General features: G+C 36.9%; 9 protein-coding genes and 1 long non-coding RNA gene across 13 annotated transcripts; 5 read left to right on the plus strand and 5 right to left on the minus strand.

Annotated features, from left to right (window-relative positions):
- The first annotated feature begins 25,334 nt into the window (after positions 1 to 25,334).
- LOC139687471 (cytochrome P450 4C1-like) lies at positions 25,335 to 41,851 on the plus strand. The gene is made up of 13 exons (XM_071584645.1): positions 25,335 to 25,486; positions 25,826 to 26,041; positions 26,754 to 26,860; positions 26,934 to 27,024; positions 28,014 to 28,202; positions 28,298 to 28,367; positions 30,660 to 30,786; positions 32,015 to 32,123; positions 33,593 to 33,699; positions 37,339 to 37,407; positions 38,357 to 38,543; positions 39,934 to 40,113; positions 40,195 to 41,851. The coding sequence occupies exons 2-13, from the start codon at positions 25,837 to 25,839 to the stop codon at positions 40,371 to 40,373; spliced, it is 1,620 nt and encodes a 539-aa protein (XP_071440746.1). The 5' UTR covers positions 25,335 to 25,486; positions 25,826 to 25,836; the 3' UTR covers positions 40,374 to 41,851.
- LOC139688084 (DNA primase large subunit-like) lies at positions 41,784 to 53,372 on the minus strand. Its single transcript, XM_071585508.1, has 5 exons — positions 53,095 to 53,372; positions 49,059 to 49,315; positions 47,307 to 47,448; positions 45,319 to 45,521; positions 41,784 to 42,419 (listed from the first exon to the last, which is right to left on the minus strand). Exons 1-5 carry the CDS (start codon positions 53,300 to 53,302, stop codon positions 41,784 to 41,786), a joined length of 1,446 nt encoding a protein of 481 aa, XP_071441609.1. The 5' UTR covers positions 53,303 to 53,372.
- Positions 53,373 to 56,513: 3,141 nt separating this feature from the next.
- LOC139688001 (RNA polymerase II-associated protein 3-like) lies at positions 56,514 to 76,553 on the minus strand. 2 transcript variants are annotated; one of them, XM_071585397.1, is made up of 9 exons: positions 75,904 to 76,553; positions 75,594 to 75,762; positions 74,214 to 74,370; positions 72,943 to 73,133; positions 71,603 to 71,693; positions 69,925 to 70,089; positions 69,001 to 69,083; positions 62,386 to 62,475; positions 56,514 to 59,416 (listed from the first exon to the last, which is right to left on the minus strand). In XM_071585397.1, the coding sequence occupies exons 1-9, from the start codon at positions 76,160 to 76,162 to the stop codon at positions 59,143 to 59,145; spliced, it is 1,479 nt and encodes a 492-aa protein (XP_071441498.1). In that variant the 5' UTR covers positions 76,163 to 76,553; the 3' UTR covers positions 56,514 to 59,142. The 2 variants fall into 2 exon arrangements, with proteins under 2 accessions (XP_071441498.1, XP_071441497.1); XM_071585396.1 differs by having other exon boundaries at positions 75,895 to 76,552.
- A 6,089-nt stretch (positions 76,554 to 82,642) lies between these two features.
- On the minus strand, positions 82,643 to 89,745 carry Trc8 (TRC8 ring finger protein). The gene is made up of 3 exons (XM_071585284.1): positions 89,419 to 89,745; positions 84,454 to 85,861; positions 82,643 to 84,300 (listed from the first exon to the last, which is right to left on the minus strand). The coding sequence occupies exons 1-3, from the start codon at positions 89,651 to 89,653 to the stop codon at positions 83,943 to 83,945; spliced, it is 2,001 nt and encodes a 666-aa protein (XP_071441385.1). The 5' UTR covers positions 89,654 to 89,745; the 3' UTR covers positions 82,643 to 83,942.
- Positions 89,746 to 94,582: 4,837 nt separating this feature from the next.
- LOC139687771 (TGF-beta-activated kinase 1 and MAP3K7-binding protein 1-like) lies at positions 94,583 to 125,866 on the plus strand. Its single transcript, XM_071585060.1, has 7 exons — positions 94,583 to 94,601; positions 121,261 to 121,433; positions 121,520 to 121,740; positions 121,892 to 122,282; positions 122,477 to 122,624; positions 123,191 to 123,290; positions 124,519 to 125,866. The coding sequence occupies exons 2-7, from the start codon at positions 121,328 to 121,330 to the stop codon at positions 125,125 to 125,127; spliced, it is 1,575 nt and encodes a 524-aa protein (XP_071441161.1). The 5' UTR covers positions 94,583 to 94,601; positions 121,261 to 121,327; the 3' UTR covers positions 125,128 to 125,866.
- Positions 125,867 to 125,881: 15 nt separating this feature from the next.
- On the minus strand, positions 125,882 to 134,288 carry fs(2)ltoPP43 (female sterile (2) ltoPP43). Its single transcript, XM_071585061.1, has 7 exons — positions 133,893 to 134,288; positions 133,568 to 133,705; positions 133,304 to 133,447; positions 133,113 to 133,213; positions 131,849 to 131,995; positions 128,338 to 128,387; positions 125,882 to 126,340 (listed from the first exon to the last, which is right to left on the minus strand). The coding sequence occupies exons 1-7, from the start codon at positions 134,055 to 134,057 to the stop codon at positions 126,147 to 126,149; spliced, it is 939 nt and encodes a 312-aa protein (XP_071441162.1). The 5' UTR covers positions 134,058 to 134,288; the 3' UTR covers positions 125,882 to 126,146.
- A 1,261-nt stretch (positions 134,289 to 135,549) lies between these two features.
- Positions 135,550 to 160,544, plus strand: Vps51 (vacuolar protein sorting 51). Its single transcript, XM_071584650.1, has 16 exons — positions 135,550 to 135,818; positions 135,917 to 136,051; positions 140,123 to 140,224; positions 142,037 to 142,156; positions 142,975 to 143,115; positions 143,239 to 143,391; positions 145,216 to 145,334; positions 145,432 to 145,659; positions 147,245 to 147,338; positions 148,971 to 149,129; positions 149,307 to 149,540; positions 152,020 to 152,169; positions 152,268 to 152,446; positions 152,782 to 152,965; positions 157,305 to 157,417; positions 160,054 to 160,544. Exons 1-16 carry the CDS (start codon positions 135,738 to 135,740, stop codon positions 160,160 to 160,162), a joined length of 2,301 nt encoding a protein of 766 aa, XP_071440751.1. The 5' UTR covers positions 135,550 to 135,737; the 3' UTR covers positions 160,163 to 160,544.
- A 13,334-nt stretch (positions 160,545 to 173,878) lies between these two features.
- LOC139687872 (uncharacterized) lies at positions 173,879 to 179,680 on the plus strand. 3 transcript variants are annotated; one of them, XR_011700677.1, is made up of 4 exons: positions 173,879 to 175,879; positions 177,155 to 177,307; positions 177,407 to 177,611; positions 179,201 to 179,680. It is a non-coding gene; the product is annotated as an uncharacterized lncRNA (long non-coding RNA). The 3 variants fall into 3 exon arrangements; XR_011700676.1 differs by lacking the exon at positions 177,155 to 177,307 and having other exon boundaries at positions 179,201 to 179,676; XR_011700675.1 differs by lacking the exon at positions 173,879 to 175,879 and having other exon boundaries at positions 176,099 to 177,307; positions 179,201 to 179,677.
- A 4,057-nt stretch (positions 179,681 to 183,737) lies between these two features.
- Positions 183,738 to 189,345, minus strand: LOC139687467 (3-oxoacyl-[acyl-carrier-protein] synthase, mitochondrial). The gene is made up of 2 exons (XM_071584641.1): positions 189,238 to 189,345; positions 183,738 to 185,241 (listed from the first exon to the last, which is right to left on the minus strand). The coding sequence occupies exons 1-2, from the start codon at positions 189,343 to 189,345 to the stop codon at positions 183,922 to 183,924; spliced, it is 1,428 nt and encodes a 475-aa protein (XP_071440742.1). The 3' UTR covers positions 183,738 to 183,921.
- A 32-nt stretch (positions 189,346 to 189,377) lies between these two features.
- LOC139687466 (serine/threonine-protein kinase Sgk1-like) lies at positions 189,378 to 204,454 on the plus strand. Its single transcript, XM_071584639.1, has 11 exons — positions 189,378 to 189,472; positions 189,783 to 189,907; positions 189,995 to 190,090; positions 192,377 to 192,513; positions 194,705 to 194,845; positions 197,914 to 198,019; positions 198,283 to 198,450; positions 199,135 to 199,404; positions 201,940 to 202,113; positions 202,459 to 202,599; positions 202,750 to 204,454. Exons 2-11 carry the CDS (start codon positions 189,833 to 189,835, stop codon positions 202,978 to 202,980), a joined length of 1,539 nt encoding a protein of 512 aa, XP_071440740.1. The 5' UTR covers positions 189,378 to 189,472; positions 189,783 to 189,832; the 3' UTR covers positions 202,981 to 204,454.
- The last annotated feature ends 4,192 nt before the right edge of the window (positions 204,455 to 208,646 follow it).

A 208,646-nucleotide genomic window follows, 5' to 3' on the forward strand; every position in this document is an offset into this window, starting at 1 on the left:
AGAAATATTGTAAGCAATTAGTTTAAAATTGTTCAATATTTGAGAGAAAATATAATAATGCTAGAATTAAAGATTATTATTATACATTTATTAGGCTAGCACAAACATGATTTCTTCTTTTGAAAATGGATTATTTTCTTGTTTTGGAGCGAATTTTGTTATTTTTCATCGTCAAAAGTCCAAATAATTTTTCGTTCGCCTTCTGCTCGACACATGTATCTAAGCGTACTGTCAAATTTTTATTTTATTGACAGTATTTACGTCCATTCCCTACCTTGAAGTGTACGTTTCCGTTTCTCCCATTGCTAATCAGAAATAAACAGATTTAAGTTTGAAAATCTTACATCTATCCCTTGTTTGTTTCATATACTAATACATAAATGTGTATATATATATATATATATATATATATATATATATATATATGTGTGTGTGTGTGTGTGTATATATATACATATACATACATATATATATATATATATATATATATATATATATACATTTATGTATTCGTATATATACATATACATACATATATATATATATATATATAATCATTAGTATATCGTATTAGGGTAGGCTTTTTGGGTGAACACAGACTGAACACCTCTAGATTTCTTAGCCTTCCCTAACAAGACACAAACTGACATCCCTCGTTACACAATACCATTCTTCAATTCCGCATACTTCTTTCCTCCCTTCATCCCGTCCAACATGCCTATCCTATTCCTTCCCCTTTCACACTTGCCTAATGTTATAACTTTTACCACAGCTTTTAACATCCAATTGCTTTGTATCCTTCTTTTCTGTCTCCTTTGGGTTTTTCCCAACAGCCTCCTCTACTCCCCCTAAGTGCCTGGTACTTCCTCGTTTATTTTCCTTTCCGTTCATGGTCATGATTCCGCGCCTTCCCTAATCCTAAAAGGATTAATCTCCTTGCTGAAATGTCCCTCCCATCAAGTTAACTTAGCTTCCCTCCTTTACAAAAACCTTATAACCTCTGTTTTGTTTACATCGGTCTGCATTCCATGCCTATCAAACTGATTTTCTAATGCGCTCAGTAATGCTTGAAGCCCCTTAACTGGCTGGCTAGCCAAATTTTGCGTACATAGAACTGTATAAGTGCGTATGTTTGCGTACTTATATGAGCAAGTTTATATTCATGTGCATTATTAATCCTCATGTATTCACGAATGGCTGATGAATGAACACCCATCACCACACGCCGTCGCTGGCGTGGATCCGTGGTTTCGTTTAGATGTATATTTGCTTGCAATAATTTCTTCGTCTTACAAAAGGTAGGATTTTCTCTTTGGCAAGAAGTAATTCTGGAATTAATTTTCATTACCTATTCGCCTTCTCTTTTCGCAATGTAACATACGATTCCTCTAGTATTCCGTCGAGAAAAACCATAAATAATACTCTGTCGCCAACATTTGCATGAAAGCGCATGTCTAAAGTATTTCAGGATCACCCTCAACCACACATCCGAGAGGTGACTTTGAGGGTATCGCATATATATACATTATATATATAGGTAACACCCGAATCATGAATGATTGTTTCTTATACGCGTACATGTATGGTGCCTTTCTACTGAAATTTGAACAAGAATACAGACAGCTTCCTACGGGCCCGCCTATGGCTTTGGATGAAACGGAACTACATAAGGGACTCATCAAATCGTCCCTTGATGTTCATCATAATTTTACGTTAATCCGGATAATTGCTTCAAAAATTGGCGTGAAAGCCCCTTTTATGTTGTTGTTGTCCCTTGTTGGCATGGCATGAAATCAAAGAAACGATTTGTTGTCTCAGGCGTAAATTTGTGGAATATGCATAACATATTGAAATGTAATGAAATAATTGACTTTGTAATTCCACACACTTTTGTGTGGAATTACAAAGTCAATTATTCCATTGCATTTCAAAGAAACGATGTTCCCAATCTAGATATTCTCAAAATCATGTTCTCTTCTTAGTCCGCAGGAACATCTGCCATTTTTCCCGTAGCACCCTTCAACACTGCTGACGTCTAAGAAAATTATGCTTTCTATTTTGTAACTTTTTACCAGTGAAATAAGAACAGTAGACTCTGCGGGGCACCAAAATATCAAGGATAAGGAAACTTACTTCAGAGATTGCTTCTTGCTTCCGTTTTTTGCTTCGTTTCACTTTTTTCCTAAGGGTGGAACGACGTTTTTAGATCCGGAAGTGAGGAATTTATTGAATGCGGAAGGCGAAACTTGCAACCTGTAGCATTCGACGGTATTTATTATAAAGTAAAAAGTTGTACTGCCTGAACAAATTAAAAGAAGGATATATCGGATAAGATCATGATATCCTAAAAGCCTCCGGCATGATGCCCGACAGGGACCGCATCTACACCAGACATGTAAGAAGAATTGGGGTCACGTGCAGCAACTACTTGTAAGACTTATTACTGCAAAAAATCTTGGACCACGTTTTATTTTTAGCCTCAGTCTACCGAATTGGAGTAGGTTTTGATAAACCTTGACATTACACACTACTGTACTCGCAAGCCTGTACAATCATGGTAACGAAATATCCTTTAACGCAATACAACAATTCGCAATACTAATTTCTTAGTCTGCATACTTTTTACCTCCATTTATTTCAGCTTAAATGCTTTTCAAAACTCTTTTCTTCCCTCTACATCTCTTTCCCAGAATTCGCACCTCTATCACCATATTTAACATCCACAAGGCAATGAAAAAAGTATTTGTGCCCATTTCGTTGGCAAAATATATTCAGTCAGGACAAATAGCATAGAAAATATATAGTACTAACAAGACGAAACATAATAGTTGTACTAGCAGCATCTTGTAAAAGGAAATTTCGGAAAACATACACTGAATTATTAGCTGATTTTTTCGATGTAACTGTGCACTGTTTAGTGCAACATGCGTCAGAAGTACTGTATGTACAAAATAAAACTCCCAATCCAAATGTGATGACTCAAAATACTTCAAAAAATACCCGCACATTTGAAAAAAATGTTAATAAAACAGCTTTTAACCTACTTGTTTCCAAGCGGCCTCATAGTGCATCGGTATCTGTCTACTTTATTTTGCCTAAAACTATGCCATCAATTAATCCCTGCGGGGTACTTAAGCCAGAGACCCAGAGATGAGATCCATGACCCAACCGCAGTAATAAACCCTTCGGTTGGTTTGATTCGATCCATATCATATACCAGTTATTGTTATGAAATGTCAATGTAATTTTGTTTCTGCAATTACATTAGGCTATATTTATTATTTGGGTGCACTCGATATTTCATTGGCAGGTGCCATCTTCTAATAGGGTCAAAAGAAAAGGTTACTTAGTTTTAGCATCGGTGATTCTCAAGAGTAGACCCTACCTGGGATTTTCTCAAAATTTCATTGATAAATTAACCGGCGATCCGTAGAAATTTTAAAAACAAAATATCAAAACAATAGCAAACTATTAGCCTACTTCCGTGGTACTCAAGTCTTTCAGTAGAATTAGACGGGCCGCTACGACTGTAAAAAAAATCATCAACGCTCTACCGCGCGTATTTATCTGACGTTGACACTCTCTCGCGTTCCTTTTTGAAGGTGACCAGGGCCGCAAGAAAAAAAATCACGCGAAAACAAGCCTCAAGGCACTATTAGCAGTACGAGATAGCATTTATTGGTTCGCACAAGGTGAGCTTCACGCCGTAGTCCCGGCGGCGCACCCCCTTCCTCTTGCCGCGATACAACCCACCCTCTCTGCCCCACGTCTCGTGCGCATGTTGGGGGCGACGCATACCAACCAAGCAGCCAGCCACCGCTTCCCTCGCCTCCTCCCGGCCGGAGGAGCTTTCCCGAGATTTTTTGCCCACGTCGAAGGGAGGAGGAGATAGCCCCGATCCAAAGGAGAAGATATGGTCTCTGTACATAACACACTCGACCGGCGAGTTTGAGGATGTTTTTCGCACCCTCCGCTCCTCTCTTTCCGCCCTCCAATTCTTTCCTGATCCTCACGGTGGGGCGACCCCTTGTCGACTTCTTAGAAATAAAAAGAATAGACGGTTTATTTCGGTATTCGATGGACGGTCATGGGGTAAGTTGGGAGGATATTTTTTTCGGTCAATTCCGTGGAATGTGGTGGTAAGCGAGGTTCCTTGACGATGGAGGGAGGGGTTTGGGAATCCTTTTCCTTTCAGGGAAGCGGAAAGGAAATAAGGGAATGGGGGGGGAAAGTGGAGGAGGAGCATATAAAAGGGCCTCGAAGGAAATGGGGGAGGATTCAAAAGGGAGGAGTTAACTCTTTCGTGGGGGACAGGGAGGAATGGGGAAGGGTTGGACGTCTTGAACGTGATTTTCCAGTTCCTCGACTCCTGTTCCTCTAATGACTCCCCGCGAGTAGTTGTCGCTGTCACTCACCGCTGTCCATTCAACACCTGCCCCCCTTCAATCCGCTCCCCACCTCCTCCACCCTCATCCCCCCCCAGTCCTTCCTTGTCGTCCGAAGTGGGGGGGGGAGAAGCTGGCTGGCAGAGGTGGGCGGCTCCCACCACCAATAGGAGAATAAGGGTCGAAGGGTTGGCGTGAACGATAGGAAAAAAAAAACTATCGGCGCCGTGTTTTAGGAGGCAGTCATAGTGCAAATTGCATGAGCTAAGCGGGCGCGAGTGACTTTACATCGTTGCGACGAAGCCAGAACGAAGCAATGCCCCCGGTAAAAAAAATATGAGATCATTAAACAACAGCAACCCGGTGGAAGTTCCGCCGTGGAGTGCTGTGCCAAGTCACGCGCGCAATTGATAATCTATGTATGCCCTCATGGGTGCGTGGAGATTCTCCAAGAAAGCATCGTTTGACTCGACTCTTGATCATTGTTTAATAATGTACCGCGCGCTTGAGGCTGCGATAAATGATTATGTCGTCGCGATTTATGGAGAACGCTACGCTTAGTAATTATTGTTGGTGTCACATCTCTACGTCTTCACAATGCGGTCTCAAGGCGCCGAAGGGCGCGAGGTGGGGTTTTAAGGGCTCCAACCATAGTTTAAAAATGCTCGATCATGCATATACTATTCAACCGAATATATATGAAATGTTTGAATTCTTGTAAATATCGAGTTCGAAGCGAACCGTCATTTTTTCGGTAGAACCGAATTAAGGCTAATAGGGAAAATATTATCCAGTAATTAAATAAGATTGAAACTTGAACTTAAAACCAGTAGTACAGGGTGCGGCAACATAACTTCCTTTTTTGAAAGCGTTTTGCGTTTGAAAAAAGGAAGTTTTTTGTCTCACCCTGTATACTTATAACTGCTTTTTGTTCAGAAGTTGCCGCATTTAGATGCTCTGAAAGATGGACAGAATTAATATAGAGTGTAGATGTTATCTTAATGATTCGCGTATAATAATATTAAAATGATTGAGTAGCTATATTAGTTATATAAGCTTTGCCGAAAAAAGTTATTGTATTATATATTTTTATCGTATATTTTTCATATCTGTAATATGTCAAATGCATGCTGCTTATTATGGAGACAGACACTTGAAGAAGCAAAACAAGGTTTGATTAGCTTCGGACGTATTAAAGAACCAGGGACATCTGCAACTATACTAGTATGATATCCCGCAAGCCATCGACATTGTGTTTGGCCGGAGTGTATCCGCACCAGGCATGCGTAGTGCGCAAAGAGCTTTGGTCACATACCAAAAATTAAAGACTAGTTGACAATATTCTATCAAATAAGATAATGGAAAATCACGAGGGTTAACTTATTGGAGGAGATACCTTATCATTTAAAAGCAATATTGCAAAAAAATAGCTACCTCTGAAAAATGGGTGATGTATTAGGGAAGAAAAAAACGAGTGCCATTTGCGTAAAGCAAATAGTGTCCCCCCCCCCTCTAAAAACAGAAAATAGGTTAATAGGTAATGCATTGGTAAATTACCATATTAAAACAAAAGAAAAAATTCTGACTTCTTACCACTACTTACCACGAGGTTGGATGACCTCAGAATCGATTGATTTTAATACATTATTTTTATTACTTCTCAAATATTTTTAATAAGATCGAAAGCTGAGCAAAATTGCATTTAGGGAATATTAGCTGTAAAAATATGAAAGGACCTGATTACCGACTCGTTACTATATATAGAGGGGTATGGTATTCTAGTGGGTAAAATGTTGGGTTAGGCACAGGGCTGTTGAGGGCTATTGACTATAGGGTCCGGGTTCAGTTCTGAGTGGCGATTCTGGATTTTAGCTTGACCCAATTAGTGTGATTTACGGACTTTCAAGCCTTTCTGATTAGCCACAATAGGTGCACATACCCTGACGTGTGAATTTCACTCGCCGTTGAGCTAAGCAATCGCACAGAATAAACCGCTAAATTCTCCTTGGGTGTGGCCAACAATATGATTCATGACAAATGTATCTTTTAACACAGTGAGTCAATAAAACTTCAAGGGCGAATTAAATATTTCATTTGAGAATTTAAAGCGTCATAGCAAGCACCGAAATACTGAGGACACATGGAATTAATTAATGCTTTTCTATACAAAACGCACTCGTCGGTAAACAAGTTCACAACAAGAAAGTGTGTAAATTTGGCACGAAATGTTGATCAGGTAGATAGTACAGCGTGGCATTTATCAAATACTTAAGATTTCCAAGCTTATGTCACCTCTAAATGCAAAATATGCTCATAGATATCTCTAGCGACGAACTTATGAGAACGTACGTTATAGAACGAATGAATGAGATTAGTCAAGATTATAGGCGCAGGGTCAATTACATTAAATCCCTTTGAAAATAACCCAGCGAATATTAAAAAATTAACTAAAAATTTATACGAGAATCTAAAATTATTTTGGTTATCTGTCAGGAAATTTCAGGGAAATAAGTCACTATTCAGTTAATCCAGTCAAGGACGATGAAAAAGTTGAAAAAATGACCCGTTAGTTAAGGCAAACTATTAAAATTCCTTCTTTAAAAGCGTTTTTCCACATTTTCACCGAATGTCTCCTATAATCCTTGCCTAGTCACTTCCTCGATCAGATGCTCGGAATATGAAAAGGCACGCACAGGGATAGAAAGTTTGCCAAAAAACATTTACCCAAGTAAATCTTCCGGGACCGATCTAATACCAGCTCGCATATTTAAGGAACTAGCGTCGAAAATAGCGCAGTATCTGGAAATCATATTTCAGAAGTCCCAAATAGGTCATAAGTTCATGATGACTGAAAAATGGCTAAAGTGACACTATGTAAACGACTTACTGCATTTAAAAGCGTCGATATGATGTAACCGAGTAATTAAAGATCTATCTCCTTCAAATCCGTATCACGCAAGGTAATGCAAGAACATACGAGGGTCATCCGGAAAGTAGTACCCGTTCGTGCCGCATGAAGTGCTGACGACGCGAGTAGCCGCTGGACGAGGTCAGATAGCTTCAGTGGCTTGTCTGCCTTCTCTGAGCCAAGTTGCGTGACGCTAGCATTGCCTGTGTTGTTTCTGTGATTGTTTACAATGTTTAAAAAAATTGAGAACGCCGCCAGTTGTGAAGTGAGGGCAGTGATTAAATTCCTCAATGCAAGAAACGTTCGCCCATGTGATATTCATCGCCAATTAAAGGAGGTGTATGGAGACAATGTAATGGACGAGTCGTCTGTTCGGCGGTGGTGTCGCAACTTCAACATGGGGAGGGGGAACACACACGACGATGAGCGTTCGGGGAGACCGTCTGTCATTACAGACCAACTGGTGAGCTCAGTTGACGAATTCGTGAGGAACGATCGGCGCGTCACAATTGATGACATCTGTGAGCATTTTCCCAATGTTTCTCGAACAATTGTTCATGAAATTGTTAAACACCATCTGCATTATGCAAAAATTTGTGCAAGATGGGTCCCTCGCGTATCTCAATGAGCTGGCGGCGAAGGACTATGCAGCAGGAATACAGAAACTTGTCACACGTTATGACAAATGCCTTAATTTGCTTGGAGATTATGTTGAGAAGTAGTTTAAAGTATCCTCTTTCAAATAAAATTTTTTATGTTTGTTAATATTTACTTTTGTGTCTTTATTTCACGAACGGGTACTACTTTCCGGATGACCCTCGTATAATTGTTGGTTCGATAGTGAAGCATCTCGATATTCAGAAGTTATTGATGAAATATCCGCACGGTTTCCACGAAAGGTAAATCCTGAGAGACGCAATTTGCTCTTTTTTCCATGGTGTTTTACGTCTGGCAAAAAGTAATTTCTCAGTCGACGTGATTTTCCTAGACTTAAAAAATAATTCTAAAAAGTGTCTCCTAGCAAGCTACTTGCAAAGCTATGAGCCTATGCCATAAATGAAATATCATAAGCTGAATAAAGGCTTCTAAATGGTCTCATACAAATGGTACTCCTTTATGGTGTTGGCGCTAATGAAGACCAAGTCACATCGTGTGTTCCCTAAAGAAGTGACGTCATCATCTTTTATTCCTTTTTTCTGCTAAGAACATTGAAAGAGCGGGGTAAACTTTGCTTTGCTTTGGTAATCGTAAACTTTGCTTTAATCCTGACGACGTCGTTTACAGAGATACTATATTTACAGAGAATTTAGCCTGAGGAGTATGAAGTGGTGAATTTTTGGAATAAGATTAGTTCTCCCCCGAACGTCTAGTCATCAAAAATACCGATAAACCTATACGTACCCTAATTCTACTTTCGAGGATAGCTCGATTTTCCCAGTACTTACACTTTAACAGAGAAAACATCAATTCGATCCTTTGGAAGAAAGCCTACTTCACGTACTTCTAAATGTGAAGTTCCGTTTGTAAAATTCCCGAGTCCAACGCGGCCCTCTCGTTAACATCCCTTGGTTTCATTTTAAACCGCCAATAGGCCGACTTATTTGGGCGCCTATCGATTAGATCTATTTTATCTTAATATTGATATACTCTCCTAAAATTCTGATTGTTCTAATGCCCGTCACGCCTGTTTCTTGATATCTCGAGGTAGACTACAATCCAAATGTGAAATAAGATAGCTCCTTTCAGACAAGCGGCATCAAATCAACATTGACAGTGGCTGATTTCAATCAATAATTAATAAAAGGGAATCGCATCCATAAACGTTAGACTGAAAACTGTGACGTGCATATCATAATAGATATTAGTTAAATTATTAATGCTTGATAACTTAAAATGAGCAGAGTGTTGTCGTATGTAACATTTTCGCAAGTCTGATTCCATATCCTCAACTCGGTAAATCTCGATCTGTTCATTCAAAATAACCAAGAACCTACTGGGACATGGTCTCACAATTCTGGAAATATTTCGGCTATAAAAATGATTCTATAGTCTATAAGCATCTACTATATTCCGGCCTATACGTTTCGTTTCGTATACTCTGGCTTTGACAAAACGAAGCCCTACGATACATAGCATAAAGATAGTTAATTTGTTTTTACTATACGACAGTGGAGATACAGTAGAAATATTCTTCAACGAGAGCATCTGGTTTTTTCTTCTGAATTTTCTCTTCTTAAGTTTACCAAATGGCAAATAAACTCCTTCGGTGGCGATCCTTAGTGTAGTCCTTGGAGTCATGAGCGTTTCCCACCGGGTGTAATTCAGATGCCACAGATAATTTACAAATCCATTGGGTCAAGGGAAGCTTTCAAACACCGACGACAGAATCCTGCACCTGTTCCGAGCTATTTAATGCGGAACGGAACCTGTAACCTTAAAGCGCGGGGTCAGGTACTTCGAGCGAGGTCGGCATTGCATGGTTTCAATGAAACCCCATAGATTTTCCCATGGGTTCAACCTGAGGTTTAGAGCAAAGATAAGGATTAGATACCCCAAACATAAAAATGTGAGTCGTCCTGAAATAAAAATGGTCCTCATTTACAAATAAAAGTAGGTTACGAAGAATTAGGAGCCGGATATATGAGGTCGCGCTATCGATAACCCAATATTTTAAAGGATTTCCTGTATCGGGACCTTATCGTGGCTGATATGCATTTCGGCATATGGTATGGAAAACTCAATTGTGTTGTAGACGAAGGAAATATATTTCTCCGAAGGGTCTCAGCAAATATGCACGTGTTCAATTGAATCACTTGAAACGCACTTCCTCTTGTACTTAAAATAGTGATTCAGGGTAAGAGTAACTATGAAAATGGCGTGGGAATCTCCCATGGATATGTCGATGAAACTGTGACTGTGTTTTTTTCCCCTTACGTACTTCCCATGAGAAAAATATGAAATATTTTTTGGGAGTAATTATTGGCTTAAAAACTGAAAAAAGGAGTACTACGAGGGTCATCCGGAAAGTAGTACCCGTTCGTGAAATAAAGACACAAAAGTAAATATTAACAAACATAAAAAATTTTATTTGAAAGAGGATACTTTAAACTACTTCTCAACATAATCTCCAAGCAAATTAAGGCATTTGTCATAACGTGTGACAAGTTTCTGTATTCCTGCTGCATAGTCCTTCGCCGCCAGCTCATTGAGATACGCGAGGGACCCATCTTGCACAAATTTTTGCATAATGCAGATGGTGTTTAACAATTTCATGAACAATTGTTCGAGAAACATTGGGAAAATGCTCACAGATGTCATCAATTGTGACGCGCCGATCGTTCCTCACGAATTCGTCAACTGAGCTCACCAGTTGGTCTGTAATGACAGACGGTCTCCCCGAACGCTCATCGTCGTGTGTGTTCCCCCTCCCCATGTTGAAGTTGCGACACCACCGCCGAACAGACGACTCGTCCATTACATTGTCTCCATACACCTCCTTTAATTGGCGATGAATATCACATGGGCGAACGTTTCTTGCATTGAGGAATTTAATCACTGCCCTCACTTCACAACTGGCGGCGTTCTCAATTTTTTTAAACATTGTAAACAATCACAGAAACAACACAGGCAATGCTAGCGTCACGCAACTTGGCTCAGAGAAGGCAGACAAGCCACTGAAGCTATCTGACCTCGTCCAGCGGCTACTCGCGTCGTCAGCACTTCATGCGGCACGAACGGGTACTACTTTCCGGATGACCCTCGTATCATTTTAATTGCTATCGTACAAGTATGCTTTGCTGAACTATTGAACTCGGGTGGCAATGGTAATACTTAGTAATGGTATATAGCAGTATAGTTGAGTGGTAAGAGACTTTTGATTATATTTGCTTCTACTAGAACGGATGTCACTTATGGGAGAACAGTGATAATTAAGGCAAGGTGATCAACCCTGAGATTAGAATATCCGATTATATTTGTCATAGTACCTTGATTCCAAGAGTATAGGAAACGTAATGTGATGCCGTATTTTTCTTACTGGAAGTATGTCATCAGTCCATGTTCAACATACGAATAGTATAATTTCGCAGTCAGTTCTTTGCTATTTATAATTATTTTGCTGTAATCCGCCAGTTGAAGGTAATCTTTTGATGGAACCAAGTAATAAGCATTGCTATACAACTAAGCCCCACCTAGCATGATATTAAATTCATTAACATCTAATATTACGAAAAATCATTTTATTATTTTGTACCTCCCTTCTTGACACCCAAGATCCCTTTTCCTCCTTCTCCTTCTGTCACAGCATTTTATTACTCTCTTCAACATTCCGTTGTCTCTCATTATCTGCTGCAATCACTTTTCCCATCTCAGCAGCAAATCTCTCCCTTCCCCACCCTTTCTTTGCACATCTTAATTTGTTTTCCGTTCTGTGAATTTCATCTTTTCCGTTCATATCTACACACTTAGGGTTCGGAGTCATGCACAATCAAGCTTCGATGTTAATTTTTCCTAACCCAGTGAAACTTGAACGAACACTCACATTAGCAACCTTTTATCCGAAATTTCATTTTTAAACTCACACCCCCCTCCCCTCCTCTTCCCCCTAACACTCTCCCTCTCTCTCTCTCTCTCATTCGTCTTCCTCCTTCCCTCATCTACGAGGAGAGGAGGCAAGGCGTTTAAAAATTCATTTAGACCATGTTTGGCATTCACATAATTCAAAACGTGGTCCTCAATAAAGACAAGATACGGAACATACCACATTTAACGGGAAATATTGTCAAATAAACCTCAAATACTTGCGTGTGTTGCCCATAAAATCGTAAAATTTCAATTTCAGAATACCAGTAATCATTATGTTTTATTTAAACCAGATATATTATTTGAATGAACACGGTGATTTTTTTTCAGAAAACGGTGGTGAATTGCGTTCCTATTTCTCGAAACATCGAGTAAAAGGGAGGCACTGATAAAAACCATGTGCTGTCCGGATTTTAATATCAGCTGAACCTATTTTAGCTGAGCAATTGAATGCAAATTTTTCCAATATTTTCCCAAAGAACTTTTCATTCCTCATTTTACAAAATCATACTACGAAACGAAAATGTGAACATTTTCAAAAGAGAACGCTTCTCTGCGTTTTTGTACTCCCTACCAGCAAAAAAATGACAAAACTGGATAAATGGAGATATTAAGATTGTTCGAGATCACATTCATTTTTTTACAGTGACTAAGCTGTCATAACCAATTTAACGAGATAAATTCAATTATTTAAATTACTCATGTAGTCGATCGCGTGCTTCAACGTTACCCATAACATTCTCCATGAATGATTTAACGCCATCACCATCCAACGACAGCTCTTGCGGATTTCCATTCATGATAAAATCTCCTCCCATCAGATGGTCCGCCGTCGCCAGTGGGCGTCGTCCCCCTCCACAAATGATCCGCAAGCCCAACCAAGCCATTCCGAATCCCATCCTAAAAGGTGGGAGATAATGCGCCCGGAGTAGTTCCACTGTCCTCCGACGGCGGCACCACCTCTCTTCATATGGTGAAAACGACATCTATCAGTCGTTTTCTGAGCGAAATTTTGAGCAAATTTTTCTATTAAAGCAAAGCCATGTCCCGACCCAGGGGGCACCATCCTAAGCCGGGGCTAGTGCCAGATAGCAGAATAGCTTTATACCAACTCGCATGTCGTTTTTTTTCATCGCGTCACACAAATGCCTCATCATCCGGCTAGTCATAACAAATGCGGTCCCATGTTATAAATTCAAATCTGAAAATCGAGAACACTAGAACTAATTACTTTTAAAACTGAAAATTGGGAGTCGAAACTAAGAAACCAAACGGATGAATGGTAATGGATAAGCCACCTCTCCAGTATATCAAATTTATTGACTCAGGCCAGGTCCAGGAAAACAGTTCTGGAGTCATTCTGGACGCATACTTAGGATAGGAATCTCGATAAAGCCCGGTGATTTGTCCTGAACTCACGTGGTAGTAGCACCACAGCACTATGGTAAATATGGCTGTTGTAAAACTATTAATTTGTATTCCCTAAGCTTATGCCATATGTCCAAAGAAACATGGCGAACTGACTCGCGAAAAAAATGCTATCCAAATTAATCTCTTGTATTCCAACGACATACGTGTATATTTATTTATAAGCCTAATGCGGACTTGGTCCCTCAAGAGGTAAATAATAGCACCCCCTAATCGTGGGTTTATGATAAAAAAGATTAAAGACACCCTGAGCCCTCGCTTCCCTCGATAACGCTGACCGAATGCAACGCCACAAGGCCATAAACTCCGGAGCCTATAAAATGGAACTAAATTTCCGCCAAGCCGAGATAACGCGGAGTTCTTCCGAGCGTCTTCACACGGAGGCCATGAAGGAGAGGAGGAGGTGGAGGGTAATAAGCTAGGAAGCACTCGACCATCCAATGGCAACAAAACGTCATCCTGCACATATTGTGGCGTAATCGCAGGATATCGACGCAGGGGTCTCCATGCTCGCACACACCCTCTTCTCCCCACCCCCCAACACTCCCCCTCTCTCCCCTTCATCTCCCCCCTTCCCTCACCTAAGAGGAGAGGAAGCAAAGGAGCGTCTCATGCCCCTCGACCTCCCCTCTCCCCAACAACCCCCATCTGGGGATCCTGTGACATTTCGATATGCATCACCTGCGATATGTGCGTGATATCGTATCGCCACGTTGAACCACAAATTAATAGCATTGCAGAGTGGAATGCGCGATGATACATTTTCCAAAATATCGAGCACCGGCATTAACGACATCGGGATGAATATAGAGCGAGGAAATGTATGCAAATGAATATCGGCACCATTAAATATATCTACAGGTATACCACGATATTAGGTCTAGCGGTGGTGCAACAGTTTCCTTAATGGCCAAAAGCATGCCTCTATTAACTTTTCACTTAATAATGCCAATAATTTACCTAGTTTCATGGTAGGAAAATGATTTAATTAAAATTCATATAAAGAATCGAACGCAGGTGTGATGAAAACACTGTTAAGTGGAAATCTGTAAGAAATGCTTCTTGTCATTAACATGGTACAATTATATGTTTGACGTATCCCGTGGGCATTCCCATACCGTCCATGTATTTCGTTGTGGTTGGGAAGAATACGGATTGGTGTACCATGAAACCGTCGCGGAAGAGCTCTCACATTTGAGGTAAATGCGACGACGTCTCCAGTTCTCATCGCGAATTCCGCGATATATAGTACGTATCCGATTTTCGAACCGCTCTTTGATGCTGGAAATCGAGCATCGCCTCTCCGCTCTCCTCCCCCGGTGTCTCCCCGCACGCCCATACTCGCCCCCCCCCAGTCTCCCTTCTGTCCCTCCCCTCGCCCCCAACCCCCCCTACCGCCCTCTCCACAATCCAATATCGGAAACTCCATCGCCGCCACCGCCCTCCCTTCCTCTCACCTCGGCGCCCCACCTCCCGCGCACGCGGCTCAAGGGGCGCAACCACGTAAGCTAGAAGGGGACCAGCGGAGGAGGGGAGGGGTGCGATTCGGATTCGGAGGGAGCCTGGAGGGGAAGCGGGGTGGGGGAAGGGGGCTCCGCTAAAAGCCTCATCTCCAGAGGGAGGATATCTCCCGCGCAGAGTAATGCTCTTCCCCTCTCCTCTCCTCCCGCTCACACACACACACGCCCCCGAGACGACAAAACACGCTCGCGAGCGGGCGGGAGGCCGGGAGGGGAGGGTGGCGGGGGACTGTGGGAAGAAATTGCTTTCCGATAGAAGGGGCAAACCGCCCCTTAATTCCTTCCATATCGTCGAACCTCCGGCTGTGGAGAGGGTCCACCGCCGGAGACGCCATCCGTCCTCTCCCTTCGACACCCTCCTCCCCCTACACTGCAAGGGTAGGAAGAAAAGAGAGGGGTGGGTCGGGGGACGGAGGTAGGCTGTGGAGGAGGGCACGGCAGCCCCACATACATACACACAACCACGCGGGCGCGCACGCTCTCGGCATGGGTGGGAAGGGCGGCGCGGAATTGGAGAGGGCGAGGGAGGAAGTTTGAGAAGGGAGTTGAGGAAGGAGGAACGTCCTCGGGGGTGGGAGGCAAAAAGGACATGGGGAGAAGAAGAAAGTGAAGAGGTGCGGTTGACAAAGGAATACGTACAGAGGTTGAGCGGTGCACGACGAAAGCAAGAACCAGTAGGTAGGAGGAGGCGGGTTGCCGAAGATTTAACAATTAATGTAACCGGGGTATGTGAAGAAGCATACATGAGGAATCACGGTGAAAATATATTTGCTCGAGTATCGACGACCCGAGTGTTCAAATCAACATGCAGTGGTGTCCTCCCAGGCGGATGGAATACGTTTCACAGTAATCATTCGTGTACCGGCACTAATTAATCTGATGTTTTTTTTTATTTTAACCAAATTATTATAACGTGTATCATGTGAAGTAAAAAAAAGTAAATTATTTTCATTCATTGGCATTTTCGAGAGTTATGAGCTTGAAAATTAAGGTCAACCTATTGCGTTTGGGTTAAAGCATATTCTCCTAAACAAATTATTTCAAAGAATTTTCAGTGAAATATTTTTACGATGCCAAATTTTCAAGCATTTGGAATCTGATAAATATTATGTACCTGTTATGATGCAAGAATTCAAAAAAACAATTTCGCTTTCCGAATTTTCTATCCGAAATCTCCGAAGTTCTCTAGTGCATCTAGCACATGCGTCCTAACATAGCTTTCAAGATGACGTAATAGCCAATGTGTATTAAACAATTATAGGATGCATCAATTGCCTAAATTAATGATGAAAATTTCAATTTCAATCGCGTGTGGATGGATAAAATTTGATCCTACTTAATTAAGATAGTTCCTTAGTTTAAGAAAAATCGAGATTTAAAAAAGGTTTCCATGTCCAGGCGAGTATAATTCCTTCTGGAGATAGGCACCGAGAATACACATCGAAGATTAATATTTATATGATAGTTAACCCATGAAGTATATTGATTCAATAAATGCACAAATTAGTTGATGAAGCAATGTTTAGAATTCATTAAGAGTTCAAAGAAGTGAGCTGGTGAAATGGGAAATAAATTAATATGCAAAATAAAAATAGATGTTTTCCCACCATACTGATTGTGAGTGTTCTGCCGTTTCGAAAGTCTGACTGTGATTTGTAAAGTCAGTAAAACATTAAGGGATTGAGGACGAAGCTGCCCTTGGAATAAACAGAAAGGAGAAGAGAAAGAGAATCGGGGGATGGAGAGAGAAGGAAGGAAGAGAAAGGGAGCAAGCACGAGAAACGGCGGAGGCACGGGGGAGGAAGGGTAACGGGATGAGGGTTCGCCCAGGGTGCGATCAATTTGCCAGGAAAGATTACCTCCGACAAAAGCCAGGCGCAATTTTCGCCCGAGTCTCCTGAAGACTTGTACGCTTAGCGCCTTGGAAGAGATAGCAGAAGACGGATGGGAGACGGAAGTGGAGTGAGGAGGGTAAGGAAAGGGAGGGAGGAAGGGAGGGAGCGGGTGGAGCATGAGAGGGACGGAGGGAGGGGATGCGGAGGGATTATGACCCGGGGAGAGAAGGGGAACGGGCAGGGGTGTGGGAGGAGGGGAGCTAAAAGGAGGCGGGGGAGAAAAGATGATGGCCGTCTCCAATGTGGAACACAAATGCTTTAAAGCGAACCGAAAGATGGTGGGGGGTGGGGAGGAGGGTGGGAGGAGGGGAGGTTGTTGGGGGGGTAAGAGAAGGCGAGGATAAAGGTCCTTCGTATATATTTATACAGACAAGAAGCATGCACTTTACAATATAATTGTAGCAACAATGGTTTAGGGAATATAGGTACTTTATGGTGCAGAATTGTAACAATTCAATCTGGAAACAATAATGAGTGAATGTTCACAAGGGGGTGGCACTGTACCTTGTACCGAGGAGTTGTAAGTTTACACATAGCCGTAAACTGCGGCGTTAATTGACTTTATTGTTTTTTAAATTAATTTTTAATGGATTATTGGCATCGAGATCATTCTCAAGAGAGTTTTGGGGGGAATTGGGACACAGAGGCTTACTTTAAATAAAATCCTTGAGCTGAAACCAAAACTTAATTAATACCTGAAAAATAAATGTAGCTCCAATGGCCGTAAGATTTCAAAGGACCGAGGGTGATTATATGAAATATGTATCTGGGAACTTGCAACGTGATTTGCGAAGAGTTTCGTCTCACTCCATGGATCTCGCCAAAAAAAATACATACTCGTGCATTCTAAACACACACAATATTTTCTCAATGAACATTAAGCGTATAATGATATTCCTATTCATCATGTCTCTGTAACCTTCATTTTTTTTTTATTAGATGACTAAGAAAATTTTCGAAAGACTCTAAAGCTTGTTGTTTTGGCTTGTCGCTTCCAGGTGTTACTGCTCCATTGTCGGTGGTGGCAGTTATTTCCCGGAATATTACACTCCCCTCAGACGTCCGAGTCACCAGTTATCGTCAACGGGAGCATTCAAGAGGTGGAATTCAAATTTTTGGTCAACGGCACGGGCGGAGAGTCAGGTTGTCTCCACTTTTCGAAGTCCTTACATAAGGAATACATATATGAGAGTCAATAGCTGTCTAGGTATTTATTTATTCTAGGTATTTCTGTATTTTTGATGGAAAGAAGATGACGAGGAAAATATGTTGCCAGGAATACAGGTGTATTCCTGTATACTTTATAGGTGTGCTTCTTGACGGTGGCTACCTCGAGTCATTTATCTCACTTAATGCCAAGTGGAACGTAACCTGTAGTGTGACTGTGCATCCGATGAGGAGTGGATCCTGAATAGGAAGACAATAGGAAAGAAAATAATAGACAAAATGAGACGAGGAATGAAATTTAGGCACGTCCAATGAAGGACGGTGACTAATTATAAATAAGAGATTACACGTGAGGGAGAGGAGATTAGCGACAACATCTCGCAGGTCCAGGGGCAAGCTTTTGGGTGTCATAAAGCCCTCTTCTTCCTTCATGCGAGATTACGAAAGTTTTACAAGATACACGTAATAAGGAATTTCACAGGGGGGGGGAGGGAAGCATTCGTTTAGACAAGAATTCGAACCCAAATCCCTCGATTTCCAACCGAGTTCTTCAGAGCAGGGTTGTTAAATCGGTGGCTCACGATGTGTAATTTTGTAGCCTCAAAGACTTATATTATAAATATATATTTGAAGGTTTTATTTTGTATGCACTGAAAATGTTGTCGCTACTGCTCAAACTTGAACACTCGTCAGTTGCAGTTAGCTATATGTTAAATGTTCCAACCAACGTCATTTTTTGTGACTAGTCAGTCCACCATAGTATACTATCTGATCATCAATTCGAAGGTTGGGTTTAGGGTAGAGTTCAAACAAATTCTAACCGCGAAACGACGGTTGAAATTCACATTTACAGGTTTGACAGCGAGTGATTTCGCTGAAGTTACTGCTTCGGCATTCCCCACTTATAAATTATACTTCAATAAAATAATTTTATAAAATAAAAGATCAATCACATTTTGTTTCTCAACCTGATATCTGGTTATACTCGTACGCTACCCTCTAATTTGAAACTGGTGCTTCCGAGGAAGCTTAGAAAAACGATAGGATGTATTAACACCATTTTACGTACATTACATTTGTCACATTTTGTGGTTATTTAAGTAGAAATCAACCAACTTGAAATACGCACGATCACAGCTCCTTTAGCAGGAGTCACTAACGTTGTGTAATCACCCCATTTAGCCGACCCCGGTGGCGGCGGGGTAACGTCCTCGTCTGCCATTCCAAGGGTCGCGGGTTCGATTCCCGCCTGGGTGAGTTCCTCCACCTAGGGCTTGGGTGTTTGTAAAGGTGATCATTGTTATCGTTGTTAATAGTTCGATGTAAAGGCCAGAATGCGCTGTTTTCGGACTTATACTGAATAAATAAATAAATAAATAAACAATAAATGTAGGTATAAAGTAAGTCCTTGCCAAAATTTTAGGCAAGAGTCGAGATTAGTACGAGTATGAAACAAGTTATTCAATGTCATTTGGAGAAAACTCAATTTGAAATTCTCAAGCAATTCTTTGGAAATTCGTAGGCTCGAAAAATACCCTGGGCCCTCTCTTTCTGGAATGGCAAAGCATAACATGAGATTGCACCATTACTGTATACTAATGAAGAGTGATACAAGATCTGTCCCAAAAGTGGTAGAACTGTGTAGATTAAATAAAATGTATTGACAGAATTGATACATACACTTAAAAATCTATGAAGTAGCACCCTTGCGCGTCCACACACCGCTGCCAGCAAATTTCCCACGCCTCGTACGCCTTCTGGGAGGCGGCACCCGGACTGCCGCTGAGCGTTCTCGTCACGGCCTGTTTTCACGCTTCCACCGAGCCGTGGTGACGTCCTTTCAGCACTGACTTGAAGCGGGGGAAGAGGAAGAGGTCTGGTGAGGTAACGTCAGGGCTGTAGGGTGGCTGAGGCATGATCTATGGAGATCCGCATGCGAGTTTCCTTTACCTCGCCCGAGAGCACTCGCGACATCAACTTCGCACAAAGCTTTCTCATGCCCATGTTTTCGGTCACAAGTCGATGCACATCATCTTTATGAATGCCAAGCTCATCATGTGAACACTTAATCTTCGATCCCTGTCCAATAAAGTCTTCACTCTTGCAAGATTTTTGTCACTTTTTGAGGTCTAAGGGCGTCCCGAACGTTCGACGCCTTCAACATCTTCTCTATCCTCCCGAAATTTGTGCCACTCAAAAACACCCGGAACATGTCACGAGTTTCTTTCTCGATTTTGCCCAGTTTCACGGAGAATTTGATCGCGGAGCGATGTTCCAATAACCGGTTCATGATGGAGCGTAACGAAGTCACGTTATGAAGGTTTCGCAAACGAACGATCCGCACACCACAAAGGCTGGGCAACCACCACCGGCCTCCAGCCTTTACTGAGACTCCCCTCCCTCGAACCCAACCAGAGAAACCGCCGCCCATCCGTCCGTCTATCCGGAAAAAAATAAGTCATACCACTTTTGGGGCAGAACTTGTATGCCCTGATGTCACTTATACGCACACAGAGGAACTAGTGATCTTTCCAGGGGCTCTTTATGGGTGCGAGCATCTTATTGTCATCCCGTTTTCGCATCCTCGATAGGAAACGTTAGGTGCGCCCGTCATCCGCTTTGGCTTTTGTGCGAGTGAAGCGCGGAAAAATGCTCGCTGCAGAGCGGCATCGAGGCAATATCTTTAACATGCGTAACCTTTGATCATGAAACACTAACGGCCCTCCCTATCTAACGCAGTCTCTGTTGATAACGAATCAGTGACGCCATGTCTCTCTCTCTCTTATCGCTGTCACTGTTGATATAATCATCATCTTATATCACCCACCGAGTGGAGGTAAGTTTTAGGTAGTCCCTGACCATTTTCTTCGCTAACTTCTGACGATTTCCTCCCACTCTTATTCTATCTACCTATAGGGATAGGGTCGCATCCAAAAGTGGTAGGACTGATTTTCTCTGGCGCGAACGGAGCGGTGGAGGGGGGTCTGCCTGGCAGGGTAAGGTGGAGGGGGCTCTTAGCAACAGACCGACACAAACTTCAGTCGCCTGCGGGCTGTCGTTGAGTGAGGACACCGTTTTTAGTGAAGCAAGTTTTTTGTCCGCGTCGAAAAACAAAATGAATCTGAATTTAGAGCAACGTTATTCCGTGAAGTTTTGTGCGAAACTCGGGAAGACGGCAACTGAGACCCTCGATATGATCAAACAGGCTTATGGGGACACTGCCTTAAGCCGTTCCACAGTATTTGAGTGGCACAAGTTGTTTAAAGAGGGTAGGGAGCTCGTTGAAGACGACCATCGCTCCGGACGGCCGTCGACGGCAAGAACCGACACGAATGTGGACAGAGTGAGGACACTGCTGAACACAGACCGACGCTTAACGAGTAAAGAAATTGCAGACCAGTTGGGTCTGTTTGCATCCAACGTCCAACGCATTATTCTACAGGATTTGGCCATGCGCAAGGTGTGCGCCAAGATGGTGCCGAAAATTCGCTCGTCGTCAGACAGCTCCTGGCCAAATACGGCGTTGCCATGTTGCCGCACCCGCCCTATTCTCCCGATCTGGCACCACCGGACTTCTTCTTCTTCCCCCTGATGAAAAGACAGCTCAAGGGACCACGTTTTGACTCGATAAAGGCCGTTCAAGAGGCTTCGACGAGGGTCATCAACGGCATCCCCAAAGAAAATCTCCAGCGGGCGTACGGGGAATGGGAGCAACGTTATACTAAGTGTGTAGCAGCTCAAGGAGCATACTTTCAAGATTATTAAGTCAATGTAAGTATATCGTCAATAAAATTCTGGTAAAAAAATCAGTCCTACCACTTTTGGGTGCGACCCTGTATGCATGGTCTCTCTCAAAAAGTAATTAGATGATTTCACCCACCGACGCGGACGGATAGAGAGGGGAGTTATGTCGATGGAAAGGTGATGGGAGGTCTTGTGAAAGCAACGTGACCCGCATCAGTTGTCTACGGGCCGTTCAAGTGTGCGGACCGCTGTTAGGCTGGTCCTCTGTCCGAGGGTCGCGTCACGATTTCACGATGCCACGTTCCGTGGATCTATGATGGTGTGAGGAATCGTACTGCAACTGGCAGAGACGCTGGTATCTGTGTGCTAATGCATTAAATTGATATTTTGAAGAATTCTAGTAATTTTGTATTTTGACTGAAATATATATTTTTCCCCGGTTCATTCTACTTATTTTTTGAGACGGAACTTGTAATTTAGTCTACTTTGTCAATTTACTTCTTTCATTTACACAGGATCTATTCATCATGAAATTTTTTTTCCTTTCATGGTGTTTGTCCAGTTGTGGCGCGTTGGGTTTACTGACCGGAGAACCAGGGTTTGATTCCAAGCGACACCTCTGGGAACCCTCAGTTTCGTCAAACCCCTGCCATTTCTCAGATCTTCTTGGGAATCTACAAGAGAAGCACAGGAAAAGGAACTGCACCCCCTACCATGATGCGTGTGAATTTCATCCATTTCATTTCATGGGTTGGTTACTGTGGCTGATGGCTTAATTCTGAAAATCCCTTGACTTTCACATGTAGCACGTTCTTTTTTCCCTATCTCTGGCATTCTTTACATCCCCACACTGCTCTATCCATCTTAATTTCTTGATTGGATTGGTTGATCGACTTTTATGTTTATTGCTTAGTTTTCACTGAAAGTTTTCCCGTTGCTGAAACACATATGAGAACTGATTTTTCGATTTCTTCAGTTGAATTAATCCATATTTTCTCACTCTTTTCTCTTCTGTTCCGGATCATCCAGATATATCTTCATTAGCTGACAGGAAAAGTCGTCAGCATAAATATGGACCAATGCAATGGAAGAAATGGAAAACTTTATTATTTAGTTTTCTGAGCATCCTTTTCCATAGTTTAGCATTTTAATAATTCCTTTTTTCTTTCATCCCATAATCATCCCACCTAGGTGATCACCAACCTAGATCCATCCACCTAAATCACAACAGTGATCAATGGTCTCCTGATTCCCTTCGTGTTCCACATTTCTTCTGTAGCTCTTGCTGACCCTTATTATTAAGGGACAGTTACCTTTTAATTTCCTTTCTTTTGCCTTTTATTACTTTCCCTTTGCAATGAACAACTGATATTAGTACTTTTCCAATGGAGTAGTAGTAGTTTTTAGGGGAGGCGACCGACAGCTAACGTCATTTGCGCCATAGGGGATGGACAGGAAAGGATGAAGGGTGGAGAGAAACCCGGCGTCGGCATTAGCCTACTTTTTACGAAAGGCGCCAAAGGGTCCGCAGTTTAACGTCCCATCCGGTGGACAGCGTACTTACTCAAAGTGCCCTCCACAAAGCACCTCAAGTAGGGATCGAGATACCTCTGAAAAATATTCAACACCACCGGGAATTGAACCCGCGCCCTCAGGGTGGGAAGCCAGTACGTTAGCCCCCGCACCATCTCGATCCCCTTTTCCAATGGATATATATAGATATATCCAGTGGAAAAGTGCTACTATCACCTATTTATTATGCTCAAGTTCCACCGCATCACGCCTGAAACTACTCGATTTCTCTCTTTTGTAGTTCTCGTCCCTATAATTTCTTAGATTTTTATAAAATTTATTTTGGTATTCCCTCCTTTTTATTCCGTTTAAAGCTTATACATCCCACTTTTCACCTCTCTACCTCTTCTATTTCTTTTGGATTTCTATTCTGTATGATTTTCACTGAATAGTTCAGTTAAATAGATTTAAATTCGTCCATTTCCTAAATGCATCATCCCTTATGAAATAACTTCACTTCTATCCAGAGCTCTCCTCCTAAGGCAGCCATAATTTTTTTGTCCTATTAATGGCCGCTTACTATTGGTTTCACCGTACGTCATCTTCTCCGTGGATACTGATCGATATATGCATTTGGATTGCCGCTAGTTGGGTTGGATCTTATTCTATCTGTTCTGATAACTTTCTTCGCTCTCTGCCCTACTCTACGTTCTCTACCCTTTTCCCAAGTTAAATTTTCAATGCTGGCTGTGCCACATGCGTTGTCTTCCTCACTGGTACGTTACTCTACTCTCGTATGAGTCAAATAATCCACGCAACATCTGCATCTCTGTCGCAGAGTACAAACCTAGCAGGTCTAGACCTTCCTGTACTCTCTCTTGATGTTTTCTCACTACTCTCTAAAAAACGTTACGCAAGCATACTTGGTCCCTTCAGTTGCGGCGTCTCATTTCGCCCTTTTAGATGTTTTTAATTAGTTTCGTTAGGTTGCATCAAAACTCTGAGACCCATTTTCGACCCATTTCACAATGATTTCTCGACTTGAAACTGCACAAACTTACGTATTCCTGATGACCATGCATTATTCTATAGTTCTATCAAATTTTAGTTGATTTTCTTTACTCCCCGTGTTCCCATCCACTTCTTTCCGCCTGTATTTTCAAATGGTCAGAAAGTCTCGGTAATTTTGGTACTAGGTATTTATTTATCTAAGGTGATGAGCGAAGGCTCGAATCAAGCGAAGAAAACATGTTCGCGGCAGAAAGTTGTGTTTGGAAGCTAATAGTTAATATGAGCCATGAAAGCTTGCGCTAAGATCGAAAGGCGAGTATGGCTAAAAAGATATAAAAGTATGAAATAAAAGTTATTTTTATAAATACACGCATTTATTCTCTGCACTAAAATTATAAAATTAACTTATATCATCATTAAAAAGATTTCATCCGATGCCTATCTGGCCTCCATCGCAGCCAGGAATCACAATGCTTTGTTGGGATTCATTATCTTTATTGAAATGAATAAAACTCTACTTTGAAAATTCGAGGCATTCCATTATGAAATATTGCGGGGAATTTTTTACGAAAAACAGTCAACTGTGATTTCTAAGTGTTTGAGATTTGGGTAACATCTATGGTTCAACTGTGATACTAAAAGCTTTCGGTCAATAAATGCTATTGTGATGTTTCTTGTCTTATATTTTTATGAAAAATAATTGTAGGTGTTCCGTTGCCTTTCTCTACGGTGTTCCTTCGTGAAACCATCACTTCAAATGGCCAGCTCTTTGCTGCTGTACGGCTGAGGTTGACTCTTCCCATAATATTCATACGGCCGTAGTTACCGTTCACTTAATACAATAAAATTTAGGTTTTAGAAGCGGTTAAAAATTTTAAAATAGAAATTAAGATATTTTTAAACTGCCTGAAGTCTTTGATTCAGATCTAGTCGTTCCATGTCATTGTTATGTCGAAACCAATATTTAGTATGAAAAACTACTTAAAACATTCTAATTTCTGTACTATACAAATTAATCACAAATTTCGGTGTCCCTAAAACACTTTGCCCGTAGTACTTCATGCAAGTTTGTGTTTTCACCGAAGACGTGCGTGTTTAAAAACCCCCCTTGGTAAGAGTTACTCATTGGCTGCTTCGTCGACCAATCATTTTTCCAGCCTCCGTACTTGATCCCTAAGGTTTGAGTTGCTCAAAATATCATATCAGAAGATGAAAAAACGTTCTTTCGAAGGTCATGGGGCAATCTGTGGCTCTAACCGTTCGTTAAAACGATTTTCAATGAGTAGTATACGAGGAAGTTGAGACGAACTTTTTTGCGCTGAGAAACTCGTCACGGTAAGGTACAATTCGATTAGTTTTCAAGTTTTTGACTAATTTGTATCATATTTCGTATAATACGGTTGAATCATGACAATTGTAGAAAGCAGTCAGAAATATTTGGAATAAGAATTTAAAAGTTATCAGTTCGGTGTTTAACGAAATTATTACTTCTACATATAGTTGTATAGTCTATCTTCTGCCATTCATAGCAATATAAAAGAAGAAATTTACTTAAATGTGAAAATTGTCTTGAGTATCTCAATCAAAGAGAGAATCTTAAGCATTAAATACTTAGATAGGTTTAAACTATATAGAATGATATAAACGTATTGCAGCTTACAAAATTTATTTTAGGGGGCCAAGAAATGGATTTAATATCGAACCCAGCCGTAGTAACATTCACCGTGGTTTGTGCTGTAATTCTGCCTATGATCGTCTTACTATGGCCTATAATTCATTCATATGTGAGCACCAAAGGGAGACGTGTGCGTAAGCTCATAAATATGATACCAGGCCCACCATTTTTGCCCATTATTGGAAATATATTGGAATTTTTAGGATCAAGGGAAAGTAAGTATCAATCAGGATTATTATGTATACATTATCAGCTCATATGATGTTAAATGTATTGCTATGAGTAATTATAAGTGAGTTCCTAGTGACATTTTACATTTCATTTGAGATAAGAACCCTTTTTACCATTGAAATATATCATGGAAGCATTACTGATATTCTCAATCAATTGTTTGCACAACATACTCATTGATAGCATATATACTATAGTCATGTAGTAATCTCACTTCTCAAGAATTGCCACCATTCCCTTCTTCCGCCTGTCTTCTTGTAACCTTCTCGATCCTAAACAGATTCTCTCTCACCATCAATCTGAGAACACAATTCTACGTTGTTCGACAAAGACAGCATTACCATTGAAACCTAAAAATTTCTCTGTGTGTCATATTAATTTGTGTTTACATATATGGTTGAGTAGTGATTTTAAGATGCACTATAAATAGTACTTTATACCATACTAGGGTAGTTTAATTTTTCCTCAATACTTTTACAAAATTGTATGATTTCAGCGAATGTTTGTTGAAATTTCCCCTCAACTTTCTTGTGAATTTTGAAAATAATTTTGACAGTTTTAATGCACTGATTATAAACTATATGTTAATGAATTTCATAGACTTTTACAACTACAGAAGATCATTTCTTTGTTTGCTTTCCAGCAAGTGTAATATTGTCATTTTTTTAATGTTACCCAATGTATTATTTTTTCTAGGGATTGTCAAAGTCAGGAATGAACATTTTTCTACCTATTCAAACATCTTTAAAGTGTGGATATGCCACCATCCTTTGGTCAAGCCTGTCAGCCCAGATTGCATAGAAGTAAGACCTTAAATTTAGACATGCGAATGACTTCCATTTCATTTTTGTATTTTTTTATTGATTTGTTTTCTAGGCTATCCTACACAGTTCCAGAAATATAGAGAAAAGTTTATTTTATAATTTACTTCACCCATGGCTAGGAACAGGATTATTGACAAGCAAAGGTTAGGTACAAAATGAATTTTGTCATTCATATTTTTCCCTTTTATGAAAATAACCATTTCAGGAGCATAAATCTGAAAAAAATGGGAAGTTTATGTTTGTATTTGTAATATTAAGTTTTTGAGTGACTTTTAATATGTATTTGAAATCCTATCACTTCAGGTTCATTACTTCTGGCTTACACTAATGGTCAAATTAGCTTGTCCAAATGTTACACATTGGTGTGGGTACCACCCACCACTCATCATCATCTTGCCTCCATAGAAATATAATTAGGTACCTTAGTCAATCTTTAAAACCGACATTTCCCAGTCTACATTTTATTTGGCATGTAAATTTTTCCAGCAGAGCAATGATGCAGAGCCCACCAAGAAAATTTTATCAATGCAAATAATTGTGTGCATTCCATTAAGCAGGAGCCAAACCAATCTAATTAAATAATTGATTCAAATTGGTAGCTCAATTAACTCGGTAATCTTCCAGTTCTGGAAATGTGATAATGCTTAGTAGTATGAAAAAGCCTTGGATCACGGCAAGAAATCAGAAAGAGTTCACCTCTGTAAAAATTTTATACACCTTGTAGTATATCACAGGCATGGGCATTTTCAGTTTATATATTTTCAGTATTTTGTATCGTATTGTACTTTTTTCTGTCATGCTCCTGTAAATATATATCCCACTGATTGAACTTTAGTGTTAGTGAATAATAACTGAGTGCATTGCGATGAGATTTAAATGTGAGTTTTCAATTTTATTTGCATTCTCAAACCTTGTTCCCTAGTTTCGCACTGCTCAAAGGCTTGTGAATACAGAAATATGGAATGCTTCCAAAAAGGACTGCTTTTCTCTCCAAGGTTTCATTCTTTCCCTTTTTTAATTTCGAACTCTGTTCAAAACCCTTCGTACTCAGCATAGAAAATTGTCATCAAAAATTAAAAGTAAAGGCATTAAAAACATTAAAATGATAGGATATGTTTTTTCTTACTCACAGGTGACAAATGGTTTTCACACAGAAAGCTTTTAACGCCAGCTTTTCATTTCAAAATTTTGGAAGAGTTCATCCCCATATTTATGGAAAAAAGCTTATCTCTTGTAGAAAAACTGAAAGTGGAAGCAGCCTCAGGAAAATCATTTAATATTGTTCCCATTATATCTTTGTGCACACTGGATCTTATTTGTGGTAAGTTACTCTTGGTTGCTTGGTTGATATTTCATATACCACCTGTATGTAATCAGAGAGAAGGGAATGTAAAGTTGCTCATCATCGTTCCACAGAGAGTGCCATGGGAATTAAATTAGACCCACAAGATAAATCTCAGCAGGAGTATGTATCTGCAATACACACGTAAGTTAAGCATTTTGAAAGTGATTTTTAAAATTCATTTAACTTTATTGCCATCAAATCCCTCCATTCCTTTGCTATTGATGAGTTATTATCGGTAACCTATACCATTATGTAAGAGTCTTCAGGCTGAAATCATTTGACACAATGCATACATATATCACAACTGTAACATAATTTTGCAGCATTACAAAAAAAATATTCATAACAACAAGATTAACGTTTATTTTTATTCCTAATAATTATTGAAAGTGATTCATGAAAAGACTTTTATGTTTTGATACTCAACTTTGTACAAATTTTTACTTGTCTCATAGACTGTGTCAAAAGGGGAATATCTCATTTCCTATGACAATGATAGAATATATTTACAAAATTTGCTTTAGCTGGCTATAATTGATGGTTTCCATTGTAACCTTATGGAATTGATTCATATTTGAAATGAAAAAATAGTAACTTTGTGATTCCACTGAAAATTTATTGCGATATGACCCGGGTTTTGACACTCAACGTCATCTTCAGGTGACAACTCGTACAGACATCCATCTGTATATACTAAACCCAGGTAGGGGTGGGGAGGTGAAAACCTCCCACTCCCCCTCCTAAACCTACCACTTCTCGGTACCTGTGATAATGAGGGTAAAAAACCCCTACAATTTTCTCACACCCTCCCTTGACCTCAGAGATATGTAAAGGGCTTTGTATTTATGTCTATGAACCGCTTAAAACCAACCCACCATCCTCTGCCATTAGGAGGAATGCTCCCCATAGGGGGCTTCATGCTTTTTACCCTTCCCTCCAACTATCATTGCTCACTTCCTTCCCCCACCCACACTCCAACCTTCTCACCTCCCCGCCTGTGCACTGTCTGCTATAAGCATATTTCACTACCTCTCCCACCTCTCTTGACCCCCCCCTTATGGAAGCCTATTGCCCAAAAGAAAGACTGAGTTTGCATAAGGCATATTTCAGATATGATATCCAAAGAAAAAATAGCCTTATGAATTCATGTCATGAGATAGCACATTTATTTTATGCCCAGTCATACTGTAGCTATATATTTCAGTTGAAGTCTCCAAATTTTCTATAAATATATGAAAGGTAAATAAAAATTTCATGAATTCTACATTATATAAGAAAGAGTGAAATCTTTTTTTTTTATAGCTCATGAATTTAAAAAATGGTAAATAAAATTGTAGTAGCTTATAGCCCACTATAATTCAGGCACCAGATGGTCTAATCATTTAGCCACCATCAATAATCAATTAAATATTCTTGTTTTAATTCCCTCAAATTCCTTGTTTGTTTTCCTTCATGTATCTAATGTGACATACTAAGAAGTTCAGGCTTTGAGTCCACAATCCTAATCAGATTTACAATTTGACAGCAGTATTTACAATTCTTTTAGAATCTGTACCGATAGCCATGGGAGCATATTTCATTAGCTACTCATAGAATTCCAAATGAATGCGGCCATAATATTGCATTGTGCATCACAAGTTGGGATTATTCATCTACTATATATTTATTTGGATGCTGAATATCCCAAAAAATTATGAGTACCTAATATGAAATATCAATTACATCAAAGCTGGTTTCTTTGCTGTTTGTAATTCCATTCACTTCACAATTGTTCCCTGGTAAATGCCATCTTGCCAAGCAATTACCTAGGAAGGATGAATGCTTGTGGGAATTGGTAGTGCTTTCACTTTTGATAGATCATAATCATTAGTGAATCTCTTTATATTGCAAACCCACATTAACTGACTACATGGAGTTGGGTGCAACCCCAGATTTTGTTCTACAAATACAGTTAAATGTAAATATGTGGCCATCTCAGGCATGTATGCAGGAAAAGATTGCTGAGAAGTATAGAAGCAGGGTGATAAAATAATGGAATGTTTTATCTTATGATGAAGTGTGACTTTGGAGGAATAGGTCTATGGCCAAAATGCTGAGGACATAAAATTTATATTGAAAGCAGAAAACACCTACTGTCAGTGGATGATTCATAGATAACTAAGTAATTTTAATGTTACCTACTATTATTGATAATTAGCCTTTGCATTATTGGGTTTCTTTGATTTCAGAAGTAATTAAATCAAGCACCATCTTGAAGAATCTACAAAAAGCCATTCCTTTTGATTATTGTCATATACTCTGATCTTTGTTCACCACTGTCTAATAAATATTCATATCATTCATAAACCTTACTGTATGCATTGAGATTTAATGGTGCTTACGACAAACATTTGTTTTTTACCTTCATTTTCCTTTTTTTTTTTCATCATACAGGCTTGGCGATATTGTTTATTACCGCAGTATGAGGCCCTGGTTATTTTCAGAATATGTATTTTCATTCACCAAAAGATCCAAAGAACAAAATAAGGCTCTAAAAATTCTTCATGAATTTACTGAAAGTGTAAGTATTGCTCATATAGGTGATCTGATGACTAGCAAGCAAAAATTGTTATGTTTTAGCTAAGCATTCAATATGGTAGAGAAAATTTTTAAATGACAATTTGTCATAATCCCTGTCAAATTTAATACCCCATGTAATATTTACTGATTAAGAATTTCATTAATCAAATACAAAAATATGAGTACTTTAGAATGGGGAACATCCTAGTAGTAGACACTCATGTGGGCAGGAAAAGTATCCATTATTAGGTTTCTTATTAAGAGAGTGACATATTCTTATGCCCAAAACTGTTTCTGGCAGTGAAAACATACCAACTCATTCTTTATATATTTGTTATCTGATGCTAATTGTTGCATTTTAAATTAAGAATAAACAAAGATGTTAGCAACAGCACCTGTAAAAGAAATGTCGCTCTTGAAATATATTGCTGTAATTTTTTGTCCGCTGCTCACCGATTTTTTTCATGTTCATTATCCAATGGACTGAATAATAAAATCAGTGGAATTCTACTGTAATTACATCCAAGAACAAGTGGGAATTTATTATGTTTAGCGGCAATGAATGAAAAAGTAGGTCACTTACAGTTGTTAAAGTAAAAATATTTTTCCTCTGAATGAATACTGATCGTAGCACTTTTCCACTCAAGTGCCGTAAAGCCTCTCTCAACATCTATTTCATCAGCAGGTGTTTGAAATTAGGTGTTACTTTATTATATCAAGTGGAAAAGTGCTACGGTCAGTTATTCATAATGTTCGACTTCCACCACATCATGCCTGAAGCTACTCAATTTGTTATTTTTCCTCTGCTGATTTCCATGTAAGTCACCAATTAGTATTAAAATTTAAAGGAAAAATAACCAGGAAAATATGTATCGAAATGCAACAGACCTTGAGAAAATTTGAGCCAAGTAAGAGTAATGAGACTTATGTTTGTTACATGAAAAGTTCTTGTAACCTCTGCTACATGATAGAAAATTCTCACCAAGCTGCTTATAAGCATGCAACTCTACCAGCAAAAGTAGCTAGGGACCTCTTAAATCTCTCCACAATACAAAGTGGTACTCCTGTTGTTGAATACTGTCATGTGTTTAGGAGTGTTAGCATGAGAAATGTTGTATGCCATTTGGGGAAATTTCTGTGCACAGATGCCAGTCAATGGTTGTCAGTTATATGCTTCAAGGAGAGATGTATGTACTTACTATATTCATTTTGCAAACTTTCTCTTCTAGGCTATCAGAGAAAAGAAAAATGTTTACAGAAAAAGAAGATGTAATCCAAATGAAATTGAGCAAACTAAAGAGAAAAATGAGGAAGAAAGGGAGAACAGCATTAAAAAGAGTAATATTTAAATACTTATATCTCCTTCATATGGGACTTTTTCTTTCCTATTCACAAATGAAAAAAGCTATGGGGTATTCAATAGTTTGTCAAAATGTAATAGAAAAAAATGATGTATCATATAAATATTCACACAGCAAATGAAATTTTAGTATCAAGGTAAAATATATTAAACTAATGAGTATGAATTCATATTAAAGAACTAAAAATGCAGCACTTGGGCCTAAAAATATGGGCCTCATTCTTTTTTATCAGTTACCCACAATGTGAGGAATCTCAATTAAATGTAACTTGAAAAAAAAACTTAATGAATAACTGTTCATTATATTCTACTCTGTCGATGAATATCTGGAGCTCTAATTTGCAGCTGTATATTTTCTTTGATGTATCCTATTTTTGTGCAAGAAATCCTTGGACAAAAATATAGTGGTACCCATTCATTCAGGCTATAATTTTACAGTCCTCTTTCTCATGATTTAACTTCATATAATTTTTATAAATGTTAGGAAAGTGTTCTATCTGCTTGTTACTTGGAAAAAATACAAATACACTAATGTTCAAAAAATTGAAATATTTATCAGTGTCCAACTGGTGAAAATAAATATGTGAGGTCTTAAATGTGATAAACTCCAGAATACAGATTAATATGGCTTACTATAGAAATGCTTGGTTCAATAGCATGAAGTGCGGGGGTAAAAATCAATCTATGATAGAGTGTGCCAGTTTTAAATTTCCCAATTTTCTATTTTGTTCCTTTTTTCAGTTTAGGAAAAGTTATAATAAGTTGTCATTTCCTGTGAAACTGGATATCAGATTAATAATAATTTAATTGAATAAATTTGTTGGCAGATATTGTTCATAAAGTTGATTAATAAGGAAGCATTTTGATTTCAAGAGTATCAAATACATTAGCTATAAATACATTCATTAAAAAACTTTAGTTGGTCATAACACCTTGTACTTTATTTGAATTATAAAGTTCTAAATGCTTCTTTTTTAATGATGTATTTTATTTCTTTATTGCTGATGATTTATTTGACGATATGCTATTGCCATGTCTAAAAGCATAATTGAACTATCATATTCATAGGTTTCAGATTAATAACTGTCTAAATAGCAACATGTATGCTGTTTGTTTGTAAAGTAACGCCAGAATTGTATGTTACCTAGTTGCTAACTTTGCTCTGCTTTATGGAGTGTCATTACCGAGGTACTTATTAATAAATTTAAAGAAAATGCTTTTATGCCTTGTCAGTAGTGTAACACTAGTTCATTTAGGGAGCTGATGTACTTCGGTAAGCAAAATATAAAATAATTTCTCAAATCCACATCCATGACCTGCACAACAGTGAGATTTAATTTTATACGAAAGGTGTTGATCACTTGGATAACTGAATTGATATATTGCCAGTCTAATTTTGTTATTAATTATTCCCTCATTGTTTTTATGAACATTTTTATTTTTACAGAAAGGAAAGTGAAGGCTTTTCTAGACCTTTTGATTGAGCTCTCAGTTGAGAAGAAACTCTTGAGTGATAGAGAAATTCGAGAAGAAGTGGACACATTCATGTTTGAGGTATGTATGTATTACCAATTATTATAATCACCTAACTAGGTACCCATAATTAATCATAGGCATAGTCAACAAATAGCCTACCTATTTTATTTGTAATGTCACTTTATTACAAATAAGCAAACATTGACCTTGTTTGTGTGTACACTTAATTAACATGTTTGCATATTTATAGAGAGATCTATTTTACCATATAAAAATTTATAAAACTGCTCCTCATAAACATAAACAGGTAATGTGGTAATTGAGCATTACTTATCTGCAACTTTCAGTTATTTTCTTTAACATAATTCTTTAATTTGCCTTTTTCTGGTTGGATATTGTAATTATAAGTGCATTTCAATAGTGGTGCACTCACAGCCATATACTACCTTGATCAAAAAGTTCCCGGAATAACCACCGTGTGGCGCTCCCATCGTTCCGATTTGAGTTCTGTTTTTTTTCTTAAATTGGTACATCTGTTGTTGATATTCCCTTTAAATCTTAGTGTCATAACTTGACATTTGCAAAAGTTACGTAGCCAAGAGTACATCTTTCTCTGTGTGTGTTGGCGATTTTTTACAATTGCAGAAATGGATTTAAATTTGCAACAACGAACTTGTATTAAATTTTGCGTAAAAAACGGATTTAGTGGCGCACGGACGTTGGAAATGTTGGAAAAGTGTTTCGGCAACGATTCTCTAAAAAAAACGGTCGTTTACCAGTGGCACGAGCGGTTCAGAAGTGGTCGTGAGTCAATCGAAGATGATGAACGCAGTGGCAGACCATCGACATCTAAAGTCGGTGAAAAAATTGATAAAGTAAAAGAAATGTTGGTCAATAACCGCAAATTAACCATCAGAGAAATAGCGGAGGACTTGAACATTGCCTATGGATCCGCCCAAGACATTGTGGTTAATGATTTGGGTTTCCGTCGTGTAGCAGCAAAGTTGGTGCCGAAAGACCTCAATTTCATGCAAAAAAGAGACCGTGTTGACGTCGCAAAAGACATGATTTGCGAGGCTGAATCCGATCCCACATTCATCAAAAGGATCATTACTGGAGACGAGACGTGGGTTTATGAGTACGACACGCAATCCAGACATCAGGCAAGTGAATGGCGTTCACCAAATGAGCCGAGACCAAAAAAACCACGTCGTTTTCAGTCAAAAAAGAAGGCAATGCTGACGGTTTTCATGGATTACAACGGTGTAGTGCATCATGAATTTTTGCCAGAAGGCCAGACAGTAAACAAAGAGTATTATTTGGGCGTTATGAGACGTTTGCGTGAAGCAATTCGCCGAAAGAGACCAGAAATGTGGGCAGAAAACTCGTGGATTTTGCACCATGATAATGCACCGTCGCACAGTGCTATCATTATTCGTAATTTTTTGACGCCTCAAAAATGCAACAAATACCATCCAACAGCCGCCGAATTCACCTGATTCGGCTCCCTGTGACTTCTTTCTGTTCAATCGAGTTAAAAAACCATTACGGGGAACGCGTTTTAGCAGCCGAGAGGAAGTAATGGAAAAATCGCAGGAAGCACTGATGGACATACCGAAAACCGAATATTAAAAATGTTTCGAGGATTGGATCAAGCGCTGGCATAAGTGTGTTGCAGTCGATGGGGATTACTTTGAAGGGGACAATATAGATTTAGATGAATAAACTTGTATTTTTAATTTTCTGAATAAATTCCGGGAAATTTTTGATCAAGGTAGTATGGCTCTATCAGTGAATCATGCAAGAAAAAATTATGTACTCCCAGTTTTTCTTTGAGCTGTGCCATGTTTTATTTGTGTTAACTTACTGCTAAACAAGAAATCTCCCTCTGGCTCTGTAGTCCTTGCCCTCCTGTGTAAATTTATCTCGTTTTTTGTCTGTTTCTTGCGTATTCCCTCTGGTTCCCAATTTGCATTGCTTTAAGTTTTTGCTTCTCAGCCTTTTCTGTGCCATCCTTTCCTTCCTTTTCCCACACTGCTATTCCAAGATAACCTTCAGTACCTCCTTCTGCATGCCACAACAGTTTAATCATTTTTGCCATAATATAACTCCCCACATCTTTTCTCTGTAGAATTTCTTCTCCGTCCTCTTTCTCCACAGTTGTCATCCTTTAATATTTCTTAGTCTTCTTACGTTTCTTCTTTCGAATACTCATAGTCTATTCCCATTCATACTGAGCAACTTTCAGAGCTCCAGTCCATATGTTTTTGTTGGATGTGTTACAGTTTCATTTTTATTATGGGATTTAAGCATGGAGGAAAATAAAACCTCATGCACGAAATATGCTCAAATGCTTCTGTCACTCTAGACCATCTAATTTTCATTGTTTTCTTGTATATATTACATTCATTTTTTCAATTAATCATGATCACTTGTTTAATTTATTCATTCCATTCCAATACTGCCCCTACTAAATATCAGATATTGTATTTTTCCTAATTACGGGGCACCTTCTAAGTGATGCAATAACGTTCTTTGCATTCACCTTCACTTTCCAGCCCCTGAATTTTGATGATTTTGCCCGACTTTACTAGAAGTATTTTGTGATTGTGAATTTCCATAATTTTGGTTATATAGGTAATACTCATGTGGAGACTGGAAGCTGAACAGTATGAGATACCATATGTATTATTTCCTTTTTATAATACATAAGCAGTGGAAAAGTATTATTTAAAAAGAATTGAGAATTAATTATATCAACCATTATATTAACTAAAGAAAATGTTTTGTTAGTATGGAGCAGAGACCTATGTTGTAGCTTGACCTTGGACGAATTAATTCATTGTAAGCATTTAGTAGTACTGTTTTTAATATCAGTTTACAACATCAACATTTTAATTATGAATTATTTATTTATAAGTGTGTAGGTGTTAACTCAGTAGGGAGTTCTTCCAATACTGACAATACCATAATAAAAGTAATCTGTGATGGGTGTACAGGATGTGTGATTTCAGAAATATTTTTATGGATTGGGTGCAGTAATATTAGAACATGTTTTGCTGCTAGTCCAGTGGGTAGAGGGTTGGACTACTGACTGGAGGGGCCAGGTTTGATTCCTGGGGACACCTCTGGGCACCCTCAGCTTCACCAAGCTGTTGGCATTTTTGGGTGCCAGATCTTCCTGGGAAATCATAGATGGCACAGGCAAGGGATCTCGACCACATACCCTGATGTGTGAAAGTCACATTCCATTGGGTGAACGCTACCCTCACCTATCAAAACAACCTTAGTGTCGATAATTGTGATTGTTGTACTTAAATAATTTATTGACCACAATCACTTATTAATGGTAATGGCCCATCAAAGTAATCCACCATGAGACATTAGGAAGGTAGCATTCCTTCCAGTTAGACATGGGGTCTGATTAAAGGCATTAGTCAATTGCTAATATTTCTGTTGATGAGAGCAACTGACCTAATTTAATTTGCGTACAATTTACTTATTATGGTATGTTTAAGAAACTGAATGTCAGTTCTTCCTGTTTAATTCAATGTGGAATTATTTGTTGCACTAATGAATTGTGTGAAAGAGGGCAACTCCTGCTGTTAGGTTATATGGTAGTATGTTGACTAAATATAATCAAATCCTCACACTTGTAGATTATTTTTCACAATACTTTATACTTAGGGTTAATACATATTCTAAACGTTGTTTCAGGGGCATGACACAACATCCATGGCTATTTGCTGGACTCTATTTGCCCTGGCAAACAATCCTGATGTTCAGGTGAGGGAAACAGTCTTGAGAAGCTCTGTGGCTTATTTCGATGACCTACAGAATATTCATGTGTTTAATCAAATGTGTGTATGCCTTCTATAATTGCTCACAAAAGAAAAAATGTGCATGTGAATATACATTCATATTGGAAATTCATTGTACAAACAACAAGAGCATTGGGTTTATTTTGGGTGCTGAGCACCCATGACCTTAGCAGTTTGGTAATACAAAATTGGAAATCAGATAAAAAATTCCATGTACCTTACCTGACGACCCCAATAGGTTATCTGGATTCAAGTTTGTTCCCCATATCTTGTTCTGTTCATTCAAGTAAAATTGTTCAGCCTCTGCTCTCTGTTGATGCACCTGTTTTGTTTTCTTTCTCCATTGTTTTCCATTGTTGGAGGAATAGAGAGTTAGATGTACTGAACTCCTTTTTATTAAGAATTAGGTAAACTACTTGAAATAAATCAGTTTGTGTGTATGATAAGCCAGTACCTAGAATGGAACTGATATTCCTTAGAAATTCTTTGTGTTCTTGTGACTCAGCAGTGCTGTTCATTTGCACCAGAACCTTTATTGTCTCCATGAATTTACCTAACTTAATTGAGGATTTCCTTACTGTGGACTTCATTATTCCATGCTTGAATCGTTTTTTGGTTCCATTAAATGATCTCACATGCGAAATTCATTCTCACACAATACTATGAAGGAATGAATATTTAGTTTGTTGAATTAAATCATTTTTGATTTTTCAATTGGTGTGAGGCTTTATGACTACCAAAAGAGTTAATCTGCAATCTAGTTAATCTTCGATTGAATACTTTGGAGTCTATTATAGCTTAATTTGTTTAAATAATAACGAGAGAATGTATAGAGCCATAATTTTAGCCCCATCTTAAAGTCTTCTTTATGAGTTTTATCTTGGCAAACTATCAATCCCTTTACTTTATTTCAGGAGAAAGCCTGGGAAGATGTTAAAATGTGTTGGAAGCATAAAAGTAAAACAGAGGCTGGTGATGAGTTGTCTCAAACAAATTTTTTCAATGATATGCCTTATTTAGAAAGGTGCATTAAAGAAAGTTTGAGGTTGTATCCCAGTGTTCCGGTAATATCACGAAAGCTGTCTGAAGATCTTCAAATGGGTAAATATTGCTCATAAATTACATAACTTCTGTACATTAATTAAAAATGATGTCTCTTCTCTTCATATCTCCAGGCTTTGATAAAATATGATATTTGTTATTTATGTGGATCTCATAATACTTGAGTGAGAACCTCTCTTCCCATGGCCTGGAGATTCCAAAGTTTGGAAAACCACTTAAGGACTTGCATGAAATGATAGAGCAATATAATGGAATGAAAGGATAGGAAGTATGCAGAGGTGAATAGGGTCTTATTGTAGTGTGAGATGACAGCTTTTGTTCTGTTAGGAGATGTAAGGAAATGTATCATTTTAACGTTGTTGGCTGTGTTCATCCACTGTCGTTTATAGTTTCAGACTAAAAGCTTAAAGTCCTTGGAAACAACTTAAACATGCCAACTCCATTAAGTACCCTTTTTGACTGATTGCTGATGTGACGTATTTGGGGTTTATGGGATGTGGAAATTGACTTGCCACAGCTTCTATTTAAAGTGGCATTCACTATATAATTCACTGACAGTGATAGATGCATTCATTTATTGTCTCTGATGGGCTTTGTTTGAGAAAGCATTCCTAGTCTTTTGTGTGGAGGTGCCCACTAAGTCCTATTTTATTGCATTTTAACCCGTCATTTTTACTCTGTGAAATTCTTACACACTCATAAGCAGGTAGCTTCACTAAAATGACTAGGTATTTTTCGTTGTTCTTTGAATGAATATTTGCTCCATGTAACTTCAGGAGTGGATTGGATGATTTTTGATGCGATGACCGCTAGAATCAAGGTAGCTTGTACTTGAATGTATTTTGTAAGCAGCAGAATTACTGCAACTAATCCACTAGGTTTCTGAAATTTTTGATGTGACATTCATTGGTGACATAACTTGGTTTCTCCATCAGCAGTGCTATAGGTTTGCACACTGTATATGACTGATTGTAGGTTATTATTTAACTTTTATTGGTCCATAAATAAGCTATGGATAAAATCAGAGTTACAAGATAATAATTGTATCCATGCCTGCATTACCCTTTTAATGTAAGACTTAAGTATTATAATGATAGTTTGAGTAATCCATTATTCTAATGCAATCATGAGAGTGTGATTTACTGGATGAATTGCAGCAAAGAAAAAATTAATTATGTCAACAGTTGGAAGTGCATTAAAACCTTGATAAATGTGATGCTTGCTCCATGTCCATAGTTGCATTGCACAAAATGAAATGATTTAAAATAGTAAGTTGCCCATCGATGAAATATATAATAAGATAGCTCTACATTTTCCTATTCTATGGGAACATTGGAATATCCACCATCTTAAGTTTTTAACAATTGATATTTTACTATGTTGCATAAATAGTCGCACCAACATTTCCAAGTTTATTTTATTTTTCCAGGTGAATACTTGCTCCCTGCAGACACCATTATTCATATTCACGTTTCAAATATTCACCGCAATCCTTCCATTTATACTGATCCAGACAAATTTGATCCTGATAGATTTCTCCCAGAAGCTGTTAATGCTAGGCATCCTTATGCTTACATACCATTTTCTGCTGGTCCCAGGAATTGTATAGGTATGTACTGTTGAAAGGAACAGTGTTATCTTAAGGATTCACTGGTCATGCAAATTCACTTGTAACATGTTATCTTTTCAGGACAAAGATTTGCAATGCTAGAAGTCAAAGCCGTGGTATCTGCAATTCTCTACAACTTTCAACTCATTCCCGTGGAGAAGCCTGAGGACATTGTCATAATGGCTGATCTTGTCCTCAGATCCAAAAATGGAATTAAAATTAAGTTTATTCCCAGGAGCAACATACCTATAGCAAATTAAACATGCATTTTATGAACCTTAGGCTTTGCATTGCCTCTCATAAAAGCTAATAGGGTAGTATATCTTGGCTGGTACAAGAATTCCTTTCATAATTGTAAAATATATCGTCTGAAACCTGGTGTTGATGTCTCATACTGTTTGAATTTTTATAAAACCTGATCTATCCTATGTGACCTGGAAACGTGAACATTGCTAGTAGTAGTAGTAGTTTCAAGGGGAGGCGACCAACAGTTAAGGTCATTTGTGCATTAGGAATGGATGGGAAAGGAGAAAGGGTGGAAAGAAACCAGGCGTCGGCATTAGTCTAATCTTAACAAAAGGTGCTAAGGGGTCCACAACTTAACATCCCATCCGATGGACGGCATTCTCACTCTTTACACTTCAGGGACAAATGAAGGTCAGTTAGAGGTCGAGCAAGGCCACAGTCTAGAGTCTGAAGGGTTTGCAAAGCCTCAATAGTAAATTTATTCTACCCAGAACTCCACAACCGTAGACCCCTGAAGTGTGAAAAGGTACATTTCCGAAGGTAATTAAATGAACTTCATGATGGCAAAGATTGCAGAAGGTTATCACTCGAAATGGAGTATCCGCAGTGGATGAACTTGGCAGGTCAAGCACATAAGTAAGGAAAAGCAGAGAGAGGTGTATTCTGTAAAAACAATTTTTTGTAATGTATCTTATCAAGTCATGAATTCTATTAGTGAATCTGTAACTCATTACACACCAGTGTTATCCCTACATTTGCCACATCTGCAGATTATTCACTTCAAAGAATATTTAACTTAATATTAGTAAAGTAGACAAGTGAGGACATTCTGAGAGTAAATCACATCAATTTACAGAGAGCAGCAACATAACTTTTTTTTTAGAAATGCTTCCTCATTTGTAAAAAGGAAGTTATGTTGCCACACCCTGTGCATATATATCACAATTGGCATATTTTGGAGAGTTTAATAAATTACTACATGTACACTACAATTAATAAATAGACATTACTGAAATAATACATACTTCCAGACAAATAGTAACAAGTCAAACAAAGATGGTTTCTAGCAAAGAGAGCGTTTCCTCAACATTTTGTCAAATTGTAAGAAATCAGTTGATTGTAAATAGACACAGTAAGAAAAATTAATGTAAAATTTTCATTTCACCCGTATAGTGCACATTTTATTTTAGAGAATTGGCAAACTTGGATATAATATTCAAAATATATTGGATTTAAAAACTTCAGGCCATTTAACAACCTATGATTAACCTCTCATCTAAAGTTTTAAGATAACATAGCTTATCTATGACTCACACAAGATTTCAGCACAAAAATATGGACTTAGCATGTAAGTCAGAATGTTCAAGTAAATACCCTTAATGATGATGTAAACAAAATATTACAAAAAAGGCATTCATACAAAACTAAATTTCACAAACTTTAGTTCGGTCCCTCTGGATAGCATTTTGCTTGATAAAATTATCTTGAGACATAATTCTTGATTTCAGTGCAAAATAATATTGAGTTGGATAATGAAATATTGTTCCATCAGAAAAACATTCAGAAGAAAATTTTTCATCAGAGGATAGACCATCATGTACATGAAAATCATCAACAATCTCACCTTTATTTTTAACTTCCTCCCGAAAACATTCTGTCCTTTGATCTGAAGATATCGCCACTCTCATATCAGAATTGACATGTTTTGCTTTATCCTGGCAACACATTTTCATAGAACTCGCATCACTTTTTTCCACACATAATTTACCTGCACATGCACAATCAACTTTTTTCTTGGAATATTTATCTTCCGAGACTAATTCTTTATCCGAATCCAAGTCCTGATTTTGAAGACCTGCACAGTGAGCTGCAAAGCATGCATTGCAAGCTTCCCTTGGTTTTCCTTTAGAAGCAAGTTCAATAATTGGGTCTATTAAGTTTTTGTGACTGGATTCAGAATGGCCACACCTGTCTGATACTGCACGAGGTAAAACTTTCAACAAATCCTTTGTATTCATTCTAACAAATGGGCATCCCTCTTCTGTTTTACTCCCTGCAGACTAGAAAATGAAAATTAATGCTTATTTAACAACAGAGACATGGTAAAAAAATGGCAAACGCACAAAAAATAATACATGTGTCATAAGTACATATAGAGGAGAGAAGCATGTATGCATTTTTAAAGTACTCAACTGAATAACTGGATTCAATGAACTCCGAATTAATACCTAACATGAATGGGTCGACTTATTTTGGGAGTAATTCTTGAAAGATAAAATTCAAAAAACACAATTTCACTATTTGAGAAGGAACCAAGCAGTTTCTACAATTAGAAGAAACTTCACATCGTTAACTTCCTAAACTCAATAAAAGTGATTGTGCAGACATTATGTGGTGAAATATGATAGTGTTAAGAATGAAAATATACTAAAACTTTTCTTACATTACTTCATTGAATTCCTTCATAGCAGAGGTAACAGACTGAAATTCCACATTTACATAGTCTTGACACTTTCAGGCATCACTTGGTGGAATTGTTTGATGTCCATATTAAATGAATTTGTAATTTCCCAAATACTTTATTTTACAGTACAATGAATTTCACCGACTTGCAGCATCATCAGGTGCAGGTACAGCTGTATGTGTAACTTGCACCTAATGATGCCGCAAGTCGGTGATTTGTGCTGTGCCACAAAATAAAGTATCTGGAAAATTACAAATTCCTATAATATGTCCACATTTAAAGTTTATTTCTCACTATTCACATTTTAAAGATAAGTAGATAAGTAAGAAAAAGAGACCCATACCAAGAACTGATATCTCATGTTTGCTCAGGGAGTCCATTGAAAGATTTGATTTCTTCATTAGGGAGCTCGGGATTGGGGTCCCAGATCGGCCCCCATGGAGGGAATTAGCATTGGGAAAAAACCTGAGGGCTATGCAGCAGTAGTACAAAGGTTGGGAGAAATAAAAATAGGCAGAGGTGGAAAGGTAGGCCCTTAAAGGGAAAGATGGAGGCCAACATAGGAGAAGAAATTCATAGTATGGATAATATTTTAAGATGGCATGGATGTGTGTCACTGACATATTCAGCATTGAACTGTAATGGCATTTAATTATTTCAATCCCAATCGCTCCAACTCCAACATGCTAATCAACACTGTAGACTAGGGTTCCTAAGTAACAGTGCTCAACACCCAAGACTGCATATCAGAGGACCAATACCAACTCAACAACACTATGCCCCCCCCCCCCCCAAACGAAGACCCTGACCCCAATTTCAAAGAGATAATAATACCTTCCAGAGTGAATTCAGACCTGACAAAGGCCTCCTACTGCAAGACATTTTCATCCTGTAACCCCAAAACCCTAGGATCTTGCAAATCTATATGGTGCCCAAAATTCATCATGCCTATTATCTAGGGCACTTCATTGCTTCGATTAATTACCCCACCAAAAGAATCCATTCATCGGGAGATCACTATCTGTAATACCTTTTCCATTCCCTGCCCTCCTCCAGACAGGACAGCTACCATTTCTTCAAGCATCTAAATTGCACCTTCATATCCCAATTCAAACCTGCTCATGACCACTATCAATGTTACCTCACTCAACATCCATCCCCACAATGAAGGCTTGACCAACATACACTCTCTTTCCCAAAGACTGATGCCTCTCCTTCCATCAAACACATTTTCCACTAAATATATCAAAACTTGTATTCAAAAAATATTTTTCCCCTTCAATAAACAATTTCTACCTTCAGGCCAAAGGGACTGCTTTTGGCACTCATCCCAGCTTATGCCAGCCTCTTCATGTAACCTAGTACACACTTTCTTCTCTGGTCAAACCCTAACACCAGTTTTACCAATACATTAATGACATTTCTATCCTTAGGACAAATGGTATAGATTCACTTAATGCTTTCATTACAAGTCTAAGCTCATCTCTCTCCATTAAATTCATATTCAAAACCATACCATTATGCATCAAATCGAAAAACCAACACATCACCAAAAATTTCTTCTCTAAAAAAGTTGTCATCACTTCCACACCATACGCCAACCCCAATTCACTTTCAATCAAAGGACATCGCAATTTGAACAGCACCCCTAATTCAAACAGGTACCTTGACAGTTTATGCTCCTTGTTATTTAAACATGGATTTCCAGGAAACCTCATAAAAAAGAAAATTTTCCCTTCCATCTACAAATTACATTCCACATTACAAAAGTATGACCCGTGACATTATCGACCTACTTCCTGGAAACATCTACATTAAAATTTATACTGAATGATGAATATCCTATTTTTTCAAATAGTTACTGCACCTCCTCTCTATTCTCCCTTAGGGGGTATATAGGTGGATTCACTGTGTTTAAATCTTATAAATGACCTGCAAATTTCAAAAAACATCTTAAATTCCACCACCTTGCTGTCAAAGTCCCATTACCTCCCTCCATTGACCACCGCCAACTGTTCCTGCTGCAAGACATTACTTTTATCTAATCTGCATCCTTCCTCCCCAGTTTATCACATCCTCCTTATTACTTCATTATTCCACTCTCACACAATCTCACTAAAAATTTAACTTACATTTGCATTTTCAAACTTTGTCACTCTTTCTACAACTGGGAAATGTACAACTTTGCTTTTCCTCCTCATAAATAATCACTGCTTTTCAACTAGATCCACATACCTTGTCCACCCTCATTCCTGTGAATTCTGCTTCCCATACCTACCATTGAATTACTGCTTCCCCATTATATCCTAGAATTTTTCCTTATTCTTATTACCAATATGAAAGAAAGGACTAATGAGGTGACATAGATCTGGCCCCAGACTCTTCAGATCTTATTTATATACAGGTACACTCAAATTTTTCCAGACAGAATTTTTTCCATGAATAAATCTGTAATTTTATCACTGGTCATCCACATTATTCCAACAGTAACATACCTGTAATGTTGAGCATGATTTGGTGTAGTAGTTCTTACAAGAACCTTTTAATCCATACAAGTGTTGTATATTGTAGATATAACGAGAATAATCATTTCTCCAAACATGCTGACAACACTTGCTGCCTTGCTCGCTGCAATGAGGTGTCTTTGAGTATTCCTCCTTCCAAAATTTGATTGCTTCATTAACATCCATGCCTATACCTTGAATGCAAATACATCCTTTATATTTTACTCATTCTCATGGCATGGAGAAATTAATTTTTGGAGATTTCAATGGAAATACATATTCTGGGGTAGATGGAATTAATTTGACTTTTTGAGTGATTAATAATGTCTTTGTTGGGGCTAGATTGAGATTAGATATTCCCTTCTTCCACCAAACCCATTTATGGAATGTTTTTGATTATGTTTATGAACAACTTATCACCCACTTACACGAAATCATCCTGTCTGTCAGTATGATTTAATTCTTTTCAGTGTAGAGACATTGAGCAGGCCTAAACTTCAACTGTGCTATTATTTTAACTGGGACTTTAAGGTATGTAGGTGATTAAAAATTTAAAGAAATCCATACAGATGACAGAATTAAAAGATACCTTAGTGCTCCACTGTATAAAGAGATAATTTATTTACATTTTTCATTACACTAGAGCATCTTTAGTATACTATACCAAGATAAGTATAGTTTTCATACACATATTCACATTTTTGTGGGGATGAGGAAGGAAATGATATTAGGGAGGGTGAAGAGTGGGCCAGGCAGATGGAAGGTAAGGGTAAAGAGTGGGGAGAGAATAAGTCAAGGGTTAGCCACCACTGGGAGTGGACTTTACTCAGAGTTTTGGGTTTGTGTAACCATGAGATATCTAGCAGGAGAGAATGGAAGAGGGACGAAGAGCCAATGGTGTTGCTTTTGTTTATACGATAGGATGGTCATTATTTTAATATGTAGGTCAAAATATCCTCGTTTCTTTTTTTTTGTGTTTTTTGCATCATCTTGGGTTAGAAATTTGTGTAGTGGCATCATTCATGATATGGGCTTTGAAAGAAAAGCTTCCATTCCCATTGATGAAATCTCATTCAATTTCTACAGTTGTCATTGTAAATAAAATATCTCTTTATACAGTGGAATTGTGAAGTCTTCTTTCCAAAGTTCTATTATCACTTTTTAATTTTAACAAATTAAATAATTAAAATCTTTAAAATTACATGTGTTTTTTTGCATTAAATATTTATAAATGCAAATAGCACTCCACCTGAGTTATTTATTAAACATAGACTTAAATTAATCCTATATTTTTTATTTTCTCAAAAGATTCTATAAACTTTCATAGCAAGTTCTCCACAACTGAGCTAAGGTAAGTAAAATACAAATAAGTTACGTAAGTAAAATACAAATAGTGCAAGAGCTCTCAAATTTCAATGGCTATTTAATTGGATAGAGATTCACAGTTTTGAATGGATGTCTTCATAATTTTGATTATCCAAGTCATAAATGTTATGATATATGAAGCCAATACCTACACAGAATAAGGGCAAAGGTTAACAATAGTCAAATGAAAAAAAGCTGAGTAAGTTTATTCTATCTGGTGGGTATATCACAATTTTTTAATGAAATTCCTCCAGCTCTGGAAATGTTTAGCAACTTTACAAAGCTGAAAGATCCAATACATTTAGTTTCAACCAACTTATAATTTTAAAGTGTACTGCGATTCCAAATCTCCATTTTCAATCGGTGTTTTAGATGACAAGTTAGTTATATATCTGACGTTATAAGTTTGTTGCAGTGGTAACACTACATAGCTATCATGTTTACTGCAAGTCTGCAACAAGAATGCAAATCTAACTACAGTGACTTGTTGCAATTAAATTTTGACATGACAGTCTTCATAAGTTTGTTACAACTCAGTGCTACCATCTATGTACACATATATTTAATAAATTAGTTGTTCCAGCATGCATTAAATTCTAAATAAATCTACTCACCCTTTAAAAACAGAGATAGCTCGATTCTGGCATGATGCCTGACTCTGTGATCATGGCGAAGAGTTTGTAATACATTTAAAGCACAGGGTGGAAAAAAATCGGACTCTCTGTCCACCATATTTGATGTAATAGTATTAATACCCTGTAAGAAGGAATGAGACATATCAATGCTGAAGATGCAGTTAACAGAACAGTGAATTTACCTGTACATATAAGTAAGAGTTGGTTCCCTAAATGGTGTAACACAAATGTTTTTATATGAAAACAGACATTTCAGCGTTACATTTTATTTAGGGTGAACAAATTTTTACCATTCAGTTTGAATCTCTGAAATTGCCACTCGAATACAAAAATCAAGCTTTTAAGAATTGAGCACAGGGATTAAATATAATCCAAACCACCCTACTAACATTCAGAATGAGATTACTTTCATGATTTCAAGGAACAGCAAGTGTTTCCCACATCTTGAGAAAAAATATTCGTTGTTCTATGCAAGCATCACTAACTTGCTCGATACATATTATTTTCAAATCAAGTCTCAGAAATGAAGAGAACACAAACACAGCTAATGGCAGTGCCTTTGGTCTGTAAGTAAAAATTATGGTTGAATGTGAAAAATATTTTGCTAAAATGAATTCCGTAAGGTGAAAAAAATCAATTGAGGGAGTATGAGGCAGGAAAGTTAATATCCGAGAGACTGTAAGCCTTCAACTCTGTGGAGATCAGGTTGGAACGATAATTAATGTTCTTTGCACTCATCAGTTAGCTCATCATGATAATGGCTTTCAAACTCAAGGACCCAGGTTCGAATCCCAGGAAAGACAGGATTTTTATTTCAGAAGGTAGTATTTCCATCCCTACTTGAGGCACTTAGTGAATAGCACTTTAAGTGAGCACAAAGTCCATTGGTTGAGACATTAAATTGTGGACCCCATGTCATATTTCTTTAAGAGTAGGCTAATGCCGACCAAGGGTTCCTCTCCACCCTTCCCCTATCCCCCAAAATCCAACCCGTCAAATTATCAAGATGTATGATGCAAATGACCTCTGCAATTGGTCGCCTCCCCTAATAACAACTACTGACACTTCTTCTTTTTGGAGGACAGAGGTAGAACTGACTGGACATTGTGATGAAATACTACTAATTAAATGAACCATCCTGATACACCATCACACATGATCTTAATCTACAAATTTAAAGTTTTGCACCCTCCTCCCTTGCTAATCATGGACCCAACGAAGGTTTCCCAACAAGCAACATCGCAATTCTTTTTTCATCAAATACTAAGATCCCCACACCTCTATATTATCCAAACATAAGCCCATAAACCATAGATTCCCCATTGTTTCCAGCATTAATTCTCTCACAGAACAATTTCACACCAGTAGCCACCACTACCTCCAGACATGAATCAATACCGCTCTTATCATTTCATCAAAAGGTCAAGACATTTCCTTAACCTGCTGCACTCTGCCCAATTCCCCATAATCCCTATTTCTTGATTACCACACCATTAAATATCAAAGACACTTGCTGATTCTCATGCTAAGAAATCCCCACATCTCCTTCACTGGATCCCATCCTACTCACAGAATCAGCCAAATTTGCCAACTTGAGTAATGTTTTACCATTAAACTCCCTGCCCATTAATTAAATTATCCATTGAAATTTCAATCACAGACTTAGCTATCATATAGAAATCCCCTCTATGAAAAATTTATGTTATCCATTAACTAATCATCAAAACTTACCTGCATGGATCCATGTGAGAACTTGAAATTTTTGTTGAAAAAGTCCAGAGTTAGTGACACAATACGATTTAATCTAATATCACTATTAATAACTTTTGAAATTGGTGATCCTTCCATTTTTTCCACTCCATGTAACAATAAATCATGAAAGAAGCATATCAAGAGTTTCCGCCATGCTCCACAATGTACATGGCACCTTCCTGATATAAGTTCCACTTCTCTTCTCTTCACCAATGAAGAACAGTGCTGAAAGTCAACTGGAAAGATAAAACCCAAAAAATATATTAAAATTCACCTCACATTAAATTATGGTCAGAGGCAGACAGAGGGGCCAACACCAGTGGGAAAAATCTTTATTGAATGTTCTGAACTTAGAGAAGATTTTTGTATGAATTCTGATGAGGACGTAGTGATTACATAATGATTGATTATTCAAATATTTCACCATAAATTGGATGTGATGATTTTTCCTATTAACTTATATGGAGATTTATATTTTTGGAAAATGATCCTCAAATAATCAAGTGAAATCCTCATTTTCAAACAATAGTTATTAGGAGAGATAACTGAGCATGTTTTAAAACAAGCATTGCTTTGGCCCTAATTAAGCTTACTTATATAACTGTTTATGGCCATCAGAGTTCAAAAACCAAACTAAAAAATTGTTTTCAATTTTTTTTCTACCACAATTTTGATTTAAAGAAAATTAATACACTTTCCATGGAACTCTTGATGTTATTGCCTACACCCAGAAAACCTCAGATAAGAAATAAATTCTCTACAGATCTGATAAAAGCTTTTCATGTAATGGAACACAAAATATTACTTTACCACCTATCGGTAAATTCTGGGTCCGGAGATTATTATAGATATGATTAGAGTGTCATCTTTAGAAAAATAAACAGTAACTATAATTAAATGTACATTATTATTATTACACACCATTTTCATTACTAATGCACAACAAGGATCAATTAATGACTCTATCCTGCTATCTTTATTTTCCCATGACTGTTGCCTTTCTGATAACATTGGTAATGGGTATTTTATGTAAACACTTAGGCCAGCTAGTTTAAATGCAGAATGGTAATATGATTTAATGGGAATAATCTAGGTCCTAGCATATTTGATGGTAAGATGGAAAAGGCATTTCAGGGATGGAAATTGAACAAGTTTGTGGGAATAGATAACATTCCTGCAGAACTACTCAAGAGTTTAGGAAGACATAGCAGAAAGAGTTTTTACAGGCTTTTTTGTAGTGTTTATGAGAGAGAAATTTGGTGAGAATACTTCATTCAATCAGTATCGACTCCCATTCCAATGAAAGGAATAGCAGCGTTATGTTCGGATTGCAGAAGAGGCCATAGTTTAACTTTATATGCTGCAAAATTTTTATCTGGATCATCAAAAGGATTAGGGCAAATGGTTATAATTGAGCAAATCAGCATCAACATTACAAACATTTTTCCATAATCAAAACAAAAATACACAGAGTGACCTCTACGATGCATTGATTTCATGGCAAAACTGGTTATTTCAGCTGCCAAGGATATACCTGTAAACAGGTATACTGAGATAACTGCCTCAGGCAGATGACTGAGTGTTACAAATTTTGACTTAATTTTAACTATAGCCAATGATTATTTAGGGGAAGATCAATTTAGATTTAGAAAGAGATACATGTGATGCTTTAAGTGTAATGATACTGCTGATAGAAAGGTGGATTTTTTTAAATAGAAAGGAGCATAAATTATACGATGGACATGTTTCTGTACCTGACACTTAATAGATTTTGAGGAGTGTTTTCAGGCCTTTCTTACCACCTCAGTTTTTTACATTAATAAATTCTTATTTAAACTTCTTCTACTTTCTTCTCCTTAATTCTGTTTATTTTCATTTATTTCACTCACCCATCTTCTGAGTCATATCTACAGTAATCCTTGGCTTCCTATCTATTTCCCTACTTATTGTTCTCATTGTTTTGTTCACAGCTTTATTTATCCCTTATTTCAGATATTCCCATCTTTCTTTTTATGTGCCTGTCCCGTTCCCCATTCAATTTTATTAACTGTATCCTGGTACACCTTCCTTTTCACCCCAGTTTAATCTTAAGCATTACACTTTCTTCTACTTCTTTTTCATTCACTTACACTTTACCTTACGATTCATGAGCCCTAAATTGTGATTTGGTTTCACATTTGCACCTAGAAAACCTTTGCATTTGCACCTAAAATGTGAATTGATCCCAAGTCCATGTCCAGCTATAACATAGTCTGTAACACACATGTATCCCTTGAACTTTTCCAGATTACCATATTTCAATAGGGTGTTAACTATGAAAAAGTGATTTCTCCTCAAAATTTCATTGTTTTCCACCCAATCATTCGTTTTCTTAAACTGTATTCTACTTCCTCACTCTCATCTCTCACAAATGTTACATTGAAAGCCTTCAAAGCAAAATATCAAGTAATAAATTAAAAACTCATTCCTTGCAAAATTGATTGAGTTGATAAATATCTTTCTGATATTAAGTTATCATTGAATGCTTCCACTTTCATAAAATAAAAAATGTACATGGTATACTTCATATTGATAACAATTGTTCATTGGAACACCTTACCTGCAAAACTATTCGAGCCCTTTCCTAACAGGGTAAAGACTTCTAAGAAAAGATGCAAACAATTTATGCAATAATTTGATTGATGTGTTGTGTAAAATTGTATGTAAACGCTTAATTTTTTGATTTTTTTTGTTGATTGGGAAAATTATTTTGATGAGATGGGAATTTTCTTTTTTTGTATCAGAGATTGTGCTCGGAAGTTTCCTTTAAGTGTATTTTTTTTACTGACTGATTTTATTTATTATCTTTTGTAATATTGATTCATGTCAAGATATGTCATATTATTTTTTCCAAGGCAAGTTTGATCACAATACTTGGGACTTGTGTGCCACCTGACACCCTATCTGCGCATGTAAGTTTTAAGAATAATATTATATATTTAACTAGCTGATTCAAAATATGATATTATCTCATGTTTTGCAGGCTATTTTTGAAGATCAAGGCTTGTATCAAAACATTTCCTGTTTTCTCATAATCGCCGGTACCACTGTTTCATTTAATGTTAACCATGGTCTTCATGCAATCTATCTGTTCATATTTTATAAAATTGGTAGTTTACCTATCTTGGAAGTGTTTGGGGCCAAAATGAACAAGGCAATATGCAAACAATTAGAAGAATTCCATTAACTAAAGAATCTTTCGCAAGGTGCAGGATATTGATGACAGAGTTTGAGTAAGGATATTAAAACCAGATTAATGTAAAATTTTAAATGAAGCTTCGTTTTGTACGGCAGGGAAACATACTCATTGAAGCAAGATGATAGGCATTGGTCATGAGGCTCTTGAGATGTGGGTGCGGAGGATGGAAAGGTAAAATAGAAAACAAATGAAAAAATACTTGTCACTGCAGGAAGGGAGAGGGAGATTGGAAGATACCGAAAGAAGACTAGAAAGGTGGTTGCAGACCATTTCGATTAGCAATGGGATGTTGAAGACTGTGATAAACGGACAGACATTAAGTAAAAGATGTAGGGGTAGCAATAGGATAAACAGGTTGGAAGGAATAAAAAGAATACATGTTGAATTGAAGAGCAGTTTATTGATGTGCGGGGTGTCAGGTTGTGTCTTGTGCCGCGAGGCTAAGAAATGTGGGAGTATTACAGTTTTGTTTCCATCCAACCTAACTTAAACCATAGACTACCAAATGATAATAATTAAATGGGTGAGTCAATTTCTTACTTTTTTCTGTATTATACCGTTCTCTCTCTCCTTTACTCAATGAGCCATTAATAACTAATTTTAAACAAACTATAGAAAATGATAAAAATGTTTTTAAAAGCTGCTAAGTTTCTTCTAAAAGATAAATGCTTCTTTGCAAATTGGATTTCAATTTTACCCTCACTGTTATGGTTAGTGATTGTACGTTTATTTGAAAGGGCCTGAATAGGCGAAAAACGAACTAATCTCTACACTTACCAATGACAACATACTTTCGGCAGGCTCCGCTATGATGCTTGTCAAGGGCGTGCTTTAGTAATGTTCCCTTCAGTAACTCCAAGCAAATACGTGTGATTGCTGAAAAGAGACTAGAGCTGCTGTAAGACAAATCGGCAGGATTTACTGTTTCATGCAAGTGCCTTTGAAGGGTTAGCATCATTTTACGGACGTCCGAATAATCATACATCAAGAGCCTTTCCTCGAAAAACTTTGTTTCGGCTCGAATGAAGAATATTTTAAATTCAGATGAAAATAGGCATGACAATCTGCGGAAAAAGAGAACGCTTAGTACAACAGAAACCCATGTATACCCTTTAATTTCGTTAATATAACCATAGACCCACGGTCGTTATATAAATCTACCAAATGACGAGTTGCGATCGAACCTCAGCATGAAATGAGAGAGTCTGTCCAAAGATGAGTTCTCCATCAAATGTTCAATCTTCAAACCTTCAGTTTCTAATCGTTTTGGAGAATGTATGTTCATTAAAAACTTGATCCGGCTATGGACACCCTCTTCGACTACTCGAAGAAGCACTTTCCCATCCGGTGGCTTCAAGTAAAAAGTCATTTTTAAGAATTACATCTCAACGACGGAGGCACTGAACTAAAAGCATGAATTCGCGGGTCATCGAAACATCAACAGGTCAACCGTGCGTAAAAACCGCGACAAATGATTCATAATTTTGTTGAATCCGAGTTGTCGCTAAGTTCCTGAATCCTTTTCTAATTGTCAGTTCTTCCAAAATGATATGCTATTGATAGAAAGCTTTGCAAATCTGTTGATTAGTCTAAGAGGAGGGCACCATCATATACTGTTTAAAATATCCATTAATGAATTTTGCTTCAGAAACATAAGTCGCGTAATTCGTCAATTTTGGGGAGTTATCGTCAATAAACCCAACCCCAGGGACCGGCTTATAGTTCCTTTGTGGATTAATCCCTATAGTTGGTATTACGTTTCTATAAAAGCTAGTGAGCGATAGCGGGTGTGCGTGTTAGTTCGTGAAATATTCCCCGGAAGTTGGTACGTGGTTATGTTTGAATTTCCTCATTAAACCATTCAGCTTTTTCCTATTAAGCACATCAGGTGTTTAGGTCCCTGGCGTTGGAAACAACTTCCTCGGAAGCCACGCGGCTAACCATTGTGACTGAGTGTATGAGTAGGTTCGCGAATTTGGCCAAAGGCAATAGAATTAATTTCAAACCGATTGGGGATACCCCAGTGTAAATGTGAGCGTTTGAATGTCTTACAATTTTGAGTGTATGTCTGATCTCTGTCGATGGATTAACTCGGGAAGAAGATTTACGAGTTGCTGTTATTATCCATTATCTTGGGTTTTAGTTAAATAATCATAAAGTTCAGGAGATGTAACATTGTTTTTCTTGAACCCATATTGATTTGGAAGAATAGTAGAATATTTAGAAACGGAAGCAATCGTTTATGCATATTTTTTTTAAGATCTTTGAAAACCCTGTGAGAAAACTAATAGACCGATATTTATTGACCATATTTACATCTCCCTTTTTGTGAATGGGCTTGCTCCTGCTCATTGTTAAAATTGATGGAAGAACTGATGCAGCGACCTTGTCCAGAACTCAATTAATTACTTCTCACAGCTTATTACCTAGTGACTGACCGATTTATAGTAATTCCTTGTGTTAGACTGGATATAACTGTAATAAGCGTAATACTGGTTGACTTGGTTCAAAGGACTTCTGTCTTTCGTTCACAACTAACTGTTTACTGTCAGCTATTTTTCGTGGAGCATCCACAGAGTAGATATTGAAACTCCTGGAATTTGAATGGCCATCCTCCAGACCTGCATGGGTAATGACAGTGTTAGTTGGAACTAAGTTTCTTTCTATTTAATTCTCTATTTATCGTGTTAATGTAGTTTCACTTATACTGTTAAATCTGTACATATATTCATGTATTAGATGCATCAATATCATATGACTTTTATTTGACTTCTTTTAAGTTTTTTAATAATTGATTGACTAATGATTAATAGATATTTTTCAACTCCTTTAAAATGAGTACAATGTGCAAAATGCAAACAAAAAATGGAGAGACGTTCTACAGATAAACGTGCAAACCAAAATTATTAACAGCAAGTAAATACAAAAATAGATATTAGCTGCTATTCTGGATGAAACTGCAACCATGCCATGCCAGTTTTTACAACTCTTGTTGCTGTTATCCTGTCGTTTTGTCATTATTCCATCTTCAGTAAAATCCTACAAATATAGAATTTTATTCAAATTTCCTCTCAATATTAACTTACATGGTGGATGCATATCCTGTTTCAGAAACAATTCTATTATTATATAATAAACAATTGATTGAAAATACGTTAAGAAATAGTGAACCAATATTATAAAAATTTTGATTGTTGAAATCAATCCTCACTATACTTTTCCTGATCCACTTAGATTTAATATGAGAAAAATAGTAACAGTTTTAATTTGAATCTGATTGCATTAACTCTGTGCACTTGAGTAAAGAGTTAGAGCTGTGGTGAAAATAGTTACATAGCCATTGCAAGATTTTTCGAAGGTTATCCAGTTGAAGAATAAATTTGCCACCTCTGGGCTGCAATAGCACTGACATGACAACCTTACTACCAGGTTAAACCTCAATAATTTAAGGTCAGAAGGCGGAGACTACAAATCACTTCAACATTATCAATGGGTTGTCAGCAATGGAAGGCAAAATATACCAGAGTACAACGCCAATGGAAATTACTCTAAGTAACTCAAAAATGAAAAAGATTGGCTTCCATAAATAATTATGGGGAATCTCTACTCAGTTAATGAGATGATAGGTGGCTTTTTAAACATCTGCAAAGCCCAAATTAGTTTAATTTTTTATATGTCTGCACTGTTTAAATACAAAATAATGCCACCCTTCCAGCTCATAATGATAGGCCAATTTGTGTGAATTCTTAACAGAACCTCCGGTCAAGTGTATCAAGTCCACTTAACCTCCAGAAATGTTTACTCTTGATTTAAGCTTGACATAAAATCTGATTATTATTGAAAGGCACCCAAATCAATAATTGGTTGTGTAAAACATTTTGGTAGTCAATTAAAAATTAGTCTCCATCATGCATACCTAAATGAATAACCAATATCTTTTATAACTTTAATAATCATAAATATTAAATTACTGTATATAGATACAGTGATTTAAAGGAGGTATCTACACAAAAATATTATTTCAATAAAAATATCTTTACAATTAATATCTTGGTTTACATCATTTCTATTATTAAGCAAAAATTTCCCCATGTTAAAGCAATCCAAACTTATCAACACCTGCAAAGGTACCACACCAACACATATTTAAAATAGTTGTTTTGCAAAAGTATTGCTCTCAAAAGTAGTCAGTCAGGAAGGGAAAAAAATAGTAAATGAAATGCACCAAAATCTTTAATTAAAACATAGCAAACATTAGAAAAATATTAGTTCATATAAATAAATACATTATTTAATACACACCTGTATCTAGGCATATTTACAAGAAATTTTTTATCACAAATTTAGTCTCAGGAGTTCTTTACTTAACACTGGAACATAGGGAAATCCTGCTACTGATATGAATAATTCCAATGTTGACTTTTGTTACATGAATTCAGTGACATTTATGTGATATAGTGATGAGTACAAATACCAATGAAAATATAAACTAAAATTAATTATTTCAGTAAATAAAAAAAGAAAATCACATGACAATAATGGCAGTAGTAAAATATAACAGAAGGTATGGAATATGTTGCATGATAACATCTGTAACATAAAATTAGAGGTTGAGAACTCTAAATCTGAAATAAAATATTTTAAGCCAACAAGTACCACACTGAGCTTTAACAAATTTTGATCTTACAAAATTCACCCACTTACAGTTTTATCACAAGATCTAATACTCCCCATAAAATAACTTGAGATTCTAAAATGCATAAAAAAATTATGCACTTTATAGAATTCATAGCACCAGTTTATACATTATTCATGTTAATTCCTGAAAATCGCTTCTTGCTGTAACATATATATTCCTATAAAAATTTTATATTCAGTACCAGAAAATATGGACAACACAAATGTTACAAATGAAAAAGGAATACTCTTCAGCCGTAGATAAATATTGTTTTTTATAGATTTATAGCCTTTAAATGCCAACTGCAAAACAGTATCTGGACTTTGTCACAAATGGGGTACTAATGTTTCTCAAATTACAACTAATTAAATGGGAAATAGAAAATCCATTTCTGAGATATTTACACTATCTCCTTAAACCACTATGATATACTGACAAAGGGAAGTAAGAAATTATACTTGACTACATTAACATGTGAAATAATTTAAACATATTTAAGTACAGTGGCAAAAATTAAGTACATTCTGTTTTAATAATTCTGAGTGCCAGATTTGCAATAAAATTACTAAAAATTTTTAATGTCAGACTCATAACATGTACAATCTTCTAAATTTTTAATTATGTGTAACTAAAAAAACATTTCAAGTAATGTCTTATTATCTAAATGAACAATGCTTGGAACCAGACTTCAAGTACACGAGGTAGACTAATTTTCACATAGAATGGATTTTTCAAATGATGTCTGTTTATAATAATAACAGTGTGTTCAGTTTATCTTCCCAGTAATTATGCCATTAAATGCAGAGGAAGAAATAATGCTTTAAGTTTTGACCAGGTACGTATAAACGATACAGTAAAAGACTTTAATGCATGAACTTATAGAGAGCTTCAAGTTAATTTGCCACAGAACATTATTAAACTCACAAAAAAGTATTCAAATAATAATGTTAGTACATATACTAAGGATTAATATAAAAGTTATTTTGAAAATTAAGGTGAGGAACAATGAGAAAAAATGGCAAGGTCCATCAAAAGGTGGCTGTGTCCATCAAAATATAAAATTCACTTGAATATGATAAAAATTAAGTTGCAAATAATTGACAATGCAAGAACATTCATTTTATAGCCAAAGAATACTGTTTGAATTATCATAAGTTTTACCAACATATAAACCAGTCATTATTATCTTATCACAGGACTGATTCAACTTTTACCTACATTACTACTCTCAGCATACAAAATGGTAAACCATAATTCACCTTTTTAATATGTATATTTTGAGCAGTCCATATACCGAACATGTAGGTTTAATGCCTCACCTTATGCTATTAGTTGTACAAATATATTGTATGTACCTAATGCTACCAGAATACAAATATGCTGGCATAATACAGTTTATGTACACAGGGTATGTATGACAAGTTAATTTATAAATAATTTCATTCATAAGAAATTTCTACTATGATTCCTAAAGCTTTTGTCAATTAAATTACACATTGAAATTAAAAATCAAAGACTTTATCAAGACCTGAGTCAATTAAAATGTACATATGCCTAAATAAGAACAAAAAAATAATTACAATTTCCACAGAAATTAAACTAAAAGAAGAGTCCTAGTACATGAATCTTGCTCAAAATCAATATTCAATTAAATTATTTTACACAAGCTTTAAAATCCATCCCAAAGTAAAATCACCTGTCATGGAAAGATGTCATGGAAAGACATTATGGAAATACTGTCTTTTAAAAGTACACTTTTATGAAAAAAAAGGATTATTTTTTAAAATTGACTACATACAAAATATAATAAGAGAGGTTATTAGATATGCTACAACCAGGAAGAACAATTCCAATATATGCTGCCCATAATGCTAGCACTAACCTGACTTAAGCTGTGAACTAAGTGGAAAATTAAAATTAAAAATCAGATCGATCCATAAGATGTGTAAATGACTGGTTCTCATTTCATAAATATCACATAATTAGTTAAATAAAAGGCATACTGATATATGGAAAATAAAACATTCTATATCTTGCTAAATAGACCATTCATAAAGTTGTAGATTACAGGTCTGCAAAAAGCCCAACATTACTGGGAAAGCATAACTAACATATTAGCGAGATACATGATTATGCAAGATTACAGGTTATTTAGAATTCCAATTCCGTCCACTAATTGCTCTTGAACTATGATGGGAAGACCTGGCAGAATGTGACATAGCTGGATGCAATGTATACAATGAGTTTGGCTTATGTGATGTGAGTGACATTTTATCAGGAAACCTGATGAGAATCCTCTCTCCACCCAATAAAGTTCTCTGCAAATTCTTCATTGCCACCCCTGCTGATACTGGATCTTGGAAGTTAACAAAGGCACAAAACTTCTTCGGCAGAATACGAACACTTGATACTACGCCATACCTAGAAAGAAATTGTTGAAAGTTGATAATAACTTAGAGAAATCACTCATAAATTACCAGGTACTGTTTATTAAAACCTCCCAACTTAAGTAAACTCCTACTGAATCCAGACTGAGTTTGGCCATGTAGTAGCTTAGTTTCTAATGGGGTCACGGGATGAATGCAGAGTAATATTTTGTCAAAAATGGCTCGCAAGTTTCTCCGGACATGCATGAAAAACATATTTACATAATTATTTTTTCCAGTAGTAATAAAATTATGAATTAACAGTGTTACACGAAACAAATAATTCACTAGTTCCATCAAAATTCTGCACACTGCGCAGCAACAAAATATTTTACCTATTTTGGCAGTAAAATGGTACAAGAAAAATGGCATAAAAAAGTGATGCACTAAAAGAAAATACAACTTTGAATATTTTTCGGCAAGTTGGATGCTTGGGTCTGTCTCTGGTTTGGTTAGTGAGTTTGGAATAGCTAAAAAGAATGTCTGATCTAAAAAAGATAGATTAAAAACCAGGAATCCATCTCAAATTTGATGTTAACACTCAGGATATGTAATGAAGGCCTTGGAAAAAACTACCAGAAGGTTACCAGACAATGAAAAGCTGGAAGAAACATCCTTATCTGTTATGCACAGCAGCAATCAACTGGTGAAGGAGTTTATGGCTCAGAAATTCAAGATGTATCACAAAAACTTGCCAAACACTTACATGCAGAGAACTTCACTACAAGTAGTGGTTGGTTAGGGCAGTTTAGGAGGAGACATAAATAGTGTTACAAAAGGTCTGGTGAATTCATGAGTGCTGATAGCGACAATGCTAACCATTTAGGATAAAATTGCATGCACTGATGGCTGAATATGATTAACAATCATGTCAAAAGTATAATGCAGGTGAAACAGACTATAATTGAGAGATTTGCTAGAAAACACATAAGGTTTACTGCGTGAATCAAAGGAAGGGGGTCTTGGTATTTCCGTATGCTAATGCAGATGGTTTCTACAAGTTTAAGTGTTGTAAAGAAATTTCAATATCCCCGAGCTCTGTAGAAAATAATGAATGAACTGCCGGTACTTCATAGCCACTTGGAAAAAACATGATTTATCAAAGTTATCACAATGGACTGGTTCCATAATCACTTTGTTCCTGGAGTTGTGAAATACCAAGTCGATGTTCTACAAATTCCAAAGCATGAGGTAAAAGCACTTTTGATTTTTGAAAAGTCCCACCCTCCCATTCTGATGGTGACAGTTCGGGTATGGTAAGTTATGTGCCTTGCTTTACCCCCAAATACAATTTCTTTAGTTAAGCCAATGGATTGCGAGTAATTATTGCTTGGAAAAGGTGGCACTTTTAGAATGAAGTTTTAAAAGTTCTACAGTCGAGTGATGATGAGATTGAAAACAGCAGGGGACAGGGAACAATAATGAACATTAAAAACTATATTTGAAGTCTATGTGCTTAAACGGGTCGATTCCTGGAGGTAAGTGAAACAATCCAACATAGCAAATGTGTGGAAAGAGATGAGTTTGATTTCCATTTCAAAGGATTCAAACCTGAAGATTTGCAGGAATTTTGCAGATTGCAGGGGAAATATCCTTGACAATTAAAAACATTGAGGACTGGTTTTATGTTGATGATGGTGAACCTGTTTTACAAACGTTATCATAAGGAGAAATAACTGATAGTGTTTTCACATTGAGAAATGTACCTTCAGAATCTGAAGAGGAACTTACAGAAAACTCAGTTAAAATCTCAAAGGTCTGGCAGAGCCTATATACTACCATAAATTTATGGGTGCTATGTTGAACACAGACATGCAATAATATTATGAATATTTGAGAGCTCAACAGGAGATAGTAATTTGTAAGCAACTCCAAAGAAGCAAGCAAAATAAAATAAACAGCTTTTTGAAAATATTTCCCTCCTCTTCCCATATATCTCCACAACATAGCACATCATAAGCCCATTATTGTATGTTGATAGTCCATGTACATATATGTACATTACAATAAATCTTTTCCAATTGAGGTTTAAAAATTATTACATTTTTCCCCATTGTGATTGTTTCTTTGTCATTATTATTTAATTATTTTACATATTCACATAATTTGTCTCCCTAATTAGAACACACTTTGGATTGGATAGAATTCATTTATAGAAACTAACATCAATACATAGCTTTCGAATTTCAATAATGATGTATTCATAAAGCACTACAAATTCATCAAGGAACATTATTAATATGATTTCAGTAATATGATATGCATTACTTTAACTCATTAAATCATGAAAATGATAAAAATTACTTTTCAATGCGATAATCACATGACTGAGAACTAATGCTCCAACAGTGCTATTCATTTGCCAACACCTGTTAACTTGATCAACTTCATTCGTAGATAGAAACTTGCTACCTTCAATAAAATCTAATAGAATTTGATTGCAATTAATCATAATATTGAAACATTGAAAACCAAGAGCTATAACATCCTTAAACATTTCAGCAAGATGAGCAAGTTATACACCAAAGTATGCTTCTTCTGTGGATAGTATAATTTAAGCATGCCTGAGAATGACGAAAAGAAGCAAGCCTTACATTGAAATAAAATTATATCAACACAACTAAAAATTTACAAAAGAAAACTAGCACAGTTTGCTAAAGTTAAACTCACATTTATCGCATAAAAAACCTGTTCAATTCACTTAATGTATGTTAATAGACTCAATATATGGGATAATATCATTAATAACACAGCTTATAACACATTATAATTGTTGATTGAAGGTGCTTGAGAAGAGGTGGTATAAAAACCTTTCTTATCAAAAGGCCTTTTATAACCACCCTTTTAGGATCCCAACATATTACTTATTATCCTTGAACAATCCACGGATAAGAACTTGTAGTGCTTGCTTATTATACTTTCATTCAATAACATGATAAAAATAATTTTTTAAATGCAACTTACTCAGAAAACATTTCAAATAAGTTCTGCTCTGTAATACCAGATGATATGTTTCCAATCCACAAGGAGCATGATCCATAAGGATTCGCAGGGCTGGAAAAGTTCACATACATTATACTTTTAATTTCTAATTTGTATTTTTCTAGTTAATAGCGACTGTAAATAGCCAATCATACATGCAATGCTAATCTACGAGTGCGATTAGAAAAGCAATGTCTCCTATTTTTTTTCATGAAAAATCAAATTTATTCTTAACTTTGTGTACAGCATAGGAAAGGCTGAGCATTTAGCTATTTTTCTACATAGTTGCCTTGACGATGAATCACTTTTTGCATCCTTGCAACCAGCTTTTTAATACCGGCATCGTACCCTTCTCCCACCGCGTCACAAAGCCAACTGACCACTGCTTCTTGCACTTCCTCATCTGACTTAAATTTCTGTCCTCCAAGGCATTTTTTGAGAGCAGGAAACAAGTGGTAGTCGCTGGGGGCAACATCCGAGCTGTAAGGAGGGTGGTCGATGATATCCCAGCTAAATTCATTGAGTAGGGTGGTTGTTTGATGTGACACATGTGGATGTGCATTGTCATGATGCAAACACACTACTTTGGTGAGACAGCTGGTTGTAACCGAGGACCTCCGACACAATATTCTGCACGGAGAAATAATCACTCTTTTCATTAAGGCCTTCCTTTATCTCATGAAGCATAATTCTCCAGTTATTGGACGCCATCTCATCAGCCACCATTGATTCCAGCAAACTCGGCCACCCCGACCACTGCTCATCGCAGACATTTTCCCGGCCATCAAAAAACTCCCTGCCCTACTTCTGCACGTTTTTGATGTCCATACACTTCTCACCGTACACTTCCACTAAATGGTGATGAATTTATATCGGAGAAGCAGTAGCCAGTTGGCTTCGCAACGCGGCAGGAGAAAGGTACAACGCCGGTATTAAAAAGCTGCTTACAAGGATGCAAAAAGTGATTCATCGTCAAGGCAACTATGTAGAAAAATAGCTAAATGCTCATCCTTTCCAAAGATGTATGCAAGGTTGAGAATAAATTCGATTTTTCATGAAAAAATAGGGAACCTTACTTTTCCAATCGCCCTCGTGCTTTGACATCACAATTTAGATATTTTGATTCAATTCACACATGAACTATAGACCTCTATTAGGGCTATAAAAAATCCAAGAGAGCATGAGCCTGGGATTTTTTGGTAATTTAAGCAATGAAAATATCTATAAGATTTTAAATATACATGTATATTAGACTTATTATAATGAATTTTTTTACTAAGAAGGTTGTGATGAAAGTATTACAGTCTTTGGAGGTGAAAGGAAGAAGCGCAGGATATAAAGTGAGCAGTTGTCATGAATATCGGAAAGAAGAGAACTTCCCACTGTCGGGAAGTTCTCTTCTTTCCCAGATTACTGACTTACTTGGTAGCTGGGTAGAAAAAAAGTTAGTTATATTATTTACATTGGTCAAATCAGAATTTTATTTATTATACTGTGGCAAAAAAATACCCAAGAAAATTACAAAGTTATTCATAATTCTTAAGATCCAGCAGCCATAAATGATTATATGAAAAGCAAAATTCATTCAACAACAAACATGAGGTTTTAAGGGATAAAATGCTATTTAGTGGGTTATAAATGCATGCAAAAAGGTTAAACAAAGCAGTACACCATAATGAAATAAGAATTACCGCATTTTCCCATCAATAACACACGCATTTCCTATACAAAAATGTTCAGATGATCGAAAAAATGACGATGCGCACATTTCAATTTTCATGTAATGAAAATTGAAACAATCAAAACATATTTCAATGCAACAATTTCAGAGTGTAAAAATCAATCGCCTTGACTGGGATTCGAACCCAGATCCCTCAATATCCGGTCGAGTGCTTTAGTCACTTAAGCTACCGAGGATGCCTCGATAGCTTAAGTGGCTAAAGCACTCGACCGGATATTGAGGGATCTGGGTTCGAATCCCAGTCAAGGCGAATGATTTTTACACTCTGAAATTGTTGCATTGAAATGCACATTAGCGGATGACTCCGTTAAAAGTTACTGTTGCGGCATCTCCTGCAGTTTCTTTGGAATTAATCAAAACATAGACGTATTTTTACACACACACATCCGATATAGACATTTTACACCCACTATATATAATTTTTACACGCATACAGGGTTCGTCCGGAAAATAAGTGTACTGATTTTTTCCCGCCGCTCCAGGCGCGCCCAGCACCGCTCTGACGGGCTGCGATTGGAGGGGGGTATGTTGGCAAGCGACGCTGAAAAAGGCAGTCGGCTCTGAGCTGTGGTGTAGTGAGGAGCTCTGTTAACGCGAACCTCCACGCTCGACCCACGTCACGGAACGCGATGCCGAAGTTTTTGGAGCAGCGTTATTCCATCAAATTTGCGGTAAAGCTTGGGAAATCGTCTACCGAAACTGTCGGTATGATTAACCAGGCTTACGGGGAGTCAGCCATGTCCAGAAACATGATCTTTCGGTGGCACAAGATGTTCGTGGAGGGCAGAGAAGAGGTCGACGACGAACCACGGCCTGGACGCCCATCAACGACACTCACCGACGAAAATGTGCGAAAAGTTCGCGATGTACTGAACTCTGATCGTCGTCTTAGTGTTCGGATGATAGCAGAGCAGTGTAATGTGCCAAAAACAATAGTGCACGAGATTATTAGGGAGCAATTACAGATGCGAAAAATTTGTGCAAAGTTGGTGCCGAAAGTGCTCAGTGATGATCAAAGACACAATCGTTTGGAAATCGCGACACAACTTGCGGATCACTGCAAAGATGATCCACATTTTTTAGAGAACGTTGTTTCGGGTGACGAGACGTGGATCTTTGAGTACGACCCGGAGTCGAAGAGACAAAGTGCGGAGTGGCACACCCCATCATCACCCCGTCAAAAGAAAGCTCGCATGAGCAAATCTCGGATCAAGGCGATGCTCATTGTCTTTTTTGACAAAAGGGGAGTCGTCCACTACGAATTTGTACCTGAACGACAAACTGTAAATGCTGCATTTTACGTCCAAGTGCTCGACAGGCTTCGAAAACGAGTCGCCCGCGTCCAGCCAGCGATCAAAAATATCTGGCGGCTGCATCACGACAATGCACCGTCTCACACCGCGCTTGCCGTGTCGGACTTCTTGGCCAAGCACGGCGTGGCAACGCTGCCGCACCCGCCCTACAGCCCGGACTTGGCACCACCGGACTTCTTTCTGTTCCCGAAGATAAAGAGGAGTTTGAAAGGAACGCGATTCGGGACTTTGGACGCCGTCAAAGAGGCCGTGACGACGTGTCTTCGAGAGGTTCCCGATGATGCCTTCACGGGAGCGTTCCAGGAATGGGAACGCCGCTGGAACAAGTGTATCGACTCACAAGGGTCCTATTTTGAGGAATATTAGCTTAAGATATGTAAAAGTGTAATACACTTTTTTTTCCTGAGCTCAGTACACTTATTTTCCGGACGAACCATGTATATATATATATCAATGGGAAAATACAGTACATTTATCTATAAAAGGAAAGGGTAAGCTAACCATAGTAATTTAGATACCATTAAAAATCTTACCATTGAAAAACTCCTCAACATTCTTAATCAAAATATATACTTAAATGTTATAGAACATTAAGGAATATTAACAAAATTATTATAATTATATGGCCATTGTAGTTAATTTTCTTAACCTGGTCACTCTAAAGAGTTTTCTCAGCTTTTAAATAAGTCATCCTAGGACACAAAAATTCTACAATGCAAATTTCAATGATGCATACACCTATGAAATTGAAAAGGTATATTTACAAAATGGCAAATTCAATGTTCAATAAATCACACCAAAGAGCAGCTATATTTTTCAGAAATAGACTGCAGGCATTTTTTCAAATAAATAACATCACATTTCCAGAGAGCAAAAAGAAAATGGACCAATCTGTGGAACATGTAACCAATATGAATAAATTTTCACTTCAAATAGAAAAAGACACAATTTACAAAGTGATACCAAGAGAGTTAGTAGTGCCAATGTGGTGAACTGTATCAAATTTCAACCTACATTTCTCCATTTTAATGTTATTACAAAAATATTTTGGAGTATTTAATGTTGGCAAGTTCAGAATACATATGATTTAAATGATTATCAATGCCAAACACATCATCACCTTACCCTAGTCATAGAAATTGAAAGTCATTAAAAATAAAATTCCCTGTACATCTTCCTCCACACTAATAAAAAGGTTTCAAATTAAAACCTCCGCGAATTCCAATTTAAAGTAGCATGTGGTGAATATGAAGCAATAATAATGACAAAAACTTAATTGCCTGATGATAAAACTGATGGTGATCTCATTCACAAGCAATCTAGCTAGTTAAGATTGATTTTTGATGGTGTTTAATGACCATTATGACATATTGCAGGATATTGAATGGTGATGCAGGATTCTAAAATTGTACTGCCTATGAGAGTAATCACAATCCTGGGTGTTATACAAAATCAGAGAGAGAGAGAGTACTTTTTGAAATGCATGATGACTGTTCTTCTCCTAGTACCAAAATATTTTCCTTCAATTTCAATACATTTTCACATAAATTAATGACAACAAAATGTTAGCACTGCTTACATACACAGCAACACAATCTCATTTTAACGGTACTAATCTTATAACTGACAAGAGAAGAGGTGATCTCAGACCTGAAGAATATGATGCATTCTTAACAATTCAAGATATTTTCATATCACTGATGAGTATAACCTGAAGTTTGATGATGAAATTTTCTCCCTGAAGATTATCTCTCAGTGGGATATTTACTGAACTTAGCCTCCTCATACTGAAATATTTCCATATTTCATGAATAAAGCTCTCACAGGATAATAATAATAATTATTATTAACAATAGGCCACTAGGCTAGAATAGGTTTTTGTGGGACCGTGACACAAAACACCAATGTACTTCAACAGTCCCATGATATGACATGTCACAAATTATCCCTACAAGTCATATTAAAACTCACACTTTAGCTCAGCATGCTTTCTACTTTCTCAAAAGTCATTCAAAATATTCATTCCTTCCTTCTCCTAACCTTGCTTTCCCAACTTTCTCCCCTCTATAACAGTCCAATATCCCATTTACCTCTCAAAATATCACATGCACATTAAAAACTTCACTTTCTTTAACATACAGGGTCCGAACATTAAGTATTGGGACGAGTTCCAAAAATCAAAATTTATTGCAGTTATCAGTACAATTACCTAACCTTCAAAATACATTCCACCGGCATCGATACACTCAGTTTGGCATCTCTACCACTCATCCAAAGCCTGCTGGAAGTCGGTTTCCAGAATAATGTTGAGAGCCTTTGTCGTCACCACTTAAACTGCCCCATGGAGTCGAACCAATATCCTTTGAGCTCCTTTTGAGCTATCCTTTGAGGTAATAACATTGTAGAGAAAATCTTCACCTTTCTGGACGCAGTCCAAAATTTCTAGCAAAATTTCCACCCGCGGTAGTTTTTGTTCCTCGCTCAAGACTTTCGGTGCCAGCTTTGCGCACACTTTCCTCATCGCAAGATCCTCTGTTACAATGACGTGGATGGTTCTGACTGAAAGGCTGGTCTCCTCACTGATAGGGGCAATGGTTAAACGCCAGTCGGTCCAAACTTTTTTCACTTTGGCCACCTGGTCGTCGGGCATCCAGCGCAGTGCTAGTCTTCGACAAGCTCCTGGCCTGTATCTAGCACATCTTCTTTCATTTTTCTTTCCATCCATTTTATATTTCAATTAGTCTCCAAACCTATTACACAAAAGTCTCCAATCTACATTTACCCTCTTGCCTCAACAACCATGTTTCCGAGCTATACGGCTATATGCTCCATATTAAGGTATTCACTGTTCTTTTCTTAACACTTTCCCTAAAGATGCCTGCCATCAACTTCCCCCTCTTCATAAAAGAGAAGCATCATAAAATATAGAATAGAAATGCCATCAATTTTTTTTATACCAGCAGTATAAATGCATGTAAATAAAAAAGTTCTTACGCTGAATATTTTTTAGGTGACTTCTGATGTAAGAATATGAGATTTACATAAAATTAGGCAAAATGGCTGGAGCAAAATTTCATCAAGTGCTCTCCTACACTGGAAATGCTCACTATTTAATTAATGCATATAATGTAGCTGTTTACAGACTCTGCCATATACCATTAGATGATACTTGATTGGTACAAATTAGTTGCATTGAAACTAATGAGTCTGCTCTTTGGTGTTTCCACCAAACCAAGCAACAATAATACCATATTCCTGCATAATTTCTGGTTTATCCCTTGCCATTCAAAGCAATCAGTGTTACAGTAACTGAAATTTCTGGTGCTACTTAAAGGTGATGTCCAACTATTTTATATTCAGACCACAAATTATAACTAGGAGCATAGCATTATATTAATTAGGATGTCCATCTTAAAACAGTTTGCAATTGAAAATTACAAACTCTTTTAACAGGGACATCAAACAATTTCCACAAAGTGAAGCCTGAATGTGTAAGTACATCAATTAGAATGTTTGATTTGATTAATTAATTGTAATACTCACTCCATTTTTGAGTCAACCTTGCCATTATGCAAGCAATCTCCATTCAATGAATTGTCACCAGAACTCAGAGACCGACCAGATGACTGTAAAGATAATTATATTGGAGAATAAATACAATTTTTTACAAGAAATTATGAATGCCATCCTCATCATTGAATATTAAATGCTAAATGAAAATTATTACTCTCGAGCATAATCCAATTCCTTACAGTCAAAGAAATCACCAACAACTACCTCAAACATTTCATATTTTAAATGGTAATACATAAGGAAATAAAAATTAAACAGAAGAAGAATTAGAGGTTCTAGCATCATACACATGTTCAATGAACAGCAATTCAGTGAAGCAACATTGTTTGGACTTTTTTAAAATTGAATTATTAGGAAAGAGAAGCAAAACTCTGGATAAAACTCCTTATTTTCTTAGACATACTTAATTCAAAAAACATGTAATAACACTGAGCCTATATGAAAAACAAGCAAAAAATACACATTTTCAAAAATGAATTCACAAAAGTGAGTCCAATGTTTAAGAACAAAAATGTTGTCTCAAATACTATTTCCCTACTTCCATTCTTTATATAGGATTTATGCCAGTCATATCAGTTGGATTTATGACTCCCCAGGGTGTACTGCACTTATGCACACTTGGCTGATCTGTTTCATTGAATGTGTTCACATGACACCATTGGTAAGCCCATTAAAAAATCAGATCAAACCAGCCGTTTCCGGTTACATCAGGGGACATCTTTTAACAACATATAAGTGAATCCAGACAATTTTGATCGCATCATATGCATTCCATTTCCAGCATAAAAGATTAAAGCTGCAGTCATTTGCACTTTTCTTCATGTTTTATAATATTACCATATTGAATATATTACAATGTTAAATCATGAAAATAAAATAAGAAGTATACCTTACCTGTGAACAATCAAAACTAGAATTCAGAGATTGCTGATTGCTGTCTTTGGATGCCACTTCAAACAACTGCTCCTTTTTAACTATTCTCAATTCATTTCTTGCATCCTCACAATCTTGGTCTAATTTTAGCACATGCTCAAATGCAGTCTTGGCTTCCTCAAATTTCTGAAAACATTAAGTTGCATTTTTAGAAGTCAGAGATTCAAACACAGAAGAATGATGATGATAAATTCCAATTCTCATGGCATAAAAATAATAAATACCACATGAACTAAAAAATTAAGCACATCATCCACTGGATCCTGTTTAGGGAAACATCTCAAGCATATACATTTATAATAATAGCAATAACTTCCCTCTTCAAATGGTCAGAAGACAACTGACCAATAATGACACAAAAAAGGGATACACAACTAACTCAAGAATACAAAAAACAAGAGGAAAAAATTTGGAGACTCAGGAAGCACTAATTTAGATTCTGAGTTTGTCATTACAAAGCTTATCCACATCATAATTTGGAAGGCTAAGGTGAGGATCTTACTTAGAAAATATTAGGTTTTGCTCATTTTGATGATATTATTGCTGCCATGAGCCATGCACCCATGGACAGTCAAGTTTATAGAGAATATGGCGATATTCTTAGTTTGTCAATAAGCTGTATTTCTCTGTAACAAAAGCATTCCAGAAGTTGTGCAAAGGCTCTTGTAAAGTGATCCATGGTAAATCGATTTTTTTTAATATACCCATCACTGATATCTAACGATTTATTATAGGCCCAGAACAGACCTATCAGTTCTTAATCAGAACCCTACAGTGATATTTGTACATCAGCTCTATTCTTCTCATCAGAAATCATTTTACCACGAGAAATAACATCATTGACTGCCCTGGATATTTTTGTAAAATGTAGAGTTTTCCCAGGGCTCAAAACCTGCCAGTGATTTCTCTATAATGTGTTAGCATTCCACAATTGTTCAGCTCGTGCTTTTTTGAGGTCTCTTAACTTCTTGCCTTGGAAATTTTTCCCTTTTGTACTTCATCTTTCAGTTCAATCAGATCTTCAATCTCAATTACTTGCATCCAATTGTAAAAATTCAACAATCATTTTCTCAGAAATTTAGTTTCATCACCCAGCTCATTTCCACTTGGTCATCAATTACATTTTCCTCTTCAAATCCCCTCAAGTCCTAGGGACATCTCCAACAGGACATCAGCACACAAGTATGTCATCATTGCCCACAACTCACCCATACGCACAATTCATATAAGATTCAGTTGAGGAGCACCAAGACCTCTTGGCAGCAGATAACTTTGTAGTTTGAGGTTAGAATACCACCTCCTCATGAGCCCTATACCTCAATGACCATATTTGAAGCATGAAAGAGCCAGAAAACCATAAGCATAGTCATCAACTAGAAGGTCAGCTTGATAAACATTTTGAGAAACTAAACAAAAATTTAACATACACAACTACTAAGAATATTACATATTTATCATTCAGTATGTCTGCCATCAACAAGTGACATAATCTACTGAACAGGCGGCAACTTGAACAGGAATACTGTGTATAGATGCCATAAGACTGTTGATTGTATCACTTAATACCTGCGTAACTTGGATCTACACAAGTCGGAGTCTTACTATGTATTTCACATACCTCAATAAGTACATGACTTACTTTCAATGCCCTAAGTGCTTCTCCTTTCCGAAAATACCCTTTGGCACTCTCTGGGGCCAAAGAAATTGCCTTGTCAGCATCTTTTAAAGCTCTGAAACCAAAAAATTTAGTTCAGTATTTTAGTTAATTGCTGAAGGAATTTCAAATGAAAAGTGATACAGTTCTACAATTTAAAATGGCACTATCTGAAGCCAAAGAAATAACTTTTGACAGCATCTTTTCAACCCCTAACCTAATATGATTGTGCATAGTTTGATAATTTGATGAAATCCTAATATGTTTTCAAAAGCTGGATTATTTCAGCTATTTTTAGCAATTTAAATTTAAATGATTTAATTTCAAGTGTTTACCACACATGCATCCTCATATGAGATGTACCTAAAGAGCATTTAACCCTCCTAGTTATTATTAAATGTTTTCCCCAATTAAGACTGATTTGACAAAGCTCTTGAATTAAGATTATTATGCACAATGTAGGTACTGTGATTATTTCAATAACCGAAAAAAAAACTTCAACTTGTTCAAACACAAGTAATTAAACTACAGACAAACTCCACCAAAATATATTATTTATTTTGTTTTAACAAAATATCAGGAGCAGAAGTAATTCATGACATTAAAAATGAGATGGACAAAAGAAAATCAACCAAATAGAAAAATATAAAACATCAAGCACATCAATTATTATTTGACATATTGTTGCAGATTGTTTCGATTAACGCTCGGCTGTCACCAAAAAAAATCGACTTAAGACCATTTTCAGCATTTAATTTTTGGTTCATGCTAGCTCAGTTTGAACTTTATTTTCCTTCTAAGCAAAACATACTTATTTCCGTTAATATGCAGTTTTATCTATTTTTTCTTCATTCGTCTCTTTCCCCCCTCTCATTATTGCTTGAACTTCCATTGGCACATAATATATACTTAATATTTAACCATTTCAAGCTGAACTTCCCTTTGTAAGTATTTATTTGTTCATCATTATGCTTTTGATTGCTCTTCACATTTAATTTTTTTATTTCTCCTCTATTATATTGACTCCTAATTCATATTCATTAACCAATTTAGAAAATATCACATTCTTACAATATGAAATGAAAAACTATTTTGGACCTACAAAATTACAATAGTAATTGCATCAGTACAATTTATAAAAATATGGTACATTTTATATGGATTTTATACAAATAGGTATTTTTTTACCATGAAATAAAATTGAATTTTTCCTTCAATTTTATTGGCAAAGAAGAAAATTGAATTGAAAGAAACAATTGAGAGGACCAAAAGTAAAGTGGTAATAATATCAAGCAAGAGAATCCTTATGATGACATCTTTGATACCTTTTATGCTGGCCAAGTTGACAGAAACAAAAGCTTCTGTTTCCATAGAACCGATAGTCATCTGGGGTTAACTCTATTGCCTTGGTGAACACATCGATAGCACGCTCATGGTGCTCCTTAGCAGCCAATTTACAACCTTGAATTGCCAGTCTTTTACTTGCTGCTATGCATTTCATATCAACATTTTCCTCCTAAAATCAATACAAATATCATACATTTATTTGGTTTGTTCAGGGTTTCAGGAAAATTTAAAACAGATCTGTACACCACCTTAATGTCTTAAATGAAAATGTTATCCTTCGAGCTACCGAATACCACACCAGTGTATGAGAATCTCTATTCCAGGTATGCCAATATAAAATTTGTTAAAAAAGATTGACACACTGGTCTGCTAGATCCTGGCCATACCTGCAACCCGAAAATTTTTACCTACACACCCATCAGGATTCTATTGAATCTTTAATAGTCCTCCGGTAGGATTACTAGGGGACATCAAACGGAGACAAAACAACAACTGAAATCAAGGTATGATTTAAGCCTATTGGCTAGCAAGTAAACAAACACCTTCGTCTACTTGGCCAACTTTGGCAGAATTACTGTTAACAATCATTTTTTTAAACACATAATATACCCCCCTTTCACAATATTTTCTTGAAGTAAATATAAAATGTTACTATTATTAATTAAATACTTCATATTTTCTTGAGTTTAATCTCCATTGTTTATTGCAAGAGATATGTATGCTTTGATTCACAATATATTCAATAGCAACATAAAAATACAAGATGATTCCAGTATACTTGGGTCCAATGTCCAATTGCACTTTTCAGCCTTAAGTACTGACAAAAATCTGGGGATACATTTATTGAAAACTAAAGTACATGACTATGAGCCAGATGAAGGATTTAATTGTCCTAAAAAGCTAAAAAAAACTTCTCAACTTACTCTTGAAGATGTATAGCATTTATTTTTAACAACATTCACTATAGCCTATAACTAGAGTCACGTATCTCAAGCCAACTTAGCCTTTTTTAGCAGTGAATCATCGCTAACAAAGGCGGAGGAACACTCATTTACAAGACTCTCAGTACAGCCCGTGTCACTCCCTGGTTTTAAAAATTGACAACACTGTGTTGCAATCTCAATCTTATTATTAACCAAGATACTCGGCAGAGAGTAAACATTTAAAATTGGCAAAAATAATATTATATAAGTAATTCCTGGGAACCTAATAAAGAGCACCTGTAAAAATAAAAGAAAGATTTACTTACATTTGATTTGCTTGATCTATCCCTAGGTCTCGTAGGTGCAGTTTCAGAACTCAGACTTTGGTTACTGAGTTTCTTTCTTCCAACAGCAAGAGTAACAAATGCAGAGTTCATATCCAAAAATTCTTCCTCATTTTCCATAAATGTATTTTCAGTTTCCCTGAAAGTTAATGAAAGACATCATTGATCTGTCTAAATCCACAGCAAGAAGCATTTAAAATCAGTTAACAGCATATGTTGTATAAGTTTTCGGTACGTTAGTTAAGTCATTCAATATGAATGGATCATGTTAAACAATATTTAACATTTCTGTTAAGTAGCATCTTTTATACATACATGTATGATGCAATGCTCCCTTCAATATGATGTGTGACACATCACAAGTTACATAAATGTTATTTATAACGGGTATGATGACAGAATAAGGTCGGTTTATAAGAGAATAAATCGAATCACCAAAACATGCAGGTAATAGAGTAAAATACAAATTTGTCTACCAAGTTGCAAAATGTCTTGAGCCACGAAGTTAAAGAGACCATCCTGATGCTCAAAATTTAAAAAGTGAAAGCTGCATCCGATATAATCTCTAGTAGTGATTTTCAAAGAACAATAAATTTTCACCCAAACAAAATCCATACAGCATTAATGCACTGACATGTGATCATCACAAAGGTCTCCCCTTATTTTCATAAAATCTAAGCTAAAATGTCGTAGTAACATTAAAGCCAATTCATATAGAAGCCGACCTCGAGTCATGTACATGTAGTAGTCAGTGTAAACCATAATCTACACAGGATGTCTTATCAAAGAAAATCAAGTTCGTATTTTAAATGGCATACTTATGAGTTCGTAAAATTGTCATAACCAGCTAACCTGGCATCCCCTTTCCATAGGATTAACTCCTTTCGTTCAAAGGTACTCGAAATGGACAAGAAACGCAGGTCTTGGGAATAATTTTTCAATGAAGATTGTGAGTTTTCATTTAAGCAATAATGCTATATTTACAAAGATAAATATGAAAGCATGCTCGACAGAGTTGCCATATTTTTTGGATGACTTATTTCCAATTCTAGTTGATCCTTTAGGAGAAATAAAGCACACCGACTGAGTGCGCAAAAGTTAACAGCTATTGGAGATTTTAATGGTGTGGTACAGGATTTACGCAGTTCTAGTTCGTACCTGTGTTATCTTTATTTTGCACCAAAGCGTTAATTAATTTGAAGTGGTCAATTTTATAAGGCTCTGCACAGTTTCATATTCGTCTACATTTTTATTGAGTCATTATTTCACTATTTACATTACAATATTTTTACGGAAAAACCCAAGAGTGGTAATTTAACTTCTACGATAATTGGAGAAAAGCTTAACAGGCGAAAGATTTACCTGTCCTTCACATGATGTCCACCTTCTGCATTTTCTTCCATTTTTTTCTTCTCCCTCCGCCTTCTCTTCTTGACTTTTCTCTTATCCATCTTTTTCGATAATTCTTGATCAACATCTAGCATATTCACATCTTCAATACTATCTTCCTCCGGCGTAGAAAATTCGGTCTCTGAAAAATTGAATCCTAATTGAAGTTCCACTATTTTCATGATGACAAGTAACAAGACATCCGTCAGATTTAGCGAAACTAAAGCAAAGCCTAGAAATAATCGAAAGGCATTTAGAGGATTTTTCAACTCACTGGACTCACTATCCTGCTTAAATAGCAATTTCTGCAAAATTACTGGTATCACAGACTGAGAAAATGTTTCGAAGACCATGATAATGAAATACAATGCACCAAACATGAATTGAAATAACTCCAAAGGCGAAAACTCTGGAATAAATCTGTCTTGACGTGACTTCGGCGTATCCCAAATCCAGAAAATAAATGCACTATGACCGCGAAATCTATTTCGCACAGAAATCCCAACTCCATCTGTTAAGTATAACCAGTTTGACAGGAACATGTGTTGACTCTGACAATAAGATGGCAGAAACAACGCAACAAGTGGCTATTTTCTTAGAAATGAAATTTCTCGAAAACGAATATGCTTCCCGATGATTTTCGCCAATGCAAGCACTGCTAAATACACATCATTCATTCTATAAAACCATCCCACTAAGTTCCTATGGAATATTACTACAATCTACTTTCACACGGCATGCCTTTTTCGACTGCTGCATTCCAAATACGCAATGCCAACATAACAGTTACGCTTCGACTTCGTCGTTCATGCATATTTCAAATGTAGGAGGTGCGGCCAGAGGCACCTCTCTGGTATGCCTGTCTATAATAGATTGGAGTGGTAGATCAGAAAACTATAGCTATCATGTAAAAATACGTTTCCTACTTCGAATACCGGTAAAATTAGAAGCTTCTGGTTGTGCATTAAGTCAGAGAACCTTTATGCAGTTTGGTCCGATTGAAACAACTGAAATACAAAATCTATAAAAGTAATAAAGCGGGTTCGACAAATTTCGCTGATCCCACTAGTAATTCGCTGTGCGTATAAACTGTATTTAATTAAGGATATATACTAGTTATGTAGTCTAACTTTAGTTTGCCCAATTGTTAATCACCCTAAACCTTCGTGGAATTATGCAACCGTTTATACTTATATTTTGTTTTTATTAACAATGGGTTGACTAACTTTAATTACCCTGCCTTGGCTATTTGTTAATTCTAGAAAGCTCTGTTGCCAGGGTATTCGACTATTTTTTTGCTATTTCCTATGTAGCAATAGGTTTTATTCTATCTATTGTAGTAATTTCTTGATAGATACATCACTGTAATATATTATTATAATGGGCATATCCATGTGAGATGGGCACAGAAGCAGAGTATGATATAAGTTCTATCCATATTGAGGTGGTATTATTGCAAGTACTCTATCGTAAATTACCTCAGCACTCGAATTTCATATTATTTTGAGTTGATAAAAATACTGATCCCCATAATTGCTATTATAACTCTAAAGGCCTTCGATGATTTGAATAGTGTAGCCCTCACTGTTAATTAGTAGGTATTTACCTAATGGACATTTTCTCTTAAAGTTGAAGTGAGCATCTTCAGTATCTGTCATTCAGAAAGAATCAAAGACTTTGCATTTCCATAGGTAAGAATTTATAAAACCTATCATTCGCAGAGCTATTTCATGGAATAAGTCTGGTCAAAGGGCTAGCTACTATGCTAAAGCCTAGAGTTCTCACAAATGCAACAAGTTACATCGGAGAAACTGTCTAATTTATGCCTAACCTGGAGCGATGGTCGTGGTACCCCAGGAACTGGTAATCAGCCCATGAGTCCCAGGTCTTGTTAAAAACCAAGGGCTAATAGGAAGTATAAATTGATTTTTGTTCAGTGAGGAAAGTCTCTTGCTTAGCATAATGAATATATTTTATATATTACTTAGATTTTCTCCTAAATTTTGCCCCATTTAGGCAACCCTCTCCTCTCATCTTGTTCATTTAAAGACTATATCACCCTCAAGTATTCTCTGTACTGTACGGGTTAGAGAATGAATTTTACTCCCTCCCATAAGATATCATGTAGGTTAAAGGAATATGGGTAATGTGGCGGATTATTTTGGAGGAAAAACAAAAAATACATTAGATTACTATATATTTTGTATTGCTCAATTATGCCCATTTGAAACAACACCATTTCATTTAGGACAGTTTTAATGACTGCATCTTCTTGCTCCTGGCAGGTGTACTGGATACCAAAACAATTCTAGCCTGACTTGCCAGCCAGGGAAAATATAAAAGATGTTCATTAGACCTACACTAATGTAAGAGCAGAAACTTGGGCTATTACCAGAAGGTGGTAAGATAGAAGTGATACAATATAAATTTAAATGCTTAGATTTTCATGTGACTAAATGAGGAGGGGTAGAGCAATAAATGAGAACGTTGTAGGAATTTTGAAGGCATTACAGGTAAGCATGAAGATGAAAGAGGTATAATTGCTGTGATATGGCAAAGTAATGAGAAAAAAAGAGGATCATGTTGGAAGAAGGATGATAGAACAGTATCATCAACCTTCCAGCAGGCAGCTTCAGGTCAAAGTGTTGATTTTGGCTATCCTTATATTGGCAGCTTGATGACAATGTTGCACTTTGATTGGTAAATTTAAAAAAAATCATATTTACAAATGTAACGGGCAATCTTCCTCTTTGGTAAAAATTGCATGGTGTTTTGCAATTTTGATAGCGCCATGAATAAACCTAGGATAGTAACATGACTCCTTCAAGATCGCCATACATTCCTCCAAGTTTATCTTGGGCCTTGGCTCCGACAAGACATGTTCCACGTTAGTAGAAAGACTTTAATTGAAAATTAAAAGATTGAATCGCTTTTTTTTTACTGGAGTTATTACTTTGCAGAGCTCTTTCGTGCTACTGGAGTTGGAGCTGAAATGGCTCTTCCCATTTGTCCTATGTAGGACTTCCCACAAATGCACCTAATTTAGTAAGCTCCTTCAAAGGCAACAGAAACAAAACTGACCCTCTTTCTACAATGTGTGGGAAATCAGGGCAGGTTTAAACTTAGGTTTATTTTACAGATTTCTGTCCGCTGAATGAGTTTGGCCTGGTGGAAATAAAGACAATATTAAGCTGTGTAAATGGTTGTGTAAATGTTAGAGGGGATGCCTCTGAGGAAGTGATTGGAGTATGATAACCCCCGAGTATATGACAATGCCTAAAAATTATTGTACCAGTGCATGGAAAAAGAATTATTTTTCCCTAATGTATGATTTAAGCACAAATTTGTTAAGTAATTTAAAGTCTTCTCCTGGCGCATGACAAAAACACATAGCCTGCTCAGTGTAAGAAACCAGCTCTTTTTAAGTGAAGATTGATTTCACATACCCTAAACCTCATAATATCACTTCACCTTTATCCATCAAAGGCAACCTACAGGAAGATGAGCACAACCAAATAATAATACACATAGCAGTAAACATATACAGAGTCTAAGTAAAAATTTATTGGTCCAATTGGTATAAAGTTAAAGATAAACATTTACAAGATCTAGCGTTTCCTCAGTATATTTTAAATGAATTCTTCTCCGGATTGACATAAGTTAAACACCACAACTATTGGTGGTACCTATGGGTTTATTGATTAAACATTATTAAGTCAACTCTTTTTACTTATCATTATGTTCATAATTGTAAATAATAATATTTCTCACATACATACCTAAAAATATCAACAAGCCTAAGATAACTAATGTAGCAGCAAAAAGGTTGAATCATATGATGTGAATTTTGCATCATAAACCTTTGGAAAGGTCTTTGAATCATTAATTACAAAAATCTGGTAACAAAAGTATCATTCTTTTTTTACTCCCAAGGGGTTATCCATTAATTACATAAAAGAATATCATGTTTTGTCTGGGGGATATTTTTAACCCTCATTGTCAAATAATATAACATCTGGTACACATCCCTATTGCCAAACTTCTCTTCCCCTCCAAAGCTTTAATGAGGCAAGGGTTGGAAAGATCTCGCACCAAGCCCCAGAGTATGTAAAATTAACTCGGGGTAAGTGGGCCTGGGTTAACTTTCCCAGTGTCACTGATTTTCTAGTACCTTAAAAATCACACAAATTTGATTTTAGCAAGGGGCTCTCCAAAGGTATTCACTGAATATGAACCTTGGACCTCCCATTCAATAGCTGAATAGTACCTATTTACATGACACTACACCTTTCCTTAAAATTTAATGCGCAAAACTAATATTTTCTCAATGAATTAATAACCCTAGGGGCCTTTAATGTGTGTATAATGAACAGACAGCCTTCTGAAACTGCAGCAAGCTGCCTGGACAATAAAATGGAAGACACTTGAAAATTTACTACTATGGTACTGCACATTTTCAGAAACAAATATATTTGAACCCTACAGTGTCAAGTTAATATTCACCTTTCCACCTCATCCAATAAAAATTAATGCCATCAACACTGCTCCCATCCAAGACCAGTGTACAATTCATAGACAATGCCTAATCTACTTAAGTTAGGCTAACTCCTACCACTAGTGTATATATTTGAAGGCTTTAAAATTTTAACATGATGGCAATTTCAGTATCAAGTCCATATTTTAGATCAATTGTTCAATTAAAAATACTCATAAGCTTTCTTTGTCAGTGGAACCTCTCCAATCTACCATTTCGTACTACTCTACATTAAGTGCTGCTAACTTGCCATGGTAAACCTTGGAAAAAAAAATAAGTGCCATGAAAAGGAAGTCATTTTTAAAATATAGTTTGACCTCTTCATTTTATCATTTAATGGATTTCCTCGCCAGAAAAGTAATATTTCTTTCATTGGTAGAAAATTAATATCCTTAAAATATAGGTACTCTTATATTCAAATGCAAACACCAGCACCACAACATTCAAATGGCTTAGGTTTCTATACCCTTGCAGAAGCAGATTAAAGAATTAGAATTTATTAAGAATCACTTTGGTCATATTATGCTGCACCTACTTCACATCTGAACCAGCACCAGTGAAAATAAATCTGAAGATCCTTCGGCTGAAAAACACTCTATATGAGAAAACAATCTAAGTTATTCTATATAGTTAGAGCAATTGCATTCTAAAATCTGTATTAAAGTATTTTAATTTTGCTAACTTGAAAACGGCTAAATCAATGACTGCCTAATCATAGGTGCTGGTGTGCTCTTAATTTAATTTAGTTATACATTAAATCACTTGCTAACATTCTAGGTCTGAATAATTATGGTATTTGAGAGAACTTGTGATGAATGCAACCACTCGGAGGAATTTTTTGGCATGCACACTTTCAGATGCTATGGTGTGTATTCAGGAGTCATGCATGATCATTATGTCACCAATGCTCATTATGGCATGTCTATATCAACACCGTCCTATTCATTTTGATTTTGTTAAATGCAATAGCAAGGAGTTATAAAAATGTATACAACTAATAATTTTATTAAATTTTGAATAAATAATAATGAATCATACGAAGGCAGAGAGTGACTTTTAACATTTGATTGCTCCTGTACTCATACATATTGCTTTAAAAATGGTTCAAAAAACCAAACAAAAAATTGCACTAATTTTTTTTCCCCCCAGAGGTTTGTATACAAAAAACATATTGCCACTATTTCAAAGGCTTTCAATGAAATTATTAATAAGCTAAGAAAATATTAAACTACCCCAAATTCAGTGGTACTAATAGCTTTTTAAAATTCCAAATACTTTGCAAATTTGTAGAGGAATTTCATGAAAATGATGGGTCGTAGCATTTAAATTCATTTCAATCTTCAAAAGGAACTGAAAAAATTTGCATGTAAAGTTATGCTATCTAAAAAAAAATGACATTACTAAATTTTAATTACTGAATATGTGCATAATTTAAAGCTAGCAATAACAATTTATAAAAAGACTAACACGAACATAGTGATACCTGGAAGAGGGATGCCTTATCTTTATATCTGTATTTAATTAATAGTTACGAAGGCAATGGTTTTCATAATATATGCCTTTAAAATGGTAACAATGCTATCTTGATTTGCTCTTGTAGATGACCTTATTTCCCTTAGAAAATACCTTATGGTCCAGGACAGAAAATCCTGTACAAGTAAACTGCTATAACATTAATATGTCAACACACATAGTCAACATTTAATTCTTGATGGTGTATGCATCAATATTTTCTTCTAAATTATTAGCTTTATTAGTTTGTTTAATGGTTGCTTTCCTGAAATATATTTTGCCAGAATTTGATTCTGGATGTAAATTATATGTAAAAGCTCCAGAACCAATTTCATATGTTTTAATGTCAAATTCTCTACTCAACATTTTTCATTTCAAGGCAGTAATATATTAAATGACTTTGAATTATGCCAAAATAATTTTTGAAAGTAGGACTATGGATGGCTAAAATTATGGGCTAATACATCCCAAACAATTATTTTAAGTGCCACCAGAACAGGCATGTCTCCATGAATCCTATTAACTCCGGGAAGATGACCGTTTACCTACCATAATTTATGAAGTACATAGATACTTACTGTATGTTATCAATTTACTTGCACAAGTATATTTTGAAAGCATTAAGCAACATAATTAACACCTTACCAAGAATAGAACATGTTAAACTTGAATCAATTAATAGACAGACTGCAAAAAAAGTGTCCTTTGGATTTGAAATTAGGTTCATATACCACAAAAGCAAGGAAGTAGCATTTTACCATTCTATCAATTTGAATTAATAAGAGCTACCACCATAGTAAAGATATGTTCAGATGATAACAGAAAATCAATCAATATCAAATATAAAATTGTTTTGCCCTCTAATATTTCAAAATCTGCCAATGAATACATACACAAAATAAGAATTAAGTGAACAAAAACTAATATAAAGAAATTAAAGTCAAAAGGAAGTAAAACGAAATAAAAATTACACATACAAGTCTTTTAATCATGTGATTTAGTCGTCAATTTCTCAAATACACATTCACACACCCATTTAAACATGTCAGCTACACTTTTGGAAAAATTCTTCAACCCTGACAGAGTCAATAAAAATCTGAAGAAGGCTTTAGCAGCAATCTCCAACCAACTAAGATTTTTTTCCTTCATAATTTATCAGTTATTGGCACTCTAACTGATTAAAAATTGACCGTATAACGCAGCCCCTTGATCAGAAATTTCAAGAATATAAATATTTTTCCTTCTTTCTCTTTTCTTGTTGTGAAATCAATGTACTGAGATTTTTTTAAAATCGTCCATGAATACACAACTTTTTACAGAGTAATAACTCATGATTAAGCACAAACTCTTGTTCAAAGGGCAGGGAACCAACGAAACCCATCACAGTGGTTCGAATAAACAAGACACAATAAATACTGATGCTTTCAGAGTCTTTTCTCTCGGGTAGTATAAAATATCACCCATCATTAAAAGTACCCTATGCAAACCAGAGTAGGACCCATTTAATTAAGACCAACTGAAATGAGGAATAGCTTTCAATAACAATAGCTTCCAAAACAATATTTGCAACATAAAATGAAATGAACATAATATGGCACATTGAAACTTAAAATCACCAGCAGGTTCAAATAAATTTGAAACTGAAGCAAAAACTCTCATTTGCTGAGCCACATCTTAACTCTGCAAAAATGTTACCTATGTACAAAAGGATATCACCAAGATAATAGTTTTTCACCATGGAAATACATCCAGAAGATTTTTCTTGGAAGAAAATGAGATATTAACTCAAATGAAGCACATAGCACAAGGTTCAATTGGCAATACAATGGATGTCAAAAAATGAAATGAGCCACGACTCAGTTAAATTAGCAAAATGTGATTGCTTAATTTCACTGTAACTATTAAATTAAGAATTAGTTCATAACTTTAATAGTCCCAGGATTAATTTACAATTAATTTTGGCTGAAAAGGTCTACCACTCTTTATACACATTTTCATCACAATATTTTAAGTACAAAAACAGTCCCTCTTATCTATATCACAATACCACAATGTGTTGAGAATCTCAATACACAGACACACGTACACACTAGCTCCATTCAAGTTGATGAATCACACTCAATTCACAACTCACGAGTCATTTGCTAAGCCCCACTGTAACTGAGAAAATCTTTATGCAGAGGAAGATGTTTTGTGAGTCTCTTTCAGTATTGCATCGTCCAAATCAAAAAATTCACATTTAATGGTTCAATGCACACAGCTTAACCATCATCACGCTAATCAGGACCCTCATTATCAATTTCCAAATCATCAACAAAATCGATTCGAGCCTCTTCATCATGATTATCATCAGCAGGCTCGTCGTCTTTATTTTCACCTCCCGAGTCAATCCAATAGAGAATATCATGGCAGAGGGGGCACCGGTCTTGCATATACAGCCACTTTCTCAGACAAACACCATGAAAGAAGTGCCTACATCGTGTGATTTTAGCACTACGCATTTCTTGATAACAGATGGCACAAACATCATCTAATTCCTGTAACTGTGCCCCACTAGCTTCAGGCAAGGATTCAATTTTTCGCACTGCAGTACGGCGCTTCATAAACACACTCCAGCCAGCTTTTGCCTCACACCTATTTGGAAGAGAGGAAATGCTGTTAACAAATGCTTACGCTTGCAAACATAGCTTTTTATAATGAAAAAATCCTCATATGATACCGAGGAGCAAGATCATACATTAAGATCAGGGAAACCCAAAGGATGTCAAATATCTAGAAATCACTCACCATATGTTGAAGTAGGCATGAATGCACATCATTACAGCACGAATGGTCCCTCCAGACTCAAAAGCCAAAATCCAAGCCCCATTGAAGAACAAAAATATGCCAAAACAAAACTCAACTGTATTCCCAAATGCTCGAATATAGTACACATAGTCATCCAGTCTCTCCCAGAAAACTGAACGGCAAGCATCCACAAGAAAGAGAGAGTAAATAGCTAATGACACCCAGACTTTTACAATCACCTCAACACTAAATGCTGAGACCGCTAAGAGCCACGTGGATGTTGGATGATGTGACCACAAGTATGCCAAGAGAGAAGCAGGAAATAATATGAGAAAGGCACAAACTGCTAAGGCCCGCGCATGACGTCGTAGGGAAGGGTTGTGAGATGCACTAAGAGACATTAAAAGGGGGTTTACTATGTTATGTACAAAATGCAAAAGAGCAGTGAACAAGAGGCACACATTTCGACACAATCGAACAAAGCGCTTCTCTGGTTCTAATCCAGTAAGTCCAGTTTGAAGGGCAAGGATGTAAAATAAAATAGCTGAGACAGTCCCAATGCTCTTCTCTTCATCCTCTTCTGCCTGGAGAGCCCATTGGAAAAAACATCCCACATAGTGACATATGTAGGACACAGCACTTGTCATTCCAAGGACAGCTGTCGTAGTTTCACAGCCACTGATTAGAAGACTCTTAGCAGCTGCAGCCACAGCCCAGGGTCCACTGTTAACCAATTCAGAATCATCTCCAACCGCACCACTCTTAGCTATCAGGACAACTGCATGTTCGATTACACGGAGTATCCAGAAGGTGCGAAGCACACACGGGACATTCAATCTGGCCCATTCAGTTTCCACCAGGGTGCTCATCCCAAAGTTTGAGACAAAAGTTCGGGCATACTGGTAACCTCCATATATTGTGCGCAGAACATTGAAAGCACTACACCACAACACAAACTTGACCAGGGCAAGAGGGAGGAGAGCAGCAAATACAGGAGCATGTTGAATAACTGATGGCGGCAAAGGGAGAAGAGAAAGGAAAGATGGTGCCATGAAACTAATCGGAAGTAATTTCTGTAACAGGGGGTAGCGAGGGCCAAGATGGACATAGCAAAATGTGAATGCAAGGACACACTGAAGCAAATAGTTCTGAATGATTGTAAAGCCAAAACTATCAGTGTCCAGCAAATGTCCCAAATTGAGAGACAGAATATCTTCCAAGGGGCTGTTGTGTGTTTCAACCGAGGTTCTTTCCACCTCACCTGCAAATGTTGCAGAAACAACTGCCTTCATTGTACTCACATTAGTCCAATATGAAACAAACACTATTCCAACTGACATCAAATACATATACACTGTGACCAAATGCTTTGTCCACAACATAAACACACACAGTGCTGAAATACACCCTGAAAGTGAAGAAAATAATACTTTAATATTTTGAGGTTACATTGTTTAATTAAAATCAATTTTTTGATGAGGAACAGACAAAACACTGGTAATTCAGGACAAAATTTCATTAATATGACCTGGATTTCAACTCCTTGAGTCATGTGAATAAAATTTTAGTGGAAATGATAATTGTTTAGTCTATTCTTTTTCCAACAATGGCATATTTCCAAAAAGTGATGCCTGCCACTGTGCAATTTGTACAATCGATTCTTCAAGGGTTCATGCACTAAGTGTGCAATCAGAATAATTCTCATATTTTTATAAATTATTTCTTAATCTAATATTACAGGTAGACATTGGCACTATTAAACAGTAGTTTGTCAATAATCACATTTTGATATATGATGACGAACAAATTAAAATTATTCAATCTTCATTTCTCAAGGTTTACGATGGTAAAAATACATTCACTTCACTTGCATGTTAACATTTTAGCAGACTGCCATATTTGTTAAAAAATTTCAATGACCAAAAACAACTCTGTTAAGAGAATGGAAATTATTAAGAGAGTCCTGGAAATAGTGAGTTTTCCCTAAAAATATATTAACATTTTTGGTATATACTGACACTATTTCGACTCTCTGCTGAAATATTTTGATTAAGCTTTCACTGAAATGTTCGTCTACTTTTAGTTCAGTGATGTTAACTGCTGGGCTCACATTCTGCAAAAGTAAGTTATTTTTTGAAGCAATATACTGAATCTATTCCATGCCCAACAGCAACTCCACTGGCTCTTAATTATATGAGAGCAGCAGCTAGTCTTGTGATATCAACACATTATCTAAACTTAACGAAAAATGAAACCAATTAAACTCTGAAATACGTGGAAAGTTTATTCAAGATAAATTCGCACAGTAATAATTATATTATTTCAGTGTTTAACTACTGTAGAATGAAAATGTGCCATTTTTTCCATTATTAGAAGGATGCCGTGAATTTAAGCTACTATACAAACCTTAATACTATAAGTCTTATAGAAATATATTTTAAGTGCCATTGCAACAGCAAATAGAGGAGGTTAGCCATTTTTGAAGCCAACTAATATCAGTAAATTAGTAAAATAATGCTGAAGGGAGAGCAAACCCAATTTTGCACTTAATTTAGTAATAACCGTTACTGGTAAATATCACAAAAGGGGAGATGGAAAATGGAAATGGCATAAATAAGGACACCATCAGGGGAGGACATTGAGAAAATAATTACTTTAATCTACATTCAATGCAATCGTTGAAACTTAAGTCAAACATGAACCACATTTGAGGATACTCTCCACCCACACATAGTGATTCTTAACAACTCTTCATTAATTGTTGACATGGCCTTTTATTTAACTAAATCACATTTTCACAAAATAATACCAAAAAACAATAACTAATGGTTAAAAACAATCTAATTACATAAGATTATGCATATTGAGAATCAAATAATTGACAGCTATAGGCTACATTTACATAGGGAATCTAATGTTACACCAATGATCCAGTTGACAATTTTTGTTTCGAGTTAGGAGTTACCATGTTATGGTCATTCCACATGGAATCGTTCACTGCTAACTTAGATGGAATTTCATGGAAACAGGCTTTAATGCTTCATTGAATGTCATCTCCCAAATTATAATTCTGAATGTTAAAATTAGGCAATTGATCTTACATAATTAATTACACATTAAATAACTTACTTCTTTCATTCATAAAGTATACTGTAATAAACTAGTTTTTTGTGTGTATTACCAAAATATAACCTTAAAAGAGTTGACACTTGCATTATGCTTACAAGTTATTTTGAAAGAGCAACATTAAGATTTCTTCTATATGGAAACAAATTATATTCAACCATATCAGAATTATGACAGAATTGAAAGAATATTAATTGGTTCACTTATGAATTGCATTGTTCACTGAGAATTCTAGAAACTTCACCATCATTTATGGTTTTATGACATGGTTTTATGCATGGCATGGTAGGGATAAAGATACAGGTCTGTTTTTATATATGGTGGCAGAAATAAATAGCCATTTTAAACCCACTGAATATGATGGAAAATTTTGGGAATAAAATGTATCACAGAAAATAATTGTGTTAAGAAAACGATATATTTTCTTCACTTCAACTCTACCTCACAAAATAAATGTTATTTATAACTTTCCCTGGTCGTTGATGGATGTATTAACTATGTGAATTTCTGTTATCGGGGAGTGACATAAATTATTCCTGGATTACTTTTAATGGCGCCCCAGAATTCCTCTAACTAATATTTACCAAACATGTAACATCAGATTAATAGCAACGCCAATACATGCAATATTTTATCCAGTGCTCTCAGTTAACAACAAAATATTACACAATTCTAATAATGCACTGCATTAGCAAAGCGCATCAAGGAGGAATCCCATAGACCAGAAAGGGAAGTATACGATCAAAAAATCAACCTAGCATGAACGAAATTAAGTAGATATACAATATATATTTTTATCTAAGTAATATACAACAAGTGCCATTTCGTCATAAAATCAGACCAAATGAACAGAAAATGCAGAATGGAAAGAACTCATTTTGAAAACTAAATACTATTTAGTGCTTCGGAAGAATGTGAAATTAGGTAAGTCAATATGCATATGATACGTCAATTGTTATTACATAGTCAATAGTTCGATTTTTTCCATTTATACAGCTGTTTAGAATTGAGACAACTATATTGTGTTCCTCGTTAACGTTTACAACTATTTCCTAGTTAACGTGAAACTTTTACGATGTCTACTTCTTTTAACACTTTCATGGCCCTTTTAATGCACCAGTCTTAATGGGATTTTGAAGCTATGTATTATTTTCCCAGCGAGACACTTCTCGTCCATCGTCCAATATTGACTTGTTTAAGAGTGCAAGTATTGGTAGAAATAAATAATGAAGAATCACAAATGGCAATATGTCATATATGAATTAACGGATGAAACGAAAACGAGGGACGGCAGTGTGTAGGAACTGTTGAAGGAATGTGGAAATGCATATCAATTTGTTGTTGGAACGTTTGCATCAGAAAAGGAATTTAATCACCCAATGGGAAATAAATGATTCCTTAGAGAAAATTACCATTCATTTTAATAAAAAAGCTCATAGAGACTAGGTCTTAGGCATAGTTGAATTGGGACCCCTTGATTCGACCTTTCTGGATCGTCATTTATTTAAGATTAAATAACTACTTAGGTACAGGAAGGCGAATCTTGTGTTCGGATCAAATATGCACGTGCACAAAATAAGTCGCAAACATGTTACCAGCGTGCGGTTACTTGCACATTTGAAGTGGCCTAAAAACTAAAGCGAATCACATTATTAACTTTAAATCGAAGGGTTATTTAGATTAATTATACGTCAAGTTTACGCATTACTGAGGGAAATGAAGAGAAAACAACATTCATGTGAATGTCACCACCGAAGTACCTCGTGGTTTCAATTAAGGGCAGGCATAGAACTAAAGGTTAACACAGGACGAACATTATATTATATTCTAATTACTCACCAAGACAAGATAAGAAGAATTTGAGAATGGTAATTACTAGGGCCGTGAACATATGTGTCTGGTAAAATACTGTCTCTCCATCCTGGGCGCGATCATCTACGAATTCCTCGGATCCTTCATATATGTCATACTGGGGAACACCAAGTCCTGTTCTCAGCAATTCGTCTATTATGAACAGAGGAGGAACGCGCAAAATTACGTCCAACAGACCTAAAAATTTTGTTTGTATTGCCATATTTTCTGATTCTTAGGGTTGTTTAATGGGCCTGTAATGATCAACACGAAACGACCCTCATGCTGCGAACTTCTGGTCAATTTTGATGCATTTTGATACCAATAACGTAAAACAAACCACAAATGAAATTCAACTGACAATAGAACATAGCGGCATACCACCCTCATCTGTTCTCATAACATTTCAGGAGGGAATCTAAACTAGCGTATTCTCGCGAAGAATGATAATTTGATAAAAATGAGACACTTCTGAATGTTCAGTGATTAAAATAACAATAGAAATGGGGCTGAAAACTTTCTTTGAATAATTGGTACAGTGAAAGGAAAATTCAAGAACTCCTCCTTCAGGAATTCTTCTTAATCCATCGACATCCGAAGCAAACCGATACGATGAATAAATATGCTTTTGAAATTCTATCCTAATATAATGTTTACAATTTTCTCTCGATAAAACCACATGAGTCTACATTCTTCGTTTGTATCAAAACAAAGATATTATTACTTTCACCCTAGTTACCAATTTAAATTAATCAGTGAACTCTTCGTACTGACCAGTGCTTCTTGAATTTCAGAGATATTTACTAAAGGTATTTCTATTTTAATGAAATCCGTTGTTAATTGCTATACTAATTGATTTTCCCAATAGAGGTACAATTAGAAAAAATGGACAGTGCTCCTAAAAGAAAAAGATTGTGTTCGAAAATATAATATATAATGCTTATTTTGATACTAAATAAATCCTTATTCATCAAAGAGCAGCAATTTCCGCTATAGATGTCGTCAAAAGAAAAACATACATTCATTACCGCGGCGAAGAGATAGATACGTATTATAATTTCACCCTTGAGAAGTCCAGTTCAAAATATTCACTTAAAGAATGCAAAGGGTTTGAAATTGATCCTCAATTACGTTTTTGAACCTATTATATCTAGTCGGTCTTGCAGTATGGGGAAGTTTGTAATAGAATTTTAAGGTAAGATTATCCGACTGATTGAAGGTTTTGGATAATCTGCATTGGGTAATGTCTAACATGTTTCTTGACCTTGTATTATGGCTGTGTATATTGCCTCTTAATACATAGTTGCAGGTAGTACAAACAAATATTAAATGTGTATATTACTTTACCGCCATCTTTGTTTACACTACTAGGTTCTTTGCCTGCTTTTTAAAATGAAAAATCCCTGGATTTTATACATAAAGTCTTCCCTCAAAGAAACGGAAGCTACCGATTCGGAGCGCGGAAGAAATCGCTTGGTATGGCTTCACAGCCGACCGCCTTCAGAATTCAAGATAGCCTCGAAGCATTATGTGTATGTCCATAAACTTCATAAAATAAGAGATTTACTTCAAGAAAAATAAATGTAAAAATTTCAACTATTTCATTTATAACACAAAATCACAAAGGAAAGGCAATAAACATTTAAGTCGAGTTCATGTGGTATTTTTAATGTTAAGGTAAACATTATTTGATAAAATAACATGTTGAATTATACATTGGATTTTTTCAAAATTAAATTTTCCTGGAATATGGCTATAGTCTGACTAATCTGTAAAGTTCATCGGAGTATGTCCAAGGATTTGTGTCCATATCTATCAAGTCTTCCGTTGCTCTAGGGCAGGCTGCAGAGTAAGGCTGTCGAGCCCATTCATGCAAGGGATCGAGTTCTTCCTCCAGTTCTTCTGAATACATATATTCCGGCATTTCTTCGTCATCTAAATCGGGGATGGAGCTTCCGTATTCTTCCATACGTCTTAGCAGGAGTTGAGTGTATGGATTTACTGGGCCTTGGCTAGGCGGAGAAGAATGGATGTGCGGTGAATTGTGCATATAATAGCTACGCCTAACATCTTGCACGACGCTAAGTGCATTGTTCAATTCCTGACGTTCTTGGCATTCCTGAGCTTCTAGGTCAATATCATTCACCGAAAGGTCTACTAAAGGAAACTGTGGCACATTAGCAGAGGGAGATGAATTATTCAATGAATTATTCACTGAATAATTCATCTCCCTCAGGGTATTTCCCCCATTCTCATTCACAGAATAATTCATTTCTTGAAGTGGGGATATCTCATCTATGTCTTCCACCACAGGAGAACAAATCCGAGGTGACGCTGGATGAGTTGCGAATGAGCGTTCTAACCCCGGCGATCGAGGTGAACTGTACATGACGGTAGAATTGAGTGGAGGCGTGCTGATTGGGGAGTGTGTAGGAGAAGAGCGAACTGGGGGTAAACGGGTGCGGGGCACTTGTTTAGGCGATGCCTGAATTGAGGTAAAATGAGCTGGTGACATACTAGCCGGTGTTGAGCGCACAGGGGGCGTGCACACGGTAGGAGTAGGTGACGCGGGAATGGCTACATTTGCAGATGCATAGCGAGTGGGAGAAGGAGTTCTTGCTCGGGGGTAGGAAACTGGAGAACGACTTGCAGGTTGTGCAAGACGCAAAGGTAGACGGTTTATCTCCCTTCGTGCTCCCGCGGTTACGTTTCCTCCTGCTCTCCCGCCTTGCGGAGGGCACAATCGAGTTCGTTCATTGGGCGAAGGGATTCCCGAGGATATACGAGTGGTAGGATTTGGCGCACGAGCAGGTGCCCCTACTCTGGGAACGGTCAGCGCAGTTCTGGCAGAGGGGATGCCTGATCTTGAAAGAGGCAATCCAGTTCTAGTGGAGGGGATTCCTGATCTTGCAACAGGTACTACAGTTCTAGCAGAGGGTATGCCAGACCTTGAATCAGGCAATCCAGTCCTTGCGGAGGGGATACCCGATCTTATTTGAGGTTGCCTTAATCCAATACCACGGGAAGTGGAAGCAGGTTGACAATATCTACTTTTATCGGTAACATTTACTTTCATGGTATTTCGGCATGCCATATTGATATTCCCCGGTCAATAAAATGAGCTCATTGCGTTCATTTTCTTCATATTAATATTAGGCATGCTGGGTCACCTAAAAATTTTAAATATAAAATTATATATTCATGTAAGTACCTATTCCTGGAGAATCTCAAGAATCACCATCACATTTAGATAATTGCATAAATAAATAACATGGATTTGGTGTTGTTTTCATATTCCTCATTACCATATGTAGGTACTTAATATGCGTAATCCGTGCACAATAAGGTAAGATGCTAGTCAAGCCATTTTACAAGAAATTTCGTCCTGGAACAAGCAAATAGTAGGAAACTCATCGTCAAGGGGAAACAAAAAAAACACCATCGTTTTAAGGCTTCCTTGACAATAGGAAACTGAAATAAGGCTTCGGATCACATCCATCAAATAATAGGGCTATTACAATCGAGTTCTACGCTTATATGAGTGTTTTTTAAACTGTTTAATCAGAAGTCTTTACATAATTTTCCACGGCTTTCCCAATCTTGTGTTTTTAGTCCCCTTTGTATTATGCATCCCTTTAGTCCATTGGGCGGCCACATCGTTCTTTAAGATGACAACTGACGGTTTGACCCACGTCTTATCCTCTTCTAAAATAATTTCTTAGGGAATCTTCGTTTCAAACATGTTCATAACATCACTCATCCAAATATTTGTTAATTTGATGATTGAAAAATCATATAGATCACGACCCAAGTCATTTCTCCAAAAAATTTTTATAAGGAACACTTGGGACACCGCCATTCACTTTAAAGATCCCATGGCCACTCCCCGGTGTTCTATAAGCGTGCATATGCGAAGGAAAAATGATTCACTATACTAATGATTTTTATTTGAAATACAAAGGACGATAAAAATTGTATAGTAGCGCTATTAATAGTGTAGTAAACTAAAGCAATTACTAAAATTCTAAGATTGCGGACCAAACCAACCACAATTATCAACCCGAAGAACGATTTGACAGGTGAGGGTAGTGCTCACCTAGTACTAAGCCCAAAGGCGAGTGAAATTCACACATCAGGGTAGCGGGGCACTTCCTATCCTAATACCAGCTATAGCTTCCCAAGAACATCTGGTACCCGCAAAATCACACAGCTTGCGTGTAACTAAGAATGCCCAGAGGCATACTCGGAAATCTAACCCAGGCATTCCCGTAAGTAGCCCCGCGATCTGGATTTGACTCCCACAGACCACGGTCATGGAACCTCAAGTATATTTTATGATCCATGGTTATGGTATTAATAAGTAGTGCATGCACGATAAACACATTATTTGCCTTTAGTTATCGCGTGCATGTCCTTTCACCTTCGGTGATGCCAGGAAAGCAAAAAGCGACTTGCAATGATCCACATGAAATATATCTAGAATTTCTGAATAGTCAAGGAAAAATTTGCTAATTGGATTGTATATTGGTGAGTAAATCGTGAAGTGAAAGAATGGAAATAGAATCTAAAAAACATGTGGATTCCTTATTTTATTGGTACAGAGCACCAAATATTTGGCAAAGGGTTTGCTGAACTGCACTGAGTCGCCTTCACTAAGCTTCCATGATAGAAAGTCAACTCAAGTCAGAGTATCTCCAATCAAAACAAAAAATTACGTTGCTCACATTTATTATGAGTACTTGTTTCCGATTGTTTCTATTTACATTGTTTTTAGTCTTTTCCCAATTTCAACCAATGCTTGTTTGAATTACAGAAGGAGCGCATTATAGTTTTGGATTGGTTAACATTGGATGGTAACACACAATAACAAGCATTTCACTCATTTATTTTATCACAAAATGTAGTTATATCAATATAACCGTGTTTCCTAATTTTCCAATGGGAAACGAAAAGTTGTGCAATGTATAAACAAAATAAAAATAATGAAAGCCCGCGTCTCTTACATAGTAGCGTTGGCATGGTGGGAAAAAGTGGTACTATGTAGATTATTCGACAGGCAGCGCCTTTACAATTGAGAAATGGAAATAGCAGTGGTCAAAGATTTAGACAACTGAGACAACATGTCTTCTTGTTGGATCCTTAGTGTGTGTGCTGTTTATTTACATGGCGTGGAGCGTAATACTTAACTGAACTTGGCCCACGACGAGCTAGCCCACGGCTATCCACCGGCCGTTGGAGATCTGGATTTTTCAGTCATACCAACGTAAATATTTTTGCACGACGTAACTAAGTAAATCCCCTAAACCATTGCAATAATCCGACTACAACGGACACACTAAACCCAGTGATACTCCCTGTAACCACTTGCAATTGTAAGACCAGGATGAATTATGTAGTAAACGATATAGGGCCCTAGAATGAACTCTACACTGAAGTTAGCCCAAGCGGGAAGTCGTCTTTCATATCAAAAACTATGAGGTCCTAACGAAAACGTTTTCGACAATATCTGCTGAACTACAGAAGTACTTTTCTTGAAAATCACCAGAAACACTCGGCAATCCCTGCTCTATCACGGCATAGGCATAAAAACCACATCCATAGGCTAATGTAGCATCCAGGGCCCAGTGCAGTCCAAAGGGTCGCCCTTTCATACCAAAAATAAGAAATTACTTAACAATATCTACTAAACTAGAACATTTTTTTCTCTAAATTTCACAATACACCATAGGCTACACATGTACTTTCGGCAGTCTTTCGCTTACCCCATGCTCCTGGCCTAGTTTAGGAACCAGGGCCCAATTACCTCACCTCAGTCGTCATCTCACACGAAAAAACACAAAGTACATCACAATATCTCCTAAACTAGAACATTTTTTTCTCTAATTTTCACCATACACCCTGAGCTACACATGTACTTCAAGCAGTCTTTCGCTTACCCCATGCTCCTGGCCTAGTTTAGTAACCAGGGCCCTATTACCTCTCCTCAGTCGTCATCTCACACGAGAAAACACAAAGTACTTCACAATATCTCCTAAACTAGAACATTTTTTTCTCTAATTTTCACCATACACCCTGAGCTACACATGTACTTCAAGCAGTCTTTCGCTTACCCCATGCTCCTGGCCTAGTTTAGTAACCAGGGCCCAATTATCTCACCTCAGTCGTCATCTCACACGAAAAAACACAAAGTACTTCACAATATCTCCTAAACTAGAACATTTTTTTCTCTAATTTTCACCATACACCCTGAGCTACACATGTACTTCAAGCAGTCTTTCGCTTACCCCATGCTCCTGGCCTAGTTTAGTAACCAGGGCCCAATTATCTCACCTCGATCGTCATCTCACACGAAAAAACACAAAGTACTTCACAATATCTCCTAAACTAGAACATTTTTTTCTCTAATTTTCACAATACACCCTAGGCTATACATGTACTTTCAGCAGTCTTTCGCTTACCCCATGCTCCTGGCCTAGTTTAGTAGCCAGGGCCGATTAAAAGTGACTACGGCACGACACTGAACTTGGCCCACGGCAAAGGGTTATCTCAGCTGATTTTCTAAGAATTTCAAAATATCTCCTAAACTGGAACATTTTTTTCTCTAATTTTCACAATACACCATAGGCTACACATGTACTTTCAGCAGTATTTCGCTTACCCCATGCTCCTGGCCTAGTTTAGTAACCAGGGCCCAATTACCTCACCTCAGTCGTCATCTCACACGAGAAAACACAAAGTACTTCACAATATCTCCTAAACTAGAACATTTTTTTCTCTAATTTTCACCATACACCCTGAGCTACACATGTCCTTCAAGCAGTCTTTCGCATACCCCATGCTCCTGGCCTAGTTTAGTAACCAGGGCCCAATTATCTCACCTCGGTCGTCATCTCACACGAAAAAACACAAAGTACTTCATAATATCTCCTAAACTAGAACATTTTTTTCTCTAATTTTCACAATACACCCTAGGCTATACATGTACTTTCAGCAGTCTTTCGCTTACCCCATGCTCCTGGCCTAGTTTAGTAGCCAGGGCCGATTAAAAGTGACTACGACACGACACTGAACTTGGCCCACGGCAAAGGGTTATCTCAGCTGATTTTCTAAGAATTTCAAAATATCTCCTAAACTGGAACATTTTTTTCTCTAATTTTCACAATACACCATAGGCTACACATGTACTTACAGCAGTATTTCGCTTACCCCATGCTCCTGGCCTAGTTTAGTAACCAGGGCCCAATTATCTCACCTCAGTCGTCATCTCACACGAAAAAACACAAAGTACTTCACAATATCTCCTAAACTAGAACATTTTTTTCTCTAATTTTCAGAACACACGGTAGGCTACACATGTACTTTCAGCAGTCTTTCGCTTACCCCATGCTCCTGGCCTAGTTTAGTAACCAGGGCCCAATTATCTCACCTCAGTCGTCATCTCACACGAAAAAACACAAAGTACTTCACAATATCTCCTAAACTAGAACATTTTTTTCTCTAATTTTCACCATACACCCTAGGCTACACATGTACTTCAAGCAGTCTTTCGCTTACCCCATGCTCCTGCCCTAGTTTAGTAGCCAGGGCCGATTAAAAGTGACTACGACACGACACTGAACTTGGCCCACGGCAAAGGGTTCTCTCCGCTGATTTTCTAAGAATTTCACAATATCTCCTTAAGTAGAACATTTTTTCTCTAATTTTCACAATACACCATAGGCTACACATGTACTTTCAGCAGTATTTCGCTTACCCCATGCTCCTGGCCTAGTTTAGTAACCAGGGCCCAATTACCTCACCTCAGTCGTCATCTCACACGAGAAAACATAAAGTACTTCACAATATCTCCTAAACTAGAACATTTTTTTCTATAAATTTAACCCTACACCCCGAGCTACACATGTAATTCAAGCAGTCTTTCGCTTACTCCATGCTCCTGGCCTAGTTTAGTAACCAGGGCCCAATTATCTCACCTCAGTCGTCATCTCACACGAAAAAACACAAAGTACTTCACAATATCTCCTAAACTAGAACATTTTTTTCTCTAATTTTCACAATACACGGTAGGCTACACATGTACTTTCAGCAGTCTTTCGCTTACCCCATGCTCCTGGCCTAGTTTAGTAACCAGGGCCCAATTATCTCACCTCGATCGTCATTTCACACGAAAAAACACAAAGTACTTCACAATATCTCCTAAACTAGAACATTTTTTTCTCTAATTTTCACAATACACCCTGAGCTACACATGTACTTCAAGCAGTCTTTCGCTTACCCCATGCTCCTGGCCTAGTTTAGTAGCCAGGGCCGATTAAAAGTGACTACGACACGACACTGAACTTGGCCCACGGCAAAGGGTTATCTCAGCTGATTTTCTAAGAATTTCAAAATATCTCCTTAAATAGAACATTTTTTTCTCTAATTTTCACAATACACCATAGGCTACACATGTACTTTCAGCAGTATTTCGCCTACCCCATGCTCCTGGCCTAGTTTAGTAACCAGGGCCCAATTACCTCACCTCAGTCGTCATCTCACACGAGAAAACACAAAGTACTTCACAATATCTCCTAAACTAGAACATTTTTTTCTCCAAATTTCACAATACACATTAGGCTACACATGTACTTCAAGCAGTCTTTCGCTTACCCCATGCTCCTGGCCTAGTTTAGTAACCAGGGCCATATAACCTCACCTCAGTCGTCATCTCACACGAAAAAACACAAAGTACTTCACAATATCTCCTAAACTAGAACATTTTTTTCTCTAATTTTCACAATACACCATAGGCTACACATGTACTTTCAGCAGTATTTCGCCTACCCCATGCTCCTGGCCTAGTTTAGTAACCAGGGCCCAATTATCTCACCTCGATCGTCATCTCACACGAAAAAACACAAAGTACTTCACAATATCTCCTAAACTAGAACATTTTTTTCTCTAATTTTCACAATACACCCTGAGCTACACATGTACTTCAAGCAGTCTTTCGCTTACCCCATGCTCCTGGCCTAGTTTAGTAGCCAGGGCCGATTAAAAGTGACTACGACACGACACTGAACTTGGCCCACGGCAAAGGGTTATCTCAGCTGATTTTCTAAGAATTTCAAAATATCTCCTAAAATAGAACATTTTTTTCTCTAATTTTCACAATACACCATAGGCTACACATGTACTTTCAGCAGTATTTCGCCTACCCCATGCTCCTGGCCTAGTTTAGTAACCAGGGCCCAATTACCTCACCTCAGTCGTCATCTCACACGAGAAAACACAAAGTACTTCACAATATCTCCTAAACTAGAACATTTTTTTCTCCAAATTTCACAATACACATTAGGCTACACATGTACTTCAAGCAGTCTTTCGCTTACCCCATGCTCCTGGCCTAGTTTAGTAACCAGGGCCATATAACCTCACCTCAGTCGTCATCTCACACGAAAAAACACAAAGTACTTCACAATATCTCCTAAACTAGAACATTTTTTTCTCTAATTTTCACAATACACCATAGGCTACACATGTACTTTCAGCAGTATTTCGCCTACCCCATGCTCCTGGCCTAGTTTAGTAACCAGGGCCCAATTATCTCACCTCGATCGTCATCTCACACGAAAAAACACAAAGTACTTCACAATATCTCCTAAACTAGAACATTTTTTTCTCTAATTTTCACAATACACCCTGAGCTACACATGTACTTCAAGCAGTCTTTCGCTTACCCCATGCTCCTGGCCTAGTTTAGTAGCCAGGGCCGATTAAAAGTGACTACGACACGACACTGAACTTGGCCCACGGCAAAGGGTTCTCTCCGCTGATTTTCTAAGAATTTCACAATATCTCCTTAAGTAGAACATTTTTTCTCTAATTTTCACAATACACCATAGGCTACACATGTACTTTCAGCAGTATTTCGCTTACCCCATGCTCCTGGCCTAGTTTAGTAACCAGGGCCGATTAAAAGTGACTACGACACGACACTGAACTTGGCCCACGGCAAAGGGTTATCTCAGCTGATTTTCTAAGAATTTCAAAATATCTCCTTAAATAGAACATTTTTTTCTCTAATTTTCACAATACACCATAGGCTACACTTGTACTTTCAGCAGTATTTCGCCTACCCCATGCTCCTGGCCTAGTTTAGTAACCAGGGCCCAATTATCTCACCTCGATCGTCATCTCACACGAAAAAACACAAAGTACTTCACAATATCTCCTAAACTAGAACATTTTTTTCTCTAATTTTCACAATACACCCTGAGCTACACATGTACTTCAAGCAGTCTTTCGCTTACCCCCATGCTCCTGGCCTAGTTTAGTAGCCAGGGCCGATTAAAAGTGACTACGACACGACACTGAACTTGGCCCACGGCAAAGGGTTATCTCAGCTGATTTTCTAAGAATTTCAAAATATCTCCTTAAATAGAACATTTTTTTCTCTAATTTTCACAATACACCATAGGCTACACATGTACTTTCAGCAGTATTTCGCCTACCCCATGCTCCTGGCCTAGTTTAGTAACCAGGGCCCAATTACCTCACCTCAGTCGTCATCTCACACGAGAAAACACAAAGTACTTCACAATATCTCCTAAACTAGAACATTTTTTTCTCCAAATTTCACAATACACATTAGGCTACACATGTACTTCAAGCAGTCTTTCGCTTACCCCATGCTCCTGGCCTAGTTTAGTAACCAGGGCCATATAACCTCACCTCAGTCGTCATCTCACACGAAAAAACACAAAGTACTTCACAATATCTCCTAAACTAGAACATTTTTTTCTCTAATTTTCACCATACACCCTGAGCTACACATGTACTTTCAGCAGTCTTTCGCTTACTCCATGCTCCTGGCCTAGTTTAGTTACCAGGGCCCAATTATCTCACCTCAGTCGTCATCTCAAACGAAAAAACACAAAGTACTTCATAATATCTCCTAAACTAGAACATTTTTTTCTCTAATTTTCACCATACACCCTGAGCTACACATGTCCTTCAAGCAGTCTTTCGCTTACCCCATGCTCCTGGCCTAGTTTAGTAACCAGGGGCCATATAACCTCACCTCAGTCGTCATCTCACACGAAAAAACACAAAGTACTTCACAATATCTCCTAAACTAGAACATTTTTTTCTCTAATTTTCACCATACACCCTGAGCTACACATGTACTTTCAGCAGTCTTTCGCTTACTCCATGCTCCTGGCCTAGTTTAGTTACCAGGGCCCAATTATCTCACCTCAGTCGTCATCTCAAACGAAAAAACACAAAGTACTTCATAATATCTCCTAAACTAGAACATTTTTTTCTCTAATTTTCACCATACACCCTGAGCTACACATGTCCTTCAAGCAGTCTTTCGCTTACCCCATGCTCCTGGCCTAGTTTAGTAACCAGGGCCATATAACCTCACCTCAGTCGTCATCTCACACGAAAAAACACAAAGTACTTCACAATATCTCCTAAACTAGAACATTTTTTTCTCTAATTTTCACCATACACCCTGAGCTACACATGTACTTTCAGCAGTCTTTCGCTTACTCCATGCTCCTGGCCTAGTTTAGTAACCAGGGCCATATAACCTCACCTCAGTCGTCATCTCACACGAAAAAACACAAAGTACTTCACAATATCTCCTAAACTAGAACATTTTTTTCTCTAATTTTCACCATACACCCTGAGCTACACATGTACTTTCAGCAGTCTTTCGCTTACTCCATGCTCCTGGCCTAGTTTAGTTACCAGGGCCCAATTATCTCACCTCAGTCGTCATCTCAAACGAAAAAACACAAAGTACTTCATAATATCTCCTAAACTAGAACATTTTTTTCTCTAATTTTCACCATACACCCTGAGCTACACATGTCCTTCAAGCAGTCTTTCGCTTACCCCCATGCTCCTGGCCTAGTTTAGTAACCAGGGCCCAATTACCTCACCTCAGTCGTCATCTCACACGAAAAAACACAAAGTACTTTACAATATCTCCTAAAGTAGAACATTTTTTTCTCTAATTTTCACAATACACATTAGGCTACACATGTACTTTCAGCAGTCTTTCGCTTACTCCATGCTCCTGGCCTAGTTTAGTTACCAGGGCCCAATTATCTCACCTCAGTCGTCATCTCAAACGAAAAAACACAAAGTACTTCATAATATCTCCTAAACTAGAACATTTTTTTCTCTAATTTTCACCATACACCCTGAGCTACACATGTCCTTCAAGCAGTCTTTCGCTTACCCCATGCTCCTGGCCTAGTTTAGTAACCAGGGCCCAATTACCTCACCTCAGTCGTCATCTCACACGAAAAAACACAAAGTACTTTACAATATCTCCTAAAGTAGAACATTTTTTTCTCTAATTTTCACAATACACATTAGGCTACACATGTACTTTCAGCAGTCTTTCGCTTACCCCATGCTCCTGGCCTAGTTTAGTAGCCAGGGCCGATTAAAAGTGACTACGACACGACACTGAACTTGGCCCACGGCAAAGGGTTATCTCAGCTGATTTTCTAAGAATTTCAAAATATCTCCTAAACTGGAACATTTTTTTCTCTAATTTTCACAATACACCATAGGCTACACATGTACTTACAGCAGTATTTCGCTTACCCCATGCTCCTGGCCTAGTTTAGTAACCAGGGCCCAATTACCTCACCTCAGTCGTCATCTCACACGAGAAAACACAAAGTACTTCACAATATCTCTTAAACTAGAATATTTTTTTCTCTAATTTTCACCATACACCCTGAGCTACACATGTACTTCAAGCAGTCTTTCATTTACCCCATGCTCCTGGCTTCGTATAATAACCAGGGCCCAACATAAGTGACAACGACACGACACTGAACTTGGCCCATGGAGATAGGTTTTTTGATAGTTTGTTCTTTTATGCACTCAATATTATCTGAAATACGACCGTTTTTTTCTTCTTTTCAGTGTCACATAGTAGATTCATGTTGTAATGGAAACACACCAAGTCAGCAATCTGTTTTCTAATTCATTACTTACAGGTTCTTTTTCATTTTAGCACCATATTCCGGTCACAGATTCCTCACTTTCACACTTCCTCCTGATTCTTCACTCCTTTCCATTTTCTTTCTCTGATGTCTTGAGCTGCGAAGATGGGATTGAATGAAAAGGTCTTAGAAGGTATGTATGGATAACCTTTTTTTTATATTATTGGTAGTGTTCATTTATACATCACGGTTTTAGTTTATCTGCAAGTTATTCCACAACACCCGAAGAGGTTACTCGCTAGATGCGTTTCTCTTTGTGCTTGGAGAAGAAACGAGCGAAAAAGAGATCCCCGGGAGGCATATGAGAAACCGCTCGCTCTTTCCCTTAATTAAAAAGGGAGCATCTCCCGCTCTGATTTAAGGGATTAACTTTTGTTTAATTTTTTTCAACTATATATTCATACCTTTGATGTTCAAATGAATTCCGTCTAACCGCTTCCTGTTTGGGTGCCCTATCCACCTGAAAGATATATTGTGAGTGTTGAACTTCTTATTCAAATTTTACGGAAGAATATTTAAGAATATCGATTACCTCTCAAAATATTGTGTTTTTATCGTTCCGTTGGCATTGACGAATAAGCTTGCCGCGTCAATCACCCTTATCCCCCCTAATAATGAAAGTAGCAGAAGATATATTTTTTATCTGTGTGAAAAAGGAATAAAAAAGACATAAACACAGTAATCAACCCGAAGGTCGGTTTGGTAGGTGATGGTAGAGTTCACCCATTACTAAGCTTGACGGCGTGTGAAATCCCCACATTGGGGTAGGGGGGCCAGTTCCTTTCTTTGTGCTGGCCGGTTATGTTTTCCCAGGAAGACCTGCTACCCGAAAAATTACTCTAGCTTGGGTGGATCTGCTGGTGTCCATAGACTCGCCCGAGAATGGAACCCGGGCCTTCTACTCTGTAGTGAAACGCTCAACCCGTAGGACTACCGCGACCGTCGAAAAAGAAATATGTAAGGACATTTTGTGAACTTACTTTTTCGCCAATTCAAAATTGCTTTGTTTAATGCCTCCAGAAGCGCCCTATATTTGGAACAATGCCAAAACCTTGGTGCTGGTATCACGGTTAACAGTGTTATTCTGCATCCCCTGTTCCATAAAGTTCTCACTAAGGAGCAGTAGCTACCCCTTAATGAGTGAAACTTAGTCCCCTGTAATTAAATCAGTCAGCAATGGTGGGCATATTAATTAATGTTATCGTCTCTCAAGTTTAAATGGGTGAACATAATACCTTAGTGAAGTCATTGCAACCAATCAATACAATGACTTCTTCGTTTATCGCGTTAACAATTTGGGTCCTCCTCTTCAACTCCTCGGTTGTCTGTCCTGAGACACACATTCCGATGCGGGCAGGATGAACTATAAAACCACAAAGTAAATGATATTAGAAATAAGCAAAACTACCGTATGAAAGAGTAATCCTCATAAAATCCAACGCACCATCTTGCAGCCTATACCCAATGTTTGAGGCGACCCTAACAAAGAAGGAGTCACCCAACATCTCCGCCCCGAACACTTTAGGTCTCTCATTCTGAAACGAAGGAAACAACATAGAAAGTACCTTAAATGTAGAAAGTGGAAAATTTGATGACACAAAAAAATGTAATTCGTATAACGGGGACACATTTTTACGATTGCATAAAGTACGTGAGAAGATGAAATGTGCAGGTCACTTACCACGGGAATCATTGTTGTAACTGAAGAAAAATGTTCACATCTCTTTGAAAGTTGACGGACGCGCCTAGATAAAAAATGTCACGTGTTTCTTTATTCGTGGAGAGGATTCATGGGTGGACAATCCCTATTGGCTTGAACGACGGACGAAAACGAATTGGGAGGCGAAGGGTGTTGGTCGACCATCGGTTAAGGGTAAATCCTGGTTAAACCCAAATAGGAGAGGTCCCACTGCGTCAAAAATCAAGTGAAAGGGGAAATACTGCCGAGGACATCAACAATAGCCATCGCTCTCGAGGCGAACCCCGTCTCAGCGGGGAGCATGCCTTTGGGTTCAAGGTTGGTGCGTACTCGGGCACGAATTCTTCCATCGCGTATCGGTTTTCCCGGAGGTGATTCCAGTGCCATTCTTCAATTAATTGGAAAAGACAAAGCTTTTGCAGCAGTCGTCATGCCAACGTTGTTCCTTTAATGACACCAATCTTCCGATTTCCTGAAAATTTCGTTATCATCTAAACACAAGTGTACGCATGCAAAGCATTCCCCGCTAGCCACCGCGAGGACGTACGGTGGCGGGTGTGACGTCATCAGCCGCATAAGAACATTCCCGATGGTCACACCTGAACACAAAGATTTGTTTTATCGTGCACTGGAACAAGTTCATCACGCGAAAGAAGGGACTTACATGGATAAATATTCAATTACAGGATACGTATAATAAAATCATGCGGGAGAATATTAATGAAGATGGGTCTATTAAATACAAAAACATTCAGGTAGTCAGGGAAATATATGCACAGCCAATGGTATTTGTCTACGCGCTTGCGATCATATCTATTTTTATCTTCATTGGTCCAAGGAAAAAAAGACACTTTAAATCCATCCATCTACATTCCATCTACAATCTTTTTCCCTGATTTTACGTGATCTACCATTGCACCTGTAATTCAACCAACGGTGAAGTAGTGGCTCTCATGCTAATTATTCTAATAGTGTGTCGACGTTGCTACCTTGTTCGTTGCGGGTTTTCACTAACCTAGCTGCTCTACGTTGCACTGGAGCTTGTTCCAAAATTAAGGCAATGTCGTGAGGATGCCATACACCTGCGGTATTTTTTAGGTTGGGCCAAAATAATGTGGAATGAGAAAGCTCTTTAACCCTGTCATTATAATGCCCAAGCATCCTTTAGATGAATCCTAACTTTTATTTTGCAACTTTAACGATTGTCTTTCTCCCAGGACGTATCCTTAGTTATCGTTACAACGAAGTTTTTACCGTTTCTAAGCTTGCTACGTCGTTTCCCTGTTTAGTGAGTTTTCGGGAGAAATTCTTTCGCTCCAAGAATTTATCGAAACACATTTATTCATTTGTTATCCTGGCACCACTTTTGAATGGAATGATTCCCAGGTTCCCTTTGATTCCCCATAGTTCCTAATGATTGAATGATTCTTAATTATTCCCTATCTTCATTACTGGATATTTCCCTATGCTATTGGCACTCGTATATCACTGCATCGTCAGCAAATGTGGATCTCAAGTTTATAATAAACTTCGTTTGTAAACATCGCAGCAACGTGAGTGTTATTATTGCCAGACATGAAAACGTGTTGGGCGAAAAGAGGTAGTTGTGTCTCACAAGATCTACCTCTTCGTGATCCATGATGGATTGTAATCAATAAAAAAACGTTTTAGAAATGTAACCCCTGGATGAGAGTTGTAGAGGAAGGAAGACATTAAGCATGCTGGAAAGCATGAAGGGAGATGAAAAGGACGCGCAGTTATTTCAGGACCCTACAAGCCACCGCTGGGGTGTTTGGCTGACGGTGAATACACAACAGACTAATTTTGAGAAGAATATGGCCCCTACTGCGGCGCGACAATGTTATTCTGATCCCCTATCGGTCGTGAAAAAATAGCATCTTGAATCCATCTATTCTACACTTATTCATTCTAACTTTATTGACAAGATGCCTCCTACCGTAGTATGATGGGGGTGATAATAAATGTTCAACCTCACTGATACAGAGACATCCTTCCAATTTATCCAAGAGATTGAATATGTAATTTAATTTTCGCTATGTGAGTGATTCCCAGCCTGGTTCCTCTAATATTTTGGATACGCTACTAAGTTGTTGTTTTGCGGTATATGTGTTTGCATGAGTGTTGGATGAAGGGATTTTTGCATGATTGTGTGGGCTGCTGTGGGTGTAATTTTCCACGTTGTTGTTTTGCATGTGGTATTGTTCCTTTTTACGGTTGGTGAACTAACACCCCCCGCCACACGCCCTTGCGGCGGCTTGCGGGGTATTATGTAGATGTAGATGTAGAAGTTTATCATTGTACAAATCTAGCTCCTCAGCGATGAACGCGATCTATTTTCGCAATCAATCCAACTTCGTCAGGATTCCTTTTTGATGATTCATTAACGCCTTTCATGGGGAGCACATATCGGGACAATATGCGGATCGGCTTTAAAGAAACTTGGCTTCATAAAACGGGTGGTGGGGAAATGTAATTAAAAAATAAAAAAGTTAAAGGGAGGTGTTATTTGGCTCTGGTTAGACCCTCATTAGGAATATGCTGAAAGTATTTGGGATCCTTGGGAGAAAATTTGGCAAAAAGAATTAGATGAAGTCCAGAGAAAATCCGCTAGATTCGTTCAAAATTGTTATGATAAGAACAAGCGTGACAGGTCTCTTAGGGGAATTAGGCTGGGAACCACTTGAGTTACGAAGAGAACAAGCGAGGCTTAGACTTTTATAAAGGTTCAGAACAAACGAGTTTAACTATGACACTGAAGGAATCATAATGGCCCCACACTACTTAGGTAGATCAGAACACAAAGATAAAATAAGGGAGATAGATTCCAAGACAGATAGGTACAAATACTCATTCTTTCCCCGAAAAATCAGAAATCATAATAGTAAGAAACCGAAGACAATTTAGAAATATTAAAAACATTGAATTTACAAGTCGGAACAAAATTAAACATTGCAAAGATGTTAGGTATACTTTCAGGTGCATGCGTATGTTAGTTTGTAGTTTGAGTGTTTGCAGGTGTGTGGGGTGTAAGTGTTCTTGCATGAATGTATGCCATTTTTGTGGATGTATGATTTTGTGGTTTTTGCATGCGGTTTGTTTTTCTTTTCTAAATTACGGGTGGTGTCCTAACACCCCCGCCACACGCCCTTGCGGCGGCTTGCGGGGTATTAAGTACATGTAGATTCCATATACTAGCAGCATATTCTAAACGAGGCCTAACCAGCGAAAGATAACATTTCTCTTTCACCTTTTCATCACATATACCCAGTACTCTTCGGATAAATCCTAACTTTTTGTTAGCTTATCCACAAATTTCCCGTATGTGCCACGAGAGGTCGTGAGTCAGGGTAACGCCTAGGCATTTAATTCAATTTACTCATCCCATGTCGGTGTTTCCAATGCAGTAGTCGTTCGTGTTGGGATTGGAATTTTTCTAAAAATTTATCATGACGCATATTTTGAAGTTTAATTTTAATTTCCAAGGGTCGCACCAGCATTGTATAGCATTATGGTAATCTGAAAATGCTGCTGTGTCCTCAGGATCGCGGATATCACGGTAAACCACTACATCGTCGGCAAATAAACGTATCTTACTGAGTAGGAATAAAAGAGGTCCCGTAACATTTCCCCGGAGGATAAGCTGAAGTGAATTCAACTGCATCAGATGCAACAGCATATGTGACCTCCCTTCGTACGCCGAGAATCAGAAAAGATAACCTCCATTCAATGCGTACATTTCAGATAATACATTTTTTATTTATTAATATATACCCAGCAAGCCACGGCCAGAGTGCTTGGCAGGGGGTGAAAACACACCAGGATAATGTTGACCCGGATATTTTTACCCTTACCGCGGTCGAACAATGTCATTATGATCCCCTATCGTTCGTGGAAAAAATGTCAACTTAAATCTATCTGTTCTACACTTAATCTCTGTAATTTTATTTGCATGATATCTCCTACCGTAGTGCGATTTGGCGAATAAAACATTTTCAACATCATTCCTTGAAGAGACGTCGTTTCAATCCTGCGAAAGGTTTAATCTTTTATTTCACCTTCGCTCCGCGAGTGATTCCGAGCCTAGCTGCTCTAATATTTTGGATACAGTACCAAAACAACGTTTTACAAATCTAACTAAATAAGGAGAATACAAATTTATCTGGAAACACATTAAGCGCAATATATTCCCTGGACCCGATGAAATATTTTCAATCATGTATTATTAGAACAATGATGTATGATTAATAATGACATTAATTATGTGCTATTAAAATAATATTATTACAAAATGTATAATAACCCCATCTTCCAACGGTAGGCGAAATCATGTCCACCAAAAAAGACGGATTATGTATTGGGAAGAAAAAATTTCGTGTGTCAGTTTTTCCAGGTGCGATAAGGGATCACAATTGCCTTGCCCGACCGCGGGAGTAGGAGAAAAAATCTGGTCAAAATAGATCTGCTGTGTATTAACCTCCAGCCGCACACCCTAGCGGTGGCTTGCAGGGCACTAATATTGTTTTTTAACTTTATATGTAACCATCCTCCACTTTCCACATGCTCAAACTGGATTTAGCCATGCCAACGCACTTCCATTCAAACAGAGAACAGCAGACTTATGTTCCGTATGTCGCCGTCATGCAAGGTCAAGGTATGGGAAATGTCTTAGTATGAAATAACTCATCCCGATAGTAAGGAGTTATTCATGAAGAATCCGCTCGGTCTCCTCCTGGGTCAATCTGGCGTCACAAAGTTGCAATCTTTGTTCACAATATTTATCGTTCCATCGAGAGAATATAGTGTTCCAAATAAGATTTTTACATCACTTTGAAAGAGCTAGTGAAAATTTTGGATAGATATTTTTTTACATATTTTAGTACCATACTCGTCATCGCTAGGCCGCGTGCCGGGGGGGGGGGGCAGATACTCTTTTAGGTGAAAGTATAGCAATTAAGACGGCACGGTAGCAGGCAACGAGTAATCGGACATGAGGTTAGTTGATATGTGAAAACCTATGGTTTATCGAAGTCTTTTCATTCTGTATTTGCTCTTTACGTTGCGTTCTTACTTGGGTTTTTTCCGACCAGCTTGGGATTTCCACTTTCCCCTCGCTTTCCCCATTTCCCTTGTCCCTGCATGACGGTGGCCCTCCCTTTTTCCCACCTTTGTGGACATTTAATGGTGTTCATTGTAAACATAAGCTTTCCTTGAAATGAAATGATGTTCTGTATCCTTTTTAAGCACGTAGGGCCGGGAGAGGGAAACAAAGGAATCCCCAAAGGTTCCCAATGCCTCCAAAGGTCCTCCTTGGCACACACCCCCTCCATAAAACTCCTAAGGCGAGAACGAAGGAAAAGATTCCTAATCTCGTCGTTTAAGGCCGACGAAATATGCTTTCCCGGGAAAAACCGGTGTCGTCTGTTTGCGCATTTCCTTTCATGGTGCCGACTGCCAACCCCACTTGTACTTCAACACCGTAGATAGGAGCAAGAAAGCACCCCCTTAAACGGGGTTTCCGTATTGTTTTTATTATATTTCAATGTATATTTTATCAATTCTTGTAAAACTGTGCTTTACGGAAATAAAAACCTTTAAACTGGAACTGAAAAACAACGCTGTCGCACTTATATTTTTAACTGGAGAAGTCATTAAGCTTTAGTGGGAAAAAATTGATACTATGTTGCCTTATGAATACCTTTATGTGACGCATACACTTGATTACTGAGAAAAACTGAGAAAATATTGTAACTTTTTTATTCATATGTAACAATTACTTGACGTGTTTTTCTTGATAATCAGTCAGACGCCGCCAAGACACGGAAATTGTCTTCCTTTAAATAAGAAAGAAACGGATCTTATCCGGATTCCATCATAAGTACTTCAAGCTCACGGGGCATATGAGTTTCCTTGCAGCAAAGTGAATGATGACGGCATCAAATGGTATTGTTAGATTCAACCACTGCAATAAAATAACAGAGGTATATGCACCGTCGCACTCAAGACTCAAGCAGTCGTTCGTCGTATACGTGGTCACAATAACCCTTCAAGTGCGTGTGGCTGGGGCTTCTAGTTCACAGGGCATTCCACTTATACTGTTATGACAATGGCAACAAATGGTGTCCAACGCAAAACTATTCATTACCGGTAAAGTGTCCTCATTAGTCACCACGGTAAGTTCTTACCAAAATACAATCAAAGCTTGCGTGTTGCTGGGTGGCTTTCGTGCTGCATCCTGGGGCGCAGTTTTTTTTTGGTTTGTGGTATATGTGTTTGCATGAGTGTTGGATGAAGGGATTTTTGCATGATTGTGCGATTGTGCATGATGCGGCGGCTTGCGGGGTATTATGTAAATGTAGAAAGTTATTCCATGGCAAAAGCAGCTTTTCCTAAAGCGCTCGCTGATTTCAGCAGAAAATGTTAAGGCTATTTCTAGGAAAACTTAGTCAACATTAATTTTTATCAAATATTTGGAGCCAAGTTACACAAAGATTGTGAAGTAGGTAACACAACGCCGGATTTAGTCGATAGAGGAAAGTACGCAGCAATTACAGGACAATCTACGTGACATCAATTTCAGGCAAGGATATAGAACACATAATCACCACGACTATTAGGGGGCAGAACGACAGTATTGTTTGATGAAGACTCGGAATGGCCCTACAGTGGACAGATTCCACTGCTTAAACAAGGCCTTCTATTTATAACGGTTCCCTGAGCCTTCTTTTTCTGGGTAATCTGCACAATCAAACTGACATTTGTGTCGAGCTGTGTATTGGGATTGTGCATGTTTGACTGATGACCTCGGTTTTTCTTGGCAATATTTAGTATATTTATTTTTGACCCGAATATTTTTATCCCTACCGCCGCCGGACAACATCATTGGGATCCCTTTTCTTCGTGGGAAATTTGCACCTTAGTTCTATCTGTTCTACGTTTAACCTCTCTGATGCAATTCACTTGATCTTTTCTGCCGTAGTACGATGACAGTAATAAAACATTTTCAACATATTCCTTGAAGAGACGTCATTTCAATTCCTGCGAGCGATTTAATCTGTAATTTAACTCCATTCCGTGAGTGATTCCGAGCTTAGCAGCTGTAATAATTTTCATGCTCTACTCGGTTTGTCATTACAATGTCTTACAAATCTAATCCCTACCCACGCTGCACGCGATCCAAGTCGACAATAAATCCAACCTCGTGAGGATTCTATACTCTTGCAGCATTTTTTGAATGAGACCTAACCAGCGAAAGATCACATTTCTCTTTCACCTTTTCATCGCATTAACCGAGGACTCTCCTATTAAATTCCAATTTTTTTGTTAGCTTTCCACATATCCCTCGTTCAGGTTTCACCGAGGAAACGAAGGACATTAATTCCGTAGTTAATCGGCCGATGATGTTTTGGTTCACAGAGATATCCGTAACCCTGAGGATATAGCAGCTTAACGCCTAGGGAAGCGTTTGCATTCGTATAAAATCCATTTATAGTAAGCTAGCAGCTTACAAACATCTAACAAAAATAACCATTCCATGGTTATAATGCTTTTCGTATTTTTCAATGTCATTTTTCTCACGGACGATAAACGATCAGAATAACGTGAGTAGTCACCCCCTGTCCCACACCCTAGCGGTGCCTTGCAGGGTATAATGTAACCTATCATTATTATAAATGAGTAAAAGCATTGTCAATCTAAAGACCCAATTAGGTTTGCCAACGTCTGCTCTTCTTTCTAAAATGACAATATATCTCACTTTGCCACTAGTTTCCGAAAGGAATTGTTACCCTATTAATGGGTGGCTTTATCCTCAAAAGGTAAACAACTATGCGCTAGCACAAAAACCCTGGCAAATGACGAAGACATATCTAACTTAACCAAGAAAGGGTTATGAGGAAATACTTGAGAGAGGAGCCTGCAAAATGTGATAACCATAACGAAAACTCTGTCATCAATATTGGGAAATAGAGCTACTGAATATCATGTCAATAACCTGTTTGCGCGTTAACATGAAATTCGTAGTAACTTGCAATGGAAAATGGCTATCCTCAGGTTACTTATTTTTATTTATCTTCACTAACGGTGACATTGGAAAAGCATATTATCCCCATTACGTGGAAATACATTGGTACAGAAAACTAAGAATGAACATATGTTATGAACGGAACTTAACTTAATATTATGCGTTCCTTTTGGAATTCTGGCACCCTTGCTAACGTCTTGAGAAATCGATTCGAATATACCGCAAAAGCTTTTGCTGAGCGTTAACTATGCTTGAGAAAATGCATCGCTTTCACCCTTGCAGGAGAGAAAAGGGTCGAGGGAGGAGGGAAGGGTTAGCCGCAGAATAACGGGCCTTAGAGGAGTAAAACAAATTGCTTCTGGCAGTAGGTGGTTTGGGTATTCCTGGAAAACGGGATTCACAGATTTTTCAGGGTGACTCGAATCACATGGCCCTGTGCGGACATGCTTCATTGCTCTTTCGCATACGGACGAGGAACATAGCTGTTTCTACCAACTGCTGCTTCGTCTAACAGAGAGAGTGCGCCATCATCTGCTGTATATCTTGTTGATAAGTTGATTCTATCCCTTCATTTGTGTTTCTTAGAGAAATTGATTATTTGTGAAATCGAATAGTTCTGCTTATATGCATCAGCAGTCACCGATTTTTATCCTCATAATCACTTTTTCTTGTCAATTTTTTCTTTTCCCTTTCCTGTGCATGTTTTTTCGTATTAATCTTGTCACTTTCTCCTAATTAGTTCACTTTTCATGGTGGAAATGACGTCTCCGAAGAAGTGTGCCCTTAGTCCAAGTGCTGTGAGTGATTTTTTTATTTCGCGGGGGTTGGATTTCATTACTTTGGAGACTGCTGGTTACATGGAAAGTACAATTTTTGGGGATGCCGCCTCCGAATTCCTTGGGGGTAACGACAAGACGAGAAGGCGTACGGTGTACTACTTTTGGCGAAGGAATAAACAAGTGAGGATTTTATTCAAACAAGGGTGTCCATTGCGCAGTAGCCAGGTAGTAAGACGTCCATCCTCTCAATTAGTTTGCCGTAGACAGATAATCAAGCGATATAAAAGATTGAAAGGGCTTGCCATAAGAAGTGGGTGGAATATGGAAAAGTTTATCAAACGAGGTTCCACTATGGATAATAATAAGGAAGTGCTTGCGATTCCCCAAGATTCACGCATGCAAATGGAAGACGAAAGTTCAGTTACAGCGGGGAAAAGCATGAGAATAGGGAGCAATTGGATACCGGGAGGGGTATTTGAAGGGCAGTTTCATTTTTCCCGTCAGGAGTGGGAGGAAATATTTGTGCAAGGAAAATTTGTTAAAGGGAAATGGACTAATGTGCTAAGTAGAAAGTTCTTTGCGATTAATTCGCGCTGTGTTCTTCTTGTCCGAGACTATCGCGTCCGAGGAGGCAACGGTAGTATTGTGATTCGGGCGTATTGCAAGCATAATGAGTGCAAGGTCTTTAATATAATGGTAGACGATCCAAGTATAAATGATAGTAGTGAGGTGTTCTTAAGAGTTTTCAGCAAGGGCCAAGAGAAACATGGCACCGAAAAATTTTGTCGTCCTCTTCGTGGATCAGATAGAGATGCTGCAAAAGTAATTCTAAAGAAAGAGAAGCCATCTGTTTTCCGAAGTAGAGCGGTTTTATCTTCAGAAGAGGGTTCTTTGGAAAGTGGGAATTTGCAAGGCTTGTATTCTCTAAATGTTCTACAACGCGCGCGTATGGAGAGCAAAGCCGAAAAGGATTTCAGCAGTAATCCCGTACATGATTTAATTCAAATGTTTATGGCAGAAAAAAATGATGAGGAGAGATACATTCAATTCTTAGGACTCCCTTTAACAGTATACTGTTTTTCAACGAAGCAAGTTCGCCTCGTGGCTTCCTTGTCGAAAGGAAGCCGACCATATCTCCACCTAGATGCAACGGGGTCTGTCGTGAAACGCCTTCCTGGTTTTCAAAAACGCGTTCTTTACTACGCAGGAGTTGTTAATATAGGAAATGTAATTGTTCCCATTTTGGAGCTAATTAGCGATAGGCACAATGTCAATGCGATAGCCAACTTTCTATTTCAGTTCCGTCATTTCGCTAGCTCCGTCACAAAAGTAAATTCACCTTTATTTAATGGCATCGTGTGTGATTTCAGTTTTGCCATTATTAATGCTGTAATTTTGGTTTGGTCACGTTGCACCCTCTCTCAGTATTTGTATGATTGTTATGCTATGTTGATTGGTAAGACGGATGCCAAAATTGAAGTTCCCGTATTCATCTGCTGCGCTCATTTCATGCATTTAGTGGCGCGACATCTTGCGAAGGCTTATTCCAAAAAAAAAATCAGGAAATTCTTGGCAGCTGTAATTGGCTTAATGGTTACGTCAAATTCCATGAGCGTCTTGGAAAATATTTTTAAAAATTTCTCCATTATATTGAAATGCGAGAGGCGTGGCGAGGCGGTGGATGCAGCTGTGTGTGAAATCCAAGAGATGGTTACGCAGAGCTCAGTGACTCCTTCAACCGTTATCAGGAAAGATTTTTCCATTCCTCGGGTCCGTAAAAGCAGCCTATATAACAGTAGTCCTTTTTATCTCCTTTTCACTGCCATTGCGGAAAATGCAAGCGTTGAGTGCTGTGGGGATCCAAATCCCTTTTTCAGCCCTAAATTTTTATCTACTTTTTTGAAGCATTTCCTACCGTTTGTACCTCTTTGGTCGAATATTTTGAAGGGCAGAGATGAATTATCTTCATTTGGACCACGATATAGTAACGCAAGCGTGGAAAGGTGGTTCGGAATCGTGAAAAACACGATTCTGGATTATAATTTACATTTGCCGTGCGGTAGATTTTTGAGGGCAATCCAACCCCATGTCTTCTCTCGAACAAAGGAAGTTTTTTTACAAATCCCCCCCGCACAAAGTAAACGCCGCAAGGCGTTTACTTTGTGCGGGGGGGATATTATATTACAATCCCTCCGTAAAGTTAACGAAATATGCCCTTTGTGCGATCGGGGTAAAATCCGAGGAAGTACAACGTGGGTCGCGTGCGATGTGTGTTCCCGATGGTATCACCTTTATTGCGTAGATAAAACTGCCACCGCTTCCGATTACGAAAATATGGCTTGGTCGAGTATACTGTGCACTAAATGGATAACATTAGATATTCAATCACTAGATATGGCAAACAGCTAATTAATTGGCCTTGTGGCTATCCCTTGGTTGTACATCGTCTTAGCTTTGAACGCATCTTACAAGTTGACCGGCGATTATATTTGGTTGAATTTCCTCCAATACAAAGGTTAACCAATAGTTTATACGTTAACCTACTATCACAAGCACTGAGGTGCTTTCCGTCTATCTGAAGAAGCGGGGGACGGAAAGCCTCAGAAAAGATAGCGTAGGAACCAATAAAAATAGGAAAAGAGAAATAGCAATGATTTTATAGTAACTGAAGTGCATTCCGTCTATCTGAAGAAGCGGGGGACGGAAAGCATCTCAAGAGATAGCGTAGGAATAATTAAAAAATAGGAAAAGGGAGGCGGCAATGATGATATAGGATCTGCGGTCAATTCCGTCTATCTGAAGAAGCGGGTGACGGAATGACTTGGGAAAATTAAATATGCTTATTTAAAACACGGCAATTTCATGCCACTAAAATGTTAAAGGATTTCGTAACGCTAAAAAACGAAAAAAAATGTTGATAAAATTCCTCTGTTTTACCGTAGGTTTCGGGAGATGCTCCCTTTTTAATTAAGGGAAAGAGCGAGCGGTTTCTCATATGCCTCCCGGGGATCTCTTTTTCGCTCGTTTCTTCTCCAAGCACAAAGAGAAACGCATCTAGCGAGTAACCTCTTCGGGTGATGTGGAATAACTTGCAGATAAACTAAAACCGTGATGTATAAATGAACACTACTAATAATACAAAAAAAGGTTATCCATACATACCTTCTAAGACCTTTTCATTCAATCCCATCTTCGCAGCTCAAGACATCAGAGAAAGAAAATGGAGAGAAGTGAAGAATCAGGAGGAAGTGTGAAAGTGAGGAATCTATGACCGGAATATGGTGCTAAAATGAAAAAGAACCTGTAAGTAATGAATTAGGAAACAGATTGCTGAGTTGGTGTGTTTCCATTAAAACATTGGTCTACTATGTGACACTGAAAAGAAGAAAAAAACGGTCGTATTTCAGATAATATTGAGTGCATAAAAGAACAAACTATAAAAAAAAATATCTCCATGGGCCAAGTTCAGTGTCGTGTCGTAGTCACTTTTAATCGGCCCTGGCTACTAAACTAGGCCAGGAGCATGGGGTAAGCGAAAGACTGCTGAAAGTACATGTATAGCCTAGGGTGTATGGTGAAAATTAGAGAAAACAATGTTCTAGTTTAGGAGATATTGGGAAGTACTTTGTGTTTTCTCGTGTGAGATGACGACCGATGTGAGGTTATTGGGCCCTGGTTACTAAACTAGGCCAGAAGCATGGGGTAAGCGAAAGACTGCTTGAAGTACATGTTTAGCTTAGGGTGTATGGTGAAAATTAGAGAAAAAAATGTTCTAGTTAAGGAGATATTTTTAAATTCTTAGAAAATAAGCTGAGATAACCCTTTGCCGTGGGCCAAGTTCAGTGTCGTGTCGTAGTCACTTTTAATCGGCCCTGGCTACTAAACTAGGGCAGGAGCATGGGGTAAGCGAAAGACTGCTTGAAGTACATGTGTAGCCTAGGGTGTATGGTGAAAATTAGAGAAAAAAATGTTCTAGTTTAGGAGATATTGTGAAGTACTTTGTGTTTTTTCGTGTGAGATGACGACTGAGGTGAGATAATTGGGCCCTGGTTACTAAACTAGGCCAGGAGCATGGGGTAAGCGAAAGACTGCTGAAAGTACATGTGTAGCCTACCGTGTGTTGTGAAAATTAGAGAAAAAAATGTTCTAGTTTAGGAGATATTGTGAAGTACTTTGTGTTTTTTCGTGTGAGATGACGACTGAGGTGAGATAATTGGGCCCTGGTTACTAAACTAGGCCAGGAGCATGGGGTAAGCGAAATACTGCTGTAAGTACATGTGTAGCCTATGGTGTATTGTGAAAATTAGAGAAAAAAATGTTCCAGTTTAGGAGATATTTTGAAATTCTTAGAAAATCAGCCGAGATAACCCTTTGCCGTGGGCCAAGTTCAGTGTCGTGTCGTAGTCACTTTTAATCGGCCCTGGCTACTAAACTAGGCCAGGAGCATGGGGTAAGCGAAAGACTGCTGAAAGTACATGTGTAGCCTAATGTGTATTGTGAAAATTAGAGAAAAAAATGTTCTAGTTTAGGAGATATTGTGAAGTACTTTGTGTTTTCTCGTGTGAGATGACGACCGATGTGAGGTTATTGGGCCCTGGTTACTAAACTAGGCAAGGAGCATGGGGTAAGCGAAAGACTGCTTGAAGTACATGTGTAGCCTAATGTGTATTGTGAAATTTGGAGAAAAAAATGTTCTAGTTTAGGAGATATTGTGAAGTACTTTGTGTTTTTTCGTGTGAGATGACGACTGAGGTGAGGTAATTGGGCCCTGGTTACTAAACTAGGCCAGGAGCATGGGGTAAGCGAAAGACTGCTTGAAGTACATGTTTAGCTTAGGGTGTATGGTGAAAATTAGAGAAAAAAATGTTCTAGTTAAGGAGATATTTTGAAATTCTTAGAAAATCAGCTGAGATAACCCTTTGCCGTGGGCCAAGTTCAGTGTCGTGTCGTAGTCACTTTTAATCGGCCCTGGCTACTAAACTAGGCCAGGAGCATGGGGTAAGCGAAAGACTGCTTGAAGTACATGTGTAGCCTAATGTGTATTGTGAAAATTAGAGAAAAAAATGTTCTAGTTTAGGAGATATTGTGAAGTACTTTGTGTTTTCTCGTGTGAGATGACGACCGATGTGAGGTTATTGGGCCCTGGTTACTAAACTAGGCCAGGAGCATGGGGTAAGCGAAAGACTGCTTTGATTTACATGTGTAGCTTAGGGTGTATGGTGAAAATTAGAGAAAAAAATGTTCTAGTTAAGGAGATATTTTGAAATTCTTAGAAAATCAGCTGAGATAACCCTTTGCCGTGGGCCAAGTTCAGTGTCGTGTCGTAGTCACTTTTAATCGGCCCTGGCTACTAAACTAGGCCAGGAGCGTGGGGTAAGCGAAAGACTGCTGAAAGTACATGTATAGCCTAGGGTGTATTGTGAAAATTATAGAAAAAAATGTTCTAGTTTAGGAGATATTCCGAAGTACTTCGTGTTTTTTCGTAAGAGATGACGACCGAGGTGAGGTTATTGGGCCCTGGTTACTAAACTAGGCCAGGAGCATGGCGTAAGCGAAAGACTGCTTGAAGTACTTGTGTAGCTCAGGGTGTATGGTGAAAATTAGAGAAAAAAATGTTCCACTTAAGGAGATATTTTGAAATTCTTAGAAAATCAGCCGAGATAACCCTTTGCCGTGGGCCAAGTTCAGTGTCGTGTCGTAGTCACTTTTAATCGGCCCTGGCTACTAAACTAGGCCAGGAGCATGGGGTAAGCGAAAGACTGCTGAAAGTACATGTGTAGCCTAATGTGTATTGTGAAAATTAGAGAAAAAAATGTTCTAGTTTAGGAGATATTGTGAAGTACTTTGTGTTTTCTCGTGTGAGATGACGACCGATGTGAGGTTATTGGGCCCTTGTTACTAAACTAGGGCAGGAGCATGGGGTAAGCGAAAGACTGCTTGAAGTACATGTGTAGCCTAATGTGTATTGTGAAATTTGGAGAAAAAAATGTTCTAGTTTAGGAGATATTGTGAAGTACTTTGTGTTTTTTCGTGTGAGATGACGACTGAGGTGAGGTAATTGGGCCCTGGTTACTAAACTAGGCCAGGAGCATGGGGTAAGCGAAAGACTGCTTGAAGTACATGTTTAGCTTAGGGTGTATGGTGAAAATTAGAGAAAAAAATGTTCTAGTAAAGGAGATATTTTTAAATTCTTAGAAAATCAGCTGAGATAACCCTTTGCCGTGGGCCAAGTTCAGTGTCGTGTCGTAGTCACTTTTAATCGGCCCTGGCTACTAAACTAGGCCAGGAGCATGGGGTAAGCGAAAGACTGCTTGAAGTACTTGTGTAGCCTAGGGTGTATGGTGAAAATTAGAGAAAAAAATGTTCTAGTTTAGGAGATATTCTGAAGTACTTTGTGTTTTCACGTGTGAGATGACGACCGGGGTGAGGTAATTGGGCCCTGGTTACTAAACTAGGCCAGGAGCATGGGGTAAGCGAAAGACTGCTGAAAGAACATGTGTAGCCTATGGTGTATTGTGAATATTAGAGAAAAAAATGTTCTAGTTTAGGAGATATTGTGAAGTACTTTTTGTTTTTTCGTGTGAGATGACGACTGAGGTGAGGTAATTGGGCCCTGGTTACTAAACTAGGCCAGGAGCATGGGGTAAGCGAAAGACTGCTTGAAGTACATGTTTAGCTTAGGGTGTATGGTGAAAATTAGAGAAAAAAATGTTCTAGTAAAGGAGATATTTTGAAATTCTTAGAAAATCAGCTGAGATAACCCTTTGCCGTGGGCCAAGTTCAGTGTCGTGTCGTAGTCACTTTTAATCGGCCCTGGCTACTAAACTAGGCCAGGAGCATGGGGTAAGCGAAAGACTGCTTGAAGCATTGGTGTAGCCTAGGGTGTATGGTGAAAATTAGAGAAAAAAATGTTCTAGTTTAGGAGATATTCTGAAGTACTTTGTGTTTTCACGTGTGAGATGACGACCGGGGTGAGGTAATTGGGCCCTGGTTACTAAAGTAGCCCAGGAGCATGGGGTAAGCGAAAGACTGCTGAAAGAACATGTGTAGCCTATGGTGTATTGTGAATATTAGAGAAAAAAATGTTCTAGTTTAGGAGATATTGTGAAGTACTTTTTGTTTTTTAGTGTGAGATTACGACCGAGGTGAGGTTATATGGCCCTGGTTACTAAACTAGGCCAGGAGCATGGGGTAAGCGAAAGACTGCTTAAAGTACATGTGTAGCCTAATGTGTATGGTGAAAATTAGAGAAAAAAATGTTCTAGTTTAGGAGATATTGTGAAGTACTTTGTGTTTTCTCGTGTGAGATGACGACCGATGTGAGGTTATTGGGCCCTGGTTACTAAACTAGGCCAGGAGCATGGGGTAAGCGAAAGACTGCTTGAAGTACATGTGTAGCCTAATGTGTATTTATAAATTTGGAGAAAAAAATGTTCTAGTTTAGGAGATATTGTGAAGTACTTTTTGTTTTTTCGTGTGAGATTACGACCGAGGTGAGGTTATATGGCCCTGGTTACTAAACTAGGCCAGGAGCATGGGGTAAGCGAAAGACTGCTTGAAGTACATGTGTAGCCTAATGTGTATTTATAAATTTGGAGAAAAAAATGTTCTAGTTTAGGAGATATTGTGAAGTACTTTGTGTTTTTTCGTGTGAGATGACGACCGAGGTGAGGTAATATGGCCCTGGTTACTAAACTAGGCCAGGAGCATGGGGTAAGCGAAAGACTGCTTGAAGTACATGTGTAGCCTAATGTGTATTGTGAAATTTAGAGAAATAAATGTTCTAGTTTAGTAGATATTGTTAAGTAATTTCTTGTTTTTGGTATGAAAGGGCGACCCTTTGGACTGCACTGGGCCCTGGATGCTACATTAGCCTATGGATGTGGGTTTTATGCCTGTGCCGTGATAGAGCAGGGATTGCCGAGTGTTTTTGGTGATTTTCAGGAAAATTACTTTTCTAGTTCAGCAGATATTGTCGAAAACGTTTTCGTTAGGACCTCATAGTTTTTGCTATGAAAGACGACTTCCCGCTTGGGCTAACTTCAGTGTAGAGTTCTTTCTAGGGCCCTATATCGTTTACTACATAATTCATCCCGGTCTTACAATTGCAAGTGGTTACAGGGAGTATCACTGATTTTAGTGTGTCCGTTGTAGTCGGATTATTGCAATGGTTTAGGGGATTTACATAGTTATGTCTTGCATAAATATTTACGTTGGTATGACTGAAAAATCCAGAGCTCCAACGGCCGGTGGATAGTCGTGGGCTAGCTCGTCGTGGGCCAAGTTCAGTTAAGTGAGCGTAATTGATCATAACATGGGTCAGGTTACGTTCCTGAGGAATTAATTTAGGGAATTGCGCATTATGAAAGTTTATTTGCTGACAAGGGCTGACATTCCTAGGTCAAACCATATGACATATCAAGAGCCAAAAAGTTGGACTGATGACTTACCGGTTTGTAAGCAGTCTGGTAAGCAATGATTTTTAGATGCTCAGTGTAATTCGGAATTCTTTCCTGTAATATTTAGAAATACGATACATCGAGTATAATTGCAGGAGTAGGATCATCCACTAATCAGATATACCGCGAAGATGGATACCGGCAAGAAGAACACGAATTTGAAGATAGAAGTTTTCACTTTAAGCTTGCTGATTCTACATTTCTCTATGGAGTCTTTGATGGACACAACGGCGTGCAGGCGGCGACTTTTGCCTTTCAGCGAATGCCAGCAGAAATATTGCTGGGTCAACTTTCTGGAAAATCAAGTAACGTAGAAGTGAGTCTTTTTGTTGTGTTCCTAAAATAATGCCATTATTAGTTATTTTCTCTATGTTATCTATCTTCACCATTAGCCAACTACTCTAATTAATATGAAATGTATTTACATTTGTAACTTGTTTAATTATGGCATTTAAACTGTTTGCTAGGTCAGAGAGGTTCTTAGGCAAGCATTTATAGCTGTCGAGAGAGGCTATGTTGAATCAATTGGCGATCGCCTCGCAGAAAGGACCAATCTGCGGTGTGAAATACCTCATGGAGGGAGTCCGAGAGAAGTTTTCCGTAACTTTCCGTATTTAGTGAGTAAACTAGAGGCCCTGGACGCAGAGGTGTCTGCAGGTACTACTGCTGTTGTCGCACTTGTTTATTCTGGGCAACTGTACGTAGCCAACGTTGGAGATTCGCGTGCGCTTCTTTGCAAAACGGACTCTAATGGAGTTTTAAGGGTTCAGCAGCTAAGTGTCGATCATGATCTGCGGAACGAAGATGAATTACTTCGTTTGTCACAACTGGGTTTAGATGTGAACAAAATAAGGAAAGGTAAGAGTGAGCTTTTATTGATGTTTGGAACTCTCGGTTTGAAGAGAAATTGAGGGAACTTCATTATATTTATCCCATAAGATGACAGAAATGCACTTAGATGATACTGGATTACCTCGTGGCTGTAATATGTCAAGTTATATCTCATGTACAGTAGCCAACGGTGCTAAGGAATGTTTTTTCTCATATTTAAGGATCTGTCTTGGGTAATACAAGATGTCTGGGAAATTATCTTGTAAAGGGAGGATATAAAGAAATAGAAGAATTAATGACTGCCTCTACAGAACCTGTGATAGCTGAACCGGAAATTCATGGTGGAATTGCTCTTGATGAATCGTGCAGGTAAAATATTTTTGCAATGTCAGCAATTGATAATACTTCTGAAATTCGAACTCGGCATTTTTAAAGATATTTTTGATATCATTATTGAGGAAATGCTAATGGGTAAAATTTGCTAGCTTCTGCGTGAATGCATGGTTTGAAGCCTATGGCAATGAAAACACAAGCGTATAGATGAATGTGGAGTTGTCACGATGCGAAGTATTTTTTATATAAAAAATTTCCACAAAAGAATGGCAATGCTGAAGTATTGAAGTAATCAGTTCCATTTTCATGGTTTTCTGATGATTTTACTCTTATCAATTGCTTATCTCATCAATTTGTGATGGTTTTTCTTCAATTTGGCTATTACTCTCAATTCTTCGAATTTTATATCATACCCTAGTTCCATTCCACGCATGTGTAGAGACAGCAGACAACTTGCGTATTTACAACCAATGTATGAAATTAAATTGTCCATCCAAGCCAGAAAATATGAGGAAAAACCAAGAAACATGCCCAGCATATTTCATTAATTGCCCTCTTCATTCGATGCTTGTTAACCCTTCCTTCATTCATTTCTTTTAAAGGTTCTTACTTCTAATGTCTGATGGATTATACAAATCATTAGAAGAAGCTACAGAAACAGATCAGATAAACAAAGAAATTGCTCAAATGACTGTAGAACAGGTAAGGTTTAGAGGAACGAGGTAAACTAGGAATTAATAAATTATATCTTTCATTATATTGCCAACTACTGCAAATTTCTTGTTTTGTCAGTGTAATTGTAACCTATACATGAACTTGAAGGTTGTCAGTGTTGAAAGAGACTGTATTCTTTGTACATATTGTTATATAATAGACAATTTCAGATAATATATGGGTAGATATACATGAAAGCCACAGCAGTCATCAGCATGGTCACACTAAGTGAAATACACATTTCAGGTTCTATTTGCAGTATTTTCTGCTTTAGCAACATCTAAAAACCAATGAAATCTTAATGCCAAAATCTCATCATGCATGCTGATGGGAGTCCTTCAACTGTAGTATTATATTATTAATGGAAATTCAGTGATATCAGTCTCAACCTTGTCATGTTGAATCTTGAAGAAATAGAAAATCTTAGTAGATTTTACCAAACTAAACCGGTATTAACTTAAGATATCATGTGTGATGCTACCAGATGTTTCACAGTTAAGTTTGGAGAAATCTTTGAAGTTTTTCCTATTCCTTATGATTAATCGCATCAACTAAATTTAGTTATTATGCAATGGACATGAAATATAGTCTTTCGAGTATTTTTGTTTCTAACATTGAAATTTATAATATCATAAGTGGTCTTCTTGTGACAATGCTCATTTGTTTTAACAAATTTATATTTTTAATGATTGTTTAGAAAGCTAAAGGTATAACATGAAATAGAGTCTATCAGGCAAAGTCTGGAAACATTATAAGGGATTGAAAACAAAATTTAATGTAACCCTGAAGAGATATATCTAACCTCAGGGGTGTTGAAGTTTTACTCTAGTTAAAAAAGGAATACTACTCGGGGATCGAGATGGTGCAGGGGCTAACGTACTGGCTTCCCACCCTAAGGGCGCGGGTTCAAATCCCGTCGGTGTTGAATATTTTTCAGTGGTATCTCGATCCCTGCTTGAGGTGCTTTGTGGAGGGCACTTTGAGCGAGTACGCTGTCCGTCGGATGGGTCATTAAACTGCGGACCCATTGGTGCCTTTCGTAAAGAGTAGGCTAATGCCGACGCCGGGTTTCTCTCCACCCTTCATCCTTTCCTGTCCATCCCTAATGGCGCAAATGATCTCAGCTGTCGGTCGCCTCCCCTAAATACTACTACTAGGAATACTACTCTATTTCCAAAAATATTCCAATCTAATTTCTTTATTTTTTCCACCCCAGTTCCGTGTGCAGTCCACTCTGACAGGTGTTGCTCAGGCAGTTGTGGACAAAATAGTCAGAATTCATCATGATAGATACATGAGTGCTGTCACATCATCCACCTCATTTTTGCAGTCTTCGGATATCAGTAAATCTGTATGTTACACCAAAAGAGATGATATCACCTTACTTGTGGTAAACTTCAATTTCCCGCTACCAAATGCATTGAAGAGTCCTTCCATTCCTGGAATTGCTCAAGTAACTTCATCAATAATGAAGCAAAGAAACACCAGTTCTCACAACAAAGCTGAATGCTCATCTGTCGTCTTCAATCCAATTGTCACGTCTATTGAGTCAACATACTATGGCTCAACTTCATCCTCCTCTTCCACCCCTACTCTTTCAACTCTTCCTAAAAGTGAAGATTCAAGTGATGGGGAGGGTGCAATGAGGACCGAGGCCGAAAGCACAGGTAGTTCTTCTGAAACGTCAACATTGGAAAGGCAAAGGCTACCCCCAGTCAACAAAGATCGCCGCATCAATGCATATGTTGATTTCTCTGGATATTACGAGAAAGTGAAGAAGGCATATGAGGAAGGAAAAGCACCCTCTGGCATAAGACTGATGTGAGGAAAGTATTGTTTTGTATTCTGTATAAATTGATTTAACTGGCCTTGTATCAAGGGCAGGAACAAACATCTTGTTGTGTGATATAGGTACCTAATTGATTGTGTTCATCTAGTCTTACAAAGATTTAACAATGTGATCTATGCAAAATTTTTACGCATCTCTTAAGCTTTCCAAATAAAGGGTATATGGTTTTATTTTTCCATGTCACAACATACATCTCATTTCACATTTTCTGTCAAGAACCATAAGTCATTGTACTTAAGCTGAAATAAATATTACTGTCTCATTTGATTTAGCTTAAATGACATTTAAATAACTAAAGTTCAAAGTCTGTTCAGTGTAATTTGCATTCAACCAAAAATTCATTGAACATATTGGTGAGCTTAGGAAAGCATTATTTCATGAAAATGTAAAGATAAGGGTGACATTTATTTTGTGCTGAATTTATCAATAAGTGTTTAAATTTATATTTAATTAAATTATCATGGAATTCATTTCAACTGTAGATCAAGCTGAGAACCATTCAAATTGATTTAATCAGCTGCTTAATGGGGTGTGGTTTAGTGTGCTCGCACATTTTCTTACCTCTGTAATAACTGTTCTAGCTTTGTCTTCCATTTACAACATGATTTGATTGATGCTATTTCAACATTGTTATTTTAGAATCGTTATATTTACAAATAATTGTAAAACAATGTGTAAATAGTACATTGGAGTTAATAAAGGTATTCACATAAGAAGTTTTCAAAACATTTGATTTTTAACGATATAGAATAAAAATTTATTGCATAAAACTTTGAAAAGAAAAAAGTTGCCAGAAATAGGGACAATCTACATTAATTAGACTAGCTTAAAACATGGCTAATCATATAGTTCTCCATTAAAAATATTTGTACTCATCCATTATTAGGAGTGGTGGTATTATTTTGGTCACTGTTAGTCAATCCAGGGTTCAAAGAGGTACAAATTCAAAGTCTGTTATTTTTAACTTCAGTTATATACACTGGAAAAACTAAGGTTCACATCACAAGTTCATCACAATCAGATGACTGCACTTCACTTGAATATTCCTCAAGTTCATCATCTTCCATTTCTTTTATTACCCTAGCCTTAAAATGAGCATATTCTTTACCTAAATTCAACACTTGGTCATGATCTACACCATATGGAAGATTATCTTCTTCATCATCCGAGGAGAGTTCATTTTCAGAATCTGCAGAGGAAAGGTTTTTTTGGTTACCAAACCAGGGATAAAAGTTTTATTTGATAATGTAAAATTATTATGACTTCAAAACTATTTCTCTTCCAACATTTTCAACTTCGGATCACAATGATATGAAATTAAGCCATGTTGCGTAGTTTTTTTTGTTTTTATAGAAAATTTTATATGACTCAATTAGGCCATTTAATGATTTGGATTTTTGTATCATATCCTATGAAAACAAACAAGAGACAAATGAGTGCATCCTCAGCACCCTCATCAAATTATATAAATTTAATAGTGATTTTCTTTCTTCTACTTGGTCATCAATAACCTTAAACATTTAAAATAACAATTTTAACATTAAAATAAAAATGTAGAAAACTTATTATTTTCTGAGAACTAATATAAACAAAAATCGAATTTTGAAATCAATGTGCGTAACATTCATGCACATCAATTGAAAAATATAGTTACTAGATCCTAAACGTAATCAGTCATACAGGACAACAGAAGAGTTTCCATGAAAATGCAGCAGACAGCAAAAGGGTATGAAATATTTAAAGAAAAATTGAAAACATCTCGAAATAACTTAGGAGGATAAATAAAACATCACACCACGAGACCCATTTCTAACATATTCAGGTTGCAACCAAAGGCCATGAAAACAATTGCAGCGGTCCATTGACAAGCAGCCAATTCTGAGAGCACTTGAAAATGAGAAGCAAGAGAACTCATTGGTGGACCCATGGTGTATAAATCTAGGCATATCAGGATACACTGGTAATCACAAGCTGCAGTGAAAATGTTATAACTTTTTTGTGTTCTATTCAAGCTTGTGTGTCTGACATAACAGAGGTGTCTTGGTTTGAACTTGCAAGTTTACATGTAAGTACCTATTATGGGAAGAATCAACCTCAGCCTTACTCTTAATAGTGGGCAAAAAATATGGCGAGGGAAATTAGAGAGGAAAAGTAAATTAAAAATAAAATGATATAGGGGGTTAGAATAGCACAAACAATTAAACCAAAATACAATAACAAAAATGCCCTGGCTATGGTGTACTAGATAGCATTGATCCTTGCCCTTATCAACCACTCACCCAGAGCTTGTGAGAGATTTCTTCCTGGGCCAGCAGCCCACCAATCACGTAATAAAATAAATTCAGTTTCGTCACCTTTAAATTCATGAAAGTACCTGCCTACAGAATGTGAGACCTTTCTGCCAACCAACAATAAATGATATTTATAAAAAACTTTATGAGTAGTTATTTACGCACATTATGCATTTTAGTGTTGATGGTGTCTAAACAGATTCATCAAATGCGATTTAATTACTCCATGTTGGGGAATACATGTATGTAATAGAAAGGGTTCCAACTAAAATTACGGTAACAAGTGCTTACTTCATATCCTAATCCTCCTAGACAACTATTGATCTGTTTTCAAAATAAATAGACAAGTTTTTCAGATGAAATTTGAGTTTGAAACTAAACCAAATTTAATTAAAATACACGTACAATGTGATACTATGCTGTGCATTTCTTTGAATTTGATGCTAACATTCTTTACTGCTCCTTTCTTCCACAGCAAATGCTTATTACTTGATCTTCTGATTGATCATTTTTCTTATATTTGCTTAAGTAATTGCCACCTGTTCTTCCTCAAAAGACCTAGACTATATAATGAATAACAAAATTTAATGTAATGTCTCAATGAACTAGTTCCTTTGAGACTTCTCATTCAGCCAGATGGACTCTGATCAGTTCAAAGGATGACTGCTTAATCCAAAAATGTATTTAAGATGTTATTTCAAGGCTATTCTATAGCAGAAAAAAATATGCATTTATAATGTGAATAGTAATCTTTTTCTTATTCCATGGAATATGTAAAATTTTAATCTAAGATTTAGATTTATTACTACACACCTGACTCTGCACCCAAATTTTCTGCTTTTTAGAGATAAAAATATTTTTCAAGGAAGGCCATCTCTTAACATGGAAAGCTTACCTAATTTCATTTGGTCCATCTTTAAATCAAACGGTCCACTGGAATGTTGCCTGCAGCAAAAAAAATATCAACGTCATAAGTTCACATGTTAGAGACACAAAATAACACATTGCAACGTATTATTTTTAACCTTTAGCTGTATTATGTTAATTGGCATTTATAAACAAAGGAAGTTTTAAGTTCATTCAACATAATATTCATAAGCAGGCATATGCTATAGTAGTATATAACTTCATTTTATATCAATAATTCCAAATTGTAGATGAATTAACAACAATTATAAAATAAATATGTAATTTTCCATACATATGTCTGACAAATGACATACAGGCATAATATTGGCAAGTCTAAATGTCCTTCATGTCCACCCAATTCATTAAAAGCTGTAATCATGAAACTTATTCATATGACATGGAGAGATGAAGGTTTTTCAAAATAAGTTTTAGTCAGCTTGAATACTTTTTCCACTGTATGTTATATGTATTTAACATGGTTTTGTATGGTGAGGAATCACAGTCAATGAAGTACAATGATAGGTGTAGATTAGCGGCTTTCAATATATTGATGGGGAGAAGGATAGAATAGCTAGAGTTAAAAGAAAAGAAGGAAATACTATGAATGGTGGGGAAGGAGAGAGGTTTGTAGATAAAAATCCAAATGAGGCAGGGAAGGTGGATTCGGAGCATTTTGATTGGCAATGGGCTGTTGAGTACCATAATAGAGGAAATACCATTAGGCAAATGATTACGACGAGGTAGTAATTGGACAGGCATGTAGGATGGAATGAAGGCAGAAAGGAAGTTTGTAGAATTGAAGAAGGCTTTATTGTAGAGTACAATATCAGGCAGTGTTTTCTTAGGAGAGGCAAAGATATGTGTTAAGGCAGTGCTCATCCAAAACCTACCTTAAATGGTAGAATACCTAATAATAATTCTAGGATAGTGGAAATAGTCCTGATGGATATTTTGATATTACATTATTAGAGAAACTAACATGAAATCTTAACGATTCAATCCCTTGAAGCTAACCGTAAGCAGGAAACACCACAATGGTTGCTATATCCAAAATTTTTCCTTTCTTTATATGTACTACGAGGCCAAGTACGTATTGTTTTCTGGCACGAATTTGACTTGATTTGAATGGAAATGCTTCTTTTGAGGTTGAACATTTTCCAACATGTTTTTTTGTGAAAGTATTATTTGTGGATATGGTACCTCAACATCTATTAACCAGGGACCAAAGTCTGTAACTTGCGAAGCAACTTCTGGGAGAGACTGGCCAGAGAATATTTCACATTGGTCCAGAGAGGGAGTCCTTAAAGTTTTCTCCTAGATAAAATTGCATATTTTAATAGTGATTGGTTAATTCTTTCTGAATTTTTGTGAGGCACAATATGGGACAACTGAGATTAATTCCACATTTTAGGAGTAATTAGATGAAAGTAATGGCGCACAATTCTGCAGAGGACTTTTAGGTAATTCTCAAATATTTTTCTTGGATTACTGAATCCCTAAATTAGCCATCACAATGATACAGTGTTTAGATGTTGTGCCTATCTTCAGCTTGTTTGTTTACAATTGTAGAATTTTCATTACATGAAAACAAAAATTTTAAGTTATGTTTCGAGCCATAAGTAGCTGATGGGTATTGCTAATTGTTGTAGGCAAATAATGATCACAATACCTATCGTGCAAGCCATCAAGATTGCAGCCAAGCTAGATGAAGTTGGTACTTTTACTTTAAAAATTGTTGTCCTTCTAGGCAACTCAGGCAAATGTCTTTTTTGGGAAAATTGTTAGCTTTGTGCATGCATCAAAAATAAATCTTTATTATGTGTAAAACTGATTTGGATTGGTTTTGGTCAAGGTGCTTTATAGGCATCAATCAAATTATTTATTTTGAAGTAGAGGCAAAGCTATATCACAATGCAAAGGTAACTTCTTTAATTTAATCCAACTTCTTAAATCTGTTGCAGTAAATAAATATAAGTACTTTGTTGATCCAGGTTAAAAGCTTACTGGTTCTGTAGTTAAATTTTCTGTAAAAGTCATGAAAGGCCTCTATCAAATGATAGCAATATACCACTGATTGATTGGCATTCATCATTGATTATCAACACCACTTACAATTTGAGTTTCAAATTTCAATGCTATTGAAATATAATTATAAATGTATGTAACATCATTCCATTTGTTCGTAGTAGGAGCAGTTTTAGGGGAGGCGACCAACAGCTAAGGTCATTGGAAAGGTGATTGGTTGGTTTACAGTGACACTTCCTGATGCTTAACACCCCTCTCTCCCCTCCCCATCAACACCGATCGCAACCCCACATTCTTTCCCCTCCTCCTCTCACCCACCCTTCCTCTCCCTCATGAATGGTATATAAATGGACTGCCACTTGATTAATTTGTACCTGATGATGACGCTTTAGGGTTGAAACTAGTTGTACGTGAATAAAGGACAGTGGAAAGATACATTGTATTCTTCATTTAATTAATTTAATTGCATAAATATGAAATTACCTATTATCCACTGACGAAAATAACTAAGCTGACAGTAATCTACCAATGGTATTTTTAGGAATTCATCTCCTTATTAATGTATACGTCCTGGCAGATTTTTGCAGTAACATCCTCAAACAATTTATTTATTAAATGTGAAATATGCAAACTATTTCATGCTCTGCATGATACTCATCTGCCTAATATGAATTCAGGTGACACAACAAGTAAACAAGTAGTAATGAAAATTTCATTGGCTCGCAAAGCTCTTCCCACGAGAACTTCTCATCTTCCATTAACTTCTTTGAGTCCAGACTTTTATCCCTTCAGGTCAGCAGAAAGAGTTTTCTTGCTCAGTTACAGACTTGCATTGGAAGATTTCCTGAGAAGGAAACATTTTTATCTACTCTCCCAGAGAGAAAAGTTACAGACTTAGGCCCCTGAATACATGTAATTTTATCATTCACATTTTTATTCAGAGCGTATAAATATATTTTATATCAATACGAAAGTAGTCCCAAAATATTGCCTAAGTTACTCAATTAAAAGAAAGGAATAAAAAATTTTAAGTAAACATGACAGAATGAAATCTTAAAGTGAACCCAAAATTTTACAAAAACCACATTGTACACAAGCTAACTATATCTCAATTAAAATGTATACATTTCACAGTGTAAAAACCATTCCCCTTAACCGGGATTCATGGTCAAGGCGAATGATTAGATATAACATTTGAAAAACTGGTCATTTCAACCAAACCTCTAGCACAATGGGAATTATTTCACTGGAACCAAAATAATAGGAAGTAAACAATGTACACATGATTACATGAGAGAAATAGGTTTCAGCACAAAATTTTCAATGGAAAATTTAGTACCATTATTCATCAGCGTTAAATGACTTGGCCAACAATGTGAATATCATGATGCAAAAGAACTTTGTTGAAACTTATTGACTTTTACAGACTTATTAATGCTGATTTAAACTTCATAACAAATTTATATTATTACCCCTCATTATCTGGATCTGAGTCTGGGTAGTCATTTCTCCAATTGTTTTCATCATTTGAGTCATCTTCATCATCCGCATGAAGGTCATCATCATTTTGAACTCTGTAGTCATACAAGTTAACAGCACTTGATTCTAATGGTTCAACACTGGAATGATAAAGAGGTTAATTAAAATGATTATCATACATGGAGTATAAGTCCTTTAATTATTATTATAAGCAGTAATTTACTGGGTCATGGAAGGTTTTTACCATCTCTGGTACTGCACAGCACTGTATTCATAAGCCTCAACTAACAACACATCATAAATAAATTGAAACAACTCAATCTTTCTGCACGGTTAAATTAAAAATTGTATTAGGAATATTTCATTAAAAACTTCCAAATACTTGCAGAAATAGTCAAATTGTGTCACACAGAATTTATCAGATATTTTTTTCATACCTCACATGAAGGATGACCGGTAAAAATCGACTACACAAAGCTATACCTGCCTAGTTATTTATTTTTCCAGGGACTATACCATTTGGAGTTTTTACTTGCCTTGAATGAAATAATTTCTTGTGATATTTTAGTTAACAGCAGGTGAGCAACAACAGGTATAATAACGCTTTTCAAAGTACAAATAGGACCTGCTATGTACACATATTAAAACCCAAAACTTGAAACATGGTTAAACCAAAACCATTAAAATGGTCAACCTTATATTTTCTCATGTTTATATTTTTTCAAGAAATGCTGCAATACCATTCATGAATGCAGCAACTTAACTAAAACAGGAGTCATATTGGTCACCACATTCAATAGTACACTATAGTAAAATCTGAAGTCCTTCAATTCAACGATATTAGGCTCAACCAATCGCATTTTCAGGAATTAGAAATATTAACTGGATTTAACAAAAATGTATCGGGGTATGACAACTTTACTCCCATTGGTGAACGTGAACATTGTGGCAAAACCAGTCTGACTAGAACAGAGTTCGGGGAAATATACTGAGTTCTTCCTAATTCCTTTTAGAATACCTTAATTCGCTAGCAATGCCAGATCACACCAAGTTCGTGGTTTGAATCTTACCTTAGACATGGGTACTGTGCAAAAAATCTTCCATATGCTATATTTTTATATCATGAAACGCCATGAACCCCTAAATAATTTACTGTGTCAAATATAGCGAACAGCTAAATTCAACTAGAAACTTACACCAAGCGCTAATTTATTTTCACCATAATCGAATTGTGTGATTAATATCAAATACACTTACCTTATTAATGAGTCCAAAAACCCGTCATTGAATTCTCCGCCAGCAGAATTTGCAAAATATAAACTATAAACATATTTATCGTCTTCTTCAACACAAGAACTCTGTACACAAAAGAAAATGTTAATAGGATTAATGGGTCAAACATAAGCACGGCGCACATTGGCAATATGGTATTTGAAATATTTTCGAACCTCGGACTCTGGTTCTTCTTTACTATCATGAACTACATCAACAATAGTGTACGGAATTTTATCCCTTTTTTGGGCACAGTCACCAGCTGCAGCATAGTTGTGGTCAAAATCTGTCCCGGAAATGGATCTTGACATATTGACAAGCTGTAAACAATGAATTAAGCATTTCACAAACACTCATACGCTACCTTATGTGCCAAATTCTATTCGTTGTTCGTGGGCAATGTCGTTGGAAATGTGGCATCCTTCCGTGCACCTACCAACCTTAAGTCGGTTTTCCTTTGAAGCTCTCTTGGCTTCCGAACGTAATTTACATATGACATCCTTTGATTTTAGATGATTCAGAGTCTTCAAGTTGATATGTTCCTTGGCCTTAAAAATGTGAGGAGTAATGTCTTCATCCTAAAAGAAATTTATCACACAAAGTAACATTTTTATAACGAATTTTTCCGTGGGCGCCGAGTATAAATTTATTTCCATATTTCAGAAGAATATGTACGTATAAGTATAAAGCCATAAAATAACAACAGCCTTAAAAGTGACCTGCAGCTAAGAAACCCAACGTAAATAAATCCTCTTTTATCCTTGCCTGATGGCTTAAAGTCCCAGCAAATTTCAAAATTGTAGGTTCCGCGACTGTTTCAGCAGTTATTTCCTTGGTACCATCCTCTGTTTTTCTCCTTTTGCTTGCTAATACTAATGCTTCGTAAGGATCTACGTTTCGAGGACGTTTTAATCGGATGATTAAATCCATATCGCAAAAGTAGCAATCAACTGCAACTTTCAGAAATCGGAATAATGGAACAGGGGGTTAAATCTCATTAGGTAGTCTTCCTGATGCTGCGATACACAAATAAGTATTTTTTATACTTCTGCAATGAGTTCACCTCCTTTTTATTGAGGGATTAACAGATAATTGAGAGAACCTAATGCCTTATATACTACCTCCCGATTAAGCTGGAGAACTGTTATGATGAGAACGGAGCAGAAATTAGATGTACGGGTAACTTGTTACCACCCCTTGAATAACGTTACAGTAAAGATATGGAAAAGAAATATGGTTCCGAGATGGCGCTAGTACAGAGTCACCAGTTGATGAAATGTATTCATATAGAGACGTTGTTTACCAAAGATTCTTATTTAACTACATTTTCCAATTAAAACAATGTGAGTCATAATTTTGGAAGAGACAGTATTATTTTTACCCTTTTACAGTCAGATGAAATAAATTACGTTGTACCGTACATTTTGAATTTAATTTCAGACAAGATTGGATACTCTTTGAACTTTTATTATCAATCTAAATACATACATTTTGAAAATTTTGCAGCAGTGTTAATTCAACACATTTAATGCAACTTTGAGCTTAAATTCTGATAGGCATGAACATTTATCATAGTGGAAATACCGCCGAAAAAGCGTGCCGCAATCCATTGAATAAGCGAATGACGTTTCAGTAATGCAATATCACAAATTCCCTGGTATTGGAAAAAGGTAGGTGGAACATATAAAAACAATATCAGAATGAGAAGACTACTCAAAGTAGTGCAAGAGAATAAAAATCACACACATGCTTATTCTGAAACTATTTTACTACTAATAAGTGAGGACAGTAGATTTTCTGTTCATTTTTCCAACATCTCCTTGCCTGCGTTTAAAGTGAGTGTCAGGATTTTTATTTAGTTGTATATCACAGACAATGTTACAGTTGGAAATTATTTCAAATTAAAATATCAGTATCCAAATGTACTGCTCATATTGACTGGCTCACTGCCGATATTAAGCATGATTTTTTTACAATTTATATATTTCAACCAGCGGTAAACATATGATGTTTTTAAACTATTTAACACAGCTGTTTTTTCTTTTCGTAATGGATTTATTTCTACAAAATCAGGCCTGAAACTACGAATTTATTTTTGAATAGATTTGATGAGTTGTGCCATCTATAGGAAGACAAATATTTTTCTGTTCCTATTTATTTATAATTATTTTTTCACACCTGCAGGATATTCTTGCGTGTACACGGTTTTAACATGAACAAGAATTAATGATAGTATTAAAAAACCCGCGGAGCCAGATAGGTCATCTCTAAGTGGAATAGTCTATACTTACTGTTCTACCGTTCTAACCATACAACTGGCAGCGCCCCTACAGGTGCAAAAGCCAAATATTCGTGGTTAATATTTATATTACAGAGGCAAACCGTCGTGGCGGTTGTATATCTGCCAGCGCATTGATAAGTCTTTCATGTTAAAATTAAAAATAGGTTGTAATTTTTAAAAGATTTTTAAGTGTCAACATTGAAAGATCTACCAATGTAGTAGTATATGGAAAAATAATGCTATGTTAGGATAAACAATTCTCTGTTATTTAAAATGTCACAATTAACCTCATAATATTAAAACTTGGTTATTATCAATAAGGAAATACAATGGCTGATGCAAATATTAGCCCCTATGATATTGATGGTCAGGGGTTTAAGCCAGATGATTATTTTCAGAAGCTTCTTAAGGTAGTATATTCTATGTGCTCCAATGGTTCTCTTGTCATAATTAATTGGTGACTTGATTGGGTTTTGCATGATTAAACTTCTCCCCGATTTTATTTTAGGAATGTTCCTTGAAACAAATTATGGACAAAGAAAATGAAATCATTAAAGATACGCAGGCTTTACATTCTGAGATGCAAACTTTAGTTTACGAGAATTACAACAAGTTCATCTTAGCAACAGATACAATTAGGAAGGTAAGCATAAGGAATTTGTTTAATTTTAAATTCCATAGGAAAATAGATAGGTGATATGGATATGACGTAGGAAATTTGGTATCGTGATTCAGATGATTTTTTTTGCATTCAGGTTCTGTGTAATTTCTTTAAGTTGTGCATCACACAATGCAAACATAAGTGCCATTGTTTTGTTGTCAATCATCCCATTGATGCAAAGAAGCACTCACGCATTCTCAGATGATAAAATTGTGTCCAATTTGGAAGTAGGATCCCCTGGCCACAAGGTCAAGAAAAGATAATAATTGCCAACAAAATGAGATAGTTCCGAAAGCCATAGCTGGTGGTTAAAAAAACCAGGATAACTAAAATACATTGGTTATGTGTCCACAAAAATGATCTCAGTGACCATGAAGAAAATGTTCAGGTAAGAAAATGGCTGGAAGTTCAAGGACAACGTCAAGACTGCCAATTAAAGGACTGACTCAAATATCAGGGTTGGTTGGCTAAAGCAGGAACACCGTTGAAAATATCGGGGTCAGCTATACTATAAGCATGTGAAAATGCTACTAACAAGAATGGCTGGAAGAAGAATTACCTACCGAATATTTTATAGCCACCCTGGTTTTTGTCCAGCCCTGTCTTTTGCTATGGCTCACAATTCATTTTAAAATACTGTGCTGAGAACACCATGAATCCCTAAACTATTTACAATGTTAGAGCCACAGCTCTAAGCGAGTTTCCAATAACATCTGACTGACCTGGCAGAAAGAAGGGTTGCTTTCCCTACTTCTTTGGCGCTAAAAACAATCAGTCAGTTCAATCTATGACTTAGAAGTACTACAGCTGTGACATAACAAAAGAAGAAACTTAGTAGGCTTTAAAAGTGGCATCCTATAAAGTTAAAACCCAGGTGCATGCATGAGTTGTTAAAATAATAATTGTTAGGGGACGCAACAAAAAGCAAGGTCACTTGCAAAATTAGGGATGGGTTGTTCTTTCAATTGAGGCAGGATATTCAGGAAAAGGGGAAGGGCAGAGAGAAAATCGTCATTAACATACTCTTAATGGAAGTTGCCGAGGGTTTACAAGTGAGCATCCCATCCAATGGATGGGATGCTCACTCACTCCAGTTGATATGCTCTCCACCTAGCGCCACAAGTAGGTTGGGATAGCACCTAAAAAATCCTGCCACCAACTGGATTTGATCCTGGGCCCTTGGGGAGGGAAGCCAGCATACCAACCTGTTTGATTGATGTTTATTAGTTCCTTAAAGACATGCATGGAGCACGTCACATTGCTTGAAAATAATCCAGACAGACACAAGTACAAATTAAGTTGAGTTTGAATACAAATTACAAATGATAGTCATAGATAAAAAAGAAAACAGGAGAAGTAACAGCATACATAAGAATAAAATTAATTATTAACAGAGAGACATGAACTGATCCACAGAATAGAATTGGTGTTCGCACAGGAATTAAAAGTTTAAACTCAAATGATACTGATATAGTTTAATTTTGGCTACAAATTTTCTATTTCCTTTAGTTTTCTAGGCAATGCTTTCAGGAATTTGACGCCAGGTTCTTAGAAAACATTACCGAGTTGTGAGTAATTATCCTCAATTATTTATACCCTTTTGTGCTGCTTATATGTACATCAGCATTTGTTATCAAATTAAACATGCATTTGTTTTGCTATACAATAATAATGGCGTGAAAAATATACTTACAGGGAATAGTTAAGATTAAAAATTTTTTAAAGTAAGGTCCAAAACTACATGTCCTTGGCACTTTACCTAGGATTCTCAATACCCATTTTTGCTGTCTAAAGAGGTGCATGGAATAACATGAGGGGCCCCACACAGCAATTCCATATTTCTGTCGACTGTGAATGAACGCATGATAAAGTGAGAGAGCTGTACCATCGTCAGCCAGGGTCCAAAAATGAAATGGTTTGATCCCATAATGTTTAATTTTCAGAAGGAATTAATCAAGTCTGAAGTAGAAATTATGTTGAAGGTTGTTCAGCGAAGAATTTTTGAAAATAGTAATCATGGATCTTTTTCAATGTATAATATAACAGGTGTTTCTATAGCCATATGTAGATACTCATTTTTAAGGCTTACTTATTATGCATAAAAATGTCCTGCAACTACTGGACAGTGGTGAAATTACTATTTGCAGAAATAAAAGATTGTTTAGTTTAAAAAGGTAATGAATTCTGGTCATGGTATTTCTATCATGGCTGTCTTAAATACTTCATTTTAGACAATATCAGCTAATGGAAAATGAAACTAATGTTGAATTGTAAAAGGAAAAAAATAGCATTAAAAATAATGAGATAAAATAACAAATATTGTATGCCTAATTTATTTACCTTTGTCATGATGAAGTATAAAAAATTGTATGAGGCAGACTAAGGATGATTTTGGTGCATTATACATCTTTGATTTTTGCCTGGGAATCCATCCATATTTTAATTGTCACTTTACTTTATCTAATTTCTGATTAGTAATTAATTTATCATACAAGTGTTTCCTGCTCATGGTATGGGTGGAATGTACTTGCCAACTAAACTGAGTGTGTCATTTGAGCTTCCCATGAAGTTTCCATCATCCAATGCGGGTGTTTCATAACCAAAATACTGTTTAAGGTGTGCAGCATGAAAACAATTAATGGGGGTACGTAAGTCAATTTCAAAATAATTTCTTTAATGCTCAACATTTTTTGAAAATTTCCAGTACACTACCTATCTTTGAAAATCATTATGCATTTCTTGTGTGTTCCTGCAGTGTAATTGTTTATTGTCATTAAAATTAAGGCCACTCAAAAATTCAAGAATACTTTGGAACATGTTTCTTTCATATCAGTATTTAAGTCAACATTGCAGCATTGAGAAGTTAGAAGAGAAAGTTTGAGAAAGAATACAAATGAATTTTTTCTGCATTAAATAAAATAAAGTCTCGAGTAATAACAGGGCTGTCTAGAAAGTAACCTCAGTTTGGCTATAGATAAATACCCTGGAATAGATACAGAAAATTTATTATTTACATCTCAAAACAACATACTTATCTCTACTATTTTAATACATATTTGCCAAACAGATCAAAACTTTTGTCATATCTCTGTACTAGTTGAGAAATTCTCCCAGCATAAAATTGTGTCACCTCAAATCACAGCCACCCAATGACGACATCTTGAAATTCTGTACCAAGATGAGCAAAAAACTTGTGGGAGACTAACTTTTTAGTCCGGATTCCATTCAACAGGCTCCTAGAAATTTGAAGAAAACTCAGAAGGAGTTCAAATATCGTAAAATACTGGTTTTAGCTATATTTTTTGTCAATGTTCTGGAGCAGTGCATAGTTCACCACCGACAGGAAGCCACTTCTGTCATCATCATGAACATTTGTCCATTCACTTTCAAACAAACGACACCATTAATGCACAATATTGTCATTCATGACATTTGTTCCATACACAGCACAAATTTCCTAATGAATTCCAGCAGTTTTGAGGCTTTTTGCCAGTAAAAACTGAAACTGAACAGACTTCATATTTGATATAATTTTCAATTCTGTTGACTCCCTACTGTAAAGAAACGACAAGACCTTCCAACCACTACAGCTCAAGGCATACTGACCTACTCTGTACATCAATACAGCTAAAATTCAGTTCCCCCTTCTACTTCTCACACTACACAAAAATTGAGGTTAATTTCTGTACAGCTCTTGTAGTACACATTCTCATGAACTAATGAAATATTTCCATCATTACCATTTTTATCATTATTTATTATAAAGCCTGTCAGCATGGACACTGGACGTGACATGGGGTTCTTGACACATGAACTTTCACGATATTTAATTCTTTATTTTTAATAAATTTTAAATGTCATTGAAATTAATTGTATGTGCCTGTTTCTTCATCATTACCACATTTTGCTTTTACTCACAAAAGGCTTAATAAGCTTGGTCCATGTTTTATAGCTAGATTGCATCTAAATTTATTTTGCTCTCGAATTCATTTTTTTATGAGAAAAATTTTCATTTAATTTGTAAAAATTTTACTATTTCTGACTTGTTTACAGATGAAAAGTGATTTCAAGCAGATGGAAGATGAGATGGAACTTCTAGCAGCCAATATGGAATCAATTACAGTTTTTTCTGAACAAATCTCATCTACGCTGCAGGTAAAATTATTTACCATTATCATGGAATTAGAAGATGCATGCACACTTGGGTAAACTCATTGCCAATAAAAAGGTGAAAGATCATATAATCAGTTTGTAATGGAATTGGAATGTTTTAATTGAGCTATTTAAAGGTAAAAATATAGATCCATAAAACCTCCCGGTGATAAATTTATTTAAACTACAGTGGAATTTAAGTTGAACATAAAAACAAATGTCAGTATCCGATTTCAAGGATATGTTTTTGGATGGAACAGTGAAAAAGTATGCAAAATTGACATTGGGTTGAAGACTACTTTAAAATTTTATTTTCATGTAGGCTGGCAAAACATTACTATGAGCATTAAATCAATGTTTTGGATTATTGCTTTAGGATGTGTATGCACCCTTAGGGGAAGGGCGGGAATGTGAAAAAAGGATAAAGGGTGGGGTAGAACTCACAATCATAAGACAACAGTGGCGCATGTTCTCGCTTCAGTTTTTGGAACATAGTGACCAATTGTAAACACAGTCAGGATTTTTGCATTAAAATTTAACTAAAAAACTTTTCTCATAAATATGAATGTTTTCCCACGCAATTTAACATTTCCGATATTTACATATGCTTCTTGCAGAATTTCCAGCTTCTGCATGAGTTTTAATGTTTTATTTTCTTTTACCATTTAAAAGGAATATTAATCAATATTAGAAATTAAATGGCATTCAAAGAAGTTTATATTAGAGAAATGGTATTATTTTAAATTATTTTAAAGTCTCCCCTAGAAGAAAATCGTTAATGTTTTGAGTAGTTGGGGTGATAATCAGTTCCATGATCATTGTAAAAATTGATGAACATGCACCTTAATAATTAAGTAATTAGTAAAAGTTCATTTCAATGTGAAAATAAACATGATATAGACACAAGCGTATGGTTATGAATGAAACCCTGTGAGAAAATGCAGTGAAAATTTGGAGTGTCTAAATGTGGGAGATGAGATTTTGCACAACTTCAGAGTTTCAGGAACATAAGAGTTGAGGATTTGTTTACATTTTTTTCTTCAAGAGCTGTCCGGACCATAGAGCATTATGTTCATTTGGGGTCCTTAATTTTGAGCTTTCGCTGTGTCTAAGCTTTTTTCCAAGCTTCTGAAGGTATCAAATTTGATAGAAGATTAAATGAGATGTTTTATAATAAGTTCTAGCGTTTAAGTTCTGGGAGAAGTTGTTGTTTAGTCTGCAATTAATATTATATATGTATTTGGGAAATGTTCATGTCTCATGTACCTGATCATATCATAATGCTTGTATTTGGAAATACAAAATATCTTCTCAAGATTCGCTCGTGCATTTCAGTGTAATTCGAACCAAGACACCCAGTTGATGTTTACACTTTAATTAAACATGACGGTTTTATAGATAGTAGCAGACAAAATTGATAAAAAATATCTGCAAGTGTAATTCCATTACTGTAAATTTTTAGTATTGAGTACTTTCATTGAATCTGATTAGAATAAAATCATGTCAAGAGAACATTTTATGGCCCTTGAAGCTACGTAGTTCCAGTGGTCAGCTTTGTTTCACTCTTGGTGCTTTAAAGTAATTGATGGATACATAATCGATGGCTTAAACGTTTAGGCAATCAGCATTAATAATTCCTTTCTCAATAATACAGGGTGTGACAGTATAACTTCCTTTGTTGAAATGCTTCCTTATTTGAAAAAAAGAAATTACCTGTATGTTGGAGCACCCTGTTGTTGCTCTTAATACAGACTTCTTCAGTGCACGAATGATAGGTCTATTTTAATGTGAATTAATTTTTTCTACTCTTTTTAGGATACCAGGCAAAAGATAACCAAGCTATCTGGGGTCCACTCTCTTCTGAAAAAACTCCAGTTTCTGTTCCGGCTTCCCTCTCAGTTGAAAACCAAAATTGAAGAGGGCAATTATTCTCAGGTTATTATTGTCTTGATAGTAAACTTACGCGAATAAGCACCGATCTTAATGTAATATTTTCTCTTTTTGCTAATATGATTAAGTCTAGTGAATAGTTTCTACAAAATTTAATTAGAGAATTTAAATAGTTTGACAAGCATGAGCGGATATGCTGAAAATTAATATTTATTATGGCGTCATAAAAATTTTGTCGAAATGTCATTCATGCATTGTTGTTTCAATGAAATTGAAATGCATAAGGTTTTTCAGTTACATTTGGAAAGTTACGAGGGGGGACCCAAAAATAACAGGAATGCTGCTATATGAGTAGATTCTTTAGTTCTCAATATATTTACATTAAATTTTGTTCACCTTCAAAGTATTCCCCATTGACCACAATGCACTTCTCCAAATGATTATTCCATTCATTCCATTCCATTAGAAAAGTAAATTCTAGTGTCCCATTTAATGAGTAATGAAAGTTGCTACGAGAAGTCAACCTGCTGGGACTAATCAGAATTATTTTGGTCACTGTTTCCCAACTTTGAAAACTCCTCCCTTAATTTTCTCTTGTTTTTTTTGTAATGCTTTCAAACTTATAGTTTCTTGTAACTGCTGTGGACATTGGTGTGTTTCATTTATAGCATTAAAATCAAATGAAATTCCTAATCACCTCTTTTGGGAACACAAGTGTTTGGCAAATCAAATTAATAGGGAACTAGTATGTACAGGGTTGGGATTTCATGAGATTTTGTTGTTTTTGAACTTTTTAACTGTCCCCTTCCTTTCAGTGAATGGTTCCATGAAAGGCTTTATTTACTTTCTTCTTTCTTCAACAGGCTGTAAGAGATTATACACGAGCCCAGAGAGTACTTGAAGCATATGGTGACACTCCTTCCTTCCAAGGCATACAAAAGGATTGCCACGATATTTTAGAGGAGCTTAGAGAAAAACTGCGTGCTCAATTTAATAGCAGAGAGGTGACTAAATTATTTTTTGGCGAGAGATGACATATTTGACATTCATGACAATTTAAATTTCTTACATAGATTCTTTCTAACTATCACATTTCATTGTTTCATAGAATGTTCTCAATTTTTTAGGCTTCCGCTAGAGAGTTAACAGAATCAGTGGAGCTGCTCTTACGTTTGGGTGAGCCATCCGAAGTTCTACGCTCCAAGTTTCTTTCTCATGCAACACTGCGTCTTCATGATCAACTGTCCTTGCTCCACCAGCGATTAGATCTTGGTGACCAGGTAATAATTACTTAATTGTGATTAACCATTAGTGTTGCATGGAGCATTTTAAGTGTACGTGGTAAGTTGAAGTTATTTGTCATAAATGAGCTGGGATGTTCATTTTAAAAAAATTCAATGCACAACAATATCAGGAACCATGAGACCATATCAGAAACTGGGCCAGTACCAAATCATGATGCAGCATCAGTTCATGAGGCGGCACCAAATTTTGGGGTGGCAAAGGCATCACCTATTACACCTGAACTGCTAACCTGGGCTATGTTTTGGCATGCTAAACCATGACATGTACATAAAATGTAATTGTATCGTTTGCCTCACGCTATTTCTGATATTAAGAGGCTTCAGGCTATTTATTTTTATTACCATAAAAAGTGGGTTAAATTAATCTACATCACACAAGCATTCATTTTATTTTTATACTGTGTGCTATGTTGACAATAGACCTTGCTGTTTTCTAAAATTGAATCAATGTTGCTGTTAGATACATGTAACAGACTAATACCTATGCATGGGTTTTGTTGAGCCTTAGCTAGAGGAATTGCTCTTACAATACACAGGGAAAGCATATGATATTTTAGACTCGCTCCTAATGAAGTATGGTAGTTCATTAACACATATGCCATCAGTGTGACAACTATGTAACAATCTATTAGATGACTTCGCAATTTTCGACAGACTGAGTCTTTGGAAAATTACAAACTCATTTAATATGGACATCAAAGTCTGTGGAAAATTATTAACTCATTTAATATGTACATCAAACAATTCCACATAGTGAAGCCTAAAAGTGTCAAGCATATAAGCTCTCACATTGTGCTATTACATTGAATCAATCTCAGGGAGAATGTGTGTAGGTTGCACAGAAGGTAAAAGATGAGCTCTTGGAGACTATTACTGGAGTCAATTATTTTTTGTAAGTGTTAATAATGACTTTGACTATTATAATGACTTTTATTAAAACATACATTCTAAGTAAAGAATTTTATTAAGCTTACAACCATTTATATCATATTGAAGCTGCTTTTAAATGTGATTTTTAACAAATGTTACCTTATGTTATAAAAGTCAGTACTTTGTCTAAGAAATTAGAGCTTTTATTTGTTTTCATTAATAACTGTAGATGATTCTTTAAAATATTAAACATGTTTGATATCATTTTTAGGCACTAAGCTGAGTTTTTTGTGGCTTTTAAAAGATTTCACTTTAAAAAAGAAATTATCTGGCAAGTAAAACTGCTTATTATAATTTTCATTTTGGTAAAGAGCACGTTAAGTTTGCTCTTTTATGTTATTATCATTTCAGTAAAGAACACGTTAAGTTTACTTTCTAAGCTTGTTGTGAGATTTGCTCACAATACATCATCTTCATAGAAATTATTTATTTTTCATCACTCCTACTTAAGTTTTATTGCTTTTGTAAACTGTTCATGTGAGTAGGGAAGATCTACACAGCCCACATTGACCTATATTTTATTTAAAAGATGTATAAAATTTGATAAGATTCAAATATATAGTATTTACCCAAACGTCCACTAAATATCACTGTATGGTTTTGAGTTGGAAGAAATAGCAAATTCATTAACCTTAATCCTTGTAAACATGTGCCAGTCTCCTCTACCTTGTGAAGGTACGGTATTCCTCTGATTCATTTCTCCCGAAAATGTTTCACTCTCCCCAAAACACACAGTAAGCAGAATCACTTAAAAATTTATTTATTTTGGAATGGTTTTTTTTTGTTGTACAAGTATACTCGTTAACATTTGGTAGTGTAATTACAATTATGATTACCATTAATTATTAATGGATTGACTTTTTTCTATAGGATATCATCGAGTTTGTTGATATGGGGAGCAGTGGTTTTCTTAGTGATATCTGCTTGGTGGTTGCTTCATATAATGATATATTTCTCCATAAAAGCAAAGGTGATGCAGAGAACAACAGGTATGTGAGTTGATTTTTAAGCCTTGTTAACAAATACTGTTACAAATATTTTGATTGGTCAATAAATTGCCCCTACTACATTAAATTTACTCAATAGTGAATCCAAAAATGCTGCCGCTATGCTACAACTGGGTGCTTTTGTTCGAGAGCACATGGAAAGTTATTTCTTGGTTATTCAGAAGCGGGTGAAGTTGGAACAAATGGATAATGATGGCGCCACCGTTGGTCCCAGAGGGGGGGCACTATTAGTTCGTGCCTTAGATCGGTTTCATCGTCGTCTCCAGGCAATTGACACATTGTTCGCCTTAGAGAAAGATCTTGCCAGGTAAGGTAGCACACCCAATGTGGCAGTGTACATATCCTTATAATTTTTAATTCAATGGAATTTAATCTTCCGTTTAAGTAGCCTGTAATTACAGTGAAACCTTGAGTTGAGATACCTTGATTTTATGCAACTCTTTATGGTTTGGTTTCCGAACCAAGGATTCACATAAAACTCACCCTGAGCCCCCTAAAAGCACTCAGAGATGAAAGTTATATTTTGTCCAGGGTTTCTTGTATATTTGAAGGTTTTTATATTAATATATCTCGGAGATCATATAAAACTTGAAGAACTCTGTACAGTAAACATTTTGACCTTGGATATGTTTTATAAATAAAAATCATGCTGATGTTGATACTTCAGTAGGCAAAGTTATTCTTTTTCTTCACATTGAACATGTAGCAGAGCTTGGATAATGCCGAGCATGTAGGCTTAACCTAAAACTAAGGTATTACCTTTAAACAAAAATACTTCCAAAGATTCTCTATGTCAAGGATAAAATTGTGATGTATAATTTGACCTTTGAAAGAAAAATTGGAGTGTGAACATTTGAGATACCGTGTGCATTTTAAACTTTGATCTGATGTTTAAACTGTGAAAATTAAACAGATTGTTTGAAAAGCACTTTTATTGTGTTGACCACACCTTCATCTATTGAAAACAGGTTGTGGCTAAATATTACAATGCATAATAATGGAGGGATATTGGATCATTTCTGGCCTTTCCAGATGTTTTCCATTGTTTTAGGTTTTTGATTTTTCATAAAATTTGCCAAAGTTGTTTATTCATAAAACTATTTCATGCGACTCATTTTTGGATGGATTTCAATCTCTACAAAATGTCTGGGCAAAACCTGAGTGGGTGCTGCCATATTGTTTGCTCAATTTACATGATAAATGATTCTGCATGACGTCTGTCGTGTTTTTTATTCTCCTTTACCAGCTCTACCCTAGAGTTTCACAAAGATGCATGTTGCAAGTAGGGAAGTCAATGTAAACTAGTATTATGGCAGCATTTCACTTGTCTGCAGCATGATGCTACCTGTTGGACATTCTTTAATGCATTGGTAAACGTACTACCTACTTACAAATCAATGGCATGGGAAATTGAATGTTTGTAACATTTTTATGGTTTTCATTTGACTCCCCCCTTGTATGGTTTTGCTTTGGTTCAAAGTGCAACCCAACCTTTTTATGTAGAAGTTTTGATGAAGACTTAATTAAAAAACAAAATCTGCTGCGACAGGAAATCTTGTATGCCTAAGAATTGATTGTAGACAAAATAAACTTTAATGCCATAATAGGAATTGGGCAATACTCAAATGTAGTCAGTTATACATATATAGGCTTCCTGAAAAGCATTGTTACTATGACTAGCAAAATAAAGTCATGGAAATAAGTAGTTTTCCATATAGGTAGGGTTGTGCACCTAGCTGAAGTCAGTACAGGGTATGATGTTTTATTTATAGTATTGTATAAGTTCTGTTAGAATGTTTGACTCCTGCCATTAGTTTATCTACAACCTACATATTGTACTTGTGCTGAAAAATTTAGCCTAAAATACTTTATAAGTGCTTTTGTAATTATAGATCTGGGATGGAAGTGGTGCTAGAAGCTGGACATAGGCAGTGTTCTTCTCATCTAGAAGCTTTAAAGACTCACTTCCGTGAAGCCTTGACTCAGGTGAAATATTATCTTTGATAATAATGCATTTTATGAAATTGGTCATTCACCAATCCATTGAATTCAAGCACAAAGAATGTTTTAGTTGAAACCAAGACCTACTTGGTCTTAAAATGTATAACAGATTTTCTCCAAATAATGGCCAGAAAATACTTCGAAAGTTTTCACTTGCTGCAATGATAATGTATATGAAGTTGATTTAATTTTGTCAAATTATATCAGTAGGAGAACCAATCCTTAAAAAGTATCAATTAATTATTCCATATAACAAGGGATTTACCACAAAAAAGATTGATCATGTTGTCTTAATGCCAGGTGAATTTTCATGGGATAAATGTTAACTGGAAATTCTTGCTTGCACATACTGCAATGAGTTAAGGATGGAAGTTAACACATTTGATCAGCAATGAACAATTATCATTAGTCATTTCAAACGATTTTCTCATTGTGAATTTTCACATAATTTAAAATTGAATATGGCCTTTGGTAATGATGTAATCCATTGTTCTCTTGTGACATTACCAATGAGATAAATGTTTAATAAACTGACAACTGTTTAAACAGTCAATAGAGGACCTAATTCTGTTACCAACTGCTTGTTAATTTTCAGAATACTTTCAAGGGTAATCCCAAAATTGAGATCTCAAATTTTTGTAGAAATAGAATGAAATTTTTATTTTCAATAATTGATGCATCATTTTAAAAGTTGAATATTTCAATATTTTTTCCTTACATGGTATTTCAGTTGATCCATTTTTGTATGGGCAGTGGCTGTTTTTGTAGGGCCCTGTCATACCAGCTCACTGCCATGTCATTGGGGAAGCATCAGATCTGATCTTTTACCTTGTCCTTGTTGCTTGTTATGAGTGGCAAAACCTGAGTGTTCCACTTCACACCTGAGACCAAACAGAAACCATGTGAGTGGTGGGATTCCTCTTTGCCCAAGCCACAAAAATTCAAACAAACAGTCTGCTAACAAAAATGGCTGTGTTCGTGGATCAAAACAGAGTATTGTTGATCGTCTGCATGGATTCTAGGACCATAATAAATACTGTTAGGTATTGTGAGACACTTAAACAACTGAGATGAGTGATTCAGAACTGGAGAAAATGAATGTTGAGCAAGGGCATATGCCTTCTCCACAACAACACTTGTCCTGACATCACCTATTAAACCATCACTTTCCTGCAACAGTTTGGATGGGACATCATCACACACCCACCCTATATTCCAGACTTGGCACCCCGGGACTACCACTTGTTCCCCAAGTTGAAAGAACGTATGGCTAGAATGACATGGCAGCATACTGCTATGACATGGGTGTACAAAAACTGCCTTAGGACCTACATATATGCATCGGTCAAAACGATGATTATGTGGAAAAAAGAGGAATGTTGAAACTTTAAAATGGTGCATAGATCATATAAAATAAATATTTATTTCCAATTCTACAAACATTGGACACCTAAATTTTGTGATTATCCTCATGTATATAAAATCTTATAGATACCAACGAGAGAAACTTTTTATTACCTAATTCAATTAAGGTGATTGAAAACTATTGAATTACATTTAGATATAACTTTGAATTTTTATAGTAGTCATCTTACCCTGTGTATTTATTATATATAGGTAAGATTGGGTCTTGTGGCACCACCTTCCCCTGGCATTGTATCTGAAGAAAATTCTCAACATGGCACAGGAATGCTTGGAATTTCTCTTCAGGATCTACTGACATCTCTCATTTCATCTATAGTGGGGAAAACTCGTTCAGCTCTTCAGGACTTATTGGTATTCATTTATGCAAATAGAAGGAATATTTTAAGTTTTTAGTGAGAAAAAGTAGAAAATTAAGAAAAAGAACTGTAAAAAACCTTGACTGTTAAATAATGTGATTAATAATTTCATAGTTGGGAGTTGATTGTGCCATGTGATATTTTCAGTAATAATTGTTGCTGTCATTCGTAGGCTTTCCTACAAGCAGATCTGTCATTTGGCCTCAAGCCTGGATTTCGTGAATCATTCTGCATTAAGGGAGTTCGTGAAGGATTGGTTGTGGGATTTTTGGAGCACATATCATCAGTGTCTGCTTCGCTTTGTGCAGCCCAGCCTAAGGGAGGGAACCCTCTCCCACCCCCACCTCTTCTTCTCATCCTGTCAAAACTGTGTCTTGAACTAGCTGGTTCCAGTGTACATGTTTTGGTAAATATATTTGTTATGTTGTTGCATTTAGTTGCTGATAATGATGACTCCATAAGGTTTATATCCTGGGCGGTGCACATTTAAATCCATTTAATCACTCCATTTCTTGACCTACTATAGGTCACACTTTTTAAAATCTAAAGTGTGCTCTAAAATCAGCCTGCATCATATGGGCCTAGGCTGTTCAATTTTCAATTTTTTGTTTTGTTGTGTTGGTACGCATGTCCTAAACATTTATTTACAGTTTCAACGATGTAGCATATTTAGTTTGTTATTGAAAGATACAAATGTTAGATGTTCTTTGATGTGATTGGCAATTTTCTGCTATAAAAAATGGTTCCAAGAATTTGCATAACACTTCGTGTAAAAAATGGAATTAAGTGCTCCAAAACACTTCAAATGTTGACAGTGGCACAACGTGAGTCTGCTCTGATTAAAAAAAAATTTTATAAGTGGTACAAGCTCTTCCAAGATGGCCGAGAAGATGCCAATGATGAACCTTGCTCTGGACGCCCCCAGCATTTCAACGATAGATGAAAACGTTGAAGCAGTGAAGAAAAGTGTTTTGAAAAATCGTCAAATCACTTTTAGAGAAGTTGCTTAGAATGTTGGCTAATTGGTTGGCTCGTGCCGTGCAACATTTTTGGTTGTTTTGGGCATGAAATATGTGTGAGCTAAGTTCGTTCTGAAACTGCTTAATTTTGACCAGAAGAATCGTCGCTCAGGAGCTGTTGAAAGATATTAATGATGATCCTGATTTGCTTTAAAGGGTCATAACTGGTGTCGAATCATGGGTATATGGTTATGGCGTTGAAACCGAAGCCCAATCATCCCAATGGACCTGGGAGAATGAAGACCAAAAAAAGCACGCCAGGTTCCATAAAACATCAAGGTTTTTCTCACTATTTTCTTTGATTACCATGGCGTAGTGGATCAGGAGCTCTTACCACAAGGTCATGCGGTCAATAAGGAGTGCTATCTAAAATGTATGCGCTGTTTGTGAGAAGCAATACGGAAAAACATCCGGAATTGTGGAAAAACAATTTATAGCTTTTGCATCATAATAATGCACCTGCTCACTCATCGTTGTTGCTTGTGAAAAACTATTTGGCCAAAAACAGCACCACAAGCATGCCTCAGCATCCATATTCACCGGATTTGGCCCCCTGTGACTTTTTCCTGTTCCCAAAACTGAAGAGACCCATGAAAGGATGGAGATTTGCAACAATTGAGGAGATAAAGACTGCATCACTAGAAGAGCACAGGACTATACCTAAAAGTGCTTAACAGAATTGCTTCAACGATTGGGAAAAGCGTTTGTACGGGTGTATCTGGGGAGATTACTTTGAAGAAGACAACTTGAATATTGAAGAATAAAGAAATATTGTTCCATAAAAATATAAAGGCACCTTACTTTTTGAACACACCTCGTACATATGTGTGTTTGTGATTGCAGCATTGTTTGTGAACCACTCATCCATATATCATTATACAGGTGACATCCTATTAAGGATTAAACAAACATGGAAATCAAGTTGACATGTTTTTAATTAACCTAGCCAAGAGGGAATTGGACTGCATGAATAGAAACTGAAATTGAGCCTAATCAACCTTTTCAATTTGAAGAATTTTACAGCAATTAGTATTACATTAAAATTTCAATAATTCAACCATTGTATATGGCACAGTGGAGCATTATAATCTTGAAATTGAGTGCTAGTTCTCTTACCATTATTATAACATTTTGTGAAATAGAAAAAAGTACAATACATAAACTGTTCAGTATTTTTCTGCCTTAATTATGAATATTTTATGGTTATGTTGGGTGTAACCCATAATTAGAATGTTGGTAAATATAATGTTTTCACCTTCTTTAAAATGTTTGGATTTATTGTTTTTAACCTCATTTAAATTGTAAAATTCTGCCCTGGTTTATCCATGATCCAGTCAGTAAGTGTGTAGTGTCATACAGTGTCATTCAGCCTCTACCAAAACCATGAGATATGCATCTCTAATGCACAATAATGATGCTGAATCAATGAGAATGAATAAATGGGGCACCATTACAATTTAGAATTGTCAAAAAAATGTTATTATGACCCTCACTAAGGTCAGTTATTCTGTGAGAATTCTGATTACTGAACTGAAAAAACTTCCAGCCCATTGAACCCCACACATATGTATATAACGTAATAATAATAATTATTCATTTTGATAAATGGTACAACTATAGTAAATGTCGTACAATATATGCAGGTAATGTAGGAGAAACACCTTTTATGACTTTTCAGCCTGAGGAAATGAAGTATTGGAAAAAATAAATAGGATTAGATGATATTCAGGATTTTATACTGAAATTATCATCTAAGAAAATGAAAAATAACTTTTTCAAAATGAGTACTTTTTCTGAGCTTGATCAGAATGATATGATGTTTTAGTAGGTAAAATTTTAATTAAGTTTTGATTTTTTGTTCCAAAGATGAGTGAAGCTGAGGAGTTTTTTGCCATTGATGGCAAAGTTACATCTGAAAACCTGACTTCTGAGGCAGACGTCTGCAATAAATTCAGGAGTGTGGCACAGCAACTTCTAAATAATTATGTTCGGTCACAAGGCCTGGCTATCTCACAGGTATATGGTCCTTTATTTTTTGGTTGAAAATTATATGTTTCAATTTTGCATGAATTGCTCCAATCATGGTCATGATTGGATTGATTCTCAATATTTAGATGCTGAGGAAATCAGTTGAGACTCGGGATTGGTTGCATTCCCTCGAGCCAAGAACAGTACGCGCTGTTATGAAGAGAGTGGTGGAAGATGTGGCTAATGTGGAAGCCCAAGTTGGGGCATTATATGAAGAGGGTCAGCGTACCAAACGTGGATCAGACTCTAGTCGGCGTACATACAGGTAAAATGCATTATATTTGCCTTTTGTATTCACAATTGCAACCAAAATTACATTCATTTGCATAGAAAACATATTTATTAAAAAAATGAGATTTCCAAATTATGATTTCCCTGGAGATTTAAATAGTCATTCTTGTATGGTTATCATCTAACTTTATAAAGTTGCACCTATGTAACAAGACAAAAAATCGAGAATCACTGAACAGATATACTGTAAATAAAGGTTCTGTTGTGTATCTATTTCACTAGGGTTTCTCTGATACCACTGCAATGTATATTTGTTGATATCATGTCATTTGATATTTTTTTTTAAATGGAACAATTCTGATATTGCAGTGTTGGAGCGGGAAGACTTAGACCTGGAGCTCGAACAACTCCCTGGTCTGGTGCACCCTCTCAACTGGACTCTTCATTAGCACCAAACTTACAGCGGTTGTTTTACAAGAGAGTTGATGCCTTCTCTCCAGCTGAATTCTCAAAAGTTTCAGTTCTGACTGGAGTAATAAAGATCAGTTTAGAGGTATGCTATGCCAAAAATCTAATAAGACTTATCTTATCATTAACTATGGGGCACAAAAAACTAAAATAACATATACATCTATGTATGAAACTAACCTTCAAGTGGAAGGCAGATTCTGAGTTGAATGCTGAAGCATGGAATGAAAAAATGTCGCCAAATTAATTGGTTAATGTAAGGGTTTTTTCGATTTTAAAATAAATGACTTGTTGATGAAGCAAATGAAGTAGGTTGGGTATTAAGTAGCATGAGGAATGATGTTGATAATATTAAATGGAATAAAAGTAATTTGAAAGTTTCATTAGTATTGTAAGAACTGTGTAGTAATAATATCATCAGGCAGTACTTAATATAAGCATCTAAATGCTTAAGATATGACAGTGATGGTGTTGTTATTAAATGATTAATGACCATGGGGATGATGCTGGCATTCTGATACCTCAGTTATTGAGACACCTAAAAATTAAATTAATGAAATCTTGGTTCACTTAAAGAATTACCTATTTACTAAGTTGAAAATAATGAATACAGTATTAATGGAAAATCATATAATTACAAGGCTTTTAATTTATTGCTGCTGTGTTGGCCTAATGCATATCCGTCTGTTAAATGAAGAATCTTTACTTTACTTGGAGCAATTAGCAAACTGACATGTATGGACATACAACTGAATGATTATCTGGGTATCAGGTTTAATTAGGGCTCTATAAATGGGACTAAAAAAAGAATTCACCCTCATATCTTGGATTACTCTCCCATGGACTACAACCTTGACATGGTGCAAAGGTTTGTGCATTCCGATGACCCCTAGAGCTGTGCTGATAGGAGCAATGATAATTGCTCCTGGTAGGGTCACCCATGCCAGATAGGTCGAAGGTTAAGAGCCAGACGAAAGGTAGTCCACACAGTTTCTGTTCCTCAGTGAGATGACTGCAAAGGCATCTGACTCTAATGGGGTGGCCATTGAATGATGGTGTCTCTTTAAAAACACTATTGAGGAAGGCCATGGGGAACCACCTCAATTATTAATCCCAAGATTCTCATGACTGGCATTATAGAGAAAAGTGAAATGTAAGGTTAGCCGGAATTACTGGAATGATAGTTATAGAGTAATATACAGTGAAGGGAATGAGAGCCCATGAGGGGTTGCCTTATTATGGAATAAAAAGGTAGGAAGAAGTGTAGTTAACAAAGAGCAGACAACAGATTAATAGTATCAATAGCAAGAATATTACTAATAGAAATAAAAGTAGAACCAACAAACTTGGTCATTGTTCTGGTAAATATGCCACCAAGCAATCATAATGAGGAAGGAGTCGTTAGGGTATACAATCAGTTAGAGGACATAATCGCGTGTGTTCCTGCAGGGAAACATTTGAAATTGATGGGGGTTTGGAATGCGACTGTAGGCAAAGGAAGAGATGATGATGCGGTGGGGGTCTACGGTTTTAGGTACGAGGGATGACCATGGGGAGAAAGCAATTGAATTCTGCAGGAGACAGGGGTTAGTCATCACCAACACTTGGTTTAGATACCACGAAAGGCATAGGTATTCATGGAAAATGCCAGGTGACTCAGAAAGGTATCAGTTAGATTATATTATGGTTAGGCACAGATTCCTCAGATCAACTCACACAGCTTCCCTGGAGCGGATGCGGATTCTGATCACAGATCACAATTTAGTAGTCATGAAGGCCTCCATCCGATTCAAAAAGATAATCCAGGGGCAGTGGGTTAGGAAATGGAATTTACAAGCGTTAACTAGAATTACAACAAAGGAGTATCAGCAGGCTATAGAAAAAATCATGAATGAGGGAAAAGAGCTGAGTACTATCAAGAAAAAATGGAAAGTGATATCGAAGGCCGCGGAATAAACTGTAGGAACCGTAAATGGGAGAAGGACAAGAAAACCATGGATAACGGATGAGATGATTAGAAAGATAGATGAGAGAAGGAAACAGAAGAATGTAAACATGGCTAGGCAGAAGGAAGTACAAAGATTTAAATAATAAATTGAGACTCGTAACAAATAGAGCAAAAAACGAGGTGAAAGATGCAGTACAAGGATATGGAAAGTTTGCACAGAAAGGGTGACATTGATGTGCTATACAAGAAGGTTAAAACACACTTGGGAAGTAAGAATGGAAGATAAGTCGGGGAAATTAATTGTTGAAACAGAAAAGATCCAAGAGAAGTGGAAGGAATATTATGGAGAGCTGTATCGTGAAGAACTTAGGCCAACAAGGTTAGACCTAAAAAGAGATTATGACGTAGACATACTTAACGATGAAAAAGAAAAGGTATTAAGGGAGATGAAATCAAATAAGGCCTAAGTAATAGACAATATTCCTGCGGAACTATTAAAAGGTTAAGGAATATGTCGGAGGAGGAATATATATGGACTTATTTGAAGCATCAGTGTGGAAGAAATCTTGCCAGAAGACTGTGAGATCAGTGTTAGTCCTATTTCAAAAAAGGTAACAGCTACATCATTTGAGGACTACAGAACAATAAGTTTGATTTACCATGCAGCTTAAGTGGTTCTCAGGATCATCAACAAAAGGATGGGGACCAAGGCGAATGATTACTAAGGGGTTGATCAGTTTTGGTTTAGGAAGGGGAGAGGCATACGTGATGCCATTGCAATAATGAGATCAATAATCAAGGGGGATAGATAATACAATCAGGATTTATTTGCTTGTTGAAAAGATTTCAAAAAGGCTTTTGATAAAAAAATTTGGTAGTTGTGTCCTACCTTACTGTCAAAACTTGCCTTAACTGGTAATCTACCTGTTAAACATGTAAATAAATTTGAAAAATAGTAATAGTTAAATGTGTAATTACCAAATAAATATTTTGTGTCTCATAACAAAACACACCCCAACATCTAACTCTACACCAAGCCATTATTCATCTGTGCGTACTTCCTCATTTCATCCCATCCAACATCCCTATCCTATTCTTGCCCTTTCCTTGTTTACCTAACATTCTCCCTTTTGTCATATTCTTCAACATCCCACTGCCGATCAATAAGCCTCTGATTTATTTTTCCTGCCTCCTTATGATTCCTCCCAAAAATCCCCTTTCCTCCACCACCATACCTAGCACTTACTCATTTGTTTACTTTCTGTCCACTTCACCTTCCCCATCCTTCTCCGCAACTGCATTTCTTAAGCCTCTAATCAACATCTATCGTCCTGATTCAGTGATCATGTTTCCACGCCGTGCATAACTACATATTATATCAAAGTTTTGAGCAGCCTTTTCTAAACATCCTTACTCAATGTCCCTGTCATCAATTCCCTCCTCCTTGTGAAAGCTTCTTTGCCTAACGCAATTCTTCCCCTTACATCCCTACTACTTTGGCCATGTTAGTCCAAAACACTTCCAAGATGCGTAAACCATTTTTCCAATGATGTTTCATCCACATATAAGTTGAACAGCTGTGGTGATAATGGGCAACCCTGCCTTACACCTCTTCCTAACACTGCCCATCCTGACTCTCCGTCCGTCACTCGCGACTGAGCAGTCTGAGGCATGCACAGGTTGCAGATTAGCCTCCTGTCCCTCCAATTACACACAACTACCAAATTTTTTTATCAAAATCCTTTTTGAAATCTACGAAACAAGCAAATACTCCTGATTGTATTCTCTATTCCCTTTGATTATTGATCTACTCCTATTTCCTGCAATATACTCAGTTTTTCCCAATTCACTCTGTGAAAAGCCTTTTCGAAATCGACGAAACAAGCAAATACGTCCTCATTTTATTCTATATTCCTCTTGATGAGTGATCCCATTACTCCAATGGCATTGTGTCTGCCTCTCCCCTTCCTAAACCCAAAATGATCATACCTTAAGTAATCATTTGCCCTACTCTCTATCCTTTTGTTTATGATCCTGAGAACAACTTTAGCTGCGTGGGAAATCAAACATATTGTTCTGTAATCCTCAAATGATGTAGCCTTTACCATTTTCAGAATACGAACTAACACTGATCTCACGAATTCTTAAGGCCAGATTCCTTCCTCATACATGCTAACAATAAAAAAATATATGAATATAATTATTTGTGCACAATGCCAATATTACTTTTTTATAATGGGATACTGTTAATATATATGCTGGTTTGATGATTTTCCATGTACATTGTTTGGGGTATTGCATTGAGTGCAGTTTCTTTTTCTTAACTTTCATTCCTAAAATTCAAAAGAGCCTGATGGTTAACCAACTCAGCCCTAGAAGCTATTTAGCATTGTATTTTTAAAAATAATAAATGATGAGATTAATATTTTTTTATGCATGGAAATAATGTATATTGTTTGCACCTTTTGTTTTTTAGACCTTTCTGGAATGTGTTCGCCTCCGTACATTTGGGCGATATGGGTTGCAGCAAATACAAGTAGATGCCCGCTACCTGGAATTATACATCTGCCGATTTGTTGAAGATGAACGGTAAGCATGCTACATTGATTAATATTAATGTGACATGTTAATTGTTCTTCAATTAATATTTCACATACAAATTTCACATTTGTGCAGTTATTGAGTCTACCTCTCAAAGCACTCGGGGAGCTATAACTCATGATTTGAGACAGAAGATTTGCCATTAGCCCTTAAATATTCCACAACTGTGTCTGTCTATAAGAAATATGTTCTCTGTAAGGCTTTCAGTTTTGTCAATCATTCCATATTACTTTCAAAGTGAAAATATTATTATGTCGAGGGAGTTGAATTGAAACTTATGAAGTCGTATCTGACAGATCACCACCAGTTGATTGAAGTTAGGCTGTTGCAAATCTACAGCCCTTACAGTAAAATGTGGAGTCTTACAGAGCTGTAATGCAATATTTCTATCTATTGATGCCAAAAGACAGGCCAAGAATTAGTTTAATATAAGTAATTGATGTTTAAATGTTTATATAGCTATATATATTTTATGCCATCTTAAAACTTGAATAACTAAAATTGAAACTGCTAAATTATGGGGAATTCGTATTGATACAAAACTGGGAGAACTGTAATAAACTAATAAAAGCTGTTCACATGTTTAGGAGCCTCAAATATCTCATTCCAAATGAGTATATTTTGATACTTTACTTTGCTTTCTTGCAGTGCCATTTAAACTATGGTATTGAGTTATGGGTCATTTCTCTCATGCTAACCAAATCCTGCCACTTCAAAAGAAAGCTGTTCGTTCTCTTGCTCTGATGTAAATGAATATAGTTTATATTATATAAAAATTGAATACTTGTCTAAGGCTGTAAAAATGGCAGTGTATAAAATTAGATTCCTTCCCACACTATTTTAAGTAAGACTTTGCTATGCCAGTATAGACATAATGGGTGTAGGCAGTAATTTTGTTCAGATCATTGCACGTTCATCAAGGAAAACCCTAAGACAAGTATGGCATCGAATGTTATTACTAGAACTGTTAAGTTATTCATTTTTCAAGTTTAGGTGGTGCAATAGTTCCCCTTGCCTCTTCAGTAATGCCCCTGATAGTGCCCATTGTTAACTACTATAAGTGAGAATGGAGTACTTGAGTATTTGTGGCAAGTATGAAAGAGAAGCGGTCAGGGATGAGTGGTTTATGATAGGTTGTAGACAGAATGTTAATAGAATGGATGAGAGTCTCTTAATATTTTGCTGACTGTAATATTCTTTAACCTTTAGGTGTTTCATTGAAAATTAGAGGTACAGTAACCTATAATTTTCTTCTACCCTGATTTGTATGAAATTTGTTGTTATATACTTAATATGTGGGTCGCAGTAGTCTAGGGGGTAGAGTGTTGGACTACTGACCGGAGGGTCCCAGGTTCGATTCCCGGGCAAGGCACTCTGGGCACCTGCAGCTCCACCCAAGCTATGTGATCTTTCGGGTACCAGGTCTTCTTAGGAAACCATAACCGGCTCAGGGAAAGGAACTGCTCCCTTTACCCTGATGTATGAATGTCACATGCTGTTGGGCTTAGTACTGGGTGAATACTCCTGAAGCATAAAGGGGTGGATGTACATCATGTGGTTGTAGTTTACCAGATGTATATAGGATTTCCTCCTCTTAAGTCACTTCATTTATGCCACAACAAAATGTAAAAATTGTATTCCGACCCATCTTATGCTATATGTAAACATGTGTATTATCTTGTTCTATGATATCATTTTCTTGGGCAATTCTCCAACTTTCATTTCAATAGATTATTCAGGATTCAGAAGGGAGGCATCAGGGTTTTAAATTAACTGCAACCAACTGAATCATTCAAGCACCATTTAATCAAAGACAAAATCTAAACACTACCGGGTGTATATATGCTGAGTATCCCCTATGTCATTGAACAGACTTTCCACTTCATCACTCCCTACTTAGGGACAAAATTCTATAAAACTATGCACATAAAAACTCTAACCACAATCGCTGATCCTAAATCCTATTAAGAGAAAAGTATCCTTAGTGTAGGAATTCAATATTGTACAAACTGATGAAATCAAAAAATTAAAGAAAAAAGTCATTCCTACAACTTCATTAAAAATATATCATGTAAATATGCTTGTCATTTGATGGTTGAATTCATTCATAATAAATTATTTTTAAATGATAACATTTTTACAGCTATAATTTTCCTTTGTTTACTGTGGCATGCTTTAAACATTGTAAATATATCACTGGTATACCTTGTAAAATTGAAGGGCAATACATATTATAATTACCATGTGAGACATCTAATATTATGTTAATACACTTTCAGTACTGCTGAGGATGTTGCAAATATGAATTCTGTAATTGAATGCAATGTTAGTTGTTAATTTCACATACTTATTGACTAATTAATTATAATGTTTTCGAAATGGTACTTGGAACTTAATATTGTGTTATCATGATTTTTTTTCTGAATTGCTGCCATTGGTCAAATAACTGTGTGACAATAACTTAGTCACATTTTTTCTACCATGTAATCTAAAAATTAGTGTCTATGAAGAATGTGTGTTCTTGTGATAGAATACTTTTTTAATATTCCTATTCAGGGTATGCTATTATTCTTATGCTGTTCTTTATATCCTGGTTAAAATATGTTTCATCACTTTATCTCTAGGTTGGTTTATTTCCTTCTGGATGAGATTCTTCGAAGTGCTATACATCGCTGTTTGGATCATGTTTTGATGGAGCCAAGTGTGGTGGATAGTATATGTGAAAGAGGTTAAGGTGCAAACCATCAATTACTTGAAAACCTCTTTTCTCAAGATTTGTGTATATAATGTTTAACTCATGGAGTTACCAATTTTGACCAGCATAATTTATTATTAAGATGAATAATTGTTCAAAGTTTCTATTTATTATTTTAAAGACAATTTTAAATAGTGTGAAATATTTAATTATTCTTTAGTGAAAGAAAATTGGTGATTTATATGGCAAACTGGTGAGCATACATTTCATTTGCACTTATTACTTGTTTAACATATTAATTGTGTTGAAATAAATTGTTTTAAAAATAAATGCCTATTTAATATAGCATAAATTATATGACTGATAAATCCCTGCAAGTTTACATTAGAAAGTATGTTTATATGTTAAATAATACTTATATTGACGACATTTAATATGGTTGTACCATTTTTAAAATGAATAAAGTATTATTATTAGTCTCCTGGTCTTTGAACGATTTATTCACCTGGAAGTATTGTTGTGAATGCTTCCCTACACTTTCTCTTTTAAGGTCAAGAATTTGCGCAGTTAGTCTTCTTTAACTAGAATGCCTTCGGCTTCTTTCAGTGACCAGATACAAATATTCTCCTATTGAATACTTGAAAATTAAAATAACTTTGTATTACAAAATTCATACTATAAATTACCGACAGTCACATTTTCTTCGATATTTTTTTAATGAAATGTGAGTTCGTTGCCGTCCACCAGTCATTATGAAGCAATGGGATCTTAACCGGATAACTAAAACCATTGAGTGTGTAGTGATGCGGGCCACCCTATTGGCTGGTTGCACATCGGCATATATGCTTGCGTACAACCCCGTAACTTCAAGTGCTTATTCGAGGACCGTATTGAGACGCCTGCAATGATTGCCATCATTTAGGACGAACATAAATCTGAAGCCTTTTTTTCAATAATCCCTTTCTGTCTTGCCGTCACACCACATTTCGTATCCCAGACAGCGCCGCAAGGAAACAGAAACCGGCGAAGACCTGTCCGCTGTTTTTTGAGATGAACAAATGACAGATAGCGAGCGTAGGTTTTCAGGCCGACTGGTGGGTCCCGGTTTCAGTTTTAGTAAGTGGCCCGATGGCTGAGGCTGTAGAGATCCAGGTATTTCAAATTGCAGTTGATTGAAGGTTTTTCCAAGGGATTACTGTTATCTCTATATTTTTTACGGGTTATCCTGCTGCTTATTGAGCACTTTTTCCAACTAACGTTTCGCTCTTTCTTCCGAGGATGCTGAAAAGGAGCCGTCTGAAGAGCTTAAACGCTTTGCCACCCTTATTTGTTTCTGGCTGTGCCGGCCGGCTGTAGTTGATCATATTAAAATAAATTAATACCAAACGTCCGTTGTCACGCATTGGTGTTTAGATGTCTTTCAATTAATTTGTTTTTGTTCCATTGCGGACTACAAATGCTTTCATCATTTTTGAAAAGTGAGAATGGCCGTGTGTGGCGCGTAACCATTATGGCGCAAGATAATTATTGTAACATTACCGAGTAGGAATACTTTGCAAGTGTCACTTATTTCCATTGAAATTTTAAAATATATTTAGCAAATCTCCATTTTAATTATATTTTTACATTTCACTTTGTTTTTAACAACGTTGAAGATTATTTTTTAAGTATTTGGGAGCAGTTGGAATTTCCAAAGAGATTCCTATTCCAAAGTTCGCTTGGCATTTCTGCCAAAAGCTTTTGGGTGAGGCGTGACAATGCCACGCAACGCTATAAAATTATTATCTAAAGATCATGGATACAGCCATATAATTTAATCGCTGTTTTTTACTTCGACGTTGAAGCAATGCACCTGTTCAAAAGGACAGTATTTACGAGTACTTAGAGTAGGTTTTTGAAGTCAGGACAACTGTTTGGACAAACCTGGTACAAATGAGGGCATTTTTCGGTGGTTTTCGCAGACTTTCCTACCTCTTGGTTAAAATCGAAGGTGTCTTCATTTATGGGTGCCAAATTCATCTGTAAAGGCATTGTGATGGCGAAAACCCCGTGAAAATCTTTTAAGTAGTGAAGGACAAATCTTAATGTTATAAAACAGTTGGACGGTTTAGATGAATTGTGATTTGTACACAAATTGCTTAACGCACAATATGTATTTAATACCGTTAAAATAATTTACAAAGTTAAGCTAGATGGAATCAAGGTTAAAAGATTGAGAATTAGATCTGACTAACTAGCCCTTATGAGGGTCAAAAATATAAGGACTCTCCATAAATATGAATTTTAAAATACAAATTGAAATGACGCCGTTACCTGCATTATGACTGTAAGCAATATTACTAGGACTATAAACGATGATTTGTTCCATTGAAACTGGAGTGCTTTAACGATAGATTTTAATTTTTACAAACCAGCGACAGAAGACGGCGTACTATTTGCGTTAAATTATTTTTAAAAAGGGGACCAAGCCTTCCGGGTTATCATGGTGAGTAGCACCGAAAAACATAATAGGACGCGAGTTAGTATCCAGCCTAGATCGTGACTTCAACATATGATCTGTTCAAGGTTCCAAATGGTCTGAGCCATCGTTGGAATTGATTGTTTAAAATCAAGTGATCAGGGATAAGAAAGCACCATTAGTCATGAGAGTGGAAAAGCCGTTCAGTAGGCCGCTTCAAGCCATTGCGTCTGAAGGTTATCCGCCAGCGTCAATGAAATACAAAAGAGAAGGCGAGGACGGAAGAGTAGCGGTTAAGCCGAGTTGCATTCTAGTATGTAATCTACCGTATCTATATCATGCGGTCTATGACAAAAAACCTTTTCCCAAGGCTGAAGCTCTCATCTGCTCGAAAAATAAAATGTTATTAAAATGGGCTAGAAACTTATTCATGTAAGGAATATAACTACGTATAAGATTTTGTCAGTTACAAAGATGATTATTTCAGTTCATATTCATTGTCTAGAATAAAATATTATAATATATTCCATGGATAAAATGTTTAAAATCAAATATTACGAGGCTGTATTGACGTAATTTACATCTAATATATGTATTCATTTCTGTTAACACATGAGTAGTGAAACAATACAAACTATTTGATTGCACTCTTGGTGGTATCTTTTCTTTTATCATATTTCCTATGGGCTTCGTAAACTTTCCAGATTTGGAAACTTGTGCTCTACGGAATATGTAGCTGGCATCAGTTCTAGTAAGTGTGAGACTGCTTCCGAACTCCAGTCGAATTGCGACCAAAGATCGCGCACCACAAGAGTAATACGAAAAGAACCAGCACGAGCCCTTGCGACGTACAAATCTTTCATGTCCTTTCGAACCGGCGCTGATGTGCCCGTTCAGAGGGCTTCGGGGTCCCACCTAGTGTCGAATTAACCCTTAAGAAAGGCCCTTGGGCAGTAGTATCATCGAAAAATACCTCGTGATACGATTTTAATTTTAATCAATCTACAGTTCGAATCGAATTAACATGTTGTCATCAAACTAATTTAATCAAATGGTTATGTAACTAATTTCTCTTTCTTGCCTTTTTGAAACTATGCAAGAACTATTGATAGTCATTTTATTTCTGGATCAAAATAATTTCAAATTCCTTGTTCTGTTGTCGTGGGGTTCTGATAGGCGTGGAGTTCATTGACCGCTGCTTTTTATCTATTTATCCAGCTGTACCCTGCGAGCCACCACTAGGGTGTGAGGCAGGGGGCGAATGCATACCAGACTACCCTTGAGCAAAACACCTTTCCCTCCTAGCGCGGTCGGACAAACGTCATTTTATTCTCATCCCTTATCGTTCGTGGAAAAATGATACCTTTTCTGCACTTTATCTCTCGTATTTTACTGACATGATCTCTCCTACCGCTAAACGAAGGGGGTAATAACACATTTTCAACATCATTGCTAAAGAGACATAATTCCAATTTGTGCAAGAGATTTAATCTGTAATTTAGCCTTCGCTCTGTTAGTAATGCCCAACCTAGTTCCTCTAATTATTTTTATACGCTGCACAATTTATTATAGCTGCGTCTTACAAATCTAGCTCCTCAACGCTGAACGCGATCCAATTCGGCAATCAATCTAACTTATGAGGATTCCATATTCTAGCAGCATATTATAAATGAGGCTTAACCGCCGAAAGATAACATTTCTCTTTGGCCTTCTCATCACATTTACCTAGTATTCTACTAATCAATCCAATTTTTTGTTAGCTTTTCCACATATTCCCGCATGTGTTTCACCTAGGAAAGGTCTGGAGTGAGGGTGACGTCTAAGTGTTTAATCAAGTCTACAAATTCCATTTCGGTGTTCCCAACGTAGTGGGCGTTCGGGTGGGAATTGCTTTTTCTCCAAATATTCATCACTGCCCTCTTTTTTAAGTTTAATTCTAATTGCCAAGTATTGCACTAGCGTTGTATAATATTAGGGTCATCTGATAAAGCTGCTGTGTCTTCAGGGTTACGGACATCTCTGTAAACCGTCGGCAAATAAACGTATATTACTAGTGACTACGGAGTCAATGTCGTTAACGTAAATATGGCATAAAGGAGGTCCGATAACACTTCCCTGGGGAACACCTGGAGTGACTTCTACTACTGCACTTGAGCTAACTCCATCTATAGCTACTCTTTGCACCCGACCATTAAGAAATTCTTTAATCCAACCCTGGATATTTTTATCTGTGACATTTGCTTTTTGAGTAGTTTACTGTGAGGTACTTTGTCGAAAGTTTTCTTAAAATCTAGAAAAACCGCGTCCACTGGAACATTGCTCTCTCCTGTCCCAAAGATATCATGAACAAAAAGCGTAATTTGTGTCTCGCAGGATATACCCTTTATAAAACCGTGCTGATTTTTCATCAACTGACTATTAAGGTGCCTCACGAACTAACTCACATCTGTATGTTCTATAACTTTCCATGAAATGGATGTGAGAGAAATAGGTCTGCAATGGCATGGTTCCTCATTGTCCTTGTTTTAAAATGTTGGTGTTACGTCAGCCATTTTCCAATCACTGGGAACTTGATCATCTGTTAGCGATTTTTTAAATGTGATTTCTAGATATTGTGCAATTTCTACGGTGGCGGTAGTTCCTTAAATATAGGAGAGAGTATTTTAGGTAGGCTTAATATTTTTCACCCAACGTCCTATTCCATTATATGAGATTTCAATTTTGAGCATTGTTGATTTGATAAGCTATGGGAGACATTCGGTGAGGCATTGATGAGGACGCTTTGATAGAAGGAATTTAATAAGTTAGCCTATTCCAAACTGCTGGTTACGCTTTCGTATTTATCGTTTTTGAGTAAATTAACTGTTGACTTATTTCCATGAACCTCTCTGACGTACGACCAAAATGCTTTCGGATTCTCTGTCAAATTTTCCGACAGTATTTTCATTTTGAATTCGGTTAAAACTTTTCGAAATTCCTTCTTGGTTTTCTTGCTCACGCCTACCTATTCGGTTATTTGTCACCAACTAGTTCCACCTCTTTCACGCCCAAATTTAGAGACACTTGAGCATGCCTACATTCCGTGGGAAAAAGGGTACGAGAGGTGCCGTCTTCGGGGCGTGGGGGGCTCGGGGGTCGAGAGATGTACCAGCTATGTAAGGTAACGCAGATGAGGCGTACGCGCTTAGGCAGGGACGACCCAAGTATCTTCTTGGTTGAGGCGCGAGAGTGCGCGTATACTCAACGCCGAGGGACCAGTGCGCCGTGGCGGTGGGGGTTGGAGAGGAAGGCTTTCAGAAACGACCCCATCGGCCTCTCCCGGTCAAAGCAATTGCTTCGAGAGGGAGGGTTGAATGAGGATGAACGGGGAAGGGGAGAAAGAGAAAGGGGGAGGTGAGCGGGGAGGGGATTTGGAGAGAAGAGGGAGACGACAGTGGGTGAACGACTGTGACGTCACCGCCAGTTGGGCGATCGCCACTTCCCCCAATTCAGGTCAGATTTGTAACTTCCTCTTTAAGCGGAGGCGCGGATGCGGCGGTCGCTACCGCTTACTGCATGAGGCTCCGCGGCGGAGCGGTGGGAAGTGCCCCCGCTGTAGGAATTGAGGGTGGGGAGGGAATCATGAAAGGAAGGGCGAGGAGGAGGAAGGGGAGATAGGTGGAAGGAGGGTCCAGCGAGTGGGGGGTCCAGGAATACGGTCCTCGCAATTGTGCGACTCTATGTAGAGATTTTCCTCTCACCGACCCCCCCTCCCCGACCTCTCCTCCGTTCAAAACCTCCACCCCCGCACCGTACTTTTTTTATTGTTGTTCCGCCCACTCTTAGTCACTCCACCTCCTCCCGCCGCCATCCCTGAATGTCGCAGGCGTGATCACCCAGAGGGTGCTTGGGATCACGTGACACATCCGTCTTATGCATCGTACATTGAGGGCCCCATTCTGTGCCATTTATCCAAGCGATGAGGAGAAAAAACGAGACTCTCCTTTTGTGTATTGTGCGTTTTTGAGTTGTACGAGGAGGCAGGGGATGGGAGGGGGCGAGTGGGGCGGGGAAGATGTCTGTTTCTAAGCCCTCAATCCAAGCAGTCCTCCTTTGTGAGGCAACTCTGTTGAGGGGATGATGAGTGCGAAGGGACTTTCCCAGCGTGGGAGACATCGGAGATATGTTTTATTTTCGTTACCACTGGACTTACGAACACTGTCGTGGTCGTCTGGATATGAAAGGGGATGGGGGGGTCCAAAGGGTGGGGACTCGAAGGGGGCAGAAGTCTATGCGGGCCCTCTGTGGTCTCCCATTGACGCTGCGCACCGAAGTTTTCATTTGGTCCATTGTGACGCCGATGCACGAATTACACTCTTTAAGTGCTCCTTTCTCCTCGCAGTTTTTCAGTGGACTTTTTCACTACTACGTAGCTTAAACTTTAGCGCTAATGCATTTAAATGCTATTAAAAACATGCAGTATGGAACGATTAGCCCCTGGTTTACGAAATTGATATCTGAAAATTTTGATGAAAGTTTTTATTGGAAGGAAGGGAGGGGGGATTCCATTTGCATAACTTAGGGCCCTGTTTATTACCGCCAAGACGAGGGGAATGAGCTGATAATTATATTTATGATGACATATGGGGATGGTCAATATTAAACCCATGAGCCCGTTTCAGTCGCGATGTGCTCTCCCACTTCTAGACACTGAACCATTCAAGTCGCAATAACTCGCGCAACATCCATACAAAATACCTACTATATGCTAGGACAAATAGAATTTGTAGCTTATTTAATCCTCTTGTACCTTCCCGAGGATCATTCATGTGGAGGCTTTTATATATCCTACAGCTAACGCGCAATAAAATTGACATGATCAAGAGTATCATACACCATTGAGAGAATTGAGAATTTATGACAGGTACACAAAGTAAAGATGAGATGAAAATAAAAAGGAAGACTATAATATGGAACGTAGTGTCTTATATGTCTTAAAACTGTTTTTTCAAGCTAGAGAATTTTTGTGAATTTGAGACTTTCAACGCGATACACGAAGAATGTGCCAGAGAATACCATAAAGGCCTAAGTTATAAATCTGGTGGCCGAAGAAATGGAACTTTCTATGGGAAATCAGAAAAAGGCAGAGAAATCGGGTGGAGGATCTATTGAAAGGTAGTAGAAGGCCATGAAAGAAATGAGAATGTTGAGTGAAAGAAGTGCGCAGAGGAAGGAATGAAATAGGCTATGCAGACAGCGGGAATGTAGGTAGAAATTAAGAATAAATTTAGGAAATAATGTAGGACACACAAAAAGAAGTTCCCGCAACATGCATAAAATATACTAATAGCTAGAGACCGTCCAAAACCTAAGTATTTTTAATATGTAGAATAAATTGAATTGATACTAATCGACGGTACATTTTATGCGATATTCAGCGTACCCTCATGAATTCCTATTTTGATTGACTCTAAGGAAAAGTTTTGGATGGCCACATTGTCCCACCACCAGATTTGTCACACGATAAATCGACTGAAATCGCCCATTGCTTAAGTATCCTTATAGAGCTCACTGGAAAGTTTACTAATAAAGCATATTAAAAAGTACCAAAACTATTTTGAATTGCCCCTCAGAACCCCTCAGACTGGACACAGCGGTGAAAATAAATATTTCTCATTTCAAGCGGTGAGTAAACGCACCATTGTCTACTGATTAACGGCTTTGTAATCAATAAAAAAGAGCTACATTTCCTTTAAAAAGTGACGTTTGTTGCGAAAAAATGAAGTGATGTAGCCACTTACATTCTTTTGTAAGACAAATTACTACCACTCATAACCCACCCACATTAATCATTCATTACGTGTTCATATTAATCAACCAGTTACATTAATGCTTCAATTTTTACCAGTTAAATTAATGCTTAAAAAATATACCGGATTTCATAGCGTTATTTCGCTAAACATTACCTTGAACAGGAAAAATACAGAACCTAAATCTACATAACATTGTAAGTACTGGGAAATATTTCAACCTGGTTTCGTGGTGGCCCCGAACAAGGTTATTAATGATTCAATAAAGTCGAATGACTCGTCATAATTCGTTATGACACTGCAAACATTACTGCCATTAAAGTCACTTGGCAACTTATAAAAAGACAATATATAGATCATGAAAACCTGGCTGTGATGAACGGAAGCAAGAACGATTTTTTTCATAGGAGACGAGTGGACCATGATTTAGAAAGTTACTGAAATTAACAGACAAGGAAGGGAATGAAACCTGTGAATAAAACAAGGGATGACGTTATCGGGTAGATCTTGAGAAATGATGTCCTCTTGCAGTTAGCCGTCGAGGGAAAAGTGATTGGGAAAACTACACAGGAAGGCCCCATATGTATAGGGACATGGTGGTCAACAATGGCAGATTCCAGAGATAAGAAATGCATGAACATGAAATGGTTAGTCGATAGCAAAATCAGTTGAGAGCAGCGAGTTCAGAAAGAAACCAGAGACGATGCATGTAGTGTTCTTGGCTATGTGGAAGTTTTTACCATAGAAGCCAATAAAGTTAATATAATTTTACTATTTTGCTCAACAATGGGCTTATTACGGGCTGGTACACGTTAAATCATATGTTCAATACCTTATTCACGCTTACGTAAAAAATTACATTTTTGCTCCGGTGAATACAGGCAGATAATAGCAAGCATAAAAATGTAGTGGTAAGTAACCTGAGTCGTCCAGAGATGTGAACAGGTAAAATACCTTCTTTAAAGCTCACATCAAAATATACCCACACGACAAGAGGAATTACGATTTGGGGAGGGGAAAAACTGAGATGGAAGAGAGGTTACGTATGTCCTGTCCATCCGTCAAATGAATCTTATACACAAAATACTCGAGGTGCATACACGGGAAGAAAACTGGCATTAGAATCCGAAGCTATATTACTGCAAGAGCATATGCTAAATATCCGCCTTAGTTTAAAAACTGACGAGATGCTGCCTCGAATGAAATCCTCAGACAATCCTTAGTCTTGTGAAACGAAAGGCACAAAGAACTCTTTGTGCCTTTCGTTTCAAAAGTCTCAAATCCCAAAGTCTTTCCTCAAGGCATTCAGTTAATAACATTATTGCCATGCAATCAATTTGAAATTCATCATTATTCAACCCAACGACTGGTTATTCTCTCTTTCCTCAAACCTTTCTCAATTTGCTATTTGGTCTTCGCTCGACTCTCACCCTCTATTTGTTTTTATCTCTTGCGGGGGACATCTGATTCATGTCTCTTATTTTCCGTGAAGTGCCTCATATTCTATTATCCTCTCCCAGAAAATCAAATTTCATTGTGAAAGAAAACTAATTATTCCCAACAGCTGTAAACTATTTCGTCGGACAACTCTGTGAAACGATAACTTGGTAAGAAATCGGCTTATAACGGCGGTTATAAGGAGATTCAGGAGTGTTCACGTGTCGAGGTTATCCGTCAGCACCCTTGAATGGACGGGAGATGAGAGTCGGGCTAAAGTGGGGCGGGGAAAGGGGGGTGGAGGGGAGGATGGGGCTGGTTGCAGCGTGAGCAGTGAGGGGTTGGGGAAAGGAGGAAGTGGGGAGGCGATAGAGTTCTGAGGCGAAAGACGATGGGATCGGGTACTGTAGGAAGAAGAGAAGTTCAGTAATTCATTTAAATGAATCTCTAGGCCATTATACTCATTAGGCCTATACCATTCATGGCTGTAAAATTCTCCTCTCTGTTCAACTCAAATCCCGACTATAATTTTACAAGTGGAAATCAACAGCCACGAATTGACAACGAACAAATATTTTACCAAATTGGACCATTGGGTGGGGAAACTTTCAGTTTATGATGATGCTCAATTTCGCTATTGGGTATATAACGGTGTGTGGGAAGCATGCAATTTTAGAGGCCTTTGAAGGCAATTTTCCTTCGAGCGAACCATTTCGCAACGCCGTCTTGGATCGGAGTAAAGTGCTCAGCTCACCGTAGTTTCTTTACCTCTTTGGTTGATGGCTCCTTCTTACGATTTCAATGAATGCCCTTAGCTATCCTATAACCTAAATTGTTTCTTATTTTTACAATACTTTTGATGAGGCTGTGAGATTTACAGATATGATATTATCAAATGGCAAGCGCTCTCAAGCAAATCTTTTTAATGTCATGAGTTTTTATCAATCTATGATTTGTTCAAGATGTACTCGAAATATAAATCATTTCGAAACATACAACCCGAATAATGGCGAATTATCCAGTAGAATTGTACTACCATTTTTTAGCCCTATGCTTGCAGCCATAATTTTTAAATTCGTCCCAATTTTAATGAATTTCTTCCATCATTATCATCATCTTAAGATTACGAGTTAGACAATGTTCCCTGCTCCAACGTCCATCGCTCACTTGGTTGTCCGATAGCTCCTTCTTTCTCTTGGTTGGTACTCCATCGCTAATTTTGTTGTTATTCTGTCGTACATACTTTCGCCATGGTTGAATCCGTTTTGTCGATACTATTTTACCGTACTTTTTAACGGCTGGATCTTTATAACTCATTCTGCATGTCTTCATTTCTGATGTGATCCTTTTTTCTACTCTTACTTTTAGCAGTTCTTTAAACTGCAGTAGGGAAGCTTGGAATTTCCTTTCCTCCGATAGATTATTGTTCGTATCTGTACGTTAGCGTTTGAATCGCCACAGATTTATTTAACTTCAGCCTAGTATTCTTAAGCGCATGTCTCAGGCTGCTCAGGTGCGAGTGGGAAACGGGGAGTCCGGATGGGCAGTGCTCGGGAGAGGTTCAAGGCACGGTTGCCCATTATCACCGTTGCTGTTCAACGCATATGTAGAGGAAATGATTTAAGTGGTATGGGGAGAACTGGAATAGGTAGGAATGAAAGTCAGCGGGGAACTCGTAGAATCAGTTAGGTTTGCTGATGAACAAGCTTTAGTTTGTCAATCAGCCAAGGGGTTGCAAGCATTGCTGAGTGAATTGGAAATTCAGTGCGATAGATATGGGATGAGAATCAATATTGGTGAAACAAAGGTTATGAGATTTTCCATAAAGAAAAAAGCGAAGCTAAACATTAAAATAAGAGGGCAAAAACTAGAGCAGGTAGAACAGTTTACGTATCTCGGAAGTGTATTGGATCAACACGGTCAAAGTAGTAGGGACGTAAGGAGAAGAATTGCGCTAGTCAAAGAGGCTTTCACCAGTAGGGAGTTGATGACAGGGACGTGTAAGGATAATTTCGTATAATAATAAAAATAGGATATTAAAAAAAGACTCGTAAAAACTTTGATATGGAGCGTAGCTATGTGCGGCGCGGAAACGTGGTCATTGAAGCAGGAGGATATATAGTACGTAGGTTGGAGGCTTTTGAAATGTGGGTGTGGAGAAGAATTGAGACGGTGAAGTGGACCGAAAGGAAACCAAATGAAGAAGTACTTGGAATGATGGGCGAATAGAGGGGTTTGTTGAGAGAAATCCTATGGAGGCAATATAAATGGATGATGGGCGTAATGACTGGCAGTGGGATGCTGAAAACTGTAATAGAGGCGAGAATGTTAGGAAAACGAGGGAAGTGAAGGAACAGGATAGGGATGTTGGGCGGGATGACGGGAGGAAGGAAGTACTCAGAGATGAAGAAGGACCTGATGTAGAGTAGGTTACTGGATTTTGTGTTTTGTTAGGGGTCACCAAATATTTATTTGTTAGTTGTGCCCATCCTAAAACCTACCTTAACCGGTAGATTACCTTATAATAATAATTCTTAAGCGTTTTGTTTTGAGTATCAAGTCCCTCAAATTGACATGCATCTATTCTGTTGCTTATATCGTCGCGATAACTCAATGGGATATCGTTTCGTAAGCAGATGTAATGTTGTAACCTGCTCATGCGCACAGCTTTTTGTTGTTTTATTCCGTACTGGTTATCCCCATGTGAATTTATTGACAAAAATTTATTTAAAATAAACAACATTAATATTAAATGAAACTATTGGAAAAAACACAAATGCAGCGGAAAACGAAATGTTTTTCTCTTCCATGACATTCAAAACCTCATTCAGGGAATTAGTGGGGAGGAGTTAAAGTTTTCGGTTTCTCAATGAATTTATTTTTCCATTAAATTTAATTAAAATTTATTTTCGTCATGAATGTATACCTCTTCCATCGATTGATAATGTAACTTTTCACTTTAACTTTCAATATACATATTGCCACATTTTCGTATGTTTTTCCCTCTCAAGCAACGACTGCGACCACCAAAGCTTCGTGGAGAAGCCGGACCTTGAAAACATTTTGCTGTTAGAGGAGGCACTCCCTTCTCCGAATCCAATGCCAAATCTCGTCTAATTCATTCCGTTTAAATTATTTTAAGAATGGGCCTGTTCACTCTTCAATTCATTTTTGCCTATCCTAGCTGACGACGTTATCCGACCAGAGTTGACATTACTGTTACTGTTATATGCAATTAACTCTTCTTCATAATTTATACTTAATGCATTCCTAACACATTTGAACAGCTGTATTTATATAGCTGTATAAACCAAACAAAAAATAACTTTTCCATTTTGACATATGTGTCAATATGAATGCCCTGAATCGTTTTAAAATCCTAGCAACGCAATGCGTAACTACTTCTCCTAAAATAGGTGATTTCGCTCCTTAATCAAAACAAACAAAATATCGGTTTCGGTGCAACGAAGCCCATTCCTTCTATACGATAAATTAAGCTCAAACTCTTGTGAGGGACATTTACGACTAGATGCAACGTAAGGCCAAATAAAGTCAACGCGACAACTTTATTTGCCTAATTAAACTCACGCTCACCAGGAGACAATCATATCACGAGGGCGATGACTTCTATCAAACAGCTTTGGTCTGCTCCTCTCACACATAAGATTCCTGGGTGCATGTTTTTTTAAGGGAGCCCTCTCAATGATTCATCTTATTCGAGCGATCCGGAAGGTGGGGGAAGGGACTATGTTGATTGTGTCAATCTCCCGAATGAATAAGGGTGGGGTCGTCGCGTTACCCTCCCATCCTCGCGGATATTGCTGCTAATGGGACCGACGGTAGGGGCCCTTTATCACCACCCGGGCATCGGGGATGGGGGTCTCTGAAGGGGGAGCGTTAACTGAGAAAGCGGGGGAGGGGAGGCTCAGGGGGAAGAGAGAAAGAGAGAGTGAGAGAGTCATAGTGGAGCGATGGGGGAAGAGTCAAGCTCCCGAGTTGCTAGATGTCTCTCCCATTTTCCGCTCGCCACTATATGAACACTGCACCCTTCGGGCCACGTCTCAGTGACACGAGAACTAACGGTGGTGGCTTGTGCATCTGTTTGGGCAGCTTAGATGGGACGGGCAACGTGGTTCTCGAACGAGAACGGCGTAAAGGATCCAGAGATTACGGCTCATTCCTCGGCAAGAAGAATCCTCGCGTTTGCGAGCGAAGAAGGAAAACCACGTGGGCCTTGTGACGCCTCCGCGGTCACGCGCCGACCTTTGACCCTTGACTCCGCCGTCGAGATCCAAGACGGCGATTCGTGACTTCAGCCTTCCACCGGAACAATCCTCCAGTCTCACGAGGGGACAGCGACGACGCTTGTGTGGGCAAACCCCCAAGGGAGAAAGGGGGGGGGGGGGACCGTTTACTGTGCGTTTCTCTAGTGGCTGTCCACCGTTGAGATACACACGTCGCCAGACCCGAGCTACCTTAATATCGCTCGTTGATAGCCGGCCGGCGCTGATCGCCTCGGAGCAGCCTTGCCTTAGGGGTGCCCTCTTTATCTCTCCGAGCATTATCCGCTAGTCCTCTCGCGAGTGCCGGGGAGGAGAGAAGCGGGAGATAGAGGATGAGGGTGGCAGAGGATCAGGAAGGGGGTAGAGAGAGAGAGAGTGCGCCTTTCCTCATAAGTGCTTCTGTCGCGGAGTGGGTGGAGTGTGGAGGATGCAGCGGGAGGACTCCCCAAGGCCGCAAGATTGGCTCTGATTGGCCGTGGCATCCGAGGCCGGCGGCGACGAAGGCAGGACGTGGTCATTAGGCACTACTCCACTTGGGCTGTTTTTATTCCCTCTCCGCCTGTCATACTCAACTAGAGCTCCCTTCGCGTCGTCTCGCAGCCGCCGTGTTGCAGGTTACATCCCCATAACGATCCCTTTTAACATTTTAACGCTTTCGAGTGAATTCAGGCGAGTAACTACGTGATACACCTAGGAGCACCCAAGTAATCTTTAAATTCGGTAAACCGGTGAAGCCATTCCACTCGAAGTAGGTATGTAACTGAACTGCTAGTGAGACGTTTTCAAAACGTATTCGATTTTGAGGCGGGGTCATAGGCATAGTTCTACGGAGAAGAGGTGTAGAGAATGCGGACCAGATGCCGCTACCCGACACACAATTTCAATTCAACCCGCGTTAAGTGCCACAAAATGGTCCGCCTGATAAATTGTACTTTAAGAGGCCGTTTTTACAATTCATACTTCCGGCAGCACACCTGTTGTATAAATTCGTACGACTCCTTAAGTCACATTGTATCCTCCATGGCATAATCAGTGCTCGGAACAAAGATAAAAACCTACTCCGTTGACGGAAGCAGATCCGAATCATACGCCTGGAATGGCTATAATACTATTAACTCGGAAACAACGTATTCTCAGGATTGACCACTTTCTCGGAACTCCTCCCACCATATGCTAGGCTTCTCATCTGTGTGCAATGCCCAGGCTAGATTCAATGTTGATTTTCATTAGCAACCACTCTGTCGGTTACCCACATGTAAAAAGTGAAATCTCAGCGAAATTCGAATGCTGAAAACAGATTTCTGAATGTAATGAGTGTTTCTTGAATTCTCATAAACAAAAGTCAGTTTATCTTCAGTTACTAGGGAAGCTTTTTCGTAAACGATCGAACGAAGCAGGCATTATTCTGAGCGAATCACGGAAAAGGGAACAACGAAGATAATTTCTGCAATCATTGCCCGGGACTAGTGTCATGTGTGAGAGAGCGCAGGGTGTAGTCCAGGAGCACGATTACGGAGGGTCTGGATGACACGGGGTACCCTGTCCCGTTCCTAAGTACTAGTGCCGCAGGAGCGTGGAGCCGCATCCTCCTGCTGCTCGAGTGCTTATCAATGGGACGGCTCTGCCACGGCTACTGCGTCGCCCCGTTTGCATCCGATTACGGCGCCCAAGTCGCAGATGTGCTCCTACGAGGGACGACTAATTGACGCTCATTATCAATGCGGATGATGTAATGGCACGAAGTCGATTTCTTGCAGCACCCACCCGGTGGATGGAAGTATTCATCAAGTATGTTCTTACTAATACCGGATTTATTTATCGCCAGTTTAATGCTCATAATCACTTAAAAATCAATATCTATTAAGTCATTGGTCAATAATTCATTGAGCATAATTAATTTGTGGTTAATAAAGTTTACTAATAAATTTTAAAGGTGTTGCCCGAGTGGGTAATGAAAGATATGTTTCAAAATCCGATCCCCACAAATAATGACAGGTATATATTTACATCAGTATAAATATATCTTTAATGCTGCATGCGCCCATTTTTTAATGCTTTCTTTGTATTTTTTCCTTTGACTAAAATAACATTTTAGTTTCATTCTCTTTCTCTCTCTGTTCACATTTTATTCTTTTCATGGTGAATATGTGGATAATTGTCGACAGAAGTTCTCTTCACATTACAATCTAACAGGTAGCTGTTTTAGTTCCGGTGTATATCATGGGTTTCACTTAAAATCATTCAAATCTCGAAACAATTTTAATTAGTGGGCTAAGACAGTTAATTGCACAGACAAAGAGCTGAGTGAGGAGAAGGGTGAAAGTTGAAGTTTCCCAAAATTTTGTTTCGCCTGAAGATTAAATATGTAATACAATTACGAGTTAATATGAAACGTCAAGTTGGTCTTCACACCAGGTGGTCTGCTCTGAATTTTATGTAAATAGCTCCAGTCTAAGAGATTTCTTAAGTTGGAGCTATTTACCTGACTACCAGAGCGGATCATCTGGTGTGAAGACCAACTTCTGCTTTCAGATCTTTGAGTTGTACAACACACTCAGCATTTAAAAGGGGAACAGATAAGTAAATAACATTAAGGAAAACTCATTCAATCAGTGCTTTGAATTTAGAATATGTTTCCATCTCCTGAGAATGTCACAACACTACAATTATTGTTATCAGGCAGTAAGTCATTATGGTATTTTAGATCTTACATAAAAAATAGTACATGTATGCAAGTTGGGAACTACTTTCCTGCAACAAAATGTTATTATTAATTGGCAGAGGGCAGGAAATTAGGATATTGTTCGAAGTACCCCAGTTTCAAATCCTTGGTGACACAATTTTGCTAAACTCGCTTATAATTCCAAGTAGTAATTTTCTGGTCGGTAAATGTTTCTAGGAAACCTAATGGTGGCACAGGGAAAGAACCTCGCTCCCTTACACTGATTGTGTGGATTTCATATCCTTAACAGCTTAGATTTTGGTGAGATCTACCTCCTCCCCAGTCAAAACCTTCCCTTTGGGTTGATTTCTGTGAAAATAAATATTATTTGTCTTGACCAGAGGCAGATAATTTTGCACCAACTTTTGCCAACCAAATAGTGAAAATAATGAATGTAATGTAGTCCAGGGATTATAAGTAATAATCAGCAGTGGCAGTGAGAAACAGCTAATATCAAAAAAGATATCTAGGCATGGGAGAGTCCCAAAAAAAAGGTAGGTGCTTACTTATTTTTGAAATAAAATATCATTGCCTACAGACATAAATGTAAGATATCTAATATGAGTCTCATGGTCTTAAAAATTCAATATTAGCCACAGATTCCCTCAGGTCTACCTGGAAATAAGGTAAGGGGCCTTACACACCCTGGAGCAAGATGGATGCCAAAGCCGTGAGAGGATGTGCCAAGTTACACCCTGGTACAATGCTAGAAATGCCATTGATGATCACCACAAAAGTACTAGTACCAAAAGTGGGTTGGTTAAAAAAAAGAAAATGCTACTAAATTGAAAAAAAGAGGTATGTGACTGCATTTGCTATTTGATCATTATTTGATAATATTTTATGTTCCCATTTACAATTACAGAAGTAACCTTCCCAATCTTGAAATCAATTGCAGTATGCTAATGTAAATCTTAAGAAGGGAAGTTGAACAGGAAAATGCTTTAGGAAGTAGCAATTTTTTTTACAATGTCTTAAATGTGCCATTATTTGACTTGAGCGATCCAGATCCCAGGCAATCACACTGCAGGGGAAAATATATATTTTATTGACACATAACTACGCTGGAGGGTTTGAAAGTAAATGCAGTATGCATTTTCACATGTTTTCTGGATTTAACTCTTAAAGAGGCTTAATATTGCATCAACAGTCCCTTATTCTTGAGTCAAGGTTTATCCTTCTAAAGACACTTCGTTAAGAATGAAATAATCTCTATCAGGATTAGTTAACTTTGAAAATAAAAAAAACTCAGTTTATGCTGACTGAATTAGAAGTTGAATTTATTTCCAATTATCTTGATTTACACTCAAGATTAGCGCCTAGTCAAGTAAAAATTTAGTTTGAAATGTCTTTATATTTTTTTATTATAAGCTCAAGGCTGGCAATATTTTTCAACGTTCTGCTGTCAAATCTTTAAATCTTAAAATCCAAAGCATAAATTGAGATTATTTTGATGTCACACACAAAAATTTTACTTTTTACAGTTTCTTCATTGCATCACTCGTGTACACAAGAGTTTAAATGGCAATTTTCAAGTTTCTGGGAGCAAATATGAACTTGAATTAAGACATCAAAATGTAGGATTTAACACATTGGATATCTCTGTCTCTCTATATTTTGATTTATTATTAGCATCATGCGATTTCTTAATCAATTAGCATAAAAAGTCTTCCAGCATAATGATTTGATAATTTAAATTAGCTAATTAGGAAATGATTACAGCTAATTAAAAATATATTCTTTCGGCAAAAAACCCACAAACACCAATTACTGTCTTAAATAATTGTTAACATAGCATTTCAGAAATATCTGATTAACTTCTAATTCCACTATTCATGCAAATTAACTTTTGTAAGTATTGTTTACATAATTTTATTTTTGATAATAGCAAAAATGTGTGTTATGGTAATGACTCGTTTCTTTTTGAACACCAATTCTAATATAAAAAACTTCAACTTAATGGCATACTACCATAATGGAGTTACTAATTGGGTATATTATTTGATTCCAATAATTAATACATGTCAAAAATACCTTAATATATCATAGTGAACAATTAATTTTCCTGCTTAGGGAATGATTGGTTCATGCTGCTTAATTACTGAATGTTTATTACCTCGTTTTCATTTGTTCTGGCATAAAATCTGCTATAGGTTCGATTCATTCTTATACAGGAGTTAATTGATAAGTTTCAATATACAATTATGACCAATATCCCTGATTACTGCAGGCAAAGTAATTGCTATTCACATTATTGCTAGTCATAAAAATGAGCCAAATTACTGATAGTCAAACATTTTTAATACATTGATAGGAACCAATAATAAGAAAGCTGGAAGAGAATTTAAACTCCTTAACTAGCAATCATTACTATTGCTCTTTTTCAGATTTGCATATTTCCATCTGTGAAGAATGACGGCTGACAGAAAATGTGCCGGCAGGTGTATCTTGACATTTACCTTCATCCTTTCTTATGTACATCACAAGTTGACACCACAGAGTTCCTTGAAAGGCATCAAAACTTTGACAAAGGATGGATCAACTGAATTATATGGGTGCCGATTATAAAATAGGAATAATTTGTTAAAGATATATTCACCAATTGTTTTTATCCTTCCTATCATGAAATGAATAAAAGAACCATTCAACTCCAAAACATGAGTTTTAATGCATTGCAGGGAAGATTTTTGAATGAAATAAGCATTAAGATCTTTCCATCACTGGGCTACTAAATGGAGGCCTCTGGTTCAATTTCAAGTATATCTAAGCACTCTCAGCTTCACCCAAGCTGAGATTAACTTTGCAGGTGTCATGGTCCCTCTGAGAAAACATGGGCACGACAGGGAAAGTGTGCAAGAATTCAACAGGCTATATATGGTTTTAGGGTGTATCAGGTGAGATATGAACTTACCTGTCAAATCAATATTTGGAGTTGATTACTGAAGTTTTTATTATGTTATTAATGAATTAGTTGAGAATCATTTGCCATTCCTCATTGTTTATGTATTGCTAACAGGTTAATATGAGAGACTATTTGTCAACATATTTTTGTCTGTCAATATTTTATGCTTCACCTTCTTCCTTTTGAAAAATAAGGTACATGTATCAATAAATGAAGAGTCTAGCCCATTGATAGCTGAGTGAAGAACTATATTGACCCAATCACAGAGCTGATGACCATTGATGATGATCAGGGAACAAAAGAAATTATCTCATCATTATCCTTAATTGGTATTTGAAAATGACAAAATTTGCTCGACACAAGCATGTACTTACACATACTAGACATTACCTACTCAATGGAAGGAATTACACCTACCTCAACCTTTCAACAGAATATCTGGTAAATATGTGATTTTGGAAGCTTCTCAATCCAAAAAACCTCAAATATTTGCCTCAAGTCAGATGTAAACAGCAATATATTATCATATTGCCAAAGCATCTCCAAAGAAATGGCTGCTAGCTTTCAATAAGGAATCCAGTATAGTAAGATTAAACATAATATGATTTACAGCAAACAGCATTCATGGAAAAATAATAGTTACTTCCGAGTTATTCACCAATTATTTCATCTGTATCTAAATGTTTCCTTCATGGGAAGTCACATTCAGTTAGTATATGTATAATTAAGAGCAATACATGGAAATAGAAATGCCTATTACTCCAGTCATGAAAGAGTCAGACTTCTATTCCGAGGACCTACCACTTAAACTGAGTTATTTTAAATTGAAAAAAGGATAAGTTTACTTATATTCATTATCCAGCTCATTTTTTTTTAAAGAAATAATTTCCTTTACCTCAATGGAGTCATGTTTTGATTAGCACATAGGTTATGTGCCAAAGGGCCTTTACATCATGCAATTTGTATACGATGAGAGAATTTTAACATACAGGACAAAGAGATGTGCTTCACAAACATATTTAAAATATTCACATGCTTAAGTTAGAGAAACTTAACATATTCCATTTTAAAGCACTGGAAAATTATTTTCGTGTGGATATTTACTATTATTATTATCTCCAAAGGCATATATATATAAAAAACCTTGTTCAGCAATAAATATATTTTCATGTAAAGCTTAGGGACAAATCATTGTAAAAGAGACACATCATCTAACCACTTTGAGTCAATGCATGATATAAAAAGTTTTTCCTCTTTTCTAATTAAAAAACTCGTGAATGCAAGAGTTTCTTCATTGAAGTTGGGAACTTACATTTATGGGCAATGACTAACACTGTTTGTTCACTAAGCACTTCACCATCAAGATTTAAATTTTACCCACCAATTTCAAAGGATTTAGTGTTACAGCATCCTTAATATCTACTTTTTTTCACTCATCTCCAAACGAATTCACATGACTACAAATGTGTCACAGAAATTAAGTCTAAGAGAGACCATTAACTTACCATTTAGACCAATTAACTGAGAGACCATTTTTCTATATAGCAAAATTACACTAATCAAAATTGGGCTGCATGAAACAGGAATGTATACACATATAAAGTTAATAATTATGCCAAAAATTAATATTTCACAATTAAATCAAATTAACATTGCTTCAATGCTAATTGTTTCAATAGCCTACGTAGCAGTTTAAATCAAGAGTAATTGATAAATTCATTTATGAGTTAAAGCTACAAAAGGCACACCAACTTTCAATAACTGACATTGGATCTGTTTTTGATGCTTTAAATAAACTTCAGAATGATGTTATATCTGGAAACTCAGGTTTCTTTAACTTTCCCCTACAAAAAAATGCTTCTTAACTTCAACTATGCCATTAATTCATTCTATACATCTTAATCAAGTCTTATCAGATCCTGGCGTATTAACAGGTCAAAACTTAATTTTTCTGAGCACATTAAGGCTGTCCAGGACAAAGTCATGTCTCCCTTAGGTTTTCTAAATGGGCTTCATGTAAATCAGAGATTCCCCAGTATTAGTTATGTTTTTCAACAACTGTCGCCTTCCAGTTACCACTTGCTCTCCAATACTGGCAATATTAGTTAATTGGCCGAATCTTATAATTAACACATGCTAATATTGATGTTTGAATGTATACTTATCCTTTTTTAAGCTTTATTGTGAGCTCCTGTTATTATGTTGCCATTTAAGTTGGCTGTACCCATGTAAATTAAGGCCAAGTTTTATAATGTCTTGTTGAACAGGAGCTTAGCTTTAGCTTCAGGTCAGGACCAAAATTCAGTTTTAGGACTGCTAGTTAAGTTGAAAACTGAATGTTAACCTTCTCAATAACTGACGGAGTGTGTTGCTACGGTTAGAATGCTAACATTCTCTAATAAGCAATCTTACATGTACATAAAACTGGATGTATTGGTAATCTCCAATTTCCGTAAAAGTTTACATTAACCAATTTATTTATTTAATGAAACATTATCAAACCATGCCTAAGTAGGCACTAAACGAACAAGAATAAATGAATTCATGGTTGCTCATGAGTCTTTTTGAGGTTAAGAATCTTTAAATGGATAGGTTGTTTTCCAAATTAAAAACATTATCAAAAGAAACAATAATATTTTGAGGAGAATAAGTTTAATAAAAAGGTATATTGGGAGTGGAGGTTTTGGCTCAGTTAATGATGGGTGTTTGAATATATTCACTGCGGTGCATCTGTGTGGGTTGTTGCTCAGGTCGAGCATTCTGTCAAGCTTTGCAGGTTAGGTTTCTATTACACATAAATTGATAGTTATCTTTAAATTTGATAAATATTTGGATGCTTGGTCTTTGTAAGGCTGATCTTGATGCATTGCAGTAACTTCTATTTGCAAATGAACAACTTTGATCAAGTTGAATACCATAAAACAGTCAAGTTGACCCTGAGGTACACAAATATGAATGGCCTACTTTGTGAAAGTCAAAGAGAAAATACTGACCATCAACACATGATATAACCATTACCAAATAAGAGGGGTATTAAAATTTTGCAAATTGAGATAAATGAAGGTATATGACAAATGGTGAACTGGTTCGACTATAACACACTAACCTTGAAAGCCTGAAAAACAAATTAGATAAAATTTAAAAAGAAGCATGATATGCCTCCAATAAATGCATGAGTTGGTGATAAACAAGAGCAACAAGTGGATTCAATTAAGTTCCTTGGTTTCTTTATTGATAACCACCTCTATTGGAATAAACATGGAACAAAACTGTGTGGGGAATTGGCAACAACTGCGTTTGTGTTTAGTGAACTTGTGCAATTTTGGACTTTTAGTGATAAAAATAATTTCCAGTCTTATCTTACTTATGGTATTATCTTCTGAGGAACACCCTCAGCTCAAAAAAAAAGGCTTTCATACTACAGAAAAAGGGAACATGACTCATGGCGAGAATGCCCAAGAGGAATCGTGGAAATCTCTAATTTTAATTTTACCTTGTTTATAAATTTCCTTTGTATGTTTATTAGAGAACATTACTATCTACAAATTACTAATGCAAGCATTCATTAATATGCAACCAGACAGTGGCTGGACGTTTGTTTGTCATGCCATTCAATGGCATTGTACAATAAGAGGCCCTTACACTTAGGGATTGTATCTACCCAAACATACAAAAGATACCACCACTCCTAATGTATTTAAAACTATGTTAAAACATTCTTACAAACAAAAAATCACTACAGTGCAGAAGAATTTTTAATTATAAAATCTTTAAAATGTCTTACATATGTTCTTGTACGTGACTTTCTGACTTGTTGTTTTTTAATTCGTGAAAAATAACAGGACTCCTAAAAGATATTATAATAGAAGACTATACTGAAGGGACCAATGTATATTTCATACATTGTATTTGCAACAACATATATTTGTATTTTTTGACTAGTTCTTCAGGTGGTTATCAACATGGGATATATCAATGTATAATTATTATTAACTTGAATACTGTCTGATAAAAACAACTAATAGAAATGAATAGAGTAAAATTTATTCCTAATTAATAAAAAGTAATAAAAATAAATCTAATTCAGCATACAATTGGGTCAACAAATGAGACTTAAGGAATCGATTGATCAGATGAGTATTTTGATCCCAAAAGTGATTAACAGTATAATTTAATGAATTTCATTAACAACAAACTACAATTCAACTAATTCTTGTACTCCTTAAAACAAAGAGAGGCATTAGTTCCACCAAAACCAAAGGAGTTTTTCAATGCAACTCTGTGATTACAATTTCCTCTTTCCCATTCTTGTTTACTTCCAATAACAAAGTTTAAATCCTTAGCCACATCTTCACCTATCTCTTCTAAATTCAAAGAAGGTGGAAGATAGGCAGAATTAACAGCCATAACAGTGAACACAGACTCTAAAGCACCTGCAGCACCTAGCAAGTGTCCATGAGAACCTTTAGTTGAAGAAATATGAGGATAACCTCCTAGAAGCTTAATAGCTCTGCTTTCAGCTGCATCCCCCAATGGTGTTGAGGTAGCATGAGCATTAATATAACCAACATCATCAGGTTTTAGTCCTGCTTCTTTAAGAGCAGCCGTCATAGCACGAAGAGCACCAGCACCATCTGGAGGTGGAGCTGTAGGAGGCCCTGCATCACTTGACCTCCCATAGCCAACTAATTCTGCATAAATATGGGGAACTCCCCGGCCAAGCGCATGTTCTAGCTCTTCAAGTATCAGAGCACCCGAACCTTCAGACATCACAAAACCATCTCGCTTGGCATCGAATGGCCGGGAGGCTTCCACAGGACTTGAATGGGACCGTGTGCTTAGAGCTCGCATGCGGCTGAAGGCTGCCATTGAAAGTGGTCCCACTGGAGCCTCCGTTCCACCACAGACCATAACATTAGCCTCCCCATACTTGATAGCACGGAAAGCATCCCCAATAGCATGAGCACCAGATGCACAAGCAGTTGACGTTGACAGATTTGGCCCCCATAAACCATGTCTGGTGGATATATAGCCAGCAGGCATATTGGGTAAGATTCGAGTGATGAAATGAGGGCTAACACGATTCAATGCTTTAACTGAGTGTATTTCTTCAAGGTCAGGCATTCCTGCCCCAAAAGCCACACCGATTGCCCTTCTAGCATCATCAGTCTCTAGCCTCAAAGATGCATCTTGAATTGCTTCATCAGCTGATACTAGGGCAAACAATGAAGCCAGAGACAAGGAACGTACATCAGCCTTTGAAAATATTCCTTCAAGATTTAAGTGTCCAGGAAGGGGTCCTCGGGGGATTCGTCCAGCAATCCGGCATGGAAGACCTTTAAAACCATCTTCCTCCAGGGTAACAATACCACTCTTCCCATTCAGAAGCATTTCCCAAGCCTTACTTAGGCCACATCCTAAGGGACACACAACTCCCATTCCAGTAATTACCACCCTCCTATGGTTACTATTTTGCAGCTGTGAAAGCCATCTAAATAATTTTGGTGGTGATATTCTTGCTATTTTCTGAAAAGTAAAACATCTTAAATACTAAAAGAATCAGAAAATCCAATTGCAGTAGACACTTCACATGTTTAGTCATTAACCAGCGAATATAAATTTCACAATATAACTAGGCAACTGCATGTTTAAAAGTGCACAAAACTAATTTTTCTTTTATTTTCAATCCTTCCTAATATCACCGGCTACAAAAACAGTTCTTATCATTAGCAGCTTTTTAAACTTAAAAATACATTTCCTAACACAGCAGAAATCAATTACTTTAAATTGAATGAGAAAGAGTGTTCATTACACAGAATACCTATTTATTTTTCCTCACCCCAGGTTTAACAATTCTACCATTTCATCTATCCAGCCAGACCTCTGGTTGAGAGATAGATACTGCTTTTAATAACAAGCGTTTCAAATCAGAAGGCCATACCACTTCAGTAATGGTATTGAAGAGCAAGTTACCTCACCCAAATGTTTTAAATAATGATTCACCATTAAAACCCAGTAGTTTAACAGCTATTAGTATTTTACCTCAGGATGCACCAGGTAATATGGCATTGCATGGGAGAAGTAAGTTTTTGACAAGAATTCTCCAGAAAAATGGTTCATATATTCATATTTCTTGCATAAACCCACCCAAATATGTAATGAGGAATTGACTATTTGATCAGGGAAAAATGAGTGCTAAGCACAGTTACACTTTTAACATCATCTTACAGCCAGCCTAATGAAGAAAGCTAGGAAATGGTATGACCTAAGTATTTATTTTGATTGCTTATATGATAATAATGATGGTGAAATGTGAACACAACACATACGCTGTAATACATGTTGCTTTTTGGTAATGCTTTTATGCACAATTTTATTATATTTCAAAGGTCGATGCCATTTTAATAATAAAAGAAATACTCTGATCAGCATTGACTTGATGATGATACACTGCTGCTTTTGAATGCTACTGTGGCACACTTATACAGAACTGCTGAGATTAATATTATAATATATTGTTAATGATGTTGATTTTGATTAATATAGTATTTCTCTTCATTGTGAGATACAATTATAGAACTGTCGTTATTTATGCAACTATCAAATGATGTTTTAATTTGTGCTTTGACTGTTACGGAGCAAGGTTATGATAGATATAGATGATTTTCAAAGATAACTATTTTCATATCTGATGATTCATTGAGTGGTTGGACTTTTATCCCCATGAACATGGGACACAATTGATAACTGACAGTGAATTGCTGCAAATAACTTTTACTTTTGTTGATATCGTAGTCAGATTTTAAAATAATAATGAGCTGATTATGTAAACTAAGAAGCTAATATTTAAATTTTGATTTTACATTTGCTTTGTCAAAACTTTGGAGCATGAGCTTTAACTATTCTTAAGGAAATACCCAACATATCAGCATAAAACAAGTGCACTCTAAAGGAGTTAATTAGAAAGAATATGCTCCAATTTGTTAAATAATATTTAAATGAAAATGTAGCAAACACATATGAAGTGTGGGTACAATTTTATCCCTAAATTTGAAGGAAAAAGTGCATGCTATATGCCAATAAGTGCAGTACTTAATTCAAGAATAATCCATTATGGTGTCATTCCATAAGCTTCCAAATATAAACTATGTATGTATTTAGAAATTATGAGTATTAACAAGCAATTACGTATCCATTGTAACATTCTTATTAATGGAGAACAGACAGAATCATTCACAAAATGCACCATGCATTGAAAGAAGAAACTATATGAGTATGCTGAAGAGCATGGACAAAAAGTTGGCAAACGTACATATTTTGGCATGGCATAGTAAATTTGCAAAAATGGGAGAAAATTTATATCTAATCATCAGTCATGCATAGAATTTCCTCTGACTGCACATGAGATTGGCCAAACTAGGCTAATCTTTGATAGTTTTGAAAGATTTTATAACCTTCAACAGATAATATGCGATGAGTATGTGCAATACAACTCATATTTCTTCAAGCTGATCACTTTTCAGCTATGGTAAGGACAGTGATTATATGATTGATACAGAATGAATTAGCATATGTTTATATACATAATGCAAGGCTTCTGTCCATTATTAAAGTACATTTTAGGCTTTCAGACTTTAAAAAAAGGGACCAATTAGTGATCTTTTTCACTAATTTTATATTCTGTTCAGTTGGATGAGACAGGCACTCACCACAGGGTAAACTAAACAGACAACACTCTTAACATGAAACACCACTCTTAATTGCTTCCCTCACCACAGATTCACGGTTCTACAGGTAGGGGAGTTTAACACACCTTGATTGGACATTGGAGATACTAACAGGTTGCCATGAAGCAACCCAGCTGGAATAGGAGAGAGGGATGAAGGAAATCTACCCTGACTGCTAGACTGGTCACACAGATTTGAATATGCTTATGAATTCATGTGAAGTCTAACATGAGGTTAACTAACTAATCATACTAACACTATTGATGAGGAATCAATCACCTCCTCAGCCAGCACCACCATTCAACACATGATTATAAACAGTGCACTAAATTGTGGCCCACAAAGAAGAACCAACATGTCTCTGTACATACGATGATCTTCATCATATTAAGGCCTACGAGGGCTTTTCCATAAGATTAGGGCCATTTTATGAATTTGCCTAAAATTATGAGGCAGGTCTCTAATTTTCAACTGCTTGAGAGGCCTTAATTAATATGACTTAATGGCTTCATTGGCTTTACAGTACAGCGAATTTAAAACAAAAAAGGATGATCACATACCAAGAGTAATTCATGAATACACCAATTATTCAGTAAAAATTAAAAGAATGTTATTGAGTTTTATCATGGCAGTTAACCCATCTAACTATTGAATATTGTGTCATATGACCAAAACCAAGCTGACCACTCAACAAAGAGGAGCTCCCACCGGGTTGGAAGCTGAGGGAAGAGGAAGCCCTAACTGAAACAAAACTTTGATTCCACGATGAGGCTTTTTCATGCCCATTATCGTTAATTAAGAAATAAGTTGCACGGTTGATATGATGCCTTGAGTCTTCCATAATATAGGCAGTAGAAACGTACTTTTTCCATGTATTTGTCTTTCCAGCACTATTATGAACAAAAATAAACCTAGACTTTCTCTAAAAATGCTGAAGTTCAAAATCACAATACCCCTAATATAGACAATCTAAACGTCACCATTGTGCACCCAAGATGCACATACCAAGCATCCACACATGTGCGACTTGTTTTGATACGATAAACTTCCTTTTTCTCAGAGGGCTATTTATTAACTTCAAGTGGAATATTTAGATATTTTTTTAATCGAAAGATTATTCCATATAATGGATGAATACCTATCCCATAGCCAATTGATGCCAGCATTTATCTTGAATTGAATCCATATTTTACTACTGTGTTCTTCAGCATTTGATAAAACCTATTCCCTAATGTCTTCAGAGGAATTAATTACGTTACACCATGAAAATAATAGTCGCACAACAGATTAAAGGGCAAAATATAGTCGACCAATTCACTCGTTTTTGAAAATTGACGATACAATTTAAAGAAGTCTTTCAAAGAGTGAATTTTCAATTGCTCTGAACTAAATTGCTCTCTTTTGCCATACTAAAAATGACATAAACACATGACTTTCATTGGTACTTGAATTTTAGATCTCAGTTTTCCGTGAAAGTGATGGTGGCACTTAAGCCAAATGAATCAGATCTTATTTAATTTGAAGAGCGTCTATTACTGGAGAGATGAGGGGACAAGGGGCATTTGCTATAAGTCAATCCTGGTTATATATCCCCGATGTCATTCTTTACAACTGCAAGATTCATCTCTAAGCTCCTTAAAACATCCTTTCGAAGAGCTTTTAAAACATCATTCAATATACATCAAAGTATGATGAACTTAAATGTTATTGCGTGAATAAAATTGCCTGGTCACCTGCAAACAATAATGACGAAAGATGTTTACGTAATGTTTATCGAGCAATAATATAATCTTACCCAACGGTGATTTGAGTTCCAGCATTTCCACGAGACACTCATTGCGGAAAAATAGCTGAGGCGAGATTCTCTTTCAATCAAGCCTATAAACGGAGGCAAAATGATCATCACCCATCTCCGTCTTCATTTGACAATGGAAAATCGTTATTTGATGTCAACTCGTGAAATTCTAGTCAAAACGGCTGGAAATGACTAATCGGCTGATGTTACAGAGTTGTGGTCATTCGCTGCAGTGGTAGGTTCAAAAACTTGTGTTGAAATTTTGTTTAATATGTCCCAATATCCTGAGGAAAATATACTGTGACTTTGAAAGCACCAAAATTTTTGTCCGCGCTTAGTTTAACTTTGAGTTTCCAACGCTTAATTCTATGTAGTTAAGTCGTTGTTAGACTTTACAATTCCGATTCGTCATTATCTAGCATTAATGTGTGTTTAAATGTTTTATAAGTGCAGTAATTTACTGTCGCCATTAAATGATATTTTGGCCCGGCATTTTAGAAGAATAGCAAGAAATCTTTTAAAATATGTTTACCATACACTTACAGCCCTTGCAGCGTATGTATTTAGTTACGTACATTAAAATATACAAATTATAATGTGCTCTGGGATAGAAGCGGTAACAATATCAGTGAACGATGCAGAAACACGGGAAAAAAATAAAAAGTTCACGGCAAGTGCTGAATGAAAATTTTGGCTGTGACAGTGCATAGTTGAATTCAATTTCATCGTAAATTTTACGTGTATACTTGCATTTCAGGTGTATAAAGTACTTGTAAACTGTGAAGTGGGCAGTTGGTATGTGTTTCGCCGCTATAACGAATTCCATAAACTGTATGAAACCGTGAAAAAACAGGTAAGGATAGCGGATGTTTAAAATACGGATAAGCATTTTAAATTTCATGATAGCAAAGAAATAATTCTTGGAAGGATTGAGTGGACCATTTTACGAAAAATAGGTGGTGAGTTTGTTTAATTTTTGGATTAGCGGCGAACTTCTTGTTTTGACAAGCACTATGATAAAAGAGCATTTGTACGTGTTTCAGTATGTGCCCTCATAACATGTTTCCACGGACTACTTCTAGCCACCGATCTCGTTTTTCCTTGATCTTGGGTGTAAAGGGGATTTTTCGTCTGTTCTCGCTTAATAATCACGTGGAAGAGATGCCCGCAGGGAGAGATGATGATGGAAATTGCCTAATTCTTTTTGATTGAATAATGGCTTGAACACACCTAGTTCTTGGAAAGCCTGCCTGAAAAAGTTGTTTGGCTAGATAAAACTTGCATTCATTATAAATGTATGTAATACATTCAATATATAACAGCGAAAATATTATGCTTAAATTTCATATTAGTGTTGTACTAATAATTAATAAAATTTTGGGGTACAATTAAAATCGACCAAATTCAGGTCGATTACAAGAAAATTGTCTTAACTTCCAAGACCCCATTCTGATGAATAATTGCTTTTCTCACACTGCTATGCTTTTCAGAAAAAATGTGAATGATGGCTTAAATTGGTCCTTGCACATGCAGTTCATCAATTACCAATTTGACATTGCTACACGTGTATGCGAGTAAGGGAACATTATGAGTGCCTGGCATTGTTCTCAATTAAACAGATCAAATGTTGTGATGCTCATTACACAGCATTTAAAAAAATTATTTACTGAGGGCACTGATTACTGTGGAGATCTTAAATCAATGACTAAGGAGAAGATACCTGCCAAATTCTTACATTACTCAGTCACTGAACTAATGCTCCAATTACGTCTCCCATTGTGACTAGCATATGATACACTCTTCTGATGAACTTTTATAACAACAATGGCAAATGTATCCATCAGAGCTCTAAGAAAGCAGCTGTTTCTGGAATTTCAAATGATGATCGTCATATCTTTCATTTTTTCCTATTTTTGGAAATCTATTATTTCAACCAAAATTCTGTTCATAGCTATGTGACTCATGGTAGAGAAAATGCACACCTAAGAATTCAATCACTAGAAGTTTCAAAAAATTATCTTCATCATTGTGCCCATCTCATCTAGAATAACATACCTACTAATGTAAAATATAAATCTACTGTGAATGATTTTAAAAATGAACTTGAAGTGCTGTTGCTAAAGAAATGATTTTTGGGCGATACAATTGTGCACATACCCATACCCTTGGTTCCATTTCATTTCCTATAATACTTCCTGTATCTGCCTATCAAGTACCCTTAGACCCAAGCTACCCTCATAGACTTTATATTCTCAATATCCAAACGTATTGACCTCAGACCCTTTTTCTTGTGTATTCTTTCTATTTTACCCTAGTGTCATCTGTTTAGATTAATGATTTCCCTGTCATATCTCTGAGAGTGTAAACTTGTTTCCCTTTTTTACTTCCTAAAAGTTCTCTCACCTCCCTGTACAGTGTCATTCTGTCCCTGTCACCTCTCCATAATCTCTCACTGTCGTTTACACTGTATTTCTTTCATCCGATTAGTTTCAAGCGTTATATCACTCTTTGTACACTCTTTTTCTTAATTCTTTGTTAAGATTCTACCGTGTCCTTCTCTCTTCTACTCCCCTGATCATCTCTTTTGTAATCCATGGAGGTGTAAACCTTATTTCTATTTGCTGTTTTTATTGTTTCATTACAACTTTTTGTCCTTTATTTAAGTTATTCCCACCTTTCTTTTGCTGGTCCTCTTGCAAGAATTTATCAACTGATTCCTAATAGTCCTCCTTTTTCACACCAGTGAAGCTTTCCCTTTCTTTTTACTTCTTGCATTTTTTTTATCCTCTTAAATTTGGCATTATGCGAAGCATAGGTACTAAATCATGATCTCTAAGTGGTTGTGTCTTTATGTGCTTTTAAATGCTGATCCCAAGCCCATGTCTGACTAAATATAGTATTAGCTAATTGTAAAATAATTTAATGATATTGATGAATTGGATATTTCTGTATGAATACCATCATTTACATGTATACCTAATGGTAGTGTGGTTTTAAAACCAAGTGGTTGTTATTATTAAGGAATTTCTCCTGCAAAACTTTTGTTTTCTCCCTGCAGTCTTACTTTATTTGAAAACCATTATGACAGGTCTATGTTGGCCGTTATAATTATAGAATAAAACCCTGCAATTTTTTTTAGTTTCCACACCTGCAATTGAAATTACCTGGCAAGAAGCTTTTTGGTAATAACTTGGATCCTGCATTTATTGAGAGTCGCAGGGAAGGATTGAATGCTTTTATACAAAAACTTGCTTCTTGTGAATCTGCTCTGCGGCTGTAAGTGTTATTATAATTTATTATTCTCTGCATTCCCTTTAAGTGACCAACATGTTCATGTGTTCCTAAGTTGTGGAATGATTCTGAGATAGTATCTAATACCTGTTTTGGAAATCACAGCTTAAATCCCTCATTAGCTGGCGCAGTTTGTGAAAACAGTTGTTTTGCCGACTAATTAATTTATTAGCTGTGCAAATCATAAAATTTTTGATAACATTAAAAAGCCTATAATCAGCTCCAGTGAAAATAAATTTCTTTGCCTTATGGTGCTTCCACTGCTACACTTCTAATGTTTGCATGGGAATACAATTCAACAGAGTCCTGCTTATGGTGGTTTGCTGAGTCCAAGGGCAGATTACCCTTGAACTTTAGGGTAGGGGTGAATGGGCAATCAGGAAGTAGTTTATGTAGGGTACCCCTTGGGTGGTGGTAGTAGTAGTAGTTTTAGTTAGAGACCAACGGCTGAGGTCATTTGCACCATTAAGGATGGATAGGAAAAGTTGTGGAGAGAAACCCAGCATTGGCAGTAGCCTACTCTTAACGAAAGGTGCCCAGGGGTCTGTAGCTTAATGTTCCATCCGATGGTCGGCATGCTCACCAAAAGTGGTCTCCACAAAGCACGATCAAAAGTTGGGATCGGGATACTACTGAAAAATATCTTTCACCTCTGGGATTCAATCCTGGGTGGGAAGCCAGCATGTTTAGCTACCGCACCGTCCCAATCCCCTGTACCTCATGTGGTTATAAGTGGAGTAAAGGGTTGCATCCAAGGTGTTAGTTGCTTGGGATCTAGTGCAAAGAATATAGTTTGATTAAGGTGTATGAAAAGTGGAGTGGTATTTTTCACTACTTCCATTTTTGAATAACTGATGGTAGCACTTTTCCAGTGGATAAAATTTATTTTCCAGTGAAAAAGTGCTGCTATCAGCTATTCATTTTATTTGATTTCCACCGCATCACGCCTGAACCTACTCAGTTTCTTCCATTTTTTTTCACTCCTCCCAAAAGTCCAGTGCCAATAAGTTTACTCAGGTCATTCATTATATATAAATTATCTGCATGCTATTCACTCTTAAATATGTGTTGCATTGCAACAATTTCAGAGTGTAAAAATCATTCGCCTTGACTGGGATTAGAACCCAGATCCCTCAATATCCGGTCAAGTGCTTTAGCCACTTAAGCTACCGAGGCGTCCTCTTAAACTCTGAAATTTTCTTTGGAATGTGTTGCATTTTTTATTAATCGAAGCCCTTCTACTTACATACATGTAGACTACTCCCACTCATAATGTGTATGATATAAGTGAAATAACTTTCAATTTATTTTCTTATTGTTCATCCTGTTGTTATCTGAATGAATGGGTACATTCTATTTAATTTTTATGAGAAAGTTATTATTTCACTTATTTCAATGTGAAATTCACCCATGTATTAATTCTTTTATGCTCCTCAATCACCTGCCTGTTGTCAGACTACTACTTAAGTATTGATAGATTGGATCCACATAATCTTATTGAAAGATTTTTTTCTCTCTCAGTATCTTATCCATGTCATTCTCTTCATTGTATCTAGGCTCATGAATAAAAATGTGTATCATTTTACATGTCTTGTCTGTCGTAGCTAGCGTGGACATGGCTCTAAAAGCAATAAATAATGAGATATTCATGTCTTAATATCTATCATACAAAACAAGAATATTGAGATATAATTTTGGAGATATGTTATACGGGAGACACCCATCCCATCTCCATTGGATCAGTGTCTCGTGTACATTATTGATGGGTCTCTCCTGTATAAATGTATTTCCAAGACTAGATTACATTAGTCATTGGCTAACATGGCAGCATAATCATATAGGTTGTTATGTATCCTGGATACAAAACATCCTATATGAAATGCTGCCATGTTAACCAACCACAGGTATCTTGGAATTATTTTTATTAAATTGGAATAGTTAAATTATTCTTCAATCCATAGTCTATGTGAGTCAATTAGATGTATGTCTTAGTATGTTCATGAATGGTTATAACTAAAGTATGGATACTCTTCTGAATCTAGTACAACAAATTTAACTGTTTGAGCCGGGAAAAACCTCTTCACAAGTTTAGCTAAGTACATGTTGAGGACCTTGCTTAGCCTTCATTTTACTTCTAATTACCTAATTCTCTTAATACATTTGCCTTTTTTTTTAGACGAGATGTGAGAACATTCTTACTGCTGAATGATTCTGGTGCAACAAAGGAAGAACCCTCGATATTGAGTCCTGAAAGTAAAACTTCAAGTGATGCAATTAACAAAAGGAAAATTGACCTTGGCCCATCGGAGAGACCTCAGTAGGTTTTGATATTTTTTGCTACATTTTTAGACTACTATAACAGCATTCTCAATTGCACTCTCTTCTGCATGCACAGCTCATCCAAATATTGGTGATCCATTTTTCCAAGACTGATATAAATGTGTTAATAATCTTTCATTGTGAAGTAATCCATTTGCTGGTACAGTTAGAATATGTTTGTTGTATTGTTCATCCAGTAAATTCCACTGTGGCTCAGCCGATGCTGGTCTACCTTTTTTCAACTGTTGTCATTTTCTTTATTTGAATCTAATTATCTTCTTTGACTGAGCATTTTATTTTGACCCACAAAATAAACTGGTCAAAGGGTTTACATTAGACAATGAGAAAAAAGCTTCTATAAATTGAAGGGAATTAGCTGGCTCAAACTGAAGCAAAACCCAATCAAAAGTAATTTTTGCGACAAAATAAATTATTTACAAACCAGTTCTCTTTGGGCTCTTTTACCATGTCATCACCTTATTTTCTAATGCGTGCATTCGTTCTTGGAAAGATTAAGTGTAAACAAAGATTTAACATCAGAGTAACACACTGTTGATGTACATGTAGGTATTTCTGCATTAGGTACGAAATTTGCATTGTTAATTAAAATTCTGTAATCATTCAGGATTATTTTATTTCTTGGAGACTGTGAATATCCTTTCTAAAAGTAATTATAAATTTGTTACCTGGATACCGTGTACTGGGATGTCTTTCTCTAGTGTTAATTCACAGAGGAAGAATAAAAAATGTATTTGTCATCCAGTGGTTAAAAATTTGTGGAATTAATATATCACCTTTAAGCTGCTTCTGCGATGGACTGGTGTTAGTCTCAATTTATTTTTCTGAAATTTACTTAACAGTATGCCAATTTTATTTGTTAGGTGTGTATCAAATTGTTAATCAGGAGACCTGCTTCTTGAATATTTCCTGTAAATAGCAAAGTTATTGATGCAGTAATAAATGCGTGTCCCAGTGGACATTAACTTTTGGGTTTCATTCTCAACACAGATGAGTATTGTAATGTTATTCACTAATTTGAATTAATGAAGAACCATGCTATTCCTAAAATACTCTCATTTCATTGTTCATAAAGGGAGAGTATTGGCAGGTACTATCTATTCATTTTCTAGTGGCAATAATGTTTTAAATGTATAAGATAAAGATCTTGAAATGAATAGAATGGTTTGAGGCATCACTTTGAAATGAAATGAAAGCAAATATTCAATTGTTCCTGGCTCAACCATGTGGAAATTCATTTTAATTAAATGAAGAATACAATGTATCTTTCCACTGTCCTTTATTTGCGTAGAACCGGTTTCAACGCTCAAGCGTCATCATCAGGTACAAATTAAACAAGTCGCAGTCCACTTATATACCAATCATGAGGGAGAGGAGGAGGCGAAAGAAAATGGAGTTGTGATCGGCGTTGATGGGGAGGGGGGAGAAGGGTGTTAAGCGTCAGGACAGGTGCTTGGTTGGTTTACAGTGGGGGGGTCTGTTGGGTCTATCTCTGAGGGAAAGGAGTACTTTCAGGATTGGGGAGAGGTATTCAAACAATAAAACGATAACCAAATGACCCGTTTTTAAATTCTTCCTGATTTCGAGCTCTTCCCACTTGTCCATCCTCATTCCTTTTTCACTCTGGTGTAAGAGTCATATTATAAGTTAACTTGTGGGGACTGTGGTGCTATATATATATAGGTCAAACGGGTAGGTCATTAAAAACACGGGGGGAGGAACATTAACGCTGTTTTAGAACTTGTGACCTCAAGCAATCACACTTCGCCAAACATCTATGGGAAGAAAACCATGGTAGTGATTTCAACCTGGAACTCTTACACCAGATGGAAAAAGGAATGAGAATGGACAAGTGGGAAGAGCTTGAAATCAGGAAGAATTTAAAAACGGGTCATTTGGTTAGCGTTTTATTGTTTGAATACCTCTCCCCAATCCTGGAAGTACCCCTTTCCCTCACAGATAGACCCAACAAACCCCCCCAACCCACCCCACTGTAAACCAACCAAGCACCTGTCCTGACGCTTAACACCCTTCTCTCCCCTCCCCATCAACGCCGATCACAACTCCATTTTCTTTTGCCTTCTTCTCCCCCCTCTCTCACCCACGCCTCCTCTCCCTCATGATTGGTATATAAGTGGACTGCGACTTGTTTAATTTGTACCTGATGATGACGCTTGAGCGTTGAAACCTGTTCTACGCAAATAAAGGACAGTGGAAAGATACATTGTATTCTTCATTTAATTGAAATGAAAGCACTCTGAAATGGTGATGCATTTATGAGAATGGTGTCTACATATGTAAGTGAAGAAATCGGTGACCACAAAGCCATTCTTTCCAAACTACGCATTGGATGAGAAAAAGCCATAAAATAAAAAATACAAGTTATTTGATTTTTGGAACGACATAGGGAGCAGGAAGGAAACAGTCTAGAAGCATTGTTTTGAATGGGCACAGTGAAAGCATGTGGAAGTCATTCAGATAAATGATAAGGCAATATATTGACTATCATATTCCTGGTGATGACAGGGAAAGTGATGAACAGTGAAGCAACTGCTGTATTCATACAGATTTAACACAGAAAATTGCTGTCATAATATGAATACAAACTGGTCAAAAAGTGGAGTCATATGTAAAAAATGGTAAGGCGAAATGCTACGCAAAATGCTAAGCCCAATGGTATGTAAAATTCATCACATTAGGGTATGGGGGCCCATTGCTTTCCCTGTGTTACCTGTTTTTTCCCCAGGTAACTGGTACCTGAAAAATCACAGCTTGAATGAAGCTGGTAGTACCCAGAGGCATCAAGCGGACTATAAAATTATGGGAAAATATTTAAATGTTACACTGAGATAAAATCATGTAGTCTATCCTCTGCAACTTAATAAATCAATTAATTCTGTAGTAATTGTACCTTGGTCCAAAATCATTTAATTTACAGGGTAAATGTTAATATGGAATATGTGAAAGACTGCAATAATTATATTGATGTAACAGATCCAGCTGTTTAATTTTATTGTAATAACAGAATTTTAATTTTTTTTGTTTCAGAGTGAAACCCAGTGATTTTGAATTCCTGCATGTAATCGGTAAGGGAAGTTTTGGGAAAGTACTGCTAGCACGCCATTGTGCAGATAAAAAACACTATGCAGTAAAGGTATGCACGCAAATGGGTTATTTTAACATTCATCCATTTGAATAATATTACTCTTTGAATAGAAAATGTTTTAAGTGTTTGTGAATCAATCCTTAGAATGAGTTTTATTTTTTCATTCAAGTCCATTTTAAAAATAACAAATGCTTGCAACTTTTGGATTTCTATTTTGTTATATTCAATTATCGTTTGGGGAAGAAATTGTTGAAATATAAGATTGCCATTTGAAATTGCTATGATTGAAATGATCATAATTTTGCTCTTAGGTGCTACAGAAACGTTTGATACTTAAGAGGAATGAAACGCAACATATTATGTCTGAAAGAAATGTTCTGCTGTCTAATCTTCAACATCCTTTTCTTGTTGGCCTGCACTTCAGTTTTCAAACTCAAACAAAGTTGTACTTTGTCTTGGATTTAGTCAATGGTGGAGAGGTATGTATGGCAATGGTGAAATTCATGTTGCTACTATTACAACAGTATTAAGTGTTTATTTTGTTGTGCTATTACTTGTGTGTGATTACAATGCATCACAGTTTGTGTAGTCTGGATACTTATTTTGCAAGAAAAAGTACTCATGGTTTTCCTTAGTTGCATGCGACTTCATTATGTTTTAATTTGACTTCAGGCTAATGTGGAGATTAATATATAGTGGATTTTTTAGTTAAAAACCTAGTTGAGTTCAATAATTTTTTCATGGTTGATATCTAGTCTTGTTTAATAATTTATGCCTTAGTGCATAATTATTAACCATATATCATTGTAGCATTTTCAGTATTGTTTAGATGTGTACCTAAGGACTATAGCCAGATTCCTGTTTAAGTTCAATTTATTATTTTTAAAAGTGGGTGTTTCTAAATTAGGTGGAGTCTTATAAAGAGCTGGTTACTGAAAATTATTACTATAAAAAACCTAGAATTTTATGTATCCTGTGTAATACATACATATAATATTGATGTGATTGTGTTTGGTTTTCTCAATAGTAATTTTTGTTTTGAGGAGATTTCAAATATTTGCATTTGATGTTTTAGACAGGATAAACTGTTAATAAATGTTTATCATACTATTCTTGAAGAGTGTATGGTCCATGGTCATTTCATTATTGTTATTGTTTTTCAGTTATTTTTTCACCTACAGAGGGAAAGGACCTTCCCAGAGTCACGATCAAAATTTTATACTTCAGAAATAGCATCTGCCCTTGGTTATCTTCATTCTCGAGGAATTATATACAGAGACCTCAAGCCTGAAAATCTTTTGCTTGATGCTGAAGGCCATGTAATGCTGACAGACTTTGGATTATGCAAGGAGGGCCTTTCTCATTGTTCTGACACAACCTCAACCTTTTGTGGGACACCAGAATATCTTGCCCCAGAAATCATTCGGAAGCAGGTAATAATGTTTTATATATTGGACATTATTGATTGTGAAACCTATAGGTCACACTCGTTAGCCAGTGATATGTGTGAAGAAAATATGTATTCAAATAGTAGTATTTTGATCACGTGGTGACAATTTGCAGTGTGTTAATATTTGTGTACAGAAAAAGTGAATTGATTTTGGTCATGGTGTTGTAATTGGACTCCTGTGAAAATTTTTATGACTTATTGCTCTATGAACCTATGTATAATTTACTGTGCCATTTAAAGCCCAAAAAAGAAATTAATGTGCAATACATTAACAGTAACATTAAATAATTCTGGTGGTATCCTCTATCCCTCTCTAGCAGTGACTTCATTACTGCTGCTATGGTCTCACATATACCCCTACTCTTTTTCAACCCAAATTGATCTTCCCCTAAGTGATCATTTGCCCTCTTCAGTCACATCATTGATGATCCTTAGCACCACCTTTGCTGTGTGTGAGATCCAATTTATTGTCCTATTCTCCTTGCATGCTTTTCCTTTTTCCGAGATGGAATTTAATTCTGAGTAAATGAAGTCTTCAAACTGACTTCAACCCTGGTAAATGCTATTTATGAGCTTTCCGATAACAGGAAAAACTCTCTTTCATGTTTGCCCTTGATTGTTTCTGCAGGTCTGTTGTCTATCCCAACAACCTTGTTCCATTTCTTTGCCCGTGATGTTTTCTAGTATCTCTGTCCTCAACATTATCCTCTCATCCTACATCCCTATTCTGACAGCTGTGGTCCTCTTCTCTTTTCACTATTTCTGTGTTTACCTATTCATCTGTTCAGATTGTGTTTGATAATGACCGTGGAGACCTTGCCCCCTCATCCCTTCCTCACTGCTGAGTACAACATCCACCCCATGGGAGAAATCCTGTATTTTCCAGGATTTACTGTCACATTTATCTCTGTCATGATTTCATACAGGGTGCTTTCCAAAATTAATGCAATTGTTTTATTAAAGTAATTTATTGAACAGATTTGCACGAACACTTAAAATTCTTCAAAGGTCTATCCTTGGACCTCCGCACATTTTTCCAGGGACTCTGCCATGACCGGTACGCAACTTGGAAGGCGTCTTCAGGGACCTCTCCCAAGATCTTCACCACAGCTGATTGGATCTCTTCTATGGACAAAAAACGGGTTTCTTTCAGGGCTGCCTTAATCTGAGGGAACAAAAAGTAGTCTGCTGGGACGATGTCAGGACTATAGGGGGTATGGGACAGCATTGGCACCTGGTGTTTGGCCAGGAACTCGCGGACTCGTAGCGCGTTGTGGAAAACACCTTGGGCACGAGCTTGGCGCACACTTTCCTCATTGCTTAATCTTCAGTAGCAATGCGAAACACAACAGTGGACCACAATTCCAGTTCATTGGCAACCATCTTGATACATAATCAATGGTCAGTCCAACAATTGTTGAATGCAAACCACATTGTTGTCGGTTTTGCTGATTGATGGCTGCCTGGAGCATTGATCGTGGTGAACCTCTTTCCAGCCCTCCTTACAGGCCTTTATACACCTGGAAACTTTTGAGTAGGACAGAGCAGAGTCCCCATAAGCTTCATGAATCATCTTGTTTGTCTCCTCAAGAAATTTTTTCAGTTTGGCAAAATACTTAGTTATCGCATAACGTTGCTCGATCGTCTTCCATTTTTTTCGTGACACAGTTGGGAGAGGCTTACAATAACTGACATCCTGCCGCTTCCACAGCTTGGAGAGCACTGAGACCAGTTTCGTGGCAAAGCTTAGTGTCCCCCCCCCCCCCCCACCTAATCCAAGTGATTTGATCCCACTCCGACCAATAGGTGATGTGGGAAATTTAATTGCATTACTTTTGGAACGCACCCTGTATAATGAATCAAAGCAGTAGTATCCCGTTCCCTTCCTCCATAGGGTTTTCATGTGATGTCATTTACGTGGCCATGCCATTCGGCTCAGATGCCTTTGCTACTGCCTAATTGAGGAACACGTGCTGCATGGGCTACCTTTCATCTGTCTCTTACCCTACCATCTATCTGTGGCATGGGTGACCCCAACAGGAGTAATTTTGGTGTGTATTGTTCCTACCAGTGCTATAGAGGCCATTGGGACAAGGAAGGTCTTCCATCACATCTAGGTCCATGGGTAGGGATTGAGCTCTCATCATGCGTGAAATTCATACATTCAGAGCAGGGATACTAGCATCTTTCTCTATGCTGACAATGGTTTCCCAGGAATTTCTCATCAGTAAACCACAAAATTAGTGTTTAGTTGCTTGCCTAAGTGCCATTCTTGGATTCAAGCTCAAAAACCTTCTCTTAGCAACCACACACTTGGCTTGCAAGGATATCATATGTGTTACGACTAACTAAATACTTATTCCTGATATTCTGTTGAAGTGCTTGTAATGTTTTCTTAGGGTTAACCTTCAACAGATGGAACAACAACTAGGATAGTCTTTCATCATTTTTCAATGTAATTGTGGAAATGTGAGAATCTAAAATGATAAATTGATGTTGCATCCATTTATCTTTTCAGCCCTATGACCTGTCTGTAGATTGGTGGAGTCTTGGAGCTGTTCTGTATGAGATGCTGCATGGATTGCCTCCATTTTATAGTAGATCAACAGCAGAAATGTATGACAGTATATTAAATAAGCCACTCAAAGTGAGATCATCTATTTCAGAAGTTGCAAAAGATTTTCTAACACAGGTAATTGTGATTTTCTGTGCATTTTCAGGGAATAACTTTGATTAAAGATGGCTTGGTGATTAAACTTGTCCTTTCCTTGGCTGGCAATCAAGAGATATTGTGTATAAATATCAATATATTTCATACATAATGAATCTCTCCAAATGTATTTTCAAAGGAGTCAATTCAGATAATATAACACCATAATATAAAAGATTAGATTATCCAATGAATTACATGATGTGAATAGTGTATGTCTCATTGATAAATGCTGCTGTTTTATTTCAAGCAAAAAGTTACTCTGTGGTATGAGGCAAATCTTTTAATTTTAATGATCATTGGTTGTTTTTTTTTATTTTCGTTTAGTTGCTTCACAAAGATCCCTTACAAAGACTTGGATCTGGAATTGGTGACTGGGATGATGTGCGCAGCCATAGATATTTTGCCTCTGTTGACTGGGAAGCCCTACTTGAGAAGCGAATCAGGCCACCTTTTTGTCCCAATGTTGTAAGTAAAAGTTTCAATCACAAATGTTCAACTTGCCATTCAGCATTTTGTGAAGTATTGGAAATATTAGTTAAGGTCATTTTGTTGAAATGATAATTTCAGTGTAGTACTTCCGGAGAAGTGACATTTGAAAATTTTGTTATTGCATAGGGTGGTGCCTTGGACATGAGAAACATTGATCCTGAATTCACCAAAGAACCTGTTCCCTCATCTGTAGGGATGTCTTATACCTCTGGGGCAGAAGGTAACAAAGGATTGATAGAAAGAAGAATTAGCTCGGGATGCAATGGAGTTTTATTTTCAACTAGTATTCGTGATGCTGAAGACACAGAAGCCTTTGCTGGATTTTCTTATGCCCCACCTATGGAAATTATGCCATAATTTATTTTCTTGCATTCAATTTGGATTGATCTCACTTTGTTCCTACATTTACATTATACATCTACATCTACATATACATTATTAACATTGCATTTTTTTATGTTAATAATTTATTTTTTGTCCTTGATTCAATGGACAGAGTAAATGTTTTTGTGTTCCTAATAGTTGTAGCAGACAAGAAAGCTTAATAGAAAATTACTGTAAGAATACCATGCAGCATTAGCGTGTTTATTACTTCTAAGCACAGTGTTAAATACTTATAGGAATATTTCACTCTGAAAAGTTAATCTGATTCTGTTGAAATTAAAGCTTGGCTTTGAATACTTTTTATATGAAAGGATTCAACTAATATGTGAATTAAACTATATGATAAGTTGCCATAAAATTGAGTGTTTAGAGATATTTGTGATAAGTAATGCAATATTATGCCAAAGTGCATGCTATTTTCTGGTTAAATTGGGCAAAAACATGATTTTTGCTCAATTTGTCAAAGTTTGCATGTGATACATATATATTAGAATAAGCAGAATTTATTTATTTTTAATATTTATTGTTTTTATGATTAAATAGCTACAATGCAGCAGTTTAATGAACAAAAGTATGAGAAGACACTAGGGTAAAGTTAAGTACTTGTAAGTGTACTGGTTATTCTTTTATAAGGAATGAAAATAAGATTTAAATTGGAATTGATTTTCCTGCATTGTTTGAATTCAGTAATCTTGATATTATTCTGCTTATTATCTTTCCAGAAAGTTTTAAAATGTTGAAAATTTTTCAAGCGCACATCATGTTAGCAAAAAATTTCTTCCCTAAAATAAAATAGGTGTTTTATTTTACATGCCATTTATAATGTCTTTAATTTATTCCAGAAATGAAACGATGTTTGTTAAAAGTTGAGACTAAATTGTTCGTTTTTGCTCGAGAGATAGATGATTTTTTTAGCTCAAGGCCACAATCATCTTACCTATGTTGATTTATGTACTGACCTTTAAGACTGAATTTGAGGAATGACTGATGTTGAAATTATTGCAAATCAGCCGTGGGAGTTATTATCATTATTCTAAATGATGTATATGTTGTGTAGGAAAATATTTTTACTGAAAATGTGAAATCTATGATTAAAAATTGGATTTTAGATATTTATTTACTACTAATACCCTTGTAGTTAAACTTAATGGCCCTGAAATGTGTTTTTTTTCTGAACTCCTATTAGAGGTTGTTATCTGTGCCTTATTATTCCATCATTTCTGTTTCTTTGGGTATCCCGTTATCATTTAGTTGATGCATTTATCTCAAAGGGGTTGGTTGTATAAATTTTCACTCTACTATTTATTTCAAATAAATATAGTCTAAAGACATCATAACTATATATACAATTATTTTTATCTAAATCCAAATGTGTCAGATTAAATGTTTAAAATATTGAGATGAGAAAAGGAACTTTATGTAATGGTATATTTTTCTTTGTTGAATAAAAACTTGATGAGTGATAGGCCTAATCACTGCTATTTTTATTTTAGGTATTCTCAACAACATTACCTTTCCATGCTTGATTTGATGATAACATTTTTTATACAATGAACATTTTAACAAAGAGCTAGTCACACAAACATTTCATTAAAGCTGAATCAATCATATGTTATTAATTGAAGCAGAATCGTTAATTTTATGCTGTTTACTCTTGACCTTGTTTAGTAAAGCTTAGCAAAAAGGATTATTGTAAGAAATGTTGCCAGGTATTAATGGTATGGTTATGATAAATGAACCGATCTCATTTCAATAATAAGGGGCATCCTTTTGGGAACATATCTTTAGTTTGATCTTGTATATAACTATGACCTTGAGTTAAATCTTATTTAGGGTTAGTGGAAGGAAACTACTGTGGAGAAAAGGTTGATAGGAATTTAAAGTGAGATATAAACAGCATCAAGGGAAAAGATAGAATATTAAACTCAAAGAGAATTTAAAATGCCATGGGTCACAGGAGAGTTGATTAGGAGGATGAAAGAAATGTCTGCAATAATAAAAATAGACAAATTGCAAAATGATTCAATTACATGGAATCAATATTGTAGTTGAAGAGGGGATTTTTAAGGAAGATATATAGCCCTGGACTTCAGATGTGGTTGTTTCCTGTGCCATTCTGAGATCCTACTTACACCATCCTGAAGACAACAATAGGGTGTAGTGCTAAGTATTTATTTAAATATATTGCAGTTGTCAGCATGAAGCAAAATGTGAACTTGGGAGGGAAGAACTAGGAATGGTAGATCATCAATGTCAAGATAGAGAATATGGTCTTGGAATGCTACTCTGGAGAACTTCCAAGGTCATCAAGTGGATAAGGCAGAATTACTGGGTTCTATTACTTAAAAAGCTGTACAAAATTAAGTAAATTTCCATGGATAATAAAGCCCTGACTTAGTAATAGGAGGAGCCTGTCACAGCTTATTGTGGGAAGACTGTTGAGTTTTTTTCATGCATGAACAGTGAGGAAGGAAGCCAAGCTAATTACTAGGCAGAAGCAGAGACATAAAACAATGAAGGTAATTTGAAATAGTCCTCTCACAAACAGATAAGGAACAGGAAGCAAATATGGTATTGAATATTTCCTGATTGAAGTCCTTCTGACTAGGCAGTGACATCAATATATTTTGCCAAAATGTGAGATGTCTTCGAAATAAGATATCTGAGATAGGCTCAGTTGTTAAACATTTGCAGTTGCTCAACATTGATATAACCCTAAAAACTGGCGATTGTAAGGTTATTGGAAATCTTTTGCTTTCTTATAATTTTTTCTGGGAAAACAAACAGCCTATTTGACTTTCTGCCTGCCTAGGTAATGTAAATATCAATTGTGGCCCTGAACTGTATAGTATAAATGTTATTGACTACCTCCTGTCTAACCATCAAGGTATTAGCTTCACTTTTAAGACTCAAATTATGCCCAACAAATTCTCAAATTGAAGTAAAACCATAATTATTAGGCCCGTAACAGGAGAAGGTTAAGAGAATTTCAAACTGATCCTATCTTGTATTAATTGAAATGGTATTTGCACCAGCTCTGTTGAGCGACTTGGCTTTCCAAGTTTTTTAGGTAATTTTCGTAACAATTTCAACTTTACTTTCATAAGAAAGTACTGAACTGTAACCTCACTAAAAGTAAATATAATCTGTGGTACACAGAGGAGTTACTAGCTCTAAGAAATGATTTACTAATTATCTTTCTTACAAAACCAGTGGGAGCCTGCATGACAAAAGGCTTACTTGAAATACAAAAAAGATCATTATGATTCAATTAGGAGTGCAAAAAACAAGCATATAAAGACTTTCTTTGCAATGGAGAAAATAGAAAAAGGCAGCTTGGAGAGTAACTAATGAAGAAGTTGGTCATGGTAATGCAAAAGAAAATCTTACTTTCACCCCAGATACTGTAAACAATTTTTTCTTAAAAGCTATTGAAGGAAACTTGTTCTCTGAAACTATTGGCAATATGCTGCAAAATCTTCCTCCAAGTAATTTAAATTTTAAATGGAATTTTGTCACCCCATTTGGTATTATTTTGGCTGTAAAAGAATTTTTAAACCTGCAACAGTATGGATATTTATGGTCTAATTCCTTAATCAAGGAGATTGTGTTAATTGCGGAGCCATTAGATGTGTTACTCAAATTATGTTTTGAGACAGGAGATTTTCCTACAACTCTATCCAAAACAGTACCTATCTATAAGAAAGGTGATAAAGATGATTTAACCAACTACTGCCCCATTTCCATATTCCCCGGATATGGTAAAATTTTTGAAGCTATAATGAATGATCAAATTTTTGATTTTTTGGAGTCAAATAATCTGTTTTCCAAATCAGAGTATGGCTTTTGACCTGGGAAATATACAATTATGATTGTCGAGTCCATACTTAATTAATTCATTTGAAGAGGGAATCTGTCTCTGTGACATTATGTGATCTAAGTAAGGGTTTCAACTGTATTGACAATTCAATATTACTATCAAAGGTAGAATATTATGGTGTAAATGGAGTTGTACTGAAACTAATGAAGTCACATTTGGATGGATGATTGGTTGATCATTTGGTCGAGCCACCAATTGGTGGAACTTGGTGGCTGTCGATCTGCAGCTCTTAAAGGAAAATGTGGTGTCCCACAGGGCTTTGTGCTTGGCCCAGTATTTTTCATGATCATGAATAATGATTCGCCCTGTAATATGAAATCTGCTCCTGTTTTGTATGCCGATGACACCAGTATTGTACAAAAATGTCAACATCTAGAGGATGCAAAGGCACGATCGAGTGTTGTTCAAAGACAGACTAAGGAATGGTTTGATGTTAGTCATTTACATTTGAATACTAAAAAAAAACAGCATATTGTATGCAGTCTTAAATCAAAAATAACTGAAATTAAAACTGCTAAAATACTAGGAATTTATATGGATACAAAACTTTACTAGGAGACCCAAATCAGTCAGATCTGTAATTAACTGAGTAAAACTGTTTATTTGTTAAGCAAGCACTACTTTCTTACTCCAAGTTTCTTTTAGCTCTTTCTCATGTCTTCTTTCAATGTCATTTGAATAATGGTGTTGAATTATGGGGTTATTACCCACATGTTAAACAAATCTTGTTAATACAAAAGAGCTAGTCACTCTCTTGCTAGTATACCACCGCATGATTCCTGCTAGCCTTTTTTGATTAGGTATGGAATCATGACTGTATTTAGTTTACATATCTTTAAGGATCTGATTCATCTGGCTGCCTATTCAGCTGAGATTGGACTGTATTCAAAATTTCAAGAATAGGGTATATACCTGCTTACTTTCTAACCCTCTTGACTCAATTGACAAATTCTTTTGTGACAATCTTCATCACATTTAAGAATATATGTTTATAAATTAAGTAATATTATATTGATGACATTTAACATGGTTGTACCATTTACCCAAACGGATAAAGTAGTATTATTATCATTCTGTTAACAGACTGTAAATTATTTAGAAAATATTATTCCTGGTAGGCCCATATTGATTTACTATTCTAAGCCATTATGAGTGTGTCGGTAATCATTTATATATTTTGATTCCTGAATGCTAAAATGTGTCATTGCACAGTTACCATTTATCTTGATGCTTAAAAAGTCAAAACTGATGAAATTGAGATTTTTTTATGATTCCTCAAATTTTTATAGCTATGTTTAATAGTTCATTATTTATATATGTGTACAGTGCAGGGGAAAATGCTATCATAAAACAAAAGAAAGTACAAGCTAAAGAACAACAATTCTTCAAATGGAAGTGTCCTGATGTATATATGAAAATTGTCCATGAATAAAACAGCACAGAATATGGTAGCTGAGGCAGAAAAAGACAAAATTGTCTGTTATCACTAGTACTTTTTAACCCACATGCTGGGTGCATTTAAAGGAGGCATGGGAAGGACCTGAGCTGGCAATGAAAGTGGGAGGTGAGGTGAATAAGCCAAGTGAGTAGATGAGATGAAGGTTAATTAGACAGCAAAAAAAATCAATATTATTGAGTGCTTTGCAGTTGATTTTGAGAAGTATAGTATGAAGATTAATCACAATAAAACTAAGTGCTGATATTATCAAGAGGTAGTAAGGCAATTAAACTGTAACATCAGAGGGAAGTAGCTAGAACA

Source organism: Hetaerina americana, unplaced genomic scaffold (genome assembly GCF_022747635.1).
Source record: "Hetaerina americana unplaced genomic scaffold, ioHetAmer1.1.p SCAF_2, whole genome shotgun sequence".
NCBI classification, from domain to species: Eukaryota; Metazoa; Arthropoda; class Insecta; order Odonata; family Calopterygidae; genus Hetaerina; species Hetaerina americana.

Bases quoted from the DNA above. Each gene is read 5' to 3' on its own strand.
- LOC139687471 (XM_071584645.1), top strand. From the start codon at position 25,837: ATGGATTTAATATCGAACCCAGCCGTAGTAACATTCACCGTGGTTTGT. The intron at 28,368-30,659 runs GTAAGTTAAGCA...TTCATCATACAG, and splicing joins TATGTATCTGCAATACACAC to GCTTGGCGATATTGTTTATT. The intron at 38,544-39,933 runs GTAAATATTGCT...TTATTTTTCCAG, and splicing joins GTCTGAAGATCTTCAAATGG to GTGAATACTTGCTCCCTGCA.
- LOC139688084 (XM_071585508.1), bottom strand. From the start codon at position 53,302: ATGTATGATTATTCGGACGTCCGTAAAATGATGCTAACCCTTCAAAGG. The intron at 49,316-53,094 runs GTAAGTGTAGAG...TTATCTTTCCAG, and splicing joins CCGAAAGTATGTTGTCATTG to TTGACTTTCAGCACTGTTCT. The intron at 47,449-49,058 runs GTAAGTTTTGAT...TCCTTCTTACAG, and splicing joins TCTCACATGGATCCATGCAG to GGTATTAATACTATTACATC.
- LOC139688001 (XM_071585396.1), bottom strand. From the start codon at position 76,162: ATGTTCCTGTCAAACTGGTTATACTTAACAGATGGAGTTGGGATTTCT. The intron at 71,694-72,942 runs GTATCAAAGATG...TTTTGGTTTCAG, and splicing joins CAACTTGGCCAGCATAAAAG to AGCTTTAAAAGATGCTGACA. The intron at 59,417-62,385 runs GTAAGTTGCATT...ATTTCTTTCTAG, and splicing joins TTATTTGAAATGTTTTCTGA to GTATGGCGTAGTATCAAGTG.
- Trc8 (XM_071585284.1), bottom strand. From the start codon at position 89,653: ATGGCAATACAAACAAAATTTTTAGGTCTGTTGGACGTAATTTTGCGC. The intron at 85,862-89,418 runs GTGAGTAATTAG...CTTCACTTTCAG, and splicing joins ATTCTTCTTATCTTGTCTTG to GGTGTATTTCAGCACTGTGT. The intron at 84,301-84,453 runs GTGAGTGATTTC...TCTTCCAAATAG, and splicing joins CATGCCTACTTCAACATATG to GTGTGAGGCAAAAGCTGGCT.
- LOC139687771 (XM_071585060.1), top strand. From the start codon at position 121,328: ATGAAAGTTTATTTGCTGACAAGGGCTGACATTCCTAGGTCAAACCAT. The intron at 122,625-123,190 runs GTAAAATATTTT...TTTCTTTTAAAG, and splicing joins GCTCTTGATGAATCGTGCAG to GTTCTTACTTCTAATGTCTG. The intron at 123,291-124,518 runs GTAAGGTTTAGA...TTTCCACCCCAG, and splicing joins CTCAAATGACTGTAGAACAG to TTCCGTGTGCAGTCCACTCT.
- Vps51 (XM_071584650.1), top strand. From the start codon at position 135,738: ATGGCTGATGCAAATATTAGCCCCTATGATATTGATGGTCAGGGGTTT. The intron at 149,541-152,019 runs GTAAATATATTT...TTTGTTCCAAAG, and splicing joins GTTCCAGTGTACATGTTTTG to ATGAGTGAAGCTGAGGAGTT. The intron at 152,966-157,304 runs GTATGCTATGCC...TTTGTTTTTTAG, and splicing joins TAATAAAGATCAGTTTAGAG to ACCTTTCTGGAATGTGTTCG.
- LOC139687467 (XM_071584641.1), bottom strand. From the start codon at position 189,345: ATGATCATTTTGCCTCCGTTTATAGGCTTGATTGAAAGAGAATCTCGC. The intron at 185,242-189,237 runs GTAAGATTATAT...TTTACTTTTCAG, and splicing joins GGAACTCAAATCACCGTTGG to AAAATAGCAAGAATATCACC.
- LOC139687466 (XM_071584639.1), top strand. From the start codon at position 189,833: ATGTGCTCTGGGATAGAAGCGGTAACAATATCAGTGAACGATGCAGAA. The intron at 194,846-197,913 runs GTAGGTTTTGAT...TTTTTGTTTCAG, and splicing joins GGCCCATCGGAGAGACCTCA to AGTGAAACCCAGTGATTTTG. The intron at 202,114-202,458 runs GTAATTGTGATT...ATTTTCGTTTAG, and splicing joins CAAAAGATTTTCTAACACAG to TTGCTTCACAAAGATCCCTT.